This window comes from Poecile atricapillus, chromosome 3, assembly GCF_030490865.1.
Source record: "Poecile atricapillus isolate bPoeAtr1 chromosome 3, bPoeAtr1.hap1, whole genome shotgun sequence".
In the NCBI taxonomy this organism is placed as follows: Eukaryota; Metazoa; Chordata; class Aves; order Passeriformes; family Paridae; genus Poecile; species Poecile atricapillus.
This window is the reverse complement of record NC_081251.1, coordinates 71,481,755-71,770,112: the sequence shown is the minus strand read 5'-3', so window position 1 is coordinate 71,770,112 and position 288,358 is coordinate 71,481,755. Positions and strand designations below refer to the sequence as shown.

The following is a 288,358-nucleotide window of genomic DNA, read 5'->3' as shown; positions in this document are numbered from 1 at the left end:
CATTGGTACATGACCTTCCTCTGATTTGAGGACTGGCATTTGCAATCAGCCCACACGTGTTTTTGCAGAGGTAAATCCCAAGGATCAGGGAATGAGCCCACTCACCTTTTCTCTGAAGGCTCTCTGCATGCCCAGACAGCAAGAGAAGGGGGCTGCAGGACCAGGTCTTTGGTTTTTTTCAAACACATTAGGAGGTTGCATGGACTCCTTGGCACCCCAAAACACCTAACAACTGGTGCCCAGAGTGGTGTGTGTCCATAGAAAAATAAAAGTGGTGGAAGTTGCAGGGTGAAGATTGGGGGAAAATTTCAGTGTGTGATTGAGGAGCTGGATGGGAAAAAGACTTTTACACAGTTACTGCCTCTTCTGTTTCCTATTAGCTATGTTTCTGATAGTCATATACAAAATGCCTCATTGTATAGGATATTAAACACACTGTTATCATCAATAAAAGAATTAATTCATTTTAGTGAGATTCAGTTAAAATTATTGACTCTTCTCCCTTCCATACCCTTTACTGCAGACTAGATAAAATCATATGCTTATCCCTTAAAAATACCTTAAGCTTGAACAGGACATATGAAATTTCCCAAAGTAAAAAAAAGGGCAGAGAGGAAAAAAAAAAGGATTATGTCAAAAGTACATTTTTGCACACAGGTCTCCAGTTGTACAGTATGGAATAAAGCTGATGCTTCACTTCACTTCTGTTCACTTGGCTTTATTTCTTAGGGTTATATTCTTCCATCAGATCTACAGGTGTATCTTAGGCAAGTTAGACAAATAAAGGATGTTCTCAGGATGCGAAGTTCATTGCTGCATGCTCCTAGACCCCAAGTAATACTTTCCTGTGGGTGCTTTACCCTTGCTGCTCTGGGGTAAATCGATGCCAGAGAGGGTCTACAGTTGTGCACAACCAGGATATTTTTAGTTCAACACCAGCTGAAATTTTGGCTGTTTCAAGGGCAAAATGCCTGAGGTGAAATAATTGCTGTTCAGCAGTTTCCTCAGATGTGGTGCCAAGAGCCACATCAATGGCTAAGCTGGACTGAGCTGCATTGCTGCAGCCTCCTTGAAGTCACAGCCCAGCCGTGCCACCCACCATGGGTGGCCCCTCACAGGGGGCATCCTTCCACACATGGCAGCCCTGATCCCTGGCAGCTGCTGCCCTGGGCACCCCAGGAAGGCACTGGCTGGGTCAGCTACATTTCCTCATGCTCCCTCCAGCAATGCCTTCTTGAAGGCACAGTCCAGTGCTCCCTACTGACACCTGCATGTGGAAGAGGTGGGTTTGGGCTCTGACAGTATTAGTGGGGGTCCATGCGCTCCGTCTGGCCCTTTTTGACTTTTCAGGCAAACACAATTTCATCAGAAAAACTATTTTGGGAGAGAGCTTTTCCTTTTAAATGCAATTCAGTTTAGAGACTCTAAACCAAACCAGCCCAGGCTGCCCTTGAGCCCTGACCATCTGGGGCAGAGGAGGAAGCAGTCTACCCCCACACGGGTTACAACCAAAAATTGTGGGCACGTAAATTGGCAATGGCCAGGGCCAGATGTTTTAAGCTTGACTGGATTTGGGGTTGATTGTAGATTTCATAGACAGAAAAAGCTAGTTTTGAAGACAGTGGAGTTCAGCATTTTTAAAGCTGCAGTCGTTTAAACCAAGCACTAGGTATCAGCACATCTCAGCATCTCTGTGCTCTTATATATGAATATTTAAAAAATTCCTTTTTTAAAAAAAAAGTTTTGTAGGTGAACAAAACCCTTTCCATTGATAAAATCTGGAGGCTCCACATCTTGAATAACTTCAAATCAAGACATACGCATGCCTTTGATAGCAACTTGGTATAAAAGGCATGCAAAGCCACTAAAACATGACGTGACTTAGGAATTGTTGCTACAACTGGGAGCACTTACTAGGGAAAATTGCAAGTTTTGTTCCAAAGAAACAGCAGACTGTGACTGCCTCCAGGCACCAGGTGGAGATGGGCCTTCTTTATGGCAGGATGTGTGGTCTAGGAGCCTTCCAAACTCATGACAGGCTGTGCCTCAGCACCTGATGGAAGCAGTGTGCAGGAACCTCCAGAGGCATCCCTGCCTTCCTGAGCCCCTTCCACAGGCTCCCAAGTGGCAGGGGGCAGAATGACACAGGGGTCACACACAGCATTACAGACATGGGTTTAGTTAGTAGCAGGCATCCTCCTCGTGCAGCTGTCTGATGGGAGTCCCAGCCTAACTCTGGCAGATTCAGAGCTGTAGCAATTAACAGCAGTCATTTCCTCTGCAAGGAGGGGACTGTCCTGGAATCAAAGCATCGTGTTTGGTCAAGTAAAACCTGCCCAGAGCCAGACTGCAAGAAAAGAAATGATAGCCAAGGCTGCTTCGGACAGGCCAGTGCAGTGCCTCCATGCTCCTGCCTTAGATCTTGGGTCTCTCATATGATTGTCATCTCTTTGCTTGTTCACACAGCTGGGGAGCCTCCAAGTACATGGGCTGCAGTCCTCTGGGGTGAAACAAAACCAGAAGACACATACCAGTTGCTAAGGAAAGCTCAACCTGCTCCAGAATCACCCACCGTGGCAGAGAGGACATTCACTTGTCCAGACGTTTTCTCTGCTGCTCTGGGGTCTTCCTGCAGTGCTATGCTGGCCAGTGGGGCTGAGCACCAGAGGCACCACCCCCGCGGCCAGCCTTAGGTTCAGTTTAACTCTTTCTCATTCACTGTTTCTGAGGAAAATGACGCACAGGAAAATATGTGACAGAAGGACAGCATGACAGAACTGGGTACAGAGCCCAGGCCATCCTCACCTAGGACAAAATATCATTTAGTAGCCTTTCCCTATTTCTGTTCAAGACATAAACCTCCATGGACAATGAGTTTACCAGGGACACCCCCATCAGATGGACCAAAAAGGCCATGTGTTCCAGTCCCAGCCTGTTCTTGTCGTTCTGCTCCATCCAGAAAAGCACTGGGACACTGACTGGGTACCTTTCTGACAGGAAAAATGAAAGGAAAGAGAAATAAAACAAGTTCTCTGAACTCTGTCATGAATTCTTCAACCTGTTTTCCTAGAGGCATGAGTTCTTTTGCCTGATGACCTCAAGACAAGTTTTGGACAGATCAGTAAAGGCTTAAAAACATTGGTAGAGTGATGGCCTTTGTCTGCTTGCTATTAGAAAAGAAGCTTGTGGGGAAAAAATCTATACTTTTCTTGTCCCCAAAGGCATTATCTTTCATTATGTCAATGTGGCAGGATTGCAAATTTCAGCAGTGGAACAGCTAGTCTGCAGTTAATTATCTGTGTTCCTACTAATAGGCATAAAAGTCAAACAAAGGGAACAACAAGCAAGCTTTTGCACACTTTTCAAGAACTGTCCGTGACTCTAAAACTTGAATTTGTTGACAGAAGACCTTTAAGAATGTGCACATATGTATGTTTGGTTCTTAGCCATGCACCACTTATTGCTGCATCTGTCTCTGTAAGAAGTGCAAGACACAAAAAATACTGTATGAAATACCCATTTCTGAACCCTTCACAAGAAGCAGCAGCTATAGGGTGCTGCCTTTGTTTACAAGGTCATTACTCCAGCAAGTGCCCTCTGTTTTGATTTACGGGTAGTACAACAACAGAGATTAACAATTGCAAATCATCTGCCTGGTCAGGATGAACAAACAGTACACTGATAACTGGCTTTAGATGATATCTGTGTTCAGTGTTGCTCAGAGTCAGAGGATATAAGGAACACAGTATATTGCACCTCAGCTGCTTCTTGCCCACCTCTTCCACCCCAGACTTTCAAAGGAGATTGTCCAGTATAACATGTTTGTGATTCCTGATAGAGGTCCATGGAAAGAGAGGAGCCATTATAATGACAGCTCACCATCACTATCATACATCACTGTCTTGAGCTATTCTTAGGGATGCTTGGAAAGCAGTCAGAGCAATCTGTGAAACAAGGCAGGGATGCTGACAGCATCTTACCACAATTATGGTGATGTATACAGTGCTAGCTAATAAGGCTCAGGAAAGAAAAATACCAAAACCAAATGAATGTATTCTGTTTTCCAGGTTGTTTTCAAAGGTATTGGCATGAAAGATTTCAGGTAACAGAGGGAGGGACTTAGAACCGAGGAAGGACACTAAAAGGACACAACACACACAAAAATTTCAAAATAGAAAACCTTTCTTCAAGCTCACTTCTTGTTCATTATAGATAAATTTGATTGTCAATAATTCTGACTCAAAGGAATGACAATTACTGGAGTGGATTTAAGAAAGTTTAAAATTCAGCATCGTTTCAGAAACAAGAAGTGCAAAAAATTTAACCTTGTTATACAGGGGGCTGAAATTCTTAGGGAGGTATTCTTGCTGATGTAAATGAGTGCAAACTTTTTGCTTGGCAATGAAACCATGCTGATTTATGGCAATTGAGGCTTTGGCCTGGGTAGAGGAAACTGCTATTGCATTCCAACTACTGCAGAGGTTTTCAGAGCTTCACATCTCTTGCGATGCCCATTTTAAACAGTTATTGTCAAATGATTGTACTAAAACCTAGGCAAAGAAAAACAAGCAAGCTCCTGGCATACAAAGAATGCAGGGGAGACATCAGTGAAAATATAGTAATGGTGAGATCTATTAAATTTTTGAATGCCTGCTCAGGGAGCTGCAGAAGTAACATAACTAGAATCTTTGGTCTTTGAGGGGCCAAATGAATATATTCCAGAGAGGAATAATCCTGACCCTGTGCCATGGAGAAGAGGACATCTAATTTTTTGCACTGCTGATTTCTGCTGTGTGTGGAACAAAGCAGCTGGGAGAAGGGTCAGTCAGAGTGAGGGTTTAGTGAGCCTGGGGCCCTTGCACTGTCAGAGGTGGTAACAACATGAGCAAAGAACAAGGCTAATTTCTGTCCTTGGCAGTAAGATCTGAGTTCTGAGTAAAATGTAGGATTTTTTTCAAGTGGTTTGTAGCTGCCTTGGGAGCCAAGGGGATGCCCACCAGAAGTTAGCTCTTCCTCTCAGAAATTCCATTGTGCTGAGAGCAAAATCCTCCTGCTAAACCTGTCATTACATCAGACTCACCAAAAAAGGCCCCTCTCCTTCTACTGCCCATGGATACAGCAAGCATATTCTACACTCCACGGGAGCTGATCTGATCCTAGTAGCAAGTATTTCCCCAGTACAAGTCACTTTTGTTTGATGAAAAATTAAAAAATTGGTTAAATGTTAAAGAGAAATGGTAATAAAAAAAGGTAAAAAGTAAAAGCTGAATGCTTTTAATGCTCCAGATGACAACAGTAAAGGTCTGAGCAATGGCCTTGCCATCACTCATGCTGGTTCATCCCCCTTGAACGAGTCTGGTGTGACAGACCCATTTCCATGGGCACGAGCAAGAGAAGCAGAGGAATAGACATCTGTCAACTCCATGTGAGTTCTTCTGTCCTGGGCAAAGGTGGTGCAACCTTCCTGAAGATGTGACAGCTGGACAGAAGTGTCCAGTTGCTTAGCAAGCAGCATATGCCTCAATATGAAAAATGTGAAGATTCATTCCATTTTACTGGAGAGATGGCTCCAAACCAGCTGCTCTTTTGGAAGGCAAATGGGGATGCATCCTCCCATTTGCGTGATTCCAGTATTTAAAAATGCAGTGCCAGGACCCCATTGTGCCAGCTACTGCACAAATGCAAAAAAGGCAGCCCCAACAGGCAAACAAACTGCCAGGCAAGAAGCTAGAGCTACGCCAATCCCACAAGGACAGAGTGTTGCTGGCTGCTGGGTGGGATGGATGCCAGGCTCACCTCCAGCCCTGTCACCCTCGTGCCCAAGGAGGGGCGTGAGGGCAGACTGGAAAGAGGACAAATGAAGTGGCTTTGCAGGTGTGTTAGGGAGCTTCTCCAGGGGGACGAGAAGCATGGGAGAAAACCTGAACCCTTGAGCCTGTCGCCAAATAGGACCTGAAGATCCTGTTAGCAGTGCTGGTTCACTCCCACAGGTGTGCTGCAGCTCCCCGGCATGCTGCGTGGCACAGCCCCAAGGCAGGGTGATGTGGGCTAAGCAGAGGGTGCTGTGCCTTAACTTGCAGCTTCTCAGCCTTTGTGGTGAGTTTAAACCATTGCTGATGGCCTTTGTGTTGAGTATCCTAGAGTTCTTTTATTCTAAAATGTTTCCAGCGTGTCTTTGCCCCTTGCCTAGCTCTACAGGCACACATGTATACTGCAGCTCATCCTCCAACCAGAAGACCTATCCAAACACTTCTCAGAAGGACTGGGAATGGAAGCAGGAGCTAAAGCGCTCCAAGCAGGAAGCAAGTGATCCACTACAGCTCACTGCTGTGGCACAGTGAAAAGTACAGCCTTGAGCAGTTAAACCTGCTCATGTTACTGTATAGATGACCAGCGCTGGTAGGATGCCCTCTCTGTGTTCTACATTCTTCTTCTCTTGGTGGTTACTACTACAGGCACAGCCAAAAAAAATGCAGTTCCCAGAAATATACAGGGCTGTTGTGACCAGTGAGCAGCACTTGGAAAAGGAGAACTTGGATTCTAGAGAAATTCCTGCAAATCACTGTTGGTAGGGGATGCGGAAACAAAGGAACTATCAGGCACCACTCTATGGAGATAAGCCAGTGATGGTACTCATTAATGCTCTGTCATGTTTTGAAGTTCAAGAGATACTGCAGCTTAACTTGTTTCCCTTGACTGGAATTCATCACTGCTAATAGATCAGAGCCACGGGGTAAGCTGTTAGACATGCACTGGCAAGAGCAAACTGTTACTGCATGAAAAATCACATTCATGTCCTTGAAGAACCAAAGTCTGGGTGGAGTAGGCACTTGCCTGCCATGCCCAGGGCAAGTTCTATTTACTAACTGGCAAGAGGGTCAACAGTTCCTTTTTTTCTTGACTTTCCAGTGTTAGAGTTTATTTCCCTCTGTTCAGATGCACTCACAGAAAAATATTGTAAAGGAGAAAATGAAGCTTCAAAATCCCCAAGCAGGGCATTTTGTATGTGCTTGCATGCGCATTTTTCAAAGGACTGTAACACATTTGAAGGAATAATTTTTTTCTCCTCAAAAAAACAGTTGTGAAATGATTTTTGCAAGATTTACTTTTCTGACACATCTAATTAGATGCAGTGTTATGCCTCCAATCAGACATATACCAGGTGAGAAGCCTTTCCTGTGATTCAGAGATGAGTTGTAACTTCAAACTGTGATGCCTTTTGTTTCTTGTGTACTTGCATTGCTTAGATCGTGACTGTGCCACACAACAGATCACCTGTTTTGTCCTCGGAGCTGCTGAAGCCTTCAAGTAGTGGAGATGTGCTGTGCTCTCTCACTCTGAGACCTAACTTTTGCTCTTTCCACTTCTTTCCTTTCTTCCAAGTTAAGACATAAATCAGTACGTAAGGCTGCTTGTTTGTTGGTGGAACCTTTCCCTCCATAAATCACTGTGTGTGTATGAAGTTGACCACCAGTGCTACAGGCGGTGGGGTTGAGCGTTCCAGTGCCCAGGACCTCAGCACTCGCGCTTGTTTATTGTGTACAGTAACTTCCCTTCCTTCCCTGCACAAAGTCCTCTGCTCCATTCAAAGAGAGATAAAGTGTTCTGTCAGGATTCCAAGAGCTGAAACAGCCTCTGAGTATCTGATCATTTGCTATTTTATCCCAATTGCACGGCCTCTTTTTAGATTAAAAGAAAAACTCTGGAAAACATCAACACAAACACTAAGCATGCAAGCACTCTTTGAAAACCAACCTCAATTTGTAAACTCATTTCCCAGGGCTTGATGTTGCAATAGACACTCTTTGAATGCAAGTAAGTTTAAAGGGGAGGGAAGTAAGCTGTGAAACCAAAGGATACATGGACAGAAACCTGATTTGCACATTTGTGATAAACTGTAAACTCTAATAGTGTTTTGAAGGCTTAATAAAATATTTACCTTCAAAGAGCATTTAAACAGTGCATCTAAAACAGATTATATGCTGTGATTTATGATAAGGCTTTTCCTCTTGCAAACACAGCATGTGTAATTTTTTCTTTAATTTTAAAATAATTAAGCAATAATTTTATCGTAATATGATTTATTATTTTCAAGCCTTGCTGTTGGGCTGAGGGCTGAATCTGGAGCTGCCAACACTATTGCTGATGATGTGTTTGTCCAGCAGGCAGCTTCAAGGGACAAAAAGCAGCGTGCAACCATAGTGAGAAAAATCATAATTCCTGCCAGAATCTGCCATAGCAGAGACTTCACTGGACATCATTAAGGCAAAAGCTCAAAGATCTTAACCCCTACTTCAAACCTGGAGAAATCTGCAGATACATTTCCAACTCTTGCAATTAAAAGTGAAATGCAGTTTTAAAAAGTGAAATAGAGTTTTAAAACTCTACTGCATGAGTGTTCCAGTGCTCATAGGACTATGCATGACTGATCAAGAATTTACTGAATTAACTAGGGAAGAAAAGAAGCACAAACCAGTGACATTTTCTTGGGCCCATGTGCCTCAGCCTTTCTAGACATTATCACAAATCAGCAACCTCTTTTTCCTTCTGTATTAAATTCAACCTTCAGGTCAGGGGACGATGAGTCTGAAGGGCAAGCTGAATATTCTAAGAGAAAATACCTGAAGACAGAAAAGTGAGGTAGGATCGGTGTCTCTAAAAAACTCAACCTCCAGTTGTTCTTTCCACCAAGAGAAATGAGATTGTTTTCTTTCTGTCATGCAACAATACGTAAATCAATCTAATTAGCTGCAAAACATGCTTCTATTGGATGCAGAAGATTTCCTTTTATAAAATTAAAAAGTAATATTTAGAGAAAGACTCACAGACAGCAGATTTCTTTTCCATCTCATTTAAGCAGTGGTTTGCCAGTCATTTACAGGTACAATGGCTTTTTTATGTAATGTTTTTGAAAGAAATAATTAATTATATGCTCTCAAACAAGAAAATAGGTCAAAATGCATGTTATATTTTCAATATCCAGGAAGTTTAAAGCATTTTTCACAATGGCAAGCCCAACTATTTTTTTGTAATGATTTATTTGCTTGTTAATCTCTTCAAGTTCTGCATTTATTAATAATCATTCAGCACTGATTAAAAGTGGAATTTTGTTATTTTGTTCAATCCATTTTAAAACCTCATTTTAAAAGGAAAAAAAGCTAAAAATATCTCACTTGTTGTCCATGAAGGAGTGCAAATCTTTTTCAGCTGACCAAGTGGAAATTTGTGAGGTGACCCCCAAGCTGGGCATGTCTGTAAATATGTCACAGAGACAACACAGACTTTTTGCTGTGTCACATATATAGTGGCTTCTGGAGAGATACAGTGATCTAGAGAAGCTGATCGTGTTTGCACCAAACTGAGAAAGCAGAATTGTGACCTAATGTTACTTTTTCAGCCACAAAGATCAGCAGCAGCACCACTGGAATGATCAGACAAACCTTCAAATAACGTATGCAAAACTGAGATTAGAGTTCATACTTATAATTAAGCTTGGCAAACAAATTTTAATGATGCCAAGTGAAAAATGCCCATTGTTTTGTGATCTTCACTGTGCACATATCACCTGCCAGATGCTCCAGATGTACTTTGCGATTTACGTTCTCTGTCTACATATTCCCGTCAATTACAGCACACTTCACTCTTCAGTGAGATTTATTATCTTATTGTATCACTGGGGCTTGGAGACTGAAGAATTATAATCTTACAAGCCATTATGAAATGATTTCCACTCGTTGGGACAAGTTCTTTTCAGGAAGAGCAATTATTTCTTGTGGGTTTTCAGTGGCATTCAAACCTTAGCCAGAGGCTGGCCTTATTCTTATGTGGGTAAGATCAGACCTAGAATCAGAGGGAGGTATGCAGGGTGGGTGCTTAAGTTAAGTTAAGTTAAATTAAATTAAATTAAGTTAAGTTAAGTTAAGTTAAGTTAAGTTAAGTTAAGTTAAGTTAAGTTAAGTTAAGTTAAGTTAAGTTAAGTTAAGTTAAGTTAAGTTAAGTTAAGTTAAGTTAAGTTTATCTCATCTCTGCTGAGGACTGTTTTAAGAACAGCTGTTCTCATCTAGCCTCTCTCTACATTTTCAGAAAACCAGATGAATAAAAGGGTCCAAATATTCAAAGAGGTTATGGAGCTTTTGAGCTTTTGGAGGTAAATCTGGAAGCTTTGTGGTTTGCTGATATCTTTTTGGACAAATGTGTATTGTGTATTATCAGAATAGGGTTGCTCAGGAAAGAGAAAAAAAATTGACTTTTTATTGTTGGAAATGCCAGCTAACAAGATCAAATATTCCATAACTTGCTGGTTTTAGAAACAGTTCTGGCAGAGCTTGGATTTGGCTGAAACCTGCCCCATTTTCCACCATCTCCTCTGCCCACAGGGACACTGCTCCCTCCCAGGATGAACAGCAGCCTCGGGGGTTTCACTCCAAATCCAGACAAAACCTGCTTTGGAAATACTTGAAATCTCCTGACAATGGGATTAACCTGTCAGCTCAGCTTCCACTGTTTGATCTATGCTAGCAAAGAGTATTTAGATAAAGGCTTTAAATTACAATTCATATCGAATCTCCACAGAGCTCAGTCCCTGGGCGTGGGGGAGGGCTCTGCTCTCCCCAGGTTGATGTTTTGAGAAAACAAACACTGCCTTGAGTCAGGTGTCCAGGCTGGACATGGCATAGGTGTCTGGGGATGTCCCTGAACCTTGTGTCCTTGCCAAGTTGCTTTAGGGAGAGCCATGAATGCTGATACCTTGAGAGGCTACCTAGAACAGAGGCTAGAGTGTTAAAGGAATAAAGTAGGTATTTATTTAAAGGCCTTCAAAGAACACACCTTGGGCAGTACAAGAACCTGGCCATGGCTCCTCCCAAGATGGACACCTGGTCATGAGATTTCACACTTTTATAAGTTTTGGTCCATTTACATATTGGGGCTAATTGTACAATTACAGCCTCAGGTTATGAAGTCCCATCCTCCCATTTTCCACCCCTCAATTTGCCACTGTTTATACTTTTTGGGCCTGAAGCTGTAATGGTGTCCTTGGTGCTCAGGCTGGAAAGGGATTGTTTTGCCTAACTGCACTGTGAATAGAACTTGCTAACACTTTATGTGAAGTTCAATGTTATATACCAATACAGTACAGAATCTGGAAAATATGAAAGCTAAAACTTAAGGCATCAATGCCAGGACACAGAGTTTTTGCATTGTCCTACCAGCCAGTTACCCTGAGAGGCTCCCAATAGGGATAAGAGTAAATAAATTAGATATTTCCATGTCTATGATGGTTGCTCCTGTGCAGGCACTCTGCACCTCAAGGTCCCACAACACCTTAGAGGGAGGAGGGCAGAGACTATTATCCTGGGAAATGGTAATGCATAGGTAGCTCTTATGCAAAGGTAACTTCTTTTCATCCATAATGCTCATATAAGACTTTGACATCATTGACCTCATTTTACAGTTGAGGGAAAACAAAGTTTGGGCCTGAAGTGAATTTTTACCCAAGGTCACTTATAAGCCAGTGGCAGAGGCAGAAATGTTCCCAGTTCCCTGAAACTCAGAGTGGTGTTCTGTGCAGGAGAGCACATCTTCCCCCAAAACCAATTCAATGCAGACATCCAAGCCTTGCTCATTCTGTCTAGGCTGCAAAGGGAAGAAGGCAAGCAGAGCATCTGCAAATTCCTACTTTCCATCATATCTCTCCAAGGTGCGACTTTTGTCTGCGTCATCTTTCATGAAGGCATCTTATTCTAATTGAAAAGAGCAAAAAAGCTGATCTGGCTGCTGCTGAAATATGACAATTCAGAAACAATTACGTATCTATCCACCCTTTGTAAAAATCATGAATAGCACACACAGGGAACATGCCCACTCAGATGGCTGGAAAAACAAATTGTCTGTTTTTGCAGATCTTTTATTTAAATCTTGCAAGTATTAAGAAAAGCAATTTTAATAAAAAATGCAATGCACAGAAGAATTGCTGCTTTTCATCTGAGAAGTGAAGAATTTTCTTTATTTTTACTAATTTTGAATTTGATGCAGATATGATTCCAATGCTAATTATGCCCCCCACTGTCTCTCTGCTCCAGTGAAATGTGACTCCCTGATGTTTCTCATTGTCTTTTGTTTACAATTATGAGAAGTTGATGGAAATCATCTGGTTTTTGCTTCTGTACTGCTGTGGGATTTGTACAGCAGCAACCTGTCAAATTAATGACCTCTACCACGAGAAGCTGTGGCCAATTCAGGCTGCAGCCACAGCTGAAATCTTAGCATTGAATTTTTTCTCTCTCATCCCCCATGTATCTGTGAGGAAACAGCTCCTGCATCATGGAAGGGTGATCTCAGAATCCAGGGTAAACAGTAGGATCCTCACAAGTAAATATCCATACCCAATTTTGCTAAATGCTGACTTGCTTAAGTCTTCTTTTTCTTGTGCCTCAGTTTTCTCCTGGAAAAAAAAAAAAAAAAAAAAAAAAAAAAAAAAAAAAAAAAAAAAAGCAGATGTGTTCTGGGCATGATCTCATTAATGTTTCCAGTGCTTTGGGACAAACTGGAGACCAGAGGGTTCTCTCAGCACCTACACACTGTCCAGTCCAGGACTCCTTGAATGAAAATGCCTTTTGTATAATTTGCTGGTGGCCTGCTCATGACAATTCCCAGTCTGAACTGCCTGTGAATGTGTTTGCATTTTATAGAACTGCATGGCTCTATGAGGCATCTGTGCATCAATCTTGTATCTTAGGGACATGCAAAGTTTATGTTTCAGGAAGATAAATAATTAAATTCACTGTTGATTATATATAATATATCTGAGCATCTTGTGCATAGAAATGCAATTACAATCTTTGTACTGGCAATGAAAGCATTACCAGGAAAAGCATTCTGGATTTCAGAAACCATGAAACAAATGCAGCTCACTATCTAAAGGGCTGGTTCAATTAATCCTAGTACTTTGAAGTGAAACATCAGATTTCCTCCTACACAGAGGAACAAGACAAGGCTCTTTTCCCTAGTTCCTGGGGATTTTTGTCCTATTTTTCCTTAAATCTCATCCTCCTTTCTTACAGTCCTCAGTTCTTCCACTGTTCCCAGTGTTTCCCCCCTCCCAGCTTGTGCTCTTGGCTGGGTGATGGCCAGCACACAGTGGTGGCACTGGTGCTGCTGCTGCCATTGTTGCAGGGCCAGCAGGTGTTCACTGGGCCAGGTGATGGCTGCTCCTCTGGAGGGAATGGGAGCCTCAGTTACAGCTGCATGGTGCCAGCGGGCCTTTATTCACCCTGCTTTTGCATTCTCCCACTGATTTTCACAAAACAGTCGGGAATTTGTCGCATTTTAGTGTCTCAAAGCTACCTCTAAAGTTTCATCTAAGGTAGCTGAAAAAAGGCTAACATATTGGAGAGTAAATAATATTTATATAGAGATGTGTATCCTGACATTGAACCTGTTAGTTCTACATTTTGTGGTAAACACCTATTTATATGAAGTCCAGCAAGGGCAAAAATTGGAGGGCTGGACACCGGAATTGCTTAGTGGCAATTTGTCTCAGTTCAGCATCTTTGGCCACCTCGATGGGTCACAGTCACTTTACAGAAAATATGAATATTAATAAAATTTAATAATAGGAATAATGATGTCACCATCTGCATTTCATAGGTTCAGTTGGGAGCACAGATAGTCAGCTTGGGTAACAAAGTCAAAACTGGATAAAGCTTACAATTTACTGGAAAATCATGGCAGTCAGTGTTCAAAAGGAGACAGATCTTCACACGACCCTCTGTTTTGGCATGTTCTTCCTTTAGAAGAAACCAGGGACTGAGCCATCATGACGAATGAATCACTTCAAAATGCCAGAGGGCAAATCTGAAAAGATTCCAATTTCATATTGCAACTTGCAATCATCCACACTTTTCCACTGCTAACCCCCCTGAGACTGAAGGCACAGACCTTAAACTCACTGCAGTTTCAAACTGTGGTATGAATTTAACTTCAGTGTTGAATTTAACTTCAATATTTGAGACTTAAGGTACTATAAATAAGAGAAAGTCAGACACACACCATCTTAAGCATACTAATGTTTAAACATTTATGTCATTTTTTTTCCAAGAACCAATTCACATGACAGGAATTTCTTCATAACCTGAAGTTTATGTCTGTGCACTTCTGACAAATCTACACTTCTGTGTTGTTCTACTGTCATTTCAACCAGTTAATGGTAATGAATGACCAGTTTTCAGCAACCTCTATCCAGGTAGCATTTTCCTTCCAGGCACCAAGGGTGCCAATATTCCTTATTCCCCAGCTGGTTCTTCTTCTCACTTTAAAGCTGCCAGAAATGGCTGTGTGTGTGTGTCTTTGCACATAATGCACCCTGGTCAGCAATTCGACCTTCAGAAGCCCTGCCCCACCTGTGTCTACAGCTGCTTAACCTGGAACCACATTGTCATGAGGTGGCTTTACCTTTAAGGTGGTTTTGGGAGCTAAGGAAGTTGAAGCTGCTGGTGGCTGATGGGAGTCTTTTCTCCTGACCAATTATCGGTCATTTCTAAGAATTGACAGCAGTTTTAACCATTGAAAAGTGAAGTCAACTTGTGAACACCCCCTTAAGATGTAAAGTCAGAGCTCTCGTGTTCTCTTTGTGTTTCCTGCTTCTGGAAAGGTAACAAGGCTCTGTCTTGGCCTCCACCCCCCCCTCCAGGCCGGACAAGGCCACAGAGGGTGGGGGGGGGTGGGGAGAAGTTGAGCTGACAAGCCGGGCTTAGTTTTCAGTCTTTGCTGCTGGACTGAAACCTGACACCATGAACTCTTGCAGCTTTTCTAAGGCTTTTATTCTTTTACTATCTGGATAAAACGGACAGATTACTCCTTTTTCCCAGAGAGACAGAGAGAGAGACAATCAACATGAAGAAGACATCATAAAACCACCAACAACAGTGAAGAAAAGAGTTAAGTTTTAGACAGGGAAGAGAGAATAAGGAGATGCTTTATAAGCTGAAATATCTTTCTGTTAAAGCTACGGAGATGGACAATAGTGTTTTGAAAAGACTCCTTTAATTCATGACAGAGTATATTGGGAGGAATAGAGTGTTCAAAGTGTGGATTTTGAGCAAAAGAGAAAGTAATTGTAATACAGTGAAGTGCTGGAACAGAGTGAGGCAATGAGAAAACTGTTTCCAGGGAAGCTCACAGAGACAGATGAAGAGGACTTTTGCCTTTGAATAACTCATCCTTAAAATGACATCCCCAAACTCATGGCCCATACACACCTCAGAGTGATGTGAAATGGGAGGAGTGAACTGATGGCAGATTTCTGGGCAGCTGGCATCAGAGAAATAGAAAGCTATAACAGAAATAGTTTTCTCGTGAGAAACTCCATAGATTAGAAGAAGAAGAAGACTTCTGTTTCTCTACAAAGGCTGATGAGAAGACTCTAGCAAGAATTGGGACTGTTTTAACCACTAAAGTTCCAAAGTTTTTTTTATCTCTATATTGTCACATGTACAAGAAAATGGTTAAGTAGTGGGGGATAAAAGGGTTTTCTGGAAGTTTATTCTGGTGTTTTTATTCTTGTAGTTTTGTTAATAAATTTTCTTTATCCCTTTTAAGTTTTAAGCCTGTTTTGATCTTGTTCTAATCCATATCTCACAGCAAGAAATAAGTAATTTTTTTAGTTACTGCTTTAAAACCACAACACATGCTCAATGAAACTTACTGTTTTATATCCCACAAACATGGATTTGAAGCATCTTCTCTCTCAAAGAGAGCATAACAAAACTGCAGTACCCGAGCATCACAAGATATATCATCTGCAGGGAGAGAGGTGAAATAAAAAGGCAACTAGAAAAATCAGTTCTGTTGAACCAGGCTCCCTGCTGCTGGTAACCATACAAAATATATAATATTTGAGGGAAAAGCGAGTTCCAGTGCCTAAGTGTTATCAATCCCTGCTGTTGTATCCACCTGCTGCTGCCCTCCTTCAGGCTTTTTCACCTGCTGGTGCCTTGATGCTTTATCCTGCAGTCCCCAGCACCTGATGGCAGCCTGATGTGAACCTCTCCTGCCCTGTTTGCCTTTCCTCCTAAAAAACATGACCTGTTTCTGTTGGGAAATCACCACCTAGGAGCTGCTCACACCAGGGAGGTGGCTCCAATTTCAGTTCTGAAGTCCTAATGTCTTTAAGTCAAACCTCTTCAGTTTTTGGGGGCTTTCATGTTGTCCCAACACAAGCATCAAGGCACGCAGGCAAAGCCCCCTAGTTCAGTCTGGGCCACAAAGGGTCACAAAGGAAATTCAATTGCAACGGGAGACAAAGCTCAATCCAATCTCTTCTGCAAATGTGTGAAGTGATGAGGGGGCATATGAATCCGGGCCATGCTCCCAGGTGGGCACCTGAGCACCAAAAGTGCTCTAGGTGTCTGCACAGGGTATGCAGCCTGCTCCAAACCAGCACAAGTAAGAAAGACAGTGCAGAATGAATGTTCTTTTAATTCACTCAGAATTAATTTTTAAGTGAAGTTACTGAGCATCCAGGGATCCCCATTCCAGGAACTGACAATGTCTTATCTTGTGAATCTTGGGCACGACTTCTCCGTGTCTCTGTTAGCGAACACGCAGTGCTCAGGTGGGGTATTTGTAATCCATGTAAAGCAAAGTGTTTCACAAAGGATGTGGAGCATGATGGTTCTCACTTGACATGGGGGTAAAAGAGTCCCAGAGACTTTAAACCAATCACCCAAGGTCAAACAGGAGCCCGGTGGCACATCTGGTACAACAGATCTCCAGTCATTTAATAATCCTGTATTCACTGGATAGAATTGTCTCCCTAAAGCCAATATAATGATATTCACTAATGAGGTTGTTAGGTTTAATTAAAGCTGGTAGAGCACATTACATAGAAGGAATGAAATTATTGTTTCATTATTGTATATTATAATAATTACAGAATAACTAGGCTTATACATTAAGCACAGAAAAAGACTAACCTAATTCTGTATCGTATAAATTTTTTGACACATGACATAGGAATTGCCATGGACAAAAACCCTCATGTTCTCAGTTTCATCCTTAAGTACTTGCATTCTTCTGGCCTATTAATCACCGTATTTTTTAATAAATAAAAATTAATTTAAAATTTAAAAACAAATTTAAAATAAACTTAGTTCAAAATTAAATACTACTCACTTAAAAGGCTGATTCCCTGAATTTCCAGCTTGTTACTTATATGGGTCTGTTATGCTCTATCTATTGCCACATGATAAAATATTTGGGGGTGGGAAGACTTCAAAATATGAGATATAGGATTCTTTCATTTTTTAATAAGATATTCTGTTTTGTTTCCCATTAAAACTGAGGCCTAGATGGAAAATGTAAACAAAATTTTAAGGAAAAGCTGAAGATAAAATGGCTAAAATTTAAATAGAAGTTTTCTAAATTACTCCTTTTGGATCTGTTTAGACCTCCATTATAACTTCACAATTGCATTACTACAGAGTGATGTGAGTTCTTTTTCTAGGATTTTCCCTAGGACCAGAGTTTGATACTCTGTGTGTACTTTCAAAGAAGATAAATATTAATTTACACAGGAAGATCTGCAGTCTTTGGCTCTGATAAGCACCATTTTCCACAGAAATTCTCCCTGAGACTTTCTGTGCTCCTTTATGTAACTTTGTCAGAAAGAAATCTGTAACTTACTGTTGTAAAAATTTGCTTGCCTTTTATCCCTGAAACTCTATCCATCAGACAGCAACAGCAGTACTCTTGCTCACATATTTTCTCCCTCTCCAGGACAGTGTGATGGCCATGAGCTGGGAGATCAGAAACCATCACAATGGTCATGTTTAGGTGCAGCCACGGTGTCAAAACACAGGAATGCTGCTTGAACCTTCTTCAAATTCAGCAAAAATGGCATGTAAGGGAACAGGCAAACTAGTTTTGAGCCTGCAGCCTGGGGATCATACAAATAGCACCTGTTTTTTCTTTTCCTATTGCTTCCATACACAAGAAAACCAGGAGCAGGCACAACAGACACAGGAATCATGCAGAATAGTATTGCTCAAGTCTTGTTTTCCTTATGGCAGCTGGCAGCACAGGCAGTCAAAAGCTGCTGAGGTGACATTCCCCCTATGCAGCATCAGTGCTCACATACTTCAACCCTCCGAAATAAGGCAATGTCCTTAAAACTAAACATACTTCCCATATTCACTACACTTATTGTTCACCTCTTTTCCTCCCTTCTGTATCGACAAAACTTCCCATTTCTGTATGACTGCTCAGACTCTTCTTGGTTCACAGCTGAGTCACAGATATTTGTGGTTTATCTCAGGACTTCTTTTTAGCAGATCCCTTAATTCTCCAAGCACATTTGACAGTTTCAGTCTGATGCTGACTATGGTCAAAAACATGCAGACAGAAGCACTCACAGGCATGTGAATAAAGAAATCCATATTCCTGGGTTCACAGAGTAACTGTCTGCTCGTGGTAGATAAGGAAGTGTGCATGTGTGTCTACTGCTAGATTTGCTAGTGCAGGCAGGAATTTGGGTGTGCAATTTCCCACCAGCTCTCTTGAAAGACCAGATCGGAACCCAAAGAACCACAGCAGAAAACTTCTAACTTTGCTGCTTAGGAATATGCTGTAGTCTCCAATTTCTTCAGAGAGGTTTGAGTTCAATGTAAATCAACACATGGAACAGAAATGCTCCATAAATAACAAACATCTTAAAGCACTTCACAAAAACTGTGGAAAATCTGAGAATGTCCCTGAAAGCCACCAGAAAGCAAATAAGGAACTCTGTGTCCAACAAAATGGTTATGTGAGGGTGTAACATTCAGGTGTGCTTCTGCAAGTTTAAGCCTAGGCTCCAAACGACGATGATTCAGGTGTCGCACTGATGTTTCCATCATCTGAGTCCCAAAGCTGGAGTCTCAAAGCCTGCCCAGTGTCTCAGTCCTGGCTTTTTTCCATGCCAATATCCCCTCCCAATTTTTTTTGGCACAGAGAGAGTGGTAAACACATGCTTGGCGGGTCAAAGTTCTCCTTGAATGGTGAAAAATACCTTGTACATGGTTGTTTTCTTTGGGCACATGGGATCAGGGTTTTGGACAAATGCATCCTCCCTTCCTGAGCAATGCATGGCCACAGCCATAACTCCCTGAGTTATACGGTGCTGAAGATCCAGTGGCAGCACTGCCACTTTCCCCAATGCACCTGATCAGGGAATCCACAGGGACACAGGAGAGTCAACACCTGGTCCCATGGGTGAATGAAACCCAGAGCAGATCAGTAAAACTTGAAGGAGAGAGAGAGATCCTGAAAAGATCAGTCCTTTGGGAGTGGTGAGGTCAGACAAGAATTACCTGGAGAAAGTGAGACACATGGTGCTGGGTGCTTTGGAAGCAGATATTTTTTGCAGGAAATAGTGCTTCACAGGGAGAAAAAAGCTACAGCTTTCTGCACAAAAGGGCTGATCTAGCTCAAGGGCTGTGTTCACAAATAAGCTTCAAGCCAGATCCACCCCCTTTCCTCAGTGTTTTGTTTCCTGCCATCTCTTTAAGGTAGGTCTGATCAGCATGCTGGCATTCACAAACCCCATTCAGAGCTCTTCCATGAGTTCAGCTTTTTCCCTGAATTCAGACCTCTCATGGAGCTTCTTTTCCAGGGCAAGAGGCTGTGCCTTGGGTGCAGGGCAGGAGCCAGGCCCCAGCACTGTGCTGCAGACAGGGTGAGAGGTAACCCTAGAGAGAACTGCAGGAGTGGATGAAGCTCAGTGCCTGACTCTTGCCAGGTCTCTACATCCTAGCACTGAATTCCAGAAGGGCACCTGAGGTTACAGCATGGAGCCCAACCACCTGCTCAAACCAAACCCTTCTTTCTACAGAGATTGGTATCAGCCAACACACAACCCATAAGAGTGATCCCTGCATTTAATCCTATTACCTAAACACAGGGAATTGAGCAGTGTGTCACACTGAGCCAGGAAATGGAGGAGATTTAACAGTCTGTGTTTGTGCAGGAAATGTTTCTGTGCCGATGGCAAATCCACATCAACCCACAACCCAAGCCAAGCTTCCAAGAATGATGGAGATAACATCTTGTTAGCAGCAAATACAAATACTTAATTAAATTATAATATAGCAGCTTTTCAAAATGTCTGGGAAACCTTACTGGAAATTAAATACAATACAAAAGATAGAAAAAGTAAATCTGTAGGTATAAATCAGGGGAAATTCTAGGTATCCACACCTTTTTTATTCTAATTCTGTTCATGCTTCCCCTTACTTGCTCTTCTCACCTTCATCTTTTCTTGAAACTGGTTGCACCATTACAAAGATGAAAGGGAGAGAGAGGAAAATGGTGAGGAAGAGATAGATTCCTCATAACCCGGGTTTAGCTTCATAGTAAAGTTCATAATGAAAGTGTTAATCTGGAGGAAATCCTGGAAGGAAATGAGGTAAATCAGGAAAAGAACAAGTAAAGCAGTTTAATTAAAGGTGTAAGAAAAATATCTTGAGCATCATTACAGCTCTAAATAAACATCCATAGTGGTTCTTATTCTGTTCAAGGGGCTGTTTCTGGTCCCATCCTAAGGCTGGGAAGAAAACTCCTCTGTCAGATTTATACCTTAAATATTCAGTATCTTGTTCTTCAGTGTTTCACATTTATAAAAGAAGCAAAATATTTCAGTGGAGATACACTGTGTGGTAAGGATCCAAGAGGGAATTTAAATTCATGACAGCTGTGATACAAGAAAGATATTATGCTTTTATAGCTGGATTTATTTTTCTCTTGAAAGAAAGAAAAAAAAAAAAAGCAGAATAAATTGCAGACAGAAATGTTTTTCTAGAGTTGGCCCACCAGTAGTTATTTCTTCCAAGCTAACCCCTCACTTACAGACACTATTCAAAAGAAGCACAGAAAAAAACCTTTTTTTACATTACACAATGTAATATTTTTTTTGTAAATGGGTTACTTGCACAGAAGACAAAATTCTTATGTCCACAGTGTAAATTCTGAATAGGATATTCTGCCCTTCTGTTCTGTACTGAGGAACTCAGTGATGGCAATAACCAAGCAGAACACAAAAATATTATGACCTTTGGCAGGAACTCGTTTTTGCAACATGAACCATGTGTGCTGTTTACAGACCCACCTTGGGTAGGCATTGGGCTTGTGAAATGTCAGCGGATTAATGGTATCAGTAGCAATTGGCAAAACAGTCAAGGAGTCTGCTCTTCAGCATACCTGGAGGGCAACTTCTCCAAAACAGAGTGAAGACACATTACCAGGGTACCAGCTGCCCTGGAAAAGCCTGCTAGGCTGTGCAGACTCAGTATCTTAGAGCCAGGGTTTTCAGACAAACAGGGAAATTCAGCACAGTCTCTTGCAGAACATCTATATTTATCTAAATAAATTTCTTAGAAGGGTCTCTCACAGAACTGCCACCTCTAGGTGTAATTCAGCAAGGTTTAGAATCAGATCCAAGCTTCTCTCCATCCTTATTATTTCACATTTTCACACAAGACTTGGTGATTATTGGTTTGGAACATTAAAATGCAAATGATAGAGGAAGCAATACATATTTAAATGTACAGTGTCAGCTTGGTATAAAAGCTCTTCTGGAACAGAATGAAACTGTTTTCTTCAGTTACTTCTAAAAGTGGCAAAATAAAAATGAAAGGAGGGAAGAAAAAAACTTCAGGCCTATTTGCATTCATGCTTTATTGGTCATGCTGAAAGAAAAAGCTTAGTAAGCTTGGAGGGGGAGGCAGAGGGAGAAAAACAGTCATTAGTGTAAATGCAACCAGCAGCTCTCTGAGACCGGCAGCCCAAGGAGGAGGAGGAGGCGAGCACACCAGGAGCATTAGATTTGGAGCAAGGCTAGCCTCCTCCCTACAGAAAAACACAGAGGAGCTTTGACTCACCTTGCCTCTGTCACTTCTGGAATCAATATCCTCTTCACGTAAACACACGGGAGAAAGAGTGAAGGAAGGGCAAAACCAGGGCAGAATACAGAAAGCCTCTCTGCCTTCTATCCCATCTTTGTGGGATGCCCTGTTATTTTCCGAATTTAACTTCTGGCTAAAGACTGACAGGAGGTCACTGATTCTCATGGTGATTTTACAAAGCTTGTATGGTTACCAGGGCAATGAAGAATGTTTCTCAATTTACTTTTTTTAATAACACTTCCCCACTGCCATATTCAGTGTTTCCTGAGGAGGCAAACCAAGACTTAAAAAGTGTGGAAGATATTTTTCATAGTCAGCTCACAGCTGTGTGCCTTTTCATTCCCCATCTTCACTCCAGACAGCACTAGGACTTCAGTGCTAAATGCTGAATTTTTGGGGGTAAAGTACTCAGGTGGCTGAGCTACCACTACAAGCAATTTCTGCCCCTCTTTACTCCTGCTACCATAAGATATCCATGCACTTACCATCAGGGATATAATCCTGCTTCCCATGGAGGGACTGCAGAATTGGGTTCTGCTTTAGCAAGAGCAGGTGTGAATACATATTGCAGACAGTCCCAAAAGGTAGCTCTGTATTGAGTCTGTAAACTCTGTGAAGCTGAAGAGCATCTGGACACAGGCCTGGACTGGCTCATTGCTATGGAGCAGCATGTCTTGATGAACTGACAAACTCAGCAGAAAACCTAATTCAGGCCCCTCTCCTGCATGCACCCACACACTCAGGTACAAACAGTCCCTCTCGGGTAGAGCTTAAATCAATTCCCAGAATTTAGTCTTAACATGTCAAGTGTTTTTGCTGGAGGACTCGTGCCTGTATTAGCTTTTGGCAGCATAGTGAGAAGAGATGGGAGAGCAACACCCTTGGTTGAGGGAGCTAATGAGTTGGCAACACTCCTGCCATGTGTACCAGCCTCTAGTGAGAGCAGAATTAGGAGCTTTGAAGCTTGTAGCTTTTGCAAGTATTTACATTTCAATTATCACAGGATTGGAATCCAGAAGATTACTGTAAAACAGAATTGAAAGATAAATAGGAAAACCTCCTCTCAGGGAACTTGCTCGCTCACAATTTCTTAGCTGCACTTGTTCCTAAGTTGTGGATAATCAAGTTTCAGAGTGAATTAGCTTGTCAGAACCCACTGCCAGCATTTCCCTTTATTACCACTTAGGCCACCTTGTGCTCACTCCAAGGATGTGGTCACTTCAGCTGGCCTGCAGCCAGCAGCTGCGGGTGGGTGCCTTGCTCTTTTCTCTGCTGTTCTTCCCCTTAAGTACATGGAAAGCTGAGACCTTTTATGTCTCTTACCCTTCAAAAAGTCATCTTCCATTATGTGGATTTATTCTTTTAAATGGGAATACATTTCAAACCGTACCATCCACTCCTCTGCATCATCCCTGCTCTGGCATTATGCAAGTGAAAGGCCAGCTGTTCCCTGCTGTCTGAACTCCAGTCCTTTCTGCCCCCAGCTTGAGACAGGCAAAACTTGCTGCTCTGTGCCAGTACATGAATCACACTGGAAATTATGATGAGTGCCAATTAAAATAGCCCATGAAAATGCAATAAAAATCTCCTCTACATTAGCTGAATGCCAGCAACAAGGTAACAGTCACCAAAGGGAATCCAATACTACATCCCAAAGGATCCAGCCAGTTACCTAATGTCTTTCTGGGGGGGACACTGTCCCAAAAGCAAGTCAGTCACTCATCTGCATTCCCCTCAGTGAGGGTCAAACTGGGTAATCACCATAATTGTTTCCTTTTAAACTAATAGCCCCCTTCCAAAATTTGCTTTGGTTTGGCCTGTTCTGGAGATCTTTACAGTTAATTTCTGGTAATGAACTTCTTTCTGAGATGTAATTACAAACAGTACTGCCTAGACTGAAGTTTATCACCACTGGAAGAGGTTTCTCCTGCTTTCTTCATCCTAGAACCTTCTCATCAACCAGGGTGCATGGTGGTGCTGCCCTTCATTTGTACTTACACCTCTTTTCTTTATAAGCTGAGCTTCTTTTATATATAGATATATAAATACACATATATACATACATACATATACACACACACACATATATATACATACATACATATACATATATATATATATATGTCCATTATAATTTTGACACATGTTCATTTTTTCCCTGGAAGTTCCATAGATTGCTGAGATGTAATGCACCTTCTCTATTGGGTGTTTCGGGAGCATTTTTCTTTTCCAGAACTCAAATCCTAGTCCTTGGATTTACAGCTCTTGACCTCTGCAACCATTTTATTTGACTTCTCCATTATATTCTCTGCATCTTTTTGAAGATCTGCTTTACATTGTGTTTCCTACCTGCAGTTCTCATCGGTAAATAAGTAGCTTCCAGTGATGGAAGTTGAAAAAAGCCTACCTTGTATTTGGCTAAGAAGTCTCCAGAGGTGCAGTTAGCAGCTGCATGAGTAAAATAGAGCAAACTACTGTTAACTTGAAACACTCTGAAATCCCAGGAAGGAAGAAGACAATGAGGTTTGTTGACAACCGAAATGTAAAATTGGGGTGTAGGTTCCTACACGAGGAGCAGAGAGAGTCAGTACCATTACTGTTACATGTCTTTATTCCAGAAAAGTACCTGTTTTCACAGATATCTCAATGCAGTTACTCAAAGAGAAGTTCTGATAAATCTCATCATCAGAGTACAGATTTGGTAGGAATATTATTTAGCTCATAATTAAGGATGACCAGAATGCAAACAAGGTGTTTCTCTCTAGCTTTCCAGGATATGGGATGCATAGGATATCTGAAGCTGCTGAACAAAGCATTAATTATGCAATATGCACAATAACCTGCTAGACATCTAGTCACATGATACCTTGATTTTCAAAGAAAAATATTCTAGATGTGTATATGGACAATAAAACCACTCAAAGTTACTAAAACTTGGATTTTCTTTTTTAAGCAGGGGTACACAGGTTAATGTTTCTGTGGAGAAGTTCCATTACGAGGAGCTACAGTTCAATGACAGAGCACAAGACCTGCCCCCATTGTGCCTGAATCCCAGAGGATAAAGGTGATGGTATCCTTTGTGACTGAGAACCTCCAGGCTTGGATGGTATGGGACTGCTTGCCTGTATTAATCAGCAGTGCTGTACTTTTCTGTCTCCAGCCTCATGAGGCTACTTTCAGGTGGCTTATGCTTCCTCTGGAAAATACACTCAAGCCTATTTTGCTTTTTATTTCGGGATCCAGCTCTGTTTCCCGGACATGTAGGGAATTGGCCTGGTGTGTCACAGGGAGACACATCAGTCTACACATCAGGTGAAAAAATGTATTGGCTCAGCTCCCTCTGCTTCTGCTTTAGTCAGAGGAGACACCCAGGCTCAAGGACCCCAGGAAGGTGTTCCCATGAGCCAGGGGGAGTCTGGCCCCTCAGCCAGCACACAAAGGGCTTCACCTCACCTGAATTTACCTGGCCAGAAGTGAAGTCTCTCAGCTAAACTGGTGTCAGTACCGCCTCTGTAGCCAGAGGCAATGGAGGGAGGCAGCTCTTGTTGATTCATCCCTTTATATTCCAGGTACATGGGTAGGTGGGATGAATCATTGTCTGGCACCACCTCCATTGACTGCAGAAAGAATAAGGCAACCACCTTAGGTCAGATGCTTAATTTCTAAATGAGTAAAGTGAGGTTAAAGTAATCCCTCCCTGAGTTGCACTGTAATGGGGAAGGCTGATAACTGCACATTATTTGAAGAGAGAAGCTGTTCCTCACCTTAGTAAAATAAAATCACTTTTTCACTTGTTTTTAAGCTGTGCTATTTCTTCTGATGGGTGGATCACTGCTCTCTAATACAGCAGGTAAAATGAGCTGAGGCATCTAAATCATTGATGCAATATTGCCAAGTGCTTGTATCTTATGCTGGCATCTCACAGCACATTCTATTTCTTGAAGCCTTAGGCACTGAAAGCAAATGAGAATACCACCTTCTTCTTTTCAAATATAAACCAGAATTTTATGCTTCTAGTTATGCAGAAAACAAGAGTGAAAAAGTATGATCTGAGTATGGTATAGAAAGAAAAATGTTGAAAACAAATAAAAAGTACCCAGAATATACTAAAAAATAACAACTCTCCCTCATTTTAACCTGTTTTTCAAGCTTGATCCAAGATTCTCTTCTTTTTGCTCTCAGTAGTTTTGCTCTACAAATAAAACAGAATGAACCTTAAACTTCCTTGGAAACTTGGAATAAAAAACGCAACAGTCTCCAGCTGGAGTACCCACTACAGCACAGTCAGTGAAAAACAGCAGGGACATTAGCTTTGTCACCTGTTCCTTCACCAGCTGGACCCTCCAAGCGTTTCCTTCTATTTTCTTTCACACACAGGGGCCACGTACAAAGCTCAGGGACTGTCTCTGGCTTTTGCTTGTTAATTGGGCTGTTGTGTGAAAGTAGAAGAGAGCTCAAAAAGGTTGGGCTGCAACAGATGCAACCAAGGTTTCATGGGTCCCGTCACATGGAAGACCCACACAGTAGAGGGTCAGACAAAATGTTTCTGCTTTGACTTGTTATCTCAGTATCTGCCCATTCCTTCAGGCCACTGAGCTCCTATGGTCAGGTACAGGTCAAAGCCTTTGTCCCGCCCAGAAGAAGAAAATCTATTGCATTTCAGCATGTAACAGGGTTCTTTCCATATCTTGAGGAAGATAGTAGAAGCAAGGCTTTAATAATGAGAATTAATGAAAGAATGTACTCTAAGATATTGAAGGGTGATTTGAGAAAGCACAACCAGCCCCACAAGGAGCAGCTTCTTCACTGGGGGATTTGGCAGAGGAAAAACCTGCAGAAGTACAGTTCTCAATTTGGAAGCAGTGCTGCATAAGCATGGGGATGATGGAGTAGGAGTCAAAAAGGTTTCTGTTACTATTTTTCTGACTTCTAAGTAGGGTTGCTGGTACATGTATCTTAAAATGAAATTAAGAAAGGACTCAATGCAAAAAAGTAGTGTTCATATCACCCAACAGTTGGAGATTGAGGACTCAAGCCTTGGCAGTCACCTTCTGTCTTATTTGGGCAAATCGCTGCTCTCTCAACCTTCATTAAGTAGCTACATTTGAAACGGACCTATTCCACTTCATCTTTCACGGATTGTGGATATTTTAAATCTTCTTTGAAACACTCTTTGCAATTCTGCAAGGCAAAGAACTATAAGCAGCACAAAGAATGACTAATGTTTGTGTGAGTCATCAATCATGTTACCAAAGATAGTTTTAGAGAAATGAATATGCACAAAATAAGGCTGATCCTGCAAATTTCAAAGCTCTCCTGCCATGTATAGGGTGGATATGAGTACATCAAACAAAGTGGTGGGGTTTTCCCAAGTGCCCCATGATAACAGGCTCCAGCCTGCTGCCCCGAGAGGGAAAACACTGACTGCCAAGCCAAAGCTGAGTGCTTTGGATGTCCCACCATGACCTGTGGAAAAACAAGGAAGCCTGGAAGAGTAAAAGTGCATCTCCTCCATAAGCAGATGAAATTTTGGGAATACTGACCTAAAATGCCCTGCCTGGCCACCTTGCCCACAGAAGCACTGATGGAGAGCAGACCCTGACGAGCCAGCCATCTGGTACACACAGCGTGCTGCAGTGGGAAGAAAGGGGTGCTGTGTTCCAGCAGCACTGTGGCCAAACAACCAGCAGCAGTAGCAGTCAGGGAAATGGCCTTATTCTTTTGGCAAAAGCCTCTCCATGTACACATATGTCTGTTCTCTCACCCACCCCCTGTCTGAATGAGAAATCAGGGCCTTCTTGACATGAGGCAGCACATGCCAGATGCCGAGCAGTCAACAAGACAGATGCTGCCAGGGGGACAAAAGAGGTAATCATATAAATACTTAAAAGCTCCTTTTAATCAAAATGTTCATTGTCCTTTGTAAAAGGAAGGTACTTTTTAATAGCTATTTGATTCCTTTCAAAGGCAAGGAAGGGGTGGAGGAAATATTTCTTTACAAGGATGAGGCATGTCCTTTTCCCCCATAAATGTAAGAACTTACTTGAAACTTTCTTCCTTTTCTTTTCACAGTGTTTTTTCCCCATGGGAAATTATAAGGGAACTTGGGACTACTGCTTTGCTCATACATGTTTCAATTTTGTATACAGTATGAACAGTGTGTATTCAGAGGAAGAGTGTTCTCTGGACAGGATGGGAGAGCCTTGGTAGGAATGGGTTCCTCACAATGCTCCCAGCCTTCTGCAACACCCAGAAATCTGCCAGTTGCATTAGGCTTGTGGAAATCTGCCTAACAGGCTCCACTGTCTACTTCTGCTGTTTGTCTGCTTATTTCTAATACATCTATTGAGTCCCAGTCCTGCTTGTAAATAAAAGATAAACCTTCCCTCAATATTGTGTAAGCGTTGAAAGGGAAATGCCTGCCTCACCCAGCAGTGCTCAGACCATCAGCTGGCAGCATGGCCACTGCTGTCCTAGATCTTACAGGCCAGTGTTCACTGGAGTGGAGTTCTTCACTCTCCCATAGCCAGCTGCTATTGCAGTTGCTGTCTGGGCTGCCAGAGAGCAATGTCCAAATTCAGCAGATGAGAAGTGAATACAGCACCTAGGCTTGCTGCTCCCTCACCAGAGCACCTCCTTGCTCTGAGGAAGGTAGGGCAGCAGCTGTCTAAAAGTTCACTCCAATTTTAAAGCCCAGCTGCCCTCACAGTCTTTGGGAATGGCGTCATTGCCTTTGCCCTTTTCATCTGTGTGGAGAAAAGGCAAAGAGGTATAGCAGCAGCAGGACATGGAGTCCCCAGTCTCCCAGAGGCTGCTTTCTCCCAGCCTCTCTGCTTCTCTCCCCTCTCCCTGTGAGGATGCTGGCATGGATCATGAGCCGGCTGAGGTCCCAGGGGATGGCACCATCTGCAGTGAGGCTGATGAATTAGATTCTGCTCACCGGTGGCAGGCAGCACAGACAACACCCTGCCTACTCAGCTGAGGCAGAGGTAATGATGGGGGAAGAAACCTTGTTTTGTCATTGTGTCTCTTCCTGAACACATTCCAGACAAATGTTTCCCTACCTTTTCTCATTTGTGAAGGCAGTCTCTGCAACAACTCCCACAGCAAATTCCCTGCTAGCTTCCATCTTTAGGATCCTGCAAGTCCTAACCATTCTGTCATACTTTGGGTACATAAATAGCATAAAACCAGAGCCATGTCTTTTTTTCTTGTAGTCTGTCCCACCTATGTGTTAAGGACCTCTTTCATGTGGCACCAAGAATTCAGAAGTAGTTTGGTTGATAATTAGAGTCATGTCCAACACAGGTGCTCTTACTCAGGTTTTACTTGGCTTTTCATCACAAAGTGATGCCAGACTTTTTTCTGATGATGGATATTGTCAAACCTGTGGAAAGCTCTGCAATGCGACCCCAGATGATTACTCAAGGGCGTGTTCCAGATGCGCCACATCTCCATGACTGATGGCTGCCAGATGGCTGCTTGGGAGAGGGCAGAAAAAGGTGCCATTTTAGCAAGTTTTTGTCTAACAGAACCCCTTGATCCTCAGGAGAAGGCAGACACATGGTATACAAGAGGACAGATTAAGCACAGAACAGGAACACCTCATTTTGACTCACATCATCGTTGCTTTCTATGCTCTGTCCCAGATCACAAGGGCTGGTTTCCTGCTTACCCAAAAGCAGAAAAGCAGGGAGAAGAGGGAAGCCAGGTTGTTCCCACCCTGACAGGAGCTGAGTCCTTGCAGCACATGAATCCCAACAAAACCCTTTACAGAAATCACAGTGAGAATTGTTGCCGGGGGAGATGCAGCCCTCAGGGGCTACATCTCTCCTCACTGGTCAAGGGATGTTCAGGTGATGGGACAATGGTGCTGTCAGCTTGTCAGGGTCCTGCCATGCATGGGGGGCATGGCCCAGCTACAGGTTCAGGCTGCCCTGAAGGGCCTCAGTCACTGCAGCCCAGGTTTTCTCACAGCATCCCTCTGTCTACAGGGAATGTCACCATGTTCACAGAGCAGGAAAATATTAGGAAAATGCCAGATGATATGAGTAATTTTAATGAAACAGCCTGGTTTGATAGAATAGCAAAGAGCTGAAAAGTGCTTGTTGATGGCAGAGAACCCTACTGTATGGAGGTAAGCACAGAGCTGTTTCCACTAAACCTTCCAGAAGGGTGGTCCTTCTACCCACCCTAACCTACCTCTTTGTGCCAGGGGAGGTGAGGGCTCTCACCTCCTTTTTGCCTCCAGACTCAGGCTGCTGGTTAAAATTCCAGGGTAGCTTCCTGCAGGGTCAGAATTAATTCCCTCTAACATGAACTCTCGGGACTAGAGCACCTTGAATTATTTACTGTTACTAATTGATACAATGAATGCAACTTTTTGTTCCTATTCATGAGGTTTCCACAAAGAGGAAGTGACTTTTCAAGCATGTGCTTTCTTACAAGAGGCTGCATTAGTTCAGGGGTTTGTTTTAGAGTTAATGTCTCTGAGCCTTAGAAGTCTTTTGCTGTCCAAGCTGTGACCAAAGCTGCCATCCAAGTTCTTCTTTGGCTGGGACAAGGAATTGCAACTAGGACTTGCATTCTCTCCCACTTAAAATTGTTGAGTACATCTACCATGACTTTTAGAGGTTTTTTAAAAATAGACCCGAGAGCGTTACACGGGCACAGCTTTTTTTGACTGCTGGTATTTATGATGCTTGGTTTCTACAGTAATTCTGCAAGTCAGAACCCATTCATGCCTGTAAAAGGTAATAAAAGGGACTAGAGGCACCAGCCATGTGAGTCAGCAGCTTTTATTTTTACAGGCATTTTTGACTGCTCGTTGGTTGTATTAACCAAAGGGTCTCTCTGGCCAAACAAAATGTGGCATGTTGTATGGTAGAGGAAATACTGTCAAAGAGTCTGTGTGCAAAACCAGTCCAAGCAGAGGGCCAAGTTAGGTGTGTACTAGAAATCTTTTGTGGTAGCTTGAGATAGCATTGCAAAGTGAGTGTCCCTTCAGCTTTTCTGTCCACTACCTGAGGAATTAATGGGTCAGCAGAGGGGATCCAAAATTGCTGCTTTGCCTCGTAGAGCTCTTGATGGTTGGCCACACTCCCCCACAGCTGCACACAAATGTGGAGGAGGCAGCTGGATACTGCTTCAGCAGTTGTCCTGGTGGAACTGACTGGATTCAATGTAGACAATCCACACTTTTCACCTCTCCAAACAGCACAAGCATTCAGAGAAGTGCCTCTTCACTGACTCATGTCAGTGACTCTTGTAGTGTTCCAACCTGAAACTGCAAAATCTCCAGCGAAGTCTCACTGAGTTCTGTGGAAGCTGGATCAATTCAGACTTTTCCCTGCTATCAACAGCCTTTCACAGTTCTGAAATGTATCTCTGAAGGCTGGATTTCAGGTGCCAATGCTCAAGCCAGTGTAAAAACAAAGAGACTGCAGACTGAATGTGTCTGCACTAGCACATAAGATATTCAGCTCTTCCTTGCAGTAGGAGGCAGCTGATTCATGCTTCATTAACCTGAACAAAATTTGTAATCTCCCCTCTATCCCAAAACAATAATTAACAGCTGAGTGCTGTAATGACTTCATGTTTTACTAAGACTTCATTTTTTACTAAATATAAACCAGCACATTTACTGGCACATTGAGGAGTATTACCATTAATAATTAAAAATTGAACTACAACTGTCCAAATAAATGAAAAGAGTATGTTTTATAATGCATGTTTTTCCCTTTTATATTGCATTTAGTCACTTCCTAAATTGCAGCATCTACTGGTTAACTGCAAATTAATGCTATTCTGATGCACATATGTTTCAGCAATGAATTTTTAATATCTGTAGCTATTCTCTTTCTATGAAAAGTACCTGTGAGTGCAACTGGGAGAGAAAGCAATTGGCCAGAAGAAAAGAATGAAAGGTAAAGAAAACAGAAGAAACACACAAAACACCCCAGAAATATTCTACTTCCCGTTTTGTCTTTTAATCATCAGGACTCACCAGAAGATATTTTGCTTTGCAGGATTTCTGAGATCCTTTGCCTTGTGGAAAATTACAGCAGCTTCCTTAGGACAAGACCTGATTTTGTCCAATTATTTGGAGAGCAACACACAGATTAACATGTAGACTTGAGAGAAAGAAAATGAGATAGAAAAGAAGATTGATAATCATAATTAAAAGTGTATGAGACACTCATATTTGATGCCTTTTAACTGAGGTAGGTTGTATTGTCTCAGTGCCAGTGGAACTTAACAGCAAGTCATTAGCCATCAAATCACTAATGCTGATTTTAAATCAAATAATGTCTCTGAGATTTATCTGTAAGAGCTTGGGGTGTCTGAAAAATAATGTGGCACTTAATCATTAGATCAATTGAAGGCTGCAGGTTAAATATGCTACGTAAAAGAGAACCAGTGTTTTCTGCAAGACAGAAAACTCTGCTTCTGAATTCATTTAGCAAGAGAACACCTGCTAAGTCAAATATTTGGAGTCAGATCTATGAGACCAGTATTGGAACCAGCCTTTCAGATCTTTATCCTTTTTTCACCAGGAGATTAAAGACACGATCTCATTACATGTGATCCAATACTGTGGCATATTATTTTAAATGTAAATATTACAAAGTGTGAAAAAGAGAGAAAAACAAGTAGATTAAATAAAAGCATGTGTCTTTCTTTTTTTACCTTCTAGTATAATTTACATACACTCACCTTCCTGTTGACATTGTAAAAATAGCCAAAACCAAAGAAAATAAAATCACTTCCTAGCTAGCACTTTAAAAGAAAGCTAGAGCCTGGAGGAAATTTCACAGATGAGCTGTAGGCTGTTGGGGAAAAGGAGGCTTTATAACACCAGTGCTGCTGACACAACCTTCAGTGCAGAGATGCTGGCAGTTCTTACCATGTGTGCAAGGTCTTTTGGTTTAAGAAGTGATAACAAAAATTGAAGGCAGTTTGCTTTCGAAGGCATCACTTCAGGTCTTACTATGGGTGGGTTGCAGTTAGGGGGAAACATAACTGCAATTCATGATCTCTCTCTGCCCAAGTCCTCTTTAACACTTTTTTTCCAGACAGAATTTCTTTTGAAGTGAGTGAGAAGTTCTGAAGAGAGTATTATAATATACAGTTATACAGCAAAGCTCAAATTGCTCAATATAATGTGGAGGACCATAAAAGCTGCAGATACCTTCATTAAGGAGGAGAGAGAAGTCACAGGTAAAACTGCTCCTCTGCTTCCAGCACAGTGCAGGTTCTCCTGTTTGCTATGTCTCTATGAAGGACTCAAAGCACTATGGCAATGCAGCCTGCTGTGCTCCTGCTCACTTGGCCTATACAGTCCCTCTGCATCCCTATGCAATCCTGCTGTATGGCAGGTTTTTCTAGGAGACACTGGGGTTCTCTTTCTTTGGTCAGTGGGGGAAAAAAACCCACTTAAGTATTTTATCCCAAAGGTCAAGCTCAGGGAGAAACAGAAGCATCAATGAGGACATGGATTTACACATTTTCCTTCCATGGCTGCATGTGCTTTCCTACAGGGCAGTTCAGGTTAGCACAAATAAGGCACCTTTTTGTGCCTTCATAGAAATTGAAATAGCAATGATTGGCACTTCTCATGCTCTTTTCTTGGGGGTAGCTCTAAGCTGTTTAATGTCACCTCACTGAAAATCCACAGCAGTTCTTTCACTAAGATGCATCTGGCTAACCTTTTACAGGCCTCCAGGCAGGGAGAGGAGCAGAAAATCAAAATGGGTGGCTGGGTCAAAGCAGTCTTACATGATTTTACATTGAGATCTTTGGAGAATGCAATTGGGTCTCCGTGGCAAAGAGTTGCACTGCTGTAATGTGTGCCAGAGTACCAGTAATGATGCTTCCCAGACCACTGCCCTGCAGCTCGTCTGACAAACTGCAACACCAGCCACACAGGGATTCCTGTTGCCCCTGGGCTTAATGGTTTAGTACTTTGGCACGAATCATCATGATTATTTCCCACTGGCACCTGCTTGTTTGTGGCATGTCCTCGTGAGAAGCGTAATGAAGGAAATGCACCCAACCCACAGTAGTGTGCAGCACATGGTATTAAACACATTCCCTTTAATGCCACCTGAGGGACTGTCATCAGAAAACCTTGCAATACATCAGCCAGGGACATTATTCCAGGCCTTATTCTTGCTGGAAGTCTTTGAGTCTGAATAGAGAGCTGAGATTTCTGAAATTATAACTACCCACTGCCAAACACACACTACTTTTCTTGATGTGAGCTGTGGGACACATTTCTAGACTACATGTTTGTAATCTAGAAAGTAGAAAACAAACATCCTCCTTACCTGCCATTTAGCCTCCAGTTTCTAAAACACTAGCTTTTGCTCTCTACACTGTTAGCTGTTTCCTCACTACTCATCTGTTGCAGGATTTTTGCTGTGGGGAAACATTCATCTTTTGCACCAGCATTTCACAGAAATGTGGAGCCCTGAGGGTATGTCTGGGACGCGAGCGACGTCTGCCGTGTCGCTCGGTTTCCTATCTCTGGGAAGTCACCAAGCAGTGAAAACCTGAAATGGAAATGCCCTTTCCCATGCCTGGGGGTTATGACCCCGTCTGCTGCCCAGGCCACTGACCTTCATCTCCACACCATGAATCCCCAGCTCTGCTGGGCTCCTGCCTCAAGGACTTGACTGCAGATGGTCCATAGGAGCCATCCTGCTTCTTTCCCTTCTTGACTCCATCCCTTCAGGGAGGAAACGCAGACCTCGAGCTGCAAGAAGAGTCAAGGACATGGTTCATCCTTACCTTAATTGGAAAATGCTGGAGTGACACAGCCAGCCATCTGGCTTCTCCATCAGGTTGTTAACACTGTTTCACAGAGGAGTCTTTAAAGTCAGGAAGCAGCCCTGGATCACTGGCGAGGAAAGGAAGGGGCTACTGGCCAAGCATTTCTGATTTCAGCTTCTTGTGACCACAGGAATACCACATATCTTTGCTGAGGGTTATAAATCAGCCCAACAGAGAGAAAACTTTTACTCAGAGACCAAAGTTACTTTAAAGATCTGGATTTTGGAAAGGAATGAAGCAAAAGTGAAAGATTCATTCCTGTTCAGCATTTCTGTCCATCTACAAGAAGCCCAGGAGTTAGTAAATGTGTCAGAGTTGTTTTAATAACTCTCAGCTAAAGCCTAATTCATTAAATCTGTCAAAACAGAAAAGCTTTATTGCTGTGGAAAAGTAGATCCACTCAGTGCAAGCATGTATTTTGCTAAATGTGGGAGAATTATGGACATGGATAATCTCCTACTTTTGCTGCTGGTTTATATTGTTTATTAACTCTCTTGTATTCCAGAAGTCTCTTTTCCCATTTGCCAGGATTTAGTAGTGTATATATAATTACAGGGAGACATCTATACACACAGAGTTGCACATAAATGTGTACCTACACGTACAGTTTTCTACATTGCTGAAAGTGCTGCACAGGAATCTCTATGAAAAAAAATAAAAATACCATTTGCTGAAATCTTTCTCAGTTGTTAAGCTTTCTGGTGGAATTGTGGCAGATCTGAGCAAGTTGTTATGTCTCTTCTCTTAGTTCTGTGGAAGGGGAAAACAGACCTGCATATACAGCTCATTAAGGTAATGCAGGTGCTGGAAGGAGCACAGAAACTCCCAGGACAAAAACAGAGGACATGACCTGGGACATGTTCAAGGTTACACAGAAGTTCCTCGAGACTGATGCCAGCGTTTCATCAGGCTCTGCATGAGACACCAGACCATGCATTTTCTGGTAAGGTTAGAAAGAGAGCCAGAACAGGTAAAGTGTTCATTGCACAGCTGCACAGTGTGCATCCCTCCAAAGGAAGAGGCAAAGGTTCTGATAAAACAATTCTGTGAGGGTGAAGTGAAAATCAGTGTTTGTACTGGGTACGTGTACATGCACACAGGCACGCACAGGGTTACTGGTGTAAAAATTCCATGGGCAACTTTGTCACAGTTGTTTCCCTGCAGCTGGCTTTGCAGCCTTGAAAACCTAAACATTCCAATATTGGACTTTTGGTATGCTGTTTTATGACTTCATTTGTCATATAGTTTTTTCTTAAGTACTGCTTTTATTTTTTGCTTTAAACTGAAGGATGTGTGGAGAAAGGGTGATAACTTGCCTATAATAGGGGGCAGAAAGAACAATTTCTCTGCCTATTTTTGCACAAAACAGAGGCAAAATATTCAGTGTAAGAGAGTTTTGATGATACCATATCTTTCAAGTCTTTCTCATATTTTCCAGTAATGGTGCTATTATGTATCTTTGATTCTTTTTATGATTACAGCCTGTGACATCCTAGTGCAGTGCATGAATTTATCCGTTTGCAATGATATGGAAGCTTTCATTTCCACTTCACTGCTTCCCTTATCTACCAGCTGCCCATCATTCTCTATCTCTTTGGCGCCTTCTCCTTTTCCTCACCCCTTACGCTCCTTCCCCCAAAAAGAAGAAATCAATTTTCAGTTGAAAAATAATCTTGGTGTGATAACTTTCTGACCCTGGGTGGAAATACTTGTTATAAATGAGACCTGCTTGCCCCACATCTGTGAAAGGGGAGATCAGCTAGGCAGCACCTAAAATGGAGTGCACTTCTGTCCAACAGATGTGCAGCAGGACTGCTCCATGTGGGACTGGGAAGGCTGGAAAAAATCTGTCCCTTTGCTCACGCGGGTGCTTTAATCACAATGTTTTTCTTTACAGCCTGGTAAGGGCGCAGGTGGCCTGGAAAAACTATTATTTTGGTGATACACAGGAATAACAATGACTCACAGATCAGAGAGCTCTGATGTGTCCTACCTAAACCCAGACCCCTATACCCCCAAAGAGTGCAGGGAAGGGCAGGGCAGGGCAGGGCAGGGCAGGGCAGGGAAGGGCAGGGCAGGGCAGGGCAGGGCAGGGCAGGGCAGGGAAGGGAAGGGAAGGGAAGGGAAGGGAAGGGAAGGGAAGGGAAGGGAAGGGAAGGGAAGGGAAGGGAAGGGAAGGGAAGGGAAGGGAAGGGAAGGGAAGGGAAGGGAAGGGAAGGGAAGGGAAGGGAAGGGAAGGGAAGGGAAGGGAAGGGAAGGGAAGGGAAGGGAAGGGAAGGGAAGGGAAGGGAAGGGAAGGGAAGGGAAGGGAAGGGAAGGGAAGGGAAGGTGCCATCAATGTGGCCCATGGACATGGTACTGACCTGCTTCAGGATGGGTCACACATTCTAGCTGCAGGCAGCTAGTGGGAGGGATTTGGATCTCCTTTTTGAGGAAATCCTCTCACCTCTCTGACCATAGACAGAGTCTAGGAACAGGTCTCTAGCATTGGAAAATGAATTAAAGCACTGTGAGCATTTACTCTTCCAAGCTCCATTCTTCTTTCCTACATGCCTGAACTTCTTTTTAGAGAAATGTTTTATTTTCATTATATGGGATTTTTCTGCTTGCTTGGGGGGTTTTGTTTGTTTGGTTTGGTTTTTGTTTGGCTTTTTAAATTTGTTTTTAAAATAACATGCACAAAAAGGCTGAGGCAAGAGCTAGGCACTTCTGACTTTATGCAATTAAAGCCACTGAGAAATTTAACTCCCTGTAGGGATGTCTGCAGGCCTGAACCTCAGTCCAATAATCTGCCTGCCCTGAGATGCAGAAAATTGCCAGTGGTGGCTGGGCTTGTGCCTCTGGGGCTGATGCCACTGCTCCCCATTATCGCCTTGGCCAAGTCCCTGGAACACTGCCAGCGCCTCTCCTTTCTGCTGTTTTACTGGACCCCACCTGCTCCCAGGAAAGGGGAAGATGGTGCAAGCCACAGAGGAGAGAGTGACCACCACATTTCTCACCCAGGGAGGTGTCAAAGTAAAAGCAACCATGATATCTTGCCAGTGGAGCTCTTCTGTTTCTCCTCTCTCAAATAGCTGTAAGATTCACACAGTAGCCTCTCCTGCTGCAAAAGGCTGCTTCATTGATTCCAGTGAGCACTTCAATCCTCTCCACAGAAAATTTAACCACAGGTGTGTTTTATCTCTGCATACTTTCCTGGAGTTACACATGGCCTTCCCAGAAGCAAATTTGTTTCATTGGGTTTTATCCCTTGATATATCCCCTTTATGCAAAATGTAGCTTAGAAAATATGTATTTATCGTGTTTTCAGTAAAAGCAAAGAGAAAAAGCTACAGTTTCTTCAGAGGGAAAAAAAAAAAAGCTGCTAAGTCTTCAAAATTTCCTGGATGAAAATTAAATAATCAGCTTAATTTCTATTTCCTATTCCCTTCCCCAGAATAATATTAGTTTCTGCTTTCACAAAGCACATAGATCATCCTCAGCAGGAAGCCAGGTAGAGTACATTAAAGAAGAAATGATATAGTGGAATGGGGTTTATGAAGAGAAGAGCAGTGCCTGGTGGTCTAACCATGAAACATTGTCTGACTGAGGTAGGTTTAATCTTCTGCTACACAGACACCTTCTAAGCAACTTATCTTCTTATGGGATATTTTTAATAGCTTTTTGGAAGCAATGAATAAGGTCTTTCTCAGTGTCATGCAGTGATCCAGTATACTGCAAATCATTCTAGCTACTAAAGGTGCACAGACCTCAAGAAATTCACATTTAAAATAAATACTTGCTCACTAAATCTTGCTTAGAGATAGCCATAAAGCAAGGCACTGCCCCAAACCAGAACTTTGTTACTGCAAGTCCAATTTATGAATATACAAAAAAAAACAAAAAAAAAAAAAAAAGAGAGAGAGAGATAAGATTTGGATTCCTGTCCAGATCAAAAGATCAAGATACGTTTAAGATCAAATAATTTGATTTGATTTTAAAAACATGCATATGTTATATGTTATAGCTCAAATACAGTTTCAAATAGATGGTGGTCAACAAGAGATGCTTATGTCTAATTCAGGCATAAATTGAGATTGGCCATGTTTCTGATACAAGGTATATCTATGTTCTAGTAAGAACTGGGGGTGTTGGGGAAGAAGAAAACAACAACTCCTACAGCACAAGCAAACCAAAAAGGTTGTCAATTAGGAAATGTGACCTTGGGCTGTGTCTCTGCTTTTCCATCATTTACCTCCTCCAACACAGATCTGAGGACTTTACTCCAAGAAGAAGCCTGGGATACCAGCCCCTTTCACATCATGTCTCAGAAGATGATGGAGGCACTGGGTGGGTGCAAGCACCTCTACCTTCAGCATATTGGATTCACAGAGACCCTGTGCCGGTGCTGACGATACACGAGCCAGCTGTGCAACACACAGGTGGAGAGCTACAAGCACCAAGGTGGACCACAGACACACTTGGGCCCACAGCTCCCACTTGGCTGGTAAGTTGGTGTCCCCTAAGGAGCAGATCTATTTGATCACATGCACCGAGCACCCATGGTCACTTCATGCATAGCTGTTATCACCCGGTCAGGTCTGGAAGTGCATTTTTCTAATCAGAATGAAAAGGGGCATTTATAAAATCAGCCTTTTCTCATCTTGCTGCTGTTTTGGGCCATGGTACAAAATCAACCAAAAAATTGCTGCAGTTGGATACATCTGAGTCTGTTTCCCTTAACTTGCTTCATGGCCCAGGGAGAGAAGGATCCATGTTAGGTTAGCTAATTTTCCACTTCCTCTGCATGTTGACACCTTTGAAACAAACCACCAGTGACAGGCTACTGCTTTTATCACCACCTTCAAAATGGGAAAATATTGTTGCCTGTCTCCATCTCCCAAAGGTTTTGCAAGATTTTATTCATCTGTTCCTCTGCTCACTCCTCTTGTAAATGGCTTTGGGATTCCTGAAGAGTAGGAAATTAGCAGATATTTGAAAGGTCATTTTAGCTCACCCACCCTTTGTTACGTGACTCTGTGTGATCAAGTTTTAGAGGAAATATTGTGCTCAAACCAGTCCTAAACTCAGCAGGAGTGAAAATCTTGCATTGCTTAAAAAGTAATGTTTCTCTTTTGGTATACTCTAATATACTCATTCCTCATAAGTGCTCATGTTATCACTTCTGTTTGCTTTGAGATCTCAGCCGTAAGTGAAATCATTGCTAGAAAAAAACAAAAAAACAAAAGAGCTTTCTGGACTGATCTATCATTTTCATTTTTAGTGCTGCAGTCTGTGTGTGTTGAGGTGTAGAGGTTTTCCCTGGAAGCTGATTTGGTCTGAGGAGTGTCCTTTTTCCTGCTCTGTCCTCATCTTTACGACTTGTTGTGCTCTCCCACTTCCAGGGGCTGCCCGAGTGCCACAACACCTCAGCAATGCCTTTGTTCTAGCAGCCTCTGAGGGCCCCGTGCTGTCAGCAGGCTGGCAGTGGTAGGACACCTCCAGCAACACCCCAGAGAAAGTGTTACTGTCAGGAAGTGTTGTAGTATGTTTATTCAGTTTTGTTAAAATTATTATTTCGTCTGTTTGGTATGTTCCTGGTTCTCCCCCATTTACTGCTTTGGTTGGTTCCATTTGTCTGTTATGTAAACCCCTCCCAGTTTCCCTGAATGTTCCCGGTCAATCGCCTTTACCCTGCCCCGTCTCCCCATCCATCACTGTAAACTCCACCTCTCCTTCCAGCTCCTTCCATGTATATCATCCCTTCCTCGACATGTTATTGGTTGTTATGTTGTATTCCCACCTTCTTTGTATCCCCATTGGTCCCTGACATTGTAACCTCCTCCCCTTACCCCTCCCTCCGTGAGCTCCCATTGGACCCTGGACTGTGCCCACCCCTGAGATAAAACCCAGTGCACAGAGGTGCTCTGGGCTCTCTTCGGTCCTGATTTCTCCCAGCCCAGACTCTTGTGCTCATCCCCTCTCCCGAATAAACCTGTTCCTGGGAAGTACAGCCGAGTGAGTCTCCTCCTTCCTTTTGCCACCACCCACGACGCCTGATTTGGCAGAACCTGGCAGGATTCGGTGCTCTGAAGGTTCTGCAGTGGGATTGCCTTTCCTCTGCAGTTCCCCACTCCTGGCGACTGCCCGTGCCAGAGTGGCACCATAGAGCTAGCCTGGAGCTCCAGTGCGGCCAAGAGCAGCGTCAAGAAAGCATTTGCACATGTTTGTGTTTTGGCTGTGGTTGGTGGTAGGGGCACAGGCACATGGCAGCTGGTGAAGCCGGGCAGAGTACCTGCTCCATTCACTCCAGCTCACCTACCTTTCCCTACCTTCCAGTCCAGGTGTTTTCCAATATGGGAAATGGGGCTTGAGTGGGAAGAAGATGTGGGATGCCAGTGATTGCCTGTATTCCTATAGACCCTGAAATGCCAGCTGTGATGTGCCAAATCCAAACCTGAACCCGAGTTCCCCAAGGGGGCCGAGCATGAGGACAACATGTGCCTTATGCAAACTGTCCAGGTCCCTTGCTCCCCAAGGGGAGGTGACTGATGCTTTACCCCAGCACAAACCCTCCACAGAGTTTCCTTGGGCCTTGGTGGATGGTGGAGCTCCTTCTTCCTTCCCAGCATTTAAAAAGAAGGAAAATAACAGCATCATGCTTTTAACTGAGGCAATTCTTTGTTGGTATCAAGTTTTACTGTCATCCCTGTTGTTTGCTTCTTATGATAGAGGCACTGAGCTGGATCCCCCACTGCATGGACACACTCAACACTGGCTTTGCTGGAGCTCCGGCTGGTGCCCTGGGCATGGGCATGGTACCAGAAACATAGCAAGGATGCAGTCACAAACCTTTGCTTTTTTGTACCTCCAAGATAAGAAAAGTTTATAAGAACTATTTGAAAATGAAATAGGAATGTTATTCTACTTCAGAGGGCTTTGTTACTCTTTTCTTCCAGCAGGTTCCAGATAATGTAGTTAAACGAACATCAGGGAAACAAGAAAGCAGATATAGAGTCACAAAAAATGGCCATGACAGGGCTCATATAGACTGGTTTTCTCTTGGCTTCCCCTGCATGTGTGTGACAGTGCTCGTCTGAGAGTATTCACTTCTCTGTGAGACCAGATAAGTACTGCTTGGGCACAACTTGCCTTTTGTAGGAGTGGACTCTGGTTCTTGGCAAAACTCCTAGAGTTTGGCTTGCTTCTGCACAGCAAGTTCAGGGAGCACTGCTAGTGCACTGAGTTCTTTCCAGGGAAAAAAATCCTTTCAGCTGAAATTACCATTAAGAAACTCCTGCTGCCAGGCTATACAGGTTTATGTGTACACGTATTTTAGGTACCACCGAAAACAAATATACTGCCATGAGGAAAATGTCCAAGGAAATTATGATGCTCACTAACAATGATGCAATTTATTAATGAGAAGTGACACGGGAAGGAAACGTTTGATGCGGGACCATCTGCTTGGAGCTGTGGCAGTTCTGCAGCGTGGGGCGAGCCGGAGCACGGGAGTCGTGAGTAAGCAAGGGCTCCCCGCTGCACTTTGACGCAGGTGGCTCTGTAGCTGTGAAAGGAGATTTTTGAAGGACATGGGAGTTTACTAATTAAAAAGATAAATCTCCTGAATTGCACTCCTATAATTACATTGTCATTACAGCAAACGCAGCTAAATTAACTTACAGGAGCACGGCTTTTGCCTTGCCCCTTTATGTTTATGTGCAAATCCCTTCATGTAGCAGCCCCTTGACTGCTTTGCTGGCTTGTTTAGTACCATATGTTTCATCCTGTACACTCCAGTGGGCAAATACAGTCATCTTAATAATACAAATAACTATCTCACAAAATCCAGAACATTGATTTTGGTCATATGGTGCTGAGCCTCCACAATGACAGGAGATTCTGACTCACTGCCTGAGTTCAGATCACCTGTCAGAACTCATCTTTTCCCCTTAAATCATTGCATTTGGTATTCTTCTGCCACAGCGATACACTCGGACCTTTACATCCTGCAGAGGTCAGCCATGATTGCCCAGTACTCACCACTGTGCCTTGGGATGGCTGTGCAAGGTGACTGATTTAAGTGAGGCTGATTTGCACCATGGGAGGCAGCACAAGTTTGTGTTGAAGATGGGGAGGGAGGGAAACATTCATACCAGGAGTGGAGAAAAGGAACAGTAATACCAAAGCCTCAGGCTTTGAAATGGGAAACACAACCTTGGTTAACAGTCTGTTTTTCCCTCCTGTTCCATTTGGGTGATGTTTTTGGATGATGTTTTTGGGTGACTGCTGTCACACCGTGAGCTGGCAGGAGAGCATGAGGGATGTGCTGCAAGGAGCACCACGTGGGACAGAGAATGGCAACACCTTGTAAATGTGTTTAATATCAAATTCTAGGAAATAAATGCATCTGACTTCCACTGAAAGATATCCATGAGACAAATAATAGTGCATTTCTAGTCCTCTTTCCTCTAAAGATAACCTTGAAAACTTGATAAACAGTTGTTTAGCACCATAAAATGGTGCTAAACTAATGTTGGCCCAGGCTGGTCCTGTACAGCAAGGTTCCATTGGAGGATGCCAAACCCATGTATCCTCTGTGAGAGCTGGGTTAGCTGTGGGCTGCCAGCTGACTTAGGAGCTCACACATGCTGAGTGGGGCAGCACTGCCTGCCCCAGTTCACCAGGGAGCCCACAGTAGATGGACTCAACAATGAAGCCTCTACTGATGCCCAGCACAGTCCAGCTGCATCCCCCTGAGCCAAGAGCAGAGAGCTCCCAGCAGTTGTGGAGTGAGGGCAGAAACAAGCTCCCCAGAGGCTCCTCCACTGCCCAAGGAGTTTCAATGGATGTGCTGGCCAGAGCTGAGCTGGGAGACAGGCGAGAGCCGAGCAGAGCTGAGCACTACATCCCTGGCAGCCTGAGGGCAGTGGCCACAGCTGCCTGCCACTGCTGCTGGCAGCAAATATGAGGCTTGGGACTGAATCCTGCCTCCCCATCTCCCTTGAGCAGCCTTCTGATGGAGTGGAGAGGGGAGCCACTATTTAAAAGCCTTATTAAACTGTCCAGGGTCACAGAATGTAACAACATGAGGGGTTAGGAGTCACATAAATTTCTAATCCCAAGGTTTTTAAAAACCTGGCACTAGGGAGGAGCCCTTCATTTTATGTCGTTCCGTGGAATAAAATGTCAGTGCAACAACAGCTCCAAGTTCTTTGTGTGTCTTTGCAAATCTTCTTTCTCTGAAATGAAGCAAAATAAGAGGACAGTAACACTTATTTGGCTGGCTTAACATCCACCTACACAGAAATATCCAGATTTATTTGATATATCAGAAAGATCCATAGGTCAGCCAAGTCATGTTTATACAGGGGAGACACTCTTACTGTCTGCACTCTTTTATAGGCATAGGAGCTTGGTTCTAGAAGGCAGGATTTTATGCCTTGCATAACATGCTGTTAATAATCAACAAGGTCAAATGTTCCACTAGGACAGGGCTATGGATTAATCATGGCCTTTGGTAGCCAGGTTTCAAGAGGAGTGACACTGCCCTCCATCCCTTCTGCTGCCCGGCAGGAAGTGTGGGTGGATAGAGAGCAGGGAACAGCAGGAAGGAGGACAAGGAAGGCACCAAGGGGTCATAGCTCATAAAGGATCTGAACCTGTCATGCCTTTTTCAGGCTTTTTTGGCCTGCTCTGAAATGGGCAAGTTTGATAGTGTCATTCAATTGCTCAGACTTCAGAGGATCTGAAGCTGACAGCCAGCCTGGGAACTTCCTTCAGGTGATTTTATTCTTGACTTCAAGATGAGAAACAAAAGCTGAGTTAGTTCAGCTCTGCCACTGGTGGCTGCAACGGCATTTTGTCTTGGGTGAGTTTTGTCTGGCCCACTGTCTTCAAGAGCTTCCCTTTGTGTTCAGTGTTGGCAGCTGCAAATAATTTCTTCTTCCATGCAGTTTTTTCCTGTGGGACTCAGAGAACAGGATCATCATAAAGAAGAACAGGGAGGTCACCACCTTTCCTTTTAACTTGTGGAAAAGTCTATACATTGCACACTTCATTGCCCTTCAGTGTCCATGATGAAAGCAAATATATAAAGCTTTATATAAAGGTGCACAGGTACCATAAACTGGATACTCAAAAGCACAAATTTCAGTTCCCCTGTTTCCAGGAACCACACACAGAAATCAGACAAACGATAGTTGTGTCGGCCTCTGGCTTCATATTTCTCCTCCATAAATGCATCCAAACAGGTTAATAACACAGCCCAGCACAAGCCTTTCAGCACTACCTGTAAATAACCTGGAATTACCAAGTTGTCCTGCTGTACTCTTTCCTCACTTGGCAAAGCAGAGGCTTTTGCAGTTCCTCATGCTGCCACCAAGATGTATTTGTATGCGGTTATTCTATCTCTGCATTGCCCATCAGCTTTCCCCATGAATCCCATGTTGTTAGCACCATATGGATATAAAACAAAAAATGATCTGGCATACAGATGGAAATAAAAGAGGCAATCACAGGTGAAAAGTCTGCTGCATGGATAAAATAAAAATAGGATGCTGGGCTGAAGCAGTCACTGATGACATTGCTCTTGTCCATTCTTTCTTCCTGCTGTAAGGCACAGGCATCACTTCTCATTCCCCCTGGGCTGGGGGGAAAATAAGGTGCTATTGCAATGCTATTGCTATTGTTATGCAATGAATAATTGCCTCAGGGCACAGTCGACTCCCTAGTTGTCTCTAATCTTTGGAGGACCCATTCTGCAGCTGTCCTTGCCCAGGTGGTGAGGGCTTTCTCCTGGGCTCAGCCCTGCTATTAAGATCAGCAACATTGCCTGCTGTAGGTAGTGTCAACACATTATTCAAGACTTCTCCATCCCTCCCCACTCCTCCCCTGGCCCACCTGTGTGGCAGGCTCAGGAGCCAGGGATCAGAAAGGCAGGCACGTTCAGCACAGCCACCTGTCAGGACCTTTCGGTACATGGCAGCATGGTAAAGGCTCATGCTCCATCCCATCATCATGTGATGGAGCTGCAGAAGTAATCCTGGTGCCTGGCAGTTCGTATGGTGGCTGAAACCAGACTCACCCCCACTGCAGACTAGGGCAAGGGAACTATTTCCTAAGGGAGGTCTCCATGTACTGAGGCATGTGTATGCTTCTATAAATACTCAACAACTCAGACTACTGTCAGCCACAAAGACAGAAAGGGAAAAACAAAAGGAAACAAAAAAAAGGGCATGGAGAAGAAAAGCCAAGCCTTTCCATACCCATCACCATCCAGTGAAACAAGTCATGCAATATGGCTTCAGGCCTGGGTATTCTCAAAACAGTTTTTTACTTACAACAGTGCTCCATTTTAATTCTGTACTTTCATACAGTAACCCTGGCAATGGAAGGAGGGACAAATCCCTGTTCCTATCATGCTACCTTGTGCTGTTTCAGACCTCCTGCAGAAAACACTTTCCTGTAAACCTTTGTTTTTTAGCATATTTTACTTCTGGTTTCTCATTTTTTTTTTCCTGAAATGTATTTATGGGTTACTCCTGAAGAGTGCATCTGCATTTCTGTCATGCAACAGGTGTCCTTGTGGTCTGATCTGACCAGCACCAAGCACTGTGCTGCTGTAGCTACACAATTACCACTGCTATAAGCTGCTTAAACCAGTCCTGGCTCAGAAACTGCCCCCTAAACTGTGCTGCCTGCCCCAGCCAGGTTTTGCAGGAGTGCACTGGGAGTGTCCCCACACTGGACCCCTGATAGGAAAGGTGAGAGCAGGGTTCTTTCTAATAGATGTGGCCATGGTGGCCAGGTGTGGTCAACTTTCTCCTCCCTGAGGGAAGGAAGAGCTCATGATGCAATGGTCAGACAAGTGGAAGAGGCCCATGAGCTGCCCCTTGTGTGGAGAGCAAACACCACTGCCAGAGCTCTTCATCACATTGTGGGGGTCTTTGAAAAGCCCCAGGAAAGGGTTTCAAGTATGCACACAGGCCTGCCAGGAGTATTGTCTGTAGTTACTGTTTGCAAAAGCACACAGAGAGTTTGGCTTTCCTCAGACCTATTCAGCTCCAGTTTTCAGCCTATATGGTCACAGCTCATGAGCATCTTGATAAGCTCTGGTGCTCCTCCTCATAAAGGTTTTTTTCAAGACAAAATGCAGAAGTCTGGAATATGTTGGAGACCTGTGCACTTGGAGGCTAGCAACAGAACTGGTAAACTTTCACTGTCTTGAGTTTTTAAAGGCAAAACCACAGTCATGGCTTCTTTTCACTCAGTGAGCAGCAGCAGGCTGGAAAACTTTTTTTTAATGTTTTTGCAGCCAATGTGCAGAGCTCAATAATTAAGAATAACACCATATTCAAGACACATCCAGCAAACCTTGATTACTATAGATGCTTCTCCTCAATTTAAATTCAGTTGAATCTATATTTAATGGGTTTTGTGCTATTGCTATTGTCATACAAAAGTTCAGCTGCAGGGACCATGGAGAGCTGGCTGACTGAAAAACAAGAAGGAGTTGAGCTTCTCTTTCATGTCCTCTCCTGCTAACTCTTGCTTCCTCTGCTGCCAAAAGCCCACACGCTTCTCTGAGAGGTACATTAGTACTGTAGCAATTTAATCTTGCAGAGTATATGAGGCCTTAAATATATATATTTTAGATGCATTTTAAGCTGAGCTGGTAGAATTATTTACTGTTGAGACCACTTATGCTTCATGGTGTAAGCCTTTTTTGTCTGCTGTTTAAAACTTTGATAAATGGTTTAGGTCATGATAATTTCCATGCTCCAGTGTCCTTGCCACAGTGAAGGAGAGATTCAGAAAAAAAGTCTCCTTGTTTTTCAGTAAACCCTCCAAAACCAAAAAGAGCATAGCCAAGCAAATACCTTCCTCTAAAAAATTACCTATTTGGGGTTTGGTTTAAAGAACCCACAGCATCTTAGTTCTAAGTCAAAGCCTGAAACCTGCAGCAGGAGTTGCCTTTTGTGAGGGACAATTTTCATTTCACCCCTCCCATACAAAGCTGCCTCAATCGGACCATAATGTCAGTTTGATGAAGCTCATTAAAGACTGCTGGGTCTTGGTTAGCTGTGGGAGAGTCTGGCCCCGAGAGAGCCTGACGTTCCCACAGTGGTTGTTCCGTGCTTGCAGCAGAGCCCTGCCCTCCCCCAGAACATCTGGCTGCCTTACGCCAGTGTCATGCCCCATGCCGAGTCCCCTGTCCCCCTCTGTGTGGCCTCAGAGGGGCTGATGGGGCAGAGCTCCTGCATAGCAGCTTTTGGTGCAGAACATCTGCACCTCTGAGGCTCTGGGAGAGCCTGCAAGACCCTGGGGTGCCCCGCAGAGCTCAATACATCCTTGGTGCTGTGAGGGAAAGCAGCTGGCTGGGCTGTGGCAGAAGACCCTTTCAAACCTTCCTGGTGGTGGTAGAAAAACCTGGGGTGGGCAATGCAAGCTGTGCTGTATCTCTCAGCCTCAGGCACAGGGGAATGGCCCCAGGCTGCACAGCTGAAACTTCAGTGGTGCCACTGCTGAGAGTAGGCAATGTGAGGGTGCTGCCCAGGCAAAATGGACAAGGAGAGTTACTTTGGAGAAGAAGGAAAGGCAGGAGAATGAAAAAGGTTGAACAATTCACCACACCTCTTCCCCACCATACACCCACATACATCCTTCAGTGCATAAAAGGGGATTCAGAGCACAAATTCCAGGTACTCAGAGACTAGAAGATGCCTGTATGAACCCAGTTTTTTGGTTTTGTGAACTCGTTAATAGTCTTTAGATCCATTGATTTGGCCCCTGTAACACACAGTATATGGACATCTTGTGGATGCCTCATGGCTGGATAGAGGGGGAGTCTCCTTTGGTGAGGAAGTTGTGTAGTGAATGAGTGAGGAAAGGCACTGCAAGAGGAGGAGGAGCAATTTCATAGTGGCTAACTGAGGCACTATATTAGGAACAGCGAGGCAGCACAACACAGACTCTCCTGTGGGTTGCACAAGAGAGCAAGTTTTATTACTCCTGATCTTCATTTATAGACAGGTCCGAGAAGGTCCAAGAGGTAAAACTCTCATTGGTCATTAAACCAACACATCACCATCATTGGTGAAGTGGAACACAACCCTGTTTCTTACAAGTAAACAACAAGGATCCCAACAACACCTGCAAAGGTTGTTGTCCTTCTCCAAGGACTGTTTGGATTTCTCCTTTTGCTTTCTCAGGCCAGAGTGAGAACCTTGTGTGACTTAGTTTCACTCAGGCTCTGTGCTCCCTGCCTGCTTTCAGCATCCATAGTTAACTGCTCTGAATGTTGCCTAGGAGCACAGGACGTTAACACCACCTTTGCCACAATGTTCCCACACAAGCAAAGGTCATCATATTTTCTTGTTTTCAATGTGTCTGACTTGAAACTTGGGCCAGGTTTGCAGCAGAGATGAGCCTTCAGAGCCACAAAAATTTCCTTTTGTTTCCTGTTCCTCAGTCTCACAGAGCTGTTCTGGAAAGAATTTAATTGATGTCTGAAGTCCTCCCATGTCATACTGATGAGTCCCATAGAAAAGCCTTGAGGAAGCAAATAGCTCCCATTTGACAACAGTGCTTACACAGCAAACTGCAAATAAGGCACTGGGCCATGTAGTGCACAAAATAGCAGTCTTCCTTCTGAGACCACTCCTGTCTTCTCTGTGCACTCAAGCAAGCAGGGGTGTGTAAAAGCAATTTAAAATTTCTCTTCCTCGCAATGCCTGCAGGAAATTTGACAATGATAAGGAGACTGGTTCTCTAGGATCCTGGCTTACTTGCCAAGCTTTCCTTTTCTTCTCCCTCTCATATTCAGATCTGTCATTTTCCTTGTCTACCATTTTGGGGCAGGGATGGGGCAGGGGATGGCTCTGAGCCCAGTGGGGGCCCCAGCTAAAAACAAGTTTCAAAGACTGCTTCTGGTCTGATGGTCTGTCTTGTGGCCAGAAATTAGACTTTAGTGGTCCTTGTGGGTTCCTTCCAACTCAGAATAGTCCATGACTCTATGATTCTATGATTCTATGCATATCTCAAATGACCAGGATAATATAAGCGTGTACCCAAAGCTCATGCCAGTCCTCTCCCTCACGTGTAGTTTCCTCTTTGCCTCCTGTTTTCTCCCTTTGTTTCAGTGAACCTGTAGACCTGCAATGTTATAACTTGGATCATCTTAGCATTCTGGCTTACAGCCAGAGAGGGAAAGAGTTGTGATGGGAGAGATGGCAGGGCATGAGGCTGCAGCAGGACAGGGTGGGCATGGGAGCAGGGGCAGCTCCCTGTGCTGCTTACAGGCAGCATGCAGGAAACCCCTGGAGTGAGATTTGAGTCTGATGTCTTGAGAAAGATTAAATCTGAGAGCCTCAGATTTTGGCCTAGTAAAACTTAACATCACCTTTTATCTTCAAAGCACTTCATAAACATCAATCATTACACCATCATAGTAGTACCCTGAGCAGGGTGAGGAAGTTAAAGGCTCAATAAGGACAAAGATGAAGGAGCTGGGTGCTTGTAATTCATTGCTAGAGTTTCTAAATAATTTAGTTCCCCTGAAGTGCTTCACAAAGAGTCAGATTTTGAGAAGGGCACTGAATGCAGCTGCAGACCTGCAACAGAGCTTCAGCAGTGCCTCCTTCCTTCTGCTGGGAGATACTTCTGGGACTGTCTCCAGATCAGATTTGCACAAGGATGCAGCACTGCCACCTCTCACAGAGATAGCTTGTCCCTTCTCAGGGACAACTCCTAAGACTTTATTTTTTCCTACAATCTTCCCTGGTTCTCAAACTGAGAGCCCTCCTGGTTCCCCCCACACTGAGGGGCACTGACCCCCCCTGCCAAACATTGCCCTGTGCTGAGCTTTATTATGCGGGAGCAGTGCTGTCACCAAAAAGGCCTGACAGCATGAAAAACGTGCCCTCTGGCCTCTGGCTCACCCTCACCCTGGAATGGAGGCATTTCCTCCCCACCACTCTCAAGCTGTTGCACCAGCAAAGCAGAACCTCATTGTTCCCCCTGTTTTCCTGCAGCCTGTCTGTCTTCTTGCAGAATTCAGGCTGTGAAGGGCAGTTCCCTGCCCTTGTTCAGCCCACAGAACACCAAAAACAGGAGCATTCTCATGCCAGAAAGATCCAAGCCAGGGCAACAAGTGCTTTGCAACCCCTCTACTGCTTGTGAGAGGTGTGGAGAGGGAGAGTCCAGGATTTTGGCATTGGGAAGGATAATAATATGTAAATAATTCTCCATTTTGTGGAGTACATCCTGAGTGTGCAGCCCAGATCAGGGCTCCTCATGTAACACCAGGGGCCATTATTTCCTTCCATTCTCATCCCAAGAGCCTCTCCAAAGTCCCAGAGAAACAGCCAGGAAGGCTTGTCATGAGCCTGAGCATGCTTTAAAGTGGAAACTACATTCTGTCTGCAGTTCCCAGCGGTTCAGTGTGTGAGAGCTACCACACTGAAGAGGAGAGTAAGTTGGGACACACAAAGAGCTGCTGGTCCTTCCCACAGAAAACAGAAAGGAAAGACACCACCAGGAGCTACACCTTAGCGGGACACAGCTGGTGGGATGGGAATATTCAGTATTTGGGAATATTGAAACACAGGCAAGGGCACTAAGCAGAAGGGGAGAGAGCCTGGGAAGTGTCACATCTTTGGTAGCAATGCATGGATCCAGCAATGAGAGAGGATCCCATATTTTTCAGGTTGCATACAGTGACCTGTTGCAAATTTGGAAGGAATGAGACTGTCAGGCAGAGAGACCTGCCTTCCCTCCATAGAGAGACCAGGAACACAGCAGTGGGAGGCAGGGTTATCCCTCCTCTTGCAGGGATCTCAATGCTCTCAAGCAACCACCTACAGACAGCTGTGCTTGCTCTGCTAAGGCACCAGCTTAATTGGTGACATGGCTATTTATCTTTAAAAAATACACAGTTGCCCTCCCCACACAGTCTGATGTCAAGGAATGCACCAGCTCTGACCTGACCCAGAGATTATCAACAAAAAGCCCTTCCCTTGCAGCTCCTCACTCTCTGCTTGCCTTGGTGTTTTGTCCTGGCAAGCCAAAGCACAGTCAGCTCTGCGACTCCACAGGGAAACAATTTTGCTGGCATTCATCCCAGTGCTGCACCCAGGCATCACCAAGAACTCTGACAATGCCTTACATAAATGGTGATATTTTCACACAGCTCATGACTTGAGGATTTCCAGAAATAGTCAAATACTGCAATTTGGAGGTTATCTTGAAAATCCACTGGGCACCTACCTGGTCTAAACCTTTAGGTTTCTAAATGCTTTTGGAAATATTGGCCCATCCAGTCATCCACAACACCCCCCCTCCCCTGCTACCCTAACTAGCTTCCACACATTTCTCACACTGACCCCTGGCAGCTCCCAAATGGACTGAAATGCATTGCCCAGACTGAGATTTTTAAGGAAACAAAATAGCAGCTGAGAACATCAGTCACAACAAAGCCTGTTTTGGCAACACAGAGAAACTCTGGGTTAGGTCATGTGCAAATGCCACATGGGTGATTGCTCTTTTAGTCACAGACTGAAATGTATGTGTCTCGTACAAAAACAACATCACTTCCCCCCTTTGCCCAACTCAGTATTCTAGGAGTTTCTAAGTTAAAGCAGCAGAAGGGGAGCTGATGTGAGGGGGCTTTCATCATGTAATTAAGTGGTGGTCCTCTCATGTGTCACACATCTCATGTGAGAGGGTGGTGAGAAGGATTACACGGCAAAAAAATGTCTCAAGAGGAGACCACATCCCCAAACACAGCAAGGCAAATGGTGTGTGCATGTGTATATTTGCCTGTGCACGAAACACTGGCAGGATCCAGCTGTGCTTGCTGGTCCTCCAAGAGGTACTATCAGAGCAAGGTTTTAACCAGGAAAACTACATGCCTTTAAGCCAACAGAGAGGCAGGCAGACATGGAAGTTAGGCAGTTTTGCTTTCCTCTGTCTTTGCAGGAAGATTGGTCTTGCACAGTGCAATGTAATGAGATTCTGCACCTCTTCTCCTTTTCAGTTTTGGTAGGGAAATGGCAGGATCCGGACAGCACTATGCTTACAGCTACAGCCATTACAGAGACCCTCAAGGGGTCAAGTGATAGATATCAAGCGATATCTATTAAACCATTGTAGTAAATATGAACCAAATACACAGAAAAAATGTGCGTCACAAGGCTACTCCTAGCAGGTGCTACTTCAGTCTCATTAAAGATACACATAAGTGTTCCTGCATTGTCTTGCTGCTACTCTGGAAGGAACCCTGTCTTTCATCCCAGATGCACAGCATGGTACAGGATCATGGGAAGTGTTGAGAGGCAGGGAGGGAGCAGAGAAACAAGGTATGTTTCCAATCCCCACGGGAGCCACTGCATGGAAAATGCATCTCTTCCAGTCCTGGCATGTAAAGGACAAAAGAATTGAACTATTACATAGAAAAGTGTAAGAGAAAAAAATTGCAAGTAAAATCACTGCAGTCAGGACACCTCCTTATCCTCCAAAAATCCTGAGATTTTTGTTTCATTTTCTTTTTTTATTTTTCACTATCTAGGTTTTGTTTTTATTTACACCTGCTGTGTGGCTCCAACAGTGCCTTCCTGCTGCAGGGATCAGACTTCCAGCACCCACAACCACCCTCCATGGCCTCACACTTGCACAGGGCTCCTGGGACACACGGCTGGCCACTGAGCATCCCGTGGGACCACCAAGTTTACTGCTGGGGGTGTGGGAACTGAGTCAAATTGTGGCCCAGGACAACCCCAAGTGTTTAATAAGCAAAATAGTGGCTCAGCAAGTATCTGATGTGCATAATTCAATAACCAGGCTGAAAACCCACTGTTTGGATGATGATGCTCATCCTTATGTCTCAGACAAAACACCACTGAAGTCTCAAAGAATCAAATTACTGTCTAGTTTTTCTAGCGCACAGCTAGAAAATGACCCAAGGTTGCTGGAGGGCTGGAAGGACACAGTACTGCAGCCTATAGCTCCTTTAATTAGGAGTTATTTAGGATTTCTGCCACGTGACTACTGACAGGAAAGCAGGCCCCTTGGGCTGAAAGGTTTCCATGCATCCAGCTTCTAAGCTACAGCTCCCCTGAGGTTACATATTCAGTAGTACAGCAAAGGAAGGAGTGGCAGGGTCACCAAAGGGGGACAAAAGGGTTAGAGCAGGGGAAAGCATCAGAGCCCCACCAGCTCTGCCTGGTTCTGTGTTTCCCCCAATGCCTTGGTGGTAGCACAGTCACTTCTCCTTGGGCCAGGAGTAACATTCAGGTTTCAGCACTTGAATTTGGAATTAACCTCTGTCCTTTTAGGGGTTTAAGGTTCAGCCTGCATGGGTGCCCTTAACAGCTGTGGGAGAACAAGAGACAATGACTTGTCAAAGTCATTATATGTCACCTATTTTGACAACCTATTTTATGAAGGTGATTCTTGTGGGGGCTGGTGAGAGAATAAGCTTCAGAAAATAGGTGCAAGAAGCTGAAGGACCTCTGTAGATAAAAGAAGATCAAACATGAGCTATATCTTTCAGACCTTCAGCTTGTCACTAGCCACCAGCAATATCACAGGAATCTGAGTATAGAGTAACAAAATGAGTGCTCTATATTGGACTGTCTTCGCCTCCTCTAAATTAGGGAAAAGCAATTCAATGACTGAACAACTCAAATAAATATCAAGGAAAAGAGAATTTGTTTCCATTTGTTCTGCTTGCTAGAAACCTCAGAGATGCCTGTTGCATTAGTGACAGACCAAAATGTTCTGTATTTGCCTTGGGAAAATAGCATTGCACATCAGACAAACTTCTAAGACCAAGATGTGGGAGCTTAGCATTGCCACTGCAGTGATACTGGCATGCACAGGAGAAGAAAGTCATCAGTAATTCTGCTTAAGGGGAGAAAGGCAAAATCCAGGTCACTTAGCTTTTGAGGTATCTCAGGAAACCTGGCAGCTGCATAAGGAAAGCAAAGACATCAAGAGAAACACCAGACTGTGAGGGATCAGCCACAAGAAATACAAGCCAGGTTCTCAATATTTCTCTAAATAATAACTTTGGAACAGAGTTAATCTCTGTGATACTGATCTAATGTAATACTCCTTCTGTTCCTGAGCCTAGAGCCAGAGATGGCTCTGCATGGGACTGGAAATCGCTGCTGTGAGTCCACAGCTGTGACAAGGCAGAGCATAGAGCAGCTCCTGGTCTGCACACCAAGGTGCTCCTGAAGAGCTGGCTCCAGCATCAGAGATGAGAAAATCAAGGCTTTGAGCTCACAGATAATTCTTGTCACCTATAACAAGAATTCTTGCCACCTTGTAACCTGGAAGGTGGCAAGACAGAAAAAAGATTCTCCTTAACATTCCTCTCTGACTTTGAACTCCTAATATTCTTTTTATAGCACAGTTCAGTTATACCAAGTTTTTCTCTCACTGGACCATCACTGAGTGTAGACATCTACACACAAAAGTATTTTCCTGGTGTTGACATGGCCTTCCCTCCCCTTTGCTTTGCTCTCACTTTGCTCTCCTGCACCTTCCTTAGGGTAGGTGGTGCAGGACACTTGGCTTTTCCTCCATTGGGAGGAGTGAGTGCTGTGTCCCGAAACACAGCACACCAGGTGTGGTGAACCTGCACCCAGGGCACTTCCTCTGTCCTGGGCACTTCTGCTTGGAAGTGCAACACAGTTACAGGTGATTTTGCAGAGAACAGCTTTTTGACTAAGACAAATAGGTTGAAACAAGGGAAAACAAGGAACAGCTGATGGTGGTGAAAAAACAGTGAAATGAGACAAGCAAGAAAAGTTTATGCCACAGACAGAAGCTGCCTGACTTGTGAACCCTTGATCCTGTGCTGTCAAGACAAAAGCAATACCCTGGCAGAAGTCACAGCTACCTGAAGGCTGCTATAACTTAATGTGGTCTGCCACCATTCCCATAAAGTAGCTACAGCAGATATTACTCCAAAAAAGCCAGAGTGTGTGAGTGATGTCCTGACCTGTCCTTGCTCTGTGACATTACTGAAGCCACTGTGACATCTCTCCATCACTGCAATGCTAATCATAGAATAGTTTGATTTGAAAGGGACATGTAGAGGTCATCTAGTCCAATCCCACTGCAATGACCAACTAGATTATGTTGCTCAGAGCCTCATCCAGTCTCACCTTGAATGCTTCCAGGGATTCCAACTTCTCTGAGCAACCTGTTCCAGTGTTTTACCACCCTCATTGTAAAAACCTTCCATTTTAAATTGAATTTCAATAAATCTTCCTTCAGTTTAAAACCATTACCCCTTTCCTATCAAAAAGCCTGCCAAAAAGTTTGTCTCCATCTTTCTTTGTGAAAGGCTGCAGTAAGTTCTCCCCAGAACCTTCTCTAATGATGAGCTGTTGTCTGCATCTCAGACTTAAAAATACTGCATATCTTCTGCTCCTGAGCTGTTATATCACTTTTATGGGTCTCACATTTGTGGGATGCTGGGCTGCAGCATCCAGCCAGAGACAGGTACTGCACACCACTTACCTCTGCATGTCATAACAGGTGGTGCAAGGAGATATGACTCAGACTGAAATTGAGGTGTTTACCTTAGGGGAAAGCGCAAGGAGAAAAAACCCACCCAGATTTAGAAAGCTTTTAACACCATAAATGAAAGGTGAGCTCACCACAACAGAGCTTGGGGTAAGTGTTGGCTGTGGGAATGTCCCTGGAGGGGAGGACGGCAGGGCAGGGGCAGCATTCCAGAGGACAGGTGCAGTGTTTCCCCACTCGCCCCACGCAGGAAGGTGCAGGCAGGCTGCAGCTGTGAGCAGACAGCCTCTGACTCCCAGCAGCACTCCCTTGTCCCCAGGAGGAGCAGGAAAACTGAGTAAACAGCTTCTTGGGTGGAGCAGTCTGTTAAAGATTATTTTAAAGAAAGTAACTGGGGGAAGCTTCACCCTTTTTTTGCTGTTTCAAGGACATCCACGATCACGGAGCTGGAGCCTGACTTGCCATGGTGGTGTTAACTCTGCCTGTACTGCAGAGTTCACTGCCTATATTACATCCTCCAGCTCTGGAGGATGACACTTCCCTCAAATGTTTCAAAGATCCCCTGGAGAGCCCCAGTCCTGCTCACCCACTCCTTGCCCTTGGTGCAGGGGTTAAAGCAGAGATCCTGCCTTGTCCCCAGACTCTGCTGAATTAGCACTCTGTCTCATCCCTTTCCCGAGGACAGTCTTTGCTGCATTTAGAAGTGTTGTTTCCTTATGAGCACAAACAGCTGCTGTGCTTTCCAAGGGAGAGCAACAAGCTGTGCCTGAAAGCTCTCAGGGGACAAGAGTCTTGTTTCACAGAGAAGAAGCAGACAAGAAAGCAAAACTGTGAGTGACAGCCCAGCCATCAGCCCTGAGGAGGGAGGTCCCTCTGGTCTCACTTCAAAGGAATAGCTGAGAAAAGACCAAGTGGAGAGCAGAAGCACTGACCCAGAAGGTGCATGGCACCTCTGCAGGGGTTGAATTGGTGGGAAGGAAAGAGGAGAATAGTCTGAGAAGAGCTTGGGAAAAGCAGACATTTTCTCACACTGTGTTTAAATGGTGTTTACTACCTCTGCAGCACTGCATTTGAAATATTCAGGTCTCTACTAATGTTAATCTTTGTCCTCTGTTAATGAGCTTCATGCTCTTGGCTATTGCAGCCTTCTCCTACAGCTGAACAAGCACCTTTATGAGTGGGCTGTGTGCACTCTCGACAGTGTGAGTGAAGCTCTGTTTCCTGGGGTGGGTTGGGCCAGAGGAAATGGCAACACCTGTGTGGTGTCACCACGACAGAGCACTGGGGCAAATTTCAGGTTTGCCATCCCTCACTCCAACACTGATACTTCTTTTTTTCAGGAGAGTCTCAAAACTTGTTCAGGGGAGGCCTGGGACACAATGCTGCTGTTAAGTGTCACTGCTTTCTTCTCCCAGAAGCCAGCAGTTTTGTGGCTTGAGGGTCAAGACTTGGCAGCAGCTGGAGTAGCCAGGGGATAATATTCCCCTCTTTGTGCATGCTCTTGTATGTATATTTATGTGTCTCTTCATCCCATAGTGGATATCACTGAGATGCATTGAGCAACCAAGAGAGGGTGAGGATTTATGCAGATACTGAGAGAGAAGAAAGCACTGTTAGACTGAAGACGGAGAGGCAATAGCAATTTTGAAGAAAAACAATAACAATTTTAACAATAGCTGACATTCTGTTTGGAAAGACAGCAGGAATATTTGTTATCTTTTCTGCCAGAGTGGCCTAGTTCTGATTTATTGATATTATCTTGAAGATGACAGAAAACTGTATTAATCTACTTGAAATGAAAACCTAGGCTTTGAGAACAGTTGTTGACACTTTCTGAGGGGCGAAGTGATTGAAATCAATCATATTTTATAACTCACAGCAGTTTCTGTAAGCAGTTTGAAGATCCAGCTGCCCCACTAGTACCAGATTTCCATCAGTGGCTGCAATCCAGCTGTCAGAAACAGCTCCTCAGTCCAAGTTATCCTTGCAGTAATAGTGGCAAATGGATAGAACCATATGACCTCTCTACACAAATGCCTGCCCAGATGTGCAGTATTGTGAAGATGCAGACCTAATTGAAGACTAAACAGAATTTTTCATCCCAAGGCCAAGGCATACAAGGAGGTACTCCTGGCACATGAAGGGTGAGCTAGAGGAAGGAGAAAAGACTGAATTATGCAGGCTGCAAATGGAATGGGAAGTGACAGTCCAAACAACATAGCCATGGAGTAATTTTTTTTGGGAGGAGCCTCTGGAGTTCAGCCACTTCTCAAAGAGGCCCAGCTTCAAAGCAAGAGCAGGTTGCTTAGAGCCTTGACAAGCTGACCTCTGAACATCTCAGTTCAGCATGGCAGTTGGCACAACAGAAGGAAGGAATGCCATCCAGGGGGACCTGGACAAGCTTGAGAAGTGGATCCACATGAACTCATGAGACTCCACCAGTCCAAATGTAAGGTACTGTACTGTGGGAGACACAGCCCCAGATGCGAGTACAGAGAGGGAGAAGAACCCATTGAGATCCATGTGGAGAAGGAATTGGGGTCTCTTGTGGATGAAAAGCTGGACGTGAGCACTCACAGTCCGTCCTGGACTGCAACAAAAGCAGCGTGGACAACAGGTTGAGGGAGGGAATTCTGATCCTCTTCTCTGCTCCAGTGAGATCCAGCTTGGAGTGCTGCAGCCAGCTCTGGGGTCTGCAGCACAAGAACATGGACCTGTTGGAGTGGGTTCAGAGGAGGGCCATGAAGATGATCACAAAGGTCTCTTCCAACCCAAGCCATTCTGTGAATTCCACCAGAGAAGGAGGTCCAGCCACCTCAAGGGGCAACATGTCGCAGTGACAAAATACTGTCCAGTGTTTTTTCCACAGAATTTGCAGAATCACTAGGTTGGAAAAGATCCAAGATCACTGAGTCCAATCCAGCCCTAACACCGCAACTAAACCATGGCACTGAGTGCCACATCTGGTCTTTTTTTAAACACATCCAGTGCTTCATAACACTTAACCCAAATGCCCCTTCTTGCACCTTGTGATGGTTGCATCTTGTCCTTTCTGTATCTCATGGAAGAGTCTGTCTCTTCCTTCTCTATAACCCCCCATTAGCTCATGGGATTCTGTAGTTATTTCTCCATCTTCACTGCTCTTATCCAGGCTGCACAAGCCCATTGCCCGTGTCTTTTAGCCTCTCCTCATTTGTTACATTCTCCAGCCCCTTAATTATCTTCCTAGTCATCTTCTGGTCTTGTCCCACTCTGTCCAAAACTGGACACTGCTGTGGCCTTTAAAGTGCCAAACAGAAAGGAAAAATGTTCTCCTGAGCTGCTGCTATGCTCTTGCCCAGAGTATGGTTGCGTTCCATGTCTGCTGTGAGGTTCTTCTGGCTGCTGCCTGTGCTCACAGGGTCCCCAGTCCTTTTCCAAAGAGAAGCTCCTGAGCACCTGGGCCCCAGCCTGTTGTATGAGCTTGTTCTGTTCTATGTGCATGTCTGTGTTGGTCTTCATAAGGTTTTTGTCAGCCCATTTTCTTTGATAGTTGAAGTCCCTCTGAATGCCAATCCTAAAGTCCAAGCAGGTGATCTCTCCTCACCACTATAATTTGCTGCCATTCCCATCTCTTCCAATTTCTATTTTCCTCCATGGGTAGTCTTTTACTTGGTTAGTATTGCTTGTGAAGCTGGACAAAATGACTGACAGAATGTTCAAATGTATCCAAGCATCACACATATTTCCTACAAAGTAGCATCTCCATTTGTATGTCTGGCAGTACTGCCTGTGCAATTCCTTTCTGATTTATTAACACTATCAGCAGGAGACATCAAAAATTCCTAAGAAATACAAAACCCAAGACAGTTGTCTCAGTAGGTACAACCTCACATGCAATGCACATACCCTCCTCTAATGCTAAAGCCAAAAACTGTTAATTATTAGTTCTTATCAACTTATTTGCATAAAGATGCACAGACGTCCCACTCAAGAGACTCAAAGAGCAACTCTTTTGTTTATCATGGGTCCAAAGGCAGCAGAAGACCACCTTTAGCATTGCCTCAGCTCTGAAACTCAGGGGCTCTCTAAAGCATTCAGCTCCACGTGCCATAGGGTCCCACGCTTCCACTGGAGTCATTAATCAGTGCTTCACTATCATTCTGATGTGGGGCAGAATGAGGAGAGACAGTGAAAGATGAAAAGTGCCAGTTAGTGCTAGATGGGATACAAGCTCCTGCTCACAGGGACTAGGGCTCCTGGTTAAAAATCTGACTCGTTTTACCCATTTGTACAATATGCATCTTGCTGGGTGCACTGATGGGGCTGACGGCAACCTGAGCTGTCTGCTGTCAGATGTACAGCCACAGCCTGAGCTGATGGATCTGATACTATACCTCTGAATCCTTCTGTCAGCAAAAAGTGACAAGGACAGCATCACGGTAAATCCAGAAGGTTAACAGAGAGATAAAACCATTTGTGTATGGCAGCTCTTTACCATATACACTTGCCATGTTTTTGCTTAAGAAGTGCAAAGCACACAAGTACCAAGCACAAACATTTTGTTATTTCCATAATCTTCTTCTTATAAAAAATGCACCTGATTTATATTGGGCTGAAATCAGAGACTTCAGGGAATTAATTTTAAGTCAGTGCTCTGAATCAGTATTGATTGAGCAAAGGCTCTCAGGCCTTCACCCTGGGTGTGCAAGGAGGAGTGTAGGAGTATGGGAATGAAAGCCTCCCCATGCCTGGGGTGGTGCACATTCTGCAGCCAGTGGGGTCAAACACAACCATCTCAATGGTGTCCACTTGGTTGGCTTTGAGGCAGCACACTGCAATATCAGAGTACTTGGATCAGGAGAAGATATGTGCAGGGATGTGAGGAAAGTAACAAAAGTGTCAGCATACTGCTGCAGCTGCCACAGTGCAAACCTCAGCCAGCTCAATTGCACATGCCAGCCTAACACATATTCGGCCTGAGATCCTCTGGGTGAGAGCCATGTAATTAAATAATTAGTCAATAAAAATATACACTTAGTTATTGCCTTTGGGTCACCGGTCATCATGTGGAGATATATTTACCCAATAACACTAGAAAGACAGCACCAGAAAGCCTTGACCCCACCCTGTTGACTGCTGACCTCAGCAGAGATCAGGTTTAGGGACTGCTGCATGCCTGTGTGACCAGTTGTTCTGCCTTTTGGGAACGGTTGAACCAATCAAAACCTTTGCTTTGAGGAGATACTTGGTTTAGACAAAGGTCTGTTTTTCTTGTGCAAACTGGATACCATTTTCCTTCTGGAAAAGTTGGGCCCAGCCCTTTATTTCTCATTATGTCAGCTAACTGGATGCCAGAACTCCTTAGTTTTCTATCAGCAGGAGTCTGGCAAAGTGGAATCACCCACTTGTCAAGTGCTCCCTTTCCCACCTGCACAGCAGTGTCAGCTCCAGCTGATGACACTAGGAACTTCCTAGAAGATAAAAAAACCTGGTTACTTTTGTCTCCTGGTGCCTCACAACTGAGGCTGCAGTAACTGAACATTTTAATACTTCCCATTATCTTTGCCTTGAAGAATGTTGTAATATTCCATAATCCGTTTTAATTTGGATAGGAACAACATGCTCCTGGAATGCAATGCTTCTCATGCTCTAATGTGCTCACTCAGCTGCCATATCCAGAGAACTGAGTAATAGCAGCAACGCACAACCCTAATACAAACTATGTAGTGGAAGGGTGATCTAAACTGTATTTCAGAACACGTTCTTCATTAAATTCAGGTAGGACCAAAAAGAAATTCTTGCAAAATAGCCAACCCAGAACATGGCCTTATGAGTTTTGAGTTCCTTCTATCAATACCCTGAGTGAATAGGAATTTGTTGGTCTTTCCAGAGCAGCAATGGTTAAAAGCTGCACTCTGTGTTTTCTGATTAATTTATTACACGCAAGGTATTATTATTTAATTTAAGCATTTCTAATATGTGACTCAATCTTTTTTCCATTACTTCGTTTCTGTCTCATCAAATGGACTTGATCATGTTATTTATGGCTCAAATCCAGACAGTTTTCAGTGTGTTTTACACGGACTTGGTACACATGTACCTAGTAATTAAGTAATTGCTATGGATGGAGCATGCCTTCAAGCATCATGCTTGGATCACTTCTGCCCACTTTGAAAGCCTCATCATACATCAACATGCATTGTCATACCACAGTCAGAAATTGAAGATGCCTGTACAAATTTGGAAAAGACATGGCCATATCATCTCAGCCTGTAAGTGCAGCAGAGGCTTAAACTGACCACAACTCACTGGACCCAAGGCAGGAGAATATCTTTGGCCCTGTTTGACACCAGAGGTCAAATTTGGCAGCTGCTGGGCTCCACTTGAGTCTTGCTATTTATGAATCATCTCTCTTTCCCTAAGGAGAGCCAGACCTGGTCAGCCTGCGAAGGAAGAGCAACACAAGTGACTCATAAGAGATGATTCACTCCTGCTGAGAATACAGATGTCCTGATGGAAATGCTGCAAGTGCTGTACTGTGGAAAGCCCTCAGCTCAGCAGAGGTTGTTGTCTGGATGCTCCTAAAGAGAAATGCCAGACCTTACAATGCATCCTATATCTACAGTGTTTTCTGCCTCTGTAATCCAGAGTAGGATTGAAGCACAGCCGATCTTGTACCTGTTTATGTTGTGTTCACCACTTCCCTCCTGAAAATAAAGCAAGGATCCCTTAGCCCCACACACTTTTTCTCACATGCCCAATTTTGTGTGTCCATTACACAAGGCGGCAAAGCAGCATGGCCACCAGTGCCTTGAAAACAGTCTCTTGCTTTTTATTTTGGGGTGTTTCAGGTTCTAAGATGGTGTTTTTAAGTTAGTCTGAATCTTAATACTTTATAACCCCTACCTGAACCCCTGTTTCAAACACCACCCCAAATCCTACACTCTGCCCTTCCCTTTTTTACAAAGGGACAATTGAGAAGATCTTGTACAAGCTAAAACAAGCTCTTGGTTCCTGGTGAGGCATTCCTGGTACAGCAAAAGAACTAGTGCTTGGATCCTGCCCAATCTGAGAAGAAGCACAAGGTGAGAAGGTGAATAACTCCCCATAAATAAAGAAAATAATGTTCTGAATGAGTGAAAGAAAAAAAATAAGGCCTGTAAATTTATTAAGGTGGATAATAAATTGTACCTGTAAGGTACTCACATTGATTATTGCTCACTTGTATCTCTTCAGGTATTGAAAAGGAAGTTACTTGAGAGATGATTATTTCTGCAGTTATCCTGCTAGATTCATCCACTTTACCATACTGCACCCTGTCTAGTCATCTTGAAAGCAATTGTTTGTGTTGTACCACAAAGTCATTAAAAATGAAACAAAAATACAGAGCCTGTCCCTAGCTATGTTATTTCTGCACTTTTATCTGGCCAGCCTCTGTACTGCAGGAGGCGAAGGTCTTGGGACAAAACCATGTGTGACTAGACTGCAATGTACCCCCATCTTCAACAGGGCAGAACCAACACTTTCAGGCAGAAGAGTGTTCGAACAGTTTTTTCCAATAGACAGCAGTGAGCCTTCTCTCCCTCATGTGCCTCTGTGGGGCTGGGCCCCTGTGACCGGAGGCAGAGTGGTGCTCTCCAGACCAGCTCATGGACAGCAGTGCCCCTCTACAGCAAGGGCTGCTGCCTCTAGAAGTCAGCCCAGACAGCCAAACCACAGCCCAGCTGCCTGGAAGGTTGGAGAGGTTGGGGCAGGGTTTAGCTCTCTCTCCATCCTTCACCACCCCTAGCACCTGCAGGTGCTGAAACCTGCACCTAGCAATGGCAGTGTTCCCTTATTATTTTGGAATGCTGCCAACTTTGGAGAAGGTTAATGAAGGAAAATAACATCTGTAGCAGTTTATAAGTGAGCTAATTCTAGAACAGACTGTTGTGGGTGAAGACAAGGTGTATCTGTAGATCATCATCTCTCCAGATGCCAAATTCTAACCATCTGCTATGGGCAATTACAGAAAAAATAAATCCTTGCATAATCTCTTGTATAGGAAAACTGCAGCAGCTCAACTATCTAGTTAGGTATCAGCAATCCCCAAACTGTACTATTTATAGAAAACGTAGGAAAATGGAGAAGAAAGCACCTCACAGAACCCTTGCTTTATTTGAGTTCCTGTGTTTCCAATACCAGAAGAAGAATGATATAAAAACTCGTCAGTAAAAAGTTACTTGGATGTTTCTTTTTAAAGAAATGCAAGTCAAGCTAGTAAAGGTCTTTGCTGGCATACAGACATTATTCCAGGACATTGCCATGTAGATTTGAATCTTTCATACTACTGAAAACCCACTGGCTTTTCTCAATAGCCTGTTTTTGAGTTACCTGCATGCCTGTGCATTAACTGCTGGGCAGCCATCCACACAAACCCTATACAGGCTGCACTTCTGTGTAGGTGCTGGCAGAAACCTCAAGTGTTCTACAGGGCTTTCACTGTTGCAGAGATGTCTGAGGCCAGAGACCACAGTGCTGAACTAGAAAACTGGAGAGGAGCTCTTCAGGCTGGCAGTGAAGAAGGCCAAAAAAAGAAAAGAGAAGCAAAAGAAAGAAAACAAAAAGGAAAATATTCTTGTGGACTCTACATCACTGAGCACTTAACAGTATTTTTAGTTAAGGGCTCCTATGACATTTGGGACAGATATGCCTTTCTTCATATCCCCCACAACACATACAAACACACACTTGAAGACACTGGGCAGTATTTTCCTGTTGTCAGATCGCACTGAAGATTACAACAAGCATCTTTACTAATATATTATTACTGCCATTATTCAAGCAATTCCCTCTTTAGAAGTTATGAAATGTGGATAATAAATAGAATCTGAATAAGCACATATTTTCTTTGTTATGTTAATGGCCTGGCTGAAGTCCACCAGAACAGTCTTATGTGTGTGACTGTTTGCTTTCTTTCAAACCTCTGAATACTTTGTACAAACAGGCTCAGAAAAGGGCACTTTGCACAGACCTGTTCATTTGCTGCTACTTCAGCCAGGAGAAGAGCCCAGTCTGAAAACTGTTTTTTAACCACGACATTCTTACACTAAAGAAATAATACACAAATGAAAAATAACTTCATAATTGGCACTTGGAAAAAAAATGGGAGAAGTGTCTTTGGGCTTCTCCTATAAAATAGCGTACTTCTTATGTTTATCAAAGCCCAATCCACACACAAGAGAGGATTCATATGAGCCAGTTGCTCTAATAAGTCCTAGTTTATGGGATATGAAAACTGGACCAGACGATGAAAATACAGTTAAAGCACAAGCTAAAGCAATGGCTGTAATTCCTAGAGGTGACTAGGAATTGGGTCACTAAATTCTTTCAAGGTATGCCCACCACCTTGGTTTAGAAAAAGTGCTGTAAATCATGTTTCCTCCAAGAGTCACAGCATTTTTTTGCCTGATTTGAATAATAAAATAGTAACAATATTCTCAGTTTCTCTGCCTCCCATTTTGGTGTCTTTCCATTTTAGCCTCTCCTCTGATCAGCATCCAGGTCTATAACCATGTTTTCTCAGACCTCAAGTTTTTAAGAACCTGGCAAAAGGCCATCATGAAGATATTTTTTCCCCAAGAAGGAGCTGATCAGGCTATACAGCTGAGTCTTGTGTGATGTTCAAACACCTGGAATTAGAGGAGATGTAAGTGGCCAAAAAAATATAACTGTTCTTCAGTCTTTGAAAATTCCCAGGAGGAAGTGAGATCATTTCCTGAAGTGTGTAAATGGCAAGGTCTTCTAATCCACAAAGTAATCCTGTGAGCCCTGGCAATTTGCTTTGGAATTTGCTTTGCTTTCATGAGCTGATTGCATCCAGCAGGATTAGTAAGAGAAGCTACCCCAGATAATCTCTCCTGCCACATGTGATGTTCACCTCTCTACATGCACTTACAATGAAATGCTATAAACACCTTATCAGAGCCTCCAGTTCCCACTGCTATGGGAATTCAGGCTAGTAAACTCACCAGCAATCTTCACTTTTGTTTTGTTTTACTGACATGGACCCAGAGCTTGTGGGAGCCTCCCCAGTGCCAGCCCTGACACAGCAGCACTGTGCACAGTCACACAGGACATGTGGAGCTTGAGCAGACAGAGTAGGAATTCCCTCTCTCTGTGCAATGATCATATTTCATATCTGAACTGGACAAGAACATCTGGGTTGTGTCCAAGCACATCTGGGTTGGGTCCTGTCTGTAAGTCAGTTTTTAGCCTCTCTTTCAAGACTGACAACAGAAGTGCCCACTAGCATGAGTTGTGGTACTGATACCTGGTAGAGGCATTTCTAGTCCCTAGATGAAGCATGAAAACATATTGCCTCACCGTATACAGGCTACCAAAACTCCTGCTGCTTTCTTTTCTCCCTGCAGCTCAGGGAGGAGTGCAGGGAGTGGGGCAGAGAGGAGGAGGCAGGACTGTAGCTCTAAGAATGTAAGGTACAACCAAACTCCTTGAAATCCTCCTCTTTCCCTGTCCTTTATTCTCAAGCCAGGAGTAGTAACTGTCTTTCTGAGCACAATATTAAGTCATCAAAGGTGTTGTGCCTGCCAAATTGTTCACTGAAGAGAGAGTTCCTTTGGGTGATGTTCCTCTGAAGCTATTGTCTCCTCAAAGCACAATGCTGACACCACACCAAGTAACCAAATAAGAGAACTAGTTCCCAAGGATTTGCAGGTTGTGAAATCTGACTCTGCTTTTGCATCCCTGTGCTAATCAACAATAATGCCTGTGTGACCTTAAATCCCAGCTCCCAAGTGGAGACACTCCACCTCAGCTCCTAAGAAGAATAGGCACAAACCCTTGAGCCACAAAAATGCAACCCACTTGACAAATCTTCTCATACAAAAGTTTCAGGAGACATAAACACAGGCCTATAGTTTCCCTTTGGGGCTGGACAGATCCCATGTGTCCAAGGGATGCACCTGGAAGTAACAAGAGAGAAGAGTGAGCTCATGTTAAACTTTTCACTCAAAGCAAAGTCAGCCTGATGTGTCAAAATTTCTGTTTCACCTGCCACATCCTGCCTGCCCTTTTTTTTCAAGATCCCAGGCTGGAGCTGGCAGAGACAAGTGAAACTCTCTGTCTGAGCCATCCTGTGGGTGAGAAGCTTTTTTCAAGGAAGTTATTCTACTCAGGCAATCTGGCAGTCCATAAATCACAAGACTAATGTTCATTTTAAATTAATGCAGAATCAGCCAGGCAGAAAGCTCCAGTGGCTATAACATTTCACGCAATATAAATAGCAGTAGTTGCTTTGAACAACATGAAATAACCAAGAAAAAATAGAACATCTCTTATATTGTGGCTGCAAAGACTCCTTCCATGCACCTGAAGAAAGTAGTGGTCTCATTTATTTAATGATCAATGTTTAGGCTTCAAAGGCAAAAATCAGCTTCTTTTTCTTGGCTGATCTCAGGTGAAACTGAGTTTGTTGCTCATCTCCTGCACTACAGAGGGAACAAAGCTTTATGCATTGTTCATCTTTTATCATCATGGAAAAAAAATAAACAGATTTCCATATAACTTTTCCCTGGCTCCAATTCATATCAAAGTGCCATCGAACCCATTAACATTGAGCTTCTATGATGTACCAATGGAACCATCCAAATGTGACTCAGGGCTTCTCCAGGGTCAAGAGAGAGACTCAAGGATAAGGTTTGGAGCAGAATATTTGATGGGGAAGGCAATGGCTCTGGCCTGCAGGATGGTCTCCCCACCTCCTGCTCAGTTTAATCCAATTTCCCCTGCCAGGTCTGGCTGTCCAGGGCTCTGGCACAGGCAAAGAAAACACCGAGACAACATTCATTTAAAGTCCACCACTACCTCAGCTGTTTGCAGCTTCAAGCAGCAGAAAGCAGCTGTTGAGGAAAGACCTCTGGGAACAAGCTGGATGTCTGGTATTAATGAGTCATGTCACTGCTTTTTCATTCTTAAAACAAATTTGGTATGCCTGTATGCACAGTGATGGTGCTTGTGTCACACCTGGCTGAGGAAATCTGCATTTTGGGTGCTCCTGGGAGATGCCACAGCCTGCTCCACCAGGGATGGGAAGCTACATGGGACCCCAACAGGGAAGTTGTTGTGTAAAAACACAACAGGCCAGAGCTCCAGGAGGAAAAACCGAGCAGTCTCTGTCACTCCCATGCTCTCCACTGCCTCCCAGCTGTGTACCTATACTTGCATTCCCGTAGCCCTTCCTTCTATTTTAAAAAAAATTCTAGACATTCACAGTCAACTGCCTTTGAAGCTCCCCTAACCTTCCCATGTGTGCACAACTGCTGCTGGTGCCTTAAACAATGAAGTCAACATCAGCTCAGTATAAACCAGATGAACACCCTACAAACAGGCAAAATGGAGGCAGTGTTTGCACTGCAGAGCATCCAGAGAACAGGTAACCATGACTCTGTGCTGAGGAACCTGCTTTCATTGCCTGTCAGTGGCTCCATGGGTTTCTACATCAGCTGCCAGCTTGACCCCCTGTCTAAAGAACAGATTTATGTCTAAAGAACAGTTATTTATGAAGGAGCTCAAAGGCACAGTAAACAGGGAGGCACCCAACTCCACTACAGACGGATGTAGTTAGACAAGGAGGAGCACAGACTTCAAATGCTCTTGCTGTATCAGATGCAACAAGGCTTCATGCAGCTCCTCAGGATCAGCACGGGGCTACTTGGATCTGTTAGCTGACAAGTGTGAAAGTCACTTGTCTGGGGCCACTTGAACTGTGTGGCTGCAAGTGCAGCATAGGACCCTGCACCCTCCCACAAGATAGTAATTGGAGAGGTGGAGATGGCACCTCAGTAAATCCGATCCTTTAGAGAGTCACAGAGAAGAGTTGTTTTTTTCCCTCCTTACTTGCACTCTCCTTTATCTTTGAGTGTCATATTTCCCTCAGCAGTGGTGCAGCTTACTCCAGGACCATCAATGAGCTCTTCTTAAGGCCTCAGGAGATGAAGTCACTCTCTGAAATCCTACACTCTCTAAATCTAAAAGGACATTTGATATATTGCCAGCGATTATTATAAAATACACATGACAGTTCCCAAATCTAGCTTTGGAAAACTCTTGTATCCCTTCCCTAAAAGATTGGAGCCCAATACAAACTAGAAGTCAGGTACAGTGTGGCTCAGGGAGGTCTCAAACAGGCCTCCTCTACCATGAGTCTTCCAGTGCATATTATTTAACAACAATTTTGTATTATTTAACAACAAAATGGGTGGGGGCAGGGGAGGATGATGCAGGTTTCTGCACTAGGAACCCAAAATATCGCATCCAGGCTTCAGCTGGCTTGGTTTACACCTGCAACCGTGCCTGAAACAGCTTTCTGAAATGGGAAATGGATGTTTTCTCGGTCATAATCAAAGAAACTCATGATTTCACAGAGACACTGTGACTGTGGCTGTCATCTGTGTGCAATGAGGCAAGCAAGAGAAACACCATGTCTTTTGCAACTTATGCTTTCAGTGTGTCAACACATTCACCCATCTGCACCTTACATCACCCTGTGTGTATTGGCTCAAATGCAATTATTTTGAAAATCTGTGGAAAAATTGTGTGACCGAAAAGCTGAAATATGGTATAATCCTAATAACTCCTCGGTAACAGCACAGAGCTCTTATCACAATCTCTTCATGCATTTGATTTTGCCACTAAGTCCCTCATGCTCTCTCAGGCTAGTTATCCTTACAGGCCGGAGGTCAGGCTGCATCCAGAATGGAAGATCCTTCTCTGATAGCGTGTCCAATATGAGGGAGAGTCCCTGCCTTCAGCAAGTCTTTTAAATGAGATTATTGATTTCATTTTGCAAGCGAATCAAAGTAGATCACCTGACCAAGAGTGCTGGGATTTGATTTGAGGGGTAAGGACAAAAGGTGAAAGTTTTAGCGTGAAGTGGTGAGCAGAATGCACAAAGACAGACTGCTACAGTTTTGAAACTCTCAACTCTACTCTGGACATTTTTGGAGAAACCTAAGAGCAACAGAAGCCCTAGTTCTTTCAGCAGCTCATTGAGTTGCAGTTGCTTAAAATGATGTAAGTTTTCCCTTAAGACGTTCACCAAATAGTAGGTTACCTTCTCTACATTGGTTATCAGATCTAGGCACTGAGATGTGTAAATTCAAAAGGGCCTTCATCTCTGAAGTGGTGGAGAACTTGAGAGGAGGGTGAAATGATATGAAATACAGGATGGTGCCAGAAGGAGATTCTCCAGTGAGGTTTGACATATGAATTAATGCATCCCCTCATAAACCCAGCTCTGCTGCTGGAGAAACACACATAAAAGAAGAAATATTTCATAGGCTAAAAAGCATAGTCAATGAAGCAATACTTCATAGTCTTACAAAAAACCAACTCATTTTGGAGAAATGAATATGGTCTCTTCACAGGGGATTTTGTACACATTATTCCCATAATTGCTGTTAGACTATGGATTATTTGTGCCTGGCATCAGTATATTCACCTGTGGGGTCATGGGCTCTATCAGCAAAAGCAAAGATGCTCTGCCCTCTGTTTTCTGGAGGGAGTGACACAACTCAGGCTCCACAGAGCTGGGCAAGATTTCCTGCCACAGCACCAGTTTACATCAAAGGCATGATGGTGTTTCCTGCCAGATTGAAGGCAGAGCTTTTTTTGACGCCTGTTTCTATTTAGGGAACGCATGTAGTTCTCTCCAGGCTCTGATGGAAGGAGACTCAACTGCAGCAGCCTGGCCTGCCACAAGCACAGCCCCATTTCAGTAAGTCGAAGTAACTGCATTCCCAGCCAAAATCTTCCATAGGTATAAATGGGAGGGAAGGTGAACTTTAACCTCTCAACATGGTGGTGGGTGAGTCACTCCAGCCTGCTGGGATTCCAATCCAGGGCACATATCCCAGGCTGAAGCAAGGAAGCTCAGGGCATGCAGAGGGGGAGGCAAGCAGACCTGTTGCTCTTTCAGCTACTCTGGCTCTTGTGATCCTGGCCCTGTTCCCCAAGATAATTTGCATTACCTTGAAGAACCATCCAAACAACTTCAGTAACACGATCAACCGAGTATGGAAAAGATGCAGTGATTCAGGTGTGTCCTGGGGTGACTTTATCCCCAGTCATCTGGTTTATGTTATATATTAAGTTCTGCACCTTTAAGACTGGCTTTGAGAGCAAGAGAGGGGGAAGAAGAAGCGCGCAGTTTGTGTTAAAGAAAAACATCACTCCCACATCTCGCTCCTGGACTGTGGTGTCTGCAGCACGGACAGACAGCGGGACAGAGCTTCTCTCTGGCTTTTAGTTAGATTTAGCTAGCTGAGACAGAGGAGTTCCCTGGACCTTTGTTTCTTTCCTTTTTTCTTGGATCTGTGCAAGCCTGCTCTGGACTGAACACCCAGCCAAACCCCGGGAGCTCACGCCTGTGGCCCACCGGGGCCTGGGCCTCGGCACTTTCCAGCGCCAGAGGGACTGATAAGAACCTGAGCGAGCCAAGCTACACCACATGAAAAGGACTTTTCTTCCTAGACTTGCCATCCCATCGAACAGAAAGAGGTTTTATTATTTAATATTATTCAATTTCTGTTAAATAAACAGCTTTTTCCACTTCTCTCCAAGGAATTTTTTTTTCCTTTCCCGGACCAGTTGGTGGGGAGGGGTCATTTCCCTGGGGAAACCCCCATTTGGAGTTTTCCTCCCTAATTTGCCCTAAACTAGGACAAGGTGATTCAGGATTTGTGCTATGGAGGCACAAATGTAATGGTGCTCCCCTCAACAGTTCCCCTTCTCTCCAGTTCCTGCACAGCCAGAGGGACTCTGAGCACCAGCTTGCCTTGCAGCAGCAAAGACAGCACAACTCCCCTTAACTTATTTTCTACAAGTGCTGTATTTGGCTGCTGATGGCTCCCTATGCAGAGGGCAAGCCCAGAAATGCTCCATTGTTTCACATTGCTGTGCATTAGAAATAACCAGAGGATTTAATTTCAACTCAACACAGGGTTGTTGAGTTTTGTATATTTTTGCTCTTTGGAAAGTTTTATCCGTGGGGTGTAAAACAAAGGCATAGGTAAAAAAATCCCTGCTATTGATTATTTTTTTTGGTGGTGCTTTCTGCTTCACACTGTGCTTTTGCACTGTCATTTATAAACCGGTTGCAACAATGAATTAATTTACTGTTTACTTTAATGATGTAGCATATTGAGTTTCATTACAAGTATCCAGAAAACATGTTTCCTCAGATAATCCTTTATGGCCTTAATGTTCGAGGATCAATTTGTCTCACAAGATGAAACAGAGGTCAGAAATTCAATGCAGTGTGACAACACTCCGTTATTCCACTTAATATTATGGCAACATCCTCTGGTACCACAAGTGTTAAGACCTGCATAAACATTCCAATTTGAAATCTTATTTTGAGAGACCTGCAGCTCCGTCGTAAGAGATTTGCTGTAGGCAGAACTTGACATACAAATATTCAGCCTAGAACTAATTTTCTTTAACATGTTCCAACATCTTCCAAAACAAACAAAGACTTCAGCAATTTTAAAAATACAGTTCTCTGTATCTTGTTCAAAACACAGGACTTGATTCAACAATGAGTAGCTGTAGTTTGAAGCTAGTTTGAAGCTAATATAAAGCATAGTAAGGTTAAGTGAAGTGAGTTACTCTAGAGGCAAACTAGAATAACACACTAGTAAATCAGGCTCAAAGTCACTTTGTTTATTAGATACTCTGTTAGGGTCTCCACTTGATCTTACTTTAGTATCAGCTTGAATCCAGCCAAACTCTGCCTCTCAGAACAGCACGTCCAAAAAGGATAGAAAACCTGGTTTGTAAAAATCTGTTTCCAGATGATCATATATCATGTACTGAGGCATCCAACAATGCTTCAAACTTGTTTCAGCTAAGATAAATTGGGTGAGTGCATCTCACATCTCCTGTTTTCATTTATTCAAAGTGAAAAATCACCTTCAAGGGATAATACCTTATGTCAAACACAAACCAGGGCTGACTTCAAATAATCCAAACACTGATCTAGCTTGTAGCTAAAGCAGGTCAGGGTGTTTTGCATTTTGTTCAAGATCTTCATAACATTCATTTTAACATCAAAGGCAACAAAAGAAATCAACAATGAAAAACTCCAGAAAACATACTATAGTGCTGAATTCCACACCTGTGCTCCTTTTCTGGTGCTCCTCTTGCATTGAAGGGAGAGAGAAAGGAACTGTCAGTGGGTGACTCACTTCAGAGGGGCTCTGGGATATCACCCAGCTGAAGCACCTTCTGCACACCCTTGTTTTCCTTCTCCAGCTATTAAGAAAGTGTACACGGTGACTTCAGACATAGGAGGCTTCACCCAGACAGATCTTTGAGAATCTCTAGGAGAAACACAAGTGAGAGGATTGCTACCAAGCACCCTTCTTGGATTTGCAACAAATAGCAACAGCATGTTTGGAAACAACCTTAAACTAAAGAAGTTTATTCTCCTTTCAGTAACCACACTCCTCTGGGGAGTTTCAGCAAATGTGCATGTCACAGAAGGTGTACATATGTGGGTTTTTTTACTTCAACTTCTGCCCAACACCAACATTTTTGACTGTGTCTGTCAGGAGAATGTGTGCCTGTGCAGAGGTGACCTTGTGGCCACCTCCATAGATGACATCAACAGCAAAGCATCAAGGCATCTCCTTTCCCCAAACCATAGCCAGACAAAATCTCAGATGTAACAAAAGGGAAGGAAAAAAAAAGTTGCATGTCCAGGGAGCATTGGGGTTGGTAGGAAAGAGAAGGAACATGGCAGAAACTACAGTTATGCTGCATGTCCCTGGAAAATTGGAGTAAATAACTGTCTGGTAAAGCTTCAGCTGGAATATTGTGTTCAGTTTTGGACTCCCAGTATGAGATGGATGATAATAAACTGGAGAGAGAGCAGCAGAGAACTGCTAAAATGCTCAGGAGCCTTAAGGCAAAAAGTAGCAGTTGAGAGAACTGAATTGTTTAATCTAGTTTAATCTGATAAAGAAGAGATTAAGATTTAATAATAGTCTGCAACTATTTTTGGGGTATTTACAGAAATTAAACAAGCCAGATTTTTGGTATTGCCAGCTGATAGCAAGGGGGAGCATCCACAGATTGTGGCTGGGATTCATGCCAGAAAAAACTTCCAGCTTTAATGGAGGATAATACAGGGTACTCAGGGAGGTTGTGGAACCTCTGTCCTTGGAGGTTTGTAAGACTTAGCTAGATATAGCCATAACTAACCTGGTAAAATGGCAGTGCTGCTTCAGGAGGTTGGAGATGATGACCTCTAGACATTCCTTCCAGCCAAAATATCTGTCACAAATTATAAATCCTGTTAACTGACAGTGCAACTGCTTCAAAAGGAAATGTGGTTCCTCACAGGGGAGGAAAAAATGTCTCTGCCTGTATGAAAAATGGACTCTCAACCTTCTGAATCTACACAGACCAAATGATGTAAATGCACTTAGAGATGAAAGAGAGCGTTTACTTTTCTGGAAATGTTGTCTTAGCAAGTTTAAGGTCATCAGATTATTTTAAGAGAACAAAAAGGAGCCTCATTAAAAACCAGAATCCTCCGTACTTCCTGCTCAGATTTGGAAGATAAAGCCCCAATCGTAAAAGGTTCATAGAGAAGGGCATTTTCAGACAGCACAATGCCTAATACATATTGGGAGTTAAATATACTTTCAAAGGGATAGCTATTCAGCTGTACAGGCTACTGTTTTGGACATTAGAAAAGATACTTCATGCACTTTAAATATAGATATAGCTCCTATGGTAACTTCCAAAATAACCTAGGAGCCCTGAATTTATTTGTCTGCCACTAGAAAATAGAACTAGAAAAAGTTCTGCAATAAAGTTTGAATCATCTTGTGGCTTCTGCAAAAGCTTGTTTAAAACTACAACCATATATTAAAAAAGGAACAAAAAAAATCATATTTAGCCAGTGAAGATCATGTGACCAAGAAATAAACCTTTCCTCAAAGTATATGAAGTTTCTTGTGCCACTTTTCCTTTTAGATTACTTTAATGAGACAAAGCTGTTGACATTTTTTCAAACCCACTTGATTTCCTGCATTTCCAGCTGTGACCCACAGTCTGTGCTCAGCACTGGTAACACCAGATTGTCCAGAGTTACCATTATATGACCACAAGCAAATGCTTCAAAAACACTTAGGTAAGTGGGGAGGACATAATCTCTTGTATTTCAGAATACGATTTCAAGGATCATCTGGTCCAACCTTTCTTGGCAAAAGCATGGTCTGGATGTGGCAGCCAGTGTTTGACCACTGGATGTTTGCTGTGTGCTGTGGACAGTTTGAAAGCTATAGGATGCAAACAAGCAGCTGCAGCACATGGGGCAGATGAAGCCAGTGGAGGATGGGGAGCAAAAGAGAGCAGGGAGCCTGAAGGCCAGCTGGGCACTTATAACAGGTATGGGAGACTTGTCTAACAAAAGGACTCACAAAATAATCTGCAAGATGCTAGGGAAAATGACACCTTTCCTCTGGTGCCAGATGGGACCATGCAATTTAGGAAGCTGCTCAAAGCTCCACAACAGGAGCAAGAGATAAAAAACAACCTCTCTCCATCAGAAGACCAGAGTATCTCTGTCAGCAATTACCTTGCTCTCATCTGTATTCTGATCAAATCAAGTATTAGACCCTAGACAGCCTTTTGATATTCCTGGCATATTCCCTTCAAGAAGAACGTGCAGGTGGATCTACAACTCTGATGCCTCTGAGCATCTGCATTTAGCATCAGCACAGCTTAGAATGCTCACTCTTATTCACAGCACCAACTAATGGATTCATGCCATCAACAGTAACTGAATATTTCCACATCACTCTAAGAAGTGCAGCTTGGGTATTTCTGAGAATTTTCCTAGAAATGAAAAATAGTGATTTTTATGGAGGGAATTTGTAGTGTTTCTTGTAAAAATGTGGACAAATCATTATTACCATATTGTATCCATTCACTGCAATGGGGTTTGCCGTACACCTGGTGTGACAGAGAAATGGTGGTGCATTCAGGAATTATAGAGTGACCTGTTACATATGCAAACCTAGTCATTTTTCTCTTCTTCACTCTAAGAGGATTATGAAAGCATCTCTGTGACATTATAAAACATTTTAAAAGGATGCTCCTCTGTGTTAGTCTGCAGATTGATTTCACTCTCTCTCCTTAGGTTTCTTTCAGACTCTCTCCTAGTTCATGTTTGATTTATTAAAAAAAAGAACAAACTAAACCAACTAAAAATAATCAGCAGCTGAACAACGCTCGTAGGATGTTCTGCAATAACAAACTAGGACAGACTGGAAAGGAAAGTACTGACACACAGTCATAGTCAAGAATTCACACTTTAAAAATCCAAGAGGATTTTATGCCTGAGCCTTAATAAGGCTATTTACAGATGATGAAACTCTCCTGTCAGCATCCCTTTAAAGTTTCTCAGTATAAACATCAACAATCCTGCTGGACAATTGGCGAGACATTAGGAGGCTTATGGCATGCTGTGCTGTAAAGCTATCTAGTTTTAAAGAGCAAATGACTCATTTAATAGATATGGTTCTGTTGAAAGAACATTCTTCAGAGCTTAGTAAGAAGTTTAAACCACATTAACATTAGAAATCAATAAGCCAAACCACTGTGGACTACTGAGGTCACGGTTAATAAAGAACGACTTCAATCTTATTTTCATATCCTGTTTTTGGTCTAATCACTTGACCTCATTTTAAAATATGGTCTGGATGTAATTCACAGTTCACACAAAGAGACTGATTCTTTTCCTGATTTTACTCTCTTCAGTAATTCCTATTATATTAAGTCTGATTTACACCAGAGGAACTGAATAAATTTTCTGATAATTTTAAAGGAAATCAGCAACCCAGTTTACAGAGCACAGCTCGATTTAATGGTGCCATTTGGACCTTTTCTGGCTACATGATATACAGCTTCTGCTGGCTATGTGACATAAAAATATACAGGAATGAGCCCATTGTTTGCTTTCTCCTTTGAGTGGCAGATCATTGTCCAAGCTGTGTAGACTGCAACTGATGGAATGGCATTTCCCCCTTTGGAAACAAGGTTGCCTCTGGTCTGCATACAGGCTGAAAGCACGCTGAACAGATCTGCACATTAATTAGAGCTTATGCTGAACATCCCCTACTCACACACAAGTATTTCAGCAGTATTTCAAACAGGCCTTGAATTGCTCAAGTATTGAGCCACCCTGAAGTTCCTTGCTAAGCTGTCTGACAGGAAAAGACACAGAAAGAAACATCAAAGAATGTTTGTACCTTTACAAAACCCCACGTGTTTCCTAAAAAATGAAGACATTGCAAGTCTGAAGGAGCTTTTTGTTTTGTGCTTGTTTTTACTGAACCCCCTACTGAGAAGCTCAGTTCTTAGCAAAAAAAGGAAGACCAAGAATCCAGAAGCTGTGGGGCAGAAGAGAGACAGTCAGCCTTGAGCACAAACAGCTTAAAGTTGCACTAGTGCTAGAATATACTTCCAGGAGCTCTGGTATTACACACAGGAGAAACACTGCTCATTGGAAAGAAACACTGTGTCTTGGATTTGGGCAAGGAATATCCATCACCTTGAGTAGAATGTCTATGAAGAGCAGAAGCACAGTACTGACAAGAATGCAGATACCTCAGGTTTCCATCCAAAAAAATCCTTCAGAAAATATTATCTATCAAAGTTATGCCTGAGCTGAAAGCAAGTTACAATTTAGTGGTAACAAGAATCTCAGATGACCAGACTACTATTTGCTACTCGACAGCCCTGGGGTCGTTTATTTATTCTATTATTAACAGCTCTTGTCACTCAATCATACATTTTCATACGTTTCAAAATAGGAACCAAAGACAAAAAGGAATGAGTTTCTAACAGTTTAAATTTGTGTTCAGTATAACCAAGCCCCATAGCTTAAATTCAGTCATAACTATCTGAGTTTTGCAGACCTTCTCCCAGGTTTCTGGTCAGGGCTAATGCATGGGTTTTCTCAATATAAGCTCACAATTGTTTTCTGGGTTCCAAACAGTGGATTTACAAAGCATAAAACAGGTTGTGAAAATTCCCTATTCTTTTAAAGCTCTAGTCTTTGGACATAGAGTCATCAGTCAATATATTACCCATGATTACTACTGCTGCACTTCACATATCCCACTTCTTGACATGGCATGGTTTTGTCTCCTTACCTTCCCATAATCACTCCTCAGAATTATTTTAAACACCTCCAGTTGATGTCTAGACACATGGGCAACTGAATTGGTATCAACAGCATATTCAGTAATTTTAAATTTTTTAAGATTTCATAATGACTTTGGTCAGAAAATGCTCATCTGCTGTTTTTTGGCAGCAGCTCCAGCTGTGTCTGTGTTATTCCACTGTGAATAAATGGCTTCATGGAATGAGACATCTGGGACTCTGCCATGGGAAACCTGGTCTGTGTGAGGGGGATGTGTGGGAGCCAAGCAGGGCACCTGTCAGCTTCCTGGAGCCACCCTTTTGAAGGGGCTTCAGTCCCAGCAGTGAAAGTCTCTGGCCTTAGGAGTGTGACTGCCAGGGAGTCTCACGAATGGGCACACTGGGATGTTTCCTTAACCATGACCACTACTGGAGTAATTCTGTGATGTTGTATAGCAAAGAAGCTTTTAAATAGCCATAGTTAGAGGAGGACAATAAAATATGAAACTAAGGACATAACACAATTTCCCTTGAGAAATGAATAAAATAAATGGGGTTGCAACATGAACAGATTTGAAGCCTTCCAGTGATTTCTAAACTAGAAGGCTATGAACAATTTGGTCTCTTCATTCCATTCCCTGGTCCTGCTATGACCTTTTAAGACAGTGCAACAGCCAGAGATGCTGGTTTTCTGTCTGAAAGGAGAATTAAAATAAAACAAAATAAAACAAATCCTCTCTATTTCACCCCACCTTTTATTTTTAATTGTTTCCCTAGTGAAGGTTTGGGAAATCTGCTAGATACAGTTATTATGGAAATATGTGGACTGGTTGTTTTACCCATCAGTCAAAAATTGCACCAGCCCTGCTTTCTGCTCTGTAGCCATTGTGGAGCTAACACAGCAAAAGGCTTCAGCCCTGCCACGCTATGGCTGGCCAGACCAGGCACCTATTTCAGAACTTCTCCTTCTGCCACTGGATTCTCCATGAGAGAGTTAAAGGCAACATGCTGAAATACAGAAATTAAGGAAATGCAAGGAATCAAAGGAAAAATAGCTGTGTTTACGGAGAGGAGAGCTGAGATCAAGATTTGTATTTGCTTTTGAGTTGAAAGACGTTATAGTCTTTGCTATGGAAGAAAGATGGGATGAAGAATAACTTGACAATAGCTGATGGCTTCAAATTGTACAACACAAATTTCTGACTTTCTGACTTTCTATATTAGAACCAGTCAGCACTGAGCTCAAGAAGTGCTGCAATGACATAATGCACATAGCGAGTCTCTTTTTTTCCATACTGAAAATTGTTTTCCTGAACAACTGCTCCACAATTATCTAGTTTGCATTACAAATATTCTAAACATTTTCCCACATTACTGGATTCTAGACACAAAAAAAGATGAACTATTTTGAGAATTTGTATCGAATAACACACAGAGAACTTAAACAGCTCCTGTATAAAGCTATCACATGCCTAAACCAAATAGAATATCCTCTCAGGAACAAAAAAAACAAACCACAAACTTGAAATTATCCCTTGTGTTTATAACAGTGGCCTCAGAAAAAAACTGTACATAATAAAATGCAGTCCACATTGTGATAAATGTATCAGTAAGGATCCCTCCAATAAAGATATGCATATAAATCTTGATACGTCACTTCTAGGGCAGAAGCAGAACAATTTGTAATTTTGCCATGGTTGGTGTTTTTCCCTCTTGCAGAAGTAAACATCTGCATTGGCTCGTATTTGATTTCGGCACCTCAGAACCGCACAGCATGGCTTGCTGTGCTGGGAGGATTTTGTTGACATTTTAAACACTTCCATATTACTGTTTTAATTCAGATCACATACACATCTTTGAAGTCAATTTCCCAATCACCTCTACTTACTCAGCTTCAGATCATATGGAATGGTCTTAAGAGCACAGAGCCTTCAGACAGAGCCAACTTAACATGATTTCAGCCACTTAAAGGCATCCAGTCATGGAACTGGACAAGGAAGAGCCTGAAAGATCTCCAAAACCTGGGTTTGGAACACCCTGAATTTTCCTAGTACTCCACACTTGTTGCTCATGTAAATGTAGTCTTTGCCTTCATGTGTCTAAACCAGGCATTTTTTGTGAGCACAACACTTCCAAGAGGATTATTCTTAAAATACTCAGTTGATTCAAATATCCAACTAAACATCCTTTACCTGTGCCAAAACAGGTCTCTGATAAATATTGTATTCCCGTGTCATTAAAACACTAACAGCCAGACTAAAAACTTTACCCCGTGGTGAAGGTTAATTAAGGAAGAACCACGTGTTCCCAACACGACTGCTTTTGTCAGCAAAAGAAACAGGAGATCTATAGACAAAGATTTCTGTTGGTTTTGGAAATCAAGTTTTCAGTTGTATGGGAAAAATGGAAAAAATAACTGCTGAAAGTCCTTTTTGTGCACACAGTTATAACTGCTGGTTTTCAATAACTGAGATAAAGAACTAAAATGAATATTGGACTATAAACTCTTATACAAACAGTGTCCCTTCAGAGCCAGCTTACCCTCAAGTTCATTTCGGTTAGCACAGCTTTCCAAAGGGAACAGACCAATCCTCACAGACACGTGTTCACAGACAAATTACCCAAGTTGTTCAGCACTGTTATTTGGCAAGGTCTCCAGCCAGATGGGTTTGCTAATGACTTCTCTAAGGTGCTTAAATCAGAAGCTACTGTAACACATGACTGCCATGTTTAATTATCCTGTTAATACAGCTTAGTGGGTATTGTTTGGTGTGTAAAAGTCAGAGTTTTTGATGAAAAATACAATACAAAATGGTCTTGTAAATTGCAATGTACGGATACCAAAGGCTTGATTATCTGCCCACATACCTTTCCTAAGAGGAGTCTCTCAGAACAATTGTTACAGCAGTGACAGACATTTGTTCCATTTATAAAACATTTCTCAGCCAAAGTGCACGAACAATGGACATGGAATTCTAGTTGCATGAGTTGAATACATTTTATTTTTTAATTATTCAACAATTTTCCATATGTTTGCCTGAATGCATTCAGCAGCCAATAGGAAGCTGAAGGAGATAAAACTATGATCTTGAACTTTTTTTTTTACCCCCCTCAGGGTAACTCAAATGTGCTCATTAGCTTCATTTAATTTTGCAAAGGTGTCCATTTTAGGTGTAGACTTTAAGCTCTGTACTGTACACAAAGCATCTCACATATGCTAGCACTGCAGTCAAATCCTCAATCGCTGGCACAAGAAGATGGCAAGTTATTTCCTGCTACAACTAATGCATAAGCTAATATGAAGTAACTAAACCTCTTTTGAACATTTTCTCCAGGATCATAGGCCACTGGTCAATGCCTATGATCAGCCCAAGGAAGCTTTTGTTCAGACTGGGGAAACCACCTCCTGGGTTCCAGGACAGGATGCACCAAAGAAATTAATGTGATAATGGTGGCAAACCCTCCTCGGTAACAAGGGATCCTGACAGCTCTGAGGGGTTGAAATGTCTCTGGATGGAGAGCCCAGGGACTGAGCTGAACAGAAACATGAGTCGTTACTGCTAACAATGATTACAGATAATACAAGATAAAATATTTCAGGTTTAGATTTTTAACATTTATTAAAAAAGCAGGATGTATGTTCATTTCAAATTAAACAGTTAAAAATGTTAAAGCATACAAACAAATCAATTGTGTACTAGCAGCATCCAATTGTTAGAATTTTCTAGAACTCCTCAGTACAGTCTTGGCAAGCTCAAAATATTACAACTTGCAACCAACTGACCTCACCATAGTGCAGATAAAACAAACTTTATAAAAACGACAATTTAAGGTTAAATAAGCTTAAATAAAGGTGTTAAATACAAGACACTTGATCAAAGCTTCTGTACAAAGATAGACAAATTTGGCATTGTACAACTGATTGGCTGGCTCACACCATACATGATTTTAATAGTTAAGCAGTGTAACTGTTTAGCTGAACATCAACTATACAAAAGTAACTGAAGTTGGGAGTGGGCTAACCCCAGTGAGCCATTTACAAGGCATGTGTATTTTTAGAAAATCAGAACACTGTTTATATTCAGGCACCATTTGTTCCTGCAAATAAATAATCTCTAATGTATCTGCATCCAAACTAGTGTTAAACACGTCAGTGCTAACATTTTATAAACACAGCTCTGTGACTATTCACTATACCTCCATTCTTATTGCTATGACAATGTGGACTGTGGAAATAAAACTACTGTACATACAAAAAAATAGAGCACCTTTTAAACATTAAAGTATATGTCTGGTTATTCTTTTTATCTTACAATACTGAAGCCCAAGCTAATTTAAATTGCTTTAACATCTTCACCAGCGCACCTGAAATGCAGGAACTAAAACCCCAAATATTCCTCTTCAGGCAAGCCCCAGCCAGAGCAAGTTCTAAAAATGTCTAAAATGACACTAAGGATTTTTTACATTCATCTGCACACAAACAATTATCTGCTATTCTCTGCTTTCTTCATATGAATTTAAAGACGGGTTGCCACAGTTCTCTCTCCTTTTCAGATGAATAAAGCTGGACAGAAAATGCAGCAGAAACACCTAAAATGGATTGTGAACACAGTGAAATTATTACCCTGCTAATTCAAAAGATACATTGTTCAAATAAGTACTTTGCAGGGCCCCAGCCATTAAGATTTTTTGTCTATCGTATTAAAAAACCATTCTGTGAATTTCCTCAGTTGAGCGGCTGCTGTTTGAGACTCTTCCTGAAGCCTCATGTTATCTTGTCTCAGGTGCTGTACCTCTGCTTGGAGAACTGCCTTGTCCTGTTTTTCCTGGTTAACAAAGATACAAGTTGAGCAAAGTGAGCAGTTGTGATGACAACATTTACTTTTGTTGTTAATATTTCTATGCATGTCATAACAGCTATATTTTGTTGAGCTCCCAAATTCATTCTGACAACTATTAACTGTAAGTTAATTCCCCAAATATGCTCCAACTACCTTATTCGTTACATGAAAATACTGCAAGCTAAAAAAAACCCTATTTTTTTTTAAAGAAATATCATAAAGATGCTACTTTAATAGAAAAATTAAAGTTTTACACAATTTAACAAACCGAAAAACAAAGAAATATCAAGCATTGAAAGCATAAGAAGCTTTTAGCTATAATAAATCATACGTGAGAGCCCAAGTTGTAAGTAATTGTTTTAAAGCATATATTTAAAGAATAAAAATATCTAATTTCAAAATTTTTCCTGACATGATTTTTCCTTACCAAAAGCAGCCTCATTTCTATTCTCCTGGCATTATCTCCAGCTCAGAATTTTGACAGCAAATGAGGCACAAATCAAGTCCTTGCTACATGACCAAGGTAGCACAAGGCAACAGGGATGACAAAACCAGAATGCCAACTACTTAGCAATGGTGCCCTGTCAAAATCCCTATCCTCTGTTAAATCCAAAGTCCTATAAATGAAGAGGAAGTGTTTCCTTGATTCTGGGTGTGACTATTTTTATGACAGCTGTTCTGGAGTAAAGACCTGTAAAGTACTTAGCCTTGGGCCAATTTCCTCACAGACCCATTCCCACAGAACCCTCTGCACCTCAGCGCTCTGAGCAACCACTGAGCTCTGCTGTCTCGTTTAACTGATGTGCTTCTTTCAAGCCTTTGATGATTCTGTGTACAAATAAAACCACTAAAACTGGGCAGCAGATATGGGGCTAATGGTCTCTTACCTTTCTCAGGTCAGTTTGTAGCTGCCGCAGGATGACTTCCAGTTGGTTTACTTTTCCAGTCAGAGTACTCGGAGCATGTTCCCTGCAAAGTAAACCACTCCCTTCACTATGAGTTAGTGAAAAATATTTTCTTCCCAGCTTTAGGAGACTTACACTTTTAGTAATAGCAAAGGAAGCCAATCAGTTTAGGCACAGTTAAGAAAACAGACAAAACCACCATCAGTAAAAGACTATCACTAGAACATAAATCCAGTCCTGCAATATCTGAAATCCTGCAAATCAGGCAGGAGTAATAATGATTTTAAGAAGGAATGTTTTAGGAATGACTTGCACATACCCTCACAGTGCAAGTCACACTCACTGCTCCACGGTGTGCAGGCACATTTGCTTAACAAGCTGCTTTCTGATAAGGACTGCACTAATCTCATGCAAGATGCAGCTGCAATTACTGCAAACTAAAGGAGCCGTAAAGAGTTCTTTTGTCTGCTGTGCAGCAGTGTCATTTTCAGTAAAGGATAAACGTATGGCTTAATGGAGACAAATATTTTGTTTAAAGGTCAAAACACATAAAATATTGCCACAGGTTAATCAAATACATGACTGAAGGAAAATACTGAGAATAGCTTCTGTTTTCTGAATGACAATGAGCACTGTGGGAGACGATTCCATGTACATTATAGATGCAATTAGCCATCATGTGAGTAATTGTGTCCAAAAGAGAGCAGGTGAAGAGAGGCTTTACACACAAAGCTGAATCAGCTGCTTCATGCAGTTGCACAAATCTGACATGGCTAAAAGGTTTGCCATGGCTAAAAGGGGAACATCTTTAACAGTCTTTTGCAATCCTTATTGATCATTAGCCTGGGGAAAGATATGAACTTAAAAGTCATTACAATAAATGCGCTTTACTATGTAAGCTAGCTAATTTGTGTAAAATTGGTTCAAATTAAAATGCAACAGTCTAACAAGCAAGAAGACTTTTCTCTCCATTTCCCATTCCTACAATTGAAGAGTAAAACTAATCAAAGATGTGTTTTTCTTCTAAAGTGTGGTGGTGGACAGATTATACTGCTGAATCTGTATAAGAAGAATAATCTTTAAATTAACAATACTCCTTAGAGCAGGATAGGTGGAGGGGTGGGGGAGGAATCATTTCTCCCAGAGCACTGAGAAGAATTTGAACAACTGGGTAGTTTGGCATAAATTCTGCAATTCTCTGTTACAGATTCTCTTGATTTACCTCTGTATAAAAGAAAAATTATGGGTTTGCAAATAGTTGCAAGGATAGGATAGACCCTATTCCAAGGTTTGAGACATTTGCTGCTGATCAGGTTATTGCATCCTACAGAGCTGAGCTCCCATTATTAGCTTTATTAAAATGAAAACAGAAACAAATGTAACAAAAATTATTATTGTAAAGGAGGAATACAGTGAGAAATTTGACTATCTGAAACTCTGCATCTAACCTTAATCTGTGTTACCGACCTATTGCAGTGAGAGAGAAGATGATATGAAGAAACAACATTTTTTCAAAACTAAAGAAATTAGAAGTCAAGGGGACAAGTCTGCCACCATACAGCCATGAAACATGCATACAGGCAATTTGACATGCAACATTAAGAGAAAATATTTCCTTTAAATATTTTTGCAAGAAATATGCTTTAATTCTGACATACCCAGCATCCTCAAGAAAATCTTTTCCATCTGGGGGACTCTCATCCAAAGGTAACTCTTGTGCTCCTTCCAAGCCCTGAGCTTGCTGCATATCATTCAAGGTGCAAAAAGACGCTACTCTCTGATCTGTAAAAAAGTAACATAAGGATACCTCTAAACCTGGACAAAATAAAAGGCTATATTACAGCCATTATCCTGGTTCAGTTAGTGAAATGGATGTAGGCTTCTACATCTCAGCTTTGAAGATAAACAGCAGATGTATGTACCAATTAGTTGGCTTCCCCACACCTGCATCCAAAGGCAACCCCAAAGCAATTTTTTATGTCTATCAGCAGTATGACATTTTGTCTGGACCACTTAATGCTGATACGAACAGTAAATTGGTCTTGATGAAATATGCAGAAAACCATTACAGAATTCAGGGCCACAACCAATGACAATAATCCAGGAAAAAGGTCTGCATTTTTTTCCATGAACTTAAAGCCGTCAGATTCCTCAGAAATCTTCACTGTTCATTTTGCACTGCTTTACCGCCTCAAACATTTGCAGAAGCTGATGGTAATCTGCATACTTGAAAACCAATAAATTCACACTATTTTTATCAATTGAGTTTTTATTATAGGTATTACTAAGGCACTCTATTATCTGCATTCAATTTCACTAGAACATAATCTAAGAAGCACAGATGCAATTACCTATGGATATACAGTGTGGTTGCCAAAATACATCAGTCACCACATAATAGAAGTATGCCATGCAGATCATCATTGCACAGAACAGGAGTAAATGATGCATTCATTAGGATTTAATTTGTCTTCTTTAAAAAAAAAAAACAACAACAAAAACCCAACCAAAATCCATATTCTGTGGAGATTGATCTAGCTTATTTCTGCCAAACAAAATCCATGTCTGTAGGCTTGTATGAATTCTGGCGACAACATGCCTGCCTTGCCCTTTCTCCCCTTGCTCTACCACCCCACCAGGCCCAAAGCTTGCATTATCATGCAAACGTGCAAACATAGGAAGTATTAAAAAAAGTTTACAAAAGGCAAAAGTCATCAATCCCAGACCATCACCTAGAAACGGCGTCTGATGACAGAACGGCCCAAATTCTTCATCTGAGTCAAAACCTGGAATAAGATTTAGAATGTTCCTATAAACAAGACAGTCCATCCCCACTGGGGCAGCTGTGGCCCTTGCGGCAGAGCACGCAGTGGGATGTTCCCCGTGCAATTCCTGCTGGCGCTCAATTCCCCGTGCAATTCCCAGCCTGGCCAGGCCATTTCTACACAACACCAACATCGCAGTGAGCGCGAGGCATCACTCCCTGGGTCTGTAACAGCAACACCCAGCACAGTGACACAGCATGGCAACTTGGCAGCACACAGAAAAGGACAATCCTTCAAACCCTCAAGGACACAAACAGTGAATACAGGCCAGATCTCTTCAAACAGGAAGGACAAGTTCTACCAAACAAAAACAGGAAATCACTAGAAAGCTCTTTGTTGGTTTAAAAAATCCCTTCAGCATAGCACAGATCGCCAATTCATTCCATAACACAATGAACAAAAGTTGCATGTCTGATTTTGTCCAATTTCAAAGACTGCAGCACATTTCCTCTGCTTTCAGCCTTAATTTCTGACTACTGATGGATCTCAGCAATATGAACATGACTATTCCACATGTGCTGACAATAAGGTAAGAATAAAATTTTAAACACATAATCAATGACATCATTTGCAGATTTGAAACCCACTAAGATAATTAGATTTACTTTGTACAGATAAATTAAAATTAGTTTCCCAGATCAAACACAGTATTGTCCAGAAACAAGACAGTGTAAACAAGCAGTCTGAAGTGCACAGATGATTATTGATTTCACCTTCATACTATTAACATTTTCATTATAACAACTAATTTTTATAAAGAAAAATTAATTGTATTTCTGGATACGATTCTGTAGACCTAGATTCTGCTTTCTCCAAATTACAGGGACCCCTCCTATTCAATTGAAGCAAAATGTACACACTAAACAGTAGAAAATACATGTAAATCTCAGAGTTCTTATTTTTAACTGAGATGTCCCTGCCAAACTCCAAAGAGAGTCCAACCACAGAAAACTATTTGCAAAAAATATATTGGTTTTTATATTAGAAGTTTAAACAACTGACTTAGCAAGACCAAAGATGAGACAAAAAATAATTTTTAAATTTACAGTATAAGAGTCGTACAGCTGTAACCACTAAGAGTTTGAATCTGGATTTTCATTGTACCAGACCACTAACAGAGGCCAGAAAAAACTCCAGGCAATTTTGGTGTACTGGAAGCAGAAAAGGCTAAAATGAGTAAAGTGCATGAAGCCACTCTTTCATTGTTAAGGTAAAGTCTACCCACAAACATACACTGACATATGCATTGAAGCAAGAAGAGTTACAAATGCATGCCCTAGAAATCACCAAATGTTAACTAAATAGTGTCATTTTTTCTTTTTCTAGCAGTTTAACACACTACTTTGGTTAAAATAATTATCTGTCATGCTAAATGATTCACTTCTTTCTCATGATATTATGTGTAGCATTACATTTAGCTATGAAGATTTTAAATCAAAGTATTAAAATAACATTAATTATAGTAGCACAGATGTTTCTGCAAAGATCAATTTGCATTAAGAAACACTGCATTTTGATTGGCACCAGTAGACATTCATAAAAATCACCTGGAAAAAAATTAGGAGTTGCAACCACCAATTTTAATGAACAGGGTTGAATCAGAAGGACTATCTTGGGCTTTTAATGCTCACAGTATGACTTATCAAACACTAAACAGCTTTTTTAAAGCATAATAAATCCAGTTTGAAATAGAACAAATAGTACAAAGTTATATTAAAGACAATATTTGATATTTTTATTTGTGTCAGTTGTCTTTTATAATTACAGTGGTAGGTATGGACATTCAAAAATGCTTCTCTGTTTTGTCCCCAAAACATGGAAAATATCTAAAATGTTCTAAAAATATCATCAGCAACATAATACACACATTGAAGGCCAGTCCTTTCCTAACTTGAAGATCTATTGGAAGGATAATACAAAAAGAGAACTAAAAATATTAATTCTCTTCTTTTCCCTTAGTCTTTTCTGGGGTTTCTCCTTTTCCAAATCTGGCTTTCCAATTGATTCTAGAAATCCCCATATCTTTGCCTTTACTTAGTTGAGCATGCTTGCTTTCTTTTTGGTTCTTTAACTTCTTTTCCACCCCAACTGCCCTCCTTCTTTTGCTGTACAGTCAAACACAATCCTATCTATTTTTTATTTTTTGCTTCAGGGATGGATCCAAAACATTACAACAGAGTATTTCCATCATGTGAACTGCTCCCTGGTTATGTCTCTCTGCATTTCCCAGTGAAATCAGAGAAGGAAACTGGAAGTAGCCTATCCATGTGTGGCAGAAATGGAAGGATTCTCCATGCTACTGACTGGACTGACGTTAGCATGCCTGCAAAATATCATCTCTGGAGAAATATCAGTGTCTAAACTACGTCTTACAAAGGAAGGCAGTGCAGAGTGTTAAAATAATGCTCCACTGTGTTCCAGCATAGGGGAACTGACCCTCCACAGAGGCAGCTCAAGCAAAAACCCTTCCCTGATGCAGCTTCAGGAGCTTGTGGAGTTAATGCATGCACAGCTCTCCATCACACTGCAAAGACCTGTCTTAGGAATAACAGAAGATTTTCAGAAAAGGCTTCAAGTAAATATTCAGCTTCCCACAAAGGTTCTTGTCAAGCAAATGCAGTGAAAATGAAATCCTGACAAAGTGAAAAGCACTATATACTTTCAATTAAAAACAAAACAAAACAAAAGTAATAGCTTCTTCCACCCTCATGGAGCACAGGCTAAAAGCTGCTGTTCCACACAGGACCAAGGCTTCAGTTGAATAAAAACTAATACTAATCAACAACCTTGTCCACTCTCCATCTGAGGAGAGGAAGAAAGTGAAAAATGAGACTACTGCTCTTGTTACACCCATAAGGAAACTCCAAGTACAGATGACAGCAGCAAAAAACTTGCTACTAAATTTAATTGTTAATCCAACTGATGGCAACAATATAAGCACCTAAAAAGTCTATATCTAACATTAATCAAGATACAATTGCCTCTTAAGACAGAGATGAAAGATCATGAGGCCCACATTAGGAATGTTGAGCTGATCAAATTATACAAATTGGCAACATAATCTGGAGAGATCACAAGAGAAAAACTCTGACCTTGGAATCAGATTGGTAATCCTGATAAACTGATAGTCAGAAAAGAAATTGTACAAAGAAAAAATTGAAATGAAGTCCAGTATCTAGGTTCTAGAAGAGAACACAACTTCACAATCTCAGGCTGGCAAAGCCAAACTAGAGAAAACTGCTAATTTCACAGATTCAGTATTAAAAAATTCGTTTTAGTGATTCTTTCCCCATTGAAAGTGGGGAGGCAGCTGTTTGTTTACTTTTTTTGTTTTTTTTAATATGGTCCTATATGAAATGTGATCCCATTTTCACCCAGATAAAAAAAACAAAAAACAAAGCAGTTTTATATTCAGAAGTGGACAAACTTTAGAATCATCTACTGTCTTTCTCACATTGATGGAATGCAGAACAGCAGTTCCAAGCTATTTTCAAATAGGAAGTTGAAGCAGCTTCTAAGTCAACAACATTAAAATAAATATGGAAACTGCACTGTTAGTTCATATGCAACGCATTCCAGTGATCTTTTAGGACATGCCTATCAGTTATTCTTTTTTAAATGACTTTCAAATTTCAAGACATAAGATGAAGTTGAATAAGGGTTTAAAAATTCCATTCCTTGCAGAAGTTTCTAGTCGCAGCACTATGAATTCAGTTGAAACACTGTATAAATCATCTAACATATACACAGATGTCTCTACTGTAGAGTCCTAAACAGAAAAGAATTATATTCCTGCATACAAAAATAGATTACTATTTACTGTTCAAATTCTTAAAATAATTTTAAAAAAATCAAATAAATAGCTTCTATCTTACAACTCAGACCACCAGTTCTCCAGCATTATCTACAGATACATCTAAGTTATTTACAATTAAAACCCAACAAGTGAATACCCTTCCTCCCTAGGATAGAGCACTGTGGGTTAGCTGTATTGTTCTACTTCTCATTCTCAAATTCAAACGTAATTACGCTTACATAACACTTACCAAAGTGAAATTATTTTAATCATGATACTAGGAAGTAAAAAGAATGAAAATCTATTAGTTTTCAAAGAAAGCTAAAAATACAGGAGCATAGCTGGTACAGAATGATCTTTCACTCAGGTGAACTCAATTTTTATTAGCATTTAAAAATATTCTTCAAGTACAAAGTTAGAGCTAGTCATTTACTGATGCAAACCTTTCTTCAGTACTTTAAGATGTCAGTAACAAACAGCAGGGTGTTCCCTGAGCAATCCAACAGAGGAATGTATGGGAAGAGCTGTCAAGATTCTCAGTGTCACAGTATTTCCTGCCAGATACCACAGCCATGTTTGAGTAGTACGGAATAGTAATGAATGCACGTCAGGTCAAAAAATAATAGAGTTCTTCAAATTCCTTATCATTGCTGTTGGTTTGGGTCTTCACAGTGCCATTTGAATTGGTGCAACAAGCAGTTCTGAAGAGCTTTTGGTCAAAGTGAACTAATCGCTTCACACTTTGGGAAGGAATCAGGAACCAGAAAACTGATTTCCATGGTTCAAAAAAGTTAAAAAAGACCCAAACCACTAACTTCACAGACAGTTTTCACAAAGTTAAGACCTGTATCTTATACAACCATGACTGTGGTAACATTATACTTATTCATAGATTATATTACATTCAGTAATGCAAGCAATACCAGTTAATAAATGTCAGACATTTTAGGACAGCACTAAAAAAACACCTCTCAAACAACAAAACACAAACACTCAACTGTGTATATCTATATAAACACTCAAACCAGCATCTGTTTTCTCTATTTAGACATTAAGTGTAGGTTTAGCTCCCAGAGGTGGATGAGATTTTTTCCCTTGGTTAATGTGGTTCCATAAATTAATAAAGCAAATGTGGTCTACATCCTGCACTCTAAATCCTGTTACTGGAAAATATACTGTACATTTCTCCTGGTCTTAAGGGCTTATGAAAACTGAGAGGGACCACAACACTACTTGGACTACACATGCCAGTTTATAAACACAACACAACAAACTCAGGGAAATGTTACTCCCAGTTTCATTTTAAACATCTAACTTAAATGTTTTGAATCTCTCCTTTAAATACCTGATTTTTCAATTGATTACAGAAGAAACTTAGGCACTAAAGTGGAGGAATTGCATCTAAAATGGAAATGGAAAGTATCATAAGGACCCCAAATTTTCAATGACAATCTTCCACACTGAAAATTGATACTGCCGAAAGAACTAAAGGGCTACAGAGGCAAGCACTGGATTTTTGTAATTCAAAATGTGGCTATACAATATATATTAAAAAAATGTTTAAAAAGTTTGTGTAGTGAACATTGATCTTTATTCAAATTTTCCTGTTACCTTCAAACGCTCGTGCAGCATCTACCAGGTGAGACCAGTCTAGCCCTGTGGCAGTGTCTGGCAGGGGCATCAGGCCAGGATCATTGAATTTGGCTTTATCAGATAAGGACCCATCTGAGAACCAGAATTCATCTAAACAATAAACACAATAATTAGTCTTCCTGTAACAATTATGCACAATTTTGAAACTACTGTAATAATCTGTAAAAAAGGTATAAGCAAAAAGTGCTTATCTTCATTACTCTTGTGTCTGTCTTTTCCTGTTCAATACTCAGTATGGGTGGAACAATTTCTAAATGTTGGCAAAGTAAGATGGGAAGGTTTTAAAGGGCACTTCTTTGGTGCCACTGGACATGGTGTGTCCCTCACATTTTCATATGAACACTGTGTAAGCAGGCAACATCCATTCTAAAGCATAGCATATTAAACCTGAGCACTGAGCAGAAAAGTTGCCAGATATACAAAGTTGTATTTGTGAAGCAACATGAAAGATATTTACATGCAGAGTTTTACTCTGAAACTGAAAATATTCCTGTTCCAGAAGCAATTAAGAAAAACCACCTGCTTTTCTTTTAATGCATTTGTAAATTCTAGCCTATATCCAAATCTCCCTTTCACACTGAAGATATTGCCCTATTAGTTTAACATTTGTAGCCGTGTCTCTGAGGATTTGTAGCTGTGTCTCTGAGGAAGACTTTGGTGAGATTTCAGAGTGAGCTGTAACACACAGATCATACATTAAATGAAATGTATACACTATAAGCTGTTCAAACCAACCTTTCACTTGTGCAGATTTTAGAATGTACCACAAAGATACATTTTAGTAGAGGAGATGCTAATTTCCATAATTTTCTTAAACAGTTCTACATGTTCCTAATTTGTCCATAGCAATCTTCACTCTGATCAATGTGAACATGTTAAAAAGAATACTGAACAGACACACAGAGTTTCTTAAAACTAATCATAAACCAAAATTATTATTTGCTATCACATTTCATCTTAACCATAAAGCCAGCAAAGGAATATAATAATTTTATCACGTAGTATAATCAGGCAAAGAGAATTTTTGCTTCAAACAGATCCACTCCAATTAAACAAAAGGTCAAAATAGTAATTTTCCCCCAAATATTTCAGGAGGAAATTTCCATCTAGTAATTCCAGTAATTTAAACTATAATATGTAAGATGAGTATTTTTTTCCAGGAAAAGACCAAACACAAAAAACAATGAAGGAAGAAATGCATTCATACAAGTGGAAGATACATTATGGTTTAAGGAAATGGCATGCTGTCATTGTCCTGATATTAATGCGTATTTGACTTAAAGATCCTGACCTAAAAATCAACAGAGAGTAGGCTGTTACAAAGCATTCTACTGCACAGAGCAATGATTGAAGCATATGATATGCTCTATTCTTTGCAGAAACCTTGCTTAAAAGGAATACAAAATATGAGGAAAAATAAAGTGAAGAAGGTTTACAATCCTCTGTCAAAAATTAGGAGTCCCTGCAGAAGAGGTTCCCTTTACAGTGAAATTTATCTTGTTCCACACTTTTCTGAAAGATGCAGTATTGTTACATTACACTTGGAAGTGGCTTGACAAAACTCTGTAGAAATGTCCTACTCTCAGTATGTAAAAGTGGATGTTATATGGAATGGAAAATATAATATAGACATATATTCTACTCATATGTCTGTACTAAGATTTTATTTTCAGCTCTGTATAAACATACATAAAGCCCTACCTAAGGCAGCCTTTGTGCAAATACACTGAAAGCTGAAAGTCAGAGCAGTCTCTGAACTTCAGTATATGACTTATTTGTGCAAATACAAATGTTTCATACATCCCTGTTGTGCAAAATACACAGAATACCTTATTTGAAAGACTGGCAAGCCAGCTTTTGGTTCTAGACCAGCAGGCAGGCCCTAAGGGACGGCCCTTGCTTTTGTGTGATCAGCCTAGAGAGGCTGATTGTGAAACCTGTCAGGAAGAAGCCTGCTCCCAGCGCGATTCTGCCAGCTCTCCAAATTAAAGTGTAGGAGTGATATATTCACCAGTAGTCATCCTTCATTATGCATTGTCTCTGTGAGAACCTCAGTTCACCTTAGGGTGGATCCTATTCAGTCCTGCATAAGCTCTGACAGAGCCACTCAACTGCAGAAAGCCTGCCAGAGTAGAGATTTGAATATTGATAGCTCTGAAAATGTGCTCATGCTGATGGCTGAAATTCTAAGTGGAATAACTGAACAGGCATGAGTATGCCACCACAGAATAATTCATTTTCAAGACATAAATTGTGCTCTTCTGCAATGGGGGAGTGAAAAGAGGGGGAAGAAGAAAAAGAATAAAAATACCTAACATGAGCTTTAATGACATAGGCCTCGGTGCCTTTGAATTTCAGAGAATATTGTTTGTATTCCAGGAATGCTCTGGGTGAGATAAATTCTTTCTAGCCTCCTGTATTTGCATTTCTTCCCTGCTCCTCTTACCTTGCTGTTGCCTCACTCTGTGTAGGACTGCCACATCAGCAGCTGTTGCCTGTTTCCCTTTTTGATTTGTGCAAGGGTGGCAAGTGATGCTTAAGCATGCCCACCTCTGTGTCTCCAAGAGGATATGCCTAATCTAGCAGGACACTACTTTACTGTACACAAGATTGACTTTTGAAGCAACTCGATTTCCTTTGAGGAAACATATTCAGTGTTATCTCCAGTTTTAAAGGCTATTTTGTTTGCTGTACTCCTATCGGCAGACAATTACTGATCTTGTAGTTTCTGGTCTTTTCAGTTGTGTCACTTCCTACACTTAGGAATTTTATTTATTTTTATTATTTATGCATAAAAGGATAAAGCATTAGCAAGAGTCCCTGTTTCAACCAAAATTACATGGTCAGTTCAGTTTCTAACACAGCTCCTGAAACTGGTGGTTATTGGTCCCACATACATCCATATTGAAAGAGTAACTAATTATGCAGAAAGAAGAAAGATTCACCTGACTTAACCTATTTTACTTCCAAGAGAATTATCCTGCTTCAGTTGGAACTGCTACTTTTATGCAGAGATTGTAGATCATGAAAAAAACTATCTGCTAAGTACTCCTTGCTTCAAACTAGACATGTCATTTAACAATTCTCTTCAAAGCAGCTGCAGGTGAAGAAATATATCAAATCTCATGCAAATGTAAATCCCACTCTCTGTGGGATGTCTGTTTTTCTTTCCTGCAATCAGTAATTATATCTCTATAGTCCTCTTAAGCAACAACTTCTGCCTGCTAAACCCATCCCTTCTTTAGTATTGCCTAGAGTTGCCCAAAGTCTCCCTTCAAAGATGCCAGCCTGCTCGTAGGCTCTCATGCACAAGTGGTCCTGACAATCATTCTTCCCTTCCCTTATTGAAGACAGTCTTATGTTCTAATAAGGTGAACCATTCACTGTGTGAGAACAGGTAACACCAAACATGTTCTCCTTTGCTTGTGTGAATTCATCAATGGCCTTTATCTGCTTGCTGACAAACTGATTTCCAAACTGCTACCACTGCACATCACCAATATACAGCGATGCTCTTTCATTTTAATATTGCCTCATATCAACAAACTTAGTTTTGGATTGAAGCTAACATGGGTAGTAAAGCAGTTGGAAAATAAGACTTTTATCTATGAACACAGTTGCAGAGACAGTTCCTGCACTTCTGGCAGCCTTTTCCCTATGGCGTGTATAATCTGAGAACTTTCAGAATTTGTCAGTAGCTCACTGTAAAATATTCCCTTCCTTATGACCCTCTTCACTACAACTATCCTGCACCTCGCTCCTTTCCTCACAGCACAGGAACATCCTGCCAGTTTATCACTTAGGGCATTTTCTTTCCCCGTTTTTTTTTTTTGTGGTTTACGGTAAGAGTGGACCACAGTGCCTGCAATGTAAATCAAGATTGTCTCCATGTGTCTCCCTGGGTTCCCAACTGATGTTACTAAAGCAGCTCAGTATCAGTGGTTCTCATTGTTTTATTTCTTTCCTTGCTCATTCACCTGCCATGAATTTGCAAGAAAGGCATTGACTTGTACCTGCAAGTGCCTGCTAGAATCACTCAGTATGAACAGCACTGTCTCAGTCAGGGAATCCTTAATGCCCCCAAGGTAAAATTACAGAGTCCTTACCTACACAAATTCTCCTTTCTGGTTTAAGTTGAGAATAAGGTAAAATTAAGTGAACATTTCTACATTTCTCTACGGTTTGCAATCAACATCACTGGCCTGTCAGACTTTGCAATTCAGGCTTTACTCAAAGCAACTCTTTTTTTCTTGTCTTCCCCAGTGATAACACAATAATTAAGAAGTCCTATAGCTTCCTTTTTCCCATCATCTTCTTGCAGTCAACATTACACACAGATGAAGTTTCTGTTTCTTTATTTGTGTGGTCATCTGTCTCATAATTCTGATTTCTCAGTAAACTGAATGCCTTCAGGGTCACCTATTAGTCTTTGGTTTTGGTGCTACCTTACTTAGCTATTAATCACATTTTTCCTTGCTAGAGGGGCCTCATGAGATTTGGTGCTGCCACAGTACTTCATGCTGGATATTAATGTGCAAGAATATACCTTTCTAAAACTGATTTAGGCCAAAACCATGCTATTTCCACTGATATATATATAAACATTAAATATCAGTAAAATTAAAATGTTTTGAGATCACATACGAAAGACATTACTATGACAGTATATGAATCCTGATATCTGAAACTATAACCTCATGTTAAAATTATAAATGAAAAAGAAACCTCTCACAACACTGCTGTAGAATGTAAATACATTCTAGGCACTGACTATGAAAAACCTTCCTAAGAAGAGCCAAAGTTAGTTTCTCATATGGAGATACTGACTAACCTTATTTTTGAAACATAGGTGGGCAAGCCACGATGTGTTTTTTTTTTTTCAGAGTGTAATCACAGATAACCAATGAAATCTTCCTTGAAACAAACACCACCAAAGATTCTATATAGCTGGCATTGATAAGCACTTTTAAAACACAGAAGCAGAAGCAGAAAATAGAGGTTGCGTATGAAAACAGCATGAATTGCCTTGGATCAGTTTTTGACTGACAGGATACTGATTTCCTGGGTTTTTTTCCCAGTTATATATATGTGTGTATATATAACTTTCTGTATCTAAGAAGCAGCAAGAATGAAATATTAGGTGTCTAAGACAGAGCTAATACAAAAGCCACTAAAATATACTGCTGGAGGAGCAGTATAAAGCTTGGATGTACACAGTTAATTGCCTTGTGCCAATCTCCTGAAGAAAAGCAAGCTGAAGGTCTGATCCCATTGCATGTTTACATGCACAAGAAATGGCTCTAAAATACATGGCCTAGTATAGAGGAAAACAAAAAAAGAAAATGCAATCAGGATGCCTAAGTGTATAAAGCTCCTTCATAGATGACAAAAATCTACTGAATTAATCTCCAGTGAAACAAAATGGATCTCCCTTTGCTATCCGTAAAACAATAAGATCCTCTCGGATTAAATTTATAGTAAAGAGTTTCTGATAGAAGAATATTTTTAGAATGGCAGAAGGTACACCAAGCATGCATTCCCATCTGAGGCAGGAATTTAGCACTCGTTTGAGATACCAATTTAAAATTAACCAGTGCTTAGTGACCAAAACTCAGTCTCGTGGCTGAGGCCACTCTAACTAGAAAAGTGTTTTGTACATTAAGCTTATTTCTCAAAATTAGGAGATGACTGCTAGCTCCTGAAGGACATGATGAATGACAGAACCTTTTTTATTGATGCTTCTTTATATCATCTGGCTGCATTCTCCCTGGACATGGGCCTAAAATGTCCTTAATGTTTTCAAGAAATTCACCCAGAGCTTCTGAACTATGGACTTCAGAGTCCATTTTTTAAATTGCAGTTAGCTGTTATGCAATATTAGAGTAGCTAAAAAAGAGGCTTTTCTTTTCCAGATTGCACATCAACTCTGGGTGTCCACTGTAGGTCAGCCTAAACTAACTGAGAAGCATATATATTTAGCATTTTTGAAGAAAACAATTCACTCTAATTAAGTAAACAAATATAGGTATTTAATCTAAATATACATATCTATCTGTGCAGGTTTGGGAGTTTCATTCAATTTTTTTTTTTTTTTTTTTTTAATTACTACAAACTGCATAGCTCATCCTAGAATTACTGCAAGATAACCAGATAACAAAAGTCTCACTTATGAAAATTTCACAAGTAAAAACCACATTCATAAAACAGCTTTAACTGAGAACCTCAGACTACTCTTCTGCTGCCATTAAAAATGAAAGGTTATTTGTAAAGGTTTTACTAATTTGTTAAAAAAAGTATCAGCAAATTCAATTTGGAAATAGAAGTCAAAGTCAAGATTTATTGCACATTTGCTTTTAAGATGTTACTAAAAAGATAATCTAAACAAAAGCTGTTCCATTTAGCTATTATTTCAAATGTATTTGTGAGTATTTCAATTATTCAAATACACATAAAATAAAAACTAAAAAAAATCCAAAAAAACCAGGCCAGCTTGGCTTAATTAGGTCACCCCTAGAAAATAAAATGATAACTAGAAATATCTTCAGACTAAGTTTTTGCCTATCAGTGGTTTCATGAAAATTCTTTGGGAAGTAAAGTGGATATTGTCTCCAAACATGATACATATGAACTGAACTAATGGCAACCATGAGTATGTACAGCTGAGCAAGTATTATTTCACTAGGATAACTAGAGCAGTGATTTGACATGTCTTAATTTCACCTTAAAAGTAAAACCTCACTTAATACTTGGTGATTGGTTTGAGCTTACTACAAATACTCCAAACTCAGCGATGAGAGCGACAATGACTTACTTCTCAGATTTCCCATTCCAGGAGTCAGGCTCATTCTGGGAGGCAGTGTGCTGTGATATGGTGGAGTAGTGCTGAACAAGATATCATTTGGCAAGGCTTGGTCTATCATTGAACTTCGAGAGCTGGCGTAGGAAGATCCCCTTCGATTGCTACATATGCTTTCATCAGAGAGGGTGCGGTAAAGTGTCCTCCGTGGGGAAAGGTTTCCATAGAATGAAAACTAAAGATAAAAATGAGAACACATATTGCTGGTTGAAGTGATTCATACAACTGTATCCCATCATCAGTTCTTGGGAGTGTTTTTCTGGACAGGCACTCTGGAATACTTGAACTAATACAGAAGATCAGAGATTTCTTCCACCATATCAGATCTACTGGGGCCTCAAAAGAGTTACTGAATTGGATACTCAGATTTCCTCTCAATATTTTGGAACATATAACCATGAATTAATCAGATCATGTGTAGTTTTATTAATTGTGAAATGTTAAATGAAAACTTCACAGCCTTATGACAGCAACACTTTACAGAAATGTATATAAGGTTACCCAACTCTGGCAATATATATGCAAGCCTACACATAGAAATGTTTGATTTTAATTTTAAATGACCACTGTTTAATGTTAAACATTCTGAACTGATATATGCTGCCACATAATTTATTGGATGATAAAAGTGACTTGAGACACTGCATCTCTCTGGATATCACAAAACAGGCTTAGAAAAGAGGATAACAGTTTTCAGTGAAAACTGCTTGTGTATTTCAAAAGGTTACCCAGACCACAACCCAAATATCTACAGTACAACAAGATGCTATTGTATTGTAAAGCTGGACCATACCACTTTGTAAGTAATTTCTCAGCACTGCAAACACAGTTTTCTTTACATCTACAAATCACAGTTAGTGCCTTAATTATTTTACTGGTTTACTACATACAACAATTACATGTTTTCTTTGCAATTAATTGTGTGTTCCATGTTCCCTGTGCAGAACAAATGCTTAAGAGGAATGGCTTTTGCAAACAGTGAATATAGCGTAGAATCTCAGTTATTCAGGAAATTAATTTCTGACTTCACTGTCAAAGGTAACTAGCTCACCATTATCAAGATCACTTCCCTCTATGAAGGCACAGCCACAGACTGTACACTGACAGCTCCTTGGCTGGGGTTCCTTGTGAGTCAGGGCCCACTTGGTCTCACTTACTTAACTTTTGTTTAGGTGCCTCCAAGAGGAAGGGGATAGAAGCCATTTATCTCAGTCACAACCCCTCTCTCCTCGTTGATTCTTATTTAGGCAGCCAGAAACACTGGCAGTTCTTGGAATCTTCAGAAAACCCCTCCAATTATTGTATCAATCATAAATCATAAAAACCTCTAGGACACGACCCACAAAAATTCAAGCATGAATAATGCACACTTAACATACCACATATTATAAAATATATATGACCTGAATTTTAAATTCAACTCTGCACTTACAAGATTCCCATGTGTTACTTTTGTTCAGACATGATGATTATGCTATTTAGCATATTGTATAAACACAGTGGGTTAAGAGAGCATTGAGTTAATATGGAAGTGTGACAATTATCTCAAGTAATTTAATTGCTTTGTTCTTTATTCCACATTAAGCACAGAATTCAGAACCATTTACTGTGGGGAGCAGCAAATTTTAAGATCACTATCCACTTATTGTGAGCTATTAAGCATTACCAACTGTCTTCATACTATAAAGATTAGATCCAGGCTCTCCAGTAGCACTGACAACTACGCTTTCTGAATAGCTGCCACTGATACCTACAGGAAACTGATATGGATTTCTAGCAGAATTATTGGTACAGACTGTTACAGAGGAAAGTGGTCTACTTTTATTCATGTGTTTTAATATCATACAAGATGTACAAATTTAGCCTCTGTCCTGGAAAATGTCACTTTTAACCTTTCAAACTGTAATGAAGTTGCTCAACCTGCACCGACCTCTTGTCAAGCTAAGCAAAGGCATACTTAAACAAATACTGGATTTTATCATCAAACAAACATTTCCCATCCTTGTGGGAAATGATATTTTGGGACTTATGGTCATCCCCATAGAATAAACTTAGCTTGTACAAAACAATACTGCATTCTGTATAGCAATTTTGGGCATACCAGAAACCCATTTCTAAGGTTACTGAAGGACTGAAACACATAGAGCCAAAGAAAGTAGCCAACCTTTCTTCTCCCTTCCTCCATGGAGAGGCTGTCTGGCAGCATCAACTTCAAAAAATCTTCTTTGGACAAGACTTGCTGGCTTTCAACAATAGCATTCCTGACAGAAGTTTGGAGCGGACTCGATGCAGACACAGCATCAATATCATCATACACTCTGTTGAGAAAATGGGTGGTTTTAGCAAGAAATTGGATTTGAAAGGCTGCAATCATCTTCTGTCAAAGTGAAAATTGTTAGAATTATCTCCTGACACAAAACACTGTTTAGAAAAATTTTTTGATCACTTTACCTTTATGAAATTGTTTGTGGGTAAAAAATGAAATTCTGAAACCACTGAGAAATGAAGTTTAGGAATCCTAAAGAAAAATTTAAAAAAGCATTCTTCTAGCTTGCCTCTTTTTTACACACCACACTTCTCTATCAATACAAAAGTTATATTTATTTCAACATTTCCAAAGGTTCACCACAAAACACTTTAACTTTTACTTCCATAACAAATAAAAAAATCAATATTTTATAGTACAATATTGCATCCAGCTTCACAATCTGGCAAAATTACTATGGTCATCACAGCAATGTTTGAAGTGTATTGACAATCAATTACTCAGTGTAAGTATTATTATCAGCAATTTCATAAAGCTATTCAGATAAACAGGTAGTCTTCTTTAATTATCAGCACATAAAAATCTAGTTACAGTCAACAAATGACTGTCAAACTGAATTAACCTTCAGCTCCTTCCAGTGAGAAAGAAGAGACAGCATTTTAACAGGTTTACTCTGAGAACGTAATCAAAGGAACTGGAGATTGTAACTCACAGAGATCACACACTGGAAGCCATTGTTCACTGCCAAGTGCAGCCTTATCAGTGACTGTCTTCAGCAGAGAGAAAAGCTTTGCTATGGTAAACTATCAGTGAATTTTAACCTACAGTGGCACAACATTTAGCAATTGACCTGATATTCATCATCACTGCTAATCAGAGATGCTATTTTATTTCAACATGATTATCCTCAGATATTTCCTCTCTGTGATATAGAGAGCTTTCCTAGAAAGAAAGAGGTGAGCCAATTCTGTATGCCATGGAAAAATCTGAAAGTATTTTTTGACATAGAAAATGTTGTCATTGTCATATTCAAGTAATGGTTCTTGAACAGAGCTATCTCTTGAAGATAATTTTCTAAATTGCCGTTGTTTCAGTCTAAATACCCTGATTCATGATGCAGTTTTATTTTAAGGCTGCCATTCAAAATAAGGAGACATTGTTTCAGTAGTTCATTGATTTAAAAATCCAAAAATTTGTGAAAACCCTGAAATTACCACACTATAATTCAAATACTACTATGACTGAACAATTTATGCAATTAAAATATTGGGGGGGAGAAATGAAATCACCTCTATATTAACACAAAGGAACACAAATAACCAGGACAGGAGGGTACTAACATCTTCTGCCTTTGAAAACTAGGAATTCAAGAGCTTAATGTCAGATTCTTATTTCATAGCATATATACTCTAGCATATATTTTTAAATATTACTCTTGCCATAAATACGCACGCATATGTAAAATTAGGTATTAGATAAAAATAACCCAATCCCATTAAACAAAGAACAATCCAAATTAAACATTTGAAAATCCAGTACTGCATGTCATCAATTTTTTGAGATGGACAGTGGCTGACTATGGTTTATTGAGAAACAGCACCAAATAGCTTGTGCAAAAAAAGAGAGCAGGGACATTATCCACAAGGATGATTTTGAAGCCAGCAGGAATTTCAAGGTTAGTTTTAAATGCCGGATTCAAACATCACTTATCACAGATGCACCATTATGAAAGTATTATCTCTCTATATTTGAAGTACTGAATGTTTTCCTTTAAGTTCAAGCCTTTTCCTTCCACCTAAGCACAACACATTTCTCATGGACTATTCCAGCATCAAGATTCATCAGATACATAAAGGTATGGAAAAAACTCCCGGAACATTTAAAGGCAAAACAGAATTTGTCATTTCTTTCTATCCTATTTTAAAATTTATTTTCACTACCCTACTTCTCCCAACAAAGTAAAACAGAGTGCTTACTCATGACATTCTGAAACCTCAGATTCTTCAGGTGTAGGACTTCCTTCCGATTTTTTCCATCCAATGACATATTTACTCACTGCTCCTTGTCTGTGGTATGGTTTTGAAATCGACCCAGACATCTGCTGACCACTATTCTGCGACACTATATAAACTTTGGAGGTATCTAGGGAGCCACTCTTCTTAGAGCAGTGTGTTGATGGGCTTCCTGAATGATGTGACCCGCTGGAAAAGTGAACGAAACACACAAAAGGAAAAATTAAATACGCTATGCAACAACAAATCAGAAACGCTTTGCCTGGTATGTGGCAATAATTCTCACTGTTAAGTTTCTCTCAAGGTTAAAATCAGTGAAGCAAAATTGGCACAGTCATTTTCTTCTCACCAACTGTGTACACATTAAAGCTCTTTGAGAACAGAATTGTGATGTGTTTCTGAAACAAGCAATGCATGGAATTCAGCTTGCTGAAATGCCAATGCAAACTGATGTGAATAAAAAAAAAAAGCCTAAATTTTATTTATATATATATATATATATTCAATTTGTGTGTGCAATTTTAAGAAAATATGTGCACACACATTTACATAAAGAACTACATAGGGAATTACTCAAATATCTCCCTAATCATAAAACCTATGTGCTTTTCCATTTCAGAATAATTTTGCCAGTTGATGCAAGATTAGGCTGTGCCTTTCAATCAGACACACTAATATTAAATTATCAGCATATTTTACAGAAGTAAATTTCAGTTCAACAAGACAGTCCTCTGGATAATTTTAACATTCCCTTTTATTACAAATAACAGCACTAGTAGGCACTAAGACATATTTTTATTGAAGACTCAGAAACCTATTTCAAATAAACTAAAGCAAACATTTCCTAGAAGAATAAATTTCTTCAGAATAACCAAACAAGACAAATTCACTCATGTCAAGCTTATAAGGAAATCAGTATACAAGGTATTATTTGGTTATTTTCCTGTACTGATTGACACTGAAAACAGGAAAATCAGAGGGAAAGAAGAACAAACAAATTCCTTCTACCCTTTAGAGTAAAAGCCTTAACACACAGACCAAAGCTTCAACTTCAAAGTCACCAGACAATGGGAACTGGAAGATAAAGGCAACCAGCTATAAAAGTGTACTTTCAACAAGCTTTACAAGAGATATACCATGCACATAGCTCACTGGTAACAAAAAGAAAAGCTGAAAGCAAATCATAAATGCAGTTCAACAAGTAAAACTGCAAAGCATACATCAGAACAATGCAAATTAGGGGGGGATGGTATGTGATGCAGTTTCTATGTATGTAAAAACCATCCATTGTCCAATGTTTCTGATTTCCCTCGGCACTAACTCCAAGGCAATTTGTTGCACTGTACTAAAAAACCCAAAAGTAATTGAAATAAGTTCTAGGTGCAAACTTCTCTTTTACTCAGGGATGTTTCCTAATTTTAAAAAACTAAGCAGTTTTCAAGCATCACGTTTAAAGCCTCCATCAGACCTGGGAGGAGGTCTGGCTGTGCTTTCCAGGCAGACTCATCAAAAATTGCTTGAAAACTGCTCACACAGGCATTTGAATACAACACAAAAACATAAAAATCTTTTAATTTCAGCTTCAAAGAAGGGTAAACAGAATAAAAACAACACAAAAGGGTTATCTGCATGCTAACCTATAATCCATGGCCCCGAATTTGTAAGAAGCGTGCCTACCTGGAATGAGAGGAGATTTCACTCAGGTCTCCCATGCTGCCCTCAGCTGTGTGACTGCCGGAGATCGCAGAGGCATAGCTGTGAACAGCATAGATTTTAGCTGGATCGTCGTCCGGCCCGGGAGCCTCCGACGCCTCTGTCCACTGCTCCGTGTGGCAGTGCACCCCAGACCTGCTGCCAGCCAGGTGCAGGGGGGCCAGCAGGGGAGCTGGCATGCAGGGAGCCGTATCGATCCCGCTGTCTGTAGAAGCCCCCTTTATATAGGTTAAGCCGAGCAGCTCGGGATCCATCAGGTCTCCGGAGCCAAAGTGCTTCTCATCGCTGTTGCTGGATGTATTGCTGGATAAGGTGTTGCTGCTGGAGTGGCTTGAACAGCTCTTGTCCCCAATCTTAACAACAAGAAAACAAACCAAAAAAAGACCCCCCTCAAATTAAATAGTAAGAGATCTATTTTCATATAAATTACTGCATTTGTGCCATTCAAAGACCATTTTATTCATTTTTTTTCTTTACAGTATGCTATCATATAACTGCAAAGTATGAAAAGAGCCAATTATACCACCAGTTTCTGTGAAATGAATTGCACAGCTGGCTAGACACATTAAAGGTTGATGTCACTGCAAATAAAAAGGCTCTAGTTCCATCTTCTATCACAAATCTTAAAATCAGAATTGAATTTTCTGATTATAGGACCTGCTTAACATCCATAAAATTGCATTTCTGAACAGTTAAAATAAGCATTTGTTAAAGCTAGAAGCCTTGGTAATTATTTGTTTAAACAAGCTCTACTGAAAATCTGAAAACCACCGAAGACTGAATTATTGTTGGCTTTTTCTCAGAGTGGCTGAAATATGCATTCTCATTGGATCAAATCCAATTGGATGTGTGGCTAGTTAAATTGAAGCCAATTGTGATGAATGTGTACCAGATGAAAGTAACTTAAGTCGAAAGGCCCTAAACTAAGCATGGCTATTGAAGTGGAATAATTACATCAGACTTTTGTGCCAATAAAGTCCAGGGGTTTTGTTATTTACCTTTTAAAATAAATTTTATAGAGAGTTGGATTAACTTATGTCTGTGACAGTAGCCAGAATAAAAGCAGATGGACTTCTACAAGGGCAAATGGACTTCTATTAGGTAGGATATAAATGGGAAGGGTGACTAACTTTTTCATGAGATCCCTCTCCCAGCAGATGCTAGGAGATGCTGTTGCTCACACATAAAATGTAAGTTTACAAACAGTGTAGAGACTCCTACTACATATAGCAGGATTTTCCACATAACAAACATTATCATTATGTAATTTCCATCACTAGACTGCTGAGGATTTTGCCATTACTGAAGACAAGCTACTAAACAAGGTAGACAAGAAAATCTGTTCAGCATTCCCAATGTACAAGCTACATTTTTATAGTGCTTATTGGTAATTACACTCCATGGGTATTTCATGTAAGATGAAAAGCGGTATGGTAAATATAATTTTATTTTCTTTTAAAGGGTAATTAAATACTCCACAGATTAAACAAGCCAGTATAAATGAAGCTGTAAATTCACAGCTGAGTGGAGACTATACTAGTTTTATCTCCTCAGTGCCCCAGACCCAAGCTTTCTTGGAATTCTGAGTTTGTAAACACAGATTAAGCATATTTGATTCAACCCATACCTGGGATAGCATAATCTTTGCCTCCCAAAACACACAGTGGTCTTCACAAATTACTAAAATGTATTTTAAAGATTTATTTCTGTAAGTCCAGAATAGTTTTTTGTTGTTGCTGTTTTGGGGTTTGTTTGCTTTTGGAGCTCCGAATGGCATCCAAGGAAAAGACTTACATGCGAAAGCTTGTTTGGTGACTCCTTGCCACTGCCTTCTTTCTGCAGAGCTCGGTCTTTGTAGGAGCTCAGGACTTTGGTTGATGGTGCATGCCACTTGGCTTCTGCCAAAAATAATGGAGAAAGGCACACGACTCAGCATCAGGTTTCAAACCTGCACACTCCTTGCAATCAGACACAGGTATCTTTGCAGAGTGTGGTAACAGTCCCTGCTTTCACTGGCACATCACGTGCTCCCTGTGAGTCAAACCTCCACACAGGGAGGTGGCTGCATTTCAAGAGGCACTACTGTGCAAAGAACATGTACTTGAAAGATATAGTGGGTTTCATTACCAGAATGTCTAGTTCCTTCCAAAGTTTCCTCTCGTTCTCTGCCTCCTTCACACTCCAGTGAGCCTGAACCTTGGTGATGTTCATGGAGCAAAGGGGACTGGCATCTTTTAATGCAAGCAGAAAATTAAGCTGTTAAGGTTTTTATCCTGTAAGATTAGTTACATGATGAACTATATCACTTTTTACTCTTACAAGCAAGTATTGTGACTTTTTAAAATAATCATCATTCCTAAACATTCCCAAACTCTGCATAGAAATATTTACATGCAATTTTTTCAACAGCATACTGTTATATCTCAAGTGTGAATATGCCAAGACGACAGCGAACTTTAAGAAGAAATGTATTCTTGGGGCTATACACCCAAAGGCTTTTGCAGTGAAGAACCATGGTAATATATGCTTAACCTCTTTGTGATCTAAGCCCCACAGGAATCAATCATAGCTTTGCAGGGTTTCACACTACGAATATGTAAGTTAGTACCAGATCCACGGTTTTGTATTATACTGCAAAAGTTTAAACATCTCACAAAGCAACAAACTAAAACCTAGATTGATGTTAGAAATAACGGTGCTGGAAAAAATGACACAAGATGCATTTTGATGAGTTGAATGCCAAAAAAAAAAGAAAAAAGTTACAGTTTTATTTGAATTATTAGCATCTATTTAGCTGCCAGAGATTTCACTGAGTTACGTAAAATTCCTTGAAGAGTCTGCAAGATACTGCATATATATATCTGCTACACAGAATATCTTATCCACAGTCAATCATGCCAAAGCATTAATAAGCTTCAAGGAGTCAAGCTGATGCTTTCAATATTCACTTTTTTTTTTTTTTCTGAAAAGTAGCTTCTGAAAACCACTTGGCAAGTCTGGAATGCTTTTATATTACTCCATTGTAGATACTGCCATAGCTCAACGTTTTGTAACAGGAGTGTTTTCGGCAGCTGTATATATACAACAAAGTCATAAATTTAAAGTAGTTTAGAACATATGTCTCACATAATAATCTTATAACGTGAGTTATATTTGGGTCATCTCTTATATACAGATAGCTAACTTCTGAAATTTCAATACCAAGGGATTAACAGGGATGCAAAAGGACCATCTATGTACAGCCTTTTAGGGAGAAGGGACCTCTGAAATTCCTACTTTTTTGCGGATATATGCTAGGGAATGGCTGCCATCAAAACATATATAGCAGGACATAAAACCTTCGAAGACCATAAAGATTTTTATTTTTTAAATTAAACACCTTCCTCCTGAAGCAGGAGGAGGAAGTATTATTATTTTATTTTAGTTCTGAGTTACCAGCTGATTTCTGGCCCATTACTGGGAAAATAAAACAGAGAACCATTTTTCATTTACCTGATTTTAAAAATATGATCCTAAAGAGTTAAATTAGGATGACTTTAAAATTGTGTTTGCATGCATGTTGCATCAAATATCAGTAAACCTGTGCATCTTAGAAGATACTAACAGTGTTTGAAAATAAAATCTAAAACAGACATACAAATTTTGCTTATGAAAGAAGATGCATGTGAGCTACTGCAAGATTTAAATAAAAATTTTTAAAATCACTAATACCCGTCATATCCCACTTGCTGTCTCCAGTGGCTGCTCCCGCTGGGTCCTGGGTCACTGGATGAGGACTGGTTGCTTGGAGAACTTCTGTAATGTTGATTTTAGAGTCATTAACAGTGCACTGAGGTATTTGTAGGGTTTTCAGATTTGAACTGGGCTGTGCTTCTTTTATCAAATACATTCATTTTCACAAATAATACAGATGTAGTATGGACACTTAGTTACATTCATTTGGGGAATTTAAAAGGTTTATCTCAGTTTCATAAAACTTTAATGAGAATTTTAAAAGTATAGCATTTATTCACAAATAAAATATTTCCAACTGAATATATAAAAAGGCACAAAAAGAGAAAGACTAAGTACCAAATCCTATTTTCCTTAGATCTGGCTTTAGTCCTGAATAAGTGGGATTACTCAGGAGTCAGAGCAGCTGGATTAGGTCTCTAAATTCATGTGTGTGAAGTTCTCATATTGGATCAGACATTATTGTTATTTCCTTGGCACTTATTCCAATTTTAGAGATAGTAAAATTGGAAGAGGCATTCTAATACTTTTTAAAAATTTATTTAATTAATCCTTTAACATAGAAAAGCAACAACAACAAAAAAAAACATTTTCATGAAGGATATTATTTTGTACTTATTATTTAAACTTTTAAGCTTCATGTCTTAACAATGTCTCTAACCAGTTTTGTTAGATTTCCAGAGAGTTGAAATTTAATGCTTAAATTTGGGTTTCATCACATCTTTTCCTTCACTTCTGTGCATATCATTCCATAATTACAATAGAATTTCCTTCAGCTATCTTAACATTATTTTTAATTCCCTGTGTTTACCTTTTTTTTCTTTTCTCTCCCCCCTTTTCTTTTTCATGTAGAAATGAATGTATGTACTCAGGAAGGAAATGAAGAGGTGTTTTTTCTTTATGCAAACAACTTTCCCAAGAATATGAACTTTTAATAAGCAACTTTACCATTCAGCTTGAAAATTTTAAAGACAGCAGCGATTATATTTTGTTTTTTTAAAGGCATTAGGTGTTATATTTTGTCTAATAGTCAATCTACAATAAATAGTGTAATACCTTATTTTTTAGCATGTCTTTCTCTGAGAAGTATTGACAGGATTGAACCTCTCTCAATTATGTGAAGTAGTCAATAGATTACAGCTAAATTCAGCTCCATGAAGTTATTACCACCAAGAATTATGCATTTCGTGCACAGATTAAGTTATCCAGCACTAAGTAATGGATAAATTATGATCCCATGTGTTTCCACCGTCCAGGCTGATGTTTAGGACATTGTCCCCAAAGCCAGGATATTGCTTTGTGCTGTTCCAAGGCTGAAATATGTCTACCTCCCATTTGCTGGGCAAGTGTGAAGCCTTTAGCCTAGTAAACAATGAGTGGCTACAGAAGGAGAGCCACAGAAATCCCATCAATGACTGCCCCACACAGTTCCTTCACACAAAAATTCCAACCATCTGCTCTCAGGAATGGATTCCAGACTCCAGGTGATAGGATGTATTGCCCACAAGTGTCACTCAGGGGCTAAAGTACACAGAGACTTCTTGGTGCAAAACTCTGAACAGAGAGACCACCTAAAGCTTCGCTTAGGCACATGCTATGAGTAGCTGCCACAGAACCAGCCACTCTGTGAAAACAAGAGTAGAGCTTAAGGACACCCTCCTATTTTTAAGTGACTAAGTAGAGGATTTTCCTTGAACAACTCCAGAATACTTGGATTGCCTTCTCAAAGCATTCAATTCTCGGGAATTGTATTAGGAGCGTAAGCGTTCAGCTCTCAGTTTCTAATTTCACTCCACAGACTGGGCACCTAAATATTATATGTCACAGCAGTTGAATTTTTGCTGCTTAAGTCTCTTACTACATACAGTATACATTTCTTCTACTTCTTCCTCTTTTTATTTCTAAACCAATCAATTTTATTGCTGACTTCACCCTTAGCTCATTTTCAGATCAACTATTAAATCTTCCCTGTTTCATCAACCTGCTTCTCCTGCTTGCACTCTTAAACTGATATGGGGTCTCTGACCCTCTAAAAATCTCTCCACCATTTACCTAGCCTGAGTATACACTTTCACCCTTGCAAGACTACTTCTAAGTACTAATCCACCTTACTTCAAACTCTTCTGTTTTAAGCTCATCTCTCTGCCAAATCATCAACTCTGCCTCTTCCCATGTAGAAAGACCTTGCCAATTAGGTACCTTTCTTTACATGTTTCAAGACCTACATGCCAGAATCCATAATTTTCCTCTCTTTCCATTATTTATACTCTGCATAGTGTCTTCCCCAGAATAGCACTTCTGCACTGCACATGTTTTGCTTAAGTGATGCAGGAATTTCTTCATGATAAGAGTAGACTCAGTCTAAGCATTTTTTTCACATGCTTTGCTGAGTGTTACAAGAAGTGCAGCTTATGCTTGTGAAGTCTTTTTGGAATTGAGTAGCATGTCAGAAAGCTTTCATTTCTTGTCTGTATCGGCATACAGTATGCTTAATAAAGCTTCATAAATTATTAAGTATTTCTAGACATTTGATACATTTCTTTACATTAGATGTTATCGAGAATTTTATTAACAAGACATTAGGAAAAGCTTAAGTTGTATAATAGTATTTAAATGCTTACAAAAATGTACCCCCCAATTTTTCAGGGAGTGGAGAGGAGGGTAGGGTAGAAGGAAACAAATGACCAAATGGTCACACCTGGGAGTCTTCCTTCCCCAGACAATGAAAGAGACATATTTTCAATACTATTTTAATACTATTACTTGTGTACATTTCAATGTAAAAAGTCATTAATTCTTTTGTATTAAATAAAGTAGTCAATGTGGCAATAGAGGCATTTAATGATTTAATCCAGAATTTAAGACTAGTATTTTAGATTTTTGAATCACTCAGATATTTTCAACATACAGTAATTATTTACTTGGAAGTTAGAACTACATCACCCCATAGATATGGGAATAACCTGAAATAATTATAAACAATAAAGGACAGAATTGTGCTCAAGACATATGGTTTTCGTAAATAATTCAAAGGCCAAATGTATTTGCAAATTTTTATCTTTAAAAACGATGTTTCATCTTATGAAGAATTATGATTAAATTAGAACAGAGCTAACATTTAAGGATACCATCCCATCATCTAAGAGGTGTTACATATTCAAATCACAAGCTCTGCTTTGTTTAATTAAAAGCAAAGCAAAACATAAGGGCTGGTAATGTGTTACAGAACCCTTTGAAACTATGCCAATACCTTGGTAGTGAGAGTAAAAAATTAATCTTTAAAGGAATGAGTTAATTTTATTTACATTCAGTATTTGTTTAACTAGTCTTCCAAAAGGTGGGGAACAGGACATTAGTAAGATCCCAAATTTATAAGGCAGTTTCCCACTTCACTGACTGGGGACTACAGGGAAAGGTCAGCTGTCCTCAGCAGTAGGATCCTCAGTGCAGACCATTTCCACCACAAACACCGAAAGTCACTTGTTTCAAGCAGACTGGTCCAGTGAATGGTATTTAATACAACCTCAGAATTAAAAGTACTGTCAAAACTCAACAAAAACAAGACACCGAAGTTGTAGAAAGCAGAGATTTCAAAAGTAATAGACATTAGGAAAATGACAGCCATTAACCAGAGAGCGTATTTATTACCTTGCACCATCTGGCAGCTTTCTATCAAAGGAAGTGCTACGAGGAATGGCTGTCTGAGCCTGCTGGAGAAGCTGCTGGCACTGCAGTCTGTCAGATGTTCCTAGGATTGGAGAGGCACGAGAGAGAGGCTGCCCAGCGGGAGTCGGCACCCGATGCCAAGTGGTATTCCTTCTGAAAGGGGTTTTATACTCACATGGGGTGCCTTCACTGTCAAGTTTGTATTCCACCATGGGTATACGACAAAGTTCTGAACAACCCCTGTGGGACAAATAAAAATTCAGTCTCACAAGAGAGAACAGAGAGAGAAATCTTGCATTTTCAGTCAAAAGTATATACATGTTTTTATTTCAGGTACCCAAAGGTTTTCATACAGCATTTGTACTTTGAACACTTCAAAACTGTCATGCCAAGCAGGTAGAAAACACTTCAAAATAAAAGATTTGCTGTCATGTGCTCAAAGATCTTTGAACTGCCTCCTTGCCCTTCAAAAAAGGGGAACATATTAAACTTTTATAAATTAATCTTCAACTTGAATTTTACATAATAAAAACTTTTAGAGTCATGGCACTTAGAAGTCGTAAAGCACAAAGTTTTTCTAAAATGGCACTGATTTGTTTAAATTTCAGAAACAAGTTTGTTGCTTTGCAGCAAACTAAACGTTTCTAAGCAGGATTGAGAACTCTCCTTTAGAATCCAACCTTGTCCCCACCAAATGACAGAGCACACAGAAAACAACACCAATGATTAATTGGCACCTAAATATTTTCCCCTGTGTTTTTGAAGTGTACTTTCTAATGTCTCTTTTCCCAGGAATTTGTAAACCTGGAAGAGAATTGGGGAAGTGGAAGGAAGATGCAACAGTCTGGCCTACCACCTCTGCTTGAAGTGTGCTTTACAGTACGGTTAAATACTAACAGTATTCACAGACCATGTAAACCCAGGTAAAAGTACTGGTAGCATTCCACAAATGATCCATGTGCCTGTGGGATATTTGCTGCAGACTCCAACTGCACTCAATAATCAAGTGTTACTGTTTCAGAAATTAGTTAATAGAAGCTTCACACACCCTTTAAGTCAACATTGATTATCACTGGATATTTTTTATATTCTCAACATTCCATCTCCATTATTTTTCTGATAGGCAGTGTACTAAATCAGTGTCTATGAAGAGAACACCCTAAATACTTCCAAAGCAATACATTCAGTTTAAGTAAGAAAGTGAAAATTTGCTCCTCTGTCTCAACTACAATTCTGCATTATTCCTTAGCTGAGTTTTGATCACGATTTGCTTTTGTTGGAAAACCAACATTTACCATTTGCAACTAAACTAAGAACACCTAGAGAATGTGCAACAGAGTGTAAAGAGGTTACAGTCTTAATCCTGAAAATATCTTGGCATAAATGACTTAACACAAATGTGCAGTGCAAGTAAATTGCATAAATTCTCACACATTAAATCACTCTGCATTAAAGCTTGTAAATCAACATTCCCAAAGAATATTTTCATTATCTGTTTTCTTGTAAATAGATTAAAAGAAAAAATATTAGACAAAAAGCAAGCTGCCTTATTCAAGGTTGCTGAAGGGAAGACCCAACAGCAACTGTAGCAATTACATTCTATGCACAGTCTGATCCAGCCAAATGTTTCACTCTGCTGAGATTTTTAGTAGCAAATTGGCACATTTATCCTGTAGCACTAAATCTCTATCCCTGGTGGCACTCAAACACATGAAAAAGAACTTAAAAATATAGATTATGAAAGCATTGAGAATGGAGATCAATAGCCAATATAGGGTGGATGACACCTTGATGAAGATGAGCTGAAGAGCTAGCATGTTCCAAAGCAGAACTCAGAATTCCTGGTTTTTCAATGATATTATTTTATCAGAAATATCATTGTGAGATGCACCAATAAAATTTGACATGTTCAACCTCTGCTGACAAATCATAGTTGGATATGCTGGAGGCATCACAGAATTTTGCAATCATGATTTCCTGGTTTGAGCTTCCCTAAGGAGATAAAACCAGCCTAATAATCTCTTCTCACAGACATGTGGCACTACAGAGAAATAACTGTTATAAAATTATTACATCATTTCAGAGGGTCAATTTGGTATATCTCTAGCCTTCCCCTCACCCTGAAATGCCACAGTTATTCAGAACACCACTTCAAACTGCCTCAGTCCCTGTATCGATTTTTAAAACTTTTCTCACTCTTCTGAGACTCGCATATTGGGCTCTTAGAATGACGAACACCATGAAAAAAGGTCAAGTTAAGAGAATTGCACAGAATTGTGCAAACTTTTCTATTGTTGAAGCATATATAGAATCTATTTTTCAGGTGTGATTTTCAACTGCTTATGTTCCAAGATCATTCTTCCCTTTATGCAAGTTCCTGCCTCATTCACTGCCTGCAATGAAGAAAGTGCAGGAGACAACAGCCTCCAGCAATGTAACCATGGTCCTTCTGTTTTTCCTTTTTGTTTTTAAGTATGAAGTTTTACATATGAGACAAACAGATCAAAGAATGCAGAAATGTCATAGCAAGGTTAATAGTAGTTTGGTGCACTGCACAACTTTTCATGTGACCATATATATACAGTTTTCCATTATTTGAAGAAGAAGTAGAACAGTTACGTTGGCTAAAATTTCAATCTGCCTTCTGCTAATTTCTTAGTACTGTTTTACTCCCTTCTTCATTCCTATAGGCTTTAGGCATTAGAAACAAACCACCCCCTCCCCAACTTTTGTTTTAAGATATCTATTTTACTTGGTAAACCAATACCATCCATTTTCATCTTGGTAACTGAGAAAGTTTATAGCATGTAATTGTGATTGTAGCCCTCATTAGATACTCCCCATAAAGTACTCTAAATGCTGTAAAAATAACCATGTGTTTTAAAAGCAAAAGGGACTGTTACTACTATTTAGTTTGACTTAGCTTGCTGACTAATTAACAAATGCATGGTATAATGACAGTAAGCAATAAGCTTTCCCACAATGAGTAAGAACTGAAAATTTTGTAAAATTTTTTTACAAAATTTTGTGTTTGTTTGCATCAGGAAAACATATTCTTCCCACAAATGAAAAGAATAATATATTGAGGGCACAGTTCCCGCAGAAAAAATGCTTACAAAACAACCTTGTTTCAAATCACTATAAAAATTCAACAGTGCTGCTTATGAATTCAAAACAGAGCCCTAGAATGCTTCTTTTAACTGGCTCAAAAAAGAATTTCCATGGTTTCAGATAGCTTCTTTTCTCACATAAGGCTTTTAAATCTTAATTTAAAAGTACCAAACCAATCAACATTTATATGAAAAAATATGCTTCACTGCTTCACAAGCACTGCCTAAAGAACAGATACTGCAGTATATTGAGAGAGGTAAGGTTGTAATTGTAGCTACCTCCTATATCAGGAAGACAGAGAAGGAATTACTTCATGCCTGCAATCCCCACCTCCACTCCCTGCCATGGATCAAACTGTAAGTTATCTTGCATGAAAAAACCCAAAAAACTCAAAAATAAATGCAATTCCCTCTTAAATATGTAATTTGACCTTTATCTAACTTTTACTTATGATTTTACTTATTCCACCAGTGCAAGAATATACATTGACACTGGTATTGAATGATAGCTTTTAAATTTAAATGTTATATATTTCTTTTAAATTCACTTTGAAGGATACATAAGGATAAATCTCTATGGTTTTAAATTTATGTTAAACAAGTATAGGATATCAAATGTCTTTTGCAATTTTATCCAATATAACATTTGGAAAACAGGCTCACACTATTTAACAAGCAAATGAGACCATATCTTAACTACACATCAGAAATTACAGCACTTCCTGCCCTTCACCATAGCTTGGCATTAATTAAATCAATGCTTCAGTATAAAGCACAGACTCCTACTAATACCTTTGGTTCAAGAGCCATATTATCCTATTAAAAATTTGGTTAATAAAACCTACTCTGCAATTAAAGAGAGAATGACTCTATGATACAGCTAGCAGGTCATGACAACATAATAAAATTTAAGAGTCCACTATAAAAATCTGCAATATTCTAATGTTCCTGCAAGGAGCATTATGTTCTGAAAGAATTATCAAGCAGTCCATTAAATTTTTAAAACTACATTAACCAAACCAGTGTTAGTTTCAGAATTCATACAAAGGCTCTGTAATAGGCTCTGTGAAGGGCCTACATAAGGCAGGGAGTCTAGTTAAACTTGGTAAATATCCATCTCCATGGAAAAGACAAGCTGCCATGCACCATGATCAGCATCCTGTCACCTTGATAGCTATACAAAAGCCTTTTTTTCTGCTAAATTCTATGAGTATCACCTACTGGGTACAACTTCAGTACTTGGGCTCCAGCTAGTTACAGATTTCAAGCATGAACAATTTGTTAGGGTATCAAAATAACTAGAATTACAGTTTAACTCCGGTTCAATGTATTGCAAGGAGATGTAGGGATACAGAAGGAAGCACTGGTGTGCATCAGTTTATTACACTGATACCATTTCAATACCAAACATCTAATCCTGCTCAAGAAAGAGTCTTTATCCAGCAGAACAATAACTGCATTCTGCTAACTCAAACTTTGTTTTTGAAAACAATCACTTCTATTAGAGTGCATGTTTGTTCTTACACAGCAGTGCCCAAAGCGACACAACAAGCCTGAGGACTCATTGTGCAATCTATTAAATCCACATAATAAAACACAGATTAATTTTATATAATTATAGGGATTTAACTGGAAAGCAGAATTTAGTAGCTTAGTTTTGCTGAGACTCAGTATGTAGTTAGTTAAGACATACATAGATTTTTCCTTTCCCTAACACTGCAAAGTACCTCCTGGAGGTAGTATCTCAATTCCACTGACTTCCTGTATCAGTTATAGCACAAATCCAAGACACTGCATAATACTGAAATGGTCTAAGAGAAATTTGGTCAAAAAGTCAAGACAAAAATTCCAAGTTCTGACATCTCAGAAATCTATTAACAGTGGTCATACATAATTAATTTTTTTTAAAATATTATATCAATTTTATATTTAAATAATTTTATACCACAATAAATGTATGAGATTGCTTACAGCAACCTCAGACAGGGCTGCTGCCCACCCTATCACTTTGGTTTAAGGGAAGTGATGACTCTCTTACAGTCCCTCCATGGAGCTAAAGAGCTGAAGCTGTCAATCCTTCCTCCTTGAGGATAAACTCATTGTCCCTCTGATCTTTATTACTATTCAGTTTTAAAAAGAACCTTTGTGTTGGTGAGCTGACAAGCAATTCAGAGTCCTCCTAAAGAGCCTCTATATCTCTACTGTTACATGAAAAAGAGAAATACACACAGGAACTAGATGATTCTTAAGGTCCTTTCCAACCCACAACATTCTAGGACTCTAGTATGATTCCATGAATAGAGAGAAGAAAGAAGAAAAGAAAAAAAGAGGAGAAAAAAGAGTCTGGAACTCTTTGCATCTCTCCATAGAGATAAACAGTACTTTGCCAAGCATTTAGGGTTTTTTTTCTGCTCAACTGTAACAACTGTACACATAATTAACTTTAACAATTATAATTAACCTCTACTATAAGTTCATTCATAACTCAGTAAGAAAAGCATCAAAGACTTTATTTGTATGAGAAACACAGTTAAGCATTTTCTCCCATTTTATTTTTTGTTGGGTAGAGAGGATTGACTTTTGCAAGTAGTACAGTTTCCAATTAGTGTAATTCCATTTTCTTAGTGATAGTTCTTCTAGTCATTTCTATAAAACATCAGAATCTAGACATTTCAGGTATTTTCAGCCTTCTTAGATTAGCACCAGGGGTGGTAATTAAAAGGTGTGGTACATCCAAATTCTGCTTTTACAACCAAACATTCAGTTTCAAGTTTTGCTGCTTCAACCTGCCTCAGGTGATGTTAGACTTGGCCTCTTTGTAGATCAGGTGGCTTAATTTATTAAATAAGCAAATAAATATTAGGAATCTGAAGGCCCTATGAACTTTCCCACCAGCTTATGGCAAACACCTCTGTGACAGTAACTGAACTCCACCACACAGTAGCCTCTTCCCCTTCCTAAGAGCATTTTCCAAACATTCTATACTCTGCTGGTTATCTGTTAATTTCAAAGAGCCCCAGAAAGACAATTCTTTCAAAGAAATCATAGTCACTTAAGGGGAAGTATGAGGAATGGAAAAGAAGTCATTACATCTCTTTTATTTGTAAGAAGGAGTTTGCAAGGTTCAAAAGAATAAAATAACCTCAGAAGAACTGCAGCAGTACTTAAAAATGGCCCACAGGCAGTTTCAGTCACTGTTACTAAAGTATTTGTATTTTCAAAACTACCTACAACAGCAGAAAAAGTGTCTCTTGCTTATTCAGACCAACAGTGGAAACTATTGCTTCTACAGCTCTCCTGCTTCTGTTTACAACCAGCCCTGGAAATTTTGCTTAAAATTTTGTTTACTTTCTAAATTTCCTAGAAATTGTTTCTTAATTAATTTCTCAAGCGGTGTCTTTTTTATATAAAATGGTAGTTGAACTAAGAAAAACACATAGGTAAAATATAATAAAAAAGAATCTAGCAAAATCTACAGTTTAAAATAGATTTAGGAGTGCCTGAATTCCTTGATTGGATTTGGCTGATTAAGGATATAGTGTCCTTGAACACTACTATAACACCACCAGCAAAAGCAAATTAGAATGAACATCATTATTCCCCTGTTCAAATGGATACAATCCCAAATCAACAATTCTGAAAGGACAGACCTAGCACAGAAACAAATATGACACAAGAATACTTATTCAGATCTAAAAGCAATGACCAACATATTTGTTCTAATACCGCTTAGTCTCTTAAAGAATTTATGTTTTAAATAGCAATTTCTTCTTCCTATCTAAATATCAGCCCAATGCCACACAAATAATTTTGATTTCTGCACCAATTTGTGCATGATTATTTAATTGCTGAAGCAAACTGAAAACAGCAGGAGCTTTGTCTCAAGTTCATTAATTTTACAGGATAGTAAATGAAAGGCCTTATTCCATGATTGCTTTTGCATATACTACTGTCAAGACTTCAGTAGAAGAATCTACATTAAGTAATGGAAGACATTTATTGAGCCGAATTTTCCTCTGTAATTTCCTAATCACCTTGTAACATTCATTTATAAGCACCTTCAACATTCAAATAGTTTATTTTCATGCTGAAAGAAATGAATACAAGACACTTTGCAGGAAAAAAAATCCTTGTTAATGGTTTACTGCTAATAGTTTATTCTCAGTTGGGTGTACACTTACATTTTGCTGGTTTTCTTTTAAAATTGAAGATTATTTGTGGGCAAGCTAACAGACAAAAAAAATCAGGTCAAGAACTTGATTAAAGATCTCCACTTTGGCTGATGTTTTTTCAAGGGACTGTTTGAGAAACACCCCTGCACATTTGAAACTAATTTTCACTTTAAGGATACAATTCCCAAGATACTCCATGGCAATCACATGTCCAATCTGTGTAAATTCACTTCAGAATTTGATCCCAGCAAGGAACCAGTGCTAGTAAGCAATCCAAAGAGAAATTCCTCATTGCTTTGTATTCATGAAACCCAGCAGACAAAGCTAAGCAGAAACTAGTCTTTCAAGAACTGGAAACCAGCTGATTATCTCAGAAAATGGAAGGTAGGCACTAATAAAATTATACACATTCAGATTTTTTTCATAAAACTCTGGATTTTTTTGGTCTTTTGCTAAAATTATATTTACATTCTTGTAAATGTATTCAAATTTTTAATGCAACTAATCCTTTCAGAAACATAGATGAATGTATTTTTTTATCTATGCACTGTGGGAAAAATCTTAGTGGCTAAACTTGAAACCCTAGATTATGGCATTTAAGTCAAAGAAAAAAACAAACAAAAAAAACCCGAAAGAACAACCTACCAGTATATGCTCTGAGAAACCAGGTTGAAATACAGAAAAGAAGAAAAGCCTACCCAACTGCCAGAAGATCATATACTCTGTAGGATGAGTCAAACTTTCAAGGGACTTATTTCAGCCTCCAAATGTACTTTCCTACATATGTCAGATAGTCTGATGCATCATTTCTTAGCAGAAAACCTCTAAAACCAGCTGTGAATAAAAGCAATAAGTACTGGAGCACAGATGTAAAGCTTTCTCCTGCTTTTTAACCATCATTCTCCTAGACACTTGTAATGTGTAGGTCAAGCATGGATCGACCCCCAGATATGACAAAAAATATCTGTATGTCTGTTGAGTGTTATTTGATAATTATTAGAGCTACTTGATACAAAAAAGCTCCCTCCTGACAAGCTGTCACACCTGCCTTAAATGTTCACCACAGGTATGTGTCACTCACAGAGGATTGATTCTATCCTGTTACAGCCATGCATGGACTCTCCAAGGACAGGGACATTTCTTGTCAGGTGAAGGTGAAATGGATTTTAGTTCTCCAGATACTCCTGTTTTATGTCCAAAACTACTACCTGTAAATTTCTGAGCAATCCTGATAACAAAGTACAAGAGAGACATCAACATATGGAACAAGTCCAGCAAAGGATCAAAGACGATTAAGGGATAAGAACATTTAAAACACAAGGAGAAACTGAAAGTGCTGGTATCATTCAGCCAGGGAAAGAGAAGACTCAGGAGGGATTTTATCAATGTGTATGAAATATCTAGTGGGGGGATTAAGGAAAAGAGATGACAGACTAAGAATTATATCTACTGAATACACAGGAGGCAAGGTGCAAAACTGAAGTGCCGGAAATTCCATTTAGGTACACATATAAACTTTTCTCTCTGAAAGGATGACTGCATATTGAAACTGAAATATTGAATTTTTGAATCTCCATCCCTGGAGATATACAAAACCCAGTGAACATGTCCATGAGCAAACTGCTCTGGCTGACCTTGCTTTGAACAACTCAACAACCTGCAGAGGTCCTTTCCAACCTCAGCTATTCTCTGTTTCTGTGACAAGAACATGCAGAAGTCTAAGAGAACCAATTGAGTAGGAGACAGGGAGACAGATTTGCATAAGTTTTAACTGGTAAGTAGCAGTGATAGCCTATCTTTGCCCCCAAAATTCTGATAATTTATCCCTTTCTTCCCTCTCCTCTTTTCCCTCTTTCATTAATATATTTTACAAACAAAGATCATATTTGTCAAATGAAATTCTCAGACTTGTCATGCAATATCTATAACTGCTTTCTGTCTGCTCTGTTTAGAGTATAAACATTGAGAAAAGGCAAGCTCAAAACCCTACAGAGACTGGACAGTCGAAATCACTGATCATATTTTTGGGGATATACAAAGGAAAATGAGCAGTTTTCTGTGGGAAACTGATAATTGAAAGAGACATTTATTTTATATATACATACTAGAAAGGTGAAGCTAAAAAGAACTTACACATTCTTTAAAAAAATTTTAGAACAGGCACATAGCTTTAAAATAATTTTTCTTAGTAATTAGTCACAATTTAAAAAGTGCTAAAATTTATAAAGAGGATTTTGCAGATTTTTCTCAGTGTGGTAACACTCAGTTCAAACTCCTCCTACATATAGACTTGGGTGCTATGTATCACACTGATCTGGGATTTAAACATTTTATCTCTAGAAAAAGATTTATACCAAAGACAATATAAACAGTTCATACAGTATGTATTTTTCTATCAGGGCCTATAAAATACACATTTTTACCTTCAATATAATGGGATCATCTCATTAGGCTCATATTCTGTAAACAGCTTGGAAATGTATACCAAACAAGTCAGTGAAAATTCATACCCAGAAGCAGATGGTGAGAATAGCAAAGCTAAGCAAAGAGAGGCTTAATTGCAAATTTCTATCCAACTAAGCAAAACGGTGCTATTCTACATTCACAGGCATTTTGTTCAGAAAGGGAGGCATCACGATGCAGGTTGAGGCAGGGGACAGCACTTGTGTGTCATACATCAGGCCAATGACTACTTGGAGAATTGCCACCAATTAAACAGCATTTGTATACAGTTGGCATCGACTTCACAGTGCTGCATGCTACGTAAAATTTTATTGCTTGTTGTCTTGCCAAAAGCAACACATCTAATGTTTTTTCTGTTGAATTAAAAATCAACAAGAGATTTAAAGTTGGCCTGGTACGAGAAGAGAAGTAATTAAATTTACTCTGGTACACTTCTCATTTAGAATGAGCCAAATTAACACTGACTAGACAAGGTGTGTGAGAAATAGTCACACCGTCACAAAGTTTCAAATTTTTCCTACTTCACTGCCTCATGATATTAAAAAATAGAGTAAAATGTCTTTTGTCACCAAAAAAGGAACACTGATGAAAGAAAAATGCATTTCACCCCTGAAAACACTGGTACAGTCACTGTAATGATTGTTATTACAGTCTTTCCCTAAGCATGAGCATATATTTCACGTTGCAATAATATTTCTCTGCTTTAAATGATAAACTCACTGATGTAACTCACCATTTAATGTGAACAAATTAGATATTTGTAAAAAGTGAGTAGAACTCTAAGACTTGGTACCATTTATGTGCAGAATCCAGCAATTCACTATTTTCATTAAATTTCAACATAAAAAAACCCAACCAAACAAATCTCTTCCAGTAGTCAGGATTTGGAGAAATCTCAAAGATAAACAAGGTGCAATTTCGTGAAAAAGTTTCTACATTTTTTAATTCGGCATTAAAATATAAAACTCTCCCGTGGCCGAAAAGAAGTAACATCAGCTTTCAGGACAGCTCAGTCAGGATACACTAAAGTTTACTTCCTACCCTTTTAAAGTCATATAAAAATAAATTTCCTATTAAATTTCTTGCAGGATCTCATTTTATCTTCTATAACAAGTCAATATGGGTGCTGGGGAGAAGATTGCTTTAACCGCCATCAACAATATTATCACCCATCATGGCGGACAACATCCATTTACCGAATAACGAAACAGTCATGGTTTAAGCAGCAGTAGAGAAAAAAACCCCAACAGATACAAATGTTACACTGAGAACTGCTGCTCCTTACCTTCTGGGCGCTCCATCCTCGTGTGGTTGAATAATCACCACTTTTACTGTGACCGACGTGCGTAAAAGGTCGATCATTTGCTCATGCGTCAGAGTTGCCACAGCCACCTTACAGATCTCAACCAGGCGGCTCCCTTGCCGGAGACCTGCTTTCCATGCAAATCCAAAGGGCTCCACGTCTGCCACTATCCCTTCAAAGTTCACGTGGAATCCAAGCTGGCCCAGCCCATTTCTCCGCAGGGTCATTTCCGTGGTTTCACATCCTCTAGTCACTATCTGAGGAAGCACCAGATTGATACACAATTGTCAGAGCACACAAACGTTATAAAGTCACATATGGCTTAAGTATCTTCAATATACTAATAAGAAATTATCTTAACATTTATCTCTGAATGAAGATTTCTGCATTAAATAAAATGAACAAAACATTTTGCGACGCTAAAAATCTTACATCTTCAGGGCAGGCAGCTGACCCACGTCAAGCTCTTCCTCCCTTGCCCAACATTAACACAATGCCATTTATATCTTACTGAAAACTTTACAGCTGGTTTAGTTTCAAACCACAAAGCAAGAAAAATGCTGCCCTGTCAACTACTTTATTCTTTTTTGGCTGACTGCAGGTATGCAGGCGTTTTTCTCAGCATTAAACACTATTAAACCGAAGATATAACATGAGCCAAATTGAGTGAAGTGCCTCAGCTTGTTTTCTTTGAGAAAACAGCAATGAAGGAAATATTTGTTTTCTTTTGCTTCATGGACAGATTCCTAACTACCATCATCTCCAGATGATGATATCACTAAAATGGGATGAGAGTTTCCATGTCACTGGGAAACTTAGAAACAAAAAAATTACTTCCCTCATATTCAATGAAAAGTAACCTTCATTATACAGAGAAGCCAAAATCCTTCAAATTCAGATTTTGCCAAGCAGCTTCATTTCTATAGACTGTGAAACAAGTTCTCAACAGTTTTGCCATGTAAATCACAATCATACAACGCCTGTAACTGGGATACTGCACCACAGTCAGAACAAAACTCTAGCCCACATTACAAAGAAGTTTGAGAGTTACCCCAGGCTTCCCTTTTGCAAGTGTCACAAAACCAGTATGCATTTAGCTTCATTAGTTCAATTAGAACGAAAACTTAACCACTGTGAAACATTATCAAAGATCTCTGTTTGTAGTGTGTATCGAAGATCTCCCATAAATGCTCCACCAAGGCAAATACCTGCCTTTTAGAGATACTTATGTTACAGTACAGATCCAGGGATCTTCCCAAGGTCATGGTACATTAAGAGCAGTTCCACAGCACACCTTACCTTGTTCCACAAAGGTGCTCATGCTGTTTATGGCTGGGTTTAGTGTGCATCACAAAAATAGATGGGAGGCTAGTGTTCTTTACTGTCAGCTGTGCGGGATAGATCTCTGCAAAGGTTGTTTCATGGCTTGAGTTTAATTCAGGAGGCTATTTTGGAAAAGTTACTCTTGCTCTCCCCACTGCCCGCATGAGCCAGAATCTTGGCAGGCTACTTTACTGGTTTATATTGTGCTTTCCACAGCAGAATATCCCAACTTGATTCAGGGGTGCATGGGAGCTCATGAGATTTGGTACCTTAGTAAGTTTTAAAGCACTATTTTCTTTATAGAATATTTTTATATGGATATCTGTCATTCAGCAGAAAAAATTAGAACTTGCGCACACAAGAGTGCCACAAACCCATGGGTTATTTTAACTTTGCTGATCTGGTGTATGCTCATGCTTTTAACTTGTGAGGTAAAGAAATACAATTAGGCCTCATTCATTAAGGGATAATCTTCTGTGAACCGTGAAATACAGAAGATATTGCAAGGATCAGATATACTGAGAACTGTTGCCTGGAAATTTTGATTAATAATCTTTCCAGTTACTTCTGAAGATGTAGGTTTCAAAGTTAAAATATGAAAGTCATTACTGAGATGTCTAAAATGCACTCTGGAGGCTTTGTTTACAATGTCAGATTCTGAGTTTTCATAACAAAAACAAAGCAACTATTTCCTTTGTCATTTTTCAGCTCTGACGTTTTAGTGTAGTTTAGAAACTTTCCTTTTAAAATAGAACTTTCTATTGTGCTTACAACTCTGCATACAGAGTTGAACTATATATTTAGAACTACATAGCATGTATATATAGCATACTGGAAACTTTAATATACTGTTAACCTAGCTCATTTATGACTAAATTTCAATAAGAAAAAAAATCTTTCATAATTTGTGAACTAGATAAATGAAAAGGAAATTTTCAGCTCTTCATTAGCTACACTTCCATCACAAGTTTCTAAAATATACATTTACTCATGCAGTGAAAAGAAGAACATGCTACTACAGTCAGGAGCCCAGCTGAGGGACAGAATTTTATCTTTATTAAGCTACATAACATTCTTTTTTGGGGGCTGACAACTCTTTATCATTACGTCACAATTACAGAATATCTGCAAAATGAATGCACCAGCCAAAGTATACGGATTTCCCCAACTCAGAGCACTCAAAATCTCTTCTTCAAGTAAGTTAAATATTCAAAAGTTAAAAGATAAGAAAGATAAAGGTTCCTGCCTAATACTCATCTGTTCCCAATGGGAAACATTCCAGGAGATCTAGTCCTCCCCAAGTGTATGTTCCCTAAAAGGTGACACTGCCTATTACATAGTAATGTCACATTAAACCTAGCACTGCTCCACTTCAAAACACAGCATTCTGCTGACTTGGCTACAGCTTCACTGATCTTGTGGCCACAAATGAACTAAGAGCTGGCTTTTCTGAATACACTTAAAACAGATGAAGTTAAAAGAGAGAGCTCCCCTAAGCTCCATGAAGAAGGTAACGAGGGGTTTTTTAATATACAGGATACTAGGGAAATTTTGTCAACTCAGATTCTCATCTACAGATCCATTCAGTGTTTTCAATTAATCTTTTATCATCCTGCCATTCTCTGTTATCCACAAGCTCAAAACCATTTCTTTTCCTGCCTTCCAACACAACCCTCCAAGGTAATTTATAGTTTGCTATTCTTTCTGCTTTCTTTAACTAGATATTCTCCCTCACAAATACAAATTCCTCTAGACTTACAACAAGTCACAGCTCTTTTTTCAGTCCCAGACCAATGGTTCAAACTAAAATCATGGTCTCAGCCAGCTTTTTTACACCTTTTCTTAATCTGGATATTCAGATAGGTGTCCTTTTTACCTGCATGATTTAAATCCAGCCAATAAAGTCTAGTTATTCCTTTAACAAGCTCATTTAGTAATTGCAATGTTCTACTCAGTGGTTTTACGAAATGCTTTAACTCATGACTGAAAAAGGGTTAATCATCTGGTCACTGAAGATTGATATTACATCACAGTTTGAGCTTTCATGTTTAGCATCTGCTGGCACATATGGCTGTTAACCTTAGCTGTGTTCTGAGCCACTTGAAAGGTTTTTAAGGTATGCACAGAAAGTGTGGCATCAGTTTTAAATATTTTTTAGTGGTTCTAATGGTTCTGTACCAAATGTATGCAAGGACTGTAGAAAGCATTCAGTGTTATAAAACAACCAGGAAATAACATCAATATGCAGCTTTCAAAAGAGAGGAAGAAGCAGGGGAAAATGAGAAAAAAGATGAGACAAGAAACAGGGACAAAAAATGTTTTAAAACAAGTAATGACAGTTAACTCTTTTAATTAGCATGAAAGTTGGATAGGTAGCAGGGAAAGAAAAGGCAGAGTTCACTGGAATAGATACTTGAAGTTAATATTCAGGTAACCTTAGTAATAACTGATGCTAAATTTGAGGCTTAAAACCAATTTGTCATTATTTAACCCCAAATCTCGCCATAATAAAGAGGAAGTAGCAAAGTAAGTGTAGATAAACATTTCATTCTGTGTTTTTAATTATCAAATCTTAAAGATCTGTCTTCAGCAACATGGATTATTTCCAAGTTTTGGAAAACCAAATAAGTGAAAAATAGCAAAAAAAATTGTCACTGATGACAGTAGAAGTTTTCACTAGAACTTTAAATCTTGTTTTTCATTTGTCTTAAGAAATTTATATTGATCAGTTAACAAGACCTAATGGGAGCACTATTTTCTAGAAGGGAAACATCTGTCTAAGAAAAGTGAAACTGAAGACCTCAGTTGAAAAGGATAATCATGGGCATAAAGAGTTTAAAGACATTCAACTCTTGAAATAGTAATTGTACTTTGCAAGAAAGCTATTATTTAGTGGATGATATTGAGCCATGCTAAATGAGACTACAGTACTAGAGAAGCCCTAAATCATCAGCTGCATTCCAGCTGTTCCAGTGTGAAAACTGTAAGCAAACTGATTTCTTTTCAGTGCCAAGCCTTCTAATAGAAGAAAGCCCTAAGACCATCTAAATAACTTAAATTATGATCAAAGAGTGAAGTGCAACCACGAGATGCATCAGCAGCTTTTACACCTTGGAGTTACTGTCATTTCATCTGGACTGACTGAAATAGTTACAGAACAGCAGTACTGACACAGTCAAGTGTCTGAAAAACTTGATATCCAGTCAACTGTTAAAACTGGCATTAGTTGGTGTACATTTCTTTACTTCCTGCACTTTCTCAGTACAGAGGAACAAATTAGCAGAACTGCTTACATAAATTTTTCCGCTAATATTCTCAGGGATTATTAAAAAAAAGTCTTAAGTATATTTTACACATTAAGATTCCATATATTTTTTCATTAATGATATTTCTACTACAAGGGTATGATTTGAGAAAAGGCTATAGCAAGAGGTGGCAAAAGCTTTTCAGTCCTGATTTCAACACTGGAACCATCCAGGGCCTTGAGCAAGTAATCAGATGAATAGTATCTGAAACCTTACCCCTGAAAAACAGGTTGATAACATTTATCTCACATGCTGTTGTGAAGATTACTATTTGTAATGCTCTCTGAAGACCAAAAACACTCCTGAACTATAAATACAGACCATTTTTAATTATATCTCAAAGGAGATGTAGACAAATAATTGTTCATAAAAAAACCTGGAACTCCAGCTCTGAAACTGTACTTACTTCAAGTCTCTGAACAATTTCTCTGATGTCTTCAGTACAATTATCTGCTGCAGACAGAAGAATACATTCTCCTCTTTCATAAAATATTTTGATACTCATTAATCCAGATGTCCATCCAATAACATCTCTGCAGGAGCAGTTAAACACAACATTTTTTGATTCCTTTTCAATCAACATGATAAACTCATTGGAGATTCCAAGGAGACATTCAATGTCAGCAGACTGGCCAAAATCTCGGGCAATCACATTCCACATAATTGCTCCAACGCTGAATAGATGTGCATCTTTCCTTGGCTTCACTTTTTCCTTCTTTTTTGCCCCCAAAGTAATAAAGCTGAACTTGGCTGAAGTATCCACTGTAGCTGTGGTAACAAAGTTTTCTGCCAGATCTTTCAAGTATTCTTGACGTGTCCTTGTGGCCATGGCTCGAAATTTTTCTGACTTATGTGCTGCATTTTCAGCATTAATGACTTTGGCTAAAAGGAAGTCCCTGAAGACTGCAGACTTGGGGAAAGTTACTCCTTTGGGAATGGGTGGACCAAATGAAGGAACATCTTTTGATCGTGAAACACCGACACTGGAAATAGAAAAAAAAAACCCAACAAAAAATTATTAATTCTCCAAAAAAAAATAAAATCAGATAATAAACAGAACTGTAATCTCTGCAATCCATTTACACAATTAAGTACAGCTTTGACATGCCAATTTGCAGATATTTCAGACACATCAAAGAAAACTGATTGGGTTGTGTGTTTTAGAATGGCTTTCTTCTTTTAAATATATAAAGGACATTATGGAAGTAACTTACTAAAACATTAAAATTAATGCAAGAAATGAGAAAAGTATTTTTTTAAATTATTTTTATGTAAATCTGTCATTTTCAGCTGTCACTCAGTTGCATCATCTTAAAACTATGAAATATAAAAATAGAGACAGAATTAATTTTTATCTTCAAATCATCTTCTACAATGGAGTGTGAATTTGATGAAAAAATATTGGTGTCAAATGTGACTATAATGGTGCATTCTCCTGTTTAAGCTGCCTACTCTATGCTCATAAAATTGGAAAACACAATTCTTGTTCTAGACAGTTGGCAGCAAAATATAAAAAGAAAAACAGGAATATTTCCTAACTGATACAATTACACCTCTGATTGATACATACATAATATATTTCAAATGAAAAATTTTAAAATACTCTACACAGTACATACAAGTACTATTTGTTTGACTGAAATACAGTAAAATTTGGAATGACAGATAGAGTTTAATAGTAAGAAAAATATACCTTAGGAGATGTCATGTATTAATCAACACAAAACAGTTACTGAAATAAAATCAAGTCCTAAAAGATACTTTAAGTTCTCGTAGACAGCTAAATGACAGTAATATGACCCACCCCCATGATGTATTTAATTTCATTCTAAACAATGAATAGATAACATTTATAAATAAACCTGTGTAATTATGCTCCATGTCTTTATCATTATTTGCATAATTACCAATCAATTCACAAATGTGTTTCCACCTTGGTTACCTTGCTAAAATTCATGATGCAGTGACTTAAATGTGAGAATTAAAATCATCTGAAATTTATGATTTTTTTCCATTCTCCAAAAGTCCTTGCTCATGTGCTGAAAGGCTATGACTCACCCTGGTGTCATACTGTCATACTCGAGGATTCATACATGTTAAAGGACCCTCTGAAATACTTTAAATCACTTTTAAAAAAAAAAAAAAAACCAAAAAACAAAATGGAAACGTGGACTACACTTTCTAAATTAATTTCTATTGGTGAGTCTGCAGATCTGATTTTCACTAATTTGTTTTATCCCCATTTTGTAGCCATAAGTCAGCAACACGGAGCTCTGCACACACCCCTTTGAGTCTACAAACTGTGGTCCTTAACACTAGATGTGCTCAAGGGAGACACTGGGGATTCAAACTCATAGCAAGTGCAGAAGGAATTTTAAAATTGAGCACATAATATCTAAAAGAAATACAAAACATCTAGAAAACACAGTGGCATTGCAGTCTTAGTAACAAACTTAAATAGTTTGTTAAACTTAAATAGGCTCTACTCACCTATAACACACATTTTCAGTGCAAGGATTATGCACTTTGACAATGACAAATACATGTTGAAAGTGGGAACGAATATTTTTTGGAGTAAAAGGAAGTGCTCCTGGCTCTTGGAAGACAATGGTAACTATGTCGTTTCCTATATGCCTTTTCCTTAGCAGCTAGACAAGAAACATGCATTGAAAAATTAGTTATTAAAAAAAAAAATTAAAAATCACAAATTAATCATCTTAGGAAAAAAGCAAACAAACATCCAAACCAATACAAATACAGTATAATTTTTCAGAAATAACTTTTAATGCATCGTGGATAATGACACGTAAAGGATACCAGAACTGCAAAAATACAGGGAAAGGAAATTGGACTAAGTTCACAAGAATACTAGTGAATTTTCCCACTAGTTCTCCATAGTTTCTGCTCATTTTTATTTTATTCAATGAGAAAAATGTATTTCTCTTATTCTTAATAATGCATCACTTCAGTAATAAAAAAGTGTTGCATCACTTGACATTTCTCACTATCCAGAAAACTGTACATCTGTCCCCTCTTTACAGTGCAATAATTATAAAAATATTGATAATTTATTAATTTATTAATATTTTTTAAGTTATTAATTATTTATTTTAATGATATTAAAATATAATATTGCATCTATGTTTCAATAAAACTTTCTTTTCATGTCATAATACTATTAAATAGTGTCCTTAATATTATGATTTAATTTAATTAAAAAAATATATTATCATGAGCATCCATCAGAAATATTAACAACTGTATATTCGAGGAACAGAACCAAGACTCACAGAGAAAAAACAGCTACTTAATTAATAATTTGTCCTTTTACTTAGTAGCTTTTATAATCAAAATATATTTAAGGACTATTTTAAAATACCAAAATCATTGTTCTAAGCAAAAATTTAGTAAAAATTGCAACACATATCCACTAATAAGGGACTACTACTCTTCCCAAAAAAACCAACAAAATGACACAGTAAAATGATGCTCCCTTTCCTCATGGAAGAATACTGTAACTTTCAAATTTTTTGTATTAACAAATAAAAAAAGCAGTCTACCAGGTGCAGGTACATTTAAAATATTCACCCAAAGTCTGCCAAATATCTTGCCTTGTCAACTAATAGCATAAAGACACATAAAGCTGTACCTTGGCTCATGCGTAACCAAAAAGGATTTAAGAATAAATTTACTTGAAAACGTTACAGCAAGTAAAAATTTCTCTATCAAGGCGATTTCACAAAACAGAACCTTTCTAATCAGAGTATTTTATTGCATTTTTCCAGTTCCACTAAAAGTTAGTATTTCAGCTACCAGCAATAAAAAGCAAAGCTGCACATGCTAAAGCCTAGAACCCAAAAGTATGTTTCATTATAGTCCTTAACATAAAGGATGACATTCTGAAGGTAGTCGGAAGGGCCATAGCCACAGTTTTTAAGCACTAAGTATTATTTTAATAATAGTACTATTATTTTAAACATAATCAAAACCCCAAACACAGATAAAGAAATAAGACCTCTTATGAAACTTGATAAAAGACACAGGAACAAAAAACAGTATTTGGTTAAGTCATGTGGCTCAGTCAAGTTTTCAGGTTTTTAAGACTAAAATGAAAATAACTGGTTATTTGAGCCATTTAAGGTACACAGACTGCTGCCTACAGAAGCACACTACAAGGAACCGATCACAGAACTAAGTCTGTCAGGTATACTTTAATTTGCTCATCTAGTGAGCCATACAATTAGATCATAGTAGGGCAGCACAAGTTAATGCTTAGAAGTTATTACTATCTCACAAGCTGGAATTTACAACTCAGTTAAATTTGTAAGCAAACTTCCAATTACGAAGTACAAGGTGATTAATTTCTGCCCTTGTTATACCACTAAGTGCCCAATTACTTGTTCTTGCCACAGTGGTTCATACCTATACATTTCCACAGAGTAAATTATAAAAATGAGAATGCAATCCTCTTTAAAGGTGTATTTATTTTTCAAGACAATCATGGTTTTCAAGACAATTTTCTGCTTCTGTAGACCCCTTTAGGAGGTTCTGCTTGCCACCATACGTAGCATAAGCAAGAACAGCATTCACTTAATTGGAGGCAAGTTTTAGAAATATTTGAAATTTTACTAACAAAGACTTTTTAAAAGTATGGCAGTTCCCATATCTTATCCCTAAGATATTTTTCAAGAGTGGAAACCTCTACAAGGCATAAAAATACAAATAGGAACACAGGTTATTTTTAAGAACCTTACCAAGACTGTAGAGATCTTAGTGACTTCTTCAATTTAAAATAAAACCAGTGTAACACTTAAAAATAGTTGTCATGCATCAGTGGTCAGTCAACTTCAACACAATGCAAAAGGCAAAGCACAGTTGTGGCTGTGCACAGAGGATCATAATGCAAAGAATTTCTAAAGGGGGGAGAATTAAACTGGGGTGATCTGGAACATGGAAAGAAGTGCTCTGGATAGGATAAAGGAACAGGAAAAGAATAAAGTACTGAATGGAAAAGAAGGAGGGAACACATACCTCTCTGGGAAATGTGAGATAAGGATAGCATACTGAAAATGAAAAAGGAATTGAAGGAAACCGGAACTCAGCAAAATGATCTAAAAGAAACCCTTTTCTAGTTTCCATTCTATAACCTAGATTTTTCTCCCAACTTTTACCTCCTAGTACGTTTACGTGTTCTTTTCAGGTTCTCAGTTTCCCCTTCCTCTCCCATTTTGAGGTCTGCTTAGGTTTGGGGTTTTTTGAATGTTGCAATTATTTTTTTTAATCTGCCTTTCTAACATACTCTAAAGAATCTCATGCCAATGTTGAGCACAATAGGAATTCTCAACTGGGTGCAGAGATTACAGAGAATTACTTGCACTAAGGAGGCATCATTGTCATGTTAGAACTTGAAAATAAACCTAATAAAGCATGATAGGTAGCCAAAAGGAAATCAGTGACATGTTACGTAAGAATATAAGACACACAAAGGTGAGTCCAGTCAGGAAGATATGTTAGAAAAGCAGAATCTATTAGATTAAAATTATTTGCACCAAATGATAGATACCATACTAATTCTCAGATTTTAGTGACTCAATTCTTAATTTTCAGATATGCATCTCTGAAGGAAAAAAACTGTCTTAAAACTTAGCATTTTAACAGCTTGTGCCCAGCCTTAAAAACCTACTCACTTCTGTAGGATTAATTGCTTTTGTCAAACTGCAAAACAACAAGGAATGCTTGTTGAAATAGCAGTGAGATATACTCTTTTTTCAATAAAATGATGAAGTGTCAAGAGTCAAATAAGAAAAACTCCAAACTTATTTTAGTGCATTTCTAAAATAAGTGGTTTCAAAAGTTTTATTTTTAATTTGTGTTTTTAGTCAATACCAAAACTAGAAATGAGTGGCAAAAGCTCTTTCAACAGATCTGATCAACTGAGTTTGGTATAACCACAGGTGTGACCCAACTATTTGAACAGTAGGTTAAATGCAACAAGCTTATTTCATTATTTGTTTATTTGCATATCTGTTTCATTTTTATGTTTTCATAAAAAACAGGTGAAAACGATTATTTGAACAGATTTATATCAATCAGGTCTGACCACGTGTACACAAGCAGACTGCAAATGTGTGAATGGGAAACTTGCAAGGGAATGATTTGGAAAGGGACATTGCAAAGGTAAAGTTTAAAGGGGAAAGCCTTGAACTGCTTTAAAGAAAAGGCCAGTAAAGGAAAAGGAACTGGCCACACCAGGGCTGGTTGTCTTCTCCATCCTAGGGAAGGAGCAGCTGACTTGAAAGTTCCCAGCCTATGTTGCAGCCAAAACAAAAATTACCTTGCTCTTTGGATCTCCTGCTGGTTCTAAAACTAGAGGGATGTCCTGATCAGGGACCAAGCAGGGCGTAGTTATATCCTGGAAGAAGCAACAAACAGTTCTGGTGCGGCCTATTTTTGGCTCACAGGTATTTGGAACACAAGCAATGCTCAGTGCTTGCTCACTGAAGGTCACCGTCGTAGACTGTGAGGAGTGACTGAATACCTTGCCCAGTCATTACCGAACAAGGGACATAGGGAAAGGATGCAACAACCTCAGCCAGTACATACATAATATGCTAGCAGAAAATCACTGCTGAATGGGGGGCTTCATTCCTAACGTAACCTAACAGGAAATTTACCGTGGTCTCTAACTTCCCCTTACTTGGGTATGCAGTGAGCCAAACCCTGAAGAGACTTCATTATGTATTTTGGAACTAAACAGTAAGAGAGAAAAAAAATAAACAGTTATTATAGACTGTTATATATATATATCTGTTTTGCACATTAAGGCTGGCTAAATTCTAGTAATTTGGGTGCACTTGTCACATTTCATTAAGACAGTGTACATGCTGCGCAAACACTGATAGATCTCATCACCTGAAAAATAATGTGGCATACTGCATGGACTTGGAAAACTGCCACATTATTTTGATCCCATGAATAACAACATAGTGCTTCTGCTAAATATTGAACCTTTTAGAGGGACAATGATGAGAGCTTACTAAAACACTGTGGAAAGCAGTGCTTGTTGCTAGGGAAAACCATGGAGTTAAAATTGAAAGATTTTGCTGTACACAAGAATCAGCACCTGACTATAAAAGACACATAAGGAAATTAAAAGAATGAAAAGAAGGCACAGGAAGAAGTGAAAGGACAGTAAAAGGGGGTGGCTGAGCAACACAGCAGTGAAGTTGACAGACAAACAGCAAAAAACTAATGAAAATAAGTGGATCATGGCAAGAGGATATCCTGCTCTCACAAACAAGGAAAATTCATGAAAGACAACAGAAGTAATAAACTCCAAGTAAGGCCATATTTACTGTCAGTGCCTGTGATTTGCTATGAAAATATTAATTTTATTCTTTTAAGGCAAGCTCATTCAGTGTACTATATCGTCTTAATAGGGTACAGTTTTCCCTATTTACATGTATTTCCAGTCAAAGACTGTTAGACTGATAGCAGACAGAACAACTCCTAGTTACTAAATTAATCCTGTTTTTGTAATAAGATGCAACTGAAAGTTTAGAGAAGCAGAACAATCTGAAATCAGTGATCAAGATCCAATCCCTTGATTACTAGCTATGTCACACTTGAGTGTCTGATGTAGGTGAACATTCTGTCTCCTGAAAGCCACACATTTAGGAAGTGAGTCATCTAAACTTCATGTTATTCATATGGTGAAAAGTTTGTCTTTTGATTCCTAATTTTTAGTTTCTTTAAACCACATCTAAATACTAAGTGTTATGTCTTAACTGTTCACTTGAAACAGCTTTTCAAACTGTTCAGAGCTCTATGATTATTTAAAACACATAACATGATATACTTTTTTCCATTGTTATTTTTATTTATCCCTTCTGAAGAATTTCAGTACTTTTACTTTATCTTTCTCTTGCTGCCTTGACACATCACTTTCTGCTTACCCAAGACCTATTGAAAGGACAGGCATGAAAGATACAATTCCCATATGGTTCAACAATCAATCAGCAAGCATCTTTTGTGTGCTGTTGAAAACCAAAGCAAGATAGCATCCTTATTTCATGCCAACCTTCCACAATGGCTGAAATGATTGCAACTTGCATGGCAAGGCAAGAATATCCCAAAACTAACTAAATGATCAAAGCAACACTTACTTCTGCATACCTGGAAGAACACAGAGTAGTAGCACAGGAAGTTACAAACTACCATCAGTCTGATCTATGAGCAATTCTAGTGCTTTTCTTTTAAGCATTAATACTGATATATTATACCAAATGTGCTTGTGTGTTTTAATTAAGTCACAAGGAATATCTTAGACAGGCAAGACAGAGTAACCTTACTGGTGCACTGCATACTTTGGATGCTGTGCTGGTTTTTAGCCATCCTTAATGCTTTGAAGATATTCTGAATTATTATATAAGCAAAGGGAATTCTCTAGAAATAAGAAAAATACACTGTGATTTTCTCCTTTCACAGACACCTTGAAGGACAGAGTTTAAAATTCTTAATAAGTCCACACATTAATAAACATCTCAAGATCTGTAATACAAGGATTAAGCGGAATAGTTTTAAAAATTTTACTACGTGCATATTTTAATCATAAGACTATTTTCAAGATTCATTCCATTCAATGTTTAAAACATACATAAGATGCGACTTCAGTCCAAACAGAAAATAACTCATTCACCAGAGGCAATATTGCCTTTTAATAATATAATGGAATAGAGTATATGGGATAAGTTCCTGAATTAAAAAGAGAAAAAATCCTACAAGATTTCTAATGTCTTACAATATTTCAAGAAAAATATAATTGAGTCATGCTTCTTTTAAAACAATTCAGTTTTCAACCAATACTATTACAAAATCCCAACACTCAATGTCAAACACAATGTAAAATTACGAGGAAAAGCTCAAAAAACATACCTGTTGCCTGTTACTGGGCATGTATGGAAGCATTGTTGATACATGAAACATTAATTCATAATCTTTATAGGTAGTATAGAGGGAATGAGTTCCTGTTGAATCAGCTGAAAATTAATTTAATCGCAAGATGGTCAGTAAATTAGAACATTTGTACTACTTTTTAGGATACCACTCTGCATGCTGTGATTTAAATCTATTTAAGCAACTTAGATATTTTTTACAGTTGAAGAAAACCAGTTTCCATCAGTTAAAAATCTAATATTTATTTTTGTATTATGACATAGAGGGGTCCTGCAGAAAAAAAAGCCAAAGAGTTTACTGTCTCTGAGACCTAAAAAGCCTAATTTTAAATATATTGGCATATCACAAAAAACCAAAAAACATAGTTACTTGAGTGTAGTTTTATATAACATGTATTTTTATTATTTAAACATTAATAAAGACAATTGATTAAACCTATACTTTACTAAAAGTAAACTTGCTAATTCATATCTAGCATTAAAACACACGTAGCAGATCAGATATTTAAAAAGAAATTATGCATGTGCATAATACATATTTGAAAATTATTAAAATAAATTTAATATATTATATGAATTAACATTTTCTTTTATGTAGAGAGTTCATTAATAGTTAGCATTTTGTGATGTTTACAGTAAATGCATTTTACACTGTAGTCATAAATTAATCCTTTTCATTCTTTTTCTTCAATTTGTACAGACTATTTAAGTACGTACAATGAACCTTTAAAAAGTTTAAGGTTTAACTCTATTGAACTCTGTTGAGCCAAGATAATTACCGATTTTTATTCTCTTTTTCCATGTTCACTTATTTTTTAACTTATTTATCTTATTTTAAGATAATTTTATATTATCTACAGCAATAAATATTCTCCAGCACACTCTTTAACACACTGTTTAAGGTTTTGGAGTTCTGATTTGTTTTGAATAGTAACTATATTCCAAAAAGAAATCAATTTGCCACGTTAGTTCTCCAATTAAAAGTATCTAAAAGTATATAAATATACTTCTTTATCTAGCCCTAAATCTAAAAATATTTGTGAGTATGAAATTAGAAGTACATTCATATAATAACTGGGTGCATCAGATATGTCTGTAAGATAATTGAATTAATTTATTAAACGCAGATTACAGTTGCTTAAGAAATAAAAAGCATCATTTTAACCGAAGTTTGTTACTTAAGTGTTGCTAAAAAAAGGAAACCTTATTGCACTCTTCTATTTCAAAATCTTAGCTGAAAATTTAATTCCACTATAACCTTTCAATGGCATTTTAGAAAGGCAGTTTTGAAGCGACAGAAAGAGAAAATATGTTCCAACAATAAAACTTTTTTTCTCATTTCTAGTAGATTTATACCTCTTAAAACATATACAAAGCAAATTATATAGTATTGATCTGGTAAAATTTCATTTAATTTTCTTACTTCTTTATCCTGGGGTTTGGAACTGGATGCCACTAAAACTGCCACTGAAGAAGGGCAGGAAAGAGTTCACAGTTAATATATTCCACATGTTCTAGACATTTGCACTGGGTCTGGCTTGGATGCAGCTAAAATTCCTCCTAGCAGCCCATATGTGTGTTCTCCGTGTGATCAAAGCAGTGTTGGTAACACCCCGATGTAGCTGCGGCCACACCGTGCCCACACGGCATCCTACCCCGGCAAGTGTGCTGTGGTGGCCAAGGCGTTGGGAGGGGACAGCCAGGACAGCCCTTCCAGTTGACCAGAAACACATCCCATCCCATCTCCTACGACTTGTTACAGAACAAGTTATGCTCTGCAGGAAAATGGGAGCAGGGAGAGATTTTTCGTGGTAGCTGCTGCTCAGAGAGTGGCTGGGCAGCAGTCAGCTAATGGCAGGTGGCGAGCAATTGCCTTTGCATCAGCTCTGCTGTTGCCTGGCTGATGTAGCGGTGGGCTACGTTTTTTTGTTGTTTGGGGGGTTTTTTGTTGTTTGTTTTGGAGTTTTTTGTTTGTTTTGGAAGGTTTGTTTAGGGGTGGATTTTTTTTTTCCTTTCTTCCCTTCACTCATTGAACTCTCAGTCTCGACTCATGAACTGGAGGGTGGGTCAGCACACAGGAGGTGAGAGCTTATTTGCCAGACAGGGCAACCAATCCCTCACAACATTCTACTTTCTCTGTTACATAAGAAATGGACCAATTACTTATCCAAATATTAAATGAACAATTTTTAAAAAGAAACAAATTTTAAAAAGAAAACTTTTTAGAGAAAAAACTCACAGCTAGTCAAGCATTTGAGAATGTAAAAACTTAATAAATTTTACTCCTACAAGAACTAAGCAAGATTTATTACTGAAACATTGTGTCTACCAAAAATATAGCTCCCAGAGACTAACTTAGTACACTTCTCTGAACCTGCAGGCAGTCAGAACAATGTATTATCTGAGTCTAAATATGACACACAGTATATTTATATATGTATTTAAAAACAAGTATAACAAAAATGGGATACTTAAGCCAGTACTTTACATTTAATATAATGCTAAAGACTGTATCTTTCTGAATTCTTAATTCAATTCTGCCTGTTGCAAACTATGAGAACACACTATGACAGGACAATATAGTTAATGGCACACAGACTTGTAAAACATCAAAATCATGTTACTGACTAATACATACACAATGCTGATCAGCAATGTAAGTTCATATTGAAGCACAGCAAATACAGAAACTGAATTTGCTGACAGACCAGCACTTATTTTCATATGTGCAACTTACTAGGTGACATCCAGACATGCTCTGATTGGGAAAAAAAAAAAAAGGAAAACCCAAACACCCCTCATTACTTTCAATTTTTCATCCCTATTTATCAATTAATTCCAGAAGTCTGACATCCACAGCATGTTAATTTGTATTTCTAAAAATTAATTTGCAAAATTATGTTTTTATTATTCTGTACTGAAATAGGATGCAATACTCTCTATAAAGCTTGAATTATTAAAGAAAAACACATGGATTTAAGGAAAAAGGCAGTAACGCTATTGGAAATAAATGTGGTGCTTATTCTAGGTTGACACTATGTTAAAATGAAGTAGATGAATAAATAGATAGCTTTAGATCACAGCTCATATGATCAGCTGTCAAAATCCTGCTGAAACATCATAAAGATAAGAATTAATTTAAGTTAAATTTAAGAGCACTGAAAACAGTGCTAATAAGGAAGTGTATTAATATATCATGGATTTTTTTTTTAACAGCAATAGTTCAGTTCTTATTTTGCTACAAAATCCAACCCATTTGTACAATTAATGTTTTATACTACTGCACTTAGGGAAACTGAAAGACCAGGGGAAATGGCAGTACTAACACAGAGCTGAGGTAGATTAGTAATTATCACATGACAAATGATGACATGCTTACCATGCATGTGTGAGAAACCAGGAAACTTGACTGCTTCTGTGTGTTGGGTAAAAGTAAGCACGTGTGCTTAGCTGAAATAAGGGAAATTACTCCGTATTTTGAATTACATATATTTTTATTGCCTTTGAAAGAATAAGACATTAAAGTGTACCTGGGGAAATATTACTCATGTGGTATGTAGTATGATTTTAACTAAATGAAAACTAATCAAATAAATTGTTTTGATTTCCAGTTCTACTAATGCCACAGAAAAAGTAAATGACCTTTCAGAAAAGGTTTGACACATGCTCTTGCCATATGCTTCATCTTCCTCATTCACCATATAATCTTATTATTCAAAATCCAAAGTCAAGAGCATGAAAAAACAAAACAATTTACAGAAGATCATCTGGATAATTACCCTTCTTCCCATAGCTTGAAACATAACTTACTTTTATTATCTAGCTGAGCCCTGTATTTACTGAATCCTTTTAGCCGTACTCTCTGGCCCAGTAGATCAAGGAACTCCTCAAAAGCTGGTCCTGCCATCTCATTGTTATACATTTCTTCTTCTGTGCTTTGGCCTGATTTGCAGTAAAGGATACCAATCTTATGTTGAAAACTCAGCTGAAATTAAAAATTAAAGAAAAAAAGAAAAGAAAAGTTTATAGAAGCATGGGAAAGTCAATACTAGAATAATTATTAACAGTTAAAATATAACAGTGTTATAATCCCTGACAGAAGGCATCTGAAAGTGAAAAAATTAGTGTTCTGATTTGGGAAATTAAGTCACCACAGAATGAAACCCTCACCCCCCTCAAAAAAAACCCCAAAAACAACCCAAAACACGAAAGACACAAAAGACATCCTCCAACTCTTGAAAGAAAACTGGATTGGCACTACTCAAACACTGATAAAAGCAGTACGAAGACTTTTCACTTTCTTATCTATAAAAGCACACTCTACTTCATGGTACAGTATGAAAAATTTAATTGGCAATATTTGTATATTGGTCTTTTTTCTCAGATTTGAAAGAAGGTGCGTTTCCTGTCCCTCATTTTTACCCTTTAAAGTTCACTGTAGTTCAGTTAAAATAGGCTGTCAGAATAGTGATTTCTGTTATATGCAATCTTCTGCCTTCCTCATGAAAACATGTGCTGTTAAAAACTGTTTGCCATTTTTAAAAGTATACTTAAAACAAGAAATTAGATTGCAGCCAAGTAGTTTTGTTAAACAGATTCTCAGTTACGGAACATTAAACAGAGAAATCACATAAAATGTCACTCAAAAATAAAGTACAAAAGCTATAAAACATTAGGTATAAAGAGAGATCATTACTTCTTGAGCAGACTGTTTTCTTCTTAGCTTTTATGCACACTTAAACTGACAAAGAGGAAACCTCCATGTGGATAGAATAGTCCGATTATTAATTATTTAATCAGTATTATTAATAGTCCTGTAGTCTTATTCTTCTTAACTGACACCTTCTAGAGCTTCACAAACTGACAGAGACCATCAGTCACACCCAATTCAGACATTTATCTGTATCCATGACTCAAATCAACTCTCCAGCTGTGGACCTCTCTTAATCCAATTTCAGGATTAGAGTCCAAAATGCATGTTCTGCAAAGGCTGGATGTGTTTCTGTTAGAGCAAAGGTGACAACAACAGCCTGTTTCCCCTTAGTTGTAAAGAGATAAAGACTTTGTGTAGGGGTGAGCCCTTGTGGAACCTGCTCTGGCAGAACACCAGTAACCAGAGAGCATCTAGGAGTGAAGGACAGGAATAGGGAATAAGGTTTCACCTGGTCAACCTAGAACAGAGAAGAGCTGAAGCTGTAAGTTTGATATGGAATAGGATGGATGACCATCTAAGATAAAAGGGGATTCTGGGTTGTGGATACACTGTAGGAGCTGCCTGAGTCAGACCAATGAAATCTGGAGCAGGGCAGGGTGAAGATACTGGTTTGCTTCTGTCATTTCCTTTTGGGTGGCATTAGGTGCTGTCCCCATCCAGAGTGCTTCCTTGATCCCCATTTTAAAGAGAGTTAGGTATTGAACAGAAGGTTCCAGATTGCACACTGGTGACTACTTTATTCAACAGAAAGCTACCATGAGCAATTCATGGAGGAAACTGCAAGATAACTGGTCATATAAACATCAGATTACAGGAAACAGTGCTCTTACTTGACACAACCCAGCAGAGACCTTAAATGATGATGACCACACCATCACCTCTATACCAGCCCTGTGTCAAATAGTTTAACTTAAACCACAGGGGATTTACATTGATTTCCTTACTTCACACTAGAATTGGCAGGTAGAGAAGCTAAATGCTAAACTGAGCCACCAAAAAATAGGGACAAGACCTAAGAGTAAACAGGCACGTGGGCAAAATATTTGGTCTTAGTCACACTTTTTCATTCTGTGGATGCCAGTCATTCCTACATTTGTTCATGAATATCAATAATATTCCAAACAGGAGTGAAGTATATGCCTATCTTAAAGAACAATCTAATATCTCACAGTTTAAACACTGAGCTAAGAGACACTGAAAATGAGGATCTGAGACTCACCAGCCCAAGACATGAACTACTCCTGGGATTTGACTTTGTGGACAGACAAGCACTGTGAACGCCACACAGTTCTGAACAAAGTCAATACTATTAAAAAAACACTTACTGCTAAACAAGCTGCAAGATCATTTGCAGTAATCTGAACCTCCTGTGCCTGTGCTAGAACCCTTCACAACTACAAAATTAGACCTGAGTAAAAAAACTTGCAGCCAAGATCATGGTGTCTGTGCAAAAACAGAGATCAAGGCACATTTAGAATGTCAGTGCCTAAAAGAGCTTTGGCAGGATCCTCTTATGTCATGCATTCAACTGGCATGAAGAACTACCGGAGTATTTGAAACTGATAAAGTTTGCCAGTTTTGAAATGGAACCACATGCTGATTCAAGTCTTTTTAAGTAAGTAATTGCAGACATGGTTCCAATTTCATTATTTCCCAATTCAGAAATTTTACATTTAGTTATATTTTACACTGAGAACAACTTAATAACATGACAAAAAGGCTTCTAAACCTATTTAGCTACTTGGGTATGTATTGAAGGTGCATAGCAGTCCTTCCTGACTCAAAATGACGTGTTCTTGTCAGAATCACTCACTAATTCACCTTGGCATCTTGTCAAATTTTTGCACAGATTTTTTTATCATGTAACAAAAACTTGTTGACTTTCATCATGTGAAGATTTTAGATTCTTTTCTGTCAAGGAACATCTAGAGATTAGATTCACAATAGCCACAAAATATCACTGCAACCAAACTTAATTTCTTTGGTCTTTTTGAAACCTTATCCTATAGCTTAGAAAGAAGTGAGCATCCCGAGAGTGATGTGAGGGTAACCAAAAAGCACATACAATAACCAACCATTAGCAGAAATTAGAAAGGGAAACTAGGGGGAAGTTGGAGAAAGCTTAAAAAAACAACAGTAACAGATAAAATGTTGACTTTTCTAGTAAATTTGCAGTTGAATTTAATGATGAGCATCATGTGGCTGAAAAAACTGGGAAAAGGAAGTATTTTTATGTATTCAAACTAGGTCAACCATCCCATTTACATCTAGTTTCTACCATCATTTTTAGTGACAAAATTTAGCCACATGTTTCCTCCATAATCCATATTAGATTTCACAGAAAAGTTACCAAAAAGGTAGAGAATGAAATCAAAACATCAAAGTAGTCTTCAGTTGGCTACAGAACTATGCAAACATTTAATAGTCCATTAGACAAAATTCATATCACTCTGGTGACAGTACTAATCTTCTTGATCATAATTCATATTTTTAAATTCATGGTATTTCCACCAGTCATCACCTTCAGTTGCCAAGCATTACTGTTTTTTGTATTTACTTGATTAATAAACTGAAAGCATTAAGTATCTAAGAGGATTAAAACCAAAAATGGATCTCATGCCAATTCTTTGCACAGCTTTCTGTCTGTGTTCAAGTAATTATCTTGTAATAAGCAGTACATAAGATTTATTAATATTACATTTCATCAGGTGACAGCCCATTTAATAATAGGACTGAATTTCAGAACTGACCACACAATAAAAGCAAGTGCTATATACTGCTTTTTCTCAAAACGAGGAGATGATGATTAAAGAATCACTTTGGTCAGTACAGTGGACAATCTCCATTTCCAATAGTTGGGAAATACTGTTAGTGAGTTTGGGAAATATTCAGATCAGATCAAACACAGTCATACTCAAGCACTGAGTACTCAGTACTCAATGCCTTGAACATACTGTCCCTCTAAGAGTGAATATTATTTACTAGGTTAACCCCAACTCACACTGAAGCTCAAACAGCAGAGAGCAAGAGCACCTCAGGAACTCTTAGATTCAGAATTCAGTGCCTCTGATTTCCCTGTATTGTTTTACCAGAAAAACTAACAAATGCAGAAGATAATAACATCCAGCAAAATTAACACCATCCTCAAACACCAATGCAAACAAAAGTACTAAAATTAGCATATAAAAGATAGCTTAACAATCCATCCAAAATAAGCCAATCCCGTTCCTCTGACTACATGTGCTTTGTTTTGAGCAATAGTTAAAGGCACAAGAAAAGACAAAGGAATTCTGGTAGACACCACTGGCGTTAGATGTAATCGCTACATTTGAAACTGAGTTAGCAATAAAAAATTAACTACAGCACAGTCATAATCAACTGATTCGATAATTGGATTGGACTTCAACAGATAGATACTGACTTTCACCTAGAAAGCCAAATCTTCAATTTAAATGGACATTTTTTAAAAACCATGATTTAAAAGCCATAATAAGCGTGTCCTTCACAAAATATTCAGAAACCATAAATTTAAATAATAGCTTTGAATGAAGTAGATTCACCTTTACTGAACCTAATAAACATCACCATTTTCTCAAAATTTAAGCCATTCAAATGTTTTAATGCCATGCAGTTAATTTATTAGTCTCAATCACAATCCCAGTTCTATGACTACAGAAGTATTATATTCTAGTAAGAATACTGCAAGCAGATCATAAAATGGTATTGTAAAAAATAACCATAAATTTTAGATGCAGAGGCTCCAGACACAACACGCTTTTGCCTCCTTACCCACACACAATACTAATAAAGTGTTAGATATATTTTCATTTGCATTCAACATTTGTAAACATTGAAGCACAAATACAGATTGTGAAAATCCCTTCTTACTGATGTTAAAACTTAATAATCCTTCTCTCACTCAGCTGTCAAAAGACAATCTTCATAGACCAATATTTATTTCCTTCAGCTGAAATGTACTTTAAGAAGAACTTGCTTAGAAAAGCAGACCTCACTTTTTCAGTGCAAATAGAGAAGCTTCTCTAAAACCAAGAAACGGAATGGTTTGCATTACAGAGACATGTTAATTTGCACTGTCTGCAAAATACTGAGTAATTTTTTTCTTCTATTTATCTAAGGAATAGTCTTTAAAAAGAAGGCTATGTGCCACATACCCCTTGTTCATCCAGTTTAAGCAGCTGCTCGGGTACTTTGGGTGAGTTGGAAGCCTGTCTCAGGCACTGGATGCTCAGCTCTGGTATTACATACTCCAGCACCTCTTTGAGAGGCAGACCTCTTGCTGTGCCATGACGAGCAGTGGATGGTATAGCATCTTCTAAAATTGCTCCTCTAAGAGTAGTAAGCTGTAGCAAAGGTAAAACACACAGAACATATTTAGCTCTAATACGCTAAACCCTAGAGATAGAACTTCAGGTTTTAGCAAAAGCATGTAAAAAAGAAATGGTAAGAAAAACATCCTCATTTTAATTTATTTTTTTAACCAGTAAAAAAATTACTAAATGACTTTTAAAGAGTAGACAAGCTTTCACTAAGTGACATATACATTTTTTTGCTTAAAGAAATTAATGAAATGTGTAACAATTTATTACAATTACTAAGAATATCCCTTTTCTGGTGAGGGGAAAATATTGAAGGCACCAGTAAAATAGAAATATTTAATTCTGCCATACTACCCTAGCAAACACAGTAGTCAAACATGAGGCTGGACATATGAGATAAGCTATAGCCAATTACAACGTTACTTAACTCATTCACCTATTATTTAATCCATGCTGCTCTATCTTCATTGCACTTGACAAAAAGAGAATAATTTATTAGAACTGGGCCACCTGGATCACCTCTCCACATATACATGGATACCCCTTTCTTAGCTATAAAAAAACACCTAGACTGAAAATAAAAATTATATCTATATCTGGTTTTACATCTGTTTGCAAAAGCACAAGAGCCCAGTGATATCAGGAAATCTAGCTAACACTGATCTATATCCTAACCAAAATAAAAGTTAATAGTCCTAAGGATTCTGAAAATTTACACTTGTTTGCTCCAATAATAACATTGTGTGTTTTCATACGAATCTAAGGTAGTTGCTGTGATAAAGAAATTATTTAGAAAGAGATATTAACTTGCTTGAAATAGAAATTATGAGACTTCACACACAACAACCACAAGCAAATTTTTTTTCAAATAAGACCATTATTTTATGAATATATAAATATTCCTGCAAATCATCCATGTAGAAGTACATAGAAACATGTCATAAAAACATTTTTAAGAAGTATTTTGAAACAAATGGAAAAACCACAAATCATTATACTAGTTTTCATATTTTACAGCTCCTTTTATCCCTACATTTCTTAATTTTTCATTTCTATCCTTAGAAACATAACATCAAGCAGGCTGACCCACACTTATCTTTAATTGTGTTAACATCTGTTCCCCTTCTTGTTCCTTGCAGTTCTCTTCAGCCAACTTACCTACTTCTGGGTGCTCACTCAAAAAGACAAAAATTTTATGCAGTAGAGAAAAGGAAAACTTTGTTCAGGAGCAACTAAATCTACCAACGCTACAGGAAAAATCCTTTCCCATTAAGAGATTTACTTTCAAAGCTAGAAATGTACCCCCAGACAAACAACTAGTATCCTAAGCTCTAAGTCAACTTTTCCATTGCTTTGCAGAATTATGGAATGAACATTACCTCACTTGTCCTGAAAACTATCCGATAGTTGAACTGAGATCCTTCTTTTTCCTTAGCATCCTCAACCTTTTCCCTCCGGATGCTGACTGCTACAGGTCCAAGATTTTCATCTATTCCAAAGTAGTTCTGATGTTCTTTTGCACAGGAATGAATGAAGAGATAAGAGTTAAGTATGAATCTCCTAGAAAATTTTCATCAAATCTCAAAAAAAAAAAATTCTGCAGCAAGAAAAACAGATTCTTTTTAATTGAACAATAAGGTTTGTGAATGCACCAGCTGGTGATCACATAAATCACAAATGCTAATTTTGATGAGCAAAATGGTCACTCATATCACATAAATTACTGCAACTGCTGCTACCATGCAACATTATTTTTCTAGTAGGAACCTAGTTTGGAGAAACTGTATCTACATATAATCTTGACTAAAAGCTAAGTCTTCCAAAAGATTTATTCTTATTCACAACTTCACACTGAAAGCAGAAACTCAGTCTCAACAAGGGAAAACTGAGTCTAGAAACTCCTCAGTGTTTGTTGAATAGTTAAATTCATCCTTGAGGTAGCTGGTCCAGTCTGGGGCAGTACTATCAGCTGAAGAAAAGATCACATTAGAGACCATTTAAAGGAGAGCAGACCCACTCAAATCCATGTAACCAAACAGGCTCCTCTTTACCACCTTTGAAAGGTCACAGTGAGTAGTTAGAGTCACATTTAAAACAGGGAAAGAGGGTCTGAGAAGCCATAGAACAGGCACAATAAATCTTAGTTCCCAGGGAGATTAACGAACCATTCTCATGGAAGACATTTCCAGGCACATGAAGGAAAAAAAGATACTTGGAAACAGCCTGCACAGATTTAAAAGATGCAAATCATGCATGACCAATCCAGTTGCTTTCTGTAGTGATGTGACTGCCTTTATGGATGAGGAAGGAGCAATGAATGTCACCCCCTTGTACTTTAGCAATGCTTTTCACACAGTATCCCATAGTACATCTGTGCAGCTAAACTGAAAAGACACGGTTTGGACACGCAAATTACAAGGTGGATGGAAACCAGCTGGACAGTTGACCTTAAAGGACTGTGATCAGTAATACAAATTACAGTTAGTGGCCAGTTACTAAAATGTTTACCAGAATTTGATAGTGGAAGTGTTATTGTTTAATAGGGTTTTACATTATCTAAATGACGGGATGGAGTGCATCCTCAACAAGTTGTTGTCCATGACGAAGCTCTAAAAGAACAGTTCATGTACTGCAGGTTAGGACTGCAGGTGGGTGCAACAGATGAAGGGGAATAACCAGCAGGCTTTTTACAAACCAGGAATATGTGCACAGGACAGACATGGAAATGCAAAATCCCTGCAGTTTTAACAAAAACAGGCAAGGGCAAAGCCACACAAGTAGAGCCCTACAGCTGTAGGGTGTCTGTGCTTCACCTCCCACTCTCCCCTTCCCCTCAAGGCAGCTACTGCTGAGCTGTGACAGCTGAGCTGCATGTGAAGCAACTCCTAAACCACTTGAAGTTTTCAACCTGACACTTTAAAACAAACTCTCATTTTGACAATCCAAGAAAATTGACTGAAAAAGCCTTATGAAGACCAACACAGACATGCACACAGAACAGAACAAGTTCATACAACAGGCTGGGAACCCACTGCCTCAGGAGCCTCACTGTAGAACAGGGCTGGGGACCCTGTGAGCGGAAGCTGCCCAGCAGCCAGCAGAACCTCCCAGCAGGGAAAGTGGAAAGTAACCCCACTCTGGGTAAGAGCATTGCAGCAGCTCAGGAGAACATCTTTCCTTTCTGTTTGGCTCTTCTGAGGCCACATAAGAAGCAGTGTCAGGTTTTGGACAGAGTGAGACAAGGCCAGCAGACAACAATGAAGACAATTTTAGGGCTGGAGAATGTAACAGATGAGGAAAGGCTAAAAGAAATGGGCTTGTGCAGCTGGAGAAGAGCAGATTAACTCTAGAAATAACTGCTAGATCCCATGAGCTGATGGGAGGTTGTAGAGAAAGGAGAAACAGACTCTTCTCGAAGATACAAAGTGAAAGAACAAGGTGCAAACACCACTCAATGCAGCCTCTGAGTGGGGGGAATCCAACAAAAACAGGTTTCCAAGAGAGACTGTGAAACCTACATCCTTAGATACTGTAAAACAGCTAAATGGAAACAGGTTTTGAGCAACCTATTCAGAACATTTTAAAGGCACTTTAAAGAGAGAATTAGATGGGACGGCCTGCTGAAATGGCTTCCAATCCAATGTATGCTATAATCCCATCTTTTAAATAACAACTAATTGTCTAATTTCTCCTTAAAGATTGTCTGGATTAAAAAAAAAAAAAAACAAACCAATTTTGCTAACATTTTTGAATTAGTCTGATACTTTTTAAAAGTAATGTATTTATAGAAATGTGTAAGGAAGTTTTTTGCTAAATGTCTTTCACTAAGAAGTTATTCGTACTCTTGGAATTAATACAAAAGAATGAAGTCATCTCTACATACAAGACAGTCTTATTTCTCAAATCAAGTTTAAATTAGGTTTCCAGTAGTCTTTCAAAAAATCTATCTAAAAAGTATGTAGGTGGTTCCAATCCATCTCCCAGTGGAAGGAAAATGAGCATCAGCACATTACAACTTTTTTTGGAAGGAACACCTGGAATCAGAGGCACAGGCATTAAATTATCTGCTCATGCTCTCCAACTACATTCCTTTCCCAGCCTGAGAATTCTACCTGCATGGATAATAATATATCTTACGGACTTCCCACTGTTAAATTAAAACTTTAATGGGCAATTTTATCAAATGGAACAGGACTTCACAAAGAAGACAGAGAGAGGTGGAGAGAGAGAGAGAGAAGTTCAGAGGTCAAACACTTCCAGTAGCATATAAACTCCCCACAGCTGCATAGTTCAGGCTTTGAGATGAGGTAAACTCCCTAGCTAGAAGTCTAGAGCTTTCCATTTTTATGTAAATGTCGAAAAGGGTATTACACAGATATTAGATTTCCTGGCTTCAGTATTACTGAGCAGAAAAATGCAAGTGTGTGCAGATACCAACTGATTTCTTGGACAACATGAAAGACACAAACCCAAACACACTATTTATATGCATTAAAAATAAAATAGATAAACCAGTTTCAGAAAAGAAAGGCAAGGAAGATGAACTAAATTGAATAGCACAGCTACTGATATTCTGGGATTTGGGGAAAACAATATGAATTCAAAGTTTTTGGTTTTTTTTTCTTAATTTCAGAAAGTACAAACTCATTAAGCTCATTTAAATGTGTTTATGTGTCTTGGTTTGCAACCTAAGACATTATGTTGGTTTAAAAGAACCAGCTTGGAAGAAAAGAAGAAAGTAAGTGCTATTTCCAGCTGAGATCTAGAGGGATGCTAAAATAATTGTCATTTTTTACTTTTACATTTTGAGGAATAGTTGTCAACTTTTCTTCTAACACAACAGTCTTAATTGTGTAAAACTGAGTTAATACAAATAGCTTGCTAAGCCTGTACATTTCTTTTAAGACATTTTTTCAATCCCACATCAGGTAGACACAGTAACATTAAATAGTTGCAAGCATCCCTCAAATAAAAAGCATGGTAATAATAAACAAGTCTCAAGGAACTATGAGGATAATAGTACAAAAGGAAATGGACAAATCAATGATAATCAAAACAATGAGAAAATAATATATATTCTAGCTTTTACAATTCTCAACTGAAAACTGAGAAGATATATTCAATAAACTTAATGTATTTTACATCAGTTGCATTGGATTTGACCTTAACAATAGTTACAAAGCCTATAAATATGCAGTATAAAACTACAACTCATTTCAGAAAACACTGAATCACAAATCTCATATTTCTTGAAAGGGAATGGAATAATTAGTGCTACACATGCCAGGGTGTTTCTTCCATGCATCTTAAAACAGAAATAAAACTGGTATGCTGACAAGTGCCAATTATAAAACTGTGAAAAAAATCAAATATTCAGAAAGATATTTCTTTTTCATATATATTTTCTTAAAGGCAACAAATCAGTGATAGTATGTATAAGTAACTACATACTAAATTTTTATTTCATCCTTCCACAATGAATTTGGTAAAATTAACTTGCACAACTAAATCTAAAAATCAGCTAGGAGAGTTCACTGTCATGGAAGAGCATCACATAGACCCCATACGAACATAAATGTCAATTTTTCTTTTCCATATGGAAGTTCAAGCCAGCAGCAAGATGTCTTGGTGCCCTATGCAAAATGTCTGGATTATTTCCTCTATCCACAATAAGTTTTGCTTAGGTGAGAACTGCATTCCATTGGAATAATTAATGTGGTGATTTCTTATGTGCTGGATCCCTTAAGATAGTAGATATTAAAAATTAAGATTTTTGTTTCATCAGCTTGTTTGCCCTGATTTGCTGCGTCACAAACCCCATTCAATACAGATTTCTCTCACGTAGCTTCTGTTACAGCTCCATAAAAAGATAATGCCAGCAACAGGCCATGGCTTACATATCATTGTAAAGGTGAGAAGGTAAAAATTTATTACTGGATATTAAATTAATCACATCATATGTACTTTTTAAGAATTCTACCTAGGGAACAATCAGTAACACTTCAAGTTTCCTAGTGTTATACTGTATGGGATAAAACTCTGAGAAACTCAGACACTATTTCAGAACAGAAGTTAATAAAAACTCATTATATTCCCATCAATTTTCCAGAAAGGTCATTAGGTTTGTTTATAATATAGTATTTAAAGTGGCTTTGAGTATGCATGTGCATTTTCTTTTTATAATTTCTCTGATAAGATTTTTCTTCACAGAAGTGTTCTGCACTTCAGCACTTGTAACTCATCTAAGATAAAAGCACTTACAAACAAGTCCTCTTTCATCTGGCTTAATTCTTGTCTCCCCCTTCCTATCCTGCCACAACCTTTGTCTACTGACAGTTTTCCTTTCATTTTTGTGAATGCCAATGTTTTCTTCTCTCCGCCCCTCAAAAAATGTGCCATCCTTTTGTTAAAAGTTTCCCTTCATTCTCTTGCACTCTGACTCCCTCAACATTTTTTATATAATTTACAACCTGTCTACCTTGAAAACCATTTTGAACCTGTGAATTTACTGCCCATTCCTTGCTTAGCTGTGGATCTTTTTCTTCCTCTTCCATCACAGACCCAGATTCTTCTCTTCCTTGCCTTTTAAATAGTTTTTTTACAGCTAATATGTTCTCAGTGTCTATTGTACTGTGAACAACGCTGTACTGGATCCTCTTCCGAGTCCCTTTTAAAGGGTTACAGGAGGAAGGAGTAACAGTACCGTGCTTATTTCCTGATGTTCAAATATAGTTAGAAAGCAGAGAAAGCATGATTTCAAGAAGAACAAGAATAATCAGGCTGTAACAGTATTTTAAAAACAGAAGCAGGCTTTTTTCTTTTAAGAAAAGCAAGAAGATCTAGCTGTAATTCATAATACAGAAAGGACAGAGACAGGTATTTTGGGGTTCTCCCACAAAAGCAGGGATTTCATACACATTGCAGAAGCCAGTACTGAATGCAGACTATCAGAGTTGATCACAAAGTGAAAACAGTTTATCTGAATAATGATTAAAGCCAAGAGAATTACTCTGCTGACAAGAGTATCCTGGAACGTTTGCAGACTGAACACATCCTAAAAGAAAGGGGTATAAGGCTAGGAGAAAGGCATAAAACATCCTTCTTTAAGCTGAAAAACTAAATAACATCAGAAGCTCTCTATTTAAGCAATATGTTCAGGTGCATACAATATGACAGGCCTCAAAACACACTTGAAGGCAGCTGAATCTAGAAGAGAGTCAGAAGCCTCAATAATAAAACTCTCTCTTTTGGAGTCACCTTTTAGGAAATAAATTATTTCCACTCTGAGTTTTCAGTATTTCAATGCATTTAGTGGATGTAAATGGCATTTTTTCCTCCTGCTGATCAAGAAATTTTGGGTTGGAGAAGTTAGCTTACATGTTATTTTATATGAGTTTTCATTAAATGACTTAATGAGCTCAGACAGGTATTGCATAACCATACATAACCCACTGCTTTGCCCCGAGAGAGCAAAAGTAACAGACTTAATTTCAGTCAAGAGTTTCAGGATTCTCTGGAATACCTAGGTCGCTCTATGGAGAAGAAGGAAAACAAAAAAAAACCTTTACCAAACAACTTAAATATAATGCATGGATATGTTGGAACAGTTGCATTAGAAAAATTTACCTTTTCCATAGAAGAACTTGCGGTAATAATATGCTCCAAGATCGATGTGCTCTATGATGTAACGCTTCACTTTCTCTCTGTGAATGGACTGGTTTTCTCTTGGTACTTCCAGTACTGAAACACCAGCATTTGTGCAATGGGAACTCAGAGAGGACTCAAAAGAGCAGCTTTCACCTGAAGAAAAAGATGCTGAATTTGCCCTAGAAAGTGCAATCCGTCTATCTCCTTCCCCACCAGTTTCATTCCTGAAGTAAGGGCAACTCAGTACTAAATCATTGCTTTTCCCATCGCCCTCATCAGCATCTAAATTCTCTTTTGAATTGAGGTCCTCTTTGCTTCCCAAGGGAGATTCACAGTTTCCAGTCTGGCCTGCTGGCATCTGAGTTTGTGACGCAGCTGAAGCCCCAGTGGTGATATTTTTTCTTTTTCCTACATTTACTCTGGTAGCCATTGCTTCATTTATGTTAAACAAAACGCTCTGAACATCATAATGTGCAAAACATTTCTGACAGTTCCAAGAACGAACATTTCTCTCAAGTCTATCATCCAGGTCTGATGAAAACTTAAAAGTCTCGTGCTCGCTTTTAACTGTTCGCAATTTTCTAAAGAGAGATGTTTCTACTGCTTCTGATTTCAGTCTCCTCTTGAAAGATTTCTCCCTGTCTCGACCAATAAGTAGGGCACTATCCATATAATCCAACCCAGAAATCCTGACAAACTCTCCCCTGGAAATCTGTGCAGCAGCATGTAGACTCGGAGAAACCGTAGGATCACAGTGGAAGAACTCAGAAAATCCAAAAGGAGCAAGGGTTTTATGTTCAAAATTTTCCACTCTGTATCCTCTCAGCATTGCAAAAAAATTTTCTCCAGACAAGCCTTGTCTATCAATTGAAGAAGTACTGCCATATTCTCTGTGAAGAGCTGCTCCAGTATTTGGGTTAACAGCATTTTGGTCTAACACATCTTCAGCATCAATATCACTTATTGTCACATCACTGTTGCTTCTCTGCCTGATGGGATGAAGTCCCCTTTGAGGTGAATGAACAAAAAGATCTCCAATTGAATATTTTCCCTCTGTAAATTCCAGTTCTAGCTCTTCTTGCTGTTCATCACTTTGGTCATTTTGTCCATTTGGAAGTACTGAGCCAACACCTTCGTAACTGGCTGGAGGTCTGTTTTCCCAAGCAGCTTTACTCAGCTCCTTAGAGCAATCCTTTTTAGGAGGCCATTCAGATACCCTTGCTCGAACACCCATTTTAGGCACGGCTGGTGTACCATTTGTTTGATTATTTTCAGCTTTGCTAGAGGCATTTGAAGAAACAGGAGGACCCATGCTACCGTTCAAGGCTTTAAGTTTTCTAGCGAAATAATCATCAGATTGCATGCTTCTTGAAGACTCCCTGAACTTGGAGGAAGTTCTGCTAACCTTGTGCTTATCTTCTTGCAAAGACCTTTGATCACTCATGTCCAGTCAGTGGGAGGGGAACCACTACTATTGCATAAATTTACTGTTACATTTGTTATTACATCGTCTTTTATGGGCCAATAAACTGCAATATAAAAATACTGTTACAGCCTTCCCACAGGTGCAGGCAGGGACCTCAGTGTACCATTTTTGCACAACTTCTGTCAGGAGAGCAATCTCAAAACGTTTCTTTCAGTTCAGATGCATTCAGTTCAGTATTAATCCCGACAAATTTCTTAAATCTGTTCATAAGGGGAAAAAAAAAAGAAAAAAGAAGAGTGTTAAAATGTTTATAGCCAATAACAGTAAGTTTCCACTGTTGCTTGTGCATACATAATGCCCCATGAAACTGGATAGACCTAAAGTGACTTGTTTTGCATCGTTTTCTATCCAGCAAATGTAGTAATTCCAATTTTTCATGTGATTCCACAGGATGTGAGCAGCTCAAACCTGCATCTCTCCTGGGCTCCCCAGCACATGCACAAGCAGAATAGCCACAGACAATTCTCTCTGTGTTCCCTGCAATGCTGACAGCAACTTTGACATCTACTCCTTGTCTGATCACTGGGGTTTGTTTGCATAACATCTAAGACACCTTTGTCCCAAACTTTCCTGAAAATGGTTAATGCACATGGGAGTGTTGGGGCAAGATTGGTAGAAAATACAAGTAAAATATGTGGAGCAGATAGGACCTTCTACAGAGAGATGTGTTTTGCCCCATTTAAAAGAACATTTTAAAGATAAGTAATTGTGCCACTATGATTAATTCAGCGAATTAATGTATTTTGTTTCCTTCCCCTTCTCTCTTCCCAAAGGGAGGTTTACTTATATTCCTTTCTTTGGAGTGCAAACCATTATTTAGCTGTGTAAAACAGTTAGAGTTGTTTCTGATATGTTTTATTCCTCTGGTTGGAAATCCAGACTGTTAAGTCAGTTATTGTGATAAAGAATATGCCCTTTTTCTTCTGTAAATAAGAGAAGATGGTAGCTCTATTGATAAGCCTCAACTTGATTACAAAATTGGAACTATTAGGATATAAAAACACTCTTCAATAGTCTTAAGAATGACCATGACTCATGCTGTGAAGATTCATTTCCATCCATTTATCTATTGCATAAAAGCAGATTAAAACAAGAGACAAGATGGAATGCTGCGTACTTCTTCAGATTTTATTCCTTGAACAAAAATGCCAACATCATGATCTTTTGGGATGCTGCAAATAAGGGCAATATGCATTTACCAGAGACTAAAAAGAAGTCAGGTTAAATTAGCATGGAATATGAATTCTCCCTTGATTTCAATGAAGAGATGAGGTAGTAAGAGGAGTTCAGAAGATGAGTGTATTTCTCCTACATTCAATGTATTAAAGATTCCTTGGAGGATGGGGAGGAAGGATGAGACAAGGGCCAAGGGAATAATATAAATTTAAATGTGATGCTTTATTTTTTTCTGCTTGTCAGAAATCAACAGAAATTGTGTTAGATATAGCAAATTTTAGAAGACTTCTGCAGTAAGGAGGTAACAAACACAAGTTATATTTCAGCACTCCCATAATGGCTATGGTTTGTCTGCGACCAGCAGTAGAAACTGCTGACAATTCCAGTAACAATGTATCCCTGAAGCTTACTTGCACTCCATACAAATTCCTTAATGGCCACTGAAGACAATTAAATGGGTTCCTTACAGAAGTCCAAAAGATTATTTAAACAGCTGACATATTCAGAGAAATAGCACTTGAAATGTGATAAGTAGGATTTTTAAACACTGACTTATGAAAACTACACAAAAAGAAAAATATCAGTGAAAGAATCATAGAATGGTTTGGGTTGCAATGAAACTTAAAGATCATCAACTCCCCTGGCATGTACAGGGACACCTTCCACTAGACTAGGCTGCTCAGAGCCACATCCAACCTGGCCTTGAATGCTTCCAGGGATGGGGGATCCACAGCTTCCCTGGACAACCTGTTCCAGTGCCTCAACAACCTCATAATGAAGAATTTCTTCCTAATATCTAATCTCTTTCAATTTAAGACAGTTAATCCTCATCCAGTCACTGTGTGACCTTCCCTTTCCAGCTCTCTTGTAGGTCCCTTTTAGGTACTGGGAGGCCAGAGTTAGGTTTCCTTGGAGCCATCTCTTTTCCAGGCTGAACAGCCCCAACTCTCTCAGCCTTTCCTCACAGGAGATGATCCACTCCTCCCCTGATCATCTTCATGGCCTCCTCTGGACCTACTCCAACAGGTCCATGTCCTTCCTGTGCTGGGACTCCAGAGCTGGATGCAGAGTTCCAGCTGGGGTCTCACCAGAGCAGAGCAGGGGGGCAGAATCCCCTCCCTCCCCTGCTGCCCACACTGCTTTGGATGCAGCCCAAGGATGTGTTTGGCTTCCTGACCTGCAAGGACACATTGCTGGGTCATGTCCAGCTTTTCCTTCGCCAATAACCCAAAGACCTCTTTGCAGGACTGCTCTCAGATATGTCAACATGCTCAACATTTTTGGAGTACAAGTAATACTGCAAAGATGAAAAAGAAGAAAGTTCTTTGCGAATTAACATGAACAGCTGACAGCTTTTTAATCATCTCTTAGACTGTTCTTTATACAATCATAGAGGTGGAAGAAGCCTTTGCTAAATAAAAACTCTGAAGGAAAACTAAACTATCCCAGAAACATCTTTTCTGTTTCTGCCATAATATAGAAGAGTGAGAACACAGTAAGTTTAATTTCACATACTGGGAAAGGTATTTAACTTTGTATTAAAGGTTAATTCAATTTTCTTTGAAATTATGGTGAATTACATCTTCTAGCCTTCCTGCTCTTTCCTACATAAAAACTATTCATAGAAGTAGTTAGTTTATGCATTTTTAAATAAAAAATAATCTCTTAAAAACAGGGAAAAAGTAAGAAAAGGCTATCTTGCAAAAATTCCATTCTTTTCTTCTCTTGTGTTAGCCCTTTATTATCATATGCATTTCTGCAAAAGTAGTGAATTGGACCAGAAGCATAATGAAGCTTGAAATGAAACTAGAGATGAGGTGGTGGGAAGCAGAAGGAAAGAGCAATAGATGGACACTACCACCCCACTTACTTTCAATCCAAATCCACAACACAATTTACTGTTTGGCCTCACAAATATCTGTATTTGTGGAATGCAGCAGAAAGTTTGAAGACCACAGGAAAGCAAGACTTTTTTTTTTCTCTGATGGTGGTGGTAGTTTAAATACTTGATGAAGTACAGCCTGAGTATTTTAAAAGAGGCACAGTATTTTAACAGATAATTCATTTTCTTTGCAGCGCAAAGCTGGCATGACAAGACTAAAGAAACACCTGTTTGGAAACACAGATTGATATTTTATTGGAAACAGTAATGTTTGAAGAAGTGATGCAATATATTGTTGTAAAATTAACATAGTGTTAATTTTTTTTCCCCAATCTGAAACTGGCTGTTTTGAAAAAAAATCTGCCTGTTTTTAACATGACTGACCCTTTCTGTAAATTCCTGTACAGCATGTTCTGGCTGACAGCTGACTTATGCTGATGCATAGCACTACAGCCTCATGTTATCTGTTGTTAAAAATTTTCTCTCACCACAGTAAAAATTCACCAACTCACAAACATTGCACTGATGTTGATACTACTTATTGTAAACCAATTTTTTTTTTGTTGTGGTTGAATTTAATGAACTACTACTTCTACAAAGAACGATGTCAATATGATCATGAGTACCCTTCTCTTCAGACCTGTACAGCTCTTTTGGTCAAGTTCTTCACTTCCCTCTCTTTTCATCTCACCCTAGCATTGAAGAATGGAATCAGTGACAGATAAGGTCAAAAAAGAAAAGCTGGATGCCTACCCTGCTGTTGTGCTCCTGCCAACCCTTCCCACTAAGACTGCTGGATGTTATGCAAATAACTTAAGTTCCTTCCACACAGCTACAAAGACTTCCTTCTGAGCTCAATACAGCAGCTGGTTTGTTAGCTACAGTTACAGTTCTTTAACATGGAACAATTCCAAGTTTCCTGGGGACCTGGATACGTGCCCACAAATGTTCCTGTGCCAGTAGCGGGGCAATGAATAAGAACTGTGCTATTGGACTATCCTGTCAAAAGGAGGTTGTTTGGTAACGCTGCCTCATGTCAGCCTTGATAGATGGAAATGAATTATTTAAGAAGTCTTTCTGTGATCATTTGGTTGATCAAGACTTTGGAAATCTGCCCCTATTATTATGTAATGCTATCATCCTAAAAAAGAATGCATAATTTGGATGAAAGCATTAATCTCTACTATTTATCAAGATGACAATTCTATACACCATGACTCTCAAGCTCTACTAATCTTAAAAAAATGGGAAGTGCAATTTGATAAAACAGGAGTATAGGCAGTAATAATATGCCAAAAGCTGAAGATCCAACATTTAATTTGCATTCAATTGGTTCTACAAAGCCTTTTCTGTGTCTCCCTCCAGTTAGTTTCCAGTCTTCAAAGAAACACATAGTGGGGTAGTGGCTTTATGTATTTCACCAGGACAGCACAGCAGCAGCTAAACAATGGCCACTTCAGGGGAATCTAAAGTTTGCAAGAAAATTCTGCACATGCCTTCAAGTGCAATGAAAAAGAAGAGTGCAAGGGACAAATGAACATGGTTTCTAAGCTGCTTGTATTTTTACAAGTTATAGAAGAGATAACTCACTGAACAAAGTCTGTCATAAAGATCTGTCACAAAACTAGGATGGACACTAGAAAAAAAAATAAGTCATTTTTGAAAAATGATGAAAGAGTAGGAAAAAAGTTTTAATTCAAGTTCCAACTTTTTTTTTTTAAAAAAAAAAAGATTAATTATCAAGTGTTCTTAGATTTACATATTTTAATGTTTCTGTTAAGAGCACCTATTTCTTAATGATTTCTTAATATTCTTAATAGTTCCTAAAAGAACCATCCAATTTTCAAAAGCAAAGTGACAGCTATATCTAGTTTTCAACCAATGCTTTTGTGTGTTTAAGTCAGAGAATTCTGATCACACTAAACAGTGATATCATATCACATGACAGCTGATTATGATGTCACACAGGAGAATTATTACTGCAGATAGTAGTATGAAAAAGAAAAATTAGTTCTTCATGATTTTGCCCTTTTTTTCATGCAAATGTCTTTAGAAAACGATGATATTTAAGTGTAATTGTCTTTAAATAGAATATTTCTTTCAAAGTTTTCCATAGGGCTCAGTGAATATTAAAGAAAAACACTAAACTATAATTGAGCCACTTATTCAGAATGCAGCTGTGGAAAATGGATTGGAAATAATACAATGAACAAATTATGAGCAGAGCTCATGAAAAAAAAAATGGTTCAAATTATGGTACATCAAATTTACAACTAAAGCTATAACTACTACAGTATAAATGGTTACTTCAGATATGCGTATTTCAGATACTTCATTAATATGCAGACATAGAAAAGAGACAGAAGAACATTGGGAAGACCCTCATTTGACAAATGGAAATACAGATGAGCTGCTCTGTAGTGAACATTTGTTGCAAACTTCCTTAGCTATGCTGTGTTTCTTTACATTTATAGTCTCTGTGAGTAAAATTTCACAGGAGAAACTGAAAAAAACCTTTTGTTGAAATAACATAGTTACAGAGATGTATCCACAAACAATCATGGGGAGTGGGAGGGAGGGAAGGAGCTATAGCTAAGAGTGACAACAGCCTACATGATTCTCAGTGTTGGTGTGTAAGACCATCCATTTTCTTAGCAAAACAGTGGAATTGCACTGGTTTTGGACTCGTACAAGACTTTGGGTAAAAAATAAAAATAAAAAACCCCATACTCTTGTTCTTCAAACATAGTTCCCTTCTCCAGCAAAGAGAAAATGGCAGATGAACATAAATATTGAAAAAGAGATGCAGCAGAACTTTCAATTTCACATCTGTTCGGTGCTGTTCAATGAAAGGTGTTTTAAGGGCGAGACCTTTCCAACCATAACTGCTCTCCTTCACCAACAGACTAAGAAAAATCTCATGACCATCTGCAGAAATAATTGTGTAAGATGGAAGAGCAAATAGACCCTATAAAATGTTAGATTTGTTTATCTTATGGTCAAGATCCCACAGCTGCCAACTTACCATGTCCAGAGAAAATATTTTCATAAACCCCATCTTCCAACTGCTAAATGCAAAACTCAATACTGTGCATCAGTTTGGTTGTTTTTAAACACACTGCAACCATTCAGTGAAAAAAACCAACCAACCAACCAAAAAAAGGCCATTACAAAAGATGCACTTTCTTCAGTGTAACTCAGTACACCAAAGAATATCTATCACAAAGTTCCAGCAGCTTCCCTTTAGCTTATCTTTTATTACTTTTCCTGAATATGCGATCCTACAGTTTTTATCTCAATTCATGCTCTGTTTAGTTAAAAAAACCACTGCTTAAGTTTTTCATCAAGCAACCTAGGTTACCTCTCAGTGAACATCAGTGTTTTTTACAGAGCTATTACTGACTATAGCCTTACTTAATTTTAAACCTTCTGTTAGAAATCACCTTCTGTTACTGAAAAATATGTTTAGACAAATTTGTGACTTTCAGCACTGCATTTTCTTAGAATATTAACACCAATATTCTATTCTTCCATTAACACAAGATTTGACAGAGATGCATTAAGGCTAATTTGATTTCCAGAACCAACTGGGTATCCTCCTATTCTCACAGCTCTTATGCAGAGCTCAATTACAAAACTGGAACTGAAGCTGTATCTTATTCAGGTTTAACCACGTAAAGTAACAGAGTTTAAACAACAGCAAAACTTCCACTGACAAACACACTGAGAATCTTTTGAGTTCTTCTAGTTCAGTTCAGTTATTTTTAACTGAAATTATGAAACTTAAAATACAGTAAAAGCCTACAACATAAAATAATTTATGAATTAAAAAGGAAACATTTAAACAGAAAGTCTTAGACCAACTAATTGTTCCAGGAAAGGGTTGAAAAGCTATACATATATACATATATATATTTTTTCATATATATTTAAATATAGATATGTATATATAATTGACCGCTTATTATTCCAAGGGGAGGGGACATGCATCAAACTCCTCATAGATTATTAACTGATAACATTTTTTGACAGTCTTTAACAGCTGCAAATAGAAGTTATTTGACCTGTCAGTCAAATTCTGGTATCAGTGAAAATCAAAAACAATCCCACATATTCCAAACTCTCTTTGTTTCCTTTCATTCTTTTCATTCAAGAACCTAGATGTCAAAGGGCAGGAATAACAAAAAAGAACCCAAGTTATTGTGTATTAAATAATCTGGTTTCTACAGGGAGACTAAAAAGACATCCAGAACACAATTTACATACATTCATCCAGTCTGACATACTAAAACATTTCCCTGCTTTAAAGAATTTAGAGATACTTATGCCTGTTCCTCAAAAACAGTTCACAGTAATTAAAATTTCCTCAGAGATTTATCCTTAAAATACTAGTAAGGCAGAACTTTAATTCTAGTTTCAACTTTGAAAATGAAGAATCTTCAACACATAATGATACAGGTATGTCATAACAAGATTCATACCAAAAAATAGCAGTCAGCAGATAAATACAAATAAATTTTGCATAATACTTTATACATCCAGTGTAGTTTCAGATCTTATAAAGAAGCGAGCAAAAATCTGTTTGCATGATATGTACTTTTCCTCAGCCAGTAGAACCGATTCAGTAACGGAGTTCACATTAGACAAAGCATGAATTATTCTGAAAGGGTAAAGATGACTCATTTTCAGTTATAATACAGAAATACTGCACTGAAGCAAGTTCCACTCAAAAAGCAACAACAAAAAAAATGGTCTTCTCAAGCAAGCTGGGCAACATGTGAAACCTCAGTAGAAACAGTAGTGTCTACAGGCTCAGAAATTGTCAAAAGTCAAATTGTCAAAAGATTGTTGAATTGCCTCTTCCTGCATGAATGTATGTATTCTCATTTAAATTGCATAATCCAAGGCAGGGACTATTCCTTTGTCCACTGTATGGGGATGCCAAACACTGCAATAACCCATTGGGTGAACAAGTGCACCAAGTCTCTGTCAGAGGCAAAGCTTACACAGATAAAGACAGCACTCATGCAGCCTGTTCACATTATTCAGAGACAAAGAAAAGGACAACCAATTGTATGTGCACCTGGATAACATCACCAAAAGAGAAATACAGCACCTGTAAACCGACTAGCTGCAGAGCATACAGAAAGGAGCATATTCAGATTGTGTGTTGAGAAAGGAACATACACGTGCTCCATTTCAAAACAAACTTTTTATCATCAAGTTGTTAATGAACATTTACAAGTATTACAAATGCTGTCTTTTATGCAGTTCTTATAAAATACTGGCAGAAACAAAAAGGAACTCGGTGATTTAGAAGAGTACTGCATTATTTTAAAACAAAGAAAAGAACATATTCTACCTTTTCCCATAATTAGTCACATGAGAAATTATTTCTTCTAGTTCTAGCTCAGCATACAGAATTGAAATTCCAGTTGAAAGGCACCCTGCCCAAGAGCAGGCATAGAGAAAACCAGAGGGAAAAACTGACAAGAAGCAACCCATTTAATATTAAGAAATATCCATTTCATAAAATAAAAAAGTCACACTGTAAGAATTTTTGTCCTCAAAAAATATGACAAATTGCTGCAGATGAAATGATGGGATTGAAAAATTACAAGTAGTTGAATAACACCATAATATCATAATTATCAATCTTCAAAATTTAAAGCTTCATGAGTGGAAACAGATTTCTAACTGAAAAATATACTCAGATAAATTTCTGACAATACACTACAGAAAACAGATGCTTTTGGGATAGGTATGTAAGGTTGCTCCCACATAGTGCATACAATTGCTTTTGATGATTCTGAAAAAAAATAGGAATACTGAAGTTGGCACCACTTTAGCTGTCTGAATGAATGGGTTTTAATTAAAAGTTGTTAGGAAAGTAGAGATGTGCTAACATTTTGACTGTTATTTCATATTCTGAGGTAGAAATTTAGAAGAAGGTTCGAAAGCCACACTGAAGTTGAATAAGGACTCTAATACTGCAAAAGGAGATAGTGTTCAGAAAGAGAAGATTGCAAGCTTTGGTGGTTTTTCAGAGACAGTATGTCATAAAAGTTCATGAGGCAGTTTCACTTTTAGTAAGTCTAGTACAGTGAGGCACAAAATAAAGCTTTTTCATCCACTCAGTGAAAAGATGAAATAAAACATCTATTAAACAGCTGAGGCTGCCTATTCCATGAAGGAGGTTTCAGATGCTGACACTACCCGAGAAAGCTTTTGGAATGTACAAAGCCGTTTTTAGCTGGAACAAGAAAGTTCTTTTACATATTCCATTATAACTGTGTCTCACAGCAAAAAATGCTGTTCAGGATGGAACACTGATTAAGCCTGCCACGCTCACGTCAGCGATGTCAGACCTAAGTACTCACTCAGATTCCATGGAATGACCTTACTAACCCAAACACTCTCACCTCCAGGGATCATCAAACTCCTCCAAACAGCAGACCACTTACAACATAGTGCAACTTCTACCAGAAATATTCATTCCAGTGCGTACAGCTTTTAAAGGCATCTAAGTTTTTGAAGTAGAAAGGAAGAGCCTCCCAAAATCAGTGACACACTCAGTACATCCATCAATGAGTGAGACAGTCAAAGACGGTGTATGGATTTTAGTCACGGGTACACAACGGCTTGAAAACTCACTACTTCATTCCAAAAATCTTCTGCTTTGACATTACCATCAGTGACTTCTATTACCAAATGGGAACCAGCATTCCAAAGGGGTTTTAGAGCTATAAAATGAAAGGACTCTAAATGATAAATGATAAAAGGTTAAACTTTCATTCTGCTCATGTTCATGAGAAATGTGTATGTCATCCAGCAGGTTTCCATACATACATACTTGCAGCAGACCTTGCTAGCTCAAAATAACCAGATTTTTGCATTAAACTGTAAAAAAAAATAAAATATATATATATATTTTATAAGTGATTTTATATATATATTATATATATATAATATCACTTATATATATAAAATATATCATATATATAAGTGATATTATATATATATAATATCACTTATATATATTTTTTATATATATATATATATTTATAAGTGATATTATATATCACTTTTCAAGTGACAATTAGTTGTATAAGACTTTTGGTACCAGGGAATATATGGATATGATACTAATACTCAGTGCCTACAAAATTACAGTATTTTGTTACGTATACTATTTTATCCAATTTCCTGTTGTACATAGAAATTTGAGTGAAAACTGCAGTGATTCAAACAAGATTCAAGAAACTTTGCTAAATGCACATTTTGGTTATATATTGTCTATTGACTATTAAAGATATGTCCATATTCTTCCTGAGTTTTTCTGTAATAATACTATGATGACCCTTGAGTTTGTCTACCAAGGCACCTCAATTTCTTCAGGAGTCTTTCTATTAGAAAGGGTCCAAAAAGCTAACACCATTTCTTCTAACATGTTGCAACATTTGGGCCAAGAGAGAATCAGAAAGTGGATAAATGCTGTTTTAGAAGTTCAAGTTAATTCATTTCTAGAGGAAAAGAAGTGCTTGAGTCCACTTCACTACTAAAGCAAAGAACAATTCTTATAACCTCTCCCACTGCAAAAGTTCACAGCAAGGAAAAACACCCAAAACCACTGTCTATGACTACAGAGAAACACTGCTTGTGACAACTCAAAACATTCTGGTGCTCTAGTTAAGATGTCTTAACTGTTCACTAAGATGTACAGAATCATATTCTAAGGAAAAAAGGAGAAACAAAGCTATTATTTCTCTTTATGTTTTCAAGAAAGTAAAACAGGAAGTAGGTTTTCTGTCATGTCATTTGGCAGTAGAGTGGCTCTGATATCACAGCTCTGAATTATTTTTAATGAAGGAAGTGGTTGATTAAAGTAAAAGAAGTTTTAAAGAAAAAGGAAACATGAGCATGAGTCATTAGGGTTTTTTCATGGAAACTGGTTTAGTCTGGCCTTGATTCTTTATCAGCTGGCAGGAATTGTGAGGTAGTACAAACTGATAATAATACTGGCCAGTTTTAGGAACCTTAGCTTCAAGCTGACTGAGGATCTGCAGTTTCAGATGTCAGCAAGTAATTTCTTGGGTAGTTCTGCATCACCATAGAGCTATAAAATGTCACTTCACATCACCATGCACCAAGATCTGTTTTCAAAACCTGTATTTTGAGAAAAGAGGTTTCACTTATTTCTATCCTTACTCTCTGAAATAAAAGAACAGGAGTTCCATATAGAAACTAAGTATGCTGAAATCTACGGTGGCCATAATGCACTTGATTCATACAGCCTTACTACGTAAAAACAATTTTGTTCTTAATTTTACACAGTAAATTTAGAAAACAGACTTAATAATATTAACAATATACATTAAATATTTTGGCAGTTACCAAGTAACTTGGTAACTTGTGTCCACATGGCATTTCCAAGCATATGCAATTGGGCCTGGACCACCTGGCACTGAACAATTCAGCTTGGGCAAACAAGTGCCTCTCTGAGACAGCCACCCTCTAAGGCTGGTTGTTCCACAGCTTTGTGCAGTAACTCTTCTTTTTTCCAGTGAATAGGATCTTTTTATATAATTCCAGATATAAACAGAAGAACAGTAGCTGGAGTGAGGGAATTGTTAGCAGAATATTGTTCTTCATTTTTCATCAGTCCACTCAAATTTGGCACAGCTTGATAGCAATAAAATGTCACTGCCATCTGTTCAGTGATCATTTGATATCCATCTAGAAACAAATAGCTTTTAAGCTAAAAAACTTGTTCTCAATGAGACTTAAGAGGGCTATAATTGAAAATAATTCTGTTAAAGCTTTATGTCAACTTTATGGAACACCTCCTTCTGCTTCCCCCTTGAATTAAAAAAAACAACAAAACACAAAAATAACCAAACCCACCCCAAACAATAAGACTGTATTATCATTGCTCCACAGCTTTGCTTTCGTTTATGAAGCTAAAGCAAATGCCTGAGAACTTTCTGGAGTTGTCCTGCTGAGAAAATATGCTATATATTTCATTTTAAACAGGAAAAAATGAAAAGCCGTCTTCAAAAATACAGTGTGGAAACACATCTTTCAAATATTCTGAGTCAAGAGAGGCAAGATCTCATTTTTCTAGACTGGAAAGAAGACTCCTTGTTGTGTAAATGTATTTCCCAGGCAAAGTCATCATCATGACTAGGGTTAAGGAATGCAGATATTCAGAGTGGTATTCCTTTATGTGAGAGATACATTAGAGAAAATGTCTATAAGCCTTTCTTGATTCTTAGCTGCAAGCCGCCATAATCATGCCAATATCTTCCTAATTTTACTGTTTTGTGATAAAGAGCTAAAAGGCAAACATTTTTGAAAATGAAGTCTTGCTTTAAGGTGACTTACTGAAATGTTCAAGAATCAGTAATTTACCTTTAAATAGATCTCTGAGCACACTAAGAAATAGCACTATCAGGAACCATGAAAAACATAACTCTGGTCCACTTTTGGGAAGCATGGGGAATGCTAATTTTAAATTCATATTCATCTGGAATGATTTGCTTTTATAGGGCCAATTTTGTTTTAACTTTTGCTTTAAAATTCTCATTACATAACACCCCATCCAATAAATCAGACACTGAATTTTATATTTGATTTATCAAGTTCTGTTCCTTATGTAAATGAAAACGTTCAAATAGGAGGGTATAATTAACTGATCCAAAGTGTTCACACACAAGCATAGTAATGCAGTGTAGGCATTGTAAAAACTCTGCCTCTGAATTCCATTACTGGCTTTGATTTAGCACAAAGTTTTGGGTCAGCCAACAAACTGTATATCATTTATACAGACCACACATTTTTGGAACTGTGTTTTAACTTGCTGTCAGTCCATATCTCCCTCTTTTTGAAAGCATATTTGCATTATAGAAACTACAGATCTATTTCAAAATCCAAATTTAGAGAGGAACAATCACATTTGCTATGTTTCTGACTGTTAGAAAGCTCATATTGGATTACAAAAGAAACTACACATTTGACATATAAACTATCTGAATGGCATTCCCTCCCCTTCCCAATACACAGTCAACTACTTACCAGTAAAATCCATAGATTATTTTCCCCCAAAATACAGATCATTATCAAATAAATAATATTTTCTTTATAACCTAAATAACCTTTATAACTGACTGCATATTTGTCAACAAATTATGAATTGCTTACAAAGGGTCTCAGCTATTCATGTCAACATTATGTATGATCCTTTAAGAAAAATATCCTTACCTAGGGCAATTTATAACGTGACTGGTTTTAAATAATGTTCTACAGAATCTACCCAGCTAGCTTTTTTAAACTCAATAAATGTACATGAGGATAAAAAAAATGTCAATTCTTGAGCGAAAGAACCCAATGCCAAAGTCTCATGAATTGTATTTCAGCACATAGCACCATTACCCAGGCTGTCCGCATTTCAGTGGGAAGGTTTTTTTAAATGCATATTTATATCTCAAAAACAAATAGTATGGGTATAGTTTTCTTTCCATTCAAAGATAGTGTACATCTGCATGCCATGTTTGGTGGATAACACCAGGAATTCCTTGCCTCTCATGATGCGGTTCCGTATTTAATCCATTGTGCTTCTTCACTTCCTCTTTTCTCTATTTCCATATACTTGGCACCATGCATTCACCAAATCCTACCCAGTTAATGCAGTATTTTCCATCTCAATCCATATGCATATCATCCTCCATTCAAGGAGTACAAACAAGACAAGTGAATATGTGTTAGGCTCATGACACCCTTTGGATTGGAATGATGGTGCTCACAGATAACCCTTATTCAGGCATAGCTAGGCAGAATGAAACCAGGCCAATAAAGTAAACTATGATGCTAGGCAAAGTTTAGATGGTAAGGGTTGTTATCAACCCTTAATTGAATTTGTAAGCACTTACAGAGATGGAAAAAGCCAGCAGCTTTGCCAACCACCACTCAAAAGCTCCCACTGCACCTTCTTTGTTTCCACCCCAAACAATTGGTTTCTTCTCACTGACTGATAAAACCACCCGGAATCCAAACCCCTGTTCAAAATCGTCTGTTATCAAGGAGTGATCTGTTTGGTCCTAGCATGTTCAAACTCCTAAATTATCATAAAAAGGAAAATAAACATCCTATATCATTGTCTTCATCAAAGCCCATTTCTTCCTCTTTCATAAATATCCTTTTCTTTGTCCTTTCCAAGGTCTATCAGTCTGACAAAAGTCCAGCTTTCCAACACAGCATTTAAGTTCATCTGACTTTAAAAGCATGTCTTGGCTGTAGCCTTATCCAGAAATACTCACTTTGGATTCTATGTAATTCTGCCATTTTACTACTCATTCCCTCTGAATATTTCGTCATCTTTGATATTACTATTACTCCTCTACTGTCACTTCCTTTATCTCAATATTTTTCCTCCTCCTTAGTATCTTCCTAAAGTATCATCAATCCTTTTTCTCCCAGGACACATCTTTTTGGTATCCAAGTCAGTCAGTTGAGACACTGTACAACAGTACCTGTATTAGTTACCTCGGTCTCCTTTATCCTTCCCAGGAAAGCTATGGGACTCCTTTTTACATGCTCACTATGCTGTATGACTCTTCAAATGCTTCTTTTCCTCTGAATAAGAAGGGTCTGTACCTACATTCAACAGTTAATACCATGTGTTACTCTTAGGTGATAATCCATTCCTCCACCTCCTGTCAAAACCAAGGCAAAACAAATATGTACTTCAATATGTTCTTAATGTCAGTAAATTATCTAGTTCAAACAATAGCCTGGAGAAGATTCCAACGAACAAAATCCTTCAGAAACTACTCTGTCATCAACCCTGTCAATTACAAAAATAAGTAAACAAATAAGATACTAAAGATCACAAATTATGTATTTTTAGTATAGATAAACTAAGACAAGGCCCTACAAAGGAAAACAGAATATATAGTAGCCATTGTGGTCCTATATCATACTTTTTGAAACTAGAATTATTTTTTAGTAATATTTCTCATTTTTCAGCTATTATTTTTAGAGGAAATAGAACAGAATTATATAGCCTTTGCTTTAAAAAACCTAATTAATAAATATCCTCATAAACTCATTAAAGCTACTTGAAAGTGTTAAATGAATATTTGAGTTTAAATACAGGTTGCTACTTAAAAACTTCAAAGATACATATCAAAGCCATGAAAAAACTCCAACAAAGGCAACATGTAAGAGGAAAAAAATCAAAAACACTTGTATCAGGGATACAAGAAATACCTGCCCTTGATCAAAGTATTTCATGAATGGCAGAACCCATCTTGAAGCTGAAATGAAAATGCCAGATTACTTTGCCACATCTTCCTGCAAAACTGTGTGACCATTTTCCGTTAGATTCCAGGGGCTTCATTCTGCTCCCCATCTATGTCTTCAAGATTCACCCTGCTCTTCAGGGTACCAAAGAACACCTGGTCTTGCTATTAAAGACTGAGGCAAAGAAGGCACTGAGTAACTCAGCTTTTTCCTCATCCTTTGTCACTATGCCTCCCCCTACTCCCAACAAAGGCTGGAGAAAGAATGTCAATGTACGAGTTCTTTTTACACTTGGTTCTCAAACAAGTTATAAGTCTTAGGAGTATTTGCTGAATCTCTTAATTTTAAATCAGTTTTAATAAACCCAGTTTTTCAAGCAGATACCAGCAACATTTGTAACTAAGTTAGAAAAAAGCACGTTATAAAACAAACACATGAAAACTGAATTCAATTTGCTGATATTCAATTAATTGTTCCTACATACACAATGACTCTACTTTCAAATGAGATGGGATTCAATGAATGATGCAAACTGCTTTGCACATAAAAAAAAAAGTTGGGTGAAACTGCTATAGTAGCATATTGTGCTTAAGCTAAACAAGACAGGCATTATTTCCATTGAACTCTCCAGAACCCCAGTGCCAGTGTGAAGTAACTGGGGAAAGAGTACACATTAACATAAAAATTCTGAGTCCACTGGAGAAAAGAAGCTTTGTGGAAACTGTAGAACCAAACTACAAATACAGAAAAAATTATCTAATATTGCTACACAGTATAACACAGCAAACATCTTCCTACCCTGAAATACTTGGAGAAGGATATAAATTTGAGTTTGATTTGTTTTGGTACTGATAGGGTTTTGTGTTGGGTCTTTTTGTTTGTGGGTTGGTTGGTTTGCTTTTTTGGGAAGAGGGCTGTTTGATTTTTGTTTTTAGAAAGAAGGTTATTTTATTAATTAAAAAATGAGTACAATTTGTTCAGTATACAGCTTGCCTTCTAAGTAACATTTTAAGCTATGTGTTCCTGTTTTGTTGCAATATCATTTTGATTCCGGTAAGAAATAAGCTCTCACGTCTCTATTTAATACTGGAAAGTAAATTAAATCTTAGTAGAATTAATCTTAGTGGATTTACAAAATGGAACCTCAACAACCAATGTGCCAGTGAAATACTGAAACTACCAAGCAACAGGCTAGTATGAAGTGGGAAGGCATCTAGAGGAAAGTTTGCATCCTCCACTCTCACCAAATACAGAAATACTTAGAACTAAATCATTCACGTAATAGGAAAACAAAAACTAAAAAACTTCACAGCTCTAGCCTATGATCAACATCTAATAATTATAGACAAGACAAGAGAAGCAGATCCTGAGTCTGGGCAATGGACATGTAGGAGGCACTTCACTGGAAATGTTTGCTTCCAGAGAAGGAATGAATTCCACTTGACAGACCACATATGTGGTAAATTGAAATATTTTTTAAAACATGAATCAGTATCAAAACCAGACATATTCTGATTCAATTAACAAGCATATTTTATAACAATTGAATAAAGAAGGTACCATGCTACAGAATATAGCAAGTATGAATGATATACTACAAAGATTCATCCACAGAACACATGCAGACTCTTCTACCCTGCTTTTGTAAAGACATTTTTTATAAGGTGGCACAAACTAAAAGTGCTTGAAAAAACCCCAGCCACTCACCCCCAATGATCATAGAGACAACCTGCAGAGAGGGTATGGGATACCACTAAGGCCTTTTTCCAGAGCCTGTGTCTTTCCAGTGCTATGAAACAAGGAAATTTGACAACATTCTGTAATTTAAACATAAATAGAGAAACATCCTTTACAGTGTTTACACTGTGCTTAGCTCTGCTTCTGCTACCTAGAGAAGACAAATAAAGAAGAGGTTTTAGTAAAATCTCCACTGAGCAGTATACCCAACATAGCTGGGCAGTTTCTGGGCTGAACACTTCAAGGATATACACCATATAAAAAGGACAAAGCATCAAGGTGGCAACAACTGAATCTGAAAAATGGGGGTTGCTGTCTGCGTGCAAATCAGCATGGTTATCAAGGGCTGAAAAGAGGAAGAAAGTGTATTCTAGTCCAAGCTGACACTTAGAAGTCAACAAGAGGAGTAAGAACAACTAAATCTGTCACACAGAAAACCTAAGATGTGTATTAACATTTGAGACACAGAGTTGGAAGAAAGTGGGGAAAATCTTCCTTCCACCTCATCACCCATCCATTGATCATATGGCCAGCACCAAGGGGTTAGAATGAGAAACTGATTTTTCTCACAAAAGAAAGATAAACAAACAAACAAACAAATAAATAACCCAGTTAAGATTTTTTCCACTCAGCACTACAGTAAAAGATGAAAGAACAAACCCCTAAATAATTTCAAATCAACCAGAGGAGTGAAGCATTAAAACTACATTATCCACTTCACTTTGATATTTGCATAGAAAAGAGATGAGGGACCAGGAAACCCAAAGCTTCCAACAATGAAATAATTGCTTTAGTACACAGTTCTAGAAGCTATGCATACAACCTCATAGTACACACAGACACCTAAAACAATGGAGAATTTTTGTTTCCTGTGTGAACTTAGTAACAAAAAAATACAAGGGCAACAGGAATACACACATGGAGGTTCAAGGCAAAAATCATCCTGATTAAACACACTTCCCAACTACAACATAATTTCAGTATGCAGTTTGTCAATTTCTACATTTTCACAATTACTTCTTTAAAGAGACATTCTGCTAGCACAAAAAAAAAAAAAAAACCAAAAAAAAAACTTTTTATCAACGCAAAATGTCAATCCCAACAACTCCTTTTAGTGGTCATAATCCTATGATAGAGTAAATTTCTTTCCTACTTCATCTAGTAATATCATACTACATTAACCTGAAATCTATCATGGTTGCAAACTAACCCATTTGATAAAAACAAAGTATTTCAATCACTTATTTCTCATTTAGGAACGCTGTTTCTAAGTCAAAGTACATCAAAAGCAAAGTAGGAGAGAACCTAATTTTACCTTACTAAATCCAAAAGTACTGTAAATTCTGTCTGTCCTGGAGACAAAGTTAGTCAAAATGCGTTCAGGTGTCATATAATCCACACTCTTTCTCCTGCTCAGACAAAGCTACCAACTGCCAATTATTATCTAATAATTAGTATATATAAAGCAAAAGGGCTGGACTATGCCCTCAGTTTATCTGTCCTTAGAAAATAGTTTTGAATTAAACCGGCAGCCCACTCCAAACTTCAAAATTCTAAAAACAAGATTTCCCAAAGAGAACAAAATAGGCAAAAAAAAACCCCAAAGAAATCTATTTACAGGTGTATCCTAAATTTCAAAAACACACAGGAAGAAATTTTTAAACATTCTGTTCTTAAAAAAAAATAAATCCTACTTTATGGAAAGATGAAAATAGAGCCAAAAATCAAAGCCTCATTCTTTGTATCTGGTTTCTAAAAATGATACAGCAATAACATCAATCCCCAAGTAAGAGAAATTAAGTAAATATCTGTGAATGGTGATTTGGAGCCAACAGAAAAATAAAAAAAGGCGAAGTAGAAATAGTCTAATCTGTCAGTCAACCAAACGTAATTAACTATTATCATAATTTACAATAACAAAGATCACTTTTCTATAATCTCCAAGAGACATATGAGAAAAGGAAGGATGTCACATACTTATGACATGTCTAAACTTCTCCTTTCTTCTAAGGAGTTAGCATATATGTTTAACAAACAGTACACAAAATGGAAATATGTGTTCTCATCTCCATTAGAATCAGCCATTTCAAAAAATGCATACAAATTTAGTTTATGTTTTGGAGAAAATTTTGTTGTTGCAGTGGAGTTTGATCTCCAGCATTTGACAGCATGTAGCCCTACCATTCCTGAACTGTCCAAAGCAGTTAATTTCACTGGTCTTAAATATGACCAAAAAACCTAAAGAAATTTCAGGAATAATGTTTTTCTTTTTTATTTATTTTTAAAATAGGATTTCTTTCCATCCATTTCACCACCTCGTATTTGCAGTAAGATAAAACAGAAGAACTGTACACAAGCAGACACTAGATGAAGTGGAGGATCTGGGAAAAGTTTGTATTCCTCCTTCCCTCTCCTCACAGGCTGCCATGCAAGACGAAGTACACACTCCATTCACATGGAAGAATTTGACAAGGCAGCAAATCAGGTTACTAGGTTAAATGACAGGAGTGAGATGGCAAAACAAAAGAAAAAAAAAAAAAAAGCCTGACAGCTAAGAACTATGAATTATTTGAATGATATTCACAGCAAATGAATAGCTTTTTAGAGAACCAAAAAAGATAATTAGAGTACTTGTGGAGTTTCTATTTCTGAAACTAGATGCTTCCTCGCCTCTTGCCCCCTCCTCCCCCCTCAACTTTGCAAACAGACAGGGCTCAGAGTGTGTTGGTTAATAAGCAGACCAGGTCAGCCTGCAAGAGATTATTTTAAGCTGTCTGCATTTTTTTCAATAGGAGTGGATGTGACAGGCTACCCAAGAGAAGATCAAATATAACAAGAGGTCATCTGTAACATATTATCGATATTTTAAGACTAAAATTTACTGAATGCAAAAACTTAGACCTTGCACAGACAGGGTAAAAAATATTACAGCACAGCTAGTTTCACAAAATTCAAAGCTCTCACAGACTTCTTAGACAATCAATTTTGACCCTGAAAAACGGTTCTAAAACCTCATTAAATCTTTTCCCCTCCTAATTAACTGAGCCTGAAAAATATTCTGATGTCTATTGCCCTGCTACCTAAGCTCACTAGCCAAGGAATCAACGACCTGAGCATTTTCCCTACAACTTGATTAAGAAAGAGCTGCAGGTGACCTTGACTTAATCTTTTAATTAATGGAATTTATCAATACGTTCTAGCTTTTTTTCTGCTCACAAAATACACATCAGTTTCTTCCCTTTCCCTTGTGTTCTCAGAATCACACAGAGTCTTTGAGTTTGGAAGGGACCACTGGAGATTTTCTAACCCAACCCCCCTGCTCTAACTGGGTCAGATAGATTAAATATGACCAAAAAGCCTAAAGAAATTTCAGGAATAATGTTTTTCTTTTTAATTTATTTTTAAAGCATGATTTCTTTCCATCCATTTCACTACCTTATATTTGCAGTAAGGTAAGATTAGCTGCTCATGGCCATGTCCAGTCAGGTTTTAAATATCTTCAAGGATGCAGAATTCACAACCTCTCCTGTAAAACAGTTCCAGAGTGCAAGCACCCTCATAGAAGCCTTTTTTTATGTTCAGATGGAATTTAATGTACTTCAAATTACACTCATGGCCTCTTGTCCTCGGCATCACTGAAAAAAGCCTGGTTCAATCCTCTTTTCACCCTCCCTCCAAGAATCTACAGACTGATGAGATCCTCCTGAGCCTTCTCTAGGCCAAACAGTTCCATCTCACTCAGCATCTGACTGCATGAAAAATGCTCCAGTCCCTTAACCTTCTTTGTGCCCTGCACTGGATGTTCTCCAATATGTCCTTATCTCTCTCATACCGGGAAACCCAGAACTGCATGCAGCATTCCAGGTGTGGCCTCACCAGTGCTGCCACAAGGACACTTTGCTGGCTTGTGTTCTGCTTGCTGTCCTCCCAAATCCCCAAGTCCTTTTCTGCAGTGCTGTTTGCAGATGGCTGACCTCCAGTACGTGCCAGCTCTTGGGGTCATTTCTCCCCAGCTGCAGGAATTGGCATTGTCATTTTACAAAGTAGGAATGTTCTCCTCTGCCCACTCTTCATTTCATCGAGGTCCCTCTGGATGGCAGCCCAACAACCTGGGATATCAAACATTCCTCTTGGTTTTGTATCCTCAGGAAACTTGCTGAAGGTGTGCCCAGTCCCAGCAACAGGGTCACTGAACAAAGACATTAAGCAGTGTTGAACGCAGTGTCAGTCCCTGGGGTGCACCACTGGCCTTCCACTGGAGCTAGTGCTGCTGTGATCACAAACCCTCTAAATCTGGCAGTTCAGACAGCTTTCAGGTTATCTCACTGTCCATCTATCAAGGCCATATCCCCTCATCCACCAAGCCAGCTATTTCATCATAAAAGGTGGGTTAAGTAGGATTTTCCATGCTTCAATTCATGCTTACTACTCCCAGTCATATTCTCATCCTTTATGCATCTAGAAATACTTTCCAGGATCACTTGCTCTATCACCTTCACATGTACAAGCAAGGCTTATCTATCTGTACTTCCCCAGACTCTCCACAGACATAGACTTTCCTCCCATCTTCAGGAGCCTCTCCAAACTGCATGACCTTTTGAAGAAAATCCAGAGTGCCCTCACCCCAACATCAGTCAGCTCCATCAGTATTCATGGGTGTATTCTACCAAGTCCCATGGACTTCTTTATGCTTTGTTTGTTCAAATATCCCTTAATTTCATCACCCTCCACTGAGGGTAAGTCTTCCTTGCTCCACACTGTCTGGGATTCCAGTCTTACTAGCAAAGACTGAAGTGAAAACTGTAGTGAAAACTGTTGAACACTTCAGCCTTTTCTCTGTCTGTTGTCACCAGATCCCCTACCCCAACATCAGTGGGCCCACGTTTTCCTTAGCATCCTTCTACTCCTTATGTACTTGCAATAGGTCTTTGGTTGCCCTTCACATCCTGCACCAGCTCTAATTCCAGAATGGTTCTGGCTCTCCCTGAACCGTTTCCAAATTCTTGATTATTTTTTTCATTTTTTCATTTGCCATGTTGTTCATGTTCTGTTTCTCCAATTTTCTCTGAGAAGTCCCTCCTTCACATACGCATAACTCTTTTTTCCAACTTTCTCACACATCCTGCAGAGTTCTACTACTAACAAGAAACAAGCTCAAAGGACATGTTTTTGACCCATTCTGCAGTTTATCTTCAAAAGCATTCATGTTAATTCTTAATTATTTAAAATATTTTATTATAAATCTTTTTCTGCACAAGCCAGAAACAAAGGATTTCAATTAAGATAATTTACTGTAATCCTTCACTTTTTATAAAACAATAATACACACATCGTTTTACTAAAATAAATTAGATTACATTAATTAAGGAATCAGGCTGGTGTGCATCCTTTCTTCCCCCCCTCCCTCCCAAGAACTTTTTTTCAAAATAAAAATTATTTGTATTTGTTTATTAAGGCATTGGTTATTTTTTCTTACATCTGTTTAGTCAGCACCAGTGGCACATCAGCCTCTTCCTCAAAGAGAAAATAAACACTACTTTTGCTGAGGGCTAGGGAAAGAAAGTTTAATACTAGCTTCTCCCAATTTTTTTTTAATTAGCTGTTTCTTTTCCTTCTAAGACTCATCACTCTCCAGTTCTTGATCCTAACTATCCTACCCAACCTGCCAATATTCCCTTTTTACCCTCTTATTCCCTCTCCAAAACAGCTAACCCAAAATGCACATTACTAAGCTCTTCCATTTTATTAACATGCCTGTTATTTTACCTTGACTTTTATTTTGGAGGACCTCACTAATGCTTTCACAAGTAGTCAACTTGTGCTTCTTACTGTTATTTCTTTATTACTTAGAGTGATACAGCATTTGAAGAGGTGAGAGAGTCTTACTTCTTTCCAAGCTCCAGTAAGATAAATGGAAAGATCCAAACAAACTAATAAATCTTTCTAGAACCGCAGACTTTGTGTAGCACAGGGCAGAGAGATACAACATAGAACAGATATTTTTTTGGCTCACTGCCTTTAGGAATCTAAACAGCCCTCTCCCTGAACTGATCAGTCCTGCCAGATTTATGGCAGTCAGAAGGGAACCAGACTGGGAAGACCAGCTCTGCAGATTGGTATGATTTGTTGAACACAAAACAAACAACCCCATAGCATTACTTGTATTTTGTAGTATGTGACCCAGTAACTTTTAAGAAAAACATTGGTTGACTTACCCTAAGACCTTTCTACTCAGGTGGCAGGTGATAGAACTATTAAGACTATGGGCCATTCCAAAACTGAGGCACATGTGCCTTGAAATATAAAGCAGTTTTATATTTTATTTATACCTAAGCGTTGGGGGTTAGGTGTCCTTATTTTAGTTCTGGCTCACCACACTAAGAATATCCTAATTCTTCTTGCAGAGGAAATAAAGGATAACAATTTGGAGACTGAAAAGGTGTATTTGAGACATCAAACACCATAGTGAATTACTGAATATATTACATTGCTATTGACAAAAACGGCAAAATAGTTATTTTTCACTTACAGGTTAGAGCTAAAATTCCATCATCAATCCCTCATCACATCTGGAGTATTGTGTTCTGTATTCCCCCAATACAAGAATGACATGGAACTACAGGAGCAAATCCAGGGAAGCACCACTAAAATGACTGAGGGACTGAAGCATCTTTCACGTGAGGAATGGCTGAGGGGGCTGGGGCTGTTCATCCTGAAGAAGAGAAAGCTCAGAAGGGATCTCACCAGTGCCTAACTGGGGGCATGAAAGGGAGCCAGACTCTCCTCATGAGTGTTCAGTGTCAGGGAAGAGGGAAGCAAGACAGGAAACGTATGAAACTCCACCTAAACATAGGAAAATACTCTTTGACTGTGAAAGTCAGACAAGAGAACAGGTTGTGGACTTTCTACACTCGAAGATATTTAAAATCCAACTGGCCTTGACCTTGTGCAGGGATGGTTGACTATGTGATCTCAAGAGGGACCTCTCTAGTTCAGCAGTTCTGTGATATGTTTAATATAGTTCAGCTTCTGAAAAAAATTTTCTTTGCACCAAATGCACACCACATTTTCTGTGAAAAAGTTGTATCATGCCATACATATATTATCAGATCAAATTTACTGCTATACATTTTTGTTTGCATTGGTTTCTGAATAAATGATATGTTTATGCCCAAACTACATGGTTCTATCCACGCCCATATCACAACTCTCAACATACACAAACTGTCAACAGATGATGTTTTTCATTAACTCACATAAATACATAAAGCCTTTAGACACCAGGTTATTCCCAGAGCACAAAAAGACTTCCAAAATACCAAACTATAGGATCGGATTGGTTGTCCTAGATACACGTGTCCCTATGAAATATCTATCAAAATTATTAGATATTCTTAAATATCTATAAATTAATTATTAATTAATAAATCATAATGTTTAATTATAAAATTATTAAACATCTATAAAATTATTGAAGTCTCAGTAGCTAGTAGTTCAGCCTATCAGTAACTGGAGGCGAAGAGGGACAGGTTTAGTTTTAAATTTATTTATTATTACGAAAAGGAAACATGCCTCTGGATGCAAAGCTAAGACTAAATGCTGTATTTAGGTTTACTGATTCTACATCTACATCATATATTCCTCCCAATGAAAACATCACCCACAAAGTTGATGATGACTTCAGCAAATGTGATAAGTTTATCACTTGAATCTGACATGCATATATTCTACAGCCTCCAATTTCATTATCTGTTCCTCTGCCTTAACAGTACATCTGCAGTGTAATGTAGGCAGCCATGCAGTTGCAACAGCTGAACAACCTCATGTAAGTAATTCAGATTCCTTTTAAAATAATTGAAATTGTAAACACTTTTCAAACATTCGGTTTTGTGTAACCAATTTTAGAATACGTCTGAAAAAGAAATTTCAAACCTTTTACTTTTTAGTGTTACCATTCTTTAATACATGATTGACTATTTAACTTTGGAGATAAAGCTGCTATCAGTTTTCTACAACTAAAATAATTTCCCTCTTATCTTCCTATATCTGTACTTATGATAAGAAAGAGCAAATAAACTTTTATAGTCTACAAAATTACATATTTCAAAGTCAGGATTATCAAACCTGCTAATCAGTACCACGGCTACCATAACTGTAAACTACATCAAAAGAATTATTTTGACATAAATGTTTTTTCAGGATTATTGAAACCCAAAGAAAAAAAAAAATCAATGTGTATTTAGTTCAGGGGTGAGCACACCATAAGTGTCTTCTCCCATCTTAAACAGCAATATTCCTTGTATTAAATACTTTTCAAATCATGAAAGAAAAGCAATGCAATTTATTAAAGATTAGACATCTATAACCATCATTCTTTTTGGAGCATTATTATATATAACACCTACTACTACTCTAAACCATAGAAAGTGGGCATAATATACAATATATATCTTTCAGCTTCTTCCAGATTTCTTTGAACATCTACTATGCATTGGTTAACTGTACAGTCAAAAGATAAAGCAAGTGCAATACTAGAAGTGGTTAGCACACAATTTTAGACTAGAAATACTTGTGTTCTCTTTTACTACATTAGCATTATTCAAATGAAGATATTATTGACAACACACAATGCAAAATATGCTACAGTATTGTCCTCTCAGTCTATTTCCAAAGCAAAAGCACATTGTCTATATGAAAAGTAGTAGATAAGATTTTCAGATATGTTCTACTCTGCCATTAATAAAGCAGAGCTTCATCAAGCTCAGTAACATAGGAGTCCTGTGATCTTATTCTGTATTACAGAACTGACCATTTATTGAAGAAATGGAGTCTCAGACGAGAAGGGGAAAAAAACCTATTAACCTGATGTGAGCAAAGGGAGCCACTTAAAATCTGATAAACAACAACATCGCTATTGAGCATCCACCTAGTTTAACTGCTGTAGCACATGAAGGGCTGAGGGGCTCAGGTGGCTGGACACAAAGCTCAATCTCTCCTCCTGCATCAAAGCATATGGCAAGCATGGCAAGGAGGATCAATTATTCAGACTGCCCTAAATCGATGATTCTTTGAATAGGTTGACAAAAAGCAGTTATCTTACTTCATACAAATCTCTGAACACATAATAAATTTAAGATAATTTTTTTTAAAATTCTTGTTTCAGAATCTTTTTTGTCCTTGAAACAATATGTAGTTTGAAAAGAAGTTAGAAGTTTTATTGCTTTCAGAAATATGATAGAAACAGATAACTACTATGCTGAATGTCTTCAGATGACAGATTGTGTTCAGCCAACATGAAGTATTTCTAAGCCTGAGCCATACCCCTATAATTAAAACCAATCCAGTTGAACTAGATCAAGGAGTTTGTAGAGATAGGAGGCATAGAATGGTAACTGCAGCTCCCAATTCCTGGTGCAGAAAACATCTATATGTCATGATTTTTGGCAATTGGAGGGATTGTCTACAAGTAGCTAAATTAGAACTTACAAAGTGTTTATTTCTGGTCATAGTAGCTCTTCTCCAGAAGACAACCAAGCTAAGAATTTCCAAATCACCAAAACACTGATTTTATATTTGACTTATCTAATGCATTACAGAACACAATAATCCTTCTGTACAATAACAGCTCTATAATATTGATTGTACCATACCGTTCAACGTTAATGAGAGGCAATCTGCCAAGTTACAGATTCAAAAAAATAGGCTGAGCTTCCTGTGAAGACAGGTTTTGTTCAGTCTGAAGATAGGGGACATCTTGTAGCAGCCTTTCAGTAGGCAAAGGGGGTTACAGGAGTGCCAGAGAGGGACTTTCTACAAGGACATGCAGTGATGGGACAAGGGGAGATGGCTCCAAATCAAAAGAGGGCAGGTCTAGATTGGATACTAAGAAGAAATTCCTTATTGTGAGGGTGGTGAAACACTGGAACAGGTCATCCTGAGAAGTTGTGAAATACCAGGTTGAATGGAGCTACTGGAAAACGTCCTGCCTATGACAGCGAGGTTGGAATGAGATGATCTTAAAGGTCCCTTCCTACCCAAAGCATTCTGTGATTCTTTATTCATTTGTACACCAAGCCATACAAGTTATGTTAGGGTTTTTGAGGGTGCTTTAGGTATCCCAAGGAAATACAGTGTGTGAGATGTCAACATCAAGAAAGACAGCAGCATAGCTGCCTTTTTATTTGAAAGGCAGGGTAGTACAACAAACATAGTAGTACTACAAACATAGCAAAACCATATTTGCCACCAGTTAGAAATTACGCTTACCTTTGACTAGAAGGGTTCACAAAGGATGCCAACTTCAGTCACTTCTTTTCTGATATCAACAAAATGGAGATACCTGCAAGTCAAATGAGAAAGGTTTATTGTTTTTGGTTTTAGGTGAACACGTCCCCTTACGATATTAAGGGGTAAGTAAAAAAACAAACCTGAAATAAACGCTAGTGTAAAATGAAAATCAAGTCATTTCTACATGCAAATAAAATATCAAGAACAACTCCCTGGCACTAAAAATCAGCACAGTTTCATATGTATTTGTTGCAACAGAGAATTTAAAGGTGTCATCTTAGCAAGCTCCTGGCAATAACTGGAAAAAAAGCATTTATAAGGCAAAAGGTCATGAGCCAGAAGGTGCTGAACCAACAGACTGTTCCATTATGGCTCTGTTTCCAAGGTTATGATAAAGGGTCCACAGCTATCCCTACGACTGTACTGTAAAAAGCAAGTAGCATAATAATATTTTCAATTACAAGGATGAGAAAAAGTCATGAAGTTCCATAAAATGTTTTGAGAGAAAAGAGTAGCGAGTAGAGCCAAAAGGCTCTGGGATTCTGTGGGACAACTCACAGCCAAGAAAGCATCTAACACTGCAAAATTTACATTTGACAATTTGATATTTGCTTCTGAATGAAGGTAAATAAAAGCATATGCAAAATAAAAATACTTTAGCTAGGTCTGTCTGATCAACATTAGAGAGAGATAAATATTAAAACTATCAAGTACCAGCAAGGCAATTTGGCTATTTTATATCTGAGCTAGCAAAGTTTCAAAAGGAATTTGTTTTACCATGACCTCAGACGGTAAAATCTGGCTTGAAAATACACAATGTTATATTCATACGGAAAGAAAGGAAAAAGAACACACACACAGAGCAGGAACAGATGTTATTTCCTGTACTAAATCACCACCATAAGGACAAAAATAATTCTAATAGGTATTTTAAAGAATAGTGCATACAATGGAAAAGAACACAAAGCCTCAAAATCCTACGTCAGTTGCATATCTAGGTATTATAGACACCAGTAACATAAACAAACAAAAAGCCTATGCAGATGGAATGCAGGACAGTTCCTCGTTCTAGGTCTAGACAAAATTAGGCAACCACGTAAGTCTACCTTCATCAATATGCTCTCACTAGCCAAAAAAAAAAATCTAGAAACCCAACTCCTGGTGTAGTTACAATCCAAAATTTGAGCAAACACCTTGGCCAGTGCAGTTTTCATGGGAGAGCTAAAAAAAGCCCTAAACTCTATCAGTAGTTGAGCTGACCAGTATGATGAGGTAACTAATCTGTTTGCCAACAGAAGACGCAATTAAAAACCCCCATGATATTAAACAGAAATTCTTCATTCCTAACCTAAAAATTACATCTGATGAAGATAAATTTCACACATAAAACTCACTCCAGTAAAATTTGAAACTAAAGCCATAGTAAATACTGAAAGCCAAAAGTAAAATCATGAGAAGAAAGCAACTGCAAAAATGGAAAACAATTTTTCTTAGAATTGTTTCTTAGAATCTTAGGCTATGGAATCTGGTCCATTTTCCAACAGAAACTGCTTCCATATATAAATATGTTTCCTTCTATAAATAAGGTTATGAGAATATTATAATTATTAGCATTGTCGTTCTCACAAAAAAACCAAACTAATCTTATATTCAAATCACTGGAAAAGCAAGCTTTAAAATATCTGTCTCAAAGACAATTTTTAAATTGTCTGCTTATGGGAGCAGAAAGTGGAATCAATTGATCCTCAGAGTAAAGTAGGATTTAGAGGATTATGTTGCTCTTTTGTGAGGCAGCCAAATGGGAAAACACTAGGCCTTGTCCACGTACTAATTTTTTTCTTTAATCCGAAGTTCTTATACAGAACACTGAATCAGGAATTTAAGAATTGAGAAGAAATAGAATGTTATATAGTCCAAAACTAATTTATTATCTCACCAGTAGTCAAAAGTTTTCTTTATAACATCTTGCCCCTACATTTATAAAGCTCATAAAATTTCGAGTAATGTATGTTCCTTTAAACTCACATAAAGTAAGAAATCACAAATCAGAGATAATGATGCCTATTTTCTTTCATGAACTTCAAAAGTTATATAGTACTGGACATCCTAAAATTGCAGTGCATTAGGTGACTATCACAGATCTGTTTGTCCTGGGCATCTCATGTTTTACTGCTCATGGAGTCACATCTGGGTTGCTTTATTCTCCAGGATGGAATAAAAATGGATTTTATTTGTTGGTGTCTTAACCTTTATGTGAATGTCCACTGCAATTCAAAACCAGTACCTTGTTTCTACAGGAGTTGTCACTAAGGAAGTCAAGTTGGCCAAAGACAAGGCAAAGAAGAGTTCACATCGAAAGATACCTGAAAGGCAGGTAGAAATAATTCCTGCATGGGAAAGTCAATCCTTCTTAGTAGCCCTGTTTGGCAAAAAGTAAGACATTCGTAACTGTGGCCTACCATATACTGCACCTCATTTTCAACTACAAGGAAACTATTTTTCTGCATGAATATATGTATTATTTATGTCCCAATCTTTTAATATTTTCTATTCCTATTTTGTTGTTGTAGGAAAAGCAGAAAGATAGAATAATATCGGTACAAGATCTCTCATTTTCCCTGGACAAGTTTTCTTTCTATACCCAAAAAGTTTTGTCTATTTAGAAGAAATTGATTCCAGAAAAATGGGCAAAGATGCATCATCCTCAGGAAAGCCTAGTTCCAAGCAGCTTCTTAGTACTCCAAAACACTGTACAGAGGGTTACTGCCAAGGTCATCTCCACAGCAAGTTCAGTACGTCCAGAATATCAACCTGACACAGTCAATCTACCCAGTAAGTCTGATGTACCCTGGACACACTCAATTTACAATGCAGGAGCTGTATCTTTGATGGGATACCCAAGGAAAAAAATAAATCCCAAAAAGCTAGCTAACACCTTGTCAAGTCATTTGTTCTAGATTGTGGGAAGCTATTGACATTTTTGTCTTCAACACTCCAAACTTTCAGGGAGAAACTTTACACTCTCCTCTACACCTCGACCAAGTCTTGTTCATGACTGCAGTAGCCCTTTTGGTAATGCCCTGTCTTGAACAAAGAATTAGAAAACTACAGAGAGAAAGCAAACCAGCAGACTGACAATTCTATCCTAGAAAAACACAACCCCAAATACAGGCAGCAAAGGAATCATTATTTTTCTTCTGCTGGGACAAAGACAGGGCACACTCTCCTTTCACCAAGACATGCCAAAAGATACACCACTCTCAGCTGCCTTTTACAAACACAGATGCACATACCCAGGAACACCGAGACATTAGAATTTCTGTGTGAGGAACTGAATCCATCATGCAAGATAAACAACCCCATCATTTCTTTAACAGCTAATACTGCAATTAAAGCTTGTTTTATTTAAGTACCCTTTTTACAAAAAAGGAGATCAGTATCTATTAAGCACACAAGATTCTTTACTTTCTTCTTTCCCATACTTAAAACTGCCTTTTCATGATATTCAAGTACTAGGAATCCTGAACTTAATATATGGAGCAAAAGAAATTACAAAAACTGCTACAATGAATTTCCATTTTCAAGTATGACTTAAGTACAAGAACTGCAGATAAAAGTGATACAGCTAATGACAAGATTTTTCTCTACCTGCTCAATTTTATTGGCAAAGCTATCATCAGTCCTATCATCTCATACACCCAAAGTTTCAAGAAAGCTGTATTATTCCATAATGCTTAGGCAGAGTTTAGAGTTAAATACCTCATCCACAATTCTTACTGGTGATAAAGACTCTTGCTGGTGCTACAGAAGGTAAATGAAAATCGAATAGCTATTCAAAGAAATTAATTTTTTAACACAGGCAAGAATAAGACTGTCTTGTTCACACCAGAATTGTAGTTAATATATTTCATATGCGAAGCAGAACTTTGAAAATATATACACTCTACAAGTACATTGGAAACCATTACTTCCATGAACAATCCAATTATAACACTTGTCGAGCAGAGACAATCGTATTTCAAAGAGACAGATGAAAAACAGATGTGCAAAAGTAACTTGAACATCTATCTAGAAGTACAAGTATCAAAACCACTTGTTTATAAATAAAAGCCATACTGCATAAGCTCTTAGTGTAGTCGCTCTCTGATCTAGTTCTTACAGTGACCACAGGTTACACAAAGGATTTGGGATCAAACCACAGCACTCCATGTCCTAGGTCCTGCTTTGATTTCAGCAACTAAATGGGGGCATCCAGCAATTTATAGGGTCAAGACTGAAGTGATAACGTGTATTTTGACATGCATTTCCTCTGCAAGCACTAAACTCAATTTAACTCCATATAACTTTCCATATTCCCAACACAATAGACTGATCTCTGTAAAGGCTTTTCCTTCCTTTCATATAGAAAATATCCTGTAAATAGCTTATTTCCCACTCTCTAAGTGTCTCCTTTTGTTTACAGGAAGGAAAGGGAACAGAAATCTTGCCATAAAACAGTGAGAGCTAAAAAGTTCTGTTTCACTTCCTACTGTGCAGGTGTTTCATACAAGAAATCTATTTTAATTCTTCATTTCAGGGAGAAAACATGCTGCTTCTTTTTGAAATACAGACTGAGAAATAGAAAACAATAAGGTTAAGGAAGTAGAAGCATGCTTTACTGTGAAACAAAACAAAGATCTACAATAACCATTGCTACAAAACTTGTAAAATCCCTGGCTTTGGACACCACAATTATTTTACACGTTGACTTGTAAACTGGGTTTTCCTTCTAAATCTGTAAGCTCTTTCCTAATTTTTTGCTGCCCAGATAAATGTGTAGAGATCAATGTTCCAGATTGACCAAGAAAAAATAAAATTCATACTCCAAAACAACACAAACAACAATACCAAACTCCTCCCTTATTTGACAAGGTAGTTGATTTTAATACCAATGGTGCCCGCAACCATTACAACGTCAATTTCAAACTCAAAATGGAATTCCCCAGTAACAGATTCTTCTTGAACTGGATATTCTAAACCAAAGCGACAACGACAATGAAAAATAACTTGTGTTGGTTCAAGATGCGTGGCATCTCCGTTTTTACACTTGTTTTTCAGTTTCAGAAACACCAACATCCATCACAGTAGGAATTACATTCATCTCTCTAAGATCTGTAATTCTCTATTGCCCAGTGGTGTGTGGAAAATTCAAATTCTAAAAGAAGTCAAGCACATGAGGGCACTAATCATGTTGTAGGCCACACATCACCCAGTTCAAAAGGAAATGAGGAGAACTTCATTACATAATATCACAGCACACCTATCACAAATGCTGTCACAATATAAAACTATATAAAATATAAAACTATTAACACAAGGTTGTATTTGCCTGTCTGTGGAAGGGACATCTTATTTGATCCAGGCTGGCTGAAACTCACCAGCTACAAATCAGATAAAAGACATTTCCCCATCAGAGTGAACATTGTTCCTAATTCTACATACCAGTCCCTGTTCAGGCAGCAAAGGAGGGATGCCTTCCCAGTGGATGCACTTCCAAACTGTTCTAGCTGAGCAGCACAGGGAACAACATTAATTTATCAGAGAGCACACTGCCCAAACACCCGTTTCATATCTTAAAGCAACAGAAAGCCAGCTGGAAGGATTGGATGGGCCAAGACAGATTGATACTAATCACCACTGTTTCAATCAAAGCACTTCCAGTGAAACATGCAATTACTTGGAGTTTTTTAAAAGCAGCTTTCCATACTTTGTGATCAGCTACCTGGGAAAACGAATTACATCACTGCACTGTGGATACTTAAAGAAAGATTTGCTAATTAAGTACAATTAATTACACAGCAGCACTAATTTGAAAAGCAATATCCATTCATCTTTTGTCTGCTTAAGTCTCAGATTGACTGCTGAGAAGAATTGTTTATAGAACCTGCAATTTTGGATTTCTCTGAGAAAAATAACAAAGAGCACTTGCTAAGAAACACATAAGGTGAACAGTAAATGTACACTACTGACACACTCTCTAATATAAGTAACAGCATAAACAGATCTATCCTTAGGCCATCAGAATTTTCTTACATACACTCAAATGCAACTATAGCTTCATCCTGAATATAACAAAAAAATCAACTAACCCTGCTCAGACCTGGAAGAGTTCTATCACATTTAGAATATAACCCCAAGTAAAGAACATTCTTTATTATGAAAACAGGAAAGGTAAGTTTGAGATAGCTTTATCTTTTGAACTGGCTTTTTAACTGGGAAAGGATCTGTGCTTTAAATCAAAATTGTTTTGTCAGAAATGAACACCCTACAATGCCCATCATTTCCACAGATGTCTTTTCACTTGCAAAAAATCTGCAATTATTATGGAATGTAAGTATCTTTAATAAAAGGTAATAAACATAGAGCTTAATCTTTATCATTAATATTTTCAACATGACACTCCACACACTGCTATCCACAAACATAATGTGAACACCATCTTCATTCCCACCTTTATTTTTCTCCTATGAAACCATGTTCAGCTCCAGGCATCGTTTTCTCTCTTTGCAATACCTCATTTTGACAGCACAGCAAAAGCATGTAATAACCAAGATCACAAAGAAAGCACGAAACAATATCCATCCTGGCACTACCAAATATCACGTTTGGACCACAAATTATAGAAAATACAATAGATGAGAGAAATTAAATAGTATAGCTATTTTCAAGAATAGCTCAACATTTAGCCCTAATATCCTTTTTTTTTTTCTTTTTGGTTGTCTGGTGTTTGTTTGTTTTGTTTGTTTTAATTTTAACTTTGTATTATGCCAGACTTCATCACGGAAGAGATAAAGGGCTTAAATGTGAGTAGTCTGGTATAACCACAGCAAAGCTGAGTACCACACCTCACAATGAAAGAGACAGGGGCACTTCCCTGCATTTTCAGAGTACAGCAGTAAGACATTTGCAGTACTTTTGATACCACCTGATCACAAAAAATTAGAAACCTCATGAAAATAAGTATGCTGAAAATATTAACTATAAAGAAACATTATCAGCCTGGAACTGAAGTTACTAAACAAGGCAGAAGTTATTGACTTTATCCACAAAAAAGCGGATTTAAAAAAAAATCAACTGGATGATGAGGTAGCACCTGACTATTTTAATTAAAGATAAGTGGAACATGGCAACTGACTTATGGCAACAGCTCAAAAGCAGGAAAGATATACAAAAATTACAAGTCGTAAAATGGGTGTGAAAAAACCCTGTAACTAAATCAGTGTTGTAAATGCTATTCACAGAAACAAGATGAATACTTATTTATATTGCTTCTATGGGTCTGCTTCATATTTTATTTATCATTGACATTTGTCTGGGGTGGAAAAAATACTTTTTGTCATTTTTGAGTAGAAAGCAAGATATTAAGTACTATGGAAAAAACCAAAGCATTTCTTTATCAGCTGTTTTCATCAAGCATGAAAAGTAAGATGATTTTCAAATACAATCAGTGGAGAGGTATTTTTTTATTATTATTTTCTCTCAAAAATTAGAGTTTTGTGAATATAATTTATAAATGCCTTAATGTTTGTAGAATATGCTTTTTGACAGTGTCACTTGCTTTTTCAAACACACATATGAGCCACAGTCATTTCAGAATGAGGTAATAAAGGAAAAGGGCTGAAGGATGAACAAAAACCTAATTAGTTTAAGTTTTGGAGTGGCTGAGCAACACTTCTGGAAGTCATGCAGTCCAGTGTTCCGCTCAGAGCAGGACTCTCACCAACACTGGAAATGGTCAGGCATGGCTGGGTCTTACTGAGCCCTCAAGACCTCCAAGGATGGAAAATTCCGCCGCATCTCCAGGCAGCGTGCTCTGGGCCTGCACTGGCCTCCTGGCAGCGTTCTTCCCCACGTCTGACCCAAACACACCACATCAGAGCTTGTGGCCAATCTGGGGACAGTGGAAAAAATTCATCTCCATCGTTTTTTGGAACTACCCTCAAGCAGCTATGGGATACCCCTTAGGTCACTCAGTAGCTGCTGCTTTGTCAGAGTGGGCAAGCCTAGCTCTGCCAGCTTCTCCTGCCAGCTTGTTTGCTCCAAGCAAGGGCCTTCTAACCCTTCTTGGTGCTCTTCAGCGTCTTTCTCAACATCCCTCTTGAAATGCAGGGAACAAAATTAGATTTGTAACATAAATCAAGATCTTGAACATTTCATCCAGCCCTCCTTCTGAAATATCCAGTAATGTAAACCAAGTAGCTTGTAGAATTTTGAAATTAATTTTTCATTCAGTTATAGTCTCATAGTATTTTCCTTATACATGGAATTTACGCATTTGACTGAAAATCATACTAAATATTCCGGAGTCCTCCTTCTTACCTTAACTGAAACAACACTGAAAAGATTGGCAATGCGCAGAACTGCATTTGAATGTCTCTCAGTTCCCTCAGAATGTCAGAGGCAAAAATACTATAACTGGTCATCAAATTAATTCCAAGAACATGAGTCTCATAGTTTACTACCATTGCTTTTTATAGTCAAAACTCTTTATGTGGTGTTTAAGGCCAGATTAAAGACACACAACGCAAAATGAAGAGGAATATACACGGCAAATACACAAAAGAAGAGAAAGAATTAACAGAGATTCTTTCAAGTTCTACCAAGACCTGAGCTTGTGTATGTACACTATAACATACTGTAACAAGAACATTATCCCTCTTAGGTCAAGAGGGCCTAATTTGGAAGAAGCCCAAAACTTCCAGCATCCCAAATAACATTCATCTATATTCACAAATGAACAGGATTTGGTGACAGATTTTTGGGTACGTGTTTATTCTAATGTCACAGAAGTCTTTAAAACAGTTTGCCATTAAATTAAAATCATTTCAGCCATTAAGTGAAGTGGAAAAAACATGGTTTTTTGAAGGCTGTAATACCAGATGTTTCAGGATGTGGTAGCTGCCTCATATTAAAAAAAATGGAAGCCCATTACAGTGTAAATTTTATATAACAACTTCTATTTGAATAAATATTTTTGGGAAGTTGGAATGGGACCACAGATTTTTACATGTTCTAAAAAATTATAAATTAATTCTTCTTTGATTACTTTTGACTAAGGAAACATTTTCTTTAAATTTTAGATTCCCATTGCAACGGGAGTCCAATATACCCACAGTACAGACTAGGTAGGGTATACTCTGTTTGCCTGACCAAAAAAATAAAAAAAATTTTGTTCACCACCCTTTCACTCATCCAAAGTTCCTGAACTGTTACTAAATAATTAATTGATATAACCTGTAGCGGGCAGGAGAGGTTGTTGGTTTTGGTTGGGGTTTTTTGTTTTGTTTTGTTTCTCTTCCTCTCCATCCCCATCTCCCTGATATTGGTGCAGAGAAGTCTCCTTCACAAAGCATTTCAAACGTGGGCAATTACACTTACCACCTCTACTGCTGTTTCCCAGACCTTTGCTCTTTACTGAATGGCAAAACCAAACCTAGCTTAAAACTAGAGCTTAGTCTCTGGTCAGGATTACCTCATTTTGATTCCTTTTCCATTTATGTTTGACAGATACTTTTTCTCTTCTATTACAAAAAAATAAAAAATCACCAGAGACTTTTGACTGCACAAATTTTCCAGCTTAAATTCTTAAGGTCATTGCTCTTGCAGATGAGACTTCAGTGAGTAATTTCAAATATGGCACAGTTTGTATGGTTCTGAACAAAAAACACAGTTTGTATTTCAGACATGCCTAAATTTGCAAGCCTGCCAATCAAACTAGAAGCCTCCCAAAGGCACTACTGCACGGGAAGAGAGATGAGGAGAGGCACAGATAATAGCATGCCTCCTGTAAAACAAAAAATTGCTAAGAACCGGCTTTGTTTGCTGTACCAGAAATATGTGAAAGCAGTGTTTTTCAGGGATTTTTTTAGATTTTAGTGCCTGGAGAGAAGAAAAAAAATTACAACACATCTAAATTATTGAATAATTAGCAGAGATAGCATTTTCACTTCTCCATGTGACACACACAGTAGTTTTTTCTCCTTCAGTAGGACAGATCCTGGGTTTATGCATTTAAAAAGGCCATCTGCTTCTGAACCTACATAGATGCCCTCAACTGTTGAGTAGTTACAGATACTCAGTATTTGAGCAACCAGAGTAATAGCCACCTATGACAGCAGTGAACAACAACAAAAAAAAGTTGGCCAGAAGACAAATCCCCATATTTCTACACACAATTACATGGCTTAGATGTAAGATCAAAGCAATAAAAACAGTGTTAAAAAAGGCATTTACACTCTTAACTTAAAATCCACCAGTTAAGATTTAACAGATTTCAACATGATTCAGAGATGAATGTACATTAATATTTTATACCTAATCTACATCTAAGTAAACCAACAGTAAGCAGATTTTGGACATATTTATTTAAGAACAGCAAAATAAATGAAAATATAAAACTAGGAGCCTACATTCGGATAATAGCAATATATTCAAATTAAGTTTTCTGTAAAAGAAAATAAATTTATATGAGAAGAGCAACTCATTCTCTCAATGTCTGTTTTTTAAGACACAAATTTTAATTTTTTTTTTCCCAAAACATTAATTATAGTAGCTCTCATTTGAGGTTCAAACTCCTAGCCAATGCATAGTAGAGAATACAAATTAAAATAATGAATGCTATGTACCTTGACTGGGACCCAAAAACACACCAAGTTTCTTAGTATCTTTTATACCCAAATGTACAGATATCTAATTTGAGAAAGACCTTTGTGCATTCTGCTACCTAGCAAAAGTTGAGCACAGCTTTGGCACCAGTCCATGCTACATATTCTGCCTCAAAACCAAGTCTCCCTTATTCATCCAGCACATTGGTCTGCTATGATGTGGGCACAGGCTTTTGATCTTGTTAAAAAAAAATCAGTAAATCAGAGGAATCTAACCTAACTTGAGACAAACTTTCACGGCTGTTGCAGTTATAGAAACATATCCTTTATCTCAGCCATTGAATCAAAACTAAACCAAGATAAAACCTTCTACTCTAAGACCTTCTCCTAGGAAGAAGACTGGAGTAAAACAGTGATCTACAACATATTTCAAAACTGAGTTTGCCACCACACAATTTTATCTCAATAAAAATTATATATATATATATATATATATAGTGTGTGTGTATGTATATATTATATATATATATGTATATAAAAATTTTTACCCATTAAGGTTGTAAGATTTATTTCTTGCTAAAAACTGCAATAAAATGAAAGAGTAATAAAAACCTACAGCCAAACAGTACAACATTTCTACCATTCTAGCAATTTAAAAAAAAAAAAAAAATCTAAATCATAAACAACACAGACCAATGATAAAATATCTCGTTCTGCTGACTTATAAATCCAAGATCAACCACAAAAGTCTTACCAGTGCTGTGTTTCAGACTTTTCAGACCTGAGAGTTTTGCTGCTTTTGCCCACTTGGAATAGACAATGAAACAGCCACTCATAGTTATGTCTAATTTCTCTTTGTACATTTCAGATGTGTGCACAGGCACCCAAACATACATGCCCAAGCCATTCACTTCGTTTTGCTTTATTTCTTTTCATGCTCAAGACAACTGTTCAGTTGCAGTATACACACTTTGCCTCTATCACAAATATCCTAAATATCACCCAGCACGTCTTCCCCCTTCCACTAAGGGATAGTATTTCTTGTTTCAATTGTGATTACCATCTATAAGATTTTTAAGCAACTCACACTTTTAAGAAAATTCAGGTAAACAACTGCTTTTTGCAGAAAACTGAAGTATTTTCAAGTTAATCTACCTTTAAGAAGTATAGACAAAAAGAAACAAACAAACAAAAAAGAACATAGGAGACCATCTAATATACTTTGGATATGAAGAGAGCAGAATATTTTCACCTGACAATTTTTTTATCCCATGCCACAAGAGAAAAATAGTATCTAGTATTAATTATTGAAACAAACATACTTTAGAGACTGACCATGAACTTAGAAAACACAGAAAGGTCAGGATTCTAGACCTTGGCACTCTGATGGGACAAATGGTCAATAATTTTGCAGGCATTAGACTCTGCTTTAGATAAAAATCAGACTAAGGCAGTGGGAGTAGGTCCAGGCACAGGCTTTGTCCCCTTTGTACTGAAAGTGACAGCTGAAAAGAATCTGTATCAGCCAAGCAGGGCAGTGACAGTTCTGTACAAAGAGAGACTCACTTTGCAAGTTTTTCATTTCTTCTCGTAAATCCCTCTGTCACAAAAGACAGCATTAAGTTTCAGACACATTTTTTTGTTCTGTGAAGGCCATAAGGTTAAGGCATTCAGAGTAATTACTCACTTGTGGACTACTATAGAAACAGGCCATCATTTTGTTATAAATCACTCACAATATTATAGTGGAAAATTAGTCTTGCGGAAAAAAATATAGGGAAAAGACATACAAAGCAATCTTGATGTTTGCTTAATTTAAATCCCAAATTCAAAAATATTCTATTCAAAATATCAATGATCATAAAATACAGAGCTGCACTCCCATCTGTAATTATCAAAGAACAGTCAAGAAAGAACTGAATGGGATTCTTTGGATACAAGGAAAACAAATCCAAAACCACCATCTAAATTAATTTAATCTAGTGCTCAACAGATAATGAAGAAACTTGATTTATTTTCTTTCAGATGAACAATTATTTTAATCTAGCAAAAATTGAGAGCATTTTGTATAAGTTAAGGTATTCACAATTAATAGTTTCATATTTCCCATCTGTTTTCATTCAATTAGTCACCTCACTCCAAGAGCTCAGGAGCTCAAGAGCACCTTGAAAGCAAAAATATCCACCTATTCTACAGTCTATCAGTTTATAGAGAGAAATTGTTGTTATTAACTTCCCAGAAAACATTGCCTTACACCTTCAAGCCTCTTAAATGAGTGTTATCAACTCTTCTAATAAGATAAGGGCATCTTTATTAACTTAGTTCCTCCATGTACTCGTAGTGTAGAAGTTCTACAAATTGTTCATCTTTGGTTACAAAGACATTAAAACATACCAGTGGCTACAGCAGTCACATAGAAGAGAGGTGAAGCTATTTCTGTCAAGGATAGCAGAGTTATCATTAAATTTATGAACAACTTCCAGAGTATACATACTAACTGTATGTTTCAGTCAAGATGTTAAAATAAGAGAGAAACCCCTGATTCTACATGAGACAAAACCTTTCTGCAAAAGCATTCAATATATTGATGGCATAGAAGCTCAAGAGGCTTTCATTGCCACCATACCAAAACATCACATAATTGATTCATTTTATTATTTCATCCATATCATAAAAGGTGCCAGTCCTACAGGTATTAAATAGGGGGAAAAAAGAAGAAGGACAAGATTTGTATCCTGAAAACTATTTAGGCATTTGAAGTCCATTAAACAAACAACCCCTCTCCAGCCCCCTCCTCCACCACCATCTTTGTGAACCATATACAGACTTTCTGGTCGTCAGAACATCCTGCAATGTTTTTATCTCTTCTAACTGATGAGATAGAAAATCATTTAAGGTCCGAGTTGTTTGAAAGGACAGAACAGTATGTCTGAAAAACATCCTCCACCTACTCCTCTACTCCATTCTTTTAAAATGCACAGCTGGAAGAGAAATTTCGCCAATTTGCCATTGGTCAAGGACACCCGTGGTGTCGGACCGCTCAGGGGCTGAGAGCGCATCCTCTTGGCAGCAGTAAGTGCGAAACCTGATGGGTAGGATGCAAATCTGAGCACACACTTCCCAGCCAGAAGGTGCCCAGGAACTGACAGCCAGCTGTCTTTCAGCAGGAGGTGTGCTCTGTCCCCAGCCTCCAAAGAGATAAACCACACACTGGGCCCCCTTTGGGCACAGTAAACCACCCAGGGTTCCAGTGGGTTATGCAGCTGTACCACAGGCCTATGCTTTTTAAACAAAGAAAAGTCATTTTATTGTTCCACAAGTGGGTAATGGAAAGTCAGTAGAGGGGTGTGGGAGACAGAGCACAAGTGAAGGGCATGAAAACTTTTACTGCAGAATGAAAGACTATGTGGGAGGAGAAAAGTTTTAGAGTAGAAATTATGTCATTGCAGTTTAAGGAAAAAATGCATTCTAAACAGATTTCTTTTTTTTATTTTTATTTTGCCAAAAATGTTGAAGGCCATAAACATTTTATTAGAAGCTCAGATTTTAGGTTTCATAGTATCTCATAACTGCAAGGTTTTATTGTGGTCAGGTTGACTATGAGAATTTTTATATTGTTGCTATAAATCAGCTGGGCTACTGGAAATTAGTTGCAATTTTGTTGAAAGCTACTTTAAAGGATAAAAAAAAGAAAAAGGAAATAAATAGAAAAATACAAAGCAAATATAGCAAGCTGTGTTTTTATTTTGGTGCAAATAACCAAAACACTGGCATGTGATCAAATCTGTGAGTCAAACTACTATAGAAAGCAAAAGCCATAAAAATTGAACACTGAAAAAGTCACCATTACAAGATTGTGACCTGTGATCTTTCCATTAAGGATTTAACAGCCATACTGCCTTCATGAGGAGAAAAGAGAAGACAGGTGAGGGGACAGCCCAAGGAATATGTATTTTTTCCACCTCAAGCTGAACATGAAAAAAACCTGAAAAAAAACTAAAAAGCAAAGTAGGTGCAGTTGATGTAATACTTTTAAACCTGGAGAACAACAGCTCTCAACCACTTTCCTTAATAGTGCATGAGGGGTTTGGGGGGTTTTGTTTATTTTGTTTAAGTACCCTTCCCATTGAGTAACTATGTCTCAGATTACTTAACTCAAGTGAGCCTGACGAAATGAAGACACAATATTTTTATAATTCTGTCCAAGTCATAACAAGTTAGAGAAAATATTTACTTCCTGAATACTGAGAAATAAGTGTTTACTCCACAAACTTTGTTTCATCTTGCTATTTGCTTTCTTCTCAAATATTCACCTTAAATTTTTGTAAAGCACATCAGCTTCAGCAGTGTTCTTTCTAACTTCCATTTCTCAATTAATCTGTCACATTGTGTGTGTAGCATTCAGAACTAGAAACATAGTTTATGTTCAGGTCAATATTTGATTTGAGTTAGTTTCACAACAAATAAATATATTTTACATTTTCTAAAACTTCTCCATCATGTAAACAAAATATTGTTAAATGGAAAGATCAGGAGATTCATTCCAAAAGCTTAGTCCTGCTTTAAAAATAAAATGCCAATGAACAGACTTTTTAAACTCACTAATGAATTATTTAGTTCTGAAGGTTTTAGTTTCTGAAGACACTGATCTGTACCTACCATCAGTCTTAATGCAACAATTTTGAAGATTCATAAGTTTAATATAATTAATGTCTTAATTTCTTTTTTTTTTTTCCCAGAAAATATGGCTTAAAAAGGACATCTCACTGAGCTTTTCCATGTTCTTCCATTTTCAGCAAAATAAAATCTTCAGAAGGCAAGTCCCAACTCTCCCTGCCAATTGACAAGCACTACCTATCAGGGTTATTTCAACTTCAAGGAATTTTACCCTAAAGGAAATTCTTTCCATTCCCTTTCCTGTTTGTTTTGATTATCTCAGCACACATTTGCAACCTCTTTCATACTGAAGCTGAATGTTATACAAACGCCTGAAATTTTAAACACTTAAGAAAATGGATTCTAGAAACCAAAACAGGGATCTGAAGGTCTGGTTCATGCTTTGGTAAACTCAGAAATACTTAAAAGCATAACCATGGTGAAGCTGGATGAGCAAGAGCAGGAATCATCTCAAGCTTCTGATGTTCTGCTGGCTCATGTTTATAGCTAATGAAACTAAGAGGTTAAGGCTGAACATTTCAAAAGGGCAAAGAGAAGACATTTTCAGAACTGAACCATTTTAATTTGTGTTTTTAAATACTCAGACATATCACAGATTTCTTTTTCCCAGCCACATACCCAGCTGGATACCTCTCCAGAGTGGTTTATCACAAGTTTCACCATACTAAAATTAGTAGCCAAAGCGAAAGAAGCAAATACAAATCTAAGTTTGACTTGCTGAGAGCCAATTTCAAATTCACATCCTGCTCTTTAACACTAAAACAATCTTTTGGAAGGGATCCAATGGAATTGCTCAATACAAATTGACATGTTCAAATTCTAGTATTGCTAATCGTGTTTTAAAATTCAGTGACATGGTTAGCAAAGTATATCTGAAGCCAAACCTGAGAGGACATGCTATTGTCTTTAAGCATTTATTTTATTGTTAAGTTCTATAGTTATAAAATATTTAACTGCCAATAGTTTGGGAATTCTTGTCTATGGGTTTAAACAAAGAATATATAACATGAGCCTGTAATACAAAACCATAACGAGTCCTGGAGAAAGATCTTCACAATATTGTAAGAGAGAAATATTTTGTACGAATTCTGTAATATGATCAAGTGGAACCACATTAAGCTAGAATATCAACCAAAATTCTCAATTATCAGAGCAACTGATACCACAAATAAAGTCGTGATATTTCATAGACCAATTCACACTGGAAGCCAAAACAGCACTGCATTCAGATGGACTTCCTTAGGGCTTTTCCCAGTATAGTCTTAAAAAAAATGAACAGGATATAGATTTGACAACCAGTGCTGCCTATTCCAGTTCCTCAGTGTCCTTATGGTGAAATTTATTTGCAGAAATCAGAACCTCACCTGTTTTATACTCTGACCACTATCTCTGCTCCCCCAGCCACATACCCCTGTAAAGGGCCTGGCTATGTGTTCTTGATAACCTCCTAGGTATCACCTTGTGAGGCAGCAATTAAGCAACCCCCTGAGCTTTGTGATGCCCAGGCTGAGCAAAACCATTTCTCTCAGCCTCTCCTGATGTGCTCCAAGCCCCTCATTCTCCTGGCTTTCCACTGAATTAGATTCAATCTACTCAATGTATTTGGGGAACCAAAACTGGATGGGGTGTATCCAAAGTGGTGGCCTAAAGAACGCTGAGTATTGGCAATTCACTGGCTCTGCTCCTGCTTATCCAGCCTAGTATGCTGCTGGCATTTGTCACTGTCAGTGAAGCCAGGTGTGCTGCCTCCTGTGTCAGAATGTGCGGGTCCTTTCCAGTGGAGCTGTCTCCCAGGAAGTCAATCCCCACCCTGTCCTGTGGCAGGAGGTGAGAAGATGCATTTATCCTTGTGGAATGTCACAGGGTTCATCATGGTTCATCATTCCACCAGCATCCCTCAGCTGCAGAGCACTGTCCTCAGATGTGTCAACTACTCCCACAACATGATGTCACATGCAAATTTGATAAGGATATCCTCCTCCAAATCACTGATCAATGCGCTAAACAAAACAGGTCCCAGTACAGTACTCCACTTTTAATTTGTCTCCAGGTGGAATACAAACCATTAAGTGCTATGTTTTGAGCCTGACAATCATGCTAAAAGCCTGGAAAAACTGAAGATAAACAATGGTCCAACTGCCATAAGCAATATTAAATATAATCTGATAGCACTTAGTTTGATTAAGACACAGAAAGGTCCCACGACTACAAATAAGTATATAAAAGATGGTCAGAAACTATTTTAATTACTGCTTAATTAAGGAAAACAAAAACTGAACACAAAACAAAACCAACTCCAGTAGATTCCTTCCTAATAAGGAAAAAAACATAGGACTAAAGAAAAATATGTTTATGTATGAAACATACATAATGAATGGGTTTAAGTTTCAGAAGCCATAAGTATAATCCATGAAAACAAAAACTAATTTCATCACCAAGGAAACCTAAAGTCATTATCCACCTTGTACATAAGTCATGAAATAGGAAAGACTACACACTGTAACAAACAAAGCAATACAGATACCTTCTTAAAATAAGGTTAAACTTATTTATCCATTTAATTGATTAATATTATACCTACAACTGCCACACAAACATTGGTCCCTACTTAGGGGATTTCTAGTTGAGCAAATGTTCACACCCACAGAAGACAACACTTGCTGAGAATGGTTTATATTGTGGAGTTGTCTTTTTCCTTCTTATAACCGGTTGTTAAATCACAGAGCGAAATATTGAATAGATTTTAGATATTTCTTATTATTACTTTTCCCTGCAGTGATTACTGTCACTGCCATAAAGAATACGTACAACTGTACTGAGAGATGCAATTGAGACAGCTGACACAGGAAAAAAAGAAAATCTCTAACTGGCAACTTTAAACACCTCTGACCTACAGGCATACTGGACACTGGAAAATTAGTGGATAGGAATATTGATACTGTTGAGTACAGCCTACATAAGAAAGAGAAAAACATTATTAGTAAGGATCTATTTTATTATTATGTATGTATGTAAGTATTCTACTTTAACACTCAGCCACACAAAGCAAGGGTAGATACTCAATTAACAATTTGTGCATACAAAGACACAGTTTGTACACCCACTGCCAGGCACAAAGGTACACTCCGTACACTGATAGTTTTAACGTAATCTTATCTATGCATCAATTCTTTAAAAAATACAGCAGTAAAATACAAAGTTAAAAACAAAACACTTTTCAAATATAGTACCTATTTGCTGTAGATCAGTACAACAAAAAGAATGGTCACTAATTTTTATTTCCTAAGGAAACAAGGCTTATGCAGTCCTACAGTTCAACACCTCCCTCCACCTCGAGATTTTTGGAGCCTATTTGACTCAGCAGAATCTGACAGATAAAGTTTCAAGGGTAGTTATGCTTCTAGAAACTTCATTTCAAAGGTTAAACAACCACAGAGAAAAAGCATGAAACATTCCAAGTGTGACAGAAGCAGACATTAGCAAAATTACCAAATCTGACAGTCTCACAAACTAATGAAGTAGTGGTTGCCCTTCACTCAGAAATCTCCACCGGCCACAATGATTTCCAGGGATCCAGGTTAAGCAGCCTGGCTCAGAATGTCAGTGAAAGTCTCTGCTCTATCAGTAGAAACTGCATCCTATACAGAAAATACCAGAGCTCAATCAACATTTGAGGTTTTTCAGTGTAGCACTCTGTACAACCACCTGTACAGCTCTTGACCAATTTAGGTCATCTCATCTATCCTGATTCCTTCTGGCAACAAACTGCCCACATTCTACATCTAAAAAGAAGTGGAAATGAGCAAACCTGTTCACACACTTTTACAGATTACACAAATCACTGTATTTACCCCACCTCATCTCACCAACCTCAAAAACAACCTTTTTAAATAGTTTCCTATGCAAACAAGATCGTGTGATTCAAAGACATATACAAAGATACTAAGAAAATTGGGGGGGGGGGGGGGGGTGTGGAAACAGCAGGGGATCTGAGAGGGGGAAGACACCCACCTCTGGAGTACCTGCCTGTTCACAAAAAAATGGTAGCCAGACAAGGGAAAAAACATTTTGAACACTGACAGGTTTATCCCAATAGTTTCTAACTCTGCCAGGCAGCTTCCAGGACTGAATGCAGACACTTATGCATCTCTGCCAAATTATTCTGTGAATGGCTGGTTGTTTCAGTCGTCTGAAAAGGGAATTTGAAATAGAAGGTTATGGTTTTGATAAAAGGATTTTAAGTACCTGGACAACACCTAATTGACTACTACAGCTCAACCCAGATCAAAGAACTTGAATCAAACTAAGGAATCCCTCTACAACAATAATATAAAGGAGGCTATCTAAGTGCCAAAATAAGTCTCATGTTTTGGCATATTTTATGTAATAATAATTTAAAAATCCTCAGCTATTTAAAAGCTTTCTTCATGCGATCTACCCTGCTGAGCATCCAAACAAGTTTCCCACCCCTGCACATTCCAACAATCTAAAAATTATTGCAGTTGAAAATATTTGCACCTCTTGCATACAATGGCCATACTCAGAGACTTTGTAGTCATTTAGTTTGCTGTATTTAACAGCATGCATTCTTTTTCTAATTTACCATGTAACAAGAACAGAACAGTAACTCTTCAAAATGCCAACACCTCCACAGTTACTGTGTGGCTTATCACTGAACACCAACCTCATCCAATGTTTTTGTCAAAGACATCACAAACTCAACCTAACAGAAACCCCCAGTTGATTTCACTTGTTAGCTCCAGTGTCAGACTGTAGCACGCTGACATAACATAGCTTTAAACTAATTCCTACCTTGTCTCAACTCTCATCGCAAGTTCCATACTGTCAAATTTCAAACATGGAAGAGAAAAGAAGATTAATGATAATACTGTGGAGAAAATAGGCCATGGGTTTGTAAATACAATGGGTTGTTTTACATTAGTCCAATGAAGAAAAATTATTCTCACACTGTGTTTGCATTCATCATCAATTAGAATTTTTACACAACAAACCCAGAGCATCCTGCTGAACCCAAATCACAGCTGGCAATCCTGCAGCCCAGTGAGGCAAGGCAGCCACTGCCTTTGTAAAAGCTCCCTCCATTGCTTTAGGGAAACACCAAGAGGAGCAAGAATAATAAGCTGTTGTCCTGACAACCTTACAAAGTAAAGCCAAGGCTTACTTTACTACAGCAGAACACTACAGACAACCTGATCACTGTAAACTGCTCCTAACTCTTCAAGAGCAGCTGGCACTGCTATAAGCAAGACCAGCACAGCAAAATACATATGCTTGCTTACACACTGATGATATGCACATTAGGCATGAGAATGTATGAACAGACACAGCCACACTCTTCTGTTCTTTATTTCCCCTCCACACTTATTTTTCCACTTTGTGTCACACTAGTTATTACAATGAGATTTCATGCTAAAACATACCAAGTATTCATTTTAAGTGTTGAGAAGCCAGAAAAACACTAGAAGCAGAGGAGTACTCTTTTCCTTGAATGCACTTTAGGTATCTAAAAAGTAAGAAATAATGAGTTTTGAACAGAAAGCCACAAATGAGAACAACCAGAGAAGAAGAATGATTAAATAACTTGCAACTCTCAGGTGGGAAAAAAACCCAAACAAACAACTAAACAACAAACCTGGAAAAACCCTGACTGAAATAACCTATCTTTCACAAATACCTTCTTCACAAAATATAGGAAATAGAGCTGCTTTTTTGCAATGACTATTTTGCTAACTATGCAATTTGCAAATAACTACATAATGTCAGTACTTCTTTTTACCACCCCACATTAAAGAGGAAAAAAAACTAGCAAAAATATTATAATGCCATGTGCACTTATAACACATACTTTAGAATGTTTCACTCTGCCCTTACTCACCTTAATTTCCATTTCATTGTCACATCCCTTCAAAATTTATCAGATTTGACTGAAGTGACTGTAAAAATCCCAAATGAAATATAAGGTGGCCCAGAATCTCCTTTCCATCTCATATATATGCAACAAACAAGTGTTAAAAAAACAAAGGCAACTCAAAATAAAACACAAAAGAAATGCCAAACCACTAGAAAAAAATTATAAAGGTATTAAAACACATTTTATTGCATTTAAATTAACCTGCCACAGAATGTCTGATGTTCTCAGGGTACCTTTCCTAATAAAAAACATTTTAAGTATTGTAATTTGTTGTTCCTGTAATTTGTAAAACGGTTCTATCATTTCATCACAGTTTGTATCAGGTTCAAAAAAAAAAGCTGGTTACCCTAAAGGGAAATGGAAGGGCAAATTGATGAGTTTTATGAGATGTTTGGATCTTTAATCTTTTGGGTAGTCTTTGGAGCATAGGTATTCCACAGTATGACTTTTCAGGTGTAAGTTATATGAAAATGATGTGATGGGATTTATGTTAGAGGACACATGACACACATAAATGCAGGCAGGCATTATCACAACCCACAGCCACTATGCCAGTGAGAATTCAGGCAGCCAAGGGAGAGTGGGAGGAAAGAAGAAACAGCAAACAACACAGAAGCATTACACAAATATCTGCAGAGCTGGGTATGCAACTTTGCAGGATCCGGAACAAAAAATAAAGACATTATATAAGAAAAGATTCAAAGTCAATGGCAAAACTCCAAGTCCTGTGCTCAGAATTTTATTTAAGCTGCTGAGGGGGAGGGGCAGCCAGACAACTTCAGCTACTGCCACCTTCCAGCCTCCCAGCTGCTACAAGCCAATTTACTACTGCTCCTCTTGCCTCCTAGATTCCCTCACTTTCAAAAAATAGCGATGGTATCTTTCTACATGACATATCACAGCTTTCTTTTTTTTTTTTTTTTTTTTTTTTACAAAAAAAAAAAAAAAGCAAGCAGCTACAGGTCTATTTCCAAAAAAATACAGAATCCCCAGTTAACAGCACTAAAATAAATGCCTATTTAATTTCAAACATCTACTATTCTTAAAAAGTCTTACAAGCATCAAATCCAATAAAGCTGTTTGCTTGCATGTCCAAAAAGACGGGACAGCAGCTGCTTACATTTATTACACGTTCAGAACATTACCTCCATAAGGATTCTAGACTTTTTTTAAACAAAACCTTTAATTATGTATGCACTGCTCATTATTTAAGAAATTCCAGAAAACCAGAAGAATCCACTTAGAAATCTTGAGTAGCAAACTGCTGATGTAATTACAGTTTCGTGATCCAAACAAGAGCCTACATATCTCCTAGTAAGAACTATGGTGCAAAGTAATCACAATGACATTTCTGCCTACTGCTGTCCTGTCTAACTAAAAAACTAAAAGAGTATCACCAATTATAATAATCCTTTTCAATCTTCTGCTCATTCAATTATGCCTCAAAGTGGCTTTAAATCCAGGTTCAGTGCTTTACTACAAAGGAAGGCAGGTTCTCTCTCATTTACTTCTGTCAGGATAAATCAGATGTTTAATATTAAGTTTTCTCTTTCACAACAAACTAAAAAAAGAGACAGCTATTCATGTGAAATCCTGACAATTCCTAAGAATCTAACCAGCCATATGACATCAGCACTGAATGTCATCAGCAATTAATGTTATTCTTAATGCAATTTATGTAAACAACTAGTGTTTAACAAACAAGCAAACAAACAACTGTGAATCATACTTTCCAATCTACCAAATACAAATTCCCTCATAAATTCTTCTTATTAGATTATTGGATTTTGGTAGACAGTCCTCACACTCTTCTCTAAAAATTCAGGTAGAAAAACCAGGGCTGAAAAAGGCTATCAGGGGCATCCCGACCCTTGACTTCATGACCTGTCCAGATTTATAAAAGGATCAAAATTGTGCTGAAAATAAAGAGATAAACTGAAGTTGGTCTTGACTTTGCAAAAGGTAACATTTCAAAGAACCAGATATAAATTATGTTACCTAATACAAAAAAATTGTTCTCTGAGGACAGAATTGCAACATACAGAAAATAAACAGCCACCTCCACTTCACTGATCCACAACCCAGCTTACCCAAACATTTTAAAATTGCAAAGCATTTTAAACTGCACAGCAAAAATTGCATAGAAAGAGAAAAGAGCATTTGTCAAACCCTGATTTCATTTCAAGCTGTCAAAACAGCTACTGTTGGTAATCTTGGATGACTAACGTGAGAAACTAGATAACCCAGTGCCCCACCCTCCTTCCACAATCTGTAACTTGTATTATCATAATAGCATAGCATTTCTCCTTCTATATTACCAAACTAGATCTCTCAGCAGTAAAAGGCAGGAACCTACTGAAAATATTTTAACATCCAACCATCTAAATATAATCCTAACTCCAGCCAAGGCAAGAAGAAAATACTTCCTCTCTCTTGCAGTTTGGACAGGTGATCTGCGGATAAAGACATTAAGTGCAATGCTGCCCATGCTCAGTATGAAGCTGGAAGTGGAAAAATGAACTGTCTCAGTTCAGTCATAAAAGTCAAAAGCAGGAAAAAAAAAAAAAAAAAAGTATGGTTTTGCCTGTTTGACCACTGCTTGGCTTAGTTACTCATTTGACTCTCTTCATTTGCAAGAGTATTTCACAATGCACTTGAGTAATGGCATGTCATACAAAAAGATGATACTATCTTTCTTTCAGGAAAATGAAATATAAACCTTTAAAAATACTCTGATTTGCATAGTAAGCAAACATGTTTAAATCATCAAGATTTAAAGATTTAAGATTTTTACCAGCTACAAAGAATTGAGATTCTGCTTAGTTCTAAACTTCACATTATAGCCTTGGCAGATATGAATGAAATGATCTTTAATTGATCCAATAGAATTGGTGAAACAGTCTGGCATCCTTACAAGCATTCCTTCTTGTTTCATCTGAGTGCTGCATGACCTGCTAAGGTAACCCACTGGGCATGCAAAACCAAGACAATACATTCAGAGACCTCTCTAAATCTAGCTTTATATGAATGCTACATAAATTATAAATCAACTGTTGTGGACCCTAAGTGATGTTTAAATATCTATAATGCATTAGGGCTCTTGATGATTTAAACATGTTCCATTAATAATAAAAGATATTTCAAAGATCAAATTTGAAAACTGAAGTATTTCAGAGCTACCACCAAAGAAGTGAATGGAGGGCAAATAACACATTCCCACTGACAAAAGGCACAGTTTTGTAAAAACACAAGAAATAGAGTAATGAGGCTTCAAGCCTAGGCATTTCTATATCCAGCAGGCTGTGAAGCATTATGTTCCTGAATCCAACTCCAAAACGTTTCAGTCTAAGGTGGCTAGGTACAGAATCTGGGGAAAAAATAGCTGAACAGACAATATTAATACACTATGGTCCCTTTTAAGGTCCATCAAACTAAGTAACAACTGAGACTGAATTATTTGCTTTTCCCCATTTACAAACATCCTGCGTTTTCCAGCTGCCTTCCTGTATAGCAACATAAATATTATGCAGCGTTACCTTCCAACTAAAGAAACTTTCTTTAGGTATTAGTGACACACATATAAAATAAAGTCTAAAGCAGCAACATGAGCTAATCAAAACAACGAATTATGTCAGCTAGTAAGCAAGCTTCAAACCTGCTCTTGTCTAATCGGTGCACAAGTGACCAGAAGTTAGTTTACTATTCACGTGAAGGGAAAAAAAAAATAGACAAACACAGAAATAGCAGGCTGCAGAGACAGATTACATGCTTTCCTTCCCTGCAGGATAGCTGATATAAGAAAGCCATCTAGTGTTAACTTTCAGAAGTGAAAACTGCGCACAAAAGAGCTCGGGAAATTTTACATGTGCAATTCCCTTTAACTTTGCATTTCTTTTGCATCATAAAAAAAATTAAAATATAACTCGTTTCCTCTGGAAAAGCCAGGCTGAAAGCAAGTATTCAAGCTACCGATGTATTAAAATAATGCAGCAGCAAGTACGAAAGTAGTTTACTGACCTACTTCGTGAACCTTAACAGCCATATCTGAAATTTGCCAGCTTCGGAGTTGCCTTTGTCAAGCCTGCGGAACGCTACTTCCCCATTCGCAGGGGCTCTCACGGCGCAGCCGAGCGCTGCCGCCCAGCACAGAAGGGCTGCGAAGCCACCGGCATAAAATCCGAGGCAAACTTGAGCCGAGCTGGCTGCTGTTCCGAACCGAACGCCAGGTTTGGAGAACGGACCGCCGAACAGCTCTCCGGGTATAACAAGATAACAAAGAGTGCAAAAGGATGCAGCCCGCGCCTTGTACCCAGTAACCATAAAAAAAAGGCGATTTAAATCATTAGGGAAGCTGCACGGGCTGAAGAGCTTTTCCCGCTGCCACCCCAAGCGCCCGGCGGTCCCCGCTGCACCGGCCCCGCTCTAAGCAGCGGCTCTCCCCAGAGATGTCCGATCCGGGCAAAGTTACTCCGCAATTGCCATTATTGTTGGAGTGACACTCGGAGAGGGGAGCGGGGTGCTCGGGCTGCCGCAGCCGGCGGCAGAACCGCCCCGCAGGTGACTGGCGACCCGGCCGACACCCCCGCCGCCCCCGCGGCCATTCCCTACGGGCCGGATCGCATCGCTATTTATAAAGGCGACCTGCGGGAGCGAGGGGCCCCGGCCGCCACACGGTGCCCGCCGCGCCGGGGCGGGGTGGCGGCGGCCGGGGCGAGGACGGGGTGCCGCCGGGGAAGGGGGGCCCGCGGCTCCCCGCCGCTTCCCCCACCCACCCCAGCCCTCCGTCCTCCCGCGGAGCCCGGAGAAGCCGAGCCTCCCTCCCAAAGGCACCTGAGGGAAGAAGGGACGGGTCTGCCCTCACAGCACCCCATTCCCTGAAGTGTTCCCCAGCCCTTCCCGGGAGGGAAGGCACACGGACGCGGTGGCCGCTCCTTACCTGGTGCAGCCGCGGCCGCCGCTGCTGCCCGCGCTCCGGCTGCTCCGGCCGCGGGACCCCCATGCCCCCCCGCGCACACGGGCTCCGCTCCGCTCCGCTCCCGCGGGACACCGGAGCCCTGCACGGAACCGGGGCCGTCCACTGGGGTGCTGCGGGGTGCTGCGGGGTACTGCGGGCTGCCGTGAGCGACGCTGCTCCTCCTCTCGCTCCCCCGCCACCCCTTCCTGGCGCTCCCCCGCGCTCCGCCCGGCGCTGGGTCTGGAGTGCGGCTCCGCCGCCGGACGGGAGGGCGGGGCGGCGGCGGGAGGGCGGGGGCAGCAGCCACACTCACACCCGCGCTCGCCGTGCCCGCACGCCCGCCGCCCCGCCCCGCCCGCCCGCCCCGCCTCCAGCGGCTCCGCCGGCGCGGCCCCGGGGGACCGCCAGCCCCGCATTGGCCACTGGCGCTGTCGCGCCTCCCAAACCCCGCGGCCTGACACCGCCTCCCCCGCCGCCTCTCGCCTCTCGCCCGCCGCGGGAAGGGGTCCCCGGGGCGCCCCGGGACAGGCGGCCGGCTCGGGATCGGAAGCGAGCAACAGGTGGGGTGAGGGACGCTGCGAGGCAGAGCATGGGAGGAGCCGGGAAGGGCAGCGAGGCGAGGAGCGCCGGGTCTCTCAGCTGGCCCGGGCCCCCCAGCTGTTCCTGTGTCCAGCCGAGCGCGGCAGAGCGGCCCGGCCCCTGCCCTTTCCCTTGCCCCTCACTCCGCTTTCAAGACCCTGGACAACGCCGCCCGGCCCGGCCGCTCTCAGCCCCCGCCCTTGCCCCTCTGCCGCCCTCGGGCTCCTGAGACCCCCGGCTCCTGCCGGCGGGAGCTCCCGGGCTGGCGAGCAGCGGGGTGACTGGGACTCTGTGTCATTCTGGAGGCTCTGCACTGCCTCAGCGAAAGTCCGTCTGAGAGCCTCTGGGCTTGCGGCAGGGATGCTGTGTGCGCACCCCTTCAGTGCGTGCTCTTATCCACATCTTGAAACCGGGGAGAATATACCTATAGAGAAGAAACACATAGCAGTGGAGTTCTCGGAATTGCCCTGTGTGCTCTGTCTCCCGTGTACCGCACTTAAGTTTCACATGGGTCAGGAGCATGGAGCTTTCCCTGTCTTCTGCAGCCCTGAACAGGTTCGTTTGCTTGCCAAATAAGCCATGGCTAGGTATCCACATTTCCTCCACCTCCCCCACACGTTCTGGTAAGCAAACCAAAAGCTGTTTTCAGAATTTGAATTTCCCTATTTCTACTCTGCAGGCTAGTTCTGCAAAAAACCATATCTGTATTCACAGGACCCATTTCTACATAGAGCTTGCAAAATAGAAGATGTTATCAGGATTGATGTGGCTGCTCCCATCTGCTCTCCCAAATAATGAGGTCTGCAGTACGAGTGGAATAAAGTCTACTCCTACAGAACCCTACAGAAACAATCCAGGATTCTTTTATGCTTTTCCAGTCCTCTCTTGTTTTCTTTCCCCTCCACCCATACCCACCTCTCATGGGTAAATAACTTTCTGGTTGTGCCAGTTCACTCAGCTATGGCAAGCAGGCTGAATGTTGACATTTACAAGTATTTCACTGCCTAGTAAACTTCTCATTGACAACCTTTTTCTGGAAACAGAGCAGAAGTGGAAAGGAACTGCCACATGTATGCTGAAAATCCAAAGGCCAAATTTTGGGTTATTGCATTTAACTGTTCCTTTAATGCCCATTTTACAACAAAAAAATACGGTCTGCAATCATAAATCCAAGCATAGGTTCATGCAGGCTTATTATAACAAACTTCAAGGTGTAAAGATTAAAAGCACTGGCAAGCATTAGTTAGGGTTTGGATGCCTGCTTGAGTGTTATTGTTTTGGTTAAAAATGATATTTTAGAATGTTATCATTTCTACCCAAAATCACTAGTCCAGTTAAGCAGCAGACTGTCTCTATACTGACATGACCACAGAAATAATATTATTGTCCTAACAAACAGCCTCAGAAAAATGCACCACAAGTGAAAGGAACGGTGTGTTTTTCACTTTGTCCTGTTATAGGCAGTGTCCTTCCTAGAAGGTTCATTCCTATAAAACGGAATGAAATGACAAAATGACAGAAAATATAAGTGGGAACAGAGGGAATCGGGAGAGGTGAGTGTGCAGAGTATGGCAGGCAGCGCTTGTCTCTGATTTCCGTGCTGACCAAGTCCTCAGTGCTAGAGGGCTCTGTCTGCTTGTTCCGACGAGTTCCTCTCTCTCCGAGGACAGACTGCAGCGACTACTGAATTTTCTCTCCTTGTCATTCCTCTCGCACGCCGCACCTCTTGCGCGGAGGGGAAGCTGAACAGGCAGAGCACGGAGGGAAGCTGGATGGGCAGAGCACGGAGGGAAGCTGGACGGGCAGAGCACGGAGGGAAGCTGGATGGGCAGAGCACACAGGGAAGCTGGATGGGCAGCGGCTCTGTCCCCATCCATCCCCCCTGAGCCGCTGCGAGGCTCCGGGAGCGCCGCCGCCGCCACCGCCAGGTGTCCTCTGGCAGCCGCCCCGGGGCCGCGCTCTCGCTCCGCTTTGCTGGACTCGCCCGTGTAGTGCCTGACCCACCTCGGCTGCGGCTGATTTTCCCCTGCCTGCACCCTCAGTGCAGCTAAATGGCTCTTTTATAAGCTTGCCTACATTTCATGTGCAAACTTAGGAAGGGGGTAGCGCACTGTACTAATAGCTGCAATATTTTGTATGCTAAGAACAATATTTGCATATACTTACTCTGCTTTCTTTTAAAGGCTCGTTTTGTGAGACACTTTGGATGCAAATAAACTTCCTCCAATAATATTTCAGTGTTTCACCTACTATCCTAAAGAACACTGCTTAAAAAAATCCTGACATCTTATCTGTAAGTCATGGTATTTCCTTATCCTCTAAAAAAATGCTATTCAGTCCCTACCGACTGCAGGGATTGACTCCTTCCTGTACACAGAGTGCATTCACCCCTCTGCATACTCTCCTGTTTAAAGGGGATTAATCTGGATGTGAGAAATGCTTAGGTGTGTGCTGTGTGATGCCTCTGAGGCTGACATCCACTATTAAAGAGCAAACTGTGGTAATGACTGTGAATTAAAAAAAAAAAAAAGTATTTCTCAGCCGACAGAATGTACTTTGTGATGGAACTGTGATAACTGACTTACTTAACAGGTCTAAACATTTACAGCCAACACACTAAATGGTGTTTAGGTTGCATTCTCGAAAATAATCATTACCTGTATCTTGACAAGATCCAGCACACTGATACATATTAGGGTTTTGCTGTTAGGACAGTCTGGAATCTTGCTGTGATCACTGCTTTGCTTGCCTTTTTTATTTTTTATTTTATAAAAACACCACTTTTTTTTTCTTTCTCTTACTCCTTTTCCTTCTCACTCTCTCACTCCTCCAGTATCATTCCTTTTGCCTTCCAGGCTACCATCTGTGTACCCTCAGAGAGTCAACAAGAGAAGAGGAAGGGCCAGAAACCAGAACACAGGTGAAAATAGGTAAACAGAAGCTTCTTGCAATAATAAAGGAATGTTCCAGCCCTCAAGAGCACAAGAGCAAATGGGGCAAGAGGAATCTCTTGTCCAAACTGAAAACTGGTAAATATACAATTGAAATGGGTGGGAAAAAAGACGACACTGGCTTTCCATTCAGGTTCTAATTCTTGCAGGATGCATGCATTTATTTGAATTGCCTAGTGAAGGACACTCACTTGCCACAAATTTGGGATAAATCACAGCAGGACAGTTCAGCCTTTGGCAATATGGGCCCAGAAGGTATTATAACAACTCAGCTACACAAATAACATGCAAGCAGAAATCAGGCAGGAGACATCCCACAGGCTACAGGTTGATGATGGTTAAGATGGGTGCCAACTTTTTCCTGCAGTACCTTTTCTTCACTTCTCCTGTTCATATTTAACTTCAAAGTCCCCAGCTCAGCCACATGTGAAGCTAATCTTCACACACTGTTAACACAGGGAATTGTTCCAACATCGCCTACTAACTGTTTGTTTCCAGTGATATAAGGACAACTCTAACAACAAAAGTGGAATTTTTTGTTCATTCTTAGGGAAGTGGGTCCGGCTGGGATCCTTGGAAGTGGTGTGGGAGGTGGAAAAGACATCCGGTAGCCACATGACAAGGCTCGTTTTGCTGACACAAGGCACTCAGGAATAGGCAAGCTGAAGAAAGTTTAGGTTTGTTTCCTCAGCCTTGGGCATGAGCCTAGAATCCAGATGAAGTAAGCGCGTGCTGAGCACAAGATTTCACCGAGGCATAAAGATGTCATCTCACTCACAAATCTTTTTGCTGAGGTTGCTCAGTATTTCCTGATGCAGTTAATGAGGTGAGGTGCTTTATTTGGGAATTCTGGCTAAGTCTTTGGAGCAACTTCAACTCCCTCTGGTCAAGCAGAGGGAAGCTGTGAGAGGTAGCAGCAGGGCAGCCCCTGACTTCACATGCTCCCAGTGAATCACCATGCCATCCGCGGGCTGGTCCGAAGGTCAGCACTGGAGGCAAATCCCCAGACTCCACGCTTCCATAGATCCAGCAGCCCTGGAGCCACACTTGTATAGCCTGGTGAACACAAGAGCTCCTATTCCAGTAACCACTACGATTTGGCAGTTTCTTGTACCTCAGAGTAGACTGAGTGGATTTTATTCTTCTAACCCCAAGCTGCCCTTTCATTTGGACATTATGTGGGTGAAACCATGTACTCATGCTCTGTAAAGTGCTTATTTTACATGTTGCTGTTAAAGTGAAAGCAGAGTTTACCACAATACTAATATTTCATCCCAGTGGCTTCCCTAAGATACAAGCAATTCAGTGAAACAAAACATCCTCTATATTCTCCAAAACTCATTTTGAAAGCCCAGATGGCAGAAAATACCATTGGTTTTAATTAGCAATATCCTTCACATAAATCCCCTATTAACCAAAAGAGCATATGATATTTCATTTCACTTCCTCTAGTTTACTTACTACCGCCTCTCTTCTCTGTGGTTTACCAGCAGGAAACCACTGGAGGGGACATACCCAGATAAGATTAAACAACGTAATATTATCATCTTTACTATAATCAGGCTGACAGCTTTTTTTTGCTAGATGCTGAAATGAGATTCACAGCCATTCTGGCTTCCATTCACTGTGGAAAGAAACCATTCTTTTAAGTCCACAATACTTCACTAATTCCTGAACTGTTTCACTTGTGACAGGCCATTTTATTTATTTTTTTTTTAACTGGAATGCACTTCACACAGTAATCCAGGTTCACACTAGTTGAATACAATAGGAATCAAAACAGGGTGTCATGGATGTATCTCCAAGGGTAAGACTGTTTTAGAACAAGGCAAGTGTGGGCACTGCTCTGCTGAGGAGCTTTGGAAAGTCACCAAGTGGCTTCTTTCTAGTGGCAGTGGGACAAGAGTGTGCCTGTCTCTTTATATTGTTACCTCAGCTTTCCCCTCAGGGTCTTTTAATGGACACACAAACTCAAGAGTACAGATGAGAAAAAAGAGGCAGACAGAAGCGGAAAAAATGATTTTTTTTTTTTTTTTTTATTTCACCATGCTGATCTCACTGTACCTTGGATAGTCCCAGTCCAAAGTCTTTATGCCTTGTTATGGTGGGTAGTGTATAAATCCCCTGCAGCAGCATGAGTAGAGTTGCATAAAGCCTGTGGAATTTGCAGCCACTGTGTACATCACTTTTCACTGAGACTGAAGCAATATTAATATGATAACTAACTAATAATGTAACTAATAATAGTTAATAATAACTAATACTAGCTAACATGGATGGTCAGATTCTACTTGCAAAATCTCCCACAGTTTTTTATGGGATCAGTACTGCTCTGCAGTTCTGGCAAAATGCTGCTGTGGTCTTTATCAGAAAACTTCAGTGTCTTGAAAAGACATCTCTAATCCCTTAGCTGTTTCACAGATACTGAGACTGCATTAACTCCCAAGGAATTTCTCCTGCCAGGTAACAGAAAGTTCACCCAGGAAGGGAATCTCCTCACTGTAAATAGGTTGCAACATCCAACTGCTGAGGAGGGAAGGGAGAGGACGAGTAAATTGGCATGACAAGGCATGTGAATGAAGTCAGCCAGGGAGAAAAGACAGTCTAGGCATCAAAAGACAGGCTGCTTCAGCACATCTCCAGGGCAACTTCTGCTGGCAGCTCTCTTAATGTCTGCATCTTAGGTCAGGAAAACTGATAATATGCACTGAAATTCCATTATAATTATCACTGAGTTTAGTTCTTAACATGACCACTCCTCTTCTTTTTTTTTTTTTTTTGTCTTTGCTATTAGTTTGACAAGCATGTCTTCTGGGACTGACATTTTCCAGACTTGGTATTAGCACATGACAAGTTTTGAAAGATGAAAGAAAATCAGCAGAGCAATTAAAGCATGTAAAGATTATTTTCCACATGGCCTGACGAAAACTTTTGCACTTGACACAACTCAAAAAAATCTGAAATTAGAAGCTAAACAAAATTATTAAAAAAAACCCACTTAGCTCTTAACAGAAAAATGTTCAGAGCTAATTTTTTAAGAAGTTGGAAGGTTTTGGTATTTCTTAGTTGGTAGTTTTACTGTGTTAAACTTTCATTTTATGATCCTGTAATGAGATATAATTGGGTGGGTTGGTTCTCAAATGGGATAAAAGATTGTATATATCATACAGATAGATTGTATACATTGTATTTATTATAGACTAGATAATAACTGAGGTAGGGTGAAGAAGAGAAGGCACTATGAATTCACTATTGATCTCACTACACCAAACTAATTTATTTGGGAAAGACTTAAGACAGTGCAGAGAAGTATGGAAAATCCATTGATAGATAGCGAAATTGATCTTTGTTAAGGACATTCTACTGGGAGAAAATTAGTTAATACTTCTTCCATGTTCCAAAAAGTCCTAGACTTTAAAGCTCCAAAGGCCCATTTTTGATAATCTACTCTGACCTCCTGTGTATGACATGTCATTGAACTTCTGTGAATTAATTCTTGTTTCAATTATGTGTCTTCTAGAAAAATTTCCAGTCGTTCTATACATATTCTCACTGAAGGAAAATTCACTGAAGTCCTTGGTATATTGTTTCAATTACTTTCACTGTTAAAAATGTGTGCCTTATTCCTAGCTTGAACTGTCTACCTTTCAGTTAATGTATCTTGTTATACTTTTGTCCACTATACTGAAAAGTTCATTCATGCTGTGTGCTCAGTGCTGATACTTACTGACAGTAACTGTGTTACTCCTCAGTCCCTTCTTTTATAAAGAAAATGGATACAAAAATGAGAGTTTTCTGCTATGATCTGTTTTTCATTTCCTATAATAAGTTTCGTGGTTTTTCTCTGAATTGTTTTCCCTCTGAGCTCGCTCTAAATTCCTGAAATGTAGGAGAATGTAGATGCCATACTGTCAAGAAACCCCAGGGAGATGCCTTCTGCAAGCAAGGATCTTTGTTAAGTTGCTATTGAACCATTTCTGTTACTTTCAAATTGTGCCATTAGAATCTAAGCTCCTATTCCGTCTCACATCTCCCAGTTCTCATTTTAAAGTATTCCATTCAAAACAGCAGAATGACAGGAAACAATCACGACTTATTTTGTGGGCCTATTATATAGCATTGTTCTGCTGACCACCATTTGGAGTGGAAATATAGAATACTTTAATTCACAGGAGGAATCACAAATCTCAGAGAAGTCATTTATACTAGTTGACCAAACTATTTCTAGTGTAATCAAAATGCAGATTCACTTACTCTTGATGGTTCTCACATGGCCCAAAGCTGTATTTAACTCTTTATCTTTGGTGTTATGTGGTAGGTGATGAAGCCTTTCTTGGATCACGTACACATGAAACACATGGTTAATCTGGCCCACATGAGAGAAGCAAAGGTGATTATTCTTGAACCTGGGCCTCCTAAAAACCTCAGAACTTCTACTTTTGTTCAGTGCTATGACATCCACTGATAGCACTGTTTTCTACAGTTTTCTAGAAGAAAACACTTTCTGCCTCTAAAATTCACAAAGGATGCAAACTAAGGATCACAAGAGAATCCATGTTTGCTTTTAATTTGGTGCCAGACACTGCTCATGGTCTTTGGAGAAGGCACCTGCTTCTGCTCACTGAAAACAGCTGGAAAGAATAATAACTTGGGTTTACTTGCTCAAATGCTTGTAGAACCAGGACACACCCTGTACCCACATAGTGTGTCTCCTGGTATTTTTTTAATTGCTGTATCTTGTCTTTCATCTACCCTACAAGCTGTGGGCATTTTTCACAAATTATCTCTTCTTTGTCATCCACAGCTCCATTTTCTTGTTTTGCAGCCTGCTAAATTGGTAACAGTATAGCAGGAAAGAAAGAGTTTCTGACTCATCTGTTGTGAGTCACCTAACAGTTTGGTGAGATTTGTTTTTGTGTTATGACTCTGCACCTGGCACTTGGAGTAGTATAACATTACCTTTATGTTTCTTCTGACACTGCATTAAAACTTGTGAATTCATTGAGCACTCTGCTCAGAAATGAACAGGCAACAGAAGAAACATTGCTAATACCCTCTGGCTTCTTTGTGTTTAAGTTGTAGGTGATTCAGACCTGATTTTCTTCTGCACCAATGAATTATTTGCATTACTCTGACAGCAAGGCTTGGCACACCAGGAGAGGCAGGGCAATGTCAGCTTTGCTCAGATGTGTGTCTGTTCTGGGCAGACTCTCTTTGCAGGGGCAACAACGAGCCTGAGCTTTAAATGTCTGGGGTAGTCAGCCCAAGAGGGAATATTAGAGCAGAGGCTTTATTGCTCAGTCTGCTGTGTCAGTTCTGAGCTACCCACAGCTACACAGGTGGCCAGCACAGTGTGCAAAATGATCCAGTCATGAGGAGACACACACCCTCTGCCAGGCCTAGAAAAGAGGTTCACTGGGCTGGTTGATCCCACTAGTGGGGCACCACAGGGGAATGACAGACACACAAGGCCTTAACTGAGTTGTGCTATTGTCAGTTGTAGCTACTTGATCCTTAACTACTTGGTAATTGAGAAACTTGTCAACAAATCAACTCATTTGGGTTTGGTTTTTTCTTTTCCTCTCGGTTTTATCATTTGCTACTGTTGCTTTTTCCATTTTTTGCTAGAAGCTTATTTAATGTGAATTAAATGAATTAATGTGGATTTGACAGCCTGCCACTGTGGACACTGGAGAACTGGAACAGACAGACAATCACATGACCTTCCTCTTTTGGTGTGACTGAAAGCTCAGTGATGTTGTAGAAATCTTTTTGTTCTCCTCAGTGCATTTTCTATTGGAGTCTTACACCAAGAGTCTGGTAGACAGAAAAGGAAAGAGAAGTAAGGTACACAGCTTTCAGATATCAGATATTATAGGTCTTTTTCCTCTCTTCTCCTCTTTGCATAAAAAATGTCACTAGTTCAGAGCTTGGGTACATCTACAAATCACCATGTGTTTGGTGTAAACCTGGGGAGGCTGCCTGAGTGCCCATGCAGGAGCTGTACCAGACAGCTGTACCTAAAATGAACCCTGCTGAGAAGTTGGTCTGTTCAGTCTGGTAGAGTAACAATCACAGGGTTGGGGTGTTTTGGGGGCACAGAGATCCATGCAGGGCTGTATTTGGTCACATGCATTGCTCAGTGCAAACTTGGTCTAAAGTGTGTCTTTGGATGGCGCCTCAGAACAAAGTAAATATCTCCAACCCCTTTTTTTATGGTTTTTCTGCTTTTACTTCATTTTACAAGTCTGATGCCAATGGAATTAAAAGGTCATTCATCCATTAAATAGATCTGTGAAATGGTAGCATTCACCATGGGTTTTTGCCTGTTTGACTGGTTGGCTGAGAATGTAATTACTTTCAGCATAATAGCCAAAAATTAGCAGGCATGTAGATTGAGTTTCCACTTTTTTCACAGATTTTGTAAATGAAGTAGTGATACTCAGGTAATCTCTTAATTATTGTTACTTTGAAAGGTTGGTATTTTTGTAGATACTATCTTCTAAATTTTGTTGAGCAAGAATGACTATTAGGACACTTCCTCTGGCCTACTTTCCTTTTCACACACAATAAAAAGGGATATTCTGCCTACTCAGAATATCTCCCTCAGTACAGTGAGCTGTACTGCCTCTCACCTGTCAAAACAATGTCACTTCATGGTGATTTACAGAAAAGCTGTAAATTGGCTTTTGTTTTTGCACTGTGCTTTTCACTTTTCCCCAAACAGGAACTCCCATCTCATTTTGCATCTGCTCTTACTGTGGATGGAACCAAGCCCAGATACTGCAGGTGATCACCCGCTCTCTGCGTCAGATTACTCTAACTTGAGAAGGGTTGGGAAAACAGTTCTGAAGGACCACTGTACCACTCGGTAAAGGAACAAAGACAACTAAAAAAAAAAAAAAAAAAAAAAAAAAAGAAAGATGCATTTATTCTGGTTATTTATTTTGGCAGCCTAAAGCTAATTTTAATTACGCCTAATGCTTCATGAAGTGCTGTCTTACAGCCAGTTGAAACAGGCCACTGTTGGAATAATGAAGACATAGTAACATGAGATAATGCTTCTGTGCATTCTCCTAAATCTGTCCTGAGCAGATCCATCTTTCCTTATGCAAACTGAGGCTCCCTCTGGTTAAGTGCTAAATATAGCAAACCAGGTTTAGCTCTGCCATCTCTGGCTACCTCCATGAGCACTGCTCCTTTCACTGGATGCAGGTGCCAACCTGCCTTGCGCTGGTGAAGGAAAGACAGGAGCGTACAGAAAGACAAAAGCACCTTTAGGGGAATGAAGCCTTCTTGCAGAATGGCTTAGCAAACCCCAGCACAGGAGATGTTAATTCTGCAACCTGTCTCTGGCTGTGTGGACTAGTCAGAGTCCTGTGTTTTCAGACAGAAACATACAAAACATGCTCGCCTTCCCCTGTGCTCAGGAAGTTATTACTTAGCTGGCAATGTTTCTCTTTAAATATCACAGCTAGTCCACCCCACACCCATTCCCTGTGAAACTATCAGCAAAGCTTCTCTTCCTGGTGGGAACAGGATCAAGCACAGGACAGAGGTAATGTTTTGAATCTTCAGTGACCCACCCCAAAGTGCAACTTTTTATTTATATATTATGGTCTTCTCTTAAATGGCTACACACATATCTTGCCTGAAGTTGAGGCACAAGAGATCCATGACCAATAGATGATATCCAGGAGCCTCATACATGTTGAGACTGCTCTACCATTGGGTTGCAATGCACTAGCAAAGTAGAAGAGCTGTTTTTATGGAACTATTTAATTAGGAAACCAGAAACATTTTTAGAAGAGTAAAGAGTACTATAAAAGGAAATTGGAATAAGCTTTGTCCTGTGTAAAAATAGGAACTTCAGTTCCACCCCATTCATAAATAGTATTACCAGCATTATTATTTATTATGATAGTATTTGAATGTTTACTTTCACAATTATTCTGTGATGAGTTGGAGCATGTTTTCCCTATTTTACAGGTTGAAACAGCAACAGAAGATAAGGACATATTCAAGTTGACAGTAAATTGCTGACACAGATGAGGACTGAACGCAGGTCTCCCGTGCCTCACCCTGCTTCCTCCCTCTCTAAGGCTGCAGTGCTGGGATTCAGCAGGAGCTGTGCAGAGGGCAGGGCTGGGCCCAGAAAGCTGCAGAGCCATGATGTGCTACCCAGTGAAGTTTCCTATGGGTCTAGGCAGCAGGACCAGTCCTGTGCTGCCTTTTTTTTTTTTTTTTTTTTTAGTTATGTTGTTTTCAGCACCTAAAATAGTTTCTTGAAATTTCTATTTCTATCATAGTGCATCTGTATGAGCAACCTCCGACAGCTCTCTGCCAGCCTCACATCTGTAGGCTCTGGACACTGGAAGATCACCCAGCACTGAGGAACCTCAAGGTGAAGTAAAACCAACATGTGTTGCTTCTCTAACAGTACCTAAACTTTACATCTGACTGACAACAGGTTTCACTACTATAAGATCCCATACAGAATTATTTGGAAAGGCAAGGAGCAGTGACAGAGTTGTTCTAGAGGACAGAATGTGCTGTTGAAACAACAGACAAGACTATCAGAAAATCAAAGAAGAATAGAGAAATGAGAATGGGGAGAGAACAGAATTAAGTGTACTGACTGAGCCTGAAACAAGTTTACATAAGGCTTGATGGTGACACACTTCTTCTTAAGTTAATGTTATGTTAGTATATGTAGGGTAAATTATTACTGACTTGAGGGCATCAAAATCACACTCGTCAGGCTTTAAAAGTAAGAAAGCTACTGTCTGGAAACATCACCTGAAATTAACAGTCAGTTAAGCTGCTTTAGCATAGGCAAACAGGTCAACCTGCTTTGAATTTGTTAAGCAGCAATGCTTTGAAATGGCTGTGGTTGATGCTTTTAAGAGTGATTCACAGATATGCTTTAGAAGCTATGCTTGAGTTAAGAAAGAAAAGGGAACTGCATATTAAATGTATTCCAAAAGAGAGAGCACACCCAAATTTAGCTTCAACTTTTCTTTTTCAGTCATCTGGCAGCAATGGGAAGCCACGGTGGGTACAATCATCTCATGTAGCTTAAGCTGCCCAAAAAAGGAAAAGAAAAGTTAAGAAAAAGCTATGCACTGTATTTTGTCTCTAAAATATTTATAGGCAAAGCACTAATATCTAGCCATCTGCTATGTTGCATCTGATGGTTCCTCCAGGTAAGTAAAATATTTGTTCAATGAACTCAAAAAAAGTTAACTCAAACCCTTTATCAACTCTGATTTGCACCTCTGAATTTCTTGAGATGAACATTGTCTCTTTTGCCAGGAGGATGAAAGGAGTGCAAAATACTGTGTACATGCTACATTTTGTTAAATAAGCCTCACAACCAGCACTGTGGAAAGAGGAAGAGGTACAAAAAAAACCTGTGGATGCAAGCTAATCAAAACTTGTTATTTCAGCAGCTCTCAGCATGAAGGAATGAACTGCAAAAGAGATTTACACTATGACTACTAATTTATCCTCTTTTTATGGTACCTTATGCAGGTTCATAAACTGCAGTTTACCCAGAATATTTATTTTTTTAAAATATTAATAGCAATGAATAAGCATAGATGTATTTGTGTGTGTGTGTGCATGTGTGCTGTCAATTGTTTGAGTTGAAAATTTCAAGAGCAGAGACCTACTAATTAATGCAGAAACCACTTCCAAACTAGTGAAATTTGAGTTCAAAAGGACAACTCAGATGAGAGAACATTAAAAGACTTTTGTTGGAGTGACTGTCAGAGTAGGGGACTGAGCACCAGGGTTCCTCGTCTGCATCGTGGTTAAGGCATCATCTATCCACTCCCTGAGACTGCACAAGGGGGAGGATGCCAACCCACCTCACAGCACTGGCAGCCCTCTGCTCCTCAGACAAAGCCACAAAAGCCATGTTGAAGCCAATGGTTGGCATCAGGGGAAAATCAAGCAACCCAAGTCTGCTATAAAAGATAACAACACAAGGGGAAGATGTGGAAAGCATTGCTAAAATGGTTGGGAATGCTCAAAGTGAAGAAACTGGGTAATTATTGACATAAGGCTTAATTGTCCTGTCATGCTGGTATTATGACAGCAAAACTCTGCTGACTATGAAAGAGTTGCTTCTGATTCAGACTGAACTGAGTGGGAATCATGATGAGAACCATGAGAAAGTCTGAGCTTGATGCTGAGCTTGGTACATCTCTCTGTGTCTGAGTCATGAACTGGCATGAGAATCTGGAATTGGGGCTCCTTGACTCTTCCTCACCCACGCTTCTGACTAGACAAACCAAGCCTGTACTCAAACTGCTCTCTGCAGCAGGACCAGCTGAACCCTTTCTGAGAATATTTGTGATAGAAATACATTTCCTTTATTTTCTGTAGTGCAGAACCAAGGTCAGGGACAATCAGTTTCTTCATCTGTCTCCTTGCTCTTGATGCCTCCCTTGTACCAACACCAGTGCTGGGCAAGCATGTGCAAGTGACCCAGCAGATCGTATTTTCAGGTGAGGCACTTTTCAGTTCCATCTGTTCTCCCATCTGACTCATCATAAATCATATCAATGTTCATTTCACCACAAAAGAGACAGCAGCAGGCACAGGTGGTTAGTGAGGGTTACGAGATGGAACACGACCCCATGGCAGCACAAATGGCAGCACAAATGGCAGTACAGTTTATTTTGGATTAAAGCAACCATTTAAAGCAACATGCTTAGTGAAATGCAAACTTTTTTGTGGTGTTTTATTTTTGTTGTTTGTTTGCTTGTTTTAATTAGCTTTTGAGAGAATGTTTGTGGCTATAGTTTTACTAGTGTCCTAGAGACACTGAGAAATTTTGGCCTTAGGAAGTTCCACGGCAAGGGCGTTGCTTCCTCTCCCCTCCAGGTCAGCTGCTTGTATGGAGCAGCAATAATACATACAAATTCATAGAGCTAGTCAGACAGAAAGTGCCAAATTATATACCTACTGCAAAAAACCTGAACTGATTCCTGTATTTTATAAAGGAGTTTCCTGCAGGAATTTAGTATGAACTATTCTAGTCCTCCGCATCTCTCAATCAACACCACACATTAAATAACACCTATAACAAATGCTATTTCAACTGAAAATTAGCGTGCACTGAACATGTCACATATAAAGACAACTAAGATTTTAATTTTGGCTTTAAAAAGGCAGAAATCCTACGGTTTGTTTATCTTGGCATTGCAGGCACATCCTGAGGCAAATAACCGAAGGATTTCCAAGAGCCAGCTCTTATCTAGACAATATGAAATGGAAGTGTTAATAGCACCAATGTACAGGTGTCAGTGTCACTGCAATAATTGCACTACAAGTCAGAGACTGACACTTCCATAAAAGATAGTGTCAGAACAGTAGAAATCGGGGCTGTGAAATTTTCTTCACTCACGAGAAAGGTCTAAAACAGGTATTCAAATATTCAGCTGGAATTTGCAACTACATTTAAGATGACAATTAAAACTGACCTCTTTTCACTGAAAAAACAATGCATGGAATTGTCATGTCATCATTGACAGGACAGAAATAAAGGGAGTAACTGCAGTAGGCTTATCTGTTCCAGGTGAGAGGTGCTCATGGGGTATGAGACACCAGTTCCAATGGAGGTTAGACTCTTTCTCACTATGGAACAAAGGTATTTCCAATGTTTCAGCTGAAGTTAGTTGGAGACAAACTTTTTTTTTTTTTTTTAATAAAAACATAAATAAATATATTGGTGGTTGCAAAAGAGAAACATTCACATATCTATGTAAAATGCAATCTTATCCAAATGGTATCTTATAACTGTAAAGAGAAGCTCTTTGATTGTTTCCCTTTTTGTTTGTTTTCCTTTTTTAACCTGTGTTGCTTTTATTTCCTCTGATCAGAATTAACCAGAAGGTTTAGGACTTATGTCTGTCTTTAGTAAGTCTTTCACAAAGAACTTAAAGTTTATTTTGTGTGACAGCAAAGAAATTAATTACTCTCTACTTAGAAAAAGTCGGTAGAAATTAGGATCTTAGCCCAACTTGAAGTCAGAAGTAAGTATGTGTGATCATTTGATCTTCTCAAGGCAAAATGGACATGATGGACGAAGATAGATGATTTGTCTGAGCATTTCCCTTGAGCTTTGATGCAAAACTTTGATTTCTTTAGGAAAGTCCTTTGGATTCAGTTCTCTGGCCTCTGCAAAAGGAAATTCATAAACAATGCATTTTCTTCAATATAGAGAAGTAAATAATGGGGGAGATGGGATTATCATACATGAGTAAGATATAAAAAAGTAGACATGTCGTAACTCTCTGCAAATGTACCTGACGAGAGTAGAGGGATTATCTTTACATTCCCTGCTTAATTTTGCTCTCAGGGGTGGCAAACTGTGATGGCATTACAAGAGTTTGTGGGCATGGAGTACAAGCCCAGGGAGTACTTTGTAAGGCCAAATTTTGTGTCTGTGCTCCGGTAACTGCACTGTTCACGCAGACTTGCCAAAAGATGTCATGATGAGGCAAGCAGATTTTTAGCAGATGAAGAAGCAACTTGTGAGAATAAGGAAAAAGAGGGTGGGAAAAAGAGGGAAATAAAGGGGGAAGGTAGGGGAGAAAGGTTGAACAGGGGCCCATTTGCTTCTCAGCACAGTAGAGCATAATGAACTCAGGGAGCCCCTGGCATTGCTTCAACATCCACATGGTCATGGCCCCTGCCTGCCTTTGCTTCTCCCTGCAGCTGCCGGGTGACTAAGGGCCTCTTTCTTAATGGTCTTTATTCCACCCTTAGCTCCTTGCATTATGAAGGGTGAAGACATAGAACAGTTACAGATCCAAGTCCTTACTTAGTATAAAAGCACTGACTTGTGGTATGCCAGCATGAAGGAATTCTTGCCTTCAGAGCACTTTTGAAAAGTTCTTTGCAGCCAGGCGTCCACCTGCAAAGTCTGTTTACGCTACAAAAACTTCAGAACATTTGCAAAGCCCCTAAGTCACTGATGCAAGTCATCAGTGTGCCACTCTATGTATATCACCTCCCAGAAACACTACCAAAAATATAAACTAAATATCTGAGGGGGGTTGCTTTCCTCATTGGTCAGGCAGATGACTTTTTTTCATGTATGTCTCTGGCTGGATGTTCACAAAAATGCAGACAACGCTTACCCCATCACTGTTCCTTCTAATTGAAGATTGCCTGTGGAAAATCTTCATTTAGCTCTCATTCATATAGCTCTCTCATTTAAGAGTCTGAAAGACTTTGAGCACTTCCAAGAATCGAGGGATCCTGTTGTAGTCTAATTGAGTGGGATTGGAACTAATGATAGCTCCATTTTAACTCAGATTTCACCTGTGCAATTAAAGGAACCAGTGCACAGAACTTTGATTAGTGCAGAAATGGGGGAATCAGCCACAGTGTGGTGTGTTTTGAAAGTAGTAAAGGTCATTCTGGCCTCTACAGTGGGGAGCAGATTGATGTTTTGCATGAAGGTGACACCTTCAAAAGCAGCAAATGGAGAGCTGAGAGTGTAACTCCTCACTCCCATGACCTGGCTCTGCACTGGTGAAATAGGATTTATTTCTGGATGCATTTCTAAAATAAGAATTGTTGCTCTTACATTTGAATATATATTAGAAAATAACACTGTGATTGGAAAAAAAACCTCCCTAATGTGCCCCCACACTGCAAATGGCCACTAGATTAGCTTCCAAGGATGCAATTAAATTTCAGCTCCATCTGTCTTATAGCCAAAACTTCAGTCCTGATTCCTAAATTTGAATTTAACATTTTTTTCCCAGTTCTGAATATTGCACTGCAATTCTGCAGATTAAAAAAAAACAACTGCTGTAAACACTAGATTCAGTTTCAAAAAAGAAAGAAAAAAACACAAGTGACAGAGATTTTCACAGGAGTGCAAGCAGATATTCTGTTATTCAGTGTATTTCTATTTGGGATTGTCTATGGATTTTACATATCTCAGCACTTCATAAGGATTAATCAATTTTTCTTTACAAAATCAAGCAATGTAGCCTGGTTGCCTAGGGCCTGTGTGTTCAGATTATCCCTTAGAGCAGTTTCTGCCTTCCTTTTTATTTGTTGTTTTCTGCACCTCAGCTAACTCACAATTTCAGCAGGTTCTAATTGCTACAAACAAATTAACCCTCTGTCAGCACTCCTGTGAGACAGGGCAGAGTTCTTACAAGCAGTCACAGAGACACTGACAACTTTGAGATCAGAGAGACCATCTGTGGCCAAAGCAAGAGTTACTTTTTCTCTCCTGGATCTTGGTCCAGTGCTTTATCCACAGAACTTTGCTACCCCAGTAAATAGTCAACACAGCAATGAAGTGTGGGGAGAGAACAGCATCAAGTCAGCCTCCCTGGTGTTGACTGTGCCAGCACCTCTCAATCAAAGGAGAATGGTATGGATGACCATATGGGCTTACAGATTCTTTTATCCAGCGTCACAGACCCAAAGCAATAAAACTCAGTGTATTTTTACTGCTGCATGCCTATATGAAGCTCTGCCCTAAATAAACTGGTAGTGTCTATCCAACACAAAGTAGATAAGTGGTCAAGATGCAGAAACTGCTGTCACAACTGGTGCTCCTTGTTACTGTCAAATGATCACTTAAGAGGACGGGGGGTGTGCAGATAATTGCAAAGTGGAGACCAAAACCAAAGTGCCAGGACAGAGCATAGAAGCCTGCACCTATGTGGCCAGTGTCACAGCTTTCTGTGCATAAATAAAAGATCACTATCCCAGACCAGGAAGCACAAGCATGAAGTTCACCCCAGCAGAAGGAAAATTGAAGAATTAAACCAAAGAAAGCAAGTCAAAGCTACTGAGTGACAAAACTGAGTGAGCTTTCCAAGAGAACTGCACGCAATGATAGTTAGGCACTAACAATGCAAAAAAGCATTAATTTCTTAAAAATCATTAGTAAACAAATATTCTTTGACTCATAGGGTGCTGCTGTCAAGTCCTCTGTATAGAAAATATCCCACTGATTTGCACACAGCTAAACAGTCACAATTTTGTCTTCCTCTAAGTAGACTATCCCAAACCTGAGCACAAATCTTGAGCCCTCCAGCTTCAACATCTTTTCCTTCTGTGATGCATGCTTTGATTTCTCATGTCCATGCTATTTTATGGTCTCTGCCTTTCCTTCCTTCTAAGCTTTGGCTGTTTTCAAATCGTGTAGAGGAGGCATCATCTATAGCAGAAAAATCTTTAGCTGTCTCATTCATTCCAAACCATTTCAAATGGTTAGTAGTAGTTAAATCAGGATGAGACTCATTGACCTCAACAAAGTTATGACTTATACCAGTTAAAATGCAGTCCTGTTTCTAGACTATCAAATAGTTTCCAAATCAACGTGTCATTTAACATTTCTTACTTCAATTCAAATATTCTGTCGTGGCCTGAAGGATTGCAGTGGTTGAATATTTATTGTGATTTTCATACAGCAATGCCCAAGGGCCTCTACCAGAATCAGAATCCTACTCTTTTTAGTGATTTTAAATATGTGAGAAAAGGAAATGGGTCAGGAAAAGCTTACAATCAAATGAGTAGGCAACACCATTGGGCTTGTTCAAACGAGGGAACTGGGAAGCTTACCAACAGTTCATGCTAAGTTTGAAACATCATTCCAGTTGGTAAAATGGAGTGGAGTAGGAAAAGCTGCCAGCTCTTTTAAGGAATCATATGAACTTACCCAAAAGGCATAACTTTACATTCCAACTCAACTTGAAAACTCATGTGTAAAAAAGATAAATTAGGATCTTCGTTCTCCCTAGAATTGTCCATTAAGTTTCTTTTGAAAAATTTTATAGCAAAATAGTTGTAGCTCCAGATAGGAAATCTTATTGGTGTGAAACATGAGAAACTTTTAAAAGGCAAGTATTTGGATGAGAAAGAGACACAGAGGTTAAGGAATTTGACCTATTCTCTGTCACCTTCCCCTGGCATGGTCAAAGTACCCACCAATATACAGGCCAGTACACACTGACCCTCTTTTTAAAGACGTAAGCTAGAAGGTGCAGACAGCATCAAGAAAATCTTCCACAAAACGGTAATTCTTCTTCAGTTACTTTCCCCTGGATTCTAGGAGCATCTAATACCTCTGTAGCATATTCTCAGGACACAATAAAGCAAGTAGCTGATTTTCCTATACTTAATTTTTAAGTATATTGTAGCTTGATTTATATAAAGGGAAAACAAGGCCATTAAGAATAAAAATAATTAAGCACAAGTGCAACAAGGAGGAATGATGTAAACTGACCTAATAGAGTGATTTTCCTCTCCCTACAATCCTTGCCACTTGCTTGAGATCTATGAACTTGAGGATAAAATAAAACCAAGGGTGCAAAGAGACAGGCTACTGAAAAGAAGAGGAAGAAGACTTAGATCTTTATCTTAGCCTTTGCATACAAAGGGCACAGAATCAATGATCTTATCTGTTATTTTTCATTTTCAAAGGGATCTGCATTTTTGCATCCTTATTATCACCTTCAGGGAATACAATAGTGCAGTGTGGTTACAACAAAGGCTTTGCACAATTTGTTTCAACAGTTTCTTCATAACAGTAGATAAAACTACCTTCTACTTGCTGCTTGCAACAATCTGAAATTACTCTACTTATGATGCAGTATTTTATACACATGAGAGTTAAATAGATTTGGGATCTGAGTGCTTTGTTCCACAGTCTGCTTAAAGGTGGGTAAGTCGTGTCTAAATCAATGAGACATAGGTTCATCAGGTAATTTCAATAAATACCTAGCTTTAAGTCATGCACCTGATTTAAACTGGGGCCTCTTGAAAACATTTTTCCTGTCACCTGCTGGCTGGAGAAAATACAGCAGAAAGACTGGGAAAATTTTAGGGGAGTACTTCATAGCAGATGAACACTGCTACCTTAGTCAGTTGCAGGCATAGAGTAGGGACAAGAGGTGCAGGGGTAACGTTCACCTCCTTTAACTGTAGAGGATTGCAGTGTGGACATGTACACCTCAACTATCCTCCAAGGTCTCTCTCAGTTAATGGACAAGCAGCCTTTTGTGAGTGCAGCTGTGATCAGTCTCATCCTAAGACAGATGGTAGGACAGAGAAAATCATTATGACCCTTAGCCCCCTCATTCACTCCACTTATGAAGGAGCTTATCCCAAAGGCAACCACCTACACTGCAGCTGTCTAACATTAGGTGAGATTAGATCCTCTTTTGCTCCCAGGAGGAAACTCTTACACAAAGGCCTGGAATCACATTTGTATTTTCCATGGAGTAGTTTCAGATCCTACTTTTGCCTCTAGTCACTCATCCTACTTAAGATCCTGCTTCCCGATCCTATGTCATTAAAGATCCCAGAATGTGAGCATGACACTGGCAATGTGTGCTTGCCCATGCTTTCTTTCATTACAGTGACACTACAAACTGTGGCAGCTGAGACCAGATGTGTTCTCAAGGCTCAGTCAGAAATTCTGCAGCTACAAGAAAACTTGGTAAAACATTTAGAAATAAAATGTCTGTCAAATCCAATGAAGTGAAGCATCACTTGTCTGGACCTATACTCTTCAGTAGCAAAAATATAAATCTGTCAATAAGTAAATAAACAAATAAATGGGCAATTGATTCCTATGAGTGACTTATTCCTACTTAAAGCATTTATAGAACTGCTTATTGTATTTTGAGTACATTGTGTCCTGGGCATTCAATTTGCTCAGTTTGGTCAAAACAGCACACTTTGCTTCAGAAATATGAGTCACATCTCAGGTGAAGTAACAATTAATCTAGAGCTGAAAGGAAACTAAACCTTTTTGGGGTTAAGTGCTGCTTTTAAAATACACAATTATCAACCTGGAAGATAAAACTCTGGCTGGCCAAAGACTTCTTAACTGTAAGCTGGGCATCTGTGTCCAGAGATGTCAATACGATTGTGCACGGTGCCTGATGCTAACTGGGGGTATGAATCTTGTCAGATTGGTTCTTAGAAACTCAACCCCAAAAGGATCTGGGCATTCTGGCCCTAGTCTAAAATCGATAGAACTATTCATGTCATCTGTTATTTTCACTGAAGTATAAAGAACCAACAAGTAGGAAAAAAAATCTGTTATTCAAGGCATAGTATGATGTGCTGTGTAGTCAAACAGTAGCTTAACGCCCATCCTTTATATGGTAAACTTTCCTCCTGCAGAATTAAAACTGAACTGTATGAAACTCAGGTGAATAAATGAGATGAGTTGCTATCAAAATGAACCATGTACGACAATGTTTGTTTTTTTTCCCAGAAGAAACTATTAAGCAAGGGTATTGCATCAAGAGTGTGCATTTCAAAAAACACACCCTCGTACTTTTTCTGTATTGACTGAAATTACCATTTTATTCAGTACTCTGGTGAGTGTTTTATGCCATAGCTGAACCAACTTTGTTAAAGTGAAGGCTTTTTTACAGACAACCTAATTTTCTCCTGCCTCGGTGGGAATATTAACTTGCATCCTGCCAATTTTAACATAACTCAGAAGCTTCATCATGTGCAAAACACATGATAATACACAGGTGCACAACTGTATGGATGGTAACTGTGTTTTAAAAAAAAAGAGGTCAAATGTGGTCATGGGAATTTCCTTTAAAACTATATGAGGCATCAGCCATATGCAGTCTTCTGTGACAATTTTATGCTATATCAGAATTTTTCCCATGTCTAAAAAAGTCTGCAGAGTGCAGGAAACATCATGTTCTTTTAGTGCTGAGTGTGATGTTACTCGCAATTTGGTGAATTAAGGCTGATTTGTCAGTTGTATCTAATTTCAACAGCTATTCCCTCGTTCTAAATCTTGAGCTGGCACTTCCTACAAACTGCAAGTATCCTCAGCTCCCCTTTGCATTCTTAGAGCTATCAAGAGTGGGATTCACCAGACCTTAAGGCATCTGTCAACATACATTTACAACTGAGCTAAGCTAAGCTAGGATCTCTTCATAAGCTTTGGAGAGAAATCGATAGTTTTAGGGAATGAGTCATCCAAGTAGTTTTGGATACATGGAAGGAAAACACTTCTTTGACCTTAAAGAGAAGTTAAGGTTACTAACTCAGAGATGCCTACTCAGAGTAGCTCTTTCCTAGCATAATTTATGAACTACAACTATTGATTTCTCATAGCCCTGCACAAGTTGAGATTGATTCCCTAGAAGACAGAATTTACTTTCCTACACACACATGTAAAGTGACATAGATTTAAAGATGATGAGCATCCAATCTATATGACCAATGTCAAACAAGACTATACCCAGTCAAATTAACTAAAAAAAGAAGGTCAGGAAAGGCTTTAATTTTACTGCCTACTATTTCTCCCTCTCCTACTTTGAAGATCCTTCAATATAACTTTCAGGCCCTGCTTCTTTACCTTCTGAAAAAGCTGACATTTCCATAACGTTCAAATGTGCTTTTGCCAAATAACGCTCAGCCTCAAGCAAGAAATGTCAGCAGAAAAATGGCAGCACTTGCAGAAATTAGAAATATTTGGGTGACACCAGAAATCAAAATGAGCACAGGAGTTTCTGCCTCCACTGCTAAAGAACAAGGCAGAACTGTCTCCCTGTGTGCATAGCTAACCTTCACTGAACAACTATGCTCCTAAAGAAAAGTGAGATTTCAAACTGAATGTTCTTCTGGGCTTTTGTCAGTAGCTATTTCACTTTTTCATTTCTCCTTTTTGACAAGGAAAATGTCAGAAATTGTATGCATAAAAACATTCTGGAAGAAACACCCAAAGGCATCAACAGGTTAACTCCAGGATCCCACCGTCGGTTGTGGAACTAATGAAACAAACATCAATTCTTTATATAAATGTCCAATGATGCATCCTGCTGGCTCATGTACCATTCAGAATCACTGCCAAAGGCAATCAATACTGTAAATGTATTTCACAGAAAGAAAAAGAAGATGCAAGCAATGAAAATAGTTAATAAAACAAACAATCTAACTGCTATGTGATGGAGACTGACCTCAGAAGACACTTGCTTCTGAAGCCATGGGGAGACCTGCCAGGTAATAAGAAATAATCAATAACTAGGCAATAAAGCAGTTTCTGCACATTTCAGTGGAGGAACCCAATAGACTAGCACACACAAACCAGTTGCTGTGCAAAAAGCTACTCAATTTCTTCTACCAAAAGGTATGGATGTATTTCCCATTTGCATTTCAATTATTTTCCCTGGATATTCACATATGAAACATGACGCACAGAAACTATTTTTGCAGATTTTGTTTCCTAAGGTCATTCTCTAAAATTCATTTTTCTTTTCCTCCACATTTATCTGCATTTCTGCCTGCAGGGAATCCGAGACCAAGGCATGTACATCTCTATATACTCTAAGTGTAGCTGGCCCTTTTGCTCTGGCGAGTGAGCAATAAGAAAAGGAAAAGAAAGAAATAAAAATAACCTGAAAAACATCCAACTTATTAAACCAGCAAGGACTTTCTGACTGGGACAAGCATACTTCTTGTTTGCACAAATGCATACACGAAGAAGTGCTGCCAGTGCTTTGTGGCTTTATTCCAAACTTACATCGCCATAAAATGAGAGAGAATTCTGGTGCCCAAAATAAAGTTGAACAAAAGTGAAGCAAGCCTGAGGCTCATGTAATGTGCTGGATTGATAGAGTACTGCACTTCAGAGGCAATGTACCAAAGTGTACCAATAATAATCAGCCATCAGCAGGGAATATCCATCAACTTCAAGCTTTTAGGGCCTTGAACTGTATGACTCAGTGATGCACCACAGCTCCATTTAGTTCAGTGAAATTGCTCTGACTTGCGCCATCTTGCAGGTCTGGCCTTTTCTCTTTTATTGCTGATTCCTAAATCAAGGTAGTGAAATCAGCCAAATTCCTAAGGGCAAGCAGGTTTCATATTTATCACTGGTTTCTGAATATGGTTTTAACTGTTTTTGTAAACCTTCTTGCAGTTTGGTCAGCAAGAATCAGTGTGCCTTACTCCTCAAAACAGGCTTGTTCTATACATTGTGGTAATTTTCATTACACATTTGTACAAGGCTTTGGATGTAGGGATATGGTCCTTTACCACACCCCAGAGGAGGAAAACATGCAGGTACCAGCACCCAGTCTTCAAACCACTGTCTGCCAAGGCCTCTGGGCACAGATCAGTGACTGCCACCCGCAGCTCAGGCACCAGAGCACACTGAACTGCACTGACTCCTGCCACTACAGGACAAAGTGCACTGTCCCAAACACCACAGTGACTACAGACAGTACAATTGAAAAAGGAAGGCATCCTTCAGACAAGCATCTTTGCTCTCTCAGTTTAGCTCAATCCACAGTCTTCCCAAGTACAAAAAGTACCTGAAAATGACCAACAGCCAAAGCTCTGGTCATTGAAAGTCAGGAGGAAGTGAAGATCTAAAGATATTCCTCACTATACATTAAAGCACACATTACTTCCAATTGGATTGCTTAAGGAAAAAAAAACCCAAACCATTCTGAATTCTTTGTCAGTGAAGCTTTTGAATGAGGCACAGAAACACTTTTGAGTTGTGCCTATCCTTGAGAGAATGGGATAATAGATGATGAATCTGCAGGTAACTTCTTAGGGGATTTCTCGGCGGGAGAACATCAAGCTGCTGCCAGGGCATCCCATAACTGGGACTGGCAGCTTCAGGGCAAACACTTGTTTATATAACCAGATGTAAAAGTATGACTTGCAAGACTAATTTTCTTAGCATGACCCTCAGCTTGCCATTTTACCCATGGGGTGGCTCTGTATGAACTCAGCTTTGGAAGCACCTACCCTGGAATTATTTTCACTAGGATAATGAGTTAGAATAGTCATTCAGAGTCCACTGGAGACACACAGGTACAGCTTTGACATCATGATAAGTGAAAATCCCAGGCAAGCTAAGGCAGAGTAGTGTCAACGTGGATTCATAAGCAGCCTTGGGATTCCAGTTTCTGAGTCAGGTGTGACTGGAAGCATTGCACTGGTAATGTGCTTCTCAACTGAGGATGAGCTGCAGTCCAGTGACTCACACTGAGAGTATCTGCACTACTATTTGTCTAGCAGGGAATGTTGATAGTTTGTGGGGGGAAAATGGCCTTATTGTAAAGGAGTAAAGTAATGGTACAATAGTAATAATAATTTACTCCTGCAAAGTGCCTCTTATTGTGAAGAATCACTTAACAGATTATATACGTGTATATGTGGGGATCAATCAGTCCCCTCTGCAGGGGACATGGCAACCATTCTGCATCAGCAATGCTGCACAGAAGCATTTTAGAGGAGAAGTGAAGAACAGCGTCTCCAGATACGCACATAGAAAGAGGATGTTGTGCAGAAAAAGCCACTAGGACACATTTATCAATATCTGTATCTTTGAACAGGAAGCTCTCTTCTAATGCCAGGGCAATGCCAGAACAAGGCTTTGTGTGAGCTTTAAAAAACACACAGGACGTGAGAAAAACCTGAGGCACAAAGGAAAACAATAACTACATGCCTGTTAGAGAGATGAGAATGCAGCAGCCTACCCACACTGTTACATTCAGTCTCATCCCCATGGAACTGCACTCACAGAGCCAACCAAAAAGCCCTGCCCTGACAAAATGTGGAGGCGTTGCAGTTTACCTCCTGATCTTACTCCGTTAGATCAGACCACTAAACAAAGGGGGAACCCCGTGTACGAAAATGTGCCTTCCACCTATGCAAGATATCACCCCTCCCTCTCACACTTCCCCCTGGTGCTCAGCAGTGCTGGGCCTCACACAGCCATAAAGAGGTACATCTTCAGCTCACTGACATAGGACAGCTCCTCTGGACTTAGTGATTTTGTCCCGAGTTAGGCCAGCTGAGGATATCATGTTTCAGCTGTCACTCAGCACCAAGGCAGGAGCCCAAGCACGCAGGGTCTCCTCACCCCAAGCAGCCAAGGTGCAGCCTCTGCCCTGCCCAGCCATGCTCTGTCTTCAACTGGAGCCACTCCACTGGGGATCAGGGTCCTCCTGAACCCTCTCAAGAGGTGCCCAGGCTCCTACCTACCTGAAAACCCTTACTTGAGCTTTAGGACTGCTGTGAAAGGGGGTGAGCCCACCTTCCTTCCCACCTCAACACACACCCCACTCCCTCCTCCTCTCTGCCATTTGTAATCATCTGGCTGCAGGGCAACCAAGGGAACAGTCAGAAATAAAATAAAATAAAATAAAATAAAATAAAATAAAATAAAAGAAAAGAAAAGAAAAGAAAATAAAATAAAATAAAATAAAATAAAATAAAATAAAATAAAATAAAATAAAATAAAATAAAATAAAATAAAATAAAATAAAATAAAATAAAATAAAATAAAATAAAATAATAAAATAATAATGTTGTCAACTCCTTTGGTTCCCCAACCCAATGCACAGTGCAGGGGTACTTATGCTGACACAGCGAAGCCTTGGTCACCACACCCTCTGCTTTGCAGCAGATGAGCAAATCCAGCAACTCTTGGTTCAACTCTTAGTCACACCTGAGGAACCTGTGAGGATACAATAAGTGGGTGCAAATCACCACCAGATAGTGGTAAGAGTGCCTCAAGGGAGGGTCATATTTTCATGGCAAACTGCTATTATCTTTCTTCTTTTCACAATAATCATACAGAAATACAAAGCAAGGTTCAAATAACTGGGCTTATTGACTCTGTGTAAGGTGTTAGCTGAACACTTTGCTGCCCTGGATCCTTTCAAATCTCAAAAGGGCCGGGAAACAAGTCCCCATACAATTTAAAAGTCGGTCTATTCCTGACCATTACAAGTAGGCTTTAACATAAGAATTTCTGCAGTTAATGTTTATAAGCAACCTAAAACAAAGGAAAAAAAGCCAGTTGGTCTCTCAGGACAAGGCCAGCCAAGCAAACAGTAGACATCCAGTGTGGGAATTCAAAGACAACCAACAGTGACCTAATTGTTCTCCTATCAAAGTCTCTGGGGGTTTTGCTATTGATCTCCAATATAGCTACCATTTGCATAGGCTGGAATTTAACAGTGGGGAAAAGACCTTTCCTTCACCTTCAGTTTTACAGATTGCCTGTTCCTGTTCATAACTGTGGAGTGCTTTTTTCATGTCAGGTCAAGAACTTTTTAATATAGGAAAGTCATAAATATTCAACCATATCAAATTTTCTCTTGGTTCAGTTTGGAAGCTGGAAGCGAGGCAGGAAAACCATAGACTCAGAAAAAAAATCAGCAAACATTGCAAAGACCCTCTGCAGAAAACCATATGTACTGTCTGATATATATTCTTTACAAAGTGCTGCAAGAAATTTTAATCTGGGAAGATATGAGATGGATTCATGAAATGTCTGACTTTCGAGGCAGAAAAAATAGGTAGGAGCCTAGACTGTGATGTTATAGCAGTCCAGGAAATCCACTGGGACCAAAATCCGAACAGATTACCAGCACAGTTTTATGTCCAACACACTCACACTTATGTATATGAGGCATCACATCCTCAAACCTCCCAGGAAAGTACATTAGATATTCATATAATAGTAATGACTAAAAACTGTCGGCCAGGGTGGGATTTTTAGTTTGTTCCCTGTTGATAGGAATGCCATGCCAGATGGTATATGAAAGAATTCCCCCACAACACGCAAGGGCAAAGCCTACACACCTCAGAAGGACAAGGTGAACAAATGAATGACGTGTGTATCGTATCGTGCCACCCCTCTGTTCGCACAGTACAGCCAGCCACCCACCCACCCAGGAGATATTTTTCAGATGCTATTCAGAATGTCAACAAATGCATGTTTTTTGTAAAAATGTTAATAGTGCCCATGTAAAGGAAACCAAGATGATATTAACGATCCTCTCTGCTCTTGCTTTGACTTTGTTTTCATTTGTTTCATTGAGTTGCCTCACTGTGAGTTGCAGGGTGGCTGAGGATTAAAAGCACACATGATGGATCTCTCAGACTGACCTACCCAGCAGCCTTTGTAGCGAAGGTCACATCTTAAACCATTCCCTTGCTTGTAGTCATGTCAGAGTCAATAAACCTTCATATCTGAATACCAAATGTAGCAGTGCTGGTGGTTTAGATTAAGGAGGGGGGAACACAGGTCAGGCAAAGAGAGTGCTCTATTGGTTTTCTCTGTCACAGTATCTTTGATCAATACAACTAGCATCCCTCATCACCTGTTCCACCACATGAGAATATCCTACCTATCTCAGCAGAATAGCTTGCCTAAAGTCTCTTATAAAAAAAAATTAAATATGATTACTCTCTTGGTATTTTTACAGAACCTTGAAATGGGATATGTTCAGGTCTTTCTTCAAGGTGAGACCTGATCTTTTCAGCCATGAATTTGCAAAGCTAACAAAACAACTCAGACATGTTCATGAGGCCATTTCCAATGTCACCAGGACAGATCATAAATTTCATCGCTTCTGCCAAAACCAGGAGATAAGCACTAGGCTAAATTGCAAAGTCAGCGTAGTCAGCTCAAGGCTGAGCCCGAATGCTTCTGACACTCCTGCACATATGCTGAAGTACACATAGTTAGCCTCTGGCTTTCAAAATTGGCATTTAAGTAGCGAAAATCTGTGTTCCTCTGGGTCTCAAATAAATTTTACTGTGTGGAAAATAGTGTGTGTAAATTATTAGTCCCCAGATTTGGGTAATTAGAGGTCTAGCCAATTTATATCAGCAATTGCAACAACAAACAGAATGCTTCAGCATGCCTTCTGCATCTTTCTGGACCAATTGGTACTTAACAACAGTAAAATTCAAGGTTCGCTGCTGACAAGCCAGTCCTCCTGACTGACAGCCAGAACTTGTGAACTGCCTTCTGTGATTTTTCTGGCAATCCTGTGCACAGGTTGCTTGAAATCTCACCTTTGTGGGAAATTGGGGAAAATGAGGAACTCATAAGTTACTAAGTATTCTCAGACTAATTTTTTTCTGAAGCAACATCTGCTTTTAGGTAATTCCCATCACCCATTCAGAGTAGCTGCCATAGGGATGGGTTCACTGTGGCAAAACAATAACAATTTTGGAAACATTTTAAGTACATTTCAGTGAATTTGGAGTACCCTTCTGTGAATTTTTCCTTAGCTCAGTTGCTAAAGCTTGTTCATAAAAACACCAAGGTTGTGAATTCAGCCATGTACTTAAGTGTTGGACTCAATGATCCTTGTGGGTCCCTTGCAGCTCAGAATATTCTGTGATTTTGATTCTCTGAAAAAAATAGTAAGCTGAGTCTAAAATTCCAGCACAGTGCAGTGTCTGTGTACAAGCTGGGTACACTAGACCTAAAGCAAATGTTGTTGTGGCAAAGCTGAACTCTTCAGTGTCACAGACCTTACAGAGATATTCATGCCAGGGAAAAACTTGTAAAAATTATTCTTTCATTTGTAACATCATACAGGATCCCTTCTGTGCTGGTAGAAATACCAACATAAAATACAGAGCAGCAGCAATCCACACCAGTGGCCATGATGGCCATTCACCTTAACTCCAAACACAGCTCACCTTGACCACACACATCTGCTTTTAATTGCTATTTACTCACAAGACAGTCCATTCACCTCAAAGCTTGGAAAGCCCTGGCAACATGGACCAGTGCTCACTCCTCCATGCGGGCAAAGACACCAATGACATCTAAAGTTACGCCTTCATCTACCTTCAAAAATTACATCTCGTCATGATTTGAATCCATTCCCTCCCATTTACTGGTGTTTTTTGATTTCTTGTGCTCTTCTGAAGGTTTTACCCACCAGCACCATGAAGTTTAGTTAAGCAATTCTACTCCACGAAATAGACAACTTGAACACCATAGAAGTTTGATGTTTTCTGCCATGATTGCAAGAGCTGCATTTAGGGGAAAAAATAAAGGGAAAGAGGAGAAAAAAGAGAAATTAGAACTCCCGAATTGATTCACAAACCAAAAGGATCAAGAATGCTTTGGATTATTTATTCGCAGTTAACGATTTATCCAGCCTTAATTACAGCCGCTAGAACATTTTCCTTGCTGCAATATTAATTATATTTCTTTCATGGCTGCTATTTATATAAGCAGAAGATGAAATATGCAATTAGGTGATCAGATGCTGCAGCGGTGTCACCGATAATTTTTTTTCACAATAGTTATTATCCTCTTAAAACGATGGTAAGGGTTGGGTGTAATTGCTGCCCGTCATTTACCACAAAATTCAGAGAGTTCCAGGGCAGCCCTAATGGAGCCAGTGAGCAGGTCCAAGGCATCCCCTGTCCCACAAGCAAACCCAGGTCTCCCAAAACAAAGACACGTGCAGAACACTTTGCTTATTTGCAAAGGCGTCAGTATCAATTACAAACATGAGAAGGAATAGAGAAGCTGAGGGAAAAGGCTGCCAAGAAACACCAGATCAGAGCCAGGACAATGCAAGGTGCACAGTCCTAAAGAAAACTAAAACAAGGAAACTTCTGCACTTATGTGCTGAGCAGAAAGGGTCTCAACACCACAGGCTAGGGTGCCAACCAGCTGGAATCCCTCTGCCATCAGAAAACCAAGACTCTGGCTTGACAGAGAAAAAGAAACTAAAAGAAACCCTTGATTCCATCACCATTTTCTCTGGCTATGGGAACACTTTATCATGACACTTTATATTTAGCTGAACGCTTGCGTCAGAAAGGATAAAAACAGGAAGAGCACTAATATCTTGATCTTTTATACTGCTCTGTGTATATTGCCTTTTATAGGAGGTAACTTGCTATTTTAATTTTGTAGGCAGTAAAGCTGAAGTGCAAAAGAAAATAAAAATATGCTAAAGCATTACTGCATGATGCAACAGAAGAAATAATATTTCTATTATAGAAGCCACTATAAAATCTATTAAAACAATAAGTTCTTAAAATTACTTTTTATGGCATGCTAAAAAAAGAAAAAAAAAAGAAGAGACAGCATATTCCATAAAATCTTGGAGTAAATTATCTATGTGAAAAGATACATATTAATATTCAACAGAACATATAATGGCATTATATCTGCTTCTTTTACATCTTATATGATTTGTTCCCATAAAGAAAAGAACAGGAAAGTATCCCAGGGCTTCAGTTTTCTTGTAAGTGTGAGAAGGAGGGGATTGCTAGCTGTTTTTTACCCCGTTCTTTCATCAAAAGTCTATTTTGGTAATTTCTGAGAACCTGGCTCCTAAGGTTAGTTGACTGTTTGCACTTTCTGTGTGAAAAATGAGAACAGTACCACAGGTTCAAGGATTTCCTTTTAGAAAGAGAAGTATAAATATAAGAGGATTATCACATTTACTATTTAAAGTCCCAGTGACCTACAGGATTTCTTTCTATAAGTGCTGTTAATTGTCACACTTCTAGGAAACAGTAACATTTAACTAACAGAAAGGAAGCTGGTTTGCTTGTGTTTTGCTCTAACACATAGAATCGAGCCAAGCTAGAAATCTAGTTGTTGCAAGCATGCACATTTTTGAAGGCTGCAGAAAGTAGAATTACTTTGGTCAGAGATTTATTGCTCTGGAGGAGCAGCTGTGAGGCTGAATCTGAGACTGGTGAGAGGGTGCCTTATCCCTTGTCCTTTTGTAAGAAACACCATTTCACAGAGTAATCGTGAGCAGCCAGGTATGAACATCCCACTGGTGGGACCTGCTTATTACCATAATGTCAATCAAAAAATATTTGGTGGCCAAATGTTCCTTTAAAACTTCTCCAAAAGCAAAACTCTGAAAGGGAATCCAGTGATTTGGGACAATTTTTATATAAGTGAAAGCTTAAGTAAATTTTCACAGCGTTTATATCAGCTATTCCATCCCGTTAAGGTGAAACTGTTCATGAGATGCTGAAGTGTTTACATTTACCTGATTATTTTGGCTTTCTATTTAAGATACTAAAGCATTAAATTTAATAAGTGATATTAAACTATTTCAATATAACCAGTATGAGATTATTAAATATTCTCAAACTATTTTTAAAACAGGGATTTCCTATTAAATACTTTTAAAACTTTGCTTCCTATTTAGAGTGTAAGTATTCAAATACTTGAACTTCTACTTTCTAACCAATTTCTGCCAAAGTGCCCTATGGCGCTACCTAATTTTCATTGGTTTTTTCTCCATTCAATAAATAATTCCTACAGCTCACTCAGAGTTTATTGCTGGAAGTATATTTCTGTAGGGAGTTCTTTTTTATGGCCATGACACTCTTCCTTCCAAAATTTCACTTATTGAATTTCTTTTGTTTTCTTAGCTGACATGGGAGAAATATATAGCTTAATATATTTGAGGTAATAAGAGCCCTCACAGAGCTGATGAAGCAGGAGCAGTGGCTGAGGTTGATGGGGAGCAACAATCCCCTTAGAACATGCATGGTGTGGTACCATGGAAATGAGAATGATTTCACTGGATGAAGACGACATTTTTCTTTGACCACTGCTTCCTTCAAAGCAAACTAAACTCCAGACCCTCTCCTCAGAACCATGTGCTACTTTCTAAGGCTGAAACACATGATGGATGGCCCACATTGTTTGAAGACAAAGCTGTTTATAAATATCTTAGCTTCTGACAAAGGGCCTGATCTCACTTATTACAATTTTAGCCCGGCTTTACATTAACTTATGTGAAAGGAGATCTGTAACACATAAACTATGGAGAGTAAAGCTTCTTCCAGAAACATGATCTGCTTCCTGTGTTTAAAAGATATTTATGGTCCCTCTGTAGCAGGCTGGAGTCTGCAGGGATTTTTTTTCCTGAGGAAAGATTGATTTATGGAGCTCTGTTCATGCTGCTATACAGTCACTCCCTCTGCATTTAGGTCTTTACATTTTTACCTTCACCAGCAGGACTTATCAGCAGATGCATGCAGCAAAAGCAGATCACCAGGATGTAGCTGTCACCTGATGACCTCAGGGCACACATTTGTCATGCAAATTTCTGTATCCCATAACACAGACTGTGAACAATACCAGGTATATTGATACAGTACAACCTGCCCTCATTTTAATCAACAAAAGTAATTAATCTATCTTCCCAATTCCTGCTTCTGTACCCTTACAGCTCATTGCCTCCTTGCCCTCCTTTTCAGGCATGACGAGAAATATCCAGTTTCTCAAACATGTACCAGTCAAACCAGACTCATATGTCTGAAAACCAGTGATGAAGGCGGGCTGGAAGATTAGAGAAATGCTGCAGTAGGTCATCCAGAAGAATTGGCTCTGGAGGGGAAAGCAGAGTCCATTAATAACAGACTTGTTTCTTTCCACTTCAGAGCTCTCAAGGTGCAAAGCTTCAGATGTGCAAGAGTTGACAGGCCTGCAGCACTTACAATTAGGGTGTGCAGAGAGGGGCACTTGCCATCAATGAGATGGTTTGTGGAGAAAATTTGCCATTTCAGTCATCTGAAAAAGGGAGCTTAGACAGTTGTCACAGGCTGAAATTGGAGCAAGATGGCAGCTGAATGAGGGCCAGGACACTTGTAGCCAGGTCACCGAGAAGGCTAGAGTTTAGGCATTGGGAGAGGAGTGTCATGGTGATCAGATACCCTGAAAAACAGTGCATCTATAAGGAATGTCCCAAGGGAGCAGCACTGCAGTTGGAAGAGGGGTCAGTATTGCTGAGCCAAAACACAAGACTCCTGAGAAGCCAGAAAAAAAAGGCAGTGGAGCCAAAGCTGAAAAGCAGCAAGATCCACCATGGCCAGATTTACAGAAGTAGGGCAGTCTGGTGAATTTCAAGCCAAAGTCAGGGCTCAGCTCTTCCATGAGTGAGCCTCTGAGCAGCTGCCTACAGAATGTGAAGAGCCCACACAAATCTTGGCGTCCCCACCCACTCCTAGGGAAGCAGAGCTGGGGTTCTGTGAGAGCCAAGGGTACAGGGACAATGCCTGATTAGTATGAGACTGATGGATCTGTTTTTTCTAGTCTGAAACTCATTTATGTTAAGCTAGTGCTTAGCATTTGCCAATTAAAAAAAAAAAAAACCAACAAAAAAAATTAAACAGGCAGAAAATTCACACCTCAGACACAAGCAATATAATGCTACTCAGCTTCCCATCCAAAATCCGAAATCGTAGGATAGTAGGACTCAAAATACTTAGGTAAAACTCACCAATTAACCAGAAATGAGAACACTCATTCAAAACAAACAAACTCTTTAAAAGTGAAATTGCTTTGTTATTGCAAATTATTTTCCTTTTCAGCTCATGGGGAGTTTTTATTCCTTATTTCAGTGTAATAAGAACTTGAATTTTCATTGTGTTATTTTGTTTGTTTGTTTCGGGATGTTTTATCTTTACAATCTCTGCAGGGTCAGTTTATTATATCACCATCCACACTAAGGTTCTGTTAGCTTTGTTGGTCTACAAGTAGTAAAGTTTACTTTACAAGGGAAATCTAGCTTCATCGCGTTGTTTCAGAAATATTTACAAAAGATGGCTTTATTTAAGTCAGCTGTCTAGTGAGAAAGCAAAGGAAAATAAAATATCTGTATTTCTACCATTGTTTCATCTACAAACCTGGAGAGACTTAATAGTTATTTTCCCCATTATTTCTTACTTTAGCAAAAGCTATCCTCATAAAACCCACCTCTATGACTGCTTTTAAATAAACTACACCATATCAAGAATTAAAAACCCATCTCTTGAATTGGTTTGGAGCACAGACCTGACTTACATCTACTCAACAATGCTTATTTCATGCTTACTTACTCATACTTCAATGCTTACACATCTTGAAAGTATACATCCTGTCTCAGGGAAAACAAACTGCAAAAGACTAGATGTTGATTTTATCCATGCTAAAAGTTAATATAATATGCATGGTAACTGTATATACAAAAGGATTTCCTACAGAAATGTGGACTTATTTTACTACAGGAGGAAAATAAGTGAGCATTGTTAGAGCAGCCAGTGTGAGAAACATAGACTAACAATGTCCTTGGCGCTGAAATCTCACTGGTGTAGAGCTGATTCACTTCTGATTTACATTAGTGGCAATTCAAACTGGTTGTGACTTTCTGGTTAATGTGATGGTAAAACTCCCTCTCTAGTCACTGATTCAAAGTGTTTCCCTCAAGGCAACTGTGACAGAGTGATGATTTCAAGAAGGCTGTTATCATTACGGCTCTGTCACTGGCCATAGAACAAAATGAGCCCCAGAAATCTGAACTATTCTTTAAACTAGTGCTATGTAGAACGGGAGAGAAACTCTGAAGAAAAGAAAATAGAAGGCCTTGCATCTTGACACAACTGTTTTCTGAAAATAATAGAGAATAAAAATAGGACCATATAAAATCCAACCTCTCCACTGGTCTATGTAATTCAGACAGTTTTCTTAACTGTCTTTCTACCTCTTGTATTGCACACTGGTGAATCACTTCCTGCACTCTTGCTACACACTCTTTAGTAATGATGACGTAAACTACTCCTGTAAATGACAGAAAAAAAATCTTTCTTTTGACAAAGAAGTTGAAGTCTTCATGGAAAAAGAAAAACTCTGATTATGTGGCACCTGCAGCTATGGCAACCTTCCCGAATGATTATTTAATAAAGTGCAGAACAGTGGTAAACCTCTATAGCAGCCTGCCCAAATCAAATAGATTTTCAGCACAGAACAACACGTACCTAAAACTCTGCAAACTGATGTGAGATTGCAGCAGTGAGCAAAATCAGAGCAATGTGTCACAAGCAATCACACGTTCTGGCCAGTCTTCCAGAAGACAAGCAGACATTTTATCTCTCAAGCAGGCAAAAGTAATGAAAGGGCTTAATCCACTCATTCTGTTCTCAACAGCAGGGCCCAATTCTAGCATAATATCACAAATACCATCTGTTTCACATTGGCAGTAAGTCATTCATCAGCATTTAAGCCACCATAAATTCATCAACCTGCAACACACCTGAGGGAAAACCCAAAACTGGAAAAGCAGGAATATTGGTGAACCAGATAAAGATGCAGTGACAGCTCAGGTTAGGAAAAGTCCTGGGCCCCAGTATCAGGACCCCTCCTTTTAAATGTGTGCTACCAGAACTCATCCAAATCACACAGGCACGCATATGTAAACCATGTAAAAATCTTAGACCCTTTCCAAGACCTCTTTCCTCTGTATCAAAGGAAAATATGATCTCTTCAGGCTTTGTTCAGCCTTAATGACTCTATGACTGCATGGTGTCAGTTTTTGCCACTTCCTTTGCTATCTATTGCACTGGGATAAGCAAAACTGGGCACAAACTATAGTCCACTGCCTGTAGGCAGCACACGGCACCTCTGGCAGGGCAAGCATCCACTGCTGCCTGCCAGATTCCCTGGAGACCTTCAACCAAAGCAGCAGGCACTGCTCTTGGTGCCAGGGCTTGACATAACTTTAGCCTTTACTTCTGCTGATACGAGGAAGCTGTCCAGATGCTGGAGATGAAAGGCAACGAACACACGGGCATTACAGCACTTTCTGTCCTTAACAAGCACTTATGAAGGCAGCGTGGCTGCACCATGGCTGTCTTTGGAGACAACTAGGTTTAGTGTCAGATGTATAAAGCAGCCTAAATATTACTTTACTGGGGATAATATCAGGTACTTCTATATGAGACTGCTAGTCTTAACTCACAGCAGTCAGATTGATCATTTACATTCCAGGAATGTACCACAACCCCTGCTCCAATACATGTCCTACAGTTCCTCCTTTTACAGTGACAGTTCCCAGGACTGTCACTGTAAATTTAATTTACACATTAAATTTTCATTTTATTAAATTGCATTAAATTTTACACATTAAATCACTGTAAATTTTAATTTAGCACATGAATGCTGTGCTAAAATTAAACTATATGTTCTCAAGGAAGCAATGGTTTAAATTCATTAAAAACATTTCAATTACCTAATTTTCTGATTTCTTTCAAATGTTTCCTATGTAGCTGACACAAAGTGCACTGTGGCTGACTCCAATCACAAACCCAGCTGTGAGCCAGTTAGGACTGACCTCCAACTTCCTCTGCTTCACCCTCCCCATCCAGAAAGCAGCAGGCAGCCTGGCCTGCAAACACCACCCAAGTGCACGGCAGGGTACAGCACAGTGATGAATTGCAACCCTATCCCAGAAAATTAGGCCTCAATATATCAGCAAATGCTTTTAGAAACATTGTATCTATCATCTGCACTCCTCACAGTTAATTTTTATAGGAACCCAAACATGGTGCTACTGAATGAAAGTCTTCAAAGGTTTGTTTTACTTCAGAGCTTTGTCTGCCCTCTTCCTCTGCCACAGAAAACCTAACATTTCCTCATACATTTGTCATTCTCGAGCAAAAATGCACATTCGGTGCACTCAGAATATTTGATTTAGAATTCATATGTATAAAAATTAACTGAAACACCATTTGCTTTTATTGCTTTTTTTAGTATAAGAAAAAAATTCTGCTATTAGGCAGAATAGCAAAGGGTTAAAAAGAGCATTCCACAGATGCTACGATGCCATTTCTTTGGCTCAAACAGCGATCTTTGGGCTTTTTCTGTTGGGGTGAGATAAATTTCAGACTTCCTAGGACATCTAAGCCACACCTGATGCAGGGTTTCTAGGACACCAGTAGGATACTGTTAGAACATTTCAAAGATTGCAAATAGCTGAATTGTTTCACAAATCTTGTTTCTTCCAGTGAAGAAAAGTAGGCAGTCTCCTAGCTGTAAAAGTCTCTGCTAACTATCCCAGCAGACTCCATATCCAACACCTCTCTCCCTCTGCTTCATTTTAAAGACAATTTTACACTAGGGACAGAAGAATATTTCCTTCACTGCCAAGTTTGTTTGTGTGTTCAAAAACCTTGAAACCCCTCAGGTCATATGATTTAGTTCTGAGTGGCCACTGAGGTCTTCACCTTCAGAAGAAAATTAAAAACCTTAGCAACCTCAAATAGATAATCGATTATAAATGTACTTTCCCAGATTTATGGATGCATGTGAAAGAGCTCTGATGAGTTTTGGATGCCTCAATGTAAAACAGGCCAGGCCACTTAGAAATTAAGACATTTGCCAAAACTAAAGCGTGTTCCAGTATAATGAGCAGTAGCCTCATATATCCAGCTATTTTTACTATTAAAAAAGCTCTGTTGAAGCTGAGGGCAAATGTTTAATTTTCATAAGCTGATGGCTCCTGGATCTGAAACTCACTTATTCATACTAATTAATATTTCTCAGGCTAAGAGTATATTACTAACAACAACAATGTCAATGTAACCATGTGTAACAACTAACAAACCAATTTCAGTGAAGTGTTTATAATGATGGATGGTTACCAGTTTTAAAATAGTTGTCATACTTTCTTATATCTGTAGTTAGGAGGTATCTTCTCAGGCTTCTTGACTAATTTAACAAAACACAGACCCTACTAGAGCTGCCCAGAGTCTCTGCACAGACAGTAGAGCAAAGGAGCACTTTCAGGGCACCATGTTCCTGTCCTAATATGAATGCCAGGACAGGACAAAAAACCTGGCAAAGAGCCATAAAAGAGACTATTTCTTCCCTCAACAATAACAGAGCGTGCAGAGTGATCAGCCTAGCCCACAGAGACTGGAAACTTTCACATGCAGCAAGGAGACTCCCGCTGGGAGTGCCTGCTTCCTTTGTTTTCGTAATGGTCCCAGGTGCTACAACAGGGAAGATACACAAGCAGAAGGCCAAGGGCTTGGCCTAGATTATCTGAGACATGTTAAAGAAGCACCACTCTTCACATACATTTTCTTCTTTTTGAAAAGGAGAAAGTGTGTGTCATTACTTTTTAAATGTACGTTCTTTCCCATTACACTCAACCACACTGACGAGGACAGCCAAGGGTGAGCAATTACCTTGAAATACAGGCGGACATCCTGCAGGCAAGGCCAGGATGTTTGTAAACAGGAAAACAACTTTGATTTATGCTGTTCAGGAGAAATGCCGTTGTCTTTATTACTGGAAATACAGCTCTTCGTAAAGTCAAAATTTCTGTGGGTAAAAGTAATTTTTCACTTTTTCATTAGACACAGAAATGAAATGCCTTTGAATCATGTCAGCCTTGATAGAAATGTCTCAGATGAATTTGTGGAGTGTCAGCTCAACACCAAGCTGTGTCCACTTGAATTGCTGCAGTGCTGCACACAGGACTGCAGAACAACATAAGCATTCTCTGGGGGGAGCTTTCTCCTGCTGCCCCTTTGGCCGAAACATTACACAGAGATGGGCAGTGCATGGCTGTGGTGTGGTCAAGTAGGTTCAATTCAATCAAAATACTCAGACTGGGGAGAAACATGGAAAGCAGAGAAGCTCAAAGAAGAGTCCCACAGGAATCATATTCTCAGCTTCCTGGACACATTGAAGCTAAAAAACCAACCAAACAAAAGGCATAAAAGAAGCGTTTTATTTCAGTTAAACAACTGGTACAACTAAATGTGAGACTGGAAAGACTTCCCTGAACTGTCTCAGCTTCTCAAGTCATGGAGAAGAAAAATCAGAAGTATCAGAGTTTTTCACAGGATGAGACCCCTGGTCTTATGCCCACCCACAAGAATGACCTCAGGTTTTCTGCATTTAAGATGATATGGATAGGAAGTGAAAAAAGGAGATTTTTCTTTCTCAGTATTAGTATTTCAACCTTTCAATGGTTCAGGAAGAATGGTCAATTGATAGACATTCAGAGGCAGCTTTTTCGAAATAAAAATAGCTGACTTTTTTTTTTAGATTAAAAATTATATTTAGCAGAAAATAAAGGAGAATGTCCTGCAATATGTATTTCTGGGAGTTATAATTATAGTTCATCTCTCTTCAAAATAAATTAAATCCATGATTAACAATGCTTTTGCTAAGAACCAAAATGGTATTTAGACCATCCTATGCCGCAAACCCCTTTCTTATCTTGTGTACATTTCTAAAGATGAGACTCTTTCACATGTGAAAGATTCCTTGCAGGACACATGTTTATAACTGAAGTGACAATGAGAAGTTGATGATATTTGTGTTAATTTAACAAATAGTGTAAAATCCTTTAACAGCAATTCTCTTTAATTATAAAATAAGAACATATTTTTCCTTTGATTTTGAAACAGCACAAATAGAGCTGTTTAAAATTGATGCTTCAGGCAGTCTCACACATTCCCTGATCACCTTAACATTTTATGTACGGGTGCCATGCACATTTATTTGCACTACATGCCCAAGGGTGAAAGTATGGTGCAGGCTGCCCAATTAGAGTTATCAAATATTTATGCAGATTTATAACTCGTCTGGATACCCTTTAAGTGATCCAATGCAAGAAACAAAAAGAGTGTGGAGAAAACAATATGCACAGTACAAAGATGATCCATATGCAACAGTTGCTGGGAACTTTATTCAAATAATACTACCCACCTTCTGCTTTTTTAAACCCGGGCTGTCAAAGAAATGGTGTTGCTGAAAAATAATGCAAGTAGCAGATCCTGGATTTCTGCCTCAATTCATTCCTTTCTGAACATCTATATTCTTAAGTGACAATACTCTCCTTCTAATTCCTGCTGTTGCGACTTGATAAAGTGATTGCACATACAGAGACAAGGTATTTTAAGATGTACTGCCTTGATCATAGGTAACTTCATATGTCTTTCCAAAGGGCAATAGGTTTCCCCCTCTGGGATCTAAAGTCAGACATAGCTATTTCCAGATAATTTACGAAACTATTTTATAGTCTCAGGTTCCCAAATTAAGGTGTAATGAGGTGGAGGAGATCTATGTGCTATCACAGCTTTTCATGATAACTAACCTTCAAAGAAGTGTTAGATAAAATGGTCAGATATGTACCTTACCTGCATTGTCTCTGGGATCTATCCCCAACTCCCCATGTCTGGAAGAAAGCAATGGGCAAATTACTTGTAAAACTTATTCAATGGCAGAAATTAATGTCTGGCTAAGGGGCTTTCAAGGGACACCTCATCATGTAGTGGCTTGCAGCTTGGGATCTGCAGACATGGGGCATGCAAAGTATCTTCCAAAGGTGATCACAGGAAAAGGTTAAGGAAAACAAGGCTATTAATGAGAGTCTTACGTACCCCAATACATCGACTGGAAGATGTGTCTGGGCCACTAAATCAGACTTAAGAGCCCTCAGTCTACTCTGAGTCAGTGTGTAGAACAGTTCCATCTTATACAGTAAAGCAGAAGGCTTGCCTCGAAAAGAATTAGAAAAACCTGACATTTAATTACGTTTGTTTCTAACACATTCTCTGAAATAACACTGATCTCATCTTTCAGATTGCATACCATTCATTGCACTGTCATCTTGCTGCTGTTTTCATTTCAGAATTAACTGTGCAAATTTACTCTTTGTCACGAGAAGCAATGAATGTTTAATTTTGGTGTATGGCTGTGAAGGTCAAGATTTTCACATAAGTGATAGCCACACATCCTTTTGGCCTTGCACAGATAAGTCTGTAATCAGTAGCTAGACTTCTTTGTAACTACTATGTCTGCCATAATCTTCGATATTTCAACACCCACTTTATTTTGTAAAAGGCACAGGGACTGATCACTGGCTATATTTTAAAACCTTCCAGACTCCCATCAACTGAAAACATTTTCTGGGCTCTCTGCATACATGATTGAATTCTGCATCCCACCCATACATCCCTTTAATTTTTGCTTACTCATTTTCAAGGTCATTGCCCACCTGGTTGTCTGTAAGCAAATACAAAAGCCTAAGGACACAGTGGCTCTGGGAGTTACCACCCCTGAGAAGCTGTGTTTGAGCGGGCTCTTTGCACCCCTCAGAGCAGACTAGTTGGTGTGATCAGGCCAGAGGGGCAAAGCTCTGCTTGGGACCATCTCAGATGCAGCTGGATGGAGCAAGGGACTGGTAAGGGATAGAAACCTTCTTCCACATCACCCCTATTTCCTTTCTCTCTCATGGGGAGCAGAATGGGAATCGTTCTCTCTACTGATAACTAACAAGCCCAAGGTATCACTGAACAAGTATCATACCCAGCTCTGGTGTAACCCACTTGTAATTGCTTCAGCTCGGGTTGCACCAAAACTGGCTCTCATATACATCCATAGGACTTGTGCCTGAGAGTCAGAACTGAAGTGCCACACGCATCTTTTGGAAGAATCAACACTTGCCAGAGTATCCAGAAATGTGTTTCTCTGCCAGAAGTTATACAGCACCACGTTGAACCAAAAATTCCTTGTTGCTATGGTTGCCACTTGCTCTAAATCTTTTTACTCCTCCTTGCTGAAAAGCAGCAAAGGAGAATAAAAACATATACAACAATTGTAATTGCCTGGTGCATATTTTAACATTCCTCCTTGGTGGCTGCTTTAAATTATGCAGTAATATTGCTGGCATGTTTCTTCACTCCCTCTTCCCTAAGAGGATACATTTTACAGTGGTGAAATTGGACACTGGGTGTAAGAATCACACATTTGAATAATTTTTTCAGGAGTAGATGTGTCACACGCAATGTATTACAACTCAGGCTGTAAAAATTAAGTGGCATTTGCATTCATTAAGCATACATGAAATTTAATTCCATTAGGTCCAGCAGCATTAAGGTCTGTCTGTTGCTGCTGATGTTACAGCTTAAGGACATTATACCTTCTGGCTAGATTCTATTTCATAACCTAATAAAGCCAGGATTTACATCCTGGCTTGATGCCTTTGTAAATCCAGCTCAGTGAACATACAACATGAAAGCTGTCGATGTAAATTATTTATATTCATCATTGTCCAAAATATTAATTTATAAAAAAGGCTTAACAGATTAAGAAAACTATAGGCACCATGCCCACTGCAGAACTAATTTAAAAGACAACAATATGATTTTTTCAAGACAAATCTCACATCTAATCTTCCCACTTTTTTACAGATACCATTCAGAAGAACTGTGAACATTTCAATGAGGCCATTTAAAGAATCAAAAGCTTACATTACATTTCAGTAAACTTCCCAGAAATTTTGATCAGCATAATCTCCCAGGAAAATCAGGGATACTTTACCTTTTAGATTTTTGACATTCTTCGCTGACATAAAAATTAGGTAAAGGAAGGCAAAATATGAAAATATTTGAATTGCAGCTCTTATAATTTGCTCTGTTGAAATAATATTTTGGATTCAGTACTAACCCAAACATAGAAAATAAACTTATGAGGACAAATCATTTTGGTCTACATGAAGTTTCATAGAAGACATCGTGACTGAGAACACAAGACTGCCCTCCTTACTACTCCCAAATAAAATCTATCATTAAAAAGCATGAATGGAAATTTTATTGGTAATTAATGTGAGATGAATATAGGTGCTGGTGTAAGTTTTCATTAACAGTCCTTACCTCCCAACTATCAAATTAACTAGGGTTCATGAAGTAAAAGCTCTTACCTTCCAGTCTTTGATTTCTTCTCTGATTGTTAATAGCACCTTCAGGCTAGTCCTCATGGTCAAAGTACCAGCAAAATGTTTACTTCTAATGATCTGAACAACAAGCCTATTTCCATGGAGATGTGAGAAACAGGAATTGTTTACTTAATTATGCCTTATTTTCCTGTAAGTAACTTTCCAGTGGTCTGAGACGTTAATTTTTTCAGAAATCAAAGTGTTTGACTGTATCTACAACCTCATTTCAATGGCATAAATGTTTACCACAGGCAAGAGATGATATTTTTTTCCTTTTCAAGGACATTTTGCAGGAAAAAAAATTGAAAGCATGCTAAGTGTATAAACTGTATTTGCATATAGTTTATTTATATATATATATAAAATTATAAATTTAAATTACACCTATGGCAGCTATACTTCCATTTCAAAACTATTGTGTCATCTCCTAAACAAAACATGTCTCAAGCTACCAAAATAGTCTTTGAAATTCTTCAGATCTAAGTCACTAAGCTTTCTCCATAGCTAATGGAGAGAGGTAAGAACCCTCAGAAAACAAATTTTTTCTTAAAATAGGTGTCTTAGATAAAGGACCTAAGCCATTTTGGAGTTTTCCCTCTAGGCAAGTATGCACTGGACAGCTTAGATGAGTAACTCTTAGAAAGCTCAACTTAACTGAGATGTCACTTGTTATCTGCTTTAACTGGAATCCACTTTGAGAGCACAGTCTCAGCAATATGTTTTCTATTATTTTACTGCAATTTTAGGGGAAGAAGCTAAGAAGCTATATATCTCTATTTATGAGCAAACATAAACTATTTCATCCACAAGAAAAAAACACACAGGGGATGACTTAGCAACAATTGGTCCAGACTGTATTATATCCAACTCCAGGAAAAGGCTGTAATGTAAAGTTTCAGGCCTACTAAGGAAGAAACTAAATAAATTTTTATGAAGTCCAAAAAAATTGGTATTTCATTTTCTCTTTTCTGTTTGTCATGTTTTCACATTGGTGTCTGTCTGGAACTTGACAGACCACAAAATATGGATCTATTTTTCTGATACTTAAATCTGGAGAAATGCTGTGATCAGATGCTTTCCACAGAAGTGATACAAAATGTGCAGAAAAAGCCCTTCAGGGAAAGCTGATTTTGCTCCTGTCTACAGCTCCTCTGCACACTTTATCTGCATCAGCTCATCCTGACCTTTTCTCCACAGTAGTCTGTGTCACACCTGCGTAAAAACATTCACCTCGGTGCAGTGACTCAGCTGAGAGACATTTTGGGCCAAGGTGGTAGTGGAGAGGAAGGTGATTTTTCACGGGTGCTCACTGCTCAACTTACTTACGAAGCTGCCCCTCATTTACAGAGTGCACTTACCTTTCTCCTTCCCTCTCTAGCCCAGCACAGAGCTCCTGTCTGCAGCGAATGAAGCATGTCTTATGTAAATCACTTCCCACTGGAGTCACTCATTATTACTGTAGACAGCCTTAAAGAGAGAAACCCATGGCATTTACCAGCAAAAACTGTTAATGAAAATGTCATTAAGTAAGTCAATTTGCAAGTCAAAAAATGGCCTATTTATCTTTTCTCTTTTCCTGTCTTCCACACTTCTGCATCTCTGGGTACATTTCACTCTAGTCAATCTTTTTTAGCACTAAGTTACAGCTTTCTCTGGAGAGAGGCACCCCTTTCGGCAAACGGGTCATATTTGAGAGGAAATGCCACTTAAACATTGTGAAAATGTGTCAGAAGCACACCAAGTAGGTATGGGACTAAACAGCAAGGCCACAGAAGAGGAGACTACAATCACTGGCTGGCTGTAGTGAGGCAATTTCCAGCAGCACTGACCTGGAAAGTACAGTGTAGCCCCTGCTTTGCTCTGCATTTTGTAGAGCTCATGACTGAGTCTCTCACTTAGAACTTGCAAGGTCCTCATGTTTGTAATTCATGTTGTTCACTGGACTATCCTTCTGGTCACATGTACATCCTTAGGATCTACTCTGCTGATTCAAAAAGCCTAATCCAACAATTCTGTTAAAAATTTCCCTACTTCTTCAGACCATTTATATCTCATCATAATGGACTGTATTAACCCAAAGCAACTGTCTGATAAACCAACCCAGACCGGGAATAGTGTCCCTTTTTAATTTATTTCCTAGGGCTTTCCATTTCCACATCTGAATGCTGAGGGTTTTCCTTTGGAAAAATCAAGTATTGATATCAGGGAGAGGTCACCCTTGATTGGTGCACATGGCCCACATTCCTAAGTTATAAAGGAATTCACCTTTCTCCATAATTCTGAGGGCTATCAGGATCTGCATTGTATAAACGTGTTTATATTAAGCCCAAAAATTGTGTGGATAAAGTCAGTATTTTTTATTAAAACATCTACCAAAATTATAAAAATATCTAAGAGTTTAGGTGAACAGAATGTGATGGCGGCTTTTGTGCTTTCCCTTCTGACCTGAAAGAGTTATGGGCCTGAACATAAACCATAAACACAGGATCATAGAAGGGTTGAGGTTGGAAGGGACCTCTGGAGGTCACCTAGTTCAAAGCCCCTGCTCAGGAAGGGCCATCTAAAACTGATTGCCAAGGATCATGTCCAGATGGCTTTTGAATATCGTCAAGCATGGAGACTCCACTACCTCCCTGGGTAATCTGTGCCAGTGCTCAGTCATTCCCACATTAAAAAATGTTTCCTGACGTTCAGACAGAAACTCTTGTTTAAATTTACTGTTTAAAGTGTTCATTGACCCTTATTTGTGGTCAGTACACACCATCCTGGTTGGACAGTACATTCCTTTTCACATCAACTTGGAAACAGATTCAGACTTTTACACTTTTGTATTAAAGCCCAGCTGTAGCCAAAGGGAAAATTACGAATCTGTTTTTTCTCAGCATAGAGCAGCAATTCAACATGATGGCAAAAGAAAGAACTATCATTTCCCCGTTTTGCAAAGAAGCGGAGGCACAGAGAGACTGCTACCAGCCTAAACCTGTTCCTCCTTCCCTGTTACTGTATTTGGCAAGAAGAAGGAAAGAGTACTGAAAATATTCACACCAGGCAATAATAGACAGCCAGCGATGGGCAGGGAAGAGCAAAGCAAAACTGCTTCTTGCTGAAGTGTTAAGAAATAGATGAAAGTCCAACAGACAGACAAAATGTAACCAGCATTTCAGGACACTGCTCCTTTTGCTTTTGAAACTTGCGCCCAGTTTGGCAACTGGCCCAGGGGAAGGCCACCGGCACATCCTGACTGCTGTGGGTTGCCTGTGGGACAGAGAGCTGTGCGATAGCCATAGTGATTTGCCATGGACTGTCCCTGTATCCAGCTGCTATTTATTGTGCAGGACACATATAACATTTTCTCCTGGTGGATGTACTTCACTGTTATGCCTGATCAAAAGTGTTGCCTTGGAGCAATCTTAGATTGAGAGAACCCCAAGCTGTTTTATAAGCAAGAAGTGACCCCAAGGTGACACTTGAGAGGAATACTTGTAAAGGGTACTCATCTCTCTTGTGTCCCTGGCTACTTCAGAAGCTCACAAACAAAGCTCAGCTCTGCTAGCTAGTAGTCAGAAGGGGAAAGGACCCTTACACCCTTGTTCATGTTGTATCAGCACTTCCTAAGTAGAAAACTAACTAAAAATGCTGACTCTAGTCATGACCACTAGAGTTTTGAGTAAAGATAGCTAAGGAAAAGATTTATTTTAAGGACATTTAAGTAAAGAGAAAAACATGTAAGCTAGTGAGCTCACTCTTTCTCAAACCCAAGAAGAAACCAACAGCACAGAAATGACACTTCAGGTGTGACCTCAAGGCACAAAATAGTTAGTTACATACAGAACAGTCATATATCCATGAACACATGCAGACAATTCCCCTAAGCAATGCAAGCTGCAGTCCCCCAAGGATTTTCCTTCAGCCCCAGGGAAATGCCAAGGTATGGAGCAGAGATGCCTGAGCTAGCTTCAGAGCCAGCAAAAGCACAAGGAGCACAGCATCTGCCAAAACACCTGGCTGACACAATCCAAGCACACGTCTCCCAGTCACAGGACTGAGGCACCATGCCATCTCTGCACTACCTTGCTGCTGTTCAGCCCAGAGACAACCTTAGTGTGGGGAGAATACTCTCCCCTTGAATCCTCTGCTTGAAGGCAGTCCTTCTGCAATATCCTTCTGGTCAGCACTGCTGAGACCACGCTTTCTTGCTCCTTGATTCAATCTGCCTACATCCTCACTGTTCCACTTAAACTGATTTTCTCCCCACTGGTACAGTATCCACAAGCAGACAGACAGATTAAATTCTCTTCATGCTTTCTCTTGCTAGGCTTATTCATAAAAGTAAGACTCAAGCAGCATCCTACAGCCCTCAGTCAGCTCTGCATCAAAATCAGGAGCACAAACCCTGATAATGGGCTGCAGCCAGCAGCCAAGAACGGGTTAAATGAGTCTTTCAGGCAAAATGAAAAATACCACATCTCAGTAACTGAGATAGGATTTGTCTTGGACAAAAAAACTTGGGATGGGGCTGCCAGTGTAATTTATGTCCTCAGTCTGACAAAGAGTTGAAGGGAAGGATTTTTTTAAAGATTCATCAACCTTTCTCGTTTGTTTAAGAGCTGGGAAATCCCAGAAAGGAGTCCTCTGAGCAGACCTCTGCTGAGGGCAGAGGAAAGCTCTTGGGGGAGAAAACAAGTGGGGTAGTTTGCTTAGGAGCAAAAAGAGCTACACTTTTGCAGATGGCATGCATTTTCTCCTTTCCCAACCAGCTCAGCTGAAGAATTCCTGGTGTGTGTTGTGCCAGAGGTCATCACAGACACTAGAACAGCCTCTCTGCTTTTACAGTTGATGCAATTTTTCATCTACTCACATGAATCCCAGTAAAGACAACAAAATTACCCTTTGTAATCAGCCAGCCCAAATGCTTCTACAGCATCAAATACTCTATTAGATTTCTCTTAATTCTTTATTAGAAAGGGGAGAAAATAGCTATTTTCCCTCATTTTTCATCTATACAGAAGTGTACATTTCTCATGCTTTTGAAATTTTATTTCTTCTTACAGAAGAAAATTTATTTCTTCTTACAGTGCACAAGGGTCTTGTGTTCCAAAGCCCTCTGAAAAGCTAATGTATCAAAAATGTATATCAAATACTAGCAAGCCATATAAAATGGACCACCCTGAAAAAGAAGGGTATTTAGAAATCTACCAAAGTACTTTTCAGTCTAAAATACAGTAAAATTAATTTAATTTTTCTGAAAACTTTGAAAGCCCAATATTTTCAAAGAAATAATTTGTAAAGTTTTTCAATTAAATGTTTCTTTCATCAGAAAAAGTGGCAAGTGACCGAAACAAGTATGCATTCTGCAGGCAAACATAACAGCATTGCCAAAACTTTTGTCAGAAAAGATTTTTCATCTCTAGGATGTGATTTATGATCAAAACCCAAGAGCAGCTTAGAAGCAACAATAGCCTAAAGTCCTGGGCTCTCACAGGCCTGAACTTAGGACCTCTGTGTACTAGGCAGGTACTGTAAATCACCAAGCTATCAACTAGTTACCAAAACCAGCCTCTTATTTTCACAGGTTGGCACCATTCCATTTAGCATTAAAAAAAATCAAAAAACAAAACCAAACCAAACCAAAACAACAAAACACAAACTATTTTGAAGGATATCCTTAATATTTCTGTGGTCAGAGAATGTTTCTGGAATGTGGGAAGCTGGCAGTGTTGAATCTTTTTTGCCTGATATGAGCTGAATAATGAACTGTTGGCTGTGCTAAGTGAGGAGATTTCTTTTTTTTTTTTTTTTTTTTTTTTTTTTTTCCATATAGAAGGAACTTGGTTTCAGCCTCGTGTGGAACAAAAACAGGCTTGGGGATTTTTTAAACCTCAAAGTTGTGTACAACTAGAAAATCCTCTCTCACCCAGTTATCAGAGATGACTCACCCCTGTGAGATGGCCATAATTTTTCTTTTGGAACACTCAATAGCTTCCAGGTGAGCAGCAGCGCAGCACATAATGGACATGTCCTGAACTGGAGGGACTTCTAAATCAAGCCCAGACTAAATGAAGCTTCTTGTAGATTGGGCAGAGAGATACATTTTTAACATGGACATAGAGGGAGAGCAGTATGAGCTGAGAAGTTACAGGGTTTGTACTCAAGTCTTTTTACCAGGGCTTTTCTGCTTCATGCGCAAGCAGGATCCAGATTCAGGAACAAGGCAAGTTGTTGTTTTTTTTCAAAGCAGCCTGCTGTGGATATGGGCAATGAAATGAACATTTGTTGCAGAGCAAACACACAGTTTTGCAACTGGAGTGAATCTAGGTCCCATTTTAGCTTTAAATCAACGTTGGGATATAACAGTTCATTCTAGTCCAGTGCCCATGCTTTCACCTTACCACAGGTTAACCGGGGGCCATCACACAACCAGCTATTGTTTCATGTAACCTACAGTAAAACTACCTGTCTGGATCACTGCACACTTATATATCAATAACAGGACATGATTTAGGAGTCCTTGGTCCTGCTGTTTCAGATATGAAACTGCAATGAAGCATATCCAGCATGCCAAAAGCTGCTCTTAGGGCCAGGATTTGGGAAAAGTGGCATTTACCCAGAAGATCTGAGCTTCACATATCCAAACCAGCTGTTTCTGAGTTGTGCTATTGCAAATACAGTCTGCATACATACATATGTGCACATCCAGCTAAGTGAATTGGGAACAACTGCCTGCAGCCTGGAATTTTTACCTGTGAGCATCCCAAGATGGCTCAAGAGATGAGCAAAAGAAGCAGGTTCCCTTCCACAGCTCATGGGCACCAAGGTATATGTGCAGTCCAGTTTGCTGTGGTTTCCCTCTAGCGCAGAGCTGAAGGACTGTGTAGCATTAAATTTCTCATAACTTCCCAGATGATCTGAAATCTCTTCCTTCTCCTTAAGCCCAGGGGAAACTCTCCCCCCCTTCTCCTGCCCAGGCCCCTGAGCAAGATGCCTATGGTCAAGGCTCAGGTCCCATCATCTCCATGAGGGAAATGTCGCTTTAATTGCAACCACTCAGCAGGCGTAAGGGCACTTCATGACTGGATATGTATTGCCACTCCTCTCCCTCCACTCTTTTATACCTTTTACATCTTTTCTGAAGCAGTTGAAGAATGAAAAAAAAAAAAAAAAAAGACGCCAGTAACTTTATTAAAACTATATTAAAACTATCTGCTTCACCTGTAGCAGGAGTATATTCTACTGAGGATGTATTCCCTTTGCAGATTAAAAGTCAGCTGCACAATTCTGTAGGACTGAATAAAACCAAGTCCCCTTCAAGCAAAAATGTACCTGGGTGTCTAGGGATCTCCTGAAAATCTCCAGCTTATCACAGTACTGAACTAGGCAGACAGCTGAGAGAACACACAATGAAAGTAGATGCTAATCTTCCTTTCCCAGTCAGTGCCCACCTACATCAGTCCCACAGAAGAGCATGTATCTTGTCCTAGCCTTTCTCCAGCAATTACTTACCCTTTCCTTGAAGACCTCAAATGGCTGAAGGCACATACCATCCCTTTGAAAAGCTAGTGAAAGTTGCCCTTCCCTTTTCATTCATCCAAAATAATAGTTAGATTGGCTCCCAAAAACACAAACTAAGATTTTTCTTCTGAAAACTTCTAAATAACTCTTAAGACCTAGGAGTTGACCAGAAATCCTCTGGGATATGAACGGTGCTGCCTTTATTTCAGGTGTGCTGGCTGAAAGCTGACACATACAGACAGCAAATGTGAAATAATACAACTGTGATAATCTGCACATACTGTTTAGCTTGTGGCCATTGTCAGAGTAGATAAAGTTCTCATGTCCCATTTGGAGAGACAGGTAAATAGATTTAACTTAAAATATGAATATCAAGCACCTATAACATTTCCTGTATGACAGATTGTATGTGGTTGTGCATATGTGTATGACAGACAGTGTTAGAATATTTTAAACACTAAACTGCTGCATCCAGTGATTGGTAAATTAAATAGTCATTCATCAGTTACCATAGTGATGCAGATGAAATCACAGCGAACAAAGAAGGAATGGGGTGGGACAGACAGACACACACAGAACAAATGCTGACAGAGACACAGCCCTGCATTGATTTTTGTTAATATACTTCTATTTATTAAATTTCCCTAGCTGCAGGATCTTCTTCTATATTCATTGCTGTTTCACTTGCCTGCAAAGGAAAGTGACACATGCTCCGATACAGCCTCATAGAGTCAAATCCTGAGCTGGAGCAAATTGGTGTAGTTCTACTGATGTTGGCAGAGAGCATCCAGTATACAACAGCTGGGGAATCTGGCAAAAAAAGAGCACTTAATTCTCTTTATCTTCTGCAGCAACTAAATACTATGACATCCTCTTCTACTTTATAACTTCTTACAGCAGGGCTCTCCGGTAAAACAGAGGGAAGCTGGCATTCCCAAAGCCAGCTGGCAGGTTTAGGCGTGCAACTGTCACTGATTTCAGCTCTACAGCTCAGCCCTGAGAAGCTCATCAATAATCCCTTTGCTGCTGGTAAGAGACACAGCATGGGGTTAAGAACATCATAGAATCATAGAATGGTTTGACTTGGATATTACCCTAAACATCATCTAGTTCCAACACTCCTGCTGTGGGCAGGGACACCTTTCCACTAGACCAGGTTGCTCAGAGCTCCACCCATCCTGTCCTTAAACTCTTCCCAGGAGAGGGTATCCACAGCTTCTCTGTTCCAGGTTGGGTTTAAGATGTGCCACTTTTCCCAGGCCCTGAGTATTCCTGCTCACAGGTAGCACTGCACTCAGGTGCACTTCCTGCAGCAGCCATGGAGGAAAGCTGAAGCATCTGTATCTGTAGGAGGCAAAATGAGAGAGAGAGAGAAAAATGACTGTTCCCTCCTTTGGGTCACAAACATGTCCACAGTCAACTGCCTGACAACACTGCTATGTGAGCAGCCTTCTGAAAGGCCCATTAAAACTTCTCAGTTTACTTTTGCACATGTGTTTGGGTAGAAAAAGTGAGCCAATCGATTGAAACTGTGCTGAGGCTAATGTCAACATCTGGGCTAGAGGACAGGGTCTTCCCCAAATCAGGACAAACTGCTCCAGCCCTGCTCTTTGACATAAATCCCCTCGTGCCAGCCAGTGACAGTAGGCACAGAGCACCTGAGTAGATGAGCACCTGGCCTGCTACCCTGCACAGGAGAGCAGCAGTGAATGGCAGTTCACACTGAAACACCAACACCAGCACCTGATGTGGCTACAAATCTCTTGGGTTACTCCACCATCACTTATTTGTTGGTGATGTCCTATGACAGACGAATGGGGCTGATGACTGGGACAGTAACAGCTCATATGAAGTAAACACAAGGACACATATCAGAAATGGAGTGGCCTTAGAACAAATGTCCACCACATCCTGAGTTTGCTGCTCAAAGTTTGTTGGTGTCTTGTCCAAAGCCAGTGTAAATGTCCCTAAAACTGTAACTAGAGTCAGCTTCTGGCTAGTGATTCTCAACAAAGTCCATGTAGAATGGGTGACCTACTGCAACCCTTCTTAAGAAGTCAAATATATCTCCCACAAACAGAAATATTATGTAGATGGTCTAAGGAAAATCATTAATATCTTTAGGCAGAGATGAAAGTAGGAAGCTGGGCAGTATTGTGCCCAGAAGTCTGCCTGCAGTCCATGCTCACAACACCTCAGTACTTCTACCCTAAATGACCTTCAGTGACTACTACATCAGCTATTACTAACCATTAGGGCCAAATAAACACATTGTGAGAATGAAGCTGGGCATCTTCCTCTGAGCTCCATTGTCTAGATCCCCACAGTGAGATCAGGCGTTCTCCAAAATGTAGAAAGGAAGGAAGGAAGACAGGTTGAGATCCGTTCTCTCAGGTCTTATTCAGTGCTGTAAGGAAGAAAAGCCACAGAAGCATAAAGGAAGCCCCAAAATAACCAGTGGCTATCCCTACTACCAATGGTGTAAGAAGCAGCCACAAGTACCCTCATCAGCCCCCAGCAGGCACTTGCAGACAAGCCCCAAGCCCGAGGTGTGGGATTCTGCACAGTTCAACAAAGGCTGCTGGAGTACAACTGAGGAAAGGACACTATTTTCTACCATCATGAGCTAGACGTTGAGAGCAAAGCAGTCTTGTGGCACTTTGGATTCAACCCCTGTTCTTACTCTATTAGCCTAAGACATTTGCTCAGTAATATCTTAAATCCCTCAGCATCACATAGATTTCATTTAAAGACCCAGTGTTCTCTAGCTCCTTAGGTAAGATACTAAATCTGCTTAGACATCTTGAATACAGTAAACAGTCACCATCTTTACACAGCAACTGTTTTGATGGGGTCTTATCTGGAGGTAAAATAATCAGTATTAAGCTTTTTCCCGCTCCAATGAAAAAAATAACCATTACAACATCATGAGCTGCTAGAAGATAAAAGATTATGTTTACAAATCCTATTTTTTGGTACATTTTAAATTATTGTAAAGATTTTATATACAGTCACAGTCCTGTGGCAGGCCCTTTGCAGCCCAGTCTAAAGTCTGCATTTTTTTACTTTCTGCTATATGTGTAAGTGGCTAACAGCCTCAAAACTACCTCTTTGCATTCACAACACTCTGAAAAGCACAAAACCCTGAAAACATGGTTTGTCTCCTCTCTCGCTTCCACAAGTACTTACTGGCAGTAGCACTGCTAAATACAAGAGGAAAGAAGTATCTCTTCTTCAGCCGCTCTGGCCATGCTGCTCTTCAGACACCATTTCTCACTGGGGATATGGCCTTTTTCTAGGACTCCCACCTCTGACAAAAAATCCTCCTTCCCCCACAGCAATTGAGCAGCAGCAGATCAAGTGGCTCCCCATTTCCCTTTGGAGTAAAGCAAGTGCCTCTCCACAGCCAGACTCCATCCATAGGACTTGCTGTTCTCCTCAGGCACCATCAAAGCTGGTGTTGTGGACATTCCTCCTGCTTTGCAATGTGTCCTGTGTTCTAACCCTGTTGAGCTGGTGAATGGAAGCACGTGTGGGGAGCACCCTGACCTTGTTACGGTTAATGATACAAGCACAGAAAGCATGTTTTACACACACACGGATTATAATAATTTTTTGAGAGAACAACACAAGCCACACATTACAAATCGGTCTTCTGTGTGCTTCAGCAAGGCTGTTGTCACCATACTGTCCAGGTAGCACATGATCTCTGATCCTGGGGGATGCAATGCTTTCCACAGAGACTCTCTGTACATAGCTGTTGAACACACATAAGACCAACACAGCCTCTCCAGCTGACCACAAACCCTAAGGCACTGCTGGCTGCCCCCCTGCAGCTTTGCAGCATTCAGGGAAGGGAGCAAAGTGGTTTCAGCACTGCATATGTCTTGCCTTTGACTTCCCAGCCAAATGGTGAGCTACTGATTGCAGGTGTTTGGTAGCAAGAGACCTTCACGTGAACCAAGTCAGGCATTAACTGCTGTAGCACTGTGTGCTGAGGAAGCACAGAAAATAAAAAGTGACTAAAACAAGAGATTTCTCTTGTTCCCATTCAAAACCCAAGGAAGGAGAGGGTAGGGCACTTCTTGACATCTTTACTTGTTAGTCCTGTTTCTGGATCTTTTTAGTAGCGGTCATGACTTTTTAATGGTTTTTTGTGATGAAAGCCTTTGACAAGAGCATGTGTCACAGAAAGTGCAGTGGTGAACCATGGCTTTCATATATATGTTAACCAGCCTTTATAGCATTACAGAGCCTGGGTGACAGAAAAGTAATTCACTTAAGCTGCAGCAAAATACATGAATTCTGTACAATACATCAGAAGGCAGAGGAGCATGGATCCAAAAGGTGAACAGCCATGGAACAGCCAGCTCTGTGGTCCCACAGCACCCAGTTAAGATGGAAATGCCTCTGTTTGAAACACATGGGACACATGCTCCTGGAGACACTGCTGCTGGGACAGCTGTGTTGGGAAAGCATGCTGTGAAGAAAAGCCTTTCCAGCCAGACAAGTGTTTATGTACAGCTTAATGCTAAAGTGAGAATTTGGGACAGCTTGGGGCACTGAAAAATATCGAGTTTCTGCTGCAGATAGCCAGATCTGCCCACACACAAAATTCACTCAGAGACATATACAAAGTGTACTTTCCTACCCTTCTGATAACATCCTTCCCCCTGCCCCCTCCCCCTCCATGTAAGAGGAATCTCTGACTGGTATAAATCTGCCTTTGAATGAACCTCATGCCTCTAAACTCCACAGGAGCTGTTTTGAAAATCTTTCTTAAAAAGTCCTGGTTTTCACCAAGATAAGAGTTGTCTTATTTGAAAATGATGATAGACTTGGTATCTCTCCACATTTGCAGTCTCTAAGAAGAGCTACTGAATAAATGAAAGTATTCTGCCTTAGTTTTTTTAGTTCTATAGTGTTTAGTTTAGTTTCTACAGTGGCTTAAAAAAGAATCATCTACTCCAACATGGAATTTTGAGATCAACAGAATAGAATAATATAAAATCAAACATTTCTGAATAAAGCCATTTATTTGACTTCTATTTCTAGGACTCAATTAGGGTAACATAATTTGTAAAATGATGAACAGGTAATCAAATTGCAATCAGCAAATCTTCTTAAGAAAAAATAAAAGAAGACTGAGAGAAAAGATTTAAACAACAAGCATTACAGATAGGAGAAGAAAAGCAAATTCACATCTACAGCCCCATGGGAAAATGTAGATGTAATCAATTCAGGGTAAAATTTAATTAAAACACTGAGCAACGGAATGGGGGACAAAGCACAGGTATATAGGAAATCTTTGAGAACAGGAAATCTTCTGTGAGAACACAATAAAGTCATTATTATTATTCTACTCATACAGCTGTAAGTAATCTGTACACATGCATCATACCACTAATGGGGAGAAAAATAATTTTGTCCCACTACCCAAGCAACTCCCAGCTTAGAGGTGTTAAAAGAGAATAACAACTTCTTGATAACTTTCCAAATATTTCTGTGCCTCTCCCCAAAATAGTAGCTGGTTTATCAGTTCTGCTTTATTTAAATCTTAACTCTTCAGTGTTCTGGCTGCCACATACTTTTGCTAGAAAACAACCTAGAAATTATAATAATAGTTAAAAAAGAGGGAGAAAGACAATGGACACTCAAGGTTTTCTTTAACTAAACCTGCTATTGAGCTCCATGGAAAGAAAAGCGATTCAGTAAAGCACATAATTCATTATTAAAGACAACCATGTAACTCAAAAGGAACATTAAGTTAATGTACAGTACAAATAGCAAGCTATGTAAAACTACATCAACTCTTATATACCAATTACAATCTTAAGATTTTACAGCTCTCATAGAAAACACTTGGGAAATACCAGCCATTGAAAGATAGTATGAGGAAAAGACATGAACCATAACAAAAATGGAAAATAGTTTGATGTAATCCAGAAACTGTTATATTTGATTTGAAAAGCATGCAAAAATCAAGCATAAAATGCCAAGAAATAAATTACTTAAACCCTTCATTACAATCACAGATTATATACTGTAATTCATTCATTGGACTCTTTCTGCCAGGACACTGCAGCACATGATGGTCCAGATCCTCAGCCAGTGAGAGCTGTTACAAACCTGTGACTCAGCTCAAATGCTGGCACTGCACACAGGAATGCTGAGAGTGGACCAAACAGCACATAAACAGCCCTACACCAAAACTGTGTGGAGCAGGTACAAAAGGAACGTGGCAGGTGGGACAGACACTTCTGACCATCTGAAAAGAGCACATGGCACTTTTGAGGCCATGCTCCAAGTTCAGAGGACAGCCAGACAAAAAAATATAGTGTCTCAAATTTTCACCTGAGCAGAGAACATCTTGTCAGGAGCGTAAATGTACATTTTGTCACTTGTAGTAGGGAGAGTGAAAATATGCAGGAAGATTTTCACAAGGCTGGTTGGTTCTGCCAACTGTGTGAGGTCACTCACAGCATGCCATTCTCCGGGGACTCTTCCAGTGTAGAAACAAGTACAGCCAGTGGTCTCAGGCCTCTACACAGCGTACTTCTGTGGTCACTGCCCAAAATATAAATAGCTGCTATCCATCACTACCACTCCTGCAGTGGTATGACTTCCCTATTCTTGCCTGGTATGTCTGTGCCTTTACAGAGGCCTCCAAATCACATTGTAGCATACAGTTGCAGAAGGAGGGAATTTGTGGATGAAAACTATCCCTGCCCACATCAAATCCATCTTCCAGATAAATAAAGAGCTGCCTCAAGAGTAATCACCAATATTTTCAGATAAACTAGAAAAAAAATAAATCCTAACCCTAATTTCAAAACAGCTTTGGTGCTGTACACTTTTAATTCCTGCACATATATCAGAGTTCTGCACTTCTATGATTAAAACTGGACTGAGCCCTCATTGTACAAGGACAGGGAGCTTGGTGATGGGCTGGGGGCAAACCTTTCTGCTGGGTAGTGAGAAAACTGTCAGAAGGAGGAAGTAAAGGTGGAAAACAAAGAGACATCTATTTCCCTAAACTCTCAGAGAGTTCCATGCTGTCCTTGAAACACTAGGAGATAAAACATTTCAGGCAGAGAGTTAGATTTTTAAGTTGGGAGTGTTCCTTCAAAACTCTGTGTTATAATGATAATGAAGTGTCTCCTGTTTGTGTTTTCTTGACAAAGGCTTCCAACATTCAGAAGGGAAATGAGAGAATTTGTAGAAGACAGATGAAAATGTCTCTCACTGATAGATGCAAGGAAGGTATTATTCTGTCTTGTTAAAATGGCCTCTATAAAATGTTCATTGCCCATCAACTGATGTATTAATTATTGATGGGGAAAACCAGCAGTCAGCACTGCACCCAGCTTGACTGAGGGCAGGCAAACATCCTGGCTTGTAACACCAAATGCAGAAAGTGCCTGATTCACAGGAAGCTATCCCAAATGCAAAATCATTTTTAAGGGGAAATTTCTACATGAAAGGATTACACTTGTAAGAATAAATCCCGCTGCTCTCTCATTCCCACTTTCTCTGAGTAAATGTGTATACTAAAGGGATTTTACTTCAGCTGAAATGGTGTATCACATTAGCATGCTTTTTAAGCTTTTATTCTAACTTTTAGGGAAACACAAGTAAAAAGTTAAAAACAATTAAAAAAAAAAAAGAACAGCAAAAACTCTAACAGTTAACAAGAATTCTCTTATAAAGCAGAGGAAATACATATACAATGTAAATACATAAAATATTTGCTGGAAGCTAGCTGGAATTATGGATGTGGTGGAAAACGCACCATCAGATTTTGCTTAAAATCAGATTACAGTTCAGTGTGTTATGGGTTGTGTGTTACAGAAATCTCTTAAGAATTCAAGCCTGTATGTAAAAAACTCGTGACACCAGCTAAGTGTTAGAAATTTCACCAGTGTGGCAAGAAATTCAGCTGAATAAAGAGTTGAGGTGGGTAAGTTGAGGTGGGTAAGTTGAGGTGTGTGTGCTGGATAACCAGCGCACACTGCCCAAACTGAGATGTGTTCTGAAGTTCACTCCCAAAGATGACACTGGGCATGGTGTTTTTTCCAACCTTGAAACTCCTTCTATCGATTTTCTTCTTCCATTTAAAGAAATCACTAACCTACCACATTTCAAAGGAAAGGGTCCATCCTGCAAAAACTCCTGTTTCTCTGCTGCTGCTTTTTCCTGGGTCTCAGTAGGGGTGCAGCTACACACTTGAATGGGTATACAGCAGGCCAGCACAGTGCTCACCCACTGTAGACACAAAATCCCGGCAGGCAGGCAGGCAGGCAGGCTGGTCTTACTGCTAACAGCCACTGCAGAATAAAAGACTCTAAAGTTCTAATGAAAGCCCTGCTGAAGAAGCCAAAGAACTTTTCAGACCCTATTAGAAAGTAATCTGTAATCAGATGTATAATTACACATCAGGGTTCCCTTAAGAACTCCTACCAACCTCTGGCCTTCCTGTCCTTCTCTTCACCCTAAAATCTTTCTTTTTTTTCCTTTCTCTTTTCTTCTTTCCCTACACAAACTGTGCTCTTGGCCCTTTGAGTAGATTTACAAGATCTACTCCTGACCTACTTTTCCATTGTTAGTCCTGCAGCTCTTGTCAAGAAACTTGGCAGAACCAAAAGGTTTAGTGGCAAAGCAGCGAAGTCCCCTAATGAGCTACACCAGTGAGCAAACCTTCCCTAGCCTCATCCTGCCCTTGTTTCAGTTCCTTTGTTATTCAGGTCAGGAGCAAACTCTCAAAGAAAGAAGCCTGATCTCCTTCATGGAGTAAAGACTCCGGAACTAAGCTCTTGAATTTAACCAGAATGGCGGTCCAAAGAGGACCCTAGGAGCAAGCAAGGACATTTTTAACTTTTAGGGAGGAAACCAAACTCATTTTTCTCATTTGAAGACTTACTGCTTTGAGTAGAAATGTCTGATTTGGAGTAGCTCTCTTAGAAGCTGATAACATGACAAAACATAACAATAAATGCGAAGATACAAATACAGTCAAGGACAAGGGAAAAAAAAAGACCAAAATGCGGCTATTTTGGAAAGAGGTAACAAAGAAAGTGACAAGGATAATGTGTAGTTTTGGATTTTCTTCTACTTGTTTACTTTTTGAATCTGGTAGAATTTTGTTGCTTTTCACTCTTTCAGCTCTCAGCTGTTCTCCATCCATGCAAGATAACCCATACATCAGGTGCACACATGTGCATATACAGCTTTCCTGGGACTCTGATAGGCCTGTACACAAGCACAAAGATTCCAGCCCATCAGCCAGCAGGCAGAATTTGCAGCTTGATTAATATGTTTCACCCTTGATGAAAAGGTCCTTTACAAAGCTCCACTGATCTCTACCATTCCTAACTAATAGAGGGAGGAAAAAGAAACCGAAAGGAATTTTAACAAGAGAAGTCAGCTCATGCTCTTGTTTTACAGGGTTTTACAGGGTATTATACTAGACATGGAAATCTTTTGCAACTTAAAAAGCAGTTAAACAGGAAGCATAACCAACACCAACACTTCTCACACTGGGGAAGCTTCAGCTCCAGAACTGGAGCTCTCTAGCCTTCACACATCCCTTTACAGCATCAAGGCTCTAGAAGGTGCAACCACTGGCACAATAAAAATAAAGGTTTTGGTTGTCTGAATGTTTCCAGGCTCCCTAGTATTCTTGCTAGGTTACTAGGTTAACTTTAGGTACTTTTCTGGAAGGAGAAGCCATTTATTGTGAACTGTACAGCACAGTTTATTTTCTTCATGCAAACACAGAGTATGTGCAAGTGGCTAAAGCTATTGCTGTAAAAGTTAAAGTATATTTTCAGCCACAGTATGAGTAGCGTCACTGACATCATAACCATCTCTTGGTACCTAAATTATACTGTTAGGTATTTTGACCCTTGACACAAAAGGGGCACCTGTCAGTGACACACAGAATTTTTGGCCAGAAGGGTCTTTTATGATAATTTAGCTTGCTCTCCTGAACAGTGCTGGCAATGTCCATTCATCCTTTCAAAAATACCAGCAGAGGAACCAATTAATTTTGTTTGTGATAGAAGTGATTGTTTGCAGAACGGCACCTCTCAACTACTACGGACTTCAGCAGCCTGCCTTCTCTGGGGCCAAGCCCTTCAAGCCCTTCTTTCTCTGGTGCCAAAAAAAGTTTTTGGATACAAGTGATGGAACTACAGAGATAGACAAAAACCTGGGAACAACAGCTGAAAATGTCTGTAGGTAATTACTGGCTCCCTGTGTGATCCAACATGTTAGTGACTAAAAATCATAGCCAACATGTTTTCTCTTAGCTGGCTCTAAGTACCTGCAAACTGTGATTTCCTATTCTAGTAATAACACATATTCATGGAGCTGTTAAGCTGATAGCATCTTTTATTTAAGCTAATATTGTCTCCTTTTTGTGACTTCAGAGGAGTTTCCAACACACCTCACCACATCTATACAAATATCCTGCCACAAATTATATTGATGATATATTATCCATCTTGCAGATCAGATAAGATCACAGCACACTGTTTAAAGATCTGCCTTTGTACAGTGACTGTGCCAATCTGCAGTACATTGCAAAGCAAAGCCTTTGTTTATTAAAGAAAAAATAACCTCCTACTGAAGATCTTTTGTACACACAAAATCATAGGAGTAAAATTAGAGCAGGACAGTTTGATAATTAAGACTGGCATTTTTCTTAAACAATTTACTTTTGCCTGATCCCCTTTATCTTTTTTTCACAGAAATTTAAGACAGAGGATTTTACTTCATGTTGGGTCAGTTAAGGGCATAAATACAGTCACTGAGAGATGCAAGGTTCATCAGTGTTCCTTGAAGTATCAGCATCCATCAGCTGTCTGTGCTTGTTTGCATGCACAGGGCTGAGCTAATCACCAGATTTGGAACTGGGAAGCAACCCCCTTTCAGATTAGCTCTACAGGGACTGCTGGGCTTTGTTTATCTTTCTCTGCAGCACAGTGCGGGGTCCAGAAGCATCTGCAAATGTCACCCAGCAAATCTCCTGCTAGTCGGGAGGACTTAGAAGTGCCCTTGATCTCTCCTGTTCTCCTCCTGTGACACAATTATTGTGGCATTTTGTCTTCCAGCACAGACTTGGAGTCTGTTGTGAGAAGCCTGGAAATGTACAGCATCCTGGGGTGATATGAGCTACAGAGCACATGACTGCGCATCTGCAGCTTGCCTTTCTGCATTTGGAAAGGCACTGACTGGACAACTTGGGTGGTGCCATCCAGTACTATGTCTTCAGTTTATCTCTGTGGCTGATCCCTTGCTCTGGAAAGACTGCCATGGAGAGACCTCTGCAGAGAATTGTGGATGCAGTCCTAAATTCACATAACTAACCCTGAGCTATTGGCTATGGGTTCATTTATAGCGTAACACGTGAAAACAGAATATTTTGGGGTTCATCTCTATTCATCTCTATGTTCAGCCTGCATTTGGTCAAGCAAGCTCCATTGAAATAGCAGTAACATTTCAGGCTCCATCTCTAACTCTCAGCATCAATGTACTTGGTTTTGCTTTATACTCTGGTTGTGAAAAATACTCTTAAAATCTCGTGCAAGAAAAATAAAGGGACTGACCACTCTGTTTGTCTGCCAGCCTCACCAAAGATCAAAGTGTAGAGCTCAAAATCACCCCTCTCTATGGCAGGTATTTAACCAAGGCAGCTGAACACGTCTTGGCTCCTATACAGCCAACATACACAGGAGGCTACTCAGAGAGGCAGTCTGCTAATCTGAAGACCTGGCACTTCTGGAAGAGCCTCTCATCCCTTTCAGCAGAGGGCCAATGTGGCCAGGTTGCCTCCACTCTAAGCAGGATGAATGCAGGCCTCAGGGCAGAGATGAACAAATGGGGTAGATGTGCAAATGAGAGGAGCAGAGAGGGAAATGAAAGCTACCGCAAAGTTGAAATCTGTTTTGTGCAGTGTTTTCCACACACAGATTAGAGGTGAAGGGGTTTCAGTCTGTTCACCTATTGCTAAGAATTACACACAGCCATCTCCTCTCTTCTTGTCCCACCTCAGCCAGGCACTCCCATGACATTACAGGTCACAGCACCACCTGCCCGATGCATTCAGTAGGCGGCTTTTTCCTGTTCAAGATCAGCCTACAGAAGCAGAGCTGAGTTTTCAGAAGGTGTCTTACCCACTGCCTGCTTGCAGTGATACAGACAGCTTTCAACAGAAGTGAGAAGGTATTGGGGGAAGGAATCTTCCTCTGAGAATTTCCAGTGTTAAGGCCTTCATGAAAGATGTCATTATAAGAAAATGAATGAATGCATTTGTCAGCCTCTGGGAGGTCTCAGAGTGGCTTCTATTTTTATCTCTTCTTACCCCTTGAAGGAACTGAGAACTAATATTTGTGATGCCTCACTGAGGATATTAATGTTTTTAAAAGCTGCTATTCCTTCCATGGCAGGAAAGAGAGTAACCTCTTTGGGTTTTTCACTGGTTTGCCTCTTTAAATGAAATTTTGGTGACTGTGTTTCTAGTAAGATGCGTCTGCACAACCATCCAAAACTATTCTCATCTATTTATCTGGTACTGAATCTCAACAAATCTGAATGATGTATGATCAGCTAGTACAGGTGCAAAATAAACTTGTTTTTCCTTTCTGGAAGTATTTTTGCTATGCTATGCACTCCTGTTTAGTCTGAACTTACAGAGCCCAGAGAACACAGGTTCAAGTAAAATCATGATATGTGTTTACTGAAGCTAAAAGGCTGAGTGGAAAAAAAATAAAAAAATTAAAAGGATGCTTTCAGAACAGAAAAATCTCACGGGTAACTGTTATATTGATACTAAACCCTCTGACTGTAACGATCGGCCTGCCTGGAGCAGAACCATTTTTATTTATAGTCAGCACAGTGAAAAATCATTAGTCCAGTTATCAGTATATTCATGCCTTGAACAAGTGTCTGCAAATATAAGAAGGCTTTTTGAAAAACCTTCACCCACTACTGCAAGACTGGATGAGACTTATCTAAAAGACTGTTGATGGTGCATTTGATGAAGCAGACGGGTCACTGCTGAGCACACATTATTACCTTGCCAGAGGCTGGGTCTATTGTCAGAGCAATATTTTCGGCCTCCACTGGCCCAAACAGCAAATGATGTTTGTCCAAACAGTGTGGAAATCAGGACTGGAGATCCCATCAAAAGGGGATGGCAAAAGAGCTCGTTTCATAAGGTTATATTCTATGGAGCAAGGATTTCATATATATCTTCATTCATTGCATTTCGAATTTCACTCTTCACATTAAACCATTACCAGCCTAGTCCCATGTTCACTGTCTCAGGACTTAGCACGGAGAAGAGGACAAGTTATTACATCCCTCAGTGACCTAGCACAGAAACAGAGCAGGCCTGTATTTTTCAGAACTTTTTCTTCTTGATTATTTCCCCTGCAAAATTAAAATAAGCAATTTAAAGGCAAATTTAAATTAGCATACTGAGGACAGTTTATTATTTATGAGATGGAAATCAGGATCTTGGATGACTGAACTCATTAAAGACTCTTTGGAACAGTTCCCATGTATTTCTTCCATGGTACCCACATAACAAATAATTCACACAGTAATTAATGCCACGTCTTCCCAAACAATACATGCTTCCGACAGGAACTGCTCAAATAGGAAATGCAAGAAACTGCACTAAAATAGCAATAAGCTTAAAATACCTACCAGCAAAATCAGGAAGTTTTGTGTTAGGGCAATACAGATGCTTTAGCCGAACTTACTGCGCCAAAGACATCCCTGAATTAGCTCACAAAAGGTCAGTGGAGCTAACAAGGAGGGAGTTTGGCCAGCCAGGCCTCTGCACTGGCACAGCTTTTGTCTGACCTTGTGTCAGAGGCTTACAACAAACAGCACTCTGCCATCCTGCCACACAGGCTACACAGCGTAGCACAAGAGAAACAAGTCTGTTTTCCTCCCTAGCTGTAGCCCACAGGGCTATTTGCATTGCAGTGAATTAAATACTTCTCCAGCGTTGTGACTACCTGTAAAAAGCCCCTACAGGCACAGCTACACCCTGCAACGGAGCGCAGCACTGGGATCCCCAGCCGGAGCCAGCTGAGGAAGCGGCAGCGGTGCAGCTGTGTCAGCACAGCGCCGTGCCCGGACCAGCCCTTTCAGGAGCTGAGGAAATAATTAACTCGGGCAGGCTGCCACATTTTCAGTGCCTCAGAGCCCTGCATGGCAACAGGGGAAACCTCGCCGATGCACCGGCCTCTCAGTGGCTCCCCTTATGCTGCAGTGCCACTTCTGAAACGCGGGACAGAGCTGGGCGGGACCTGCAGTAAGGAATTGCTCGCTTCCAGCTGCTCCTCGCTGCTCGTCAAGGGCTGGTGGCCTCACCACTGTGCTGTGGTACTGCATTTTAGGGGCAAGCGAAACAATCCAGATGACAGCCACTTGCCATCGCTCCCCAGGGAAAGGGGCCTGGGGGGGTGGGAAGGGATGCTGTGTTCTAAGCAAATCAGATATTTGTTCTCTCCCGGGGGGTACTAATTCACTCAGCCCCTCTGTGAAACACTGGTCATGTCTTCTAAGAGGAATTCAAGCACAGAGGAACTAAATCTTCCCAAGGAGATCTATGTCAAAAGAGAAAACTGAAGCTAGAGCTACAGATTCCCACATTTATCACCCTAAAATACAGTTTATTCTTGCTTTCTTACCAATAAAGCTATGTAATGGGCCATGATTTTTCCCTGTCCACACATTTAAGTTTCACATCACAGCCACTACCATGATGAGAAAGAGTCAGCAAGTTACAGACATTACAAGGACACCAGTGGGAAGTACTCCACACTTGCTGCCTTGCAGAGCAAGAGTAAGGACAGAAGCTAGAAGGATGAAGCATGAGGGAGGAACACCACTGTTGAGATCCCTGGAACATGTTAGCCATGAAAAGGACATCACCTTTTGACTGGAAATCCCACTGTCAGGCAAGCCAGGGACAAACATTCACGACAGAGCCATCTCTCTCACAATCCACCTTACTGGAACCATGGGATTTCCATCATGTCTTCTTGAAAAACAAGAAGGGAGATAAAAAATACAAGGCTTATTGGTTCTTCTTTCTGCAACCTCAACAAGCAGCTTCATAAATCAAATTCACTAAGGGGAAATGAATTTTTCTGCCCCCTTCCTATCAGTCACAGGCACCTGGGTATAACTCAGCCTCATGCACATTCCGTGAGGAGGATCTGGTCCAGCTCTGCACAGCAACATGCCTGTCCCTTTTGATTTTGCCCTCTCTAAAGGAGAGCTCTCAAAACAGTCAAATTGGTTTTAAGTTGTTTTCAGAGGGAAAAAGGGAAACATCAGAGGTCAAAAATGCACAGTGAATTAAACAGCTGTACTGCAAAAAAAAAAGAACCTCTGAAAAAACATGCTTTACAATGGTAATTATGACAGATTAAACAATGAGTGTCATCAGTGTGATGGTACAAAGCACACAGTACTGTTTCCTACTCAAATATTTGCCGACATCTCTGATTTTTTATTTTAATGAAATCTCATCTAACTATTGAATTGACTTTAAGAACCATCCTGAGGCTCACAAGAGCTTTCCCTGTCAGAAGCGCTGTCAGATATTTGAACTGCAATTTGCCCCCAATGGTTCCCAGCTTGAGCTAGAGAAATGCTGTAAACATATCCTTTTAGGAGGTGATGAGTCTGAAAAGTCACTGCCTGCAAAGACAATGTCTCTGAGAGGAGCTGAGGACCTCTCTGGCTGTAGAGTTACAACAGGGAGTTTAAGGATCCCCACACCTTGACAAAAAATTTGCTGCAGGTTTGCTGTGCTTCTCAAACAGTGCTGTGCTCTGTTATGTGATTAAGCTGTCCTCTTTGGATGGCTAAGCACCTGGAATCCTCTCCTCATTCCCTACATATGTGCATGACAAGCATGGGCTACAACCATGAAGCCAAGGGAAATAAATCAAATCCTTCTGAGGACTTTTGAGAGTTTCACAGCTATTGGATGGGAAGTAACACAGTTTAAACAATGATACATTAATTAATTACAAATGACAGCATGTGAACCCATGGAATTTCTGTTAATAACAACTGAGTTTGTGATGGTTTATATAAAATAAGGAATGGATAGAAAAGCCTTCATGTACTAATAACACCCAGATATTTAAGGAAATTGGCTTTGAATGTTGCTGGGCATTATACAAAGAATATTCAATGAGCTGAATCCTGAGGTTGACCCTTCACTATTGTTTTGTTTTAAGCAAAATGTCTATTTGCTTTAATAAGAACTCTTTTCAAATAAAGGAGATCACCTCAGATGTGACCCTTATAGGTGTCTCACTGTCATGTTCAATATAGTTGTCTGAACTCCTGTATTTGAGACAACCTGCTTCCTGTTGGCTCTGACAGTATTTGGCAGATTTTTCCTTGTTACCTTTAGGTGTCTACTTGGACTGAGTTTTGCTGCATCTAAGAAAGATGGTGATGACTGTTCAGTACAGAAGGAGAAGCTGTGCTTTGCCGCATTCCCATTAAACCCTGAAGAAAACTTGGAATCAGAAGAAAACCTGGCATAGGTTGTATTTCTAACCTGGCTGTGAAAACCACGTGCATCTCAAAGGCCAAACATTTCCCTCACCAATCCTGTGTGCCACCCCTGCTGACTTGGAAGAAGTGGCTCTGCCATAAGCCCCCAACTCCCACCACTGAAAAAGTAAAATACTAAGGAAAGCAATGAAATCATTAAAAAGACAGGAAACAGACGGGTGTTTGCCAAATGGAGAAGGGCCACATGACTAGGCAAAGAATGTTTATTTTAGCACTCCCAAAGTCTGCTAAAGATAGTAGAGAGTGAAAATAAACGTGAGAGCTATCACACTGAAGTAAGAGGAGTTCACAAGCATCTTTAGGGTAGCAAGACAAGGGAGGAATTTTGGAGCTGTATGTCTGAGTAGGTTCTGTACCAGCTGCTCTGACCACCCAGTGGGGCACTTTGTGGACAGGAGGGTACACACTGAAAAGTGGGGCAAAGCCACAGTATCCTTCATTTTTGATGGATAACAAAATGCCTGTGCCAATAATACCGTTGTAACCATTCCTAGACTGCTCCATACATCCCTAGATCTGTGCCAGCACAAAATTAAGGATCTTGAAGTAGAATCTGGACACAGAAAACATCAAAGTTCCCAGCAAGACACAATATACCAAAACATGCGCTAACAGCAATTTCTGAACAGCTTTCTTATTTGACCTTACTCCTTCTCAAAACTTCTTCTAGATTCTTCAAGAAAGAAACCTAAGTAAATTGCAAAATACTCAAATGCTTTGCTCATGTATTTTATAAATTTCCGTATTTTTTCTGAACTGATGAAGAGAGTTATCAAAGACTGCCATGCTAATTCCTGAATTTCTTTCTGTTTATTGCCCTTTCACAAGTGGCTGACTCAACAGATAACTGAGAAAAGACTAAATAAGTTTTCTCTGGGTGGCATTTTAAGCTGGAGTATTTTAAGAACTGCTATTATGTTGCAGCTGAATATTCCAGCAGACTGTCTGACTCCTTTCTGAATCAGAGTGCCACCAGGCTAAATATTTGCACAAATTCCATGCATTGCCCTGTACATTCTGCACAGAGAAGAACAATTTTATATGCAGGTAAAGAGTGGCTCTTCATTCCAGCATTTGATCTCTAAAAAAATGCAATCTTTACAACAACACCAGAATAGGCAGATTCAATTATGAATATAACAAAATCCATGCTTTCTCAAGATTTTTTTTTAAGTGTCATATGTCTCAATCCATAAACAGATGTACAATTGTATAGAAAGATTTCTTTGTGATCAGAGATAGATAAATGCGAAATTGTACAGGAATTAAGGGCAAAAAAAAGACATTTCAAAGCCTTCCAAAGATAGATTTGAACCAAAGTTGTTGCTGCTAATGATACCAGTTGTCTGGGTAGGAATTTTTTGAGACAGAAAGTTGGTACTTCAAACATACAAACAAGGTCAGTGAAAGATTTTCACTGAATCAGCAAAATTCCTCAGTCTTCCAGTCTTGAAGAAAAAAGCCAGAAAAATTGAAGTCTATTTATAAGAAAGGAGGACTGAGAAGAAGCAGAGCTATTTTAAAAAGATTACTAAATGTAACTAATGTAGATCCAAATATGTACCTGTGGTATTTGGAGTGGTAGAGGTAATGAAACTTGGCTCCATAACCCTACTTCCACAGCATGACTGTTTTCTAAACCATTCTTCAGTGATATGCAATCTAAAGAGGTCTTATCACAAGTCTCCTTTAAATGGTGGTTAGTAGAAACTAAGACTATTGGGAAGAAAACCACCTTTTTTTCTCCTAACTTGCAACTCAAAACCAAAATGTCGTTTTCTGTATATTTTTAAGAGAAATAGCCCTCATGACCAGATGATTGACTTAATAAAACACACCAACTGGAACAAACTTAAAATTCCTTACTCCTTTCTATTTAAATAATTTTTCACTAACTTGCTGACTGATCTTACACTGCTTATTAATACCTATGGTTTTCACAAGTATTCAGTACTTTTTATTTATATTGTCTGTGCAGAACAAAATACAGTAATTGTCTGATTTTCACTCTGAAAACTTCAGAGTACAGAGGCTCAGCATCTTAAAACAAGAATATCCTCCATAATTCACTCCCTACCTCCAGCTGGAGTTACCATGCAGAAAGATGCATCTTCCTCTACAAAGATTGGAAGTTTCAAATATAAGAGAATAGAAATCATGGATTAAACCTCATAGTCACAATAATGTCTATCTACAAAATGGGAAAAATTCTGATCCATTGTCCCTCTGGGCAACCCCAAGAGTGACTATTTAACCACTGTGAAATCTCTGTCAACAGAGATTTCTGTAACAGGAAGCCTTTCTTCTGCCATTTTTCCTTTTTGGAGAATGTCTCCTACACTTTCAGGCCCTCCTGATGTGGGAACTGGTTGGAGGAAAAGGAAACACCAGGAAAGAAGATGACAAATGGCAGGACATGGAGGCTATAGTGAAACAGACTGGCCATTTGTCTTGTCTGCCACAATGCCAGTACAATGCCACATGTGAACACTGGCAGCCTTGACGGCAGAGGACGTGTAGCTGTTAGACTCACGTGCTTAGAAGAGTGGCAGTGGAGGAACTGACAACTCAACTACATAATTCTTAAGTCCTGATCTCAACACAGAAGTCAAATTCCTTAACTCTGTTCTCAGACGTAACAGGTAATGAAAGGTGCCATTCAAATAAGAGACATGACCAACAGTGAAGAGTTGGATTCTTTGATCACCTCCTGTTTGTTGGTCTCTACTTTTCTAAAAAATTGCAAATTGACAGCTGAAGAAAAGTGGAAAAAAAATGAGGAAATAACCAGAAAGAGAGAGGGGATTGATCTTCCTTTTAGTTACTTTCCTGCTGGTAAAAGGTGAGGTTGCACTGTAATTTTAACCCAACACTCTCAGTTTAGGAGACATTGTTTGAGTCAACTTACTAATTAAAGAAAACAACACAATTTTCTTCCTATCTCAGCAAATATTCGTTGTGCCTGTGGCAAGGAGACTGTGGTGTAAGGGAAGGACAGCCAGAGAGGGAAGGGCACTCTCTTTGCCAGGCAGGAGGCTGAGGAGTGAAATTCTTCACAAATGTGCTCACTTCAGCTCCCACTTTACATGCAGACAGGAGAGAAAATATGAGTTTATCAATGTATATCCAAGATACTGTGGAGAGACTCTTCAGTATACAGCCCTTGACACAGACGCCCATGCTTCTCTTGGAGCAGAAACAGGCTGCAACTATCGACAGGACAAAAGGACACAGTCTTAATCTGTGCCAAGAGAGGCTTAGATGGACATTAGTAAGAATTCCTTCACAGAAGGGGTGATTAGATATTGGGATGGGCTGGCCAGGGGGCTGATGGAGTCACCATCCCTGAAGTGTTTAAGGCATGACGGGACATGGCACTGAGTGCCACAATCTGGTTGATAACGGTGGTTTGGTCAAAGATTGGACTTCATGATCTCAGAAGTCTTTTCCAACCCAATTCATTCGGTCATTCTGTGAAGGTGTGAACAGTTCAAGGTCCCTCAATGCCTCCACAAACACCTCCTGCAGCCTGATGGAGCACAGGCCCCATCCCGCGTCTGCTCCTGTCCCTGGAAAACAACAGTGGTCACCACACGACCAAGGTGTTCAGAGCCGAGGGCAGGGACACGACGGCTGCTGCCACAACACACCTGGCGCTTGTGAGCAGATACCAGGGAGCACCTGGGGCTGTGACCGCTGCCCCCGACCCAGCCACCAGGGCAGGCGGCCAACCCGGTTGTTGGAGGCCCTCGGCCCGCCGGCGGGGCGCGGTGCCGAGCACCCCTCAGGGCCCGCGCCAGGCGGCGGCTCCCGGATGCGCCGCACGGGCAGCCGTGCTGCCGCGCGACTCTCGCGAGAGAGCGGCCCGCCTCGCCTGCACCCCCGCACATCCTCGGGCCTCTCGCGAGAGCGGGCCCCGCTGGCCGGCATGGAGGGGCTGTTCGCGCTGGAGCTGCTGGTGGAGGCGCTGCGGATGGCGGAGTCGGGGCCCGCGGAGCTCCCAGAGCCCGCGGAACACCCGGCCGTGGCGCTGCGCCTCTTGGACTTCCCTACCCTCGTGCTGCGCCCCGCCGCTTCCGCGCCGCCTCTGCGGCCGGGGCAGCTCTTTCCCTTCGGGCGCGGCAAGCGCTGCTTGTTCCGCTGGCGCCCGGACACGCTTTTCGCCGCGCTCCGCCGCCGCCCGCTCCGCGCCCTGCTCCTGGCGCTGCCCGCCGGGCTCGCCTCGGGACCCCCCCGTCTCCTCGGCAGCTGCGCCGTGTCCCTGGCCCCCGCCGCCGAGCTGCTGCAGCGGCCCGGGGCGCCCTCCTCCTGCGGCCGCCGCGGCCGCTTCGCTCTGCGGGACACCGCGGGCCGCCCCGTCGGGGAGCTGGTCCTGAGCTACCGCCTCAGCAGCCTGGCTGAGGCCAGTCCCGCCAGCCCCCGCACTGCCACACCGCCTGCCAGCACCCCTGAACCGCGAGACGACGAGGAGGAGGAGAAGGAAGAGGAGGAGGAGGAAGAGGAGAGTGAGCAGCTGGAAGGCAATGTCTTTTGCCCTCCGCTGCTCTACTACAGCCGTGAGCCGGCTGAGCCTCAGCGGAAGCCAGCAGCAATGGGGCAGTGGGAGCATGTCGAGCCCCAGAAACCGCAGCAGAAGGACAAGGGCCACAGCCCACCACGTCCCAGTGCTGGGCCCTCGCTGCTGCACCCCGCCAGCCAGGGACATCTCCACAACACCCTGGTGCAGCTGCCGCTACTCAGTGCCTTGCTGGCGGAGCTGTCGGTGCTCACACGCAGCGCTGTGCCTGCTGCTGCTGCTGCTGCTGCTGTCCATCCCCATCTTGCCTGGCCCTACCAAGTCCCGGAGAATGGGGATGCGGCCTCACGGTCCCCCAGTCGTTCCACTGCCGTCAAGCCTGCAGAGACACCTGTGGAGCCTGGCCGGAGCAGTGAAGTCACGAGCCCTCAGTTTAAACAGGGCTGTCATAAGGCCATCTCCCCAGGGTCTTCAGGGGCTGGGGGCAGACCCAAGAAAGCTGTGTCCCAGGGACAGCCAGCCTGTGAAAGGAACTGCAAAGTTAAGGAGAATAGACCTCCCAGAAAGAAATTGTTATATGGGCTGACAAATACACTGAGGCTACGACTGCAGCAGACCAACCCGGATAAGCTGATAATTCATGAAAGGAGGGAGCAGTACAGAAAAAAGCAAATTGAGATGCTGAGAGAGAGAAGCCCCTTATCCAAGAGAAAGCTGGTCAGAAATACTGAAGAACAGCATATGGTGTCTTGCAGGCATTGTAGCACGGGAGGCAGATCAAAGCGGAATAATCAGTTGGATAAAACTGTTCAGACTTCGTTAGAAAACAGTGCTCTCTCTGAGCCAATTTCTGTTGCAGGAGATGTGTCCCCTGGCCTGCAGAAACAATCTATTGCAAGTCTATCCAGGAACAATTCAACTGCAAGTGAGGAACGTCCTTACAAAATAACTACAGCCCCCTTACCAGAGGAAATTGTGTTAAAATCTGCTCATCAGGAAAAGTATGCAAAAGCCCAAGTCCCAGCAGCATTCCCATCGGATGCTAATGCAAAAGGAAGTTACAATGATGCAATACAGTTAATCCATCGTAAAACCATGGAGCCTGATGATGTCTCTGTTGTAAGTGGTCATAAACTAAGCCCCAGCAGGAGTGTTGAAAACAACTCTGAATTCATATACTCTGATGACTTCGTTGCTAGTCTGGAGAACACAGTTTATTCAGAAGATTTCACCAGTGCTGAGTGTACAGGCAGAGACTCGAAACTTCATGACAGCAGTCCTGAACCTCTGTGGCTTGAAAGACTAAAGCAAGATAGGTCAGATACAGAGCCAGAATCCAGCAGGTCCAGAATTTCAAAGACAAGTCAAAGAGCTCAAAGTACTTCAGATCTTGTGCCAGTTCCTTCAGCTTCATCTCCAGTCCAGTCTTTGAGGAGAAACTGTGACTTTAAAACCAGCACAGGAACTAGTGCTGAATCTGCTGATTCACTTAACCTTGCTGAGATGGAGGCATCATTATTAGATGAAGAGCAGAAAGCCCAAGAGATGAGTAAGGAAGAGAACAGGGGTGATCAACATATTAAAGAAATATCTACACTGAGAAGCAAACAAGTTAAATCTGATACTGATCTGAATATAGGAAAGGGGCAGACCTCTACAGGACAAAAGCAGTCAGTAACTCAAGTTAGCTCTTACTTGCCATCTAACATGTCTGATCTTGAACTTAGTGTCCTGGAAAACAGCATGTCAGACAAAGAAGATGATTTTCTGGAAAAACTACATGGTCCTAATGAGTACAAAGACATCAGTGAACTTGTAATAAACAAGCTCCCAGGATATACAATGTAATTTTAAGTTTTAAGATACAATATTTAAACTTTGAAAATCCTGTTACATTTAGTTGCACTATGTGCAAGCTAATTTAAGATTTTATCATGCACATTTATTATATCAGTGAATTTAGTTATGAGATTTTAAAAATAAACTACTGTTTGAATCTCTAACAAACGGTGTCTACAGCCTGACTTCAGTGTCATTATCTTAACCCAAAAGTAATCCAAACAGCATATGAAACATAATTTACTGTCAAAGGAGAAATTAAGACAGAAGCAGCAAAAGCAGTCATTACCCACAAAAGTAGTCCAGGCTAGAAGTAATAACATGCTACCAGAACAGCCAAGTACAAAATTAATTCCTGACCAAACAGAAGGTTTTATTCCTCCTGAAAAGTTCCAAGCTTTCCTTTCATTAGAAATAGTTACTTAAAACATACAGTCACAGCCAGTAGCAACACAGAATTTTATCAGCTAGTTGGTATGTTTGTTTCCCTTTTCCATCACTAAATACAGTGACTTGAACAGGATGAGCCCTTCTACAGTTTCTTAGGTTTCATTTAAGTCAGATTTTCAAAATTTATTATAGAATAGTGTAAGAATTATTTGTGATAGTAAATCTATGGAATCTGGGAAAGCTTTAAGAGGTGGATGGAAGTTACTTGACCTTGAAGACTAAGGGTGTACAAGGAGTAGGGAAGAGCACAGTAAATCTTCAATGCTTCACAACTCCCTGATTGCATTCTCTGACTCTGGGGAAAGAGGTGGGGTCAGCACCCACAGTCCAGAAGCTTGGAACAAGCAAGCTTATTATGTCATGATATAAAGATGCAAGGTAATGAGAAACTTCCCATGTCTCCTTTGCCATTAAGACAGTTGCACTGATGTTTGCTTTTGATTTCAGGTTTGCTTTTAATGGCTTCCAGTTTGATCATTGAACTTAATGTCTTCTGTTTAACTGCAGAGGTTTTTCTAGAGTCCATATGCCAATTACAAAATTTAGAGATGTTTTTTGACTTGAATTCTTGCTTTAGTTTTTCATCTCATGTATCCTCCTTTCCCTTCTCTTTGAGTAGTTCATCTCCTCTGTCAGCTTTACATTCTGAACTATTTCGTCAATTAAGACAGTTATCCGCAGGGTTAAATAACAGATTTATCCACTCCTCTTTTCTTTATAACATACAATCTGACTTTGTCATTTCTCACTGTAATTTTCCATATACTTTACTGCAAGAGCCTGTGTTTACCTTTTAACATCTTGGAGGAGTCTTTTTTCCTTTCCCTCCTATTATGTGTTTGTTTTGTAGCAATGACATTACTTCTCCTATTTAAAGCATGAACTTTTGTGAGGATTGCTGGAGTATCTAGTGTTGACTTCTTAAAACACCACTATTAATATTTTTAATCTAAAGGTAAACAGCTGAAATTACCTATATACCAAAGGAATCTCTGGCCAGAACAATTCCTAAATCTTGTTTAGGGTGTCTTTCATTGGCTACAATATTTTTTTCCTTTTTCTTCCAATACCATTGACTTTTTTGATACACATGGACTCAGATTGTCATTTATACATGGCAATTATTCTGATTTTATTGATGGAGTAATCTCTTGCACTTCTCATGAGCAGAACTGTCATTAAAATACATTGCTGACCAACCATTTTTACAATGTGGCTATTTAAATGAGTTGCTAAAGCTACAAATGAGCAATTTGAAGGACATTATTTAAGAAAATTTTATTTTAAAAGTAAAAGTTTATTTTCAACTCCAAGTGGGTTGAAACTCAAGGGCAAATTTCCAGCATTTTTCTATCCCCTATTCCATCTTCACTTTTCAATTTCCGGAAGCAAATATGGCAGGAGCAATATTTCTTTTGTTTAAATAATGAAACTAATCTCTTTTCAGCTAATTTTATTTGGAATAAAATTTCTAATGTTTACTGTGTAATAGCATTTATAATTTTATCAGGAGAACAATGAAAATGACAAATAAAACATACTAGGAAGACAATAGGAGACACTGCACTAGAACAAAACTGCAGCATCATGTTTGCATGGCATAGCTTGTGTTTGTCATTTCAAATATATACTCCAGGTACTGATTATTGCATGGAGAGGTTAGCAGAAAGTTTCTACCCCCAGGGATAATAGTCTTTTCAGATATTCCTATCTTGCTGTAAGAGTAAAGGAATTTTTACTTAACATTCAAACATCAACTCTCAGTCAACAAAAATGGAAAAGAACTTTATTATTGAAAACTCATACACCAATATATTGGCAAGAAATAGCTGCTAATGACAAGAGGATTCTATGCCAACAGAACAAAACAGAGATATTTACTACGAAATATAAAATATTTTTAAATGGCCGCAGCAAACCCCCTTTTGTACAATTTCTGTAATAATCTACACCTACATTATTCTAGCTAGCCAGTTTTTTCATTATAACTTACATCCTCTACCCCTGTTCCCAAGTAGTTAAGATCAGGGGTTTAATAAGAGATTTCTCTAATGGAGGTATTACACCATTCTTTCGAAAAGATGTAATTTCTAAACTGCAAGGGCTGAATTGCATGGATGATGTTTATGCAGGGGATATGACAATATGCTGGGAGAAGCAAACAATAGTAGCATCTACACTGCAATTCTTGCACAGCTGTCCCAGAAGTAACAAATGCTTAAGAATACATGGTCTCATCGACTCATTACATCTAAAAATTTCCTTGTGGCACAATTTAACAGGAAATTATAGGTACTTCAAGTTTTATATTGTTGTAAACTTTAAACTTTACTACAGCGAAATGAAAAGGTGAGAATTACTTAAACTTACAGATCCTCACTAAAAAAAACCACCTAACTTGTTACTTTAGACTTGTTACTTTAGCAAGATTGCTTTAGATCTTTTAAATTATGATGTTTTAGAAATAAGTTAGATGGGTGTTCAAAAACACAGTTTCATTGCTTAAGGGTGGTTAAGGCTACCCAAATAAAATTGAACTTCATGTTTTACAACATGATCCAAAACAAGAAATAAACTCTTAGATCTACACATTAATTCAGATTTTATGACTGTTGCTATAGCTGTTTTTTAAAGTTATTTCAGCATTTTATTTATTAAAGTAAATTTAGATAGCCACTATGTAACTGATGATGCAATGGGAAGAGCAGGATACCAAATACTAATAGTTTCTGGCACTCTTCCCCTTCTATTGTAATATTTTCCTGCTGCTAAGTACTTCTTACAAGTTTTATTACTTGATGCCCAAAAACAGTGCTAAGAAGTCCCAGCCAGGTAGGTTTCCTCCACTTCATTTTTTTATTCCTCAGTACTTTGATTGGATGACACAGTTTTTTTTCCGTGATTTCTCTGATGGCAGTTCCTACGATCTATTTTACTACTTGTAATCCCTTCATCAGTTTGGAAATCCTTTCGCTCAGTTTTCTGAAATTCCATCCAGCCTTGGTAACTGTGCGATTGAACTTTTGACTCGTTCTTAGTACTCTGCTTTTTCTAGGTCCCAGTATTTGCCTAATATCATAATAATTTTGTTTGTTCTTGTAAGTGCTGCTCAGAGTTAAATGCTAGTCATTATTTAGAAATCTCTGTGACTTTGCTTTCCTTCTCTCAGCATTTGTCACCAGCATCTACTTTGCTACTTGCTCATCTTTGATCGTCTTAAAAGAAGTCAAATCATTGAATCCTATATTTACATCCTTAAAAGGTTTTGTTGACCTTCACCAGCTGCTCTAACACAACTCACTCAGAGCTGTAGAATGACCATCCAGGACCGTGAACATTTGCCCATAGTTATCATTTACTGTGGCAGACATCAGGCTCCTCTACCTCTACCAAACTCTGCCTTTAATCCTTTTCTGAAGTTTTTATTTCCAAATTAACTTTTCTTTTCAGATGACTGAGGCCATCTCTGTGACAACAGATGTTGCCTTTAATTTAACATGCATTTAGAACTAATGGCAATCACATCTGCTATAGTTAATGTTTGCTACCAGATATGCTTGAATTTTCCATCCTCTCTTTTAGTCAGTATACTGCTCAATTTTAATTTCAGTTTTGTTCACATTGAGGTTCTTCCCTCATGTTTAATCCCTTGTATGCACACAGTTCTGTTATGTTGAACTCACTCAGACAAGCTGCAATTTCACTTTTTCTTGTTTGGCATTGACATTCACCTGCATTAAACTGTTTTTGCTTTGGTTTGGCTTCGTGATTTAACTTGTCTGAATTTTATATGGCAATTGTAATGTAAACCTCCCCTTACTTTACAGAATTGCTTGCATATTCCCAGAAGCGTATTCAGTGTTCTCTATTGTTTTCTAGAGGATAAATTTGAGTGTCTCATGCTGGAGAAAACAGTATTAATCTTCAATTCTGCAGAGACCTCTGCAAGTGATTCATTTACCAATTGTTTAAAATAACATGGCTTGGTAGAGGAAGTGATTAAATAATATCTAAGATACATATCACTCCTAACTAAATGAACATTTAAAGATTGATTCAGGTACAGAGAATAAAAAACCCCAAAGCAAAACAAACCCACCTTCCCTCCTGAAACAACACAAAACACCCATAAAACTAAAATGTTAAAACACTTTCAGATGTCTATTATATATTTTTATTCTAATCATAGACATTTTACAAACATTGTGGGTATTAGCCTAAAAATTTCTTTCATGCCTTCATGTTCTCTATGTATTCATTAACAGAAGGTAGCAGGTTTTTAAAATGAAATAGAGGTATTTATATTGTCAAATCCCCTGAAATTCCATGAGAATTAGTCACCTCAAAAATGGCTGCAGAATGGAAACATATGCAGAGGACTCTAACTGTATTATCA

General features: G+C 39.6%; 2 protein-coding genes across 4 annotated transcripts; one reads left to right on the top strand and one right to left on the bottom strand.

Moving 5' to 3' along the window:
• Positions 1–82,082: 82,082 nt before the first annotated feature.
• On the bottom strand, positions 82,083–209,381 carry SIPA1L2 (signal induced proliferation associated 1 like 2). 3 transcript variants are annotated; one of them, XM_058836085.1, is made up of 23 exons: positions 209,138–209,381; positions 182,929–183,001; positions 154,061–155,767; positions 147,814–147,947; positions 146,270–146,458; positions 141,194–141,368; positions 137,364–137,467; positions 130,920–131,077; positions 128,836–129,412; positions 123,784–124,058; positions 112,736–112,993; positions 109,067–109,150; positions 107,483–107,586; positions 107,150–107,253; positions 105,320–105,708; positions 103,607–103,831; positions 101,529–101,682; positions 99,320–99,539; positions 92,467–92,598; positions 86,967–87,020; positions 85,893–86,016; positions 84,217–84,298; positions 82,083–83,314 (listed from the first exon to the last, which is right to left on the bottom strand). In XM_058836085.1, exons 3-23 carry the CDS (start codon positions 155,523–155,525, stop codon positions 83,168–83,170), a joined length of 5,154 nt encoding a protein of 1,717 aa, XP_058692068.1. In that variant the 5' UTR covers positions 155,526–155,767; positions 182,929–183,001; positions 209,138–209,381; the 3' UTR covers positions 82,083–83,167. The 3 variants fall into 3 exon arrangements, with proteins under 3 accessions (XP_058692068.1, XP_058692069.1, XP_058692070.1); XM_058836086.1 differs by lacking the exon at positions 86,967–87,020; XM_058836087.1 differs by lacking the exons at positions 86,967–87,020; positions 92,467–92,598.
• A 71,569-nt stretch (positions 209,382–280,950) lies between these two features.
• MAP10 (microtubule associated protein 10) lies at positions 280,951–283,612 on the top strand. The gene has a single exon (XM_058835524.1). The coding sequence runs from the start codon at positions 280,972–280,974 to the stop codon at positions 283,519–283,521; it is 2,550 nt and encodes an 849-aa protein (XP_058691507.1). The 5' UTR covers positions 280,951–280,971; the 3' UTR covers positions 283,522–283,612.
• Positions 283,613–288,358: the final 4,746 nt, after the last annotated feature.

What these genes read in the sequence shown, in the direction of transcription:
- SIPA1L2 (XM_058836085.1), bottom strand. Translation starts at nt 155,525, where the DNA reads ATGAGTGATCAAAGGTCTTTGCAAGAAGATAAGCACAAGGTTAGCAGA. An exon ending in GGCTCAGCTAGATAATAAAA is followed by an intron (nt 137,468 to 141,193) that starts GTAAGTTATGTT and finishes ATTAATTTTCAG; the next exon opens with CTGATTCAACAGGAACTCAT. An exon ending in TACAAACTGACCTGAGAAAG is followed by an intron (nt 83,315 to 84,216) that starts GTAAGAGACCAT and finishes TTTGTTAACCAG; the next exon opens with GAAAAACAGGACAAGGCAGT.
- MAP10 (XM_058835524.1), top strand. Translation starts at nt 280,972, where the DNA reads ATGCGCCGCACGGGCAGCCGTGCTGCCGCGCGACTCTCGCGAGAGAGC.